General features: G+C 45.9%; 3 protein-coding genes across 6 annotated transcripts; 2 read left to right on the top strand and 1 right to left on the bottom strand.

The window, feature by feature from the left end:
- Positions 1–71929: 71929 nt before the first annotated feature.
- Positions 71930–92826, top strand: NXT2 (nuclear transport factor 2 like export factor 2). The gene is made up of 4 exons (XM_030210242.1): positions 71930–72075; positions 76516–76602; positions 82587–82731; positions 91913–92826. Exons 1-4 carry the CDS (start codon positions 72073–72075, stop codon positions 92089–92091), a joined length of 414 nt encoding a protein of 137 aa, XP_030066102.1. The 5' UTR covers positions 71930–72072; the 3' UTR covers positions 92092–92826.
- A 26063-nt stretch (positions 92827–118889) lies between these two features.
- KCNE5 (potassium voltage-gated channel subfamily E regulatory subunit 5) lies at positions 118890–119890 on the top strand. Its single transcript, XM_030209597.1, has one exon. It carries the CDS (start codon positions 119084–119086, stop codon positions 119459–119461), a length of 378 nt encoding a protein of 125 aa, XP_030065457.1. The 5' UTR covers positions 118890–119083; the 3' UTR covers positions 119462–119890.
- Positions 119891–157535: 37645 nt separating this feature from the next.
- Positions 157536–286586, bottom strand: ACSL4 (acyl-CoA synthetase long chain family member 4). 4 transcript variants are annotated; one of them, XM_030210927.1, is made up of 16 exons: positions 286497–286586; positions 217186–217240; positions 210187–210728; positions 208697–208874; positions 201047–201156; positions 199090–199228; positions 195036–195186; positions 189384–189507; positions 183691–183762; positions 182020–182159; positions 178556–178728; positions 173909–173983; positions 171722–171913; positions 170347–170461; positions 166319–166476; positions 157536–159748 (listed from the first exon to the last, which is right to left on the bottom strand). In XM_030210927.1, exons 3-16 carry the CDS (start codon positions 210535–210537, stop codon positions 159591–159593), a joined length of 2136 nt encoding a protein of 711 aa, XP_030066787.1. In that variant the 5' UTR covers positions 210538–210728; positions 217186–217240; positions 286497–286586; the 3' UTR covers positions 157536–159590. The 4 variants fall into 4 exon arrangements, with proteins under 4 accessions (XP_030066787.1, XP_030066790.1, XP_030066789.1 ...); XM_030210930.1 differs by having other exon boundaries at positions 210187–210426; positions 286497–286585; XM_030210929.1 differs by lacking the exon at positions 286497–286586 and adding an exon at positions 231506–231540 and having other exon boundaries at positions 210187–210426.
- Between the last annotated feature and the right edge of the window lie 1772 nt (positions 286587–288358).

The raw sequence follows: 288358 nt of genomic DNA, 5'->3' as shown, positions 1-288358 counted from the left end.
TATCTCTCATAAGGAACCTTTTGGCTCCTCCTCCCACCCATCCTTCCCCATAAAATGTAATTCTCTCCCTCCACTAAACTTCCTGTAATTCGCTACCTCTACTAACTAAAATTGTAAGCCACATTGAGCCAAACATTGTTTGGAAAATGTGGGATATAAATACCGCTATAAATAAATAAATAAATAGATTTTTCTTTTTACCTATCCTTAATTTAGAAATGTACCCAGCCCATTGTTCAGATCATTTGCTAAGGGGCCCTTCTACGAAGAGGTAGTAGGGTTACCGCCGGTTTTGCGAATGGCAAATCAGCCGTACTGCTGGGTAGATGGATAAATTTATTTAGGGGCCCTTTTACCAAGCGGTGGTAAAAGGTCACCCACGGTGGTGTCGGTGTGCGGGATTTCCACGTGCTAAGGCCACTTTTTACTGCAGTAGGTAAAAGGTTTTTTTTTTAAGGAGGCAGTAAAATTGCTGCGTGGCCATTTACTGCTGGAGTCCTATTTAGGAGGTGGTGAGGGCTCCAGTGGTAACCCGGCGGTAATCGGGCAGTGCACAGTGCTGCCCATTACCTCTGGGCATGCCCACTACCCTCCCACCAGTGCTAGAAAATAACAAATATTTCCTAGTGCTGGAAATGGCACACGGCAGACCCGGAACTATCCCCGGGCTCTTGGTGAGCCCAGCTGTATGACTGATTTGCCACTCGCAAACCCGGCAGTAACCCTACCGCCTCTTCGTGACAGGGCCCCATAGCAAATGATCTGACCAACGGGCTGGGTACATTTCTAAGGATAGGTAACAAAAAAAAAATATCTGAGTTAATACTAAATCCGGGTTGCGTCCATTCACATGGGTAAGAGCCAATGTGTCCTCATTAAAGCTAGGCCTGTTAAAGGAACCCAGGCTTGCCTAGTATCGATGCATATTATCTCACTCAGAAAAAGGAGGGATAGGAAAATGGAGTGGCCTAGTGGTTAGGGTGGTGGACTTTGGACCTGGGGAACTGAGGAACTGAGTTCGATTCCCACTTCTGGCACAGGCAGCTCCTTGTGACTCTGGGCAAGTCACTTAACCCTCCATTGCCCCATGTAAGCCGCATTGAGCCTGCCATGAGTGGGAAAGCGCGGGGTACAAATGTAACAAAAATAAAATAGATACTATTGGAGATTCTACATGGAATGTTGCTATTCCACTAGCAACATTCCATGAAGAAGGCTGCGCAGGCTTCTGTTTCTGTGAGTCTGACGTCCTGCAGGACGTCAGACTCACAGAAGCAGAAGCCTGCGCGGCCACATTGGTGATCTGCAAGGGCCGACTTCTACATGGAATGTTGCTAGTGGAATAGCAACATTCCATGTAGAATCTCAAATAGTAGCAACAGTGGAGGAGTGGCCTAGTGATTAGGGTGGTGGACTTTGGTCTTGAGGAACTGAGTTCGATTCCCACTTCAGGCACAGGCAGCTCCTTGTGACTCTGGGCAAGTCACTTAACCCTCCATTGCCCCATGTAAGCTGCATTGAGCCTGCCATGAGTGGGAAAGCACGGGGTACAAATGTAATAAAAAAATATATATATCTAAAAACTGTTTTCTTAAATACAGTCTTCCCTTAAGCGGCTTTTATCACAATAGAAATAACTCCAACTAGGAGAAAAAAAAACTATTGTAGCCAAAAAAAATCCAGAGAAATTTTAACAAAAAATACACTAGGATAACATTCCACTAGGTTAATGTCATATCAAAATGCTGAAAAAAATACAAACGCTACATGTGGACAGAAGAAAATACTACTTAGCTTATCCACCCCAGAGGTCGCCGTAACTCATGAAGTTCCTCAAGGGTATCCATCCGGGTTAACTCCAAAAGTAGATCAACTGTAGCACAATGTAACTCCCCGACAAGGAACCCCCTTGTTTCACATCTGCCTCAAGAGGAATCTATCAAGAAAAGGTTTTTTTTTGTCTTTCTTCTGTGCACCTGTAGCATTTGTATTTTTTTTTTCAGTATTTTGATATGACATAAACCTTGTGGAATATTACTACTACTACTTAACATTCCTAGAGCGCTACTAGGGTTACGCAGCGCTGTACAGTTTAACAAAGAAGGACAGTCCCTGCTCAAAGGAGCTTACAATCTAAAGGACGAAATGTCAAGTTGGTGCAGTCTAGATTTCTTGAGTAGTGGTGTAGTGGTTAGGTGCCGAAGGCGACATTGAAGAGGTGGGCTTTGAGCAAGGATTTGAAGATGGGCAGGGAGGGGGCCTGGCGTATGGGCTCAGGGAGATTATTCCAGGCATGGGGTGAGGCGAGACAGAAAGGGCGGAGCCTGGAGTTGGCGGTGGTGGAGAAGGGTACTGACAGGAGGGATTTGTCTTGAGAACGGAGGTTACGGGTAGGAATGTAAGGGGAGATGAGGGTAGAGAGGTAAGGAGGGGCTGCAGATCGAGTGCATTTGTAGGTTAAAAGGAGAAGCTTTAACTGTATGTGGTACCTGATCGGAAGTCAGTGAAGTGACTTGAGGAGGGGGTGATATGAGTGTACCGGTTCAGGCGGAAGATAAGACGTGCAGCAGAGTTTTGAATGGACTGAAGGGGGGACAGGTGGCAAAATGGGAGGCCAGTGAGGAGTAGGTTGCAGTAGTCAAGGCGAGAGGTAATGAGAGAATGGATGAGAGTTCGGGTGGTGTGCTCAGACAGGAAGGGGCGAATTTTGCTGATGTTATAGAGGAAGAAGCGACAGGTCATGGCTATCTGCTGGATATGCGCAGAGAAGGAGAGGGAGGAGTCAAAGATGACCCCGAGGTTGCGGGCAGATGAGACGGGGACGATGAGGGTGTTATCAACAGAGATAGAGAGTGGAGGGAGAGGAGAAGTGGGTTTGGGAGGGAAGACAATAAGCTCAGTCCTATTGTATTGTCCTAGTGTATTTTTTGTTAAAATTCCAATAGTTTTTTCTCCGAGCTGGAGTTGTTTTCTATTGTGGCTTGTTTCAAAGGATTGATGAAACCCGTGATAAAAGCCGCTTAAGGGAAGCCCATCTTTCTAAGCGTCTCTGGCAGTTCAGGCTTCCTTTTCTTTAATAAGTGATTTACAGGCAATTTTCCTTGGTTGATGTTGAGGACAAATTAAGCAGTTTTGGTTTCATATTATATTTTTGCTCTTCAGTATTTTTTTGATTTTTGAGTATTTCTTAAATACACAAATGTCCCGAGGAGATTGCATTAAAAAAATCAGCAACATAAGAAGCATCGCCATACTGGGACAGACTGAAGGTCCTTCAAGCCCAGTATCCTATTTTTAACAAGTACCTGGCAAGATCCCGGAACAGTAAAACAGATTTATGCTGCTTATCCATTCCTAGAACTAAGCAATGGGTTTTCCCAAGTCCAACTTTTTTCTTTTAGGAAAGTATCCAAACCTTTTTTTAAACCCTGCTAAGCTAACTGCTTTTACCACATTCACTGGCAACGAATTCCATAGTTTAATTGGATGTCGAGTAAAGAAATATTTTCTACGATTTGTTTGTAAATTTACTACTTGGTAGCTTAATTACGTGCCCCCTAGTCCATGTATTTTTGGAAAGTAGAAGCTCTCATGCACAGTAGCCAGTGGATCGTTTTCCAGAAGTGTTCTGGGAGTGTAAGTTATGAGGCATCTGGCTAACGTCAGCATTGCATCGCACACTTTAATGGAACAGAGAAGGGACCGTAATTGTTTCCTCTGTCAAATCTTGAGGGTTCCTGGCTAGTTTGGAAGGACTTTGTTATTATGCTGGAAGGTTAGGTAGTTTTTGACAAACTCGTGTTGATTAAAATGATAACATGTTACGTCCTTTGCCTCTCTAGATTCTATATGCTACATGCTGTTCATTTTCAGCTCATAATTATGACTTCGGTCTACGCTGGAACCAGGAGATGCTGCAGAACAGCAGGGAGCGAGTTTCAAGATGAAGCCTGAGACATAATTTGGGAAGGTGACTCTTACTTTTAAGAGGGTTTTTTTTCTGTCCACCAGGTTTTCTTGCACAAAATTTGGGTTTGTACAGAGAAAGAAGAATCACCGAAGGCTTTGTGCAGTTCTCTATTCTTTCCAGAGCAACGGCTTTGCATTGCTAATACTCTCCGAGGACTGAGGTCTTATGAAGGCAGAAAGTATCTGGCATCCTCTTTCCTTTTGGCAGTGGGAAACAGTTATAATTAATATACGGGAAATGTCAGAAATCCAATAGCCCTGAAGGGGATATGCTCACTTTAACTGGAGAGACCAAAGGAAAGGCGTATCTGCATGTATTACAGAACAGACAGTATACTATCCTTTTTTACTGGGCAGGTACTAAAAGGAATGCTTTGAACCAGAGATGTTATTTTTTTTGTTACATTTGTACCCCGCGCTTTCCCACTCATGGCAGGCTCAATGTGGTGGGCAATGGAGGGTTAAGTGACTTACCCAGAGTCACAAGGAGCTGCAGTGGGAATTGAACTCAGTTCCCCAGGATCAAAGTCCACTGCACTAACCACTAGGCTACTCCTCCACTAGCAACATTCCATGTAGAATCTCAATAGTAGCAACATTCCATGTAGAAGTCGGCCCTTGCAGATCAGCAATGCGGCCGCGCAGGCTTCTGTTTCTGTGAGTCTGACGTGCAGGACGTCAGACTCACAGAAACAGAAGCCTGCGCAGCCTTCTACATGGAATGTTGCTAGTGGAATAGCAACATTCCATGTAGAATCTCCAACAGTATCTATTTTATTTTTGTTACATTTGTACCTCGCGCTTTCCCACTCATGTCATGGCAGGCTCAATGCGGCTTACATGGGGCAATGGAGGGTTAAGTGACTTGCCCAGAGTCACAAGGAGCTGCCTGTGCCTGAAGTGGGAATCGAACTCAGTTCCTCAGTTCCCCAGGACCAAAGTCCACCACCCTAATCACTAGGCCACTCCTCCACTGTTGCTACTATTTGAGATTCTACATGGAATGTTGCTATTCCACTAGCAACATTCCGTGTAGCAGTCGGCCCTTGCAGATCACCAATGTGGCCGCGCAGGCTTCTGCTTCTGTGAGTCTGACGTCCTGCACGTACGTGCAGGACGTCAGACTCACAGAAACAGAAGCCTGCGCAGCCTTCTACATGGAATGTTGCTAGTGGAATAGCAACATTCCATGTAGAATCTCCAATAGTATCTATTTTATTTTTGTTACATTTGTACCCTGCGCTTTCCCACTCATGGCAGGCTCAATGCGGCTTACACGGGGCAATGGAGGGTTAAGTGACTTGCCCAGAGTCACAAGGAGCTGCCTGTGCCTGAAGTGGGAATCGAACTCAGTTCCTCAGTTCCCCAGGACCAAAGTCCACCACCCTAACCACTAGGCGGGCCTGGGTGGGCTGGGGCCCATCCACTTACGGCTCAGGCCCACCCAACAGCAGCACATATTTAGTGCTAGCTAGTGGGGATCCCAAGCTCCGCCAGCTGAAGACCTCCCCCTGATGGTGCTGAAAACACTGCTTTCCACTTAAGCAGTCTAAGCTTCCTAAGCTGCTGATACTGGCCTCATCGCATGGGGGGGGGGGGGGGGAAGAACACTTGGTGCCCACCCACATCTTGACTAGGCCCACCCAAAATCTGCTGTCTGGCTATGCCCCTGGTTGAGCCTATGCACAAGCTGCAGTGAAAAAAATAATCTTGGAGATACGTCTGCGCCGGAAGGACACGTGACACCAATTAGAATTCAGAACAGCAAAGCAGTACTTGGAAGTGAGGTTAACTGAGGTTAAGTGATGTTATATTGTACAGCGCTGCGTAACTCTAGTAGCGCTTTAGAAATGTCTAATAGTAGTAGTAGTAACTGGGGACCTTTAAGGTTGTTTGACTGTTGCCAGGGTCAATAAGGGACCATTTTACTAAGCAGCAGTAAAAGGTGGCCTGCGGTAGTTTAGATGCCTGAAATTGGCGCGTACTGGGCCATTTTTTTTTAGCATAGCTGGGGGAAAAAAGGGCTATTTTTAATTGGGCAGTAAATGGCTGTGCGCTACAATTACAAGTACTTACCACCACCCATTGACCGATCAGTAAGGGCTCTTGCGCTACTCGTGTGGTAATCAGGCAGCGCGCACCAATGTGGCCACGCCTCCGATTACCGCCAAGAACGCCACTTGCGGTAGAAAATAGCAAAACGGTTTCTACCGCAGGAAACAGTGTGCACCTACCTCAGAATTACTGCCATGCGCCAGCGCTGCCCTGGCGGTAGTGTCAATTTGGCGCGTGCTAGCTGCGCGTTAGCCCTACCGCTGCTTAGTGAAAGGGCCTCTGAGACGAGCTCTGTAAGGCTTCTTTCCGCAGGGCCCTGTCAGTGGTTGCATCAGAGCTCCAATGGGCTCATTTTCGAAAGAGAAGGACTTGCAATAGAAGTTACTGACACCTTGTGTCCACAGGTGGTACTGCAGCCTCTCATTTTTCCTGTACTAAAATAATTATTGTAATAAATGATGTTTACCATTGCTTGCATTTCAACAATAGCTCATAACTGACCAAGAATAACTTTGATTAATGTTTTTCCTAGTTATAATTTTCTTTATTATATGTTGCATGGCAGTACAAGGAAACAATAATACACCTACAAAACAAATATCATTTTCTTTTGGCCCAACGGGCTTCTTCAGGGAAATTCTCATTTTAATTTCAGTTCAGTGTGTTTAAGTTAATGTCATTGTGCCCTGCAGAAGGGAATGATTCATTAAAGGCACTGAACAAAGTCAAAAATATTTGGAAGGGCTCACTAGTACCAATTGTTGGTTATTTTCCTTTTCCTATTCATAGAGAAGTTATTAAACACCAAATACAGTGTATAAACATTTAGGAAGAACAACAGTCCCCCAGATACCTCATATTTTCAGATGTAAAGTTTGTTGTTATAGACAGCGGAATATGACGCTGCAGGCAAACTAAAGGGAATAAGGCCAAAGAACCCTATTAAATTTATTTTATAGCATGTTGAAAGGAACCAAACAGTGCAAAAATTCAACAACACTCAAAGGAAAGAAGGAAAACAGTGTGCTTGTAATGAAATCGCTAAGGAAATCTACCATAGCAGCATTTAATTTTTAAAAGGGCAACTATGACAAAATGAGGAACATGGTTGAAAGAAGCTAAAAGGGCATAGTGACGAAACAACTCACGGAATATCTAACCAAACACTCAATTCTACATGAGTCTCAATCAGGATTTAGATCAAATCACAGCACTGAAACTGTACTTGTGTCTGCAATGAATTCATTAAAAAAAACAATTGCAACCGGTAAAAACATACTCGTACTACAATTTGACAAGTCTAGTGCCTTCGACATGGTAGACCACGGAATATTACTACACCTGTTAGAATACTTTGGAATTGGAGGCCCAGTTCTCAACTGGTTCAAAGGCTTCCTCACCACCAGGTCCTACCAAGTAACAACGAACAATGACAGATCTCCACCCTGGACACCGGAATGTGGAGTTCCTCAGGGATCCCCCCTTTCACCAACTATTTTCAACCTGATGATGATACCACTAGCCAAACTACTAGCCAATCAGAACCTTAACCCCTATATATATGCGGACGATGTTACGATTCACATCCCGTTCAAAAGTAACCTAAATGAAATAACCAACAAGATCAATCAGAGCCTCCAAATCATGCACTCTTGGGCGGACTCATTCAAGTTAAAACTGAACGCGGAAAAAACTCAATGTCTGGTTCTCATTTCTCAATACAACACAAACAACTACCTTACCATAACCACACCTTACTGCACACTCCCCATCTCAGAAAATCTGAAAATTCTGGGAGTCACTATTGATCGAAACCTCACACTTGATACCCACGTGAAGAACACAATGAAAAAAATGTTCTACTCATTGTGGAAACTCAAAAGAATAAAACCTTTTTTCCCAAGATACTTCTTCCGCACCCTAGTACAGTCACTAGTGATAAGTCACCTGGACTATTGCAACGCTCTGTACATTGGATGCAAAGAACAGACCATTAAAAAACTCCAAACAGCCCAGAACACCGCAGCCCGATTCATTTTTGGAAAAACCAAATACGAAAGCGCAATGCCCCTAAGAGAGAAACTGCACTGGCTCCCGCTCAAGGAACAAATTGAGTTCAAGATCTGCACGACCGTACACAAAATCATTCACGCAGACACCCCACTCTACATGCTAAACCTAATAGACTTACTACCCAGAAATGCCAGAAGATCAGCCCGCAAGTTCCTCCATTTGAACTTCCACAGCTGTAAAGGAATTAAATACAAACAGGCATACGCTACTACCTTTGCGTTCAAAAGCACACAGATATGGAACGCACTACCCATGGCCCTGAAAACCACGGACAACTTAACCAGCTTTCGCAAATCTATGAAGACACATCTCTTCAACAAGGCCTATAAAAATAATCCTTAATGAAACAAATCACTCCTTACACCACCCAAATGCTTTAAAACACCCCTCACACGACCTTACCTAACACCTTCTAACTTATTCCTTTTCTACCTCCAGCTTATCACCGACTGTATCTAATATTATGTAATGACTATATCATATTAACACCCTGTAAGCCACATTGAGCCTGCAAAAAGGTGGGATAATGTGGGGTACAAATGCAATAAATAATAAATAAATACTGGTAAAAGAGAGACAGAAATGTATTTTCTCCTGTACTCTGCAAAAAAACAATACAAAAAACATGTACATTTCACAAAGCAGGCACATCTTAGTCCTTAAAAAGCATTAATTAAAAAGAATGTTTTGTTTTCTACCTTTGTTGTCTGAGCATTCTGTTTTTCTAGTTGGGCTGGTCCCAGTCCCTTTCCCACTTTTCATGTGTCAGTCTTCTCCTAAATTCTTTTCCAGGTTGGCTTTTCCATTTCTTTGCTCTTCTCTTGTCTTCTTCCTGTCCTCCTCTGCATCTGTCTGGCACTGATCTTTCATTTTATGTTTTTCCCCCACTTTTCTCTCACTCTTTAATCCTTAGTATTCATCTACCTACTAGCTTTGACCATCTCCCTCTCATTCCCTTTCCAGCACTCCCATTCCTCCCTCTATCTCTCCCTTACCCAGTCTCCTAAGCTCTTCTCCCATCTTTCACCCACTTCACTACTACTACTACTACTATTTAGCATTTCTATAGCGCTACAAGGCATACGCAGCGCTGCACAAACATAGAAGAAAGACAGTCCCTGCTCAAAGAGCTTACAATCTTCAGAAGTGTTTTTCTGATCATGCTGGCCCAGTATCTGATTCTGCTGCTATCTGTCCTCTTAACTCCGTTTCCAGGGCTTCCTTTCCATTTATTTCTTTTCTTTCCTCCTTTCTTCTTCATTTCTGGTCCTCAGCTTCTGCCTATTTTCTTCATCCATGTGCAGTTTTTCTCCTCTCTTCCTTTTCCCTCATTTCATCTCCTTCATCTCTCTTCCCTCCCCTCTATGTCCAGCAATTTCTCCTCTCTCCCTAAGCCCTGCCCTCCCAATCCATGCCCATCCATGCTCCTCTGTCCCCTGCCCCCTCCATTCATCCCTTTCCAGCAATTTCTCCTCTCTCCTTGAGCCCTGCCCTCCCATCCATGCTCCTCTGTCACCCTCCATTAATCCCTATCCAGCAATTCCCCTCTCTCCCTTCCATGACCCCCCTCGCATCCATGCTCCTCTCTCCCCTGTCCTCCCGCTCCCATCATGTCCCAGTTAGCCTGGCCCGCCCTCTTCTCCCCTCCCCATTCGCATCCATGCTCGTCTCTCCCCTGCCCTCCCACTCCCATTGTTCAACTGCCCGCCCTCTTCTCTCCCCCAACATCCCTTTTCTTTTTTTCTTTTTAAATTTACCTCCGTGGCGGTCCAGCAGCGCAGCGTCAGTGAAGGAGGCGGCGCTCCCGACGTCTCTAGCCTTCCCTTCACTGTGTTCCGCCTTCTTCTGATGTCAAGGAAATGACATCAGAAAAAGGCGGAACACAGCGAAGGGAAGGCTAGAGACGTCGGGAGCGCCGCCTCCTTCACTGACGCTGCGCTGCTGGACCGCCACGGAGGTAAATTTAAAAATAAAAAAAAGAAAAGGGATGTTGGGGGGGGGAGAGAAGAGGGCGGGCAGTTGAACAATGGGAGCGGAAGGGCGAGCGAGGTGAGCATGGTGCGGCAGCACCCCCCAGAGGGTGGCGCCCCCCTGCCATGCTTACCCTGCTTACTGTGTTGGCACGGCCCTGCATCAGAAGCAGAAAGCATGTGAGGGAATCCGTGGGACCGTTAGAACATGAAGGTACAAAAGTGGCACTCAGGGAGGACAAGGTCATAGCAGAGAGATTGAATTCCTTGCTTTGGTCTTTACGGAAGAAGATGTAAGAGATCTACCTGTACCAGAGATAAATCAACAAGTTAAAGAGTGATAAATCACCTGGACCGGATGGTATATACCTCAGGGTACTGAAAGAACCCAAACATGAAATAGCTGATCTGCTGTTACCTGTTGTTAAAATCGTTCGTAGTACCTGAAGATTGAAGGGTGGCCAATGTAACGCCGATTTTTAAAAAGGGTTCCAAGGGTGATTCTGAAAATTACAGACCAGTACCTGACTTCAGTGTCGGGTAAAATAGTGGAAACTATTATAAAGAATACAATTATAGAGCCCATAGACAAACATGGTTTAATGGGACATAGTCAGCATGGGTTCAGCCAAGGGAAGCCTTGACTCACCAATTTGCTTCATTTCTTTGAGGGCGTAAATAAACATATGAGTAAAGGTGAGCCAGTTGATGTAATGTATCTAGATTTTCAGAAAGCTTTCGACAAAGTTCCTCATGAGAGACTGCAGGGAGCCAAAGATACTGGATCTGCTGTGCTCTCAACAGCACTGTTCTTGCAGCACTATAAATACTGCCTCCTCTACCACTGGCACCGTGTTGGTCCTTGCTTCTGGCACTGCCAGCATTCAAGGCCCACCACAGACACCACCCTGCATCCAGTGCTGCTGGCTCTGGAGGCACACAAGGCTCACATTGGAGGCCTGACCCACATCTGGCGCTGCCAGCACACACCACTCACTATGGACTTCTGTCCTGCACCTGGGCTGTCAAGGAGATTTCCTATGCAGCTTTGCCAGCGCAGAAAGCTGCTTCAAAGACCTCCTACATCTGAACCACCCTGGAGCAGAATACAGAGCCTGCTGCAGACTGTTGCAGGAGGTCCTGGCTGTCGGTGCCCATCAAAAACTAACTCCGCCCATTATAAGAAGCCCTGCCCACCCTCACAGCCCTTAATTCAGCAAGGAATGCTCAACACTCCTGTTCAGAAACTTGTATCTTCAGGCAGCTTAGGTTTGCAGGAAGTTATTCCTTCAGTTACTTGTATATACTGGGTCAACTCAATCTCATATTCTTCCTATTTCTGTCCCGTTGTGGCTGTTTATAAGACTCTAAACATCGTCTGGCGCTAACTTTGAAAGATGTTTTTGAGCTGGTTTCTAGAATGAACTAGAAAATCCAAGACAATTTATCTTTATTTCGTAAATTTACCGAAGAGTCGCTATTCCTCCTTTAAACAAAGCGTACTATCTGCCAATTCCTCAAAAAATATATATATAGGGGAAAAGCCAACTGTAGAAGGTCAGACTCAGCTTGGATTGGAAGATTTGCAAAACTTGTCAGCTATTCTGGAAGATTCTTTGTCTGACCTAGTGGGTCGAACGACACTCCTAGTCTCTTTTGTATTCAAGCAAGTCTTGAATTCAGTTATGAAGCTGGGTTTGTTTGTTTTTTAGAAATTCACAAAGTTTATGTTGTGGCCAGAAGGTGTGGTTGTATCCTGATGTTGCTAAAACTACACAAGATAGAAGAAAACTGTTTCTGGTTATGAGAGCTGAAGCATGCTCTTTAGCAGTGGTGTTCCTATTAGCATATCAATGTAAATGTGTTATACACTATTTTTTTTATTACATTTGTACCCTGCGCTTTCCCACTCATGGCAGGCTCAATGCAGCTTACATGGGGCAATGGAGAGTTAAGTGACTTGCCCAGAGTCACAAGGAGCTGCCTGTGCCTGCAGTGGGAATCAAACTCAGTTCCTCAGGACCAAAGTCCACCACCCTAACCACTAGGCCACTCCTCCACTTGCATACCTTCCTAGATAGTAAGAGGATCTCCAGTGTGATTAGATCATCATAGGCATGACATTTATAAATGGCTGTGGATTATTCCGTTCAAGGCCTTTTCTTTATTACTAATTTTTCTTCTTATGTTCGTCTTGTAAATTCAAGTTACTCCTCCTTTTTATTGGGGTCTAAGGAAGAGTTAAATATAGTTACTAAATTGTTAAATATAGTTACCACGGGGCCCTTTTACTAAGCCGCGTAAGTGTCTACACATGCCCAACGTGCGCCAAAATGGAGTTATCGCCCGACTACCGCGTGGCTCTTGTGGTAATTTCATTTTTGGCACACGTCTGATATGCGCGTCTGAAAAATATTTTTTATTTTCGGGCGCGCGTAACGGATGCGCATCAAGTGGCATTTGGTGCACCTAGGTCATTACTGCACGGATTCTTTACCGCTAGGTCAATGGCTGGCGGTAAGGTCCCAGACCCAAAATGGATGCGCGGCAATTTTGATTTTGCCGCACATCCGTTTTCGGCATTAAAAAAGGCATTTTTTTGTAGGTGCGCTGAGAAATAATTCTGCGCGCGCCCAAAACACACGTCTACACTATTGCAGGCCATTTTTCAGCACACCTTAGAAAAAGGACCCCTCTATTGTTTGAACACTGTATCTTTATTGCTCTAACAAATGTTGACTAATAATCAGAGCCGTAGCGAGGGGAGCTGACACCCGGGGCGGGTCGCCGCTGCGCACCCTCCTCCCGCTGGAGCCATAACCCCCCGGAGCGCATACCTGCGGCGAGGGACGGGCGGGAGGGCCGATCCGCCCCGACTGCACGTTGCTGGGGTGTGTCGGCTCCGCACTGGTTCACTGCTCTCTCTGTCCCGGAACAGGAAGTAACCTGTTCCGGGACAGAGAGGGCAGTGCACCAGCGTGGAGCCGACACCCCCCAGCGGCGTGCACCCGGGGCGGACCGCCCCCCCTTCATACGCCACTGCTAATAATGTAGTTTCAAAATCATAAATTTTTAAAATTACTGAAGAGTCTGCAGCTAAGTTCAGTGAAATTGATTCTAGAATGGTGACTTCTGTTTACAATTCAGAAGGTGGAGTCTCAGATGGAAGCTTGTCAAACACTTCTAGCTACGTTTACTAAAGACAATTTATCCTTATATTTACAAATGGAGATGGTTGAAAATAATTCCAGATGTGTAATCTGAGATTATTGAATTTTCCGGTAACTCATTATTTATCAGAAAAATGGAATTATTTAAGATGTACATCAAGGATGTCTTGACGCTTTCTATTGACTCATTTGTAATTAATCATCTTTATTATTTGCAAAGAAGTGTTGCGTCGGCTAAACCAGAAGGGGAATTTGATGAGTTGAATTCCCCTGATAGTTTAGATTTGACTACGTTTCTGGCAACCTCTCGAGATAATGTGACAAAAAGAGCTACCCTTTCGTTTGAACAGAAGTTGCAGATTTTGAAGTCTTACTTTTCCAAAAAGGAGTTGCGTTTTTGTGGAAAGAAGATAGATATATCTGTTCCCAGATATGACCAGAGAGTGGAGAAGTGGCCTAGTGGTTAGGGTGGTGGATTTTGGTCCTGAGGAACTGAGTTCGATTCCCACTTCAGACACAGGCAGCTCCTTGTGACTCTGGGCAAGTCACTTAACCCTCCATTGCCTGCCATGAGTGGGAAAGTGTGGGGTACAAATGTAACAACAAAAAAAAATTAAGGCATAAAGCCTTCCTGCAGCAAAAGCCCAAGGTTTTGGCTGTGGAAGGTACTTTCTTTTTAAAGTTTCCTTGCATGTGCCTGATCACTACTAAGGTGCAACGAAAAATGGCCTGCGCTGGTGTAGAAGCATGTATTGGACACAAGTAGGTCCATTTTTCAGCACACCTGCAAAAAAGGCCTTTTGGGGGGGGGGGGGCTGAAAATGGACGTGCGGCAAAATGAAAATTGGCGCGCATCCATTTTGGGCCTGAGACCTTACCACCACCCCTTGACTTAGCAGGAAGGTCTCATACATTAACTGGGCAGTAATTGACAGTACATGCACGGTGCCGATTACTGCCTGGTAGCGCCACGCGCCGGACACAGGGAGGGAAGGCACAAAGGGAGGCGATCTGCCGCTGCGCTTTTCATGAGGCGCTGCCAAATCGATTTGAATGCAGGGGGCCCAGTGGCGGACGGAGAGGGGCTGTCGACTGACCTGAGGATGGGTGGGTGAGACCGTGGACTGTGGCGCCAGTGGCCTGAGTAGCGATTGGGGGCGGCAGCGGCCTTGGGGGGGGTGGCGGTGGAGGGGCCGCAGGCCTGGCTCAGTCTCTCGGCGGCCCTGCTCATGCCTGGAAAGTTCTGTCTCATAAATGCACAGGACACAAAAATACACTGAAGTCCCTACTCTTAGGATCTGAAAGGATCAATTGATCTCTAGCAAATATTATCTCTTGTGCACCCCAGTTTCCAGTTCCTTTCTCAAATGATAATGCTAACAGGTTGGCACTGATATAAGTACTGAAGGTCTACAAGCAGGGCTTTTTTTGAGGGGGTACTTGGGGGTACTGAGTACTGGCACCTTTTCCATTGTCTGCTAAAATTGACCCGTGGACCCCAAGTTTTAATGAAAGAGCTCAGGCTCTACACACCAATTCTGCCTTGTCGTAGATTCAGTGACTGGTTGCAGAGGGCCTGGCTAGTGTGAGGTGGGTCCCTCAGTGATCACCCCACCCCTGAAGGGTAGCCTGGCATTTGAGTACCGGCATCTTTTTTGCTAGAAAACACGTGCTGTCTACAAGTGACACCCTTTGAATAGAGACCAGGTATTCCATATGTCTATGATATAGGTCATGCTGAACAGGTCATACCCTATTCACAGAGAAATGGTATTCTGTGTTCCCATGATTCAAGTCAGCTAGTATTCTGTTTGCCATGGCCTTTCTACTGTTACATAGTTAAGCAGAGAGCTGCCAACGGGAAGGACATGTAATATTACAACACATTTGAGTGTCATCTGTAGAGACATCATTTCTGTTTTTGCTAGTGTGTTTTAAAGAAATTAAACCTTGGGGAATTTGTGCCAATTTTTTTTTGTTACATCAATGCAGCTTACATGGGGCAATAGAGGGTTAAGTGACTTGCCCAGAGTCACAAGGAGCTGCCTGTGCCTGAAGTGGGAATCGAACTCAGTTCCTCAGGACCAAAGTCCACCACCCTAACCACTAGGCCACTCCTCCACTGTTGCTACTATTTGAGATTCTACATGGAATGTTGCTATTCCACTAGCAACATTCCATGTAGAAGTCGGCCCTTGCAGATCACCTCCGCGCAGGCTTCTGCTTCTGTGAGTCTGACGTGGTGGACTTTGGTCCTGAGGAACTGAGTTCAATTCCCACTTCAGGCACAGGCAGCTCCTTGTGACTCTGGGCAAGTCACTTAACCCTCCATTGCCCCATGTAAGCCGCATTGAGCCTGCCATGAGTGGGAAAGCGCAGGGTACAAATGTAACAAAAATAAAATAGATACTATTGGAGATTCTACATGGAATGTTGCTACTACTGGAGATTCTACATGGAATGTTGCTACTATTGGAGGTTCTACATGGAATGTTGCTATTCCACTAGCAACATTCCATGTAGAAGGCTGCGCAGGCTTCTGTTTCTACGAGTCTGACGTCCTGCACGTACGTGCAGGATGTCAGACTCACAGAAGCAGAAGCCTGCGCGGCCACATTGGTGATCTGCAAGGGCCGACTTCTACATGGAATGTTGCTAGTGGAATAGCAACATTCCATGTAGAATCTCAAATAGTAGCAACAGTGGAGGAGTGGCCTAGTGGTTAGGGTGGTGGACTTTGGTCCTGAGGAACTGAGTTCAATTCCCACTTCAGGCACAGGCAGCTCCTGGTAACTCTGGGCAAGTCACTTAACCCTCCATTGCCCCATGTAAGCCGCATTGAGCCTGCCATGAGTGGGAAAGACCAGGGTACAAATGTAAGAAAAATAAAATAGATAAAGATAGACAGTTTTTCATTCTTAACATTAAGATCCAGCGAGGAATATTTGTGAAAGATTCCCTTTCACCCCTCTTGTTTTGTACAGCACTTAATCCATTGAGTACTCTTATCAGGTCTAGCCTTAATACAAAAAAAATGGTAAAGATCCAGAGGTAACGTTATATTTATTTGTTGCATTTGTATCCCACATTTTCCCACCTTTTTGCAGGCTCAATGTGGCTTACAGTATGCCGTAGTGGCGATCGCCATTTCCGGAATGAGAAATACAATGTGGAATTTCATTGAGTCCATAAATAATAGAGTAACTTATAGAGTATCAGTTCATTTCCGGCTTGAGAGATTAGGTGATAAAGCGTTAACGTTCATTATTCACAGAGTGGTTTAAGCAGTCAGGTATAGAGAGTTCGGTTTTGTCTACTTCTGGAAGAGTTTCATTGTTTGGTGTTTAGGATGGATCCTTGTGCTATGCCTTTTTGAACAGGTGGGTTTTTAGTAATTTTCGGAAGATTGCTAGATCGTGAGTTGTTTTTATGACATTTGGTAGAGCGTTCCAGAGTTGTGTGCTAATGTAGGAAAAGCAGGATGCATATGTTGATTTGTACTTAAGTCCTTTGCAACTGGGGTAGCGGAGATTCAGGAATGTGCGTGCTGACCTTTTTGTGTTCCTGTTTGATAGGTCTATGAGGTCTGACATATATACCGGGGCCTCGCCGTGGATGATTTTATGGACCAGGGTACAGATTTTGAACGCAATTCGTTCTTTCAGTGGGACTCAGTGCAGTCCCTCTTAGGGGTCTGGCGGTTTCGTATTTCGCTTTTCCAAATATGAGTCCCAAATATATAGTCCCAATCATCAATACCTAGCAGAACAATTATGTCAGGATGACTTTGACCTGGACAAATGTGCTAAGGCAACCTTCCTAAGAAGAAAATTGAGCAAAACTGAAACCATCTCTCTTAAGTGATGACTGGGACATAAATTACCACCGGGTACAATCCGGCATTACAAAAATAAATACACCAGAAATGATGGCAAACGTTGGTAAACATTGAGCCTGCAAATTGATGGGAAAATGCGGGATACAAATGCAACAAGTAAATAAAATGGCACGCTAGGGGTGGGAAGTATCGCAGGGCCGCTGTGGTAGCTCAGCGGTACTTCTTGTATAGCAGTGGTGTAGCCACAGGTGGGCCTGGGTGGGCCAGGGCCCACCCACTTAGGGCTCAGGCCCACCCAACAGTAGCACACATTTAGCGGTAGCTGGTGGGGATCCCAAGCTCTGCCAGCTGAAGACTTCCTCCTGATAGTAACGAAAATGCTGCTCTTCCCGATACTGGCACCTGCGCATGCTCAGTTTTCAGCGCATGCCTGCTGCAGACTGCCAAGGTGGAGAAAAGCATTTTCCCACCTGCTGAGATATTTTTTTGGTGCGGTGGAGAACACTTGGTGCCCACCCACTTCTTGCCTAGGCCCACCCAAAATCTGCTGTCTGGCTACGCCCCTGTTGTATAGTGAGCAGTAAGCCCGCATTGGGCTTACCACCGCTTAGTGAAAGGAACCCAAAGGAACTTGAACAGGAAAATGTAGGCGAAGAGGAAGGAGCAATAATCTGGCGCAAATTACTGAGAGAAAAGTTCAGTAAAGAATATTACAAGAGATCACAAGCGCAAATACGGAACGAGCGACCAAAGGCCATAAAAGCAATGCACGGGGGGGGGGGGGGGGGGAGCTAAAATGTGCCCCCTCACCGCGGCTCTGGATCCCCCTCCCGCTGAAGTCTGGCTACGCCCCTGCCCGGCGGTAATCGGGCAGTGCCATACGCTGCTTGGTTACTGCTGGGTTAGTGCAGGAGCCACCTCAATGCAGGGCCGCTGAGGGGGGGGGGGCAGGGGGGACAAAATTCCCCAGGCCCGAGCCTCCAAGGTGGGCCCGGCACCCAGGGCCGCCGAGACTGGGCCGGGCCCGGGACAGGTCCACCCCCGGGCCCCCCCCCCCCCCCCGAGGTCGCCGGGCCCCCCTCCACCCGCTGCCGGGCCGGGCCCTCTGCATTAAGTTACCTTAGCACCTCCCTCACCTTCGTGCAGGCCTCTCCTTCCTTCCGTGCTCCACCCTCGTCTGACGTTACGTCAGGCGAGGGCGGGACACAGAAGGAAGGAGAGGCCTGCTGCTGCTTGCTGCCAGAAGGTGAGGGAGGAGCACTTAATTTCTGGGAGCGAAGGAGGGAGGACGGAGCGACAGAGGGAGGGCAAGCGGGCTTGACATTGGTGGCGCCGGGCCCGGGGACTTTTGTCCCCCCCTCTCGGCGGCCCTGCCGGCGCCGGGGTCAGGCCACCGGCACTGCAGTTCCCAGTCTCACCTGCCTGCCTCCTCGGCTCCAGGCCCCCTGCATTCGAAGCAGCAGTCACAGATCACCTCCCTTCAGGCCTTCCCTCCCTGTGTCCCGCCTTCGCGGAAACCGGAAGTTTCATCAGACAAGGGTGGGACACAGGGAGGGAAGGCCAGAAGAGAGGCAATCTGCGACTACCACCTTGAATGCAGAGGGCCCGGAACCATGGAGGCAGGCAGGTGAGACCGCAGACTGCAGTGGTGGGGGAGCGCTGGGGGGCCGGAGGCGGGGCGGCTTTGCCCCGGGCCCGGCCTAGTCTCTCGGCAGCCCCGCCTCAATGGGTGGTAGTAAGTGCTTCCCTCTGAAATGGCCATGCAGTAAGTGGTTCGCTTACCTCACGGCCATTTCTTTAAAAAAAGGAGACAGCCTTTAACCCGCTGCAGTAAAAGGGGTCCTCAGCGGTGCATCAAAAGCATCACCAACACTAGCACAGGCCCCCCTTTACCACAGCTCAGTAAAAGGACCCCTTAGTTAACAAGGCATTAACAATCAATAATCAGTAAAAGCCCCACATGCCTTGTGTTTCTGTCACCTTTTGAGTTATATTTGGTAAAACGCGATTTGAAAGCGCAAAACCCCTCCGCAAAAACTACACTGGCTCCCAATCAAAATCTGCACCCTGGATCACAAAAATCATCTACGGAGAAGCCCCGAGTTACATAACAGACTTGATCGACTTACCAATTAGAAATACATCCGAATCAACACAATCTTATCTAAATCTGCACTACCCAAGCTGCAAAGGACTCAAATACAAATCAACTTACGCATTCCTACATAAGCACACAACTGTGGAACGCATTACCAAAAGCCTTGAAAACGACGTACAACCACCTAAACTTCGGGAAATCACTAAAAACCAACCTGTTTAAAAAGGCATACCCTACCGATCCAACTTAAGTGCCTAATCTCTGCAACACAACCAAACTAAAGCACGTAATGGACATAACACAACTCTTCCGTTCTCCGATTCCCTAATGTGGCTGTGCCTCAAGAACTTGATCTTACCACATCACCACCCTATATTTGTTCACACCGGAGCCTGCAAAGGCCTCTCCGGTACTATGTAAGCCAAATAGGTGGGAAAATGTGGGACACAAATGTAACAAATTAATTAATTGATTAATGACAGTTATAGTTCTTCTTTTTATGGGCCTGTTTTCTTGTAGAAGAGAGGTTAATAAAATCCTTGTGCACTTTACCAGGGGATGAGGGGATGACTAACCTGTCACTGGCGTGTGATTTTATTTCATAGATTTGATATGCACTCCAGTAAGGGTAAATATAGAGATACTAGGAATAAATGCCCGTTTCTGAGGGCAATGAAACGGGCGCTAGCAAGGGGCCCCCTCCCTCCGAGCTACTTGCCTTGTTCGGTGTTCGCGTCGCTGTGTGTGGGTAGGGTTTTTTTTTTTTGTTTGTTTGCTGCGCCTCCGTGGCCGTGCCTGTGGCGTTTCGGTTTCGGGCCTCGAGTGTTATAGCTCCGCCCTCGACGTCATGACGTTTTGACGCGAGGGCAGTGCAGACAATCCAGGGCACACCGGATATCTCGGGCGCCTCAACTTCCGTGGAGGCTTCAGAACGTTGGGGTTGCCTTTTATATAGAGAGATATGCCTGCCTATTGACAAACCAAGTTTTAAATGCTACTTATCTGCCACCTGATGGTGAGAAGTGGAATTTATTTCACACCTTTTCCAGTGGGAGCTGAAGGTGAGCTACGTTCAGGTACAGACATATTTCCCTCTCCCCAGAGGGCTTACGATCTTGTATCTGAGGCAATGGAGGTTTGGGTGACTTGCCCAAGGTCACAAGGAGCTGCAGTGGGATTTGAGCTGGGCTTCTCTGGTTGCCAGCCTGGTGCTCTGGCTACTGGGCTGCTCCCCCCTCCCCACCCTAACTAACTACATCTGAGAATCAGTCTAGGCCCTAGTCTGAAAGTTCAGTGTCAGCACAGGATATCAAGTATTTAAAAAATAGGCCCTCTGTGTGTTTACTTTTCTACACAATGAGTCCTTTAGGGGCTCATTTTCGAAACAAGGCACAAAGCAGCAGATGGGTGTTTTTTGGTAAAAACGTCCAAATCGCTATTTTTCAACTCATTTTTAAGATGTTTTCTTATGCAGGTTGTCTAAACTCAAGGAGATGTATTGAAGGTGTGTTTTGGGCGGGCTTATGATTTCGACATTTTTCTGCAATAATAGAACATTGTAAAATGTCCGGGGCAAACAAAATAGGATGTTTTTGGTGTTTCAATGATGCCTAACTGCCAAAAGGTGCCCAAACTAACCAGATGAAAACTGGAGGGATAAAGGTATGACCCCCCCCCCCTTAATCCCCCAGTGGTCACTGCCCCCCCCCCCCAAACACCCCCCTAAGAGGTGAAAGTGACAGTACGTACCAGCTTTTAATCTAAAATGGGAGGGAAAGCCAACAGTCACCCAGGAGCGCATGCTTCGGTGTGGAGTAACCTGGAAGAATACTATTGAAACAGGATCTTTAGGGAATCCCGATAGAGAGGTTTCAATAATGGTGAAAGAGAGCCAGGAGTGTTTAATGGAGAACAGAGTAATGGATGCAAGTTATCCTCATCAATTTCAAAGCAGCTTGTGGATGCTAGATAAAAACTCAATTTGAAGTGCCTAAATGCAAATGCTAGAAGCCTAAAAAATAAGATGGGAGAGTCGGAATACATAGCACTAAATGAAGATGTAGATATAATAGGCATCTCAGAGACCTGGTGAAAGGACAATCAATGGACACTGTGTTATCAGGATACAAATTATATCGTAATGATATAGTGGATCAAGTTGGAAGAGGGGTTGTGCTGTATGTTAAAGAGGGGATTAAGTCAAACAGAATAAATATTCTGCATGAAACAAATAGCAGTGTTGAATTCTCTTGGATAGAAATTCCATATGTGAAAGGAAGGAGTATACTGGTAGGACTGTACTACCATCCACCAGGATAGAATGAACAGACAGACGAACAAATGTATACAGGAATTAGGAAAGTTGGCAAATTGGGAAAAGTTATAATAATGGGTGATTTCAGTTACCTAATGTATGTTAAGGATTAGTAGAATATATATCCAAAATCAATTAAACAATTCTACTACTTAGAACCCTGTATTGCAGGTGTGAATTCACGTATATTTATGAAAATACGTGGAGAAAAAAAGACTTCAGAAACCACAGGAAAATTCTCTTTAAGGGAACACCTTTCAAAATTAAGAGAACTCCTCTCTTCAATCACTAGTCTTCACAAAAAAAACTCCACTCTTCTTATTCAAAAAATACTTGCTCATACACCTTTGACAATACAATAAGGTAAAGGCTGTTTACAACGCCACAAATGCGGTGAATTAACTCAAAATTATAACTTAGCTTGCATCTTCTGAATATCAATTCTCTTCCATGATGTCCAGTGATCATTCGCCCATATTCAGTGGAAAAATGCTACATCAGGGAGCACTAGGGAGGTAAAATTCATAGATGTAAATAAATGACTGCTTCTTGGAGCAACTGGTCCAAGAACCGACAAGAGGGAGACCTATTTTAAATCTGATCCTTAGTGGAATGCAGGGCATGGTTAAGTGTTGGATCCGCTGGGAACAGTGATTATAACCTGATCAAATCTACTGTAACAGCATTTAATTTTTGAAAGGGTGATTATGACAAAATGAGGAAAATGGTTAAAAAGAAGCTGAATGGGTCAGCCACAAAGGTTAAGACTTTACATCAGGTGTGGACGTTGTTTAAAAATACCATTGTGTATGTTTGGAGGTTGTTTACTCGATGTCTAGATTACTGGATTGTGTATGTTCCCAGTTCAATGTGACTTGCCACAATGCCATTAAAGAATAAACATGTTGGGAATATAAAACAGGGGTGGGGTTACCAAGAAGCTGGATGACATGGTAGATGGTTTACTCTTTTCTTTGCATATAGAAGTTATGAATGCCTAGAAGACATACTGAGCCAAATTCAAAAGTTAAAGAGTGATAAATCACCTGGACCAGATGGCATACACCCCAGGGTACTGAAAAAACTCAAACATGAAATTGCTGATCTGTTAGTGATCTGTGACCTGTCTTTAAAATCATCTGTAGTACCTGAAGATTGGAGGGTGGCCAATATAATGCCGATTTTTTTAAAAAAGGTTCCAGCAGTGAAATTACAGACAAGTAAGCCTGACTTCACTGCCAGCTAAAATATTGGAAACTATTATAAAGAACAAAACCATTAAACCATGGACAAACATGGTTTAATGGCACATACTTAGCATGAGTTCAGCCAAGGGAAGTCTTGCCTCACCAATTTGCTTCATTTCTTTGAAGGCGTAAATAAACACGTGGGTAAAGGTGAGCCAGTTGATGTAGTGTATCTAGACTTTCAGAAAGCTTTTGACAAAGTTCCTCATGAAAGACTCCTGAGAAAATTAAAAAGTCATGGGTACAAACTTAGATTGTGAGCCCTCCTGGGACAGAGAAATATCCAGAGTACCTGAATGTAACTCACCTTGAGCTACTAGTGAAAAAGGTGTGAGCAAAATCTAAATAAATAAATAAAGATTCTAGAATTCTAAAGAATAGCAAGATTCCATGCAGAATTTCAAAGTGTAGCAACATTCCATGTAGAACCCCAAAGAGTAACAAGATTCTTTGGGGTGGAGGAGTGGCCTAGTGGTTAGAGCACCAGTCTTGCAATCCAGAGGTGGCCAGTTCAAATCCCACTGCTGCTCCTTGTGATCTTGGGCAAGTCACTTAACCCTCCATTGCCTAGATTGTGAGCCCTCCTGGGACAGAGAAATATCCAGGGTACCTGAACATAGCTCACCTTGAGCTACTACTGAAATAGGTGTGAGCAAAATGGAATTGGGATAGGAGGCAAGGTTCTGGTGTGGATTAGGAACTGGTTATTGGACAGAAAACAGAGGGTAGGTCTAAATGGTCATTTCTCTCAATGGAGGAGGGTGAAAAGTGGAGTGTGGAATGAAGTTACATGGAAATACTTTTAAAAGAAATAGGAGGAAATATTTTTTCACTCAAAGAATAGTTAAGCTCTGGAACTCACTAACGGAGGATGTGGTAACAGTAGTTGACATATCTGGGTTTAGAAAAGGTTTGGGCATGTTCCTGGAGGAAAAGTCCATAGTCTGTTATTGAGATGGACATAAGCCACTGCTTGCCCCAGAACTGGTAGCGTGGAATGTTCCTACTAATTGGGTTTCTGCCAGGTACTTGTGACCTGAATTGACCACTGTTAGAAGGAGGATATTGGGCTAGATAGACCATTGGTCTGAGCCAGTATGGCTATTCTTATGTTCTTATGGAACTGCAATCTGAGCCAGGGCCGTACCTCATGAAAGACTCCTGAGGTAATTAGAAAGGTTTAAAGTGATAGTATTTTCAATGGAGAAGGGGTAGATAGTGGGGTTTTCAGGGGTCTGTGCTGGAACCCTTGCTTTATAACATATTTATAAATGACGCACAGATGGGAATAATTAGTGAGGTAATTAAATTTGCTGATGACACAAAGTTATTCAAAGTTGTTACCTACACTTCTTGCAACTTTATTTTATTTATTTATTGATCACATTTGTATCCCACTCTTTCCCCACTGATTGCAGGCTCAAAGTGGCTTACAATAGTGCTGTAATAAAGTTGCAACGCAAATAAGTACAGTTTTGCAAATTGAGAAACAAGGTATGAATAACAATTGAACAACAATAGTGATTAAGTAAAACAGAATTAACAATTAATCAATAATAAAATGAGGAAGATAATAACGTGTAATTAGTGTCCATTAGGTCATAGAATGGTAAAGTATAATTCTGATTAAGTTGAACCTGGGGAATAAGCCTTTTTAAGCAATACTGATTTCAATAATTTCCTAAAGTTTAGGTAGTTTGGACAGTGGCGTAGGAAGGGGGGGGCAGTGGGGTTGTCCGCCCCGGGTGCACGCGCTGGGGGGGGGGTGTCGGCTCGCTGGTTCCCTGCTCTTTCTGCCCCGGAACACAGAGAAAGCAGGGAAGCAGCAGAGCCGACGCGGCTCCCAGTGACATGCACTGGGGGCGGATCGGCCCTCCCGCCTGCCCCCCGCTGAAAGGTAGGGTGCGTTTCGGGGGGGGGGTGCGCTCGGGGGGGGGGGTGCGCTCCGGGGAGGTGCGCAGTGGCGACCTGCCCCGGGTGTCAGGCACCCTCGCTACGGCACTGGTTCTGGGTAGATTTTACTGGTTTGGGTAGGGCATTCCACAGTTGAGTGCCAATGTAAGTGAAATTTGAGGCGTAAATTGATTTATATTTTAAGCCATTACGGTCTGGATAGTGTAAGTTCAAATGTGATCGTGAGGTACTGGATCTGTTTCTGGGTGGTAAGTCAACCAGTTCAAGCATATATTCAGGTACCTCACCGTAGATTATCCTGTGAATTAATGTACATATTTTGAAAGCTACTCGCTCTTTAGATTAAGTTCCTTTCCTTTCTAACTCCGATTGTTATCAATGTGCTGTCACACATATTCTCTAGTCACTAGTTTTTTTTAATCACAAAATATATGACACACCACACTGGGTTTATAATTTATAATTAGTGATAGCATTCACTGCAATGTTTTAGTCTAGAGCACCTTGATTTGTTGGGACACATTAATCAATGCCTTAATTTTATTGTTTCATTCTTTATTTTTCATTTTAGAAGCTACACAGCTACACTCCTCTTTGTTAAGCCAACAGCCACAACATAACAGGTATATCAACTCTATATCTACATTCACCAAAGTTCATAATACGCTATGCAAAACCTTTTAAAAAAAAAATAGCACATATTATATATATTTGACTTTATTTGTTTAATCAATTCTAAACCACAATATTACTACAATTTTTCAGAACATCACTCATTTATCATTTTTTTAATTTTAATTTTATTTATATATTTTATTGTTTTAGTCTCATCTGTTTGTTCACTAGATTAATTCTATCTTTTAAGCTGATTTTTGTAACACTCCAACACTCATGAACGTGTTTATTGTATAAGTCAATCTGAAAAATCTCATTTTTCATTTGTCTCATTTGCTTATTTAATTAGTGATTATTTTCCTTTTTGTGCAGATTCTATAGACCCCTGATGCAGGCCTTGGTGCCGAAACACGGCCGTGTCGGGTCGTTTGTTAGCTGTTTATAATAATACTTCCAGATATCCTCCTTGAGCTGTCCTCACTTTTTGTCCATTGTTTTTGTTCCTAGTCATGCATCCAAAGGTTATATAATCCTTTCAAGAAAGCCATTTAATTGTTTAACTTATGAGTGGAACATACATAACCACAAAGGCATGGTCTGGTCACATTTTCAGTATGGTAATATACTAGAACCCAGCTAAGGAACAGCTTATTTTCAGTTAGTCTTCATTGAACCAAACTTGCTTTCCTTGTGCCATCACCATCGATTTGGATAGACAACACCTTAAAAGGTGGAGGATAAAGGTTGTTTTTTTTTTTTGGGGGGGGGGGGGGGGGGGTTGACATGTATATCCCACATTATCCCAAGCAAACTCAGGTTCAATGTGACTTACATTTGAAAATACAGGGCCCCTTTTATTAAGTGCTGCATGGTTACCGCTGGGTTAGCGCGGGAGCCCTTATCACCACCTCAATGGATGGTGGTAAGTGCTCCCCCCGAAATGGCCGCAAGGTAGGTGCAAACTTACCGCATGCCATTTCTTTTTTTCGGGCTTTTCACTCGCTGCGGTAATAAGGGCCTCAGTGTGCGGCAAGCAAAGGACCCCTGTTACCGCACTGTCATGCATCCTTTCCCTTCTCTACTTCCCCTCCCCCTCCCTAGTAGTGTCCAGCATCTTTAAATGCTTTTGTATGGCCTGTTATTCTTTGGGATTTTTTTTTTTGTACACTGTGAGGCTACTTTATTTATAATTTAGGTCCTGGGATGTTACATCAAAGTAGTGAATGTTAAGTGCTAGAGCAAGTCAGAAGTTGATCTGTACACTGTATGGATGTGTGTACTGCATTGCGCATATAGCAAGCACTGTTGTGCTTATATCGTGCTGATTACTGAGGACCTATATATATATATATATATATATATATATATATATAAGGCACCACCAACGTTCTAAATGAAGCCTCCAGCCTGAAGTGTGAAGGGGGAGAGATATCCGGTTTCCCCATGAGTGTCTGCCCCGCCCTCGCTCTCTCTGTAACACAAACAGTGAAGGAAAACACAGCAAAGCACGAAATCAAATCGCTCTCTCTGTAACAGTGAAGGACTCAGAGGGGGGAGGGGAGAGAGGGCAGAAGCCCTCACTATCTCTGTAACACAAACACAGCAGGAAACTTAACACTGAAGGACTCGACTCCCAGGGGGGAGGGGACAGAGAGCAGAGGGGAAGGGAGAGAGGGCAGAGGGCAGGGACACACACACTCCCACATGCACACAGAAGAAAACCTTGCTAGCCCCCGTTTTATTTGCATCAGAAACGGGGCTGTTTTACTAGTATATATATATATATATACAGTGCAATTTTTCTAGCAAAAAAGGTGCCGGTACTCAAATGCCAGGCCACCCTTCAGGGGTGGGGTGATCACTGAGGGACTCACTCCATAATAACCAGGCCCCCTGCAACCAGTCACATAATCTATGACAAGGCAGAATTGGTGTTTGAGCCTGACCTCTTTCATTAAAACTTGAGGTCCATGGGTCAATTTTAGCAGACACTGGAAGAGGTGCCGGTACTCAGTACCCCCTCAAAAAAAGCCCTGTATATATATACATACACACACACACACACACACACACGTATGTTACATTGGAGAGCTTTTTTGGTTTGATTTGCTTTTTCTGTGTGACACATATTCATCTCTGGAACTTGTTTTTTTATGATGGTAACGTTAAATGGAAAAACAACTTTCCCAGAGATGGTTTTCCTTCATTTCCCTGAGCAATTTCAGGTGTATCCTGCAATGTTTGCTCTGAAAAAAAGCCTTCCTGCAAATGGCAGTGAATTCTGTGGGATTTGGAGTGGTCTCGAAATGCTCACCAAATGTTTCAAAGTCAACCACAGCCCAGCTGTACCACATCTCCCAGAGATGACTTCTCTTTGTGTGGGGTGAGCAGTTTGCTTTCCCAGCAGAGGAAATGCCCGTCAGTCGGCACAAATATCATTCATATGTCTATGCATCTCCTTGTGGTCTTACATCAAAACAAAATATTGAGCAATCGGAAGAGAAAAAAAAGAAGTGGGGGGGGGGGGGGGGGGGGGGATCTGTGCCATCTGCTTCACATTCAGTCTTCTCGAAAAGTGTGGCTTTCCGGAATGCCTTCAGACATATTCCAGCTTCCTGCTTACAGAACTGAATTTTGGTTACCAAGTACCAGGTCTCTGCACACAAATGATTATTCGAAAATTGGGGAATCGCTGTTAGCAGTATTTAAGGCCTCTGCCCTGCACCCTAGTGAAATCCTAACCATCTAGGTTTGTGTTCCGCCCTAGCCCGGTTTGGGGATGGCTGATTACTGGTGATATTCAGCACCATTAACCAGTTATGTGCCACTGAATATCTGCGACCAGTTGGTTCAGCAGAGTTTAACCAAGCAAAACCCAAATAAATCTGGAAAGCGGTGGTTGGGCAAAAAGTCATGAGAGGGGAGGGGAGCTTTTTGTGTGGGAATTTCCTCTCCCATCTTGCTCACTACTGCAATACCCTACTCACCCCCGTCCCTCACCACCTCACCATCTCTCCTGTCCCCCTCCTCCTTCCTAGCTCTCAACCTTCAACACTTCCTTCCTGCCATTAACCCATCCCCATTCCTCCTAAGCGCATCCCGTCTTCGTCGCCTTCGTCGCCCTACCTCCCCCACCCTCCTCCGCACTCTCTTGCTCCTCCTCCTGCTATCCGCAGGAGACATCAATCCCAATCCAGGTCCCCCACACCTGTCCTCGTCCTATCCATGCAAACGTTTCCGGGATGTCTCCAATCTCATATCTATCCCCTCCTCCCCCCCTCTTCCCTCCCCTTCTCATGTGCACTGTGGAATGCCCACTCGGTCTGCAACAAACTTCCCTTCACCCACGATCTCTTCATCTCTCATTCCCTTCACCTGCTTGCCCTAACTGAAACCTGGCTCTCCCCTGACGACTCTGCCTCAGTTGCGGCTCTATGCCATGGAGGCTATCTCTTCTCCCATACTCCCCGCCTAGTTGGCCGTGGAGGAGGCGTCGGGTTACTACTCTCGCCCTCCTGTAGCTTCCAACCCCTCCTCCTACCACAGTCTCACTGCTTCTCATCCTTTGAAGTCCACTCCATCCGTCTATTCTACCCGTTGCCACTCAGAGTGGCAGTCATTTACCGCCCCCCTGATAAATCCCTCCCTTCCTTCCTCACCGACTTCGATGCCTGGCTTTCTGTTTTTCTTGAACCCTCATCTCCATCCCTCATTCTCGGAGACTTCAACATACACGTTGATGACCTGTCCAACTCTCACGCTTCTCAGTTCCTCACTCTAACATCCTCCTTCAACCTCCAGCTATGTTCCACCACCCCTACTCACCGTGATGGCCATTGCCTTGACCTCGTCCTCTCCTCTTCCGGCTCACCCTCCAATTTCCACACCTCAGCTCTTCCTGTCTCTGATCATCACCTGATCACCTTCACACTTCTTCACCCTCCCCCTCAGCCCCGCCCAACATTAACCACTACTTCCAGGAATCTCCAGATTATTGACCCTCCCACCTTATCATCTAGTATTTCTAATCTCCTCCCCTCCATCATGTCCTCCGAGTCTGTTGACGAGGCTGTCTCCGCTTACAATGCCACTCTCTCCTCTGCTCTGGACACCCTTGCACCATCCACCTCCCGTCCCACAAGGCGTACTAATCCCCAGCCCTGGCTGACCCCTTGCATCCGTTACCTTCGCTCCTGCGCCCGATCTGCTGAACGCCTCTGGAGGAAATCTCGCACCCATTCAGATTTCCTTCACTACAAATTCATGCTATCCTCCTTCCAGTCCTCACTATTCCTTGCCAAACAGGACTATTACACCCAATTGACTAATTCTCTCAGCTCTAACCCTCGTCGTCTCTTCGCCACCCTTAACTCCCTCCTCAAAGTGCCCTCCGCTCCCACCCCCCCGTCACTCTCTCCTCAATCACTGGCTGACTACTTCCGCGACAAGGTGCAAAAGATCAACCTTGAGTTCACTACCAAGCCACCTCCTCCTCTTCAACCCTTCAACCCTCTCCCTCAACCAACCAACCCAGACCTCCTTCTCCTCCTTTCCTGATATCTCCGAGGAGGAAACCGCCCGCCTTCTTTCCTCCTCAAAATGCACCACTTGTTCCTCTGATCCCATCCCCACCAACTTACTTAACACCATCTCTCCTACTATCACCCCCTCCATCTGTCATATCCTCAACCTCTCTCTCTCACTGCAACTGTCCCAGACACCTTCAAGCATGCTGTAGTCACGCCACTCCTCAAAAAACCATCACTAGACCCTACCTGTCCCTCCAAACTACCGCCCCCATCTCCTCCTACCCTTCCTCTCCAAGACACTTGAGCGCGCAGTCCACAGCCGCTGCCTTGATTTTCTCTCCTCTCATGCCATCCTTGATCCGCTTCAATCCGGTTTTCGCCCTCTTCACTCGACAGAAACAGCACTTTCTAAAGTCTGTAATGACCTGTTCCTTGCCAAATCCAGAGGCCACTACTCCATCCTCATCCTCCTGGATCTATCCGCCGCTTTTGACACTGTCAATCATGACTTACTTCTTGCCACACTGTCCTCATTTGGGTTCCAGGGCTCTGTCCTCTCCTGGTTCTCCTCCTATCTCTCCCACCGCACCTTCAAAGTTCACTCTCATGGATCTTCCTCCACCCCCATCCCCTTATCTGTTGGTGTTCCCCAGGGATCGGTCCTTGGACCCCTTCTCTTCTCAATCTACACCTCTTCCCTGGGCTCCCTGATCTCATCTCATGGTTTCCAGTATCATCTCTATGCTGATGACACCCAACTGTATCTCTCCACACCAGACATCACCGCGGAGACCCAGGCAAAGGTATCGGCCTGCTTATCCGACATTGCTGCCTGGATGTCCAACCGCCACCTGAAACTGAACATGTCCAAGACCGAGCTTATCGTCTTTCCACCAAACCCACTTCTCCTCTTCCTCCACTTTCTATCTCAGTTGATAACACCCTCATCCTCCCCGTCTCATCTGCCCGCAACCTCGGAGTCATCTTTGACTCCTCTCTCTCCTTCTCTGCGCATATCCAGCAGATAGCCAAGACCTGTCGCTTCTTCCTCTTTAACATCAGCAAAATTCGCCCTTTCCTCTCTGAACACACCACCCCGAACTCTCGTCCACGCTCTCATTACCTCTCGACTGGACTACTGCAACTTACTCCTCACCGGCCTCCCACTTAGCCATCTATCCCCCCTTCAGTCTGTTCAGAACTCTGCTGCCACGTCTCATATTCCGCCAGAAACCGATATACTCATATCACCCCTCTCCTCAGGTCACTTCACTGGCTTCCGATCAGATACCGCATTCAATTCAAGCTTCTCCTTCTTACCTACAAATGCACTCAGTCTGCTGCCCCTCACTACCTCTCTACCCTCATCTCCCCTTACGTTCCCGCCCGTAACCTCCGTTCACAGGCTAACTCCCCTCCTCTCAGTACCCTTCTCCACCACCGCGAAACTCCAGGCTCCGCTCATTCTGCCTCGCCTCACCCTATGCTTGGAACAACCTTCCTGAACCCTTACGCCAAGCCCCCTCCCTGCCCGTCTTCAAGTCTTTGCTTAAAGCCCACCTCTTCAATGCTGCGTTCGGCACCTAACCCTTACCGTTTCAGTGAATCCAGACTGCCCCAATTTGACTGCCCCTATCGGACCGACCGTTCACTTGTCTATTAGATTGTAAGCTCTTTGAGCAGGGACTGTCTCTCTTTGTTAAATTGTACAGCGCTGCGTAACCCTAGTAGCGCTCTAGAAATGTTAAGTAGTAGTAGTAGTAGTAGTAATTTATATGCTCCTTTACCTAGACTGGTAGCAAACCCTTAATCGTTCTGTCTGTTTACCTGTCTTATCTAGATAGTAAGCTCTTTGAGCAGGGACTGTCTTTTTTTGTGTATGGTGTACAGTGCTGTGTATGCCTTGTAGCACTAAAGAAGTGATAAGTAGTAGTAGTAGTAATGTAGAAGCTTGCCCTTGCAGATCAGCAACGCGGCCGCGCAGGCTTCTGTTTCTGTGAGTCTGACGTCCTGCACATATGTGCAGGACGTCAGACTCACAGAAACAGAAGCCTGCGCAACTGCGTTGCTGATCTGCAAGGGCAGGCTTCTAGATGGAATGTTGCTAGTGGAGGAGTAGCCTAGTGGTTAGTGCAGTGGAACATGGAATGTTGCTACTATTTGAGATTCTGGAATGTTGCTATTACTTGAGATTCTACATGGAATGTTGCTATTCCACTAGCAACATTCCATTTTTAGATTATGAGCTCTTTGAGCAGGGACTGGCTTGTTTGTGTATGGTGTACAACGCTGCGTATGCCTTGTAGCGCTATAGAAATGATAAATAGTAGTAGTAGGAAGATTCTGAAGTGGGATGAGTAAGTCAGTCATTCATCTGTCGTAGTTTACTAAGTTCCTAAGTATAAAAGAAATCCAAGTCAAAATCAGCCTGGTTGCTGCATGCTGACAAGAACAGGATCCCTGAAATAGCTCTTCTGCAACCCGGGCCCACTTACAGCACCGGCTGGTTGGATTTAGAGCCCAAAGCACAGGATTACAGAAGCAGCTCTGGTACTTGATTCTTGGCCTCAGGACTGCTGCTGCACTGACCAGACTAGGAATTGTGGGTATGAGCAAGGGGAATTATTAAAATAGAGGACAACAAACAGAGGGCTCATGGTACCAGAGTCCCAGCACTATTGAAAGGAAGAACAATGGTTTCCCCTTCCCCCAAAATGTGATCTAAATCCAATTGAATACAGGTAGACTTCTATTGCCAAGTAAATCCAAATGAAAATCCTTATCTTAAGAACATAAGAATAGCCGTACTGGGTCAGACCAATGGTCCATCTAGCCTAGCATCCAACTTCCAACAGTGCCCAATCCAGGTCACAAGTACCTGGCAAACCCAAATAGTAGCAACATTTCATGCTACCAGTCACAGGGCAAGCAGTGGTCTACCCCACGCCCATCTCAATAGCAGACTATGGACTTTTCCTCCAGGAATTTGTCCAAACCTTTTTTAAACCCAGATACGCTAACCACTGTTACCACATCCTCCAGCACAGAGTTTCAGAGCTTAACTATTCATGAGTGAAAAATATTTCCTCCTATTTGTTTTTAAAGTACTTCCATGTAACTTCCTTGAATGTCCCCTAGTCTTTGTACTTTTGGAATGAGTAAAAAATCAATTTACTTCTACTCGTTCTACACCACTCAGGATTTTGTAGACCTCAATCATATTTCCCCTCATCTGTCTCTTTTCCAAGTTCAAGAGCCCTAACCTCTTTAGCCTTTCCTCATTCGAGAGGAGTTCCATCCCCTTTATCATTTTGGTTGCTCTTCTTAGAACCTTTTCTAATTCCACTAAATCTTTTTTGAGATATGGCGTAATAATCAAGGTGCGGATGCACCATGGAGCAATATAAAAGGCATTATAGTATTTTTGGTCTTATTCACCATCCCTTTCCTAATAATTCCTAGCATTCTGTTTGCTATTTTGGCCACTGCTGCATAATGAGCAGAAGATTTCAGCGTATTATCTACAACGACACCCAGATCGTTTTCTTGAGCGCTGACCCCCAAGGTGGACCCTAGCATCAGGTAACTATGATTCAGATTGTTCTTTCCAATGTGCATCACCTTGCATTTGTCCACATTAAATTTCATCTGCCATCTGGATGCCCAGTCTTCCAATTTCCTAAGGTCTTCCTGCAATATTTCACAGTTCACACGTGTTTTAACAACCTTGAATAGTTTTATATCATCTGCAAATTTAATCACCTCACTCATCGTTCCAATTTCCATATGATTTATAAATATGTTACACAGCAGGCAAAAGTAGAGGCTGACCAAAGACGAATCCACCACTGGAGATATAATCCAACAGTCTTTATTTAGGCAAATCAAAAAGGACCCGGCACGTGTCGGGTTTTCAGCGCATGTGAGCGCCTACATCAGGAGTCAAATAATAAACTCTATGAGTGAAAAACATAAAACAAATAAACATCTATAATGCTATTTAAAAGTATACAATATAATTAAAAACATGTAAATAAAGTACCATGTATAACTGAAACAAAAATTAAATTAAAAAAAATATATATTAATATAACTACATATAAATTAATATATCGACATGTACATTTATAGTTGAAAAACAATGAAAAAAATGCATTGGTAAAGCATGAAAATATGCACAGGTAAAACCTTAATTGAAAAAGTCATGTTAATGCAAAAAAGATGTTGTAAAAAAACAACAAATATAAAACAGACATTGTTATTAGTGTGCTTAGTATTTATTGCATTTGTATCCCACAGGTGCTGAGCAGACTTATACGGTCTGTGCCAGAGCCGATGGTTGGGAGGGCGGGGATAGTGCTGGGCAGACTTATACGGTCTGTGCCAGAGCCAGTGGTGGGAGGCGGGGCTGGTGGTTGGGAGGCGGGGATAGTGCTGGGCAGACTTATACGGTCTGTGCCAGAGCCGGTGGTTGGGAGGCGGGGATAGTGCTGGGCAGACTTATACGGTCTGTGCCCTTAAGAGCATAGGTACGAATCAAAGTAGGGTATACACAAAAAGTAGCACACATAAGTTGTCTTGTTGGGCAGACTGGATGGACCGTGCAGGTCTTTTTCTGCCGTCATCTACTATGTTACTATGTTACTATTTGCAGGCTCAATGTGGCTTACATAGATTTGATAACATTGTCATAACAGGATATCGTACCATTGATTGTACCAGGTTGCGAAATGTTTCCCACGGGAAGAATTGTTTCAAGCGTTTGAGATTCAACATTGAGTGGAACATTTTCTTTGTTGTAGATGCCACTTGGCTTTCTAGTGTTAAGTTACGGTCTATTGTAATGCCGAGGATTTTCAGGCTGTCTGAGATAGGAAGGGTGTAGTCTGGGGTGCTGATAATTGTGGGGTTGTCCGCGCTGTGTTGGGATGAGAGGATGAGACTAATGTGTTTTTTCTTTATTGAGTTTTAGCTGAAATGCATTTGCCCATGAGTCCATGATGTTCAAGCTGAGTTTGATTTCGTTGATGATTTCAGTCAGCTTGGATTTGTACGGAATATATATTATGACATCGTCTGCATATATGAAAGGGTTAAGACCTAGGGTGGATGAGGACTTTTCAAGCTTTACCTATGCATCGTTTTTGCATTAATACGACTTTTTTCAATTAAGGTTTTACCTGTGCATATTTTCATGCTTTACCTATGCATTTTTTCATGTTTTTCAACTATAAATGTACATGTTGATATATTCATTTATGTTTCAATCTTTTTATTAATAACAAAATACCTTAACAACATCTGTCATCTTAGTACTCCAAATAGTCAGTATCTTGATACATTTGACAAATGCCAAAGAACTTCAACCATTTATATGTGGTTATAATAATATATATTTTTTTTTAATTTAATTTTTTGTTTCAGTTATACATGGTACTTTATTATACATGTTTTTAATTATATTGTATACTTTTAAATAGCATTATAGATGTTTATTTGTTTTATGTTTTTCACTCATAGAGTTTATTATTTGACTCCTGATGTAGGCGCTCACATGCGCTGAAACACGACACGTGTCGGGTCCTTTTTTGATTTGCCCTAAATAAAGACTGTTGGATTATATCTCCAGCGGTGGATTCGTCTTTGATCAGCCTCTACTTTTGCCTGCTGTGTTCCTTTGCCGTAGAGGGATCCCCCGCTTTGGTCTTTTGATTTATAAATATGTTAAACATCACCGGTCCTAGTACAAATCCCTGTGGCACTCCACTGTTCACCCTCCTCCATTGAGAGAAATGGCCATTTAACCCTACCCTCTGTTTTCTGTCCAATAACCAATTCCTAATCCACACCAGAACCTTGCCTCCTATCCCATGACTCTCTAATTTTCTCTGGAGTCTCTCATGAGGAACTTTATCAACAGCTGTCTGAAAATCTAGATACACTACATCAACTGTCTCACCTTTATCCACATGTTTATTCACGCCTTCAAAGAAATGAAGCAAGTTGGTGAGGCAAAACTTCCCGCGGCTGAACCCATGCTGACTCTGTCCCTTTAAACTATGTTTGTCCAGTGATGATTATAGTGTTTAGATTGTTTCCAGTGGATGAGGCTTGCTACCTTATTGTGCCTGTCTGTGCACAGATTTTCTGATATCTGCATATCGCAACCAGCAATGAGATGTCTGAGCATTTCCAGCAGCTCCAATTGTAATGACCTGCGTGTACAGCTAGGGTGGAATAGCAAATTTCAATAAACGTAAGCATAAACATTTGTTATTGAATTTTGTGACATGTTAGAGTGTTTTTTTACTTTAAGCATTCTCCCTTTGTGTACTGTTATTTATTTATTTATTTGTATCCCACATTTTCCCACACACAAGCAGGCTCAATGTGGCTTACAAGTCAATGAGAAATAGGGTCAGGTAAGGGAGGGGTACATGTGTAAAATAAGGTACAAAATAATAAGGAATAAAATGGTCCTTTGAGGCAATATAATGTAGAGTCTATTGAGTAGCATCTGTAGGGTAGACCTTACAAAACAGATAGGTCTTTAAAGAGCGCCTAAAGTCTTGATGATCATGCGACGTTTGCACACAGTTCGGTAATGCATTCCACATCTGCGTTCCTAAGTAGGAGAAATTAGACGCGTAGGTGGTTTTGTATTTAAGACCAATGCAACTGGGATAATGAAGTTTCATATAATTACGAGATGATCTGTTTTATACATTTTATTCTCTTGTTGGTAGGATATTATGATGTTTATTCTGTATCAGTTTATGACCCTATTGTCCATAGGCTCTGATGATCTTTTTAGTCTGTTAATTGTTCTTTATGGTCTTTAATTTTGTTATTGTTTTATTAACTTATTGTAATTGTATTTTTTATGTATCGCTGTCTTGTCAGAGAACAATTTATAAATGGGAATAAATGTGTTTCTATTGTATTATATATGGGGATGTTTTTTTATGGACAAGAGCCTCATAAATTTAAATACATGAATAAAGTAAATTAATCATACCCAAAAAATATCACTTTAATACAGTGGCTCCCAAACCCGGTCCTGGAGGCATCCCAGCCAGTCAGGTTTTCGGGATATCCACAGTATGCAAATTTCTCTCAATGAATATTCATTGTGGGTATCCCGAAAACCTGACTGGCTGGGGTGTCTCCAGGACCGGATTTGGGAGCCACTGCTTTGATGGATGGAATCTATTATTTAAACCGTGCAGCTCTAAAATCAAATGACTCCTTTCCCATTAACAAAAATATGCCAAAGAAATGAATTCCATTCATCCACTGATTCTTAGGGTCCCTTCCCACAAGCTACCCCCAGCGATAGTATCCACTCGGATCTCTTCTTTCTCCTTTATGACTGGGTCCTGGTCAGTTCAGAGGACAAATGGAGCAACGGACGACACAGGGCACCATCCCTTATTGTTTAATTGTCTATTGACTTATAACAGAAATAATTTGATGTTTGAGTGATTGGATGCACCAAGCCAACCCCCTTCTTGAAGTGATTTAGGCTGTTTATTGGAAAAAAAAAAAAAAAAAAAAGCAAATCAAACGGAATGTTGCACCATCTCCCTTGCTAGACCCAGCTGGAGCACATTAAACTGAGTCACAGGCTCGATTGTATAAATCAGGTCCCAAAACGATGTCTATATGTTTATAACTGAGGTATGGGTCTATCATGAGTCATCAGCAAAACATTTCTGATTAGACCATCTGGTTTCAGGGTTAACCAGACAAAACCCAAAATTTGACCTGAAGGAAGAACTGGAGGATTCGAGTTAAACTTGGTGAAATCTCGCAACAAAAGAAATTGTGGAATTTTCAAGTAAAAATCCATTCCGACCATAAAAGCTTTGGCAGAAATAGTGAACACACTAAGTCCAGTTAATGGATTTCAATAAGGAATGATGACTGAGTCCTTCTAACCCTCCCTCCCTCCCCCCACCCCTTTGCAGCATCCCTAGTTGAACTGGGAGACAGCGCTTTGGTCTGGGTCCCATAATGTAACGTAAGTAGCATGCAGTACTTAAAACTGAGCCACTGGGCTAGTCATGCTCTGCTTTTAGCACACAGGGCAGACAGTTACCTCACTTCCATCACGTTATATGCAGTGTGAGCCCACATCAAATAAATGAATAAATCAGAAGCATCGTGGCAATGCACCCTCACTTCTGCATTCCTCCACACAGTCTCTACCCAACAACCATAACCCTCTGATCCCATCCCTGACTTCAGTGAACCTCACCACTTCTTATCAGACTTTCTAGATTGTAAGCTCTCTGAGCAGGGACTGTCTTTTTTGTTAAATTGTACAGGGCTGCCCATCTTCAAATCCTTGCTCAAAGCCCACCTCTTCAATGTCGCCTTCGGCACCTAACCACTATACCTCTATTCAAGAAATCTAGACTGCACCAACTTGACATTTCGTCCTTTAGATTGTAAGCTCCTTTGAGCAGGGACTGTCCTTCTTTGTTAAAGTGTACAGAGCTGCGTAACCCTAGTAGCGCTCTAGAAATGTTAAGTAGTAGTAGTAGTAGTAGTAGTAGTAGTAGTGTTTGGTGTACAGCGCTGCGTATGCCTTGTAGCGCTATAGAAATGTTAAATAGTAGTAGTAAGCCCCACCCCTTGACATCCATAAACCCTTCATGTGCTCCTTGACTTCAGGCCATGTATCTATAAACTCCACCAACCCCATCCTAGACATCAAGCCCCACCCCCAACATCCATAAATCACCCGATCCTATCCCAGAGATCTAGTCCCCCTTCCCAATCCCCTCCCCAACATCCATAAACTCCCCAATCCCTTCCCTGAAATCAGGTCTTCCTCCTGATCCCTTCATAACTTCAAGAACTGCCCCTGACATCTAAGCTCTTCCCATCCAGACCCCTATCCTCCACACATCCCAAAACCCTCCCCTGAGACCTACCTAGGGGCTCGTCAGTAGTTCAAGGGGTCCCAAGCAACAGTGCTCACCCCATTTTGGATAATGGCATTGACCTGGGCAACAGTGTCTGGGACCTACTGACTGAACCTCTGGGTAAATTCCAGGGGGTGGGGGTGGGAGGACGGTAGGGGTCTGGAGGGATAGGTTATGGCTTGATGTCAGGGAGGGGATCAAAAGGGGAGCTTGATGACTGAGAAGTGATTAGGAGGGTTATGGATGTTTGGGAGGTTTATGGATATTGGGGTGGGGCTTGAAGTCAGGGAATGAATCAATGGGATTTATGGATGTTGGGGAAGGGACTAGAGAATTCACTGATGTCAGGAAGGGGATCAGAAGTGCAGGGGGCTGTGCCACCATACTTCACTTGTCAGAAGCAGTGCTATCAGACTGTGGATAGCACAGCTACACTTACCACCGCCATTTGTTTTTTCTTTGAAGGCATGAATAAAAATGTGGATAAAGGTGAGCACTTTGATGTAGTGTATCTAGATTTTTAAAAAGCTTTTGACAAAGTTCCTCATGAGAAACTTCTGAGAAAATTTAATCATGAGATAGGAGGTACTGTTCTGATGTGGATTAGGAATTGGTTATTGGACAGAAAACAGAGGGTAGGGTTAAATGGCCATTTTTCTCAATTAAGGAGGGTGAATAGTGGAGTGCCTTAAGGGATCAGTACTTGGACCAGTGCAATTTAACATATTTATAAATGATCCAGAAATCAGAATGATGAGTGAGGTGATTAAATTTGCAGATGACACAAAACTATTCAACGTTGTCAGAAAACATACGGATTGTGAAAAATAGCAGGAAGACCTGAGGAAACTGGAAGACTGGGCATGCAAATGGCAGATCAAATTTAACGTGGACGAATGCAAAGTGATACACGTTGGGATGAATAATCTGAATCATAATATAAAAGCAGCAAATAAATAAATACCTGATACTAGGGTCCACCTTAGGAGTCAGCACTCAAGAAAAAGATCTAGATGTCAATGTAGACAATACGCTGAAATCTTCTGCCCACTGTGTGGCAGCGGCCAAAAGCAAACAGGATGCTAGGAATTATTAGGAAAGGGATGTAAAATAAGACAAAAAATATTATAATGCCTCTGTATTACTCTATGGTGCGACCTCACCTTGAGTATTCCATTCAATTCTGGTCACCATATCTCAAAAAAGGTATAACAAAATTAGAAAAGGTTCAAAGAAGAGTGGCCAAAATGATAAAGGGGATGGAACTCGTCTCATATGAGGAAAGGCTGAAGAGCTTAGGGCTCTTCAACTTGGAAAAGAGCTGGATGAGGGGAGATATGACTGAGGTCTACAAAATCTTGAGTGGTGCAAAACAAGTAGAAGTAAATCGATTTTTTACTCATTCCAAAAGTAGAAAGACTAAGGGATACTCAAGGAAGTTACATGGAAATACTTTTAAAACAAATAGGAAGAAATATTTTTTCACTCAATGAATAGTTAAGCTCTGGAACTCTTTGCCAGAAGATGCAACAGTGGTTAGCATATCTGGGTTTAAAAAACCTTTGGACAAGTTATTGGAGGAAAAGTCCATAGTCTGCTGAGACAGACATGAGGAACCAACTGCTTGCCCTGGGATTGGTAGCATGGATTGTTACTAGTTAGGATTCCAGAATCTTGCTACTCTGATATTCTACATGGAATGTTGCTACTATTTGGGTTTCTGCCAGGTACTTGTGACCTAGTTTGGCCACTGTTGAAAACAGAATACTGGACTAGATGGACCATTGGTGTGACCCAATATGGCTACTCTTATGTTCTTATGTAAAGGAGAGCAGGGAGGCTTCACACAGATTATGACAGCAGCAGATTTAAACTCCCAACACCAATCTGGTTTGACATTTTTTTTCTTGCTGTTGATCTTCAATGTTGTCATCGTTTCCACATCACCAAGTTGAAACTCCGTGCTTGTCCTGCATTTTCTAAATTCCAATCTTTTTTGCCTCTATCTCTGTCAGGAGCTGGCAAAAAGAAAACTGTTTGCAGCAGAGGAGACCAGATTTAAGAAATGTAACATACACTGTTGGATGAAGCATGTTTTTCCAGCTCCAAACTATCACATTCTGATATTTATTGTTTGCGGGGATTCTAACCAAGTTTTAAGGTATTAGCTAGAGGTTGCGGCAGCCATTTTGAACAGGCTGCCATATCAGTCAGGAGCGAGTGGCATTGTTCCTGCCGTTTGCCTCGCTAGACCACTAGGTACCATCCAGGTAAACCTGGGGTGGGCCCTATGGAGGGGGAGCATGGACTCACCATATTCTTTCTTTGGGTGGGGGGGACGGAAGGGGGATCATGATGGGAAAAAGGAGTGCTGTGGTTCCTTGGGGGTGGGAAAGGGGATCAGAAAGGGGAGGAGGGGGTTCTGTGGTTCCTGGGCAGAAACCATAGGCGCCCCGTATAGGAGGCTTGGGGAGGCTAAGCCTCCCCAGCCCAATCGTGGACTTCCGACTTCCCTTGGCTGCTGCAGTGCTGTCCTCACTAGCGCAGCGTTTTTGCCAGGCAGCTCTGGACTGGCACTGGCTTTCCCTCCTTCCTTCTTTGGTTCCTGTTTTCGGCTCTCCGATCGGCAGCCCCCCCCCCCCCCCGCGCGTTTTAACCTTTACTTTTTCCGTGGCAGCGACGTCAATCAATGAAGAAAAAGGCACTTACAGGTTCGCTTCCAGCTTCTCTCTTCACACAGGGTCCCGCCCTCGCGGAAACAGGAAATGCATCATCGCTGAAGGCGGGACCCTGTGTGAAGAGAGAAGCTGGAAGCGAACCTGTAAGTGCCTTTTTCTTCATTGATTGACGTCGCTGCCACGGAAAAAGTAAAGGTTAAAACGCGTGGGGAGGGGAGGGCGAAAGCCGTGCCATAAATCACCCCAGCAGAAAACGGCCTTCTTTCCTGTCCTGAAACTAAAGGGGGGGGAGGGAAGTTAGATTAAAGAGGCCCTTAAGCTTGCAGTCAAAGTTGCATTCTATATAGGCATAAACAGTTTCCGATGCCCTTCACAGCATGCTGTGAGAGCATCGCATTTGCTTCCAACTATTTTAGCAATATTTAGCAAAATTGGAGGTGTAGATTAAATCCAGAAAATCCAAGGAGGTGGTTTTGAATTCTTTTAACATGACTTCAAGTTCTGATTTCTGGTTGCGCTGTACATCCAGTAGTCTAGGAGAAAGGGGATGAAAAGTGATGGCGTCCTTTTCCCTCAACCTTGCAGCATTAGGGTTTAGTAGTTTATCTAAATTAAAGGGGAATATTTATGTAAGAAGTTTTTGAGCTGAGTTGAAGCTCAGAGAAGATGAATCCCTGCAGCTAACTTTGAACTTATCTATTTGATGTTAAAGGAACAGGTCTGTCTGGATTCTTCAAGCAGGCAAGTGGTCATTTGGGGCTCCGTTGTTTCTTCTTGTGATCTGCTTAAATTTTTCTGTTTTGTTTTTCTCCTTATTGGTGTATTAGGGTCTGCCCAGTGTAATATTTATGGTACAGTAAGGTTCTGAGTGTGTTTTTGCACAAAGTTGTGCATAGTGTTTTGCAGTTGAGCGATTGTGGTTAGAATATGCTTTGAGCAACCACTTTATTCTTTGACATATGATACATATCTAATACCTAAACTTAATAAAAGGTATTAACTGTGACTATTTTGTTTTTACTTATTTTTTTCTGTGTGTTGTCAGACAATTATGGAGGTCAGCTCCGCCCCTGGCCCCACCCCTAACCCCGCCCCCTTTAGCCTCCCCAAACAGTTGGGCCACCGACCGCCTATGGCAGAAACCTTTATGTGGGTCCTGACTCCTGGCTGAATATCAGCCGGGACCCACATAAGCTCCAGCAGCCACTACCGTAACGATTAGTCACAAACATTCGTTGCCAGTGCCGGAACATGGCCTGCCACTGAATAACTGGGGATAATTTAGACGGCAACATTTTTCCAACTGTGGAAGCATTGGTATTTCCATATAATAATAAAATGATTACTTTTAAGGAAAAAAATTAGGGCTACGTATTTTAAAGGATTTAACAGGGTAAGAAGGATCCTGCCTGGTTAAACTCAGCTGGTCGGCCACAGAGCAATTCTTCAGTGACACCTAACTGGCCTTTACCAAACTAGTGCATCCCCGACCGTATTATCGAAACAAAAGATGGCCGCCCATCTTGTTTCGATAATACGGGTTTCTCCGTCCCTTCGCCGGGACGTCTTGCGAGGACGTCCTCAGGGAAACTTGGGCACCCCGTTCAAATATGCCCCTCTTTGTCTCCTAATGCCTCGGGCATCAATAAAACTTTAAGCTCTTTTGAGTATAGACTAGTTATGATGATTTTTTTAAGCCATAAAAACCAGTTTGTTCTGTGAATATGTTCTTTCTAAGAAATTGTAATTTCCTACTTTTTCCTAGTCGTATTCTTTGGATCAATTGTAAATTTCTAGACATACAGTATTTATTTATTAGGATTTCTTTACCGCCTTTTTAAAAGAATTCACTCAAGGCAGTGTACAGCAAAAATAAGTCAAACATAAGCAACAGTCAACTGCAACAGTAAAAATATTCAAACAACAATGCAAAGTATGGCACATTATGATCTAGCTCTCTATCTATAATCCGCTTTGAACCTTGTGGTACCAGCGGAACATAAGAGGCAGGAATGGAATGGAATGTAACTTATCACCACAAAATCCTGAGTGGTGTCGAACGAGTAGAAGTAAATTGATTTTTTTCTTGTTCCAAAAGTGCAAAGACTAGGGGACACTCGAGGATGTTACATGGAAATACTTTTATATTCAACAATTTTTATTGAGAATGAAATTACCAAAGAATAATATTGCAGAGATACATTTAACTTTGATAACATATTTCCACTACTTCAGCTTGTACAACACATATCGTCCAAAGCCCATCCTCATTTTAAACCCCTTTGTCCCCAATGTCCCCCCCTCCCTAATCCTCCCTTTACCTCTATGTATGTAACTTGAGCATTATAACAGTTGGTATCCGCATTCATAATTTATTAAGAATTAAACTCCTTCCCTGCTGTGATAGTTTAGCTAAGTAGGGACCCCAGAGCTTGAGAAAACGGGCCTTACGTTTATATGAACCTCTGGCCTCTTGCGCTTCCCATGCTATTACTTGATATATTTACATGGAAATACTTTTAAAACAAATAGGAGGAAATATTTTTTTCACTCAACGAATAGTTAAGTTCTGGAACTCTTTGCTGGAGGAGTTGGTAACAGCAGTTAACGTACCTGGGTTTCAAAAAAGGTTTGGACAAATTCCTGAAGGAAAAGTCCATAGTCTGCTATTGAGACAGACATGGGAAGCAACTGCTTACCCTGGGATTTGTAGCATGGAATGTTGCTACTCCTTGAGATTCTGCATTGAATCTTGTCACTCTTTAGGATTCCAGAATCTTGCTATTCTTTGGGGTCTACATGGAATGTTGCTACTCCTTGAGATTCTGCATTGAATCTTGTCACTCTTTAGGATTCCAGAATCTTGCTATTCTTTGGGGTCAACATGAAATGTTGCTACTCTTTGAGATTCTGCATGGAATCTTGTCACTTTTTAGGGTTCCAGAATCTTGCTATTCTTTGGGGTTCTACATGGAATGGGGTACTTGTGACCTGGCTTGGCCACCGTTTGGAAAACAGGATACTGGGCTAGGTGGACCACTGGTCTGACTCAGTGTGGCCACTCTTATGTTCTTATGTACAGCCCTGTGGTGTTATAAAAATGATATGTAGTTCTATTACCTTACTGGTACATTCCCCCTCTCACCTGCTGCCACCCTCACTGCCTTCTCTATTCCCTGCACTGTAGATGCTTTTCACCACAGGGAGAAAAGGTCATTGTTCTCCGAGGCTAAACAGCCATTCATCCATGAAAAGTCTGTTTAAAAATTGACCCCAAAATGGCTGACAGACCCCCCCCCCCCCTCCCTTCCAGAAACCCTTCTAGCCTAGCGCCACATCAGTCAACAACAGACATGTTGTGAACCTCCTTGAACAAAAAAAAATACAGCAAGCTCTGGCTGAAAGCGCTGGGTACAGAGTAAACAGAAGAGGGTCTATAACGGGGGAAGGACGGCTTCTGTTTGAAAGCAAGATGAGCTGTGCCACTGGAATTTCTGCTGCAATAACATTATTACGTGAAAAACAAAATACTCAGACACAAAGGAATGTTGTTATGGGGAATTTTCTGACATGGTTAACATATCCAGCTTCCTTCTGACATATTGCGGTAAAGAGAAAATCCTCCTCCCATGACAATTAAGCTCCACAGATTTGTGTTAGGGGGTACATCACTATCAACAGCCTAACGAGAATGCAGGACAGCATCTTAATTGCTGAAAACAGCTATAAACAGATGAAAACACATCTGGTACATGTGTACATCAGCATTGCCGTACTGGACAGACAGAAGATCTATCAAGCCCAGTAACTTGTTCCCAACAGTGGCCAACACATGTCACAAGTACCTGGCAATATACCAAAACAGTAAAACAGATTTTTATGCTGCTTATCCTAGAAATAAGCAGTGGATTTTCCCAAGTCCACCTTAATAATGGCTTATGGACTTTTAGGAACTTGGCCAAACCTTTTTTTAAACCCTGCAGTGCTAACTGTTTTTTACCATATTCTCTGGCAATGAATTCCAGAGTTTAATTATATATTGAGTGAAGAAATATTTTTCTCTGCTTTGTGTATTGGTATATTGTTTACAATTTGTCATCCACAAATTAAGGAGGGTGGGGTATCGTCACCAATGCCTGATACTATGATTTAAAAACAATTTTTTTTTTAAAGGAATACAGTATGTTCAGCTTAGGATTGACTGGTCCCCACTCCTGTACAGAGTATTACCTGAATGTAGACCTATTCGGATTCTTATAGGGATAACCAGCATTTGTCACATTTTGAAGGATTATTATTATTATTATTAACATTTGTATAGTGCTACCAGACGCACGCAGCACTGAACATCCAACATAGAGAGAGACAGTCCCTGCTCAAAAGAGCTTACAATCTAAAAATAAGACAGACAGTCAAAACAATTAAGGACAAGGGATGTACTGGGTGAGAAGGAACAAGGGGAGGGCAAATTGAGTAGTGGCTAGGAGTCAAAAGCAGTGGTGAAAAGGTGGGTTTTTAGCATAGATTTGAAAACAGGTAGAGATGGAGCTAGACGTATAGGTCCAGGAAGTCTATTCCAGGCATAAGGTGCAGCGAGGGAAAAGGAACAACGACGTCTGGAGTTAGCAGTAGAGGAGAAGGGGGACGACAAGAGAGATTTGTCCAGTGAGCGGAGTTCACGGGGAGGAATGTAGGGAGAGATGAGAGTGGAGAGGTAATGGGGGGCTGCAGAATGGATGCATTTAAAGGTCAGTAAGAGAAGTTTGAACTGTATGCGGAAGTGGACAGGGAGCCAGTGAAGTGACTTGAGGAGTGGGCTAGTGTGGGTATAACGATTTTGGCGGAAAATAAGGATCCCACGGAGCTGAGGATATCGAGTGATATGTTAGCGATTTCAGCAGCACATCTGTTCTGTTCTGTGCGCATCTCCTATTGTTTCCACCTGTCCGCAGGCCAGAATTCAAGCACTCATCAGAAGATATCGAAGCATTTCACTTCAAAGTACTGTACTGAGCAAAGCTTTGCAAATGCATGTAAAAAGTTGGCCATGCTATACCTTGGAGGCTCATTTTCAAAGCACTTAGACTTACAAAGTTCCACAGTAACTTAAGGAACTTTGTAAGTCTAAGTGCTTTGAAAATATAACAAGTGTTGTGATGGCTTAGTCCTAATTACTTAGTGGGAACAATTAATTTGTTGGTATTTCCCATGGAGATCCTTAAGATCATCTCAGGGGGAACTGCTGGGAGAGACATGAGGGAAATGTATTTATGTGCCACCCAGGGCAATCTCTGTGCAAGGACTATTATGCTGTTGGATTTTAGGATGGAAAAAAATTACTCAGGAAAGATGTTCAGAACAATTTAACCAGGCAGGAGAGACTCCTGCCAAATTAAATCACAATTTGTGGGCCATCCCTGGATTTTCGGTGGCATTAACTACACAGTGCAATGGCGTACCAAGGGGTGGGGGTGGTCCACCCTGGGTGCACGCCGCTTGAGGGCGGTGCCATGCGACTGTCGGCTCCGCTCGCTCCGTGCTCCCTCTGCCCCGGAACAGGTTACTTCCTGTTCCGGGGCAGAGGGAGCATGGAACGAGCGAAGCCGACAGGCGCGCGGCACCCCCCCCCCCCCCCAGCCAGAAAAAATGCACCCGGGGGTGTCCTTTCGCTGGGGGGAGGTGTCCTTTCACCGGGGGGGGGGGGGTCGCACTGCACCCGGGGGGGGGGGGGCGCATCGGCGATCCACCCCAGGTGTCAGCCACCCTAGGAACGTCACTGACACAGTGTCACTGAAAATTCGATGCCACCACTGTGGCACTATCTGGTTACACCGGAGCAGTCCAAGGGCACTGTTTCCTCTAAGCTGAGCAGGAGTCCCCCAATTGCATTGCTGCCAGCAGGGGGCAGTGCTTCAATATTGTGTTTTCAATTGCTAAAGATAGGCAGGTTCCCTGGAGTCCTACAGAGCTTGCCTGTCCCTCACTATTGAAAATGTGATAGTGAAACAGCACCACCTACTGGCAGGACTGTAGGTGGAGGACTCTCGCTCAGCTTAGAGGGAACAATGTCCAAGGACAGAGTTAGATCAGTGCTGGGATTTGCCTAACTTTATCTGGCCAATTATCCAGGAACTGGTCTGATTTATTGCCAGTATCTGGATAAGTTCCGGCATCCACTCATGATCCGGCTATTCAGTGCGAGAATCCAGTTAGGCCTGGCATTGAATATTCAGGTAAAATTCAGCCAGCAACGGTCAGCATCTTTGAAAACACTGACTGCCACTGGCTGAACACTGGGGGGTAGGGTTACCATATGTACGGATTTCCCCAGACATGTCCTCTTTTTGAGGACATGTCTGGGGCGTCCGGCAGGTTTTGCCCACCTGCCTGTTTGTCTGGATTTCTGGACAGGCAGCTGGATGGGCAGGCGAGCGGCGCTGTGGGTCTCCCCTCCCCTCCTATTACTTACTATCTGCCCTGGTGGTCTAGTGACCTCTTTGGGGCAGGAAAGAGCCCCCTCTTTCCTGCCCGGAGCGCTGCCTGCCCTTGCCCCGCATCCTTCTCAGTCTCGGCTCGGGATTCAAAATGGCCGCTGAGAGTTGAAGCGGCCTCACAAGACTTCAACTCTCGGCAGCCATTTTGAATCCCGAGCCGAGACCGAGAAGGATGCAGGGCAAGGCAGCGCTCCAGGCAGGAAAGAGGGGGCTCTTTCCTGCCCCGAAGAGGTCACTAGACCACCAGGGCAGTAGATAGTAAGTAAGGTGAGGGGAGGGGAATATGTGACCCGGGGAGGGGAATATGTGACAGGGGGGGGGCGATGATGCGAAAGGGGTGGGTGGGGCATGGGCAGGACATGTGTCCTCTTTTTAAGAGGACAAAATATGGTAACCCTAACTGGGGGACATAGTTCCACAAAATGTTAAAAACCTAGTTATTTGATAAGGGATAAGTGAGATGAAAGTGGTATAGTATGACGATAATAAAGTTAGCCATCCTTGTTGCTGTCCTGACTTTATCTGGGCACTTTACTTGGTTAGTGGATTGAATCTCTCCCCCAAGCAGGCAAATCCCAGCACCGACCTAACTCCGCCCTTGGACATTGTTCCCTCTAAGCTTAGCAGGAGTCCTCCGCTTACAGTCCTGCCAGTGGGTGGCGCTGTTTCACTGTCACATTTTCAATAGTGAGGGACAGGCAAGCTCCGCGGGACTCCAGGAAACCTGCCTGTCTCTAGCGCTTGATCACAGTAAGCTCAGGTAGACTACAACATGTGGCACAGAAGCATCCACCCTCACAACTGTTGCCCCTACAGAATTCTTTTGCTCTGTGATGCTCCAGAAAATAGAACTGAGGTGGAACAAAAAGCAATGACGGTGTCCCCAAAGAAAAATAAAACACCCCCCAAAGCACTAATAAAGAATTTCATACCAGAAAGCTGTCACTGCTAGGGGATTCCATTATAAGAGGCATTAACTTTGGAACACAGTTCAAGGGGCCCAGCAAAATGAAATGCCTTCCAGGTTCCTCAGCTACCAGGAGTACCAGGCAAATACTGTTTATAATAAGGAGTCTGGCATTAATGTTGTTAGCCACCCAGGGCAGACTGATTATTTGAGCAACTGGACGGTGCCCAAGGGCCTAGAGGCTCTGCATGGTTGCCTGTTGCCATCGCCATGGCACACTTCAGTCCTACCTTGAAGGGCTCTAATGACCTCTGCGGGGGCAGGAAATAATCCCATTCTTTGCTGCCTGCCGCCACTACTCTGCATGGTGGTGCCGGCACCGTCGTGTTTTAAAAATAGCTGCCAAGACACTAGCAGGACTGGGGCATATGTTCTGGTCTTGCCCTCAAGTAGTGCGATTTTGGTCCCAAATCTTAACGGCCATCAAACAATACTGGGGATGCAATACAATACCGAGACAGCCACTAATACTCTTTGGAAAGCACAGCTGCACAGGGTTTGTCCCTCCAGGACTTAACTCCTTTCTGCACAGGGCGGTGCTGATTGGCAAGAAGATAATCCTGCTAAACTGGAGGGAGAGCGAGGGCCCTTCATTTGGGGCTTGGAGGTCAAACATGATTGAGCTGCTAAAACTGGAGCGTTGTGGAACTACAGATATCTCCTCTGTGGAGGGCAAAAAGCTGAAATCCACCTGGGCGAAATTTTGGGATACCCTACAACCAACAGCAAAAAGCAAAATTCGAAATTGAGAGACTGTGTAGGTAGATGAGAGACTCTGAATACCTGTGGACTGATAGTAGGATCATTGAGGTGGGGGGAGGGGGGTGGAGTTGGGGGGAGTTTAGGGGGGGAGGATGGGAAGGGATAGAGGGGTGGGATAGGTAGACATGTTGTAGTGCATCTTTGTTAATAGCGTTGATTCAGGTGTTAATCCTTTAAAGAACTATGCATACTTGTACACTGTTTATTAACCTGTCTGCAATAAAAATGATTGAAACATAAAAATAGCTGCCAAAACTGCCGAGACCTGTGAGACTAGCAAGGTAAGTCTCGGCATCCATTTTGAAAAAACAGGTGCCGCCACCAGGCACAGTAGCAATAGCGGGCAGGAAAGAGGGGGGGTTCTTTCCTGCCGCCAACAAAGCCACTAGACCACCATGCCCTTCAAGGTAGGACCAAGGAGGGTGGAAGTAGTGCAGGAGGGGGGCGGCAGAACAGTAGTGGGGCAGTGGGTAGTGGCTAGGGGGGCTCTGCCTGTACCTGGATTACTCTCGTGTCTGCTGCCTGCCTACTGACCTTGCCTGTACCTGGATTACTCTCACACCTGCCGCCTGCCTATTGACTCTGCCTGTACCTGGATCACTCTCTTGCCTGCTGCCTGTCTGGCCGTCACGTTCATCACCCCGCTTCCTGCTACATCTCGTAAGCCCTGCAGGCCGCCCGCACCTAGGGGCTCAACCTCTGGGGAACGGCGGTCAGCACAGCTGAAACCCGGGGTTGTCCGGCCGCCAAGCAGAACCTGGTCTGAGTACTGGGCTTGGCAGCGCTCTACTTGGTACAAGAACTCACATGTCTGACACTGGGGTATTTTGAATCCCCAGTTAGGCAAGCAACTGGTGCTCTGTCCTCACAGAGGCAGGAGAAGGAAGGTGTATATTCAGCAGTGCGTTTTTTCTAGCAAAAAAAGGTGCCAGTACTCAAATGCCAGGCCACCCTTCAGGGGTTGGGTGATCACTGAGGGACCCACCCCACAATAGCCAGGCCCTCTACAACCAGTCACAGAAGCTATGACAAGGCAGAATTGGTGTGTAGAGCCTAAGCTCTTCCATTAAAACTTGGGGTCCATGGGTCAATTTGAGCAGACAATGGAAAAGGTGCCGGTACTCAGTACCCCCTCAAAAAAAGCCCTGATATTCAGTATCATAAAAGGTACAAGATTATTTCTTATGCCACACACGATGTAAAATTACTAAATACTTCGTGAACACCCACTAGACTCCCTAATTATCAGTGGTAGCCAGTTAGTGGGTTTTTTTTTTTTACTTTGCATATGTTATTGGCCAGGGTCAGTCCAAGGCAAGATGCCGCCTGAGGCGGAGCTAACATGCCACCCCCCCAGGCCAAGATGCCGCGCCCCCCCCCAGACGTTTTACTTCATCACAGGGACGTTCCAAACCCAGCAGCAGCGATTCCCAAACGCTGCCCCACCGCCGCTGGCACCCGCCTCTTCCCTTTACTGCAGCTGCCTGAGCCCCTGACGAAACAGGAAGTTACTTCAGAGAGGTGGCTGCAGTAAAGACAAGAGGCAGGCGTCAGTGGTGGCAGGGAAGCATATGGGAATCACTGCCGCTGCCGGATTTGGAACATCACTGAGACGAGGTAAAACACCACAAAGCCGCTCCCCGAGATGTCGCTCCTGAAGAGTGCCGCCAGAGGCCCCCGCCTCAGGTGGCCTAATGGTCAGGCCCACCCCTGTTATTGGCACTTTGCCTACACACATGACTTGTCTGCTGTAAACTTCCCTTGAATATTAGATTAAAGAATATCCTAGATAATAATTTGCACCTCCAACATTCTACGTCTGGATGCCTGGGTCAGTAACATCCATTTCCACTCACTGCTCCGCCCTTGCGTCAAAACGTAATGATGTCAGAGGGCGGAACAATGAGGGGGAAGGGAACGCTGGAGGCGAGATGATGTCAGGAGGAGAGAATTGCGGGACATCAAGGGGAGGGAGGAAGGGCAGGGCAGAGGAGAATTGATGATGCGATGGGAGGACAGTCATAGGCGCCCCGTATAAGAGGCTAGGGGAGGAGAAGCCTCCCCAGCCCAACCGTGACCTTCCCCTGGCTGCTGCCCCCCCCCAAATGCAGGGCTGCCTGGCACAGCAGTGCCGCAGCCAGGCTCGGATGGTCCCTCCGCTCCTTCCTGTCCTCAGCTCCCCGATTGACAGCCCTCCTCTCTGTTCCTCCCCCCCTTGCACATGTTTAACCCTTTTACTTTCAGGCGCAGCGACAGCAGTGAAGAGGACAACACAGCAGGCTCGCCTCCAGCTTCTCCCTTCCCTCACACAGTGCCCCGCCTTCTGCGATGATGCATTTCTTGTTTCCGCGAGGGCGGGACACTGTGTGAGGGAAGGGAGAAGCTGTGTTGTTCTCTTCAGTGCTGTCGCTGGGCCTGAAAGTAAAAGGGTTAAACGCGTGGGGTGGGGGGGGGGGAAGGAACGGAGAGGAGGGCTGTCAGGGAGCTGAGGGAGGGCAGGGAGAATCGCTGGACATGGATGGGAGGGCAGGGGGAGAGAAGAGATGGCTGGAATTGGAGAGGAGGGCAGGGGGAGAAGAGATCGCTGGACAGGAGAGGAGGGGAGGGCAGGGGAGAGGAGAATTGCTGAACATGGATGGATGGAGGGGGCAGGGGAGAGAGCAAATTTGCTGGATATGGATGGATGGAGGAGAGGGCAGGGGAGAATGGAGAGTTGCAGGACATGGATGGATAGAGGGGAGGGCAGGGGAGAGAGGAGAATTGCTGGACATGGATGGATGAACGGGGGCAGGGGAGAGAGGAAATTTGCTGGATATGTGGATGGAGGAGAGGGCAGGGGAGAATGGAGAGTTGCTGGACATGGATGGATGGAGGGGAGAGAAGTCAGGAAGGAGATGCACATGGATGGAGGAGAGGGAAGAGAGGAGAAATGATGGACATGGATTAAGGGGAGGGAAGAGAGGAGAAATGATGGACATGGATTAAGGGGAGGGAAGAGAGGAGAAATGATGGACATGGATTGAGGGGAGGGAAGAGAGGAGAAATGCTGGACATGGATGGAGTCTGCGTACTCTTTATCTTTTAAAAAATACTATAAATAAAAAATCACAAAAAAAGAAAGATTAAAACAAAAAAAAAAAACATAGATAAAACAATCCGTATCTCATACTCCTGGAGCATATTACTCATTATACACCCTTCCCAATTATTACTTATCGTGACAGAACATTTCTCCTAACGGTTCCTTTAAAAACATAATCGCCTTTACATGATTTATTTATTTATTGCATTTGAATCCCACATTTTCCCACCTTGTTAGCGCCCATTTCATTTGCGTGAGAAACGGGCCTTTTTTACTAGTGTGTAATAAATGAGGCGTTATGTAAGAGAATGATGTGTGCCCTTTTGAGCTCTTAGGAAGAACAATGCTGGAAACAATTTGTCTTGTGAGTTTAAATACATTAGTTACACTTTTCAACTGAGGCAGTTTGAGGATTCCTCCTTCGCTATATTGAGTTGTGATTAACTTTGTGCATGACCCTCTAGCTGAATATACACTGTAGCCTAAGGAATTGTGTTGTTCACTAACAGATCAAAGCCAAAGTGTAGGGGAGGCTAAACCTTTAGTAAAACTACCACAGCTAAAACTTGTGAATAGTACAGTTTATGTTTCAAATGTAGGACACAGAGGGAAACAGAGAATCAAGGAAATAAATGTATATCTCTATTCCTCACCATTGCTGAGACTGCCTGAGGATGGAATGCTTGGACGGCTAAAGTTCTAAACTATGCTTAATGTATTCCCTTTACTGAATCTAATACATGCATTTTTTTTCTAGCACAAAAAAAGGTTATTTATATGATTTGTGTCCCTCTCCCCAGCTCTGAGTCTGCTCACTGAAAGTAACTCAGGGCTGATTTGAGGAAGTTTTTCTTCCGTTTTTCTTCCTCGTACTGCGAGGCTGAAATTTCCTGCTTTAGTGATAGGAGGAATGCAGAAGTTACCACTGACTGCAGATACAGGTACTTTAAGGAAGAATAAGAGGAAATAATTAAATGATGTGTTGCTCAGCCACCAGCAACCAGAGTCGGGAAGCTTGTTTTTTTTTTTGTTCACAGGGGGGTTTTTTTGCATACTGCTGTTCACGCGCCAACTTTGGAAGAAATGGTGGCTCTGTAATGTCTTTCAGTTCCCCCACCCTGCTTGCATTAAGAATGTGTGGAGGAACCTGTGAATGAGGAAGTGTCCTATGAAGGAAATGGCCAGAACAGTGGAGCCATGTGACCTTGTAAATGAATGTGAAAGGGTCTTTTTCCTCTTTCAATAGAAATCAAACAAAATAAAACATGGAAAAGAAAATAAGATGATACCTTTTTTATTGGACATAACTTAATACATTTCTTGATTAGCTTTCGAAGGTTGCCCTTCTTTGTCAGATCGGAAATAAGCAAATGTGCTAGCTGACAGTGTATATAAGTGAAAACATTCAAGCATTACTATGACAGTCTGACAGGGTGGGAGGGTGGGGGTGGGTAGGAGGTATGCATGGGGACATCAAAGCATATCATTGATATTCTAACAGGATGGGTGTGGATAGGTGAGGGGAGGGTGATCAACAGAGACATACAGCTTTATGGTTTATAATGGGCTAGGAACCCCAGATCCTTGTTAAGTCCTTTCTGTTGGGTGTTAAAATATTCAATCATTCTGACTTCAAAGGTCTTACATTCTTGTATGGTTTTAAAGTTACCTTTCAGGATTCTCACTGTGAAGTCACTGGTACAGTGTCCTGGTCCTGTAAAATGTTGACCAACAGGTGTGGGAACCCTACTGGCACCAGCATTGTTCATGTGATGTCTATGTAAATTGAATCTTGTCTTAAGCATCTGGCCTGTTTCTCCAATATAGCATCCTTTGTTACATTTTTTACACTGAATGATATATACCACATTGGAAGATGAGCACGTGAAAGATCCCTTTATGTTGAATATCTTTCCTTTGTGGATGACTTTGGGGTCCTGTGAAACTTAAAACACAAGCTAATCAGAAGTAAACTTCCATCACAGACTGAAAAGGAACAGAAGGGCACACTTCCCTGTAATTTATCCAGTTGCAAACTATGCCAAAATATTTCACAGGACCCCAATGATATGCTTTGATGTCCCCATGCATACCTCCTACCCACCCCCACCCTCCCACCCTGTCAGACTGTCATAGTAATGCTTGAATGTTTTCACTTATATACACTGTCAGCTAGCACATTTGCTTATTTCCGATCTGACGAAGAAGGGCAACCTTCGAAAGCTAATCAAGAAATATATTAAGTTATGTCCAATAAAAAAGGTATCATCTTATTTTCTTTTCCATGTTTTATTTTGTTTGATTTCTACTGATAACCTTAAGAGTGGACTAACATGGCTACCACACTCCTCTACTTAAGAATTCAAACTACAAATTTAGGATTCTTATGGAGACAAAATTGGGTCCATACATGGCTATCCCAGATCATTTTTAGCATAAAGAAATATATATTTTTTTTTTTGTTTGTTTAAATGCACTCCAAAGAGCTTTTTCTACTTCTGGAGTGGTTATGTCATGTTGCTTATTTGTGCACATAAGAAGTACTTCTAGCTCTAGGAAACTTTTGGTAATCCGATTGGATACCATACGTGATGTTTTTTGTATAACCGTGTGTTTATTTGCAGGTTAAGCCCAGTCCTGAATCCTGAATAGACCGATCTGATATATATAAGACCTACTGCAACTCTGTCTTTTGCTTGTTTGAGTCATCTGATCTTTGTTTTGTCTGTTTATTTGATCTTATGGGACATCCAGGTAACTATAACACATCAGACATTCCTGGACCTTCCCACTCTGGCCCTTTCATTCGTCCAAATTGTGTCCTGTCCTTTTCCAAAAAAAAAAAAAAAAAAACATATTCCCACTGGCAGGAAAGCTATAGAAAAAAGCATGTTCACAATTACTTAAGCTATGGTTTATACACTCTAATTAAAGCTCAGCTAAGAGTTATTTTATAAGATGATATTAAACAAAAGCTTTAATGTCATACATGTGAGTGGAGGAGTGTGGTTAGGGTGGTGAACTTTGCTCCTGGGGAACTGAGGAACTGAGTTCAATTCCCACTTCAGGCACAGGCAGCTCCTTGTGACTCTGGGCAAGTCACTTAACCCTCCATTGCCCCATGTAAGCCGCATTGAGCCTGCCATGAGTGGGAAAGCGTGGGGTACAAATGTAACAAAAATAAAATAGATACTATTGGAGATTCTACATGGAATGTTGCTACTATTGGAGATTCTACATGGAATGTTGCTATTCCAGTAGCAACATTCCATGTAGAAGGCTGCGCAGGCTTCTGTTTCTGTGAGTCTGACGTCCTGCACATATGTGCAGGATGTCAGACTCACAGAAGCAGAAGCCTGCGCGGCCACATTGGTGATCTGCAAGGGCCGACTTCTACGTGGAATGTTGCTAGTGGAATAGCAACATTCCATGTAGAATCTCAAATAGTAGCAACAGTGGAGGAGTGGCCTAGGGTGGTGGACTTTGATCCTGGGGAACTGAGGAACTGAGTTCAATTCCCACTTCAGGCACAGGCAGCTCCTTGTGACTCTGGGCAAGTCACTTAACCCTCCATTGCCTGCCGCATTGAGCCTGCCATGAGTGGGAAAGAGCAGGGTACAAATGTAACAAAAAATAAAATATATATTCAAAACCATGAAAAAATGTTTCTCTTTATATGATCTACCAGATACAATCAGTATAGTGAACGTTTGAGTGAAGGAATATTTTCTCCAATTTGTTTTAAATTTACTACTTTGTAGCTTCATTGCGTGCCCCCTAAGTCCTAGTATTTTTGGGAAGAGTAAACAAGCGATTCACGTCTACCCATTCCACTCCACTCATTATTTTATAGAGCTCTATTATATCTCCCCTCAGCCATCTTTTCTCCAAGCTGAAGAGCCCTAGCCGGGAAGTCAGGTCCCACTAACTGAAAATGAGGAACTAAGGACATTAGTGCCATGAGGATCCCAGCTCCGCAGCACTAAAAAATTGAAAAAAAAAAAGTAGTAGCACCATTGTCAATGTACCACCAGAGACCCAATTTCCAGCAGCAGAGGAAGAAAAAGGTGGATCCAGCCACCAAACAAGGGAATGGAGGGGGGGGGGGGGGGGGAGAAGGAGGACAGTGCAAAGGGGAGGGAAGAAGAGGATGGAGGCGTGATGCAAGAAGAGTGTAAAGGGAGGGAGTGAGGAATGGAAGGAACAGGGAGTGGAAGGAGAGAGGAAGAAGGGAAGGAAGACTACAGAGAAAGGAAGGAAGAGATGAGTCAGCGGTAGGAGTGAAAGTGCAAGAGACGGGAGGGAGGGATGGAAGGAGGGAGAAGCGTGGGGAGAGAGGAAGTGCCAATGAAAATAGAGTACAAGAGAGAGGGGGGTGTGGGGGAGGAGGGACAGTGTGAGGAGGTGTAGGAGGTTGATGAAGTGGGTGCTGCAGGGGCCAAAGAGGAGAGAGAACATCTAGAGCCAGATACAAACAAGCAGTCATGGGCGTAGTTTGGGGGAGATGAGGGAGGCATTGCCCCCCTCAAGCGAGCTGCCATTTCAACATCCCACCTCTGTCTCCCTCCCCCGTCCTTCAGCGCTGCCCTCCTTTAATCTTGGTTCCGAGCTGCTGGCAGTGTCAGCGAAGTAAAAACACTGCCTTCGGCAGCAGCTCTGGACGTTTTCCCTCTGCTACAACTTCCTCCTGTCCCTGCATAGGTGAGATGCTGCAAAGGGATTGGGAAACTTCCAGGGCTGCCGAAGCAGTGGCGTAGCCATGGGTGGGCCTGGGTGGGCCGGGGCCCACTCACTTTGGACTCAGGCCCATCCAAAATTGTGACACTCTTGCTGTGCCTGGGGGGGATCCCCAAAGCTCGCCAGCTGAAGATTTTCTATCCTTGGGTAGTTCCCACTCTTCCAAATGTCAGCCAGCAGCACTTGCCTTGAACTGAGGCTGAGACTGACCCTTCTGCACATGCTCAGTTTTCGCACAAGCACTGAGCATGCACGGCCTGCCGCCAGCAGCATCAATTTGAAGCAAGTGCTGCCGGCTGCCATTTGGAAGCGTGCTGGCTGCATGAGGAGGAGGAGAAAATCTTCAGCTGGCAGGGTTTGGGGATCTCCGCCAGCTCAAGTATTTAATATTTGGGGTTTGTGGGCACGGAGGGGTGGAGAGAGGAGCAAACGGGGGGGGGGGGGGGGGAATGAATTCCATGCCCACCCACCTTAGGCTCAGGCCCACCCAAAATTGGCCATCTGGCTATGCCCCTATGCCGAAGGCAGCCCAGCAGAGATTGAAGCAGGACAGCGCTGCAGAAGCGGGAAAAAGAGAGAGGTACGAGGCTAAGCAACCCATTGACTGAGAGCCTTAGTTATTCAGGGTTTAGCTGGAACTTGGTTAGAGGCTGTTGCTCTGATGACTGTGTCCTCACAGCTGGACTCTGTGTGATTTCTAGCCACTACCCACGGTGTATTTAAGACATTCCTCTTGGCTAAGACTTACCCCCCAACTTACCATGTTGATTGATGCATCCCTTGTCCCTTACCCTGCCTAGTTCACGCTGTTAGTTTCTCCCCTCCTATTTGCTTCTTTTATGCTTGCCTAAGCTTTTAACGTTGTACTCTTCTTTAATTCTCTGTAAGCCACATTGCGCCTGCATGAGTGGGAAAATGTGGGATATAAGTAACAAATAAAATAAATAAATAAATAAATAGTTCATGGGGAGAGCCTCTCCACCCTTCCTCGCTCCCTGCTTTTATCCTGTGCATCTCGATAAACTATTTTCTCCAATTTCCCCTGCCTCTGAGTTTTGATAGAATTTTGAACATCAATAACTTTGGATACTGTGTTTGGAAGGAGACAAGAGCAGAAAACTGTAAAGATAAATGCAATTTTAAAGTTTGTCACTAGATGTCGCTCTGTGAGCACAGTAACTGGTAACATAACAGAGAAGTATGTGAAGGTTAAAGTTGAAAATAGTATTATTTTGCTCTTGTAGTTGTCCTGGTGATGGTGAAATTCTGGCACTGGGAGACCTGGGTACTTTATGGTAGATGCCACTTCCTCAACTATGGTAATCCTCATCACCCATAGAGTGAGGGTGGAAATCACAAGAGAGATTTATTTGTTTTTATTTATTTATTTGTTACCAGTGACGATCCTAGGTCGGCTGCCACCCGGGGCGGATCGCCGATGCACACCCCCCGCCCCCCTGGTGCAGCATGACCCCCACTCCTGGCGCAATGACACCCCCCCCCCCCCCCAGCGCATCAATCCCCCACCCCCACCCCTGGGTACATTCTTGGCTGCTGGGAGCAACCGCGCGGCTCTTAGCTCCGCTGGCTCTCGGCTCCCTCTGCCCTTGAACAGGAAGTAACCTGTTCCGGGGCAGAGGGAGCAGGGAACCAGCGGAGCCTCCAGCGACGTGCACCCGGGGTGGACCGTCCCCATCGCCCTGCCCTTGGTATGCCGCTGTTTGTTACATTTGTATCCCACATTTTCCCACCTATTTGCAGGTTCAATGTGGCTTACGTAGTACAGTAGAAGTGATCGCCAATACCGGTATGAACAAATACAAAGTTAGGTTAATGGCAGGGTAATGATCAAGTGTGATAGACACATTGGGGGTCATAAGGAGGAAGAGTTAGGTTATGTCCAGTACGAACTTTTATATTGTTGTGTTGCGGGGTTAAGGCATTTAGGTTATACCGTTAGGGTATGGCTTTTCGAACAGGTTAGTCTTTAGGAGTTTCCGTAAGTTTAGGTGATCATAAGTTGTTTTCACGGCTTTTGGTAATACGTTCCATAGTTGTGTGCTTATGTAGGAGAAGCTGGATGCATAGGTTGATTTGTATTTGAGTCCTTTGCAGCTTGGGTAGTGGAGATTTAGGTATGTTCATGTTGATCTTGTTGTGTTTCTGGTTGGTAGGTCTATGAGGTCTGTCATGTATCCCGGGGCATTGCCGTAGATGATTTCATGAACCAGGGTGCAGATTTCGAACGCAATACGTTCTTTGATTGGGAGCCAGTGCAGTTTTTCTTGTAGAGATTTGGCGCTTTCGAATCTTGTTTTTCCGAATATAAGCCTGGCTGCTGTGTTTTGAGCAGTTTGGAGTTTCTTTAAGATTTGTTCTTTACATCCCACATAGATTCCACTACAGTAATCTAGATGGCTTAGTACCATGGATTGTACCAAGTTGCAAAATATTTCCCTTGGGGAAAAAAGGTTTCACTAGTTTGAGCTTCCACATTGAGTGGAACATTTTCTTTGTAGTGGCTTTCACTTGGTTCTCTAGTGTGAGATTTCGGTTGATTGTAACTCCGAGAATTTTCAGGCTGTCTGAGACAGGGAGGGTATAATCTGGGGACTGGTTATGTTGGTGGGTTTCGCTGTGTTATATTGGGATGAGAGGATGAGACAGTGTGTTTTTTCTGCGTTAAGTTTTAGTTGAAATGCATTCGCCCATGAGTTCATGATGTTCAAGCTGAGTTTGATTTCTTTGGTGATTTCTGTTAGATCATTTTTGTAAGGCATGTATAATGTGACGTCGTCCGCATATATAAAAGGGTTGAGGCCTTGATTGGATAGTGACTTGGCTAGTGGGGTCATCATTAGGTTGAAAAGGAGCGGTGATAGTGGCGATCCTTGAGGTACTCCACAGTCTGCTTTCCATGGGGATGATATGGACGATTTCGATTTCACTTGATATGTTCTAGTCGTTAGGAAGCCCTTGATCCAGTTAAGTACATTTCCACAAATCCCAAAGTGTTCTAGGATGTTTAGTAGTATGTTATGGTTCACCATGTCGAACGCACTAGACATGTCGAATTGTAGGAGAAGTACGCTTTTGCCTGTTGCAATTTCTTGTTTGAATTTGGCTAAGAGGGTAATAAGTACTGTTTCGGTGCTATGGTTAGAGCAGAATCCTGATTGTGATTCGTGTAGTATTGTGAATTTGTTTATGTAGTTGGTGAGTTGTTTGGTTACCACGCTTTCCATCAGTTTGACTACCAGTGGGATTGAAGCTACTGGGCGGTAGTTGGTGATATCGTCTGTTTTTTTTCTTGGTATCTTTTGGTATTGGGGTGAGTAGAATATTGCGGTTTTCCTTAGGGAAGAGACCATGTTGAAGCATGTAGTTTAAGTGGGATGTGAGGTTTGCTGTGAAGCGGTGGGGGGCGGATTTTAATAGGTAACTGGGGCAGGTATCCAATTTACAGTGAGTCTTAGAGAACTTATTAAGCGCTTGGTTGACTGTTTTAGCAGTGAGGGGAGCGAAGCTTGTCCAGAGTCTGTCCACTGGGTATTCACCGGGGGTTGGGTCCAGACACTCGATGAAGTTTTCGATGCCAGTGATGTTGTGAGGTAGCGTGTTACGTAGGTTTACAATTTTTTCATTGAAGTATTTGGCAAGTTTGTCTGCAGATGGGATGTCTGAGTTGGTTGCGGTGACCAAGGTGATGTCTAGCAGTTTGTTCACGAGTTGGTATAATTTTTTGTGTCTTTGTAGTCGGGCCCTATTTTGGTTTTGTAGTATAACCTTTTGGCTTGTCTTGTTGCGTATTTGTATTTTCTTTTCTGTTTCCATGCATTGAGTGTTTGTGTATCTTTTACTGTTTTCCATGTATAAATATGTTCTCATGACCCCACAGGTCTTGGATTTCTGGGATATCTGCACGATTATGTATAAGATAAATTTGCACACACTGGGGACCTACTATATGCAAATTGATCTCATAAATATTCATAGTGCATATCCTGAAAAGCCAACTAACTGTAGGGTCACCAACACTGCTTTTGGGAGCCCTGGGATTAGACTGTGATGCTTGGCTCTGTATCCTGGTGGTGGGAGGGAGAGGTGCCTGCCAGAAGGGCTGGGACAGGCCCAGCAGGGCTGTTTTGAGGATATGTACACACCTAAGGAGGAGGACTCTGATCAAAAAGGGCTTAATGACAGATGTACAGAATATTTTGAGGGGGCTAAAACCAAAGAAAAGACCCTGGACATGAAATGAGATTGAAGGGGGCAGACTCAAGAAAAATGTCAGGAAGTATTTTTTCACGGAGAGAGTAGTGGATGCTTGGAATGCCCTCCCGCGGGAGGTGGTGGAAATGAAAACAGTAACAGAATTCAAATACGCGTGGGATAAACATAAAGGAATCCTATTCAGAAGGAATGGATCCTAAGGAGCTTAGCCGAGATTGGGTAGCAGAGCCAGCCGGTGGTGGGAGGCGAGGATAGTGCTGGGCAGACTTATACGGTCTGTGCCAGAGCCAGTGGTGGGAGGCGGGGCTGGTGGTTGGGAGGCGGGGATAGTGCTGGACAGACTTATAAGGTCTGTGCCCTGAAGAGGACAGGTACAAATCAAAGTAGGGTATACACAAAAAGTAGTACATATGAGTTTGTCTTGTTGGGCAGACTGGATGAACCATGCAGGTCTTTTTCTGCCATCATTTACTATGTTACTATGTTTTGAAAGTTATGTTCTAAGTAAAAAAACAAAAATGGTATTTTTGAGTAGTTGTTTGATAGACTAGATGGTGGCCTATGTAACTGTGACAAGCGACCTGGTTTTCACACATATAACACATGTTACGTGCATTTTCAGAAATCGTGCACATGCGTGAGAGGGCAATATCAGTGCATTTTTAGTAAAATGTGCTAATTGCAAAATCAGCACATTTGTTTTTAAGGCTTTTTTCTTTTTAGGTTTTTTTGCAGGTTCCATGCACTAATAATGCCAGCAAGACCTTAAAAACAAATGTGTTAGTTTGGCAATTAGTGTGCCTTAGAAAAATAAACTTGCATAGCACGTGGTATATGCATGGGCAATTATATGCCTAAAATATTCTTATTATCCTAGTAGGAAGGACAATGGGGAAGAGGAATGAGGGGTACAGTGCGGAAGGCCTAGATTGCATTACACCCTGCTTATGTCTTATAGCTTACTGATAAATATAAACCTCCAGAGAATTTGCAACAAATGGATCCTCAGCATGAGAGTCAAGGCTGGCTTCATCCCAATGAGTCAGTGAAGCCTCCCCCATGCCACATCCAGTGTTTCTTCCTCTCGCATACCTTCTGCCAAATACTCCATCATACAGATCGGAGGACCATGAACCACCACCTCCTGCGTGATTATAGAGAAGCTGTATATATCCCCTGAAAGAGAAACCTGCAATGTCCCAAGGGGGGGACCCACAGCAATTCTGGGGCGGTCCACAAACAACTCAGCAAAGAAAAGATTTTCAATACGTTCTGCAATGGTGTTCAGTAAAGGAGGATTTGATCCAACACCTTCCTCCTGCTCCTTTGGAATTCCAGCTCAATAGGAATCGGGCCCTACCGTGACTGAGGAGCTCATGGCAAAGAGGGCTCTTCCGGTCAACTTCTGGGCTTTTAAGCCCCTGGCACCTCCCTTCTCGGCAGGGAGCTCAGTTTCAGCGCAACGCTCCCTTCTGGACACCCGGGCTCCTCCTCCTTTCAACAACTCCTCCTCTTCCCCCGCAGCTGGGACATGGGTGCACGGCGCCATGTTAAGGTTGGCTCCGTGCACTCACACCCTCCGCCTTATTCTAAGCTAGGGCTAACTACCACAGTTTCCACTGGATTCCAGTAAGTACCCACTCCCTGCCCCTATTCCTGCTACCTGCCTAAGGCACAAATGCTCAAAACGCCAGCGCTGTTCAGTATAGCGCTGAAACAACTCTTTAATGCTCAGCACTAATGAGATGCAAATATAGACACGATCATAGCGCTGAGCATTAGAGAGTTGTTTTCAAGTTAAGGGGAAGGATGGTGCCTGGTACATGCGCTCAAGAATTATGCGTTAAGGAGGGGAGGGAAGGAGGAGGAAGAGGTGCCGGATGCCCAGCTCCGGACTTTTTTCAACAGGTCCCACATGGCACTCTCTCAGAGAGCATGGTGCCCCAAAGCGACCCAAAAGATGAGAATGTAATAAGTAACATATAGTAACATAGTAAATGACGGCAGATAAAGATCTGTACGATCCATCCAGTCTGCCCAACAAGGTAAACTCATTTTACATGGTATGTGATACTTTATATGTATACCCGAGTTTGATTTGTCCTTGCCATTCTCAGGGCACAGACAGTAGACGTCTACCCAGCACCAGTGGCGTAGCCAGACTGCCAATTTTGGGTGGGCCTGAACCCAAAGTGGGTGGGCACAAAATTTTCTCTCTACCCCCCTCCCCCAGGAAATATTTAGTCACACTTTTCAGTGAGCTTTCAGAGGCCAAAATTTCCTGCCTCAGGTCAGTATAATGCTGTTACGGTATCCTCTCCTGACCTAAGGAAGGAAGTATTGGTCTCTGAAACTTTATTAACACAGGTACCATATTACTTTATCCTAAATTAAAAATAAAATTATTTTCTTTACCTTTGTTGTATGGCCATTTACTTTTTCTCATTGTGTTGCTCCCAGTCTCTAGATTCTGCTTTCCTTCGTCTTTCTCTTGCCAGGGTTTCCTGTCCATTCATCACCTATGGCTTTTCATCTTTTCCTCACCCTTGATCTCCACATGCCCCTTCCTCTTATTCTCCAGTCTTTCCCTACTCTGTCCTCTCCCTCTTTCCATCCAGCAGCTCCCCTCTTTCTCTCCCCATCCTTCCAGTGTCTCCCCTCTTTCTTTTGCATCGAGTGTCTCCTTTTTCTCCCTACCCTTCCATCCAGTGTCTTCCCTCTTTCTCTCCTCATCCTTCCACCCATCTACCCTCTCTCCTGATCCTTCCATCTAGTGTCTCTATCTCCCCTCTCCTTCTATCCAGTGTCTATCTCTCTACCCTTTTCTGTTCAGTCTCCTCCCTCTCTCCACATCCTTCTAGTTTCTCCCCTTTCTCTCTGTATCCTTTCATCCATCTCCCCTCTTTCTCTCCCTATCCTCCCATGTCCAGCAGCTCTCTTCCCTCTAGTCCCTTCTTCCTCTTCCTTCCTTGTCCAGCAGCTCTCCAGCCCCTTCCTCCTCTCCCTCCCATGTCCAGCAGCTCTCTCCCTTCCATCCAATCCCCTCCTCCTCTCCATCCCATGTCCAGCAGCTCTCTCCCTTCCCTCTAGTCCCTTCTTCTTCTTCCTCCCTTGTCCAGCAGCTCTCCAGTCCCTTCCTCCTCTCCCTCCCATGTCCAGTAGCTCTCTCCCTTCCCGCCAGTTCCTCCCATGTCCCAGCAGCTCTCCCTTCCCGTCAGTCCCTTCTTCCTCTCCCTCCCATGTCCCAGACGCTCTCTCCCTTCCCTCCAGTCCCTTCTTCCTCTCCCTCCCATGTCCCAGCAGCTTCTCCCTTCCCTTCTTCCTCTCCCTCCCATGTCCCAGCAGCTTCTCCCTTCCCTCCAGTCCCTTCTTCCTCTCCCTCCCATGTCCCAGTAGCTCTCTCTTCCTTCCCTCGTCCCTTCTTCCTCTCCCTCCCATGTCCCAGCAGCTCTCCCTTCCCTCCAGTCCCTTCTTCCTCTCCCTCCCATGTCCCAGCAGCTTCTCCCTTCCCTCCAGTCCCTTCTTCCTCTCCCTCCCATGTCCCAGTAGCTCTCTTTTCCTTCCCTCCAGTCCCTTCTTCCTCTCCCTCCCATGTCCCAGTAGCTCTCGTACTTCCCTCGTCCCTTCTTCCTCTCCCTCCCATGTCCCGGTAGCTCTCTCTTCCTTCCCTCAAGTCCCTTCCTCCTCTCCCTCCCATGTCCCAGCAGCTCAGCCACTTTCCCCCCAGGCCCGCGAATCCACATCCTTCCCGCTCTGTCGCAGCCCTTTTGTCCCGCGGAGGCAGAGTTTCCTTCCTGCCCTGTCTTCTCCCCAGGCTCCGCTGCATCGTCCCTGCAAGAGGAATCGTTTTCCTTTTCGGCCGTCGCGCTGTGCTGCCATACACACAGGCAGCTTCGCTCCTCCCCCGCCGCGTTCATCCGGCCCTAACAGGAAGTGCATCAGAGAGGGCCAGAATGGACGCGGCGGGGGAGAAGCGAAGCTGCCTGTGTGTATGGAAGCGCAGCGCGACGGCCGAAAAGGAAAACGATTCCTCTTGCAGGCCGGGATGATGCAGCGGAGCCTGGGGAGAAGACAGGGCAGGAAGGAAACGCTGAACGCTGCCTCCGCGGGACAAAAGGGCAGCGACAGCGTGTGAAGAATGGCCGGAATGGCTGGAGGGAAAATGGGTGGGCCTGGGCCCGTCCAGGCCCACCCGTGGCTACGCCCCTGCCCAGCACTGTTCTTGTACTAAAAGTTCTGAAGCTAACATCGAAGCCCCTTAAAATTTACACTCAAGCCCATCCATATCTATTCAGTCACGATCGGGGCACAAACAGTAGAAGTCTGCCCAGCACTGGTTTTGTTTCCCAGTTACCGGTGTTGCCACCCAATCTCCACCGAATCACAAAATAAATTTGGCAATTTTGGTTGGTCCCCCTATAGAGCCTAAGATGGGTCATGCCGAGTGCTCTAGGACTTCCGCTATTATAGGTTTATAGTAAAATGGGGAACACACTTTTCCCTAATTTTTTAAATCCATGGATTCTAATTAAGGCTACTTTAATTGGAGCACTAAAGACACCCGTCTCCATCCTCTGTGCCAAACCTCATAGGGCTCTATTAGTGGGGAGGGGGGGGGGACAATTTACCCTGTGCCAGAGGCTGTCCATGTGGGATTTTCAGTGCCTGCAAGATCTGGCTATAGCCATAATCTGTCACTTTCAGTACGAATCGTCCATCTACCACACAGTTTCCAGACTTGAGCCTTCCGTGGATGAACTTCCTCTGGTGAAGGTACTTCATACCCTGCAGGGAATGTAAAAACAGGAATTCTGAGTGGCTTCCGCCTGCTGTTCTCTCTGCTTTCAGAACCACCTGCTGAGGGGATAAAGCTCATATGATTTCCGGCCTCTCAAACAGTCCGTACATCACTCCTCAGCTACCTTTCAGATGGGGGAGCCGAACACTGCCAGTCTACAGTTTACACAGTCTCCTCTGAGTTCTAGCCCTGGTTCTTTCACTCACAAGTCCATCTGATACTCAGTGGACATAGCATTGCACTCTCTGGTCACTTTACACAGAGAAAACAGAGCCATACTCTCTTATAATATGAAGAAGTGTCTTAGTTTTTTGTTATCATTGAAATGGTTCTGAGGTAAAAGGGGAGCGGTTAAAAGTACTGTTGAGGGGGATAATTTAACAAAAGGGGACCAGAGCCAGGAAGAGCTCATCCCGGAACCAGAGTGGACCAAAGGTGGGATCACCGCCAGTGGCGTTCCGTGCTTGGCTGACACCTGGGGTGGATCGCCGCTACGCACCCCCCCCCCCCCCGGGGTGCAGTGCAACACGGCACCCCCCTGGTGTGGAACGGCACCCCCCCCTGGCGTCGGCACCCCCCCTGGCGTGGACCCTAACTCCCGCCCCCCCCCCCCCCCCCCGGCGCAGCGCCTCTCACTCCCCGCGACAGTCCCCACCTGCCTACCAGCTGAGCTCCGGCCCACCTCCAATCTGCAGCGCTGCTGACTTTAAATGAAGAAAAACGCCGTCTCGTCGTTGGCCCTTCACTACTGAGTCCCGCCCTCGAGGAAATAGGAAGTTATATCAGAGGGCGGGACTCAGTAGTGAAGGGCCAATGACGAGACGGCGGTTTTCTTCATTTAAAGTCAGCAGCGCTGCAGATTGGCGGTGCCGGCCGGAGCTCAGCTGGTAGGCAGGTGGGGACTGTCGGGGGGAGTGAGAGGCGCTGCGCCCGGGGGGGGAGGGGGTGGACGGAGCACCCCCCCACCCGTTGACACCCGGGGCAGACTGCCCCCACCGCCCCGCCCTTGCTACACCACTGATCACCGCTGGACAAGGGTCAGATCGAGGGGGGGGGGGGTCTGAGTCTGAAAAAGTAAATCAGTATAAAGAAGAGGAAAGAAGCCTTTGAGGAAAACATCTCTCTGCAGGATAGGCCCAGACAGAAGAAGCTGTAAACACCAGTAAATTTGACATTAAAAATCCTGTACATATAATTTGGGGAAGAAGTGGAAAAGGGAGTTCCCCTTTTGGAATAACAACAAGGACTGTTTGGGACTGATTAATTTGGCAGCTGCCGTTTGCCTGTTGCAAGAGTTCAAAGAAAGAGTTGGCATTTGTTTGAAACTTTTTGAGTGCTGCCTGGCTTGTGCAAGAGAGACAGCCCAGGGAATGGATCAGCTCCAGAAGGTATAGCCTCTCAAACCCCCAGATCGCTATTCCGGACCATAGACCCACTCGCAAGCTCGACTGCGTGTGTACTAGAACTGATCAGTGAGGGGAGACTGGCCCTGAATGTGATACTGAATTGGAACTGAACTCAAAATCTGTTTTGTGGCCTGGGGGTTGGAGCTAGTGAGACCCAGGTTACATTTGCATCAGGGGTGGTTATTGATGGTTAGGGGGAAAGGGAAATGGGACTTGATATACCGCCTTTCTGAGGTTTTTGCAACTACCTTCAAAGCGGTTTACATATATTCAGGTACTTATTTTGTACCAGGGGTAATGGAGGGTTAAGTGACTTGCCCAGAGTCACAAGGATCTGCAGTGGGAATTGAACTCAGTTCCCCAGGATCAAAGTCCACTGCACTAACCACTAGGCTACTCCTCCACTAGCAACATTCCATGTAGAAGTCGGCCCTTGCAGATCAGCAATGCGGCCGCGCAGGCTTCTGTTTCTGTGAGTCTGACGTGCAGGACGTCAGACTCACAGAAACAGAAGCCTGCGCAGCCTTCTACATGGAATGTTGCTAGTGGAATAGCAACATTAACATTCCATGTAGAATCTCAAATAGGGAAAGGGAAATGGGACTTGATATACCTTTCTGAGGTTTTTGCAACTACATTCAAAGCAGTTTACATATATACAGGTACTTATCCTGGGTCAATGGAGGGTTAAGTGATTTGCCCAGAGTCACAAGGAGCTGCAGTGCTACTCAGTTCCCCAGGATCAAAGTCCACTGCACTAACTACTAGGCTACTCCTCCACTGTTTAACACCTATCGTCAGAAGCCTTACTTATAAAGTCACTGCCATAAAGGGTGAATTTCAAAAACGTCTCATCAGACCGTGTCAAAACTTGTTTCCTTTCAATCTAATTAAAAGTACTTCAGGAGTTCCCCAGCACATACCCTTTTAGCTAGACTAGGGAGAAGCTTCCCAGGGACTCTTTTAGGGCATGTTCCAAAAATAACACATTATTTTTGGGGCCAAATGTTTCCGAAAAACAGGAATGAAAGTTCATACAGCAGTTATGAAAGGGAAAGATGCTAGTATATTTCCCATTGAACTGTGCTGCTAAATCCAAGGGTAGAAAGCACCTGCAGACCTGTTCCCCCCCCCCCCCCCCCCCCCATATTGAGAAACCAGTCTGAACTGTTAATGCATCTTGTAGCCTTTTAGTTTTCAGGTCTGAATATTTCACTCAGTGTAATTATTACTGGGACGGTGCTAAATCCTTTTTAAAACCGGTTTCTGTTCTCATTGGAAGCACAGCTCTGACACCAGGAGTCTTTCTAATAGCAGAGTGTACTTATACCACCCTCCACCCCACCTCCAATACCTCTATCCTATCTTTTGGAAAAGCTGACACGAAGGGGTTTCTCTTACTTGAGTGTGTGGCATGTAATGTCCATGTCTGCACAGCTATTGTTAGTGAGAGGCTGGCTTGAAACTTCAGACTGCTGAACTAATTTGATTTGTCATCTTCAATTAATCAAAGTACAGCAAAGTTTTGTCCTTCCTGTCTGTGAAGAATTTTAGCTGTTAATGTAAATTAGTCATGCCCACGGGTCTTCAATCACCTCTGTGACAGTCCTGCAGGGGATTTAACTTCATGAAGTGTCCCTTTCTCAGCCTTAGCAGAGTTGTCTGTGCATCATGAGCTCCAGCAGAGAAGGCAACATAGCAGAATCCAGACTACTTCACCTCCAGAGTGTGAAGTGCTACATAACAGTCTTACACATTCTCACAACGCTGCATGTTTCAACATCCCACACACAGGCAACTAGAGCCGGTGTTAGGGGGATGCAAACAGGGCAAATATCCTTGGCCCCCATGCCAGGGGGCCCCAAGTCTACTTGAAGCTGAAGAAAGCACAGGCTGCCAATGGGGTCCCCTCTCTAATTTCTTCCCTGGGTCCCAGCATGTCTTAACACTGGCCTTGCAGTCAATTTTTGTTGAAATGTGGCTCTAGGATCTACAAACCCCCTGAAAATAATCCAGTCTTCTTTCACTGCACCTCTAGTCCTTTACCTTGATCGGATCATGCAGAAGCGATGATTTAAACATCCAATCCAACTTCAGATCCTGATCACACAACAGATCTTTCAAACTACCCGGGGAACAAAACTCGGTGACAATAGCAAATACCCCCCAGTCACGGAAGAAGCCCAGGAAAGGGTTAACATTCTCGTGACGCACATCCTTCATCTGAAAATGGCGAGGACAGAGAGTCAGTTCTCCTATGATAGAGGATCATAGCACATGGTCCCTGTTAGCTGCAGTATTTTACTCACAAGGGCAAGCTACAAGCATCTTATTATAGTTAAGGGAATGGGACTTGATAAACTGCCTTTCTGTGGGGTTTTGGGGGGGGTTTCGCAATTACATTCAAAGCAGTTTACATAGTATATTCAAGTAATTATTTGTACCTGGGGCAATGGAGGGCTAAGTTACTTGCCCAGAGTTACAAGGAGCTGCACTGGGAAATGACCCAGTTCCCCAGGATCAAAGTCCACTGCACTAACCACTAGACTACTCCTCCACTTTCTGTGTCTGTGCGTGTGGCAGGCATTAGAGTAGGTACAACCCTCTTACCTATGGGAATCGCTGCCGCCTTTGGGAAAAACAAGAAATAAGGTAAACACGGGGAAGAAGGTTGAGGAGGGAAGGGGGAGATGCCAGACCGGGCGTAGGCAGCATTTCTTCCCTGCCTCAAGCGACAGATTGCCTTGGGCCGCACCTGATAGAAGGGATATGGGCAGTGCTGCCACTTACATTCACTGCTTACAGAATACTGTATGTTATGCATGGCCTTATTACATTTCGGCACCCGCAGTTATATCAGGTGTATGGTAAAATTTCCGTTTTGTTTCCAATTACCGGCATCACCACCCAATCTCTGCTAAGATTCCACGGAATCATTCCTTCTAAACAGGAGTCCTTTGTGTTTATCCCACACATGGTTGAATTCCATTACCGTTTTCATCTCCACCACCTCCCGCAGGAGGGCATTCCACATATCCACCACCCTCTCCGTGAAAAAATACTTCCTGACATTACTCTTGAGTCTGCCCCCCTTCAACCTCAATTCATGTCCTCTAGTTCTATCGCATTCCCGTCTCCGGAAATGGTTCGTTTGCTGATTAATACCTTTCAAATATTTGAACGTCTGTATCATGTCACCCGTTTCTCCTTTCCTCCAATGTATGCATGTTCAGGTCAGCAACTCTCTCCTCGTCCGGTTTGCAATGCAAATCCCATACCATTTTCGTAGCTTTTCTTTGCACCGCTTCCAGTCTTTCTGAACAGTGTACAAAACTGAGCACAAAATACAGACTTCATTAGTGCTGTTAGTACCAGCTGCAATAATTTTTAAGCTGTTTAGCAGAGCCGGTGGTGGGAGGTGGGGCTGGTGGTTGGGAGGCGGGGATAGTGCTGGGCAGACTTATACGGTCTGTGCCAGAGCCGGTGGTGGGAGGCGAGGCTGGTGGTTGGGAGGCGGGGATAGTGCTGGGCAGACTTATACGGTCTGTGCCAGAGCCGGTGGTGGGAGGTGGGGATAGTGCTGGGCAGACTTATACAGTCTGTGCCCTGAAAAGGACAGGTACAAATCAAAGTAGGGTATACACAAAAAGTAGCACATAAGAGTATATCTTGTTGGGCAGACTGGATGGACCGTGCAGGACTTTTTCTGCAGTCATCTACTATGTTACTATGTATTTCATGATATTTATATCTACATATGGGAAGCTTTCAAATAAAATAAAAAGCTGTCAAATAAGTAAAAACAAAGAAAACCTTTTCTCCTCCTCCACTTCTAAGGCACTGGCCCTATCCAACTGGAGCTTTTGACTTTTTACAGATGGAGCACGCGCATAAATAGGCAGTCCATTATTTTTCTTATTTTTTTGAACTGGCTTCAAACCATCTCAATCTAACCCCCATAGAAGGGGAGGAGGGGGGCGGGGCCGGGGCGAGGCAGAAGCAAAGTCTCCGTCGTTCCAGAGGGAGGAGCATATGAAGAGCGGAACTAAAGTCTACTCCCCCGAGCCGCTGTTGTTTCCAGTCGGGAGCCTGAGCCGTTGCACGCCGCAGAAGGGAAGGGGAAATTGAAGCGTTCCGCTCCTTGCGTCTTCTTCCTCCTCGGGGCAGCAAGCGGACCGGACTCATCCTCGATGGTGGGGCTTAGTTCCGGATCGCGCGATCTGTCTCTCTCCCTCCCTCTGTCTGCAGCAGACGCTTATTTCCTTCCTCCCCGTTTCTGCTTTAGATCTGGGGAAACTTCCTTGGTAGGACACTTGTACCAAAATCATCTAGGAAGGGGCGAAAAAATAACAAAGATTTAATGATCATTCAGTAAATGTAAACAGTAGATAAAGAAAAATAAGAATAGTGTTGGTTGGTCTTGTTTCTGGTCCAGGACAGGATTAAGGGTGGAAGCAAACTAGGCTTCTGCCTAGGGTCCAGATCTTCTCAGGTGTGTACTTCCAAGGCAAACTTGTCCTGGTGTATCAACTAGCCAGCGGCATTTCATACTTGCTGCTTCCTTTCAGTTTTGTTTTGCAATGGGAACCATGCAGGGCCTAGTTTGTAAGTGGCTTAAAATGTATTTTTATTATAGTGGGTGGGGATGAAGGAAGGATAGTGGAGTTGTTTGTCTGGAGCCCATCAGAGTGTTAATCCTGCCCTGCACTGGTTACACTACATTTCATGCTTAATGACACCATATTTAGGGTTACCATTTTTTGTCCTTAAAAAAAGAGGACCAATGCCCCACCCCTTGTCACATTTTCCCCACCCCCTGGTCACCACCTCACCTCCCCTCCCACCCGGCCCTGTCACCACCTCTCCCCTTACTCACTATCTTCCCTGGTGGTCTAGTGACCTCTTCAGGGGCAGGAAAGAGACCCCTCTTACCTGCCCGGAGCACTGCTCTGCATCCTGTGCTGCCTGTGACGGTCTCGACAACATTCAAAATGGCCGCCGAGAATTGAAGTGGCCTCGCAAGACTTCAATTCTCGGTGGCCATTTTGAATCTCGCCGAGACTGTCACAGGCAGCATACAGGATGCAGAGCAGCGCGCTGGGCAGGAAAGAGCCCGAAGTCACTAGACTACCAGGGAAGATCGTGAGTAAGGGGAGGGGAGGTCTGCCGCCCACACGCATGTCAGCGCCAGCCCGCCCATTTGTCCAGATATCCGGATAAATGGTCAGGCTGGTCAAAACCGGTCCAGACATGTTCTCAAAAAGAGCACATGTCCGGGTAAATCCGGACGTATGGTAACCCTAACCATATTCCTTCTCATCAACAGCAGATGAATCCATTAAATGATGGGTTGTATCCAGCTACCAGCAGGTGGAGATAGAGAACACTGAAAGCACATGGTGTTCCTGGATGCCCAGCCCCCTCTGCCTTCAGTATAGATCTCTCCCAGCAGATTTCTGCCTGTGCTTTGCCAGTAGAGCAGGGGGGTGTTGTGGCTGGTGGTGCCCACTTTAAAGGCATAATTGGTTTTCCCTGTCCCTGCCTTACCCCATTTCCCCTCCTCCTGGAGTTCCTCTGTGGCTGCCTGCCTCTAACTTTCCTCACAGTTAAAAAAAAAAAAAAAAAAGAAGGCTTGCTTTCTCAGCGTGACGATTTCTGAGGCTTTCTCCAGAGCTCCTGGTTCGGTGCAGCTTGACCAAAGCTCGTTAGACTTGGTCTCCTGAGGTGAAAGTGGTGCCCAGCTCCTCCGGGGAGGTTCCCGCTGACAGCGCTCTGTGCGGGGTAAGTTTTGGCGCGAAGGCGCCATTTTGTTTTCTGTATTTGATGGCTGCTGAAGGGGTTAAGCACTGCTCCCACTGTGGGAAACGCAGATCAGCAGCGGGGCTGTGCAGCTCATGCTGCCTAGATGCTAATGCTGGCACGAGCATGGCAGGCGGTGAGTCTTCCCGCCCGACGGAGTTGGCAGCGGGCGCCATCTTGGGGCGCCATGTGACTCGACCCTCGCGGTTGCGGAGGGGTCTGAGTGCAGGGGGACGCCTCGTTTCGAGGTTTCTAGAGGAGCTATTGCCTCTGCTTCCCCCAATGTGGGGATGGAGATACAGGGTGAGTTTTTCTCCCCTGAATTTATGCTGCTGATGCATAAGGCTTTTATGTTAGAGTACTGCCTGAGGCTCCTGACAATTCCTTTCGGACTGGGTTGCCTCCAGTTCTTGATAGCCCAGTGTCTGCTGGAGTCTTTATTTCTTCCCCCGAGCTTTTGGCTGCCACTAAGCATAGACGAGTGAATAACCCGTCTGAGGGGGACTCTTCACCCTGTTCTCCCCCGTGGTCTAGTTTCGGGGAGTCTGAGGGGTTGGGCAGGCCATCACAGACTGATGATCCAGACGAGGGTGGCTGCTTGCCACAGGAGTTGGATGACCCTAAAGCGGTTCGGATTTTCCACCGCGACGAGCTGCCAGCTCTCATTTACAGGCCCTTTGTATTGAAGATCCTGACGAGGGCGCTGCCTCTTCTATTAATCCTCGGATGGTTAATACTAAGAAGCCTTCTCAGGCTTTTCCCGTGCATGCTTCCATCCAAGAGCTTATTTCAGCTCAGTGGTCTGACCCTTATGGTCCCTTGAAGGTGGCCAGGGCTGTGTGTCACCTTTACCCCCTGAGTGAAAGTCGGTTGGCCATCTTTGGGATGCCTAAAGTGGATGCGTTAGTTACGGCTGTGACTAAAAAGACTACTCTCCCGATGGCAGGAGGAGTCGCTTTCAAAGATATGTAGGACTGGCGGCTGGAATCCGCGCTGAAGTGGTCCTTTGAAATCTCGGGCCTTTCCTTACGGGCGGCTGTTTGCAGTTCTTATGCAGCCCGGGCCTGCCTTTCCTGGTTGCAGCAGGCGGTTGAGCGACCCGCCAATGGAGCGGGTTCCCTCACTGAGGTCGGCCCGTGTATGGAGTCTGCACTGTCTTTTTTGGCTGATGCTCTTTATGATCTGGTCAGAGCTTTGGCTAAGCAGATGTTGGTGGCGTTTGCTGCCCGCCGCCTTCTTTGGCTCCGGCATTGGGTGGCTGACATGGCCTCTAAACAAAGACTGGTGAGGTTACCCTTTCGGGGCCTTCTTTTATTTGGGGAGGATTTGGAGAAGATTGTTAAGGACCTAGGGGACTCTTAAGTCCCAACGGTTGCCTGAGGATAGGCTGAGGCCTTCTTCCACAAGTCCTTCTTTTCCCTCCTCTTCCAGGCCACGTTTTCGCGACGCTCGCAGGTATCGCCCGGGGTGCTCTGCGGGGTTTGGTCAGCATACCCGTTTCCAGCAGAGGAACTCCTTTCATTCGGACAAACGCGCTGCGGCATCCGGGCAACGCCCAGGAGTCTGGGGGCGTCCTCCACAATGATGGGGCGCCAGTCCACTCGTCGGTTCCCACAGTAGGGGGTTGTCTCTCCCTCTTTCTTGAGGAGTGGATCAAGATTACTTCGGATCGATGGGTCTTGGACCTGATCAGAGAAGGTTACCAACTACAATTTGCTGCCCCGACGGGCGGCGGTAAACGAGACCTTGCAGGTGTTGCTGAAGCTCAGAGCGGTGGTGCCGGTTCGACCTGCCAAACGCGGCTAAGGTCGCTACTCCATCTATTTTGTGGTGCCTCGAAAAGGCGGTCGTTCAGACCTATCCTCGACTTACACAGAGTCAACGAGGCCCACACAGAGCAAAGAGCAGGGTGGGTTGACTCTTCCAAAGGACACAGGGGGAGACACAATAATTCTTATAAGGCAGGTGACCATGCGCCAACACAGTCGCTGTGTCTAGTCTTTTGGTGTATTTTCAATAAAAGATCAGACATAAGAATTATCGTGTCTTCCTTGTGTCCTTTGGAAGAACCAACCCACCCTACTCTTTGGTCTATGTATAAATTTAGGCCTGCCATTCATTTACCTAGATTAATGAGCCTAATTTTGAAAATCAGTGTTAAAGCTCCTGACTTTTTCCCCTGCTCTAAATCCATCCCTGTTATTACCCATTTCTTAGGGGTTTAGTGAAATTTTGAGTATAAGCTTAGGCACTCAGTCCTAGTAAATATCAGAGGAACCAATTTAGGTGCCTAAATTATTTATATATTGAACCATACTACTGTTAGAGGTCTGTGTTTTCCACATGGTTTCCCTAGCTTTGTTTCCATTAGCTACCTGTATACAATTTAACCAGCTTGGGAGAGTAAAAAAAAATTAAGAATCATAAACTGAGATTGTTCCTTGTGTTCCAAGTTTACCCTTAAAACAATGAAAAAAAAAACCCAGCGTAAAAATGATGATGTGATCTGGTTGTATAATTATATATTGGTAGTTAAGCAGGCATTAATGATGTAGGTGACCTTGCAAAATACAAAACTAAATTGCTTTTATCATATCTGAATATTATTACAAAACAGTACTAAAAGAAGCCATGTACTTCTCATTCTGTGTCATAGTTATGAATTCTTTACCCTTGTGAAATGACATATATAACTGTGCACATAGTAAATTGTACTTAGCAGTTAACATACTAATCTTTTCTTGCCTGAAGCTTTCTCAAGCTGTACCAAAAACCATGGTGCTTCCATCTCTTGTGTGACTTAATCGCTCTTGTGCTTTGTTCTTACCCTCAAGGAGTTTAGAGCCAGAGTTGAGGACACTTGTACAGCTGCAGAAGCATTTGTGAACCTTTATTATGAAATGGTTGACAAGAAAAGGCAGGTAAGTGCTGCACATTCCTATTTATTTAGTGTTTAGCTCACACTTTTCCAATGATAGTTCAAGGTGAGTTACATTCATGTGCAGTAGGTATTTCTCTGTCTCCAGAGGGCTTATCATCTAAGTTTGTACTTGAGGCAATAGAGGGTTAAGGATCTTGCCCAAGATCACAAGGAGAGACAGAGGGATTTGAACCGATTTTTCCTGGTTGTCAGTCTGATGCTGTAACCACTGAGCCAGCATTTCCCAAACTGTTGATGTCCTGGTACGCCACAGCAAACTCAAAGTGGTGCTGCAGAGGGAGGTGATGCTGCACTCAGCGTGCTGGCTGCATGCTGTTGTAACACGCAGGATGCGATGATGCCTAGGGAATGGTGGTGACCGGGCTGGAGTTGCGGAGTAGTCTACGCTTGCCAGTAATTGGCTGCTAATTGGCTCTAATTTGAATTTGTACGCACATCTGTAACCGGATGCCCAGATCCCATAGTGTGCAACCCAGATGGGGGCGTGGCCATGGAAGGGTCAGGGGCATTCCTAAATGTTTGTGAGCATTGTTATAAAATACTGGGAATGGGTATCGGGGATATATATAGCCATAATGCAGCTGAAAGTACCTCAGTCACTCACAGGAGTGGCCCTAAAATGGACGCATGATCTAGGACAGACAATTACAGAAGCTAACATTCTAACACACATGACAGAGATTAAAGATAATCTATATTATGCCAGACATAGGGAAACTCAGTATCGTATAATCATGCGGGGGTATTTCACACCAAAACAAGCATATTATGCGGGATGTATAGCAGAGAGTAAATGCTACAAATGTGGAGACACGGATCCGTCGCTTTTACATATGCTATGGAGCTGTGTTTCTATACAGAGATTCTGGATGAGAATAAAACAATATTGTGCATATATCTTACATAAATCAGTTATGCTAACGCCCCAGAGGTGTATACTGGGGTATAAAGGAAGCAGGATAAATTTGAGAAAAGCAGAACGCCAATTCATGTATAAAGTTAATATCATTGGGAAAATGTGTATAATGCAATATTGGATAATGGAAGAGGCTCCCTCGTATTGGCACTGGCGTAGCGGGCTGCAGAGGCTCGCTACGTGGGAGGCCAGAGATGCGAGAGATACCCCCAAAAAGAAAAAGGAGTTTTTGGCAATTTGGGAACCTTATATACAATCGATGGGGGGTAGAGCCCGCAGTTTACTATTGAATACGTTACAAATGTATAATCAATAACCAGATGACTGAAAGATGTTAATATAATAGAAAGAGAAGAGGGAGAGGGAGGGGGGAGGGGGCAGGTGGGGGGGTAGATAGGGAAGGGAGGACGGGAGGGAGGGGAAGAAAGAGGGGAGAATAATAATAATAAAAGTGCATAGTTGTTGGTGTTAGAATTGGTTAAAGTTAACAAGAAATATGATAAAGAAGATTGTACATAAGACTCAATTACAATGTTAAATTGCAACTTCTTTAATAAAAAACTATTGAACTTAAAATACTGGGAATGTGCGCCCAACCTGAGCACAGGGAATTACACCTGGTTTCAGTAAGCATAAGAATTAGTTGCCAGAGAATTTGGTAAAGGTGGTTAGCTTAGCAGAGTTTAAAAAAGGTTTGGACGGCTTCCTAAAGAAAAAGTCAATAGACCATTATTAAATGGACTTGGTGACAATCCACTATTTCTTGGATAAGCAGTATAGAATGTTTTGTACTTTTTTGGGATATTGTCAGGTATTTGTGAGCTGGATTGGCCACTGTTGGAAGGTCCAAGAAAACAACAGGGTAACCGATCCGCAAACTCCCAAGATGGGGAAAAAAACCCAAAGCAGATCAGTACAGATAAAACAAAAGTTTAATGGGCTTAATAGACTTTTGGTCTTTCCCAGTATGGCAATACTTATGTACTTCTGACCTGGCGCCCATATTTGGGTGCCGAATTTGGCACACAGTGCTGTTCTATTACGGGCGCTCATCTTTGAGTGCCTAGTATAGAATAGAATTGAGCATAGTTTTTCTTCAGAAATGATTTTGGAGAGCTATTTACTGAATCTGTTCCACTGTGTGCAGTTTGCCATATCTCGAAAATGTGCAAAGAAAGGTGATTAAAGTGATCAAAGGAATGGAAGACTAAACTGTTCGTAGCTTTTTAGTTTGAAAAAGAGGTGAATGAGAAGGACCAGGTGACGGGTGTATAAAATTGCTTAGGATGTGGAACAAACAAATAACTGTTGGCCGATTTAAGCAGGCGGGAGAGTCTCCGGCCCGCTTAAATTGTTCCTGGCCACCCAACCATCGATATTCAGCGTATTTAACTAGGCAGTGCTACTGAATATCAGCTTTGACCGGCCATAAATAAGTGGGCAGGTCAGGGGGGTACAGTGGGTGGCGGCGTTTGGAAGGAGCCAGCAGATATGTGGTTGCCAGCAATATTGGGTGCAGGCACCCACTGTCTTGTTCGCAAGGAAGGTGAGCCCTTAGGTCCCGCAAGGCCCCGAAGGACCTCAAAGGACAGCCGTGCAACCCCAAGTCTTCACCCGCGGCGACCGCCGTTCACCAAGGGTTGAGCCCCCAGCTGCAGGCGGTCAACGGGACTTCAGGAACCGCGGGGTTGACGAACTGACCCGGACTGGGACCAGGAGAAAAGAGGGCAGCTGGAAAATGGAGACGTCCAATAACAGGCAACAGTTCAGGGCAGGCAGCTAACAGCGTAGTCAGAATCAGGCAAGAGGTCAAGGCAGGCGGCTAGCAGAGTAAACCAGGAACAGTCCAAAAGTCAAAACCAGAAGCACTAGGGAACAAACGGAGACTGGCCTCGGGAAACAGAACCTGAAGCAATGTCCTATCTCAGGCCCGCTCCTTAAATACTGTTCAGCATTCAACCGCCCAGCACCCGTAGGCATAGCCGGCCAATCAGAACCTGGTTATCGATAGAACCCTTCTGATTGGCTCTGTCCGACCTCCCAGGCGGGACTACCGTACTGGCCTCCCAATCTAAATCCTCTGAGGCGGAGCTTCGGGTTCCTGTGTCCGAGAATGAAGGAGACGCCGGCCTCGGCGCCATCTTCCCTACTGGCGCAAACACAGCCACCATAGCCGGCGATCGAAAGTCCGGCGGCCATCACCACGGCGAGCCCCGGCTCCCCGCCGTGGCCTCAAGAAAGCCGGCCTTCGTCGGGGCGGACACCGGTTCCTGCTTCCCGCGGAGGAGCAGCCGGAGGGAGCGACGGATGTGACACCCACATAGCTAAGCGGGTTAACTTAGGACAGCTCAAAAGCTGGGGTGGATTTGGGTGGGTCCACACTTTACATGTGTAACTTAGAGTACTATAAGTTGTGCGTATAGGAGTAAAAGCCCATGTCACAATCAGTGGTGTACTGCAGAGCTTGACTAAATGCTGATCTGTTCTACAGAATACAAACGTACAGTGTGTCATGCTCCAACGTTGCTTTATTTCTCTGCCACTAAGAAAAATAGCTTGTGACCTTATTAACTTTGCTAAGTTGATAAAGGATTGTGGGCAACCGCAACAAGGACCTTCATCAGATTTGACTGACTGGAACCTGAAAATTCTCCAGAATAATGTCATATGGTATTCCTCTGTGGTCTCTTTAGTCACAACAAAGGACATCAACCAATCACCTGTCACAATGTTATCAAACCATCCGAGACATAAAAATGGTATGATATCCACTCTACACTCTTCATCTTAGCAGTTGATCAGCGTTGGAACAGCAGAGCGAACACTGCCTGTGGGGATACCTGCAGTTCCCGAGGGAAGTGACTGGCATCATTGACCCAGGTCATAAGCCAAGCTCTGTAATCATCTTTGGGGGAACAAACAGGTATATCATGGAACACTTACGTCTGAACTATTACTCCTGTCATTGACCTGACATAACTGTTTGCACTGATGAGTCAAAAGTTAGGTGCGGACTTGCTCCTCACAAAAGTGGCAAACAAATGTATGCAAATGATGAAAAACAACGCAAAAGGGGGTCTATTACTAATGATCAATGCTTATTATCTTTGGCAGAGCCCATGGGAATAAAATGGGCCCAGTGGCAGATAATATGCTCTAATCATTAACTTCGTTTAGGCAGCTTTACTAACTAGTAACAGATTTGAAACAAATTCAAAATAGTGGGGGTTTTCAGTGAACACACAAAAGTAGGGAGTGTTTCTCAGAGAATGTGATTGTGGTTAGTAATTTAACTGAGTTTTAAAAAGATGTGGTAATGGAATTCAAACATGCTTGGGATAAACATAAAGGAATCCTGCTCAGAAGGAAGGGATCCCCAGAAGCTTAGCCGGTGGTTGGGAGGTGGGAATAGTGCTGGGCAGACTTATACGGTCTGTGCCAGAGCCGGTGGTGGGAGGTGGGGCTGGTGGTTGGGAGGTGGGGATAGTGCTGGGCAGACTTACACGGTCTGTGCCCTGAAAAGGACAGGTACAAATCAAGGTAAGATATACACAAAAAGTAGCACATATGAGTTTATCTTGTTGGGCAGACTGGGTGGACCGTGCAGGTCTTTTTCTGCCGTCATCTACTATGTTACTATATTAGAGAAGACGGGCCATTAATCATTGTTTAGTCAGATGGTCTTGGGTATTTTCTCCTCTGGCTTCTGGGAGGGAGCATTCTGGAATGGACTTTCCTATTTGGGATATTTAGGAATTTCTTAGTGACAGGATTCTGGGTTCCGTGGACCATTGGTTAGAACCAGTTTAGCACTTCTTTGGTCTGGTCCAGCATGGCACTTGGCATCCTTTTTGCAACAGTGGTGGTCCGGGTCACTTGGAAATGCTATTCCGTTTTGCTTATTCCCAGATATAGCAATTTCCACATCTGCCTAGCGAATAAGTGTTAATGGACCACTCCTAATGGAGGCATAGCCTAGAGGTTAGAGTACCAGGCTTGACATCCAGGGGGCTCAGGTTTAAATCCCACTACTACTACTTGTGATCTTGGGCAAGTCACAACCCTCCATTGCCTCAGGTACAAAAATTAGATTGAGCCCTCCAGGGACAGGGAAAAGTGTTAATGGACCACTTCTTCAGAATCTCGTCCAGACTATTTGTAAACCCAACTACATTATTAACTTAATCATATCCTGTGGCAACAAATTCTACAGCTGAAAAAATACTTTCTGCAATGTGTTTTAAATCTGCTACCGATTTACTGGTTCCTCGTTAATTGCTACTGATTGAGGGCGTAGCTTTTTCACTGTCCTTGTTTTTGTAAGCCAAACAGTTGGCATCTGTTGTAACAGCTGACTTTTGAATGAATGAAACTTTGTTTTTTTGGCCTTGGTGACCAAGATGGGTTTTATCATGCATTCAGCTAAAAATGACAAGGTAATTATTTCAGTCACTCAAGGCGAATTGGGTTCGCTATCAGGGAACTTGACTTACCTGGGGACCTCTGTGTTGACATTTTGCTGTGAGGAGGAATGAGAACATACAAGCGGGGATGGGTGAGGCAGGGACTAGGAATGTTCCACTTCCTATAAACTAGAATTTAATTGGGGAATTTCACTGTGACAAATTATCTTTAAATATTTGTCTGCCTTGTAAGGGTTTGGATTGAAAAGGTATTTTCATCCTATTTTTCCTCTGCCTTTTTCTTGCTCTGGTCTTTAGAATATGTGTATGAAAGATTTAATAATGCAGTAATCTGTGTATGTTGCATTTCCCTCATGAGCACTCTTAGAGTTTGCTGCTCAACGTTCTCTCCTGGGCCTATTTCAAATAGCGGACAGAGACCACAAGCCTTGTATTAAATGTCTGGTGGGATTGTGGAGGAGATCCTTTAGGGATAACAGCCAATACAAGGGTGATATGGGAGCAGCAAAGGAGAGGGACCTGTGATGACCCAAGCAGTCATTCTTTGAGTCTGATGGCCAGTGAATGAGGCTTGTACTGGTGTATGAAACGTTTCAAGAAGCCTTACTGATTGTTATTCCATAGATGCTGATTAAGCAGTACCAGGAGAAAGCAACTTTAGTTTGGAACGGGAATGTGGTGTCTGGGCAGGAGGCGGTGAAGGAGTTTTTCGAGATGCTTCCACCTAGTGAGTTCCAAGTGACTGTATTTGACTGTCAGCCAGTTCATGGTAAGGCTGCTGTTTCTTACTTCCATTGTCTGCCAGATAAACTTATTACAAGCTAGTAATCATACCTTTAATTCGGGTTTCTTAATAGACCCTATTTGTAACTTGAGGGAGAATGAATAGGTTAGTGTCCTGCTTGAGCTGGTCTACCATGTGAGAAACTGCTGGAGAGCTGCAGTGGGTTCAGCTTCTCAGATTGACCTTCTGCACCCCTAACTTCAACCATCATTATTCCCATACCAAGGGCCTGATATAATAAATCATTTTCCACATCGGCACAAAATGGGTAAACCCCTTTACCATATTAGATCTTAATTCTGGCTGTGGACCCAGGGCTCTGATCAACGGGTCTGGGCCTCAAAAGTTCTTTCTTGGAGAATGCTAGACAAACTTCACATTTGGCCTTATTTTAATCAGTTTGTGTTGGGAATAATTTTAGGCAGGGCTTTGTTTCTGGCAGTGTGCATCGGTACCTATCTGCTCCTTTTCTGCTGGCTGCCACGTTAAAGTGCCATCGCCAGCTTCTGAATTGGGGGGGGGGGGGAGGCCTGGCACCACCTTTCCCCACATCTGAGCTGTGATTGAATGCCTTATGCCTATGCAAATGCAGTGTGACAGTGTCTGAACATGCATAAGGCATTCAACAATCAGAGACCGGGCCCCATGGCCAGGGCCGGTCTTAGCAATTGCAGGGCACTGTACAGACTAGTTCAGTGGAGCTCCCTGCCCCCACCTAGCCCTGCCCCTTGTTGACAACATGTATTTTAGGCAAATCAAGCAAAACTTGTACAGAAAAACTCATGCAAATATGCACAATGCTTTCATAGGAAACCTTTGGGTGTAAAAAGCAAAACCATGTGCATGTAAGGACTGGATAAATGAATTAAAACAAATCCCCTTAATATGCAATATTGGTAGCAATAATGAAACAGTGATTGAATATTCACATAGCAAGCAGCCTGCCAACAGATTTTTCCTTGTCATCGACAGCAGATGAATCCATTGACTGATGGGTTGAATCCGCCTACCAGCAGGTGGAGATAGAGAACACTGAAAGACACAGTGACTCTGGGTGGCCAGTCCCTTCTGCCTCCAGTATATCTCTATCTCCCAGCAGGTGTGGACGTCGCTTTAGCAGCTCCTGGATTTCTGCCTGGGGAGGCTCCTGTGCTTTGCCAGTAGAGCGGGGGTGTTGTGGTTTTGTTCCCTGTCCCTGCCTTACCCCATACCCCCATCCTCCCGGAGTCCCTCGTTTGCTGCCTGCCTCCAACTTTCCTCACAGTATTAAAAAAAAAAAAAAAAATGTGCACTTTATCAGCGTTGCTGTTCCGAGGCTTTCTCCAGAGATTCTGGTTCTGTGCAGCTTGACCGGAGCTCGTTGACTTGGTCTTCTGAAGTGAGAGAGGTTCCCGCGGACAGCGTTCTGTGCTGGGTAAGTTTTGGCGCGAAGCCGCCATTTTATTTCTATATTTCCGTCTAGTCGGGCGATGGCTACTGAAGGCGTTAAGCGCTGCTCCCGCTGTGGTAAACGCAGGTCAGCAGCGGGACTTTGCAGTACGTGCACCTTAGACGCTCGTGCTAGTACGGGCATGGCGATGGAACTGGCAGCGGGCGCCATTTTGTCAGCGCCGCATGACTCGACCCTCGCGGTTTCGGAGGAGTCGGAGTGCAGGGGGCGCCTCGTTCCGAGGCTGCTAGAGGAGCGCCTTCCTCCGCTTCTCCTGATTCGGGGGCAGAGGGGCCAGAGTGAGTTTTTCTCCCCTGAATTTGGGCTGCTGATGCATAAGGCCTTTATATTAAAAAGGACTCTGCCGGAGGCGTCTGACACTGCATTGCGAACTGGATTCCCTCCAGGTTTTGATAGCCCGGTGTTGGCTGCGGAGTTTCCTTCTTCCCCCGAGCGTTGGATTGACGCTAAACATAGACGGGTAAATTCCCCGTTTGAGGGTGGTGCATCTCTCTTTTTTCCCCTCTGGCAGAGTGTAGGGAGTCTGGTAGGCCCTCATGGACGGATGATCCAGGTGAGGGCTCCGGTTTGCCACAGGATTTGGATGATCCTAAAGCGGTACGGATTTTCCAGTGCGACGAGCTGCCAGCGCTCATTTCTGATGCCTTGCTGGCCCTTTCTTTTTACGATCCGGCCGAGGGTGATGCCTCCTCTGTTAATCTTAGGATGGCTAGTACTAAGAAACCTTTTCGGGCTTTTTGCCTGTGCATGACTCCATCCAAGAGCGTATTTCTGCTCAGTGGCTGATCCTGAGGGGCCTTTTAAGGTTGCCAGGGCTATGGGTCAGCTTTACCCTCTGAGTGAGGATCACTTGGCCCCTTTTGGGATGCCTAAAGTGGATGCGGTGGTCACGGCTGTGTCTTTAAAGACCACTCTCCCGGTGGAGGGAGGGGTCGCTTTGAAAGATATGCAGGGCCGGCGGCTAGAATCTGCGCTGAAGCGGTCTTTTTACATCTTGGGCCTTTCCTTAAGGGCGGCGTTCTGCAGTTCCTATGCAGCCCGTGCCTGTCTTCCTGGTTACAGCAGGCGGGTGTTTTGCCCGAGGATGGTGCGGGTTCCCTTTCTAAGGTTGTCCCGCGTATGGAGTCTGCCCTGCATGTGGGGCTGATGCCCTTTATGATCTGCTCAGAGCTGCGGCTAGGCAGATGTCTGTGGCAGTTGCTGCCCGCCGCCCTCTTTGGCTGTGGCATTGGGCGGCTGACATGGCTTCTAAGCAGAGGCTGGTGAGGTTACCCTTTGGGGCCTTCTGTTATTTGGTGAGGAATTAGAGAAGATTGTGGTAGACCTAGGGGATCCCAAGTCCCAGCGGTTACCTGAGGATAGGCCGCGGCCTTCTTCCAAAAGCTCGGTTTTTCCCTCCTCTTCCAGGTCACATTTCCGCGAAGCTTGCGAGTTTCGCCCGGGGCGCTCTGCTGGGTTTTCTTTACGTGCCTGTTTTCAGCAGAGGAACTCCTGTCGCTCGGACACTCATTCCGCAACGGCCAGGAATTCAGGGGCGTCCTCCACAATGATGGGACGCCGGTCCTCTCGTCAATTCCTGTAGTAGGGGTCGTCTTTCCCTCTTTATTGAGGAGTGGACCTAGATTTCTTCGGATCAGTGGGTCCTGGACCTGATCAGAGAGGGCTGCCGAGTGGTTTTCGGTGCTCCGGTGAGAGACGTTTTTATGGAGTCCCGATGCGGCGCTGCCGTCTACCGAGCGGCGGTAGAGGAGACCTTGCAAGTCTTGCTGCAGCTCAGAGCGGTTGTTCTGATGCCTCCCGCCGAACGCGGCTGCGGTCGCTACTCTATTTATTTTGTGATCCCTTGAAAAGGCGGGTCTTTCAGACCGATCCTCGACTTATGTAGAGTCAATGAGGCCCTAAGAGTGCGACATGTTCGCATGAAGCCCTGTGCTCCGTCATTGCAGCGGTTCAGCCAGGAGAGTTTCTCATGTCTCTGGACCTTAAAGAAACGTATTTGCACATTCCTGTTCTCCGCATCAGCGGTTTCGGGCCAACTTTTCCAGTGTCGGGCCTTGTCTTTCGGCCTAGCCTCAGCTCCCCGTACCTTTTCCAAGGTGATGGTGGTGGTAGCTGCCTTTCTCAGGCGAGAGGGTGTCAGAGTTCACCCGTATCTCGACGACTGGCTCATCAGGGCGAATTCGGCAGATGAAAGCTGTCTCGCCCCGACCAGAGGTATAACAGTTCGTCAGACTTTGGTCTGGGTGATCAATTTGCCCAAAAGTCACCTGACCCCCCTCTCAGGCTTTCGAGTATTGGGGGTCCAGTTCGACACGGCCTCGGGGTTCGTATTTCTGCAAACTTCAGAATCAGGTCCATTTGCTTCTGCGGATGCCTTGCCCTCGAACTTGGAACTTTGTTCAACTCCTGGGGTCGATGACGGCCACCATGGAGGTGGTTCCCTGGGCAAGAGCTCTCATGAGGCCGCTGCAGATTGCTCTGTTTCAGCAATGGTCTCCGATTTCCCAAGAATTCCAGCGCAGACTCACGTGGCTTCCCGCGGCCCGGCACAGTATGGATTGGTGGATCTTACTGGAGGCAGCGACTGGGAATGCCGCTTGCTCTTCCTTCTTGGTGCCTGGTGATAACGGATGCCAGCCTTGCGGGCTGAAGAGCTCATTGCTGGGAAGCTATGCTCAGGGTCAGTGGACGGCCATGGAAGCGGGATGGTCCATCAGTCGCTTGGAACTGAGAGCGGTATTTCAGGCTCTGCTGGCCTTCCACAAGACTCTGAAGGGGCTTCCTGTCTGGGTTCTGTCGGACAATACAACAGCAGTGGCCTACATCAGTCGTCAGGGCAGCACTCGGTGCAGGGCCCTGGCCGCAGAGGCTGCTCAGATTTTCCTATGGGCCGAGCTCCACTGGCTTCTGCTGTCCACTACTCACATAGCAGGTCGAGCAACATGCAAGCAGTTTTTCTCTGCAGACATCAAGTCGACCCGCCGGAATGGGAACTGGCAGAAGAAGTTTTTCTTCAGATATGTGCCAAATGGGGGACTCCCGGTTTGGATGTAAGGCAACTAGTTCAAACTCCAAGTCCCTCGCTTTTACAACAGAGGGAGAGATCCTCGCTCAGCAGGGTTGGAGGCTCTGGCTCAACCCTGGCCCTCGGGCCTCCTATATGTGTTCCCGCCTTGGGCCTTGATAGAGCGAGTCCTTCTGCGGATTCGACTGCACTGAGGATTGGTGATTTTCATCACTCCGGATTGGCCAAGGCATCTGTGGTACGTGGATCTCCGTCGGATGCTGGTGGAGGCTCCACTTCCTTTGCCTCTGGTGCCGAACCTGACGGTTCAGGGTCCAGTGAATATGGAGGATCCCTGACGATTTGATCTTACGGCCTGGCTCTTGAGAGGGCACAATTGAGAGACAAGGGCTACTCTAACAAGGTCATCTCCACTCTCTTGCAGGCCGCAAGCGGTCTTCCTCCGCAGCTTTTGCTCGGATCTGGCGCAAGTTTGAGGCGTGGTGTGTTTCAAAAGCGATCACACCCACGCGGGCTAGTCTCGTCGGTCCTGGATTTTTTGCAGGATGGCTTACAATTCCCTTCGGGATCAAGTGACAGCGTTGGCATGCTCTGAGGGAAGGTCTCTGACTTGTCCCTTGCTGCTCTTCCGGACATTGTCCGTTTTTCAGAGGGGCGCTTCGGCTTGTCCTCCTGTGTGGTTGCTGTGTCCGGCCTGGAACCTGGGGCTGGTATTTAAGGCTCTTCAGTATTCGCCTTTCGAGCCGCTTCAGCGAGCTTCGGGGAAGGATGTGACTCTCAAGATAGTTCTTTTGGTGGCCATGACATCGGCTAGACGCGTATCTGAGCGTCAGGCGCTTTCCTGTTGGGATCCTTTTCTACAGTGCTCGGGGTCCGGGGTAACAGTACGTACAGTGCCTTCCTTCCTGCCTAAGGTAGTTTCAGCGTTTCTCCTGAGCCAACCCATTTTTCTACCTTCCTTTTCTAGGGAGGACTTTTCGGATTCCTTTGGGCAATTGCGTCTTTTGGATGTACGCAGGGCTCTGTTGCAGTATCTACACATGTCAAATGACTTCAGGACTTCTGATCACCCTTTTGTATTGTTGACAGGTCCTCGCTGCGGGGGTCCGGCGTCTAAGGCCACTATAGCCCGTTGACTCAGGGAAGTCATTTTTTCTGCGTATCTGCTTTCAGGACAGTCTGCACCTGAAGTATTTAAAACGCATTCCACGAGAGCGATTTCCTCCTCGTGGGCTGAAACGGGTGTTTTCTCTTCATGAGATCTGTCGTGCAGCTACTTGGGCTTCTCAGTTCTCGTTTGTACGGCATTACAGGCTAGATGTTGTAGGGAAGCTGGATGCACATTTTGGTGCGCAAGTACTTGCTCGCGGAGTTGCCTGTTCCCACCCTACATAGGGAGTGCTTTTGTACATCCCATCAGTTAATGGATTCATCTGCTGTTGATGACAAGGAAGGGAAAATTAGGTTCTTACCTTGGTAATTTTCTTTCCTTTAGTCACAGCAGATGAATCCATGATCCCTATCCCTGTCTGACTTTGTTTTTTGTTCAGATCTTTCATGCAGATATTGTAGCTCCTCGGGAGGAGTTGAAGACAAGTTCTCAGAGTTTCTACATGCTGTTCTATTGCAGGAGGTTGAGATCGTCCCTCCTTTGTTTGGCTATTGCTCCGGTTCTGGGGCGTTTGTTCACTGTGAGGAAAGTTTATGTTATGATGCCTTTCTAACTCGCTGTGCTTTGGAAATTTCATATACTGATGCGGAAGGGGCTGGCCGTCCAGAGTCACTGTGTCTTTCAGGGTTCTCTATCTCCACCTGCTGGTAGGCGGATACATCCCATCAGTTAATGGATTCATCTGCTGTAACTAAAGGAAAGAAAATTACCAAGGTAAGAACCTAATTTTCCCATTTTTCACTGAACATAATTAACTTTGTATGAACTTGGCTGCTCAATAGTGTGCTGAACTGGACAATGTTGGCACATTTAGACTGACTCTGGACAGTTCTGCAGGAAGGAAACCCTTCCCTCATTAATCAATATCTTCTCTGTGAAATAGTAATAATAATTAAAAAAAAAATAAGGTAAATGCATTTTTATAATATACGACTGCATTTCACAAAGCAAAAGGAGCAAGTTCCCACATGCCAACTTTTCTTTTCTTTTGATGTAGGCACAGGAAAAAAAAATTTAATGCTCCCAGGTTTCAATCTAATTCATGTTTAATGTGGGATAAAATGCCATAAATAAGTAAATCAATAGATGGATAGAAACTCTGAATGTTGAGCACCTAATTCTCATAACCTGATGTCTGTTTAGTGGCCCTTTACCAGGAGAAAAAAAAAATCTTTGCATGAATATAATAGTACTAGGGAGTTCCTTTAACCAGCCCCTCCAAATGACACAGATATTACCTTAAAAAACATGTATGTGGTGACCAAATTGTGGTAACATCTGCTTTCCCAAATACACTTATTTTATTTTTAATTATTTTTATTTTAATTATTTGGAGGAAAAAAGCCTCTGTATGTCCTCAGTCATTAATATACTTTTTTATGACTCGCTGGTCTTCAACTCATCACTAGCTAAAAAACCTCCAATTTTTATTTTAACTTTGCCTTTCATTAATGCCGAGGACATACAGAGGCTTTTTTCCTCCAAATAATTAAAATAAAAAAGTGTATTTGGGAAAGCAGACGTTACCACAATTTGGTCACCACATATATGTTTTTGAAGTAATTCTTTGAGTTTAAGTGGTGACGTTCACAGATATTACCTTGACTTTTTTCTTTTACATTATCCTCCCCTCCCTCGTCCCTTTAACCAGCCCCTAAACAACACAGATATTACCCTTGATTTTTTTTTTTTTTTTTACAGTATCCTATCCTCCCCTTCCCTCCCTCCCTCCCTCCCACCTACCTATTCCAAACCTCCTCCCCACTCCCCCAAGCTGCAGGGTGCCCTCCTGGCACCTACCTGAAGCCACCCTGGTGATCTAGCAGAGTCTTCGGGGCAGGAAAGATCCTCAGTCTTTCCTGCCCGCTGCTGGCGCTGACCCTCTAGCTGCTGCATCTTCTTTAAAATGGCTGCCAAGACTTGCAACGGTGGCCTTGCAAGTCTGCAGTGGAACTCTCGTGAGGCCACCACTTGAAGTCTCAGCAGCCATTTTTAAAGAGTGATGCAGCTACAAGGGGGTCAGTGCCGGCAGCGGACAGGAAAGACTGGGGATCTTTCCTGCCCTGAAGACTCCACTAGACCACCAAGGTGGCTTTGGGTGTGTGCTGGGAGGGCACCCTGCGGCTCAGGGGAGGGGAGGCAAGGAGTCAGATCGCAGCAATGGCGGGGAGCGGGAGGGAGTGCCGCGGGGCCCTGGAGACGTGGAGCCCTGTGCGACCACTCCTGTCACCTCTGCCTAAGACTGGCCCTGCCCACGACTTCCTCTTTCACGTACCCAGCTGATCTAGTCATGATGCAGTTGAGGCAATGGTATACCTCAACTGCCTTCACTGAACAATGACCCATGACCTCTCACAGTCCCTTTTCTTCAGTCTTGGTGCCTCCTCTTAAGCCAAAGCCACCACAGATAAGAAAGAGGCATCTGTAGTTGTGGTCAGAACAACAAGCTGTTGAAAGCTGAGGATGGAACGGAATGGGGATTTGGGTAATGCTGCTGGATAGACAAGTGGGGGGAGATCCTGGAAATGGGCATGGAAAGAGAGGGAAATGCTGGGCAAAAAGTGTGTGGGGGAGGGGGGCCAAAGCATGCCTGATAGAGGAGAGGGAACAGGGAAACTGCAAAACAGGGAAAGGAGGGGGAGAGGTGAATCAAACATATAAACGGCGAGTGACCGTACTCACTCGCAAATGCGCAGTAGACTTCCCTCTCTGTCCCGCCCCCGCGTCAATACGTGATGACGGGGGAGGGGCGGGACAGAGAGGGAAACTGTGAAGGGGAGGGAACCGCCGAGGTCGCCACCGCTTCCCCCCCCCCCCCCCCCTGAGGTCGCCGCCACTGGTACCCCCCCCCCCCCCCCCCCCCCCCGGAGTCGCCGCCACCCCTCCACCCGGCCCATCTCTTCGCTATTCAACTTACATCTCCGGAGCAGGCAGATCAGCTGAGCTGCCGTCGGCCTTCCTTCCCTGCCTGTGTCCCGCCCTCGCCGACGTTACGTCACACGAGGGTGGGACACAGGCAGAGAAGGAAGGCCGACGGGAGCTCAGCTGATCGGCCTGCTCCGGAGATGTAAGTTGAATAGCGAAGAGACGGGCCGGCAGCGGCGGCGACTCGGGGGGGGGGGGTACCGGCAGCGGCGACCCAATAGCCCGTTTTAACGGGCTCAACGGCTAGTACTAGATAAAGAGTGCAGAAGAGGAAAGAAGAGGGGGGGAAATGGAGAAGGCTGGGAACTGTGAGCAGGGGGGTGGGAGCAAGAGGAAGGGATAAAGTAATTTGGGGGGGGGGGGGCGGCAGAGAGGCGTTTTGTTGGGGCTTCCAAACTCGTGCTCTGTAGCCTTTTGTATGATTAGCAGTACATCAAATACAGTTGACCTTGACCTATCTGAGTACTGGCCCCCTCTTTTCTAGAAAAAAAGGAACTGATTCTTAGTGTGTGAAAGTTACTGAAAAAATACACAAAGACATAATTAATTGTGTGTGTGTGTAATTTTTTTTTTTTTTTTTCAATTATGTATGAAGAGCAGGTAACACAAGGCCAGACCACAATGCTGATTATGACCCATGGATCAGTAAAACTTGGTGCGAAGGAGAGACGTAAGTTCAATCAGAACTTCTTACTGACAGCAGAGGAAACTCCAACGTGGCGAGTTTGGAGGATCACCAGCGACTGTTTACGCTTCCAGGACTGGGCCAGCTAGGAGCACAACTTGCCTGTACAGAGCTGATCTCAGGATGCGCGGTCTCTACCAATCTCTTGTTGTGGGGGTCATCTTGGAATTGCCATAGGATTTGTTTCGGACCCAGAGCTGCAGCTGTCCCATCTGTTGTGTCAAAAGTCATAGGGGAAAGGTTGTAAATAAGAACAAAGGTGTGAGAGCCTGGTTACTTTTCCTGTGTAGTATCACCGGATGTGCATATTGTGAAGTGGCACAAAATTTATATTCAGCTTTGTGGAATCAAGAGGCTACTTGGAAAAACCCTGGAGCTGTCTTCCTTTTTTACAGGATGTGTTTTGCTTTGGAGAATAAGTTACACATTTGGTGGTTCTTGTTTTTTTAATAAAAAGTGCTCCCTACCTCAGCCCCCTCCGCTCATTTTCATAATACTGCTCTTACAGATGCTTCAGGGCTACAGTAATATTGATCAGGCAGCATTGTTGAAGATTTGCTCGAACCCCACAAGTGCTTGAGCACTGCAGGAGCTTCGTGAGGCTATTTTGTTTTCTGTCTTTGGCCAGATTAGTTGTGAAATAGTTGCTTTTTGTGGCTTTCTTCTTCCAGCTCTTATGCTCCATAGGGTTGAGGTGAGAAATGCCAGGTATTAATGCACCGAGAGTATTCTAAAACCCCGAGTACAAAGATTAAGGGGCCCCTTTACAAAGGTGCGCTGAAAAATGGGCATGCGCAGAATAGTTTTTCAGCGCACCTGTAAATAAATGCCTTTATTAAAAAACAAGTTTGCAAAAAATTGACATGTAGCAAAATGAAAATTGCCACGCATCCATTTTGGGTCCGAGACCTTACCTCCAGCCATTAACCTAGCGGTAAGGTCTCACGCGGTAACGGGGTGGTAATGATCTATGCGCATAAAATGCTGATTACCACCCGCGCTCGAACAAATCCGCAAACAAGCGGAGAACTCAAAACGCCCCACGGGAGAATACAGGTATAGGAGAAAGTGGGATGTGTGACCATGGAACACCAAAAACTGGATAGACTGATCTTAAAAACACTTGTTTATCGGTGAAAAAAGACTCGACACAAACGTTGTGTTTCGGCCGTTAGGCCTGCATCAGGAGTCTCAGTCGACGGAAAGCAGCTGATACAAACGTTTAAATCTATGTGGTACGGTGATCCATATAAAGGGTCTGCTGGCACTCCAATTGTCTACGAGCAAGTTTCTTTGAAAAGGACTTTTTAAAGACCCACCTCGTAGATCAACACACCACGTGTCTTTCATCGTTTGCATCAGCTGTTCTCCGGTGACTGACCAACAGACCCTTTATATGGATCACCGTACCACGTAGATTTAAACGTTTGTATCAGCTGTTCTCCGTCGACTGAGACTCCTGATGCAGGCCTAACGGCCGAAACACAACGTTTGTGTCGAGTCTTTTTTTCACCAATAAACAAGTGTTTTTAAGATCAGTCTATCCAGTTTTTGGTGTTCCGTGGTCAAACATCCCACTTTCTCGATTACCACCCGCGCGCCAGAAAATAAAAATATTTGCTAGCGCTCTTAGCAGACGTGCGTCAAAAATGAAATTACCGCAAGGGCCACACGGTAGCCGGGCGGTAACTCGAAATTGACGTGCATTGGGTGTGTGTAGGCGCTTACGCAGCTTAGGAAAAGGGCCATTAAGTATTTCAGATGGAACTAAATTTGAAAGAGCTGGGATGAATTTCCCTTATTGTGTCTTATTTTGTTGACAGTTTAATAGAATTAAGTTAATAGATCATAAAACCAAAAGTAGAAAAAAAAAATAAGGTAAATTAACAACTATTGTTCCTAGTCCACATTATATGAGGAGATGAAGAGTAATTGAAGGAAATGGGATGCCTAGTCTTGTTCTAATGTTTGACTTTTTTTTTCTTTTACATTTTATTATAATTGATGCTTGCCTTCTTCATTTACAGTCTTTGTTTGGAAATGAATCACAGATTGAACTATGTAATCAGGTTTAACTATGAGCACAGTGTCCTTGTTTTAATCCCATCTTTCAGCCTGTAGATTTTTGGGGGGATAGGAAAGTCTGCATGTTACTTATGGCAACATCATATTTCCTTTTGGTGATGAGGGAGGAGGCACTAGGGCATCTAAACTAGGTATCTGTCCTTATTTCATATGTGCTTGGGTGGACCTCTCAATGGTTTACAGACTAGGAGCAAAGAGGTCTCATTTATTTACATAACTGTACTCCGAGGATAGTTTTTGCTCCTTTCAAGATTTGCAGAGACAGTATCGGATTCTAGCTAGAGATTTATTTATATGTAGCTATAACATAGGCACGTACTTGAAGATGATGTGCTGAAGGGAGGGCTCCTTCAGGCTGCATCTCCCTTCGAGGAATTAGTATCCCATGGTTTGTGACAGAGAAAGATGATCTCTCATGTATATGATTTACTTGGGCAGAGTGAACTTTTAAAAGCTTCTGCCTTTATTGCACATTGGGAAGGAGAGCTGGGACATAAGTATTGCCATACTGGGACAGACCAAAGGTCCATCGAGCCCAGCATCCTGTTTCCAACAGTGGCCAATCCAGGTCACAAATACCTGGCAAGATCCCCAAAGAGTAGCAAGATTCTGGAATCCTAAAGAGTGACAAGGTTCCATGTAGAACCCCAAAGAACAGCAAGGTTCCATTCAGAATCCCAAGTACATAAGTATTGCCATACTGGGACAGACCAAAGGTCCATCGAGCCCAGCATCCTGTTTCCAACAGTGGCCAATCCAGGTCACAAATACCCGGCAAGATCCCCAAAAAAGTACAATAACATTTTATGCTGCTTATCCTAGAAATAAGCAGTCATTTACTGACCAGGAATGGTCGTCTGCTTATTTATTTCTTTGTGACATTTATATCCCACGTTATCCCAAACACGTTTGAGTTCAATGTGGCTTACGATAAACAGTAGAGGATACATAACAAAGAATAATGCATAAGAAAGTAATTTGTTGTAAGAATCCAATTTTACAATACAGTGTCATAAACATACTGGGATAACTATGGCTGTTTAACATTTAGAAAATCTATTATGAATGAGAAATTGTACATGAAGCAAAGAGAAAGTTAATGGTAAATGGAGTAATAACCAGTTCAAGCAATAATCTGTTTGTATTTGAACATTTTCCATAAAATTACTTTATAAATGGTTCTGCTTTCCCTCCAAAATAGTTTGTTTCACTCCCAATGTGGATAATAAATGCTGGAAGGTATGTACGTACATAGGTGATGGGAGTACCCCAAATCAAGCAAGTCTGGGAGGAATATGCTAAGCTACTTTCTGATATGTTTTCTGTTCCAACCCAGCTTTTTGTCTTATTCCATATACCCTGTATTAACTGTTCCACTGGCATCTATTCAGAGCAAAATGGCAAGACACTGGTGTTGAACAGTTACTCCTAACATGACCTGTCTGAGGAGTGTCATGGGGGATGCATATTATTTGAGTCAGAAATGAGGCAGAGTGGAAGTCTTTGACAAAAGATTAACTTCCTTTTTGGAGTGGCATCAGTGCTCATAGACCTGTGTATTTATAGACTTGGAGCCTTTGCATTTTCTTTTCTGTTTCATTTTCTTTCCTTTTTCCAGAGTCCCACTGTGGATCAGGATACTTGCCTGATGGTATCTTGATCCTTCTAGCGGAAGGGAAGGGTAGGTTCTTGATGTACATTGTATTGTAGATGTTTCTTTATAAAAGTAATTAAAAAAAAAAACCAAATCTCCTTTAGCCGTATCAATTTGTGCTTTTGCCCAAGTCACTATTACTCCTAATCATTGCTATAATGCTATTAGACTTACGCAGCACTGTACACATTATATACAGGTACTTTTCTCTGTCCCTAGGGGGTTCACAGTTTTTTTTTTTGGTACCTGGAGCAATGGAGGGTTAAGTGACTTGCCCAAGGTCACAAGGCTCTGCAGTGGGAATGGAACCCAGGTTGCCAGGGCCAAAGTCCGCTTCAGGCTACTCACAGCACAAAAACCATTTTTTTACTGGACTGTTAAGAGTGGCATTGGAAGTGGCAGGAAAAGAAATCTCTGTGGCATATCCAAGATACAAAAACGTATCAGGGTACGACACAGTGACTTCCAGCGGGCAATACGATGTCAATCACAATCTTTATTGAGCAAAGCACCAATACAGGACCTGACATGGGACTGTGTTTTGGTGGATAAGACCTCCTGCCTAGGGGTCAAAATCACTGTATTGGACAAGTGCCACAGCAGTGGTGCAGGATGTTAAAGCCAATTGAAGCTCATGCAGACTGTACATGACTAAATCTATCGTAGATGGTGTTGGTTGATGAACTGAAACAAAACAGACACCGCTGCCAAAGACAGTGATTTGGCCCCTGAGGCAGGCGGTCTTATTTGTCAAAACACAGTCCCATATCGGGTCCTGTATTGGTTTTTGTGCAATAAAGATTGTGAGTGACATCGTATTGCCCGCTGGACTATTGCATTAGCCGTATTGACGTGTCATCTGCATTCGGTCCAGTTGATCACAGTCTCATCATTCAGCACCTTAGTGATTTTGGCCTCTCTGGTTCAGTTCTCAAATGTGATAGAGAAAGACCTCTCTGTTCCTTTTTGCCTGTCCCTCAGGGCTCTGTCCTCCCACCAGTCTTTTTCAATGTATTTCTTATCCCCCTTGATACAAGAGCAGATCTTCTCATTTTAGTTTTACACCAACATCATTGGTGGGAGGCGGGACTGGTGGTTGGGAGGCGGGGATAGTGCTGGGCAGACTTATACGGTCTGTGCCAGAGCCGGTGGTGGGAGGCGGGGCTGGTGGTTGGGAGGTGGGGATAGTGCTGGGCGGACTTATACGGTCTGTGCCCTGAAAAAGACAGGTACAAATCAAGGTAAGGTATACACATGAGTTCATCTTGTTGGGCAGACTGGATGGACCGTGCAGGTCTTTTTCTGCCGTCATCTATTATGTTACTATGACTTGCACCACTGAGTTATGTCACTCCTGTCGTTCCCCATAGCCAGTGCTGCCTTGACCCTGTTCATCACCCGATTCATTTCACCCACAACAGGGCTTTATCAGGAGTATTCCTTGCCTGTCTCAAGAGATGTTAAGTCACTCTGAGATTAATATCCCTGAAAACTATGATTTGGCTAAATGATTCCTGATGAAGCCCTGTTGTGGGTGAAACGAATCGGGCCCCGTTGAAAATCAGCAGTTACACTGTGGGGGAGCCAAGCCAGCACTGATTGAGCTAAGTTAAAATAGACCATGCTGATGCTTGGGAAAATCTTTTTGACTCAGTTACTTTAAGAACTAAGGTTTAAATACTGGCAGTTTGAATGAGAGAGTTTGGGAATATATGGCCCGTGAAAGAAATTAGGTCACAGACACAAAATCTTTCTTAGATAGTGTCTTGCTGACCAGACCTTGGCGGGAGCCTTGGTTTCTGAGGGTATTTCCCATTTTCTTATATCTTTCATATTCACCCTACATAACCTGGTGGATTGTGTGAGGCTGTTTTACAGTCTGTATAGTATTAGGTTGCCTAAGTTTGATTAACAGCCTCTACTGTTGTTTTTCTGTATACAAGGACCACAGAGACCCCCCCTGGAGCTATTTTACAGTAGATCGAGGGAGAGGATGATGGAGGAAGGAATTATGGACCTGAGAACAGGAGGCAGAGAGAGATGGCAATGGGGTGGAGGGAAGGAAGAGAGAGGGAAAGAGGTTGGACACGGGAGTGTTGGAGAGGAAGGAAGGGAGGGCAGCTGGGAAGAAAGAGAAAGATGTTGGACCCAGGGGAGGAAGAGGCAAGGTGTTGAACAATGGGAGGGGAGGAGGTAGAGAGATGCTGGCTCATGTGGGATAGTGTTGGGGGCAGGAACAACAGCAGGAAAGAGAGAGCAATATTGGACAGTGGAGGGGAGAGAGAGGAAGAGAGATGAATGACATGGGGGCAGGAGGGTAGAGAGATGGCACATGAAGATGATAGGGATGTTGAGAAAAAGGGACAGGGAGATGTTAGGCCATGGTGGGGGGGGGGGATAGGGAGAGGAAGTAGTGGAGGGAGGGAGAGAGAGGAGAAATGGTGGAACGACGTGGGATAGGCCAAGAAGGGGTGGCAAGATAATGAGTGAGAGGAGGATAGTGATGGAGGGTAGATGAAAGATGGAAGGGAATAGCGGGCTGGAAAAGGAGTGATGGGGAATGAGAGAAGAATATGGAAAGTTAATAGGTAGCTGAAAAGTTAGAAGAAGGAGATGGTTGAGAGAAGAAATTTGAGTGGATAGAGAGGCGGAAAAGAAAAAAGGGAGATAAGACAGATAAGGGAAGGATCAAACTGTCAGAGAAGAAATAGAACAAGACAGGAGAGAGAAGAAAAATCAAATGGACAAAAGTCGCTGGAAAGAGAATTAGCAGAAGACAGACGGAGAAACTGGGACCAACATAACGGGAAAATAAAATGTCCAGACAACAAAGGTAGAAAAAAGTGTTTTATTTTGAATTTATTGACTTTCTCTTCCTTTGCTGCTCCGACAGCCAGAACACTTCCAAGCTCTGCAGCCAGTAGCAGTGTCCCTGATCTGCTGCCGACCCGTGCCCATGAATGCTTGGGTTTTCTGCATACGTGAAAACTGAGCATACATGGGGGAGGGGCGGCAGCAGCTTGAGGACACAGCCACCAGCTGCGGAGCTTGGAGAGCTCTGGCTGCCTGACCAGAAGAGGTGGTCTTCAGCTACCACAGCTTGGGGGGATCCCTGCTAACCACAGCAAGGGTGATGGCTAATTTTGGGGAGGGAGGGGTCTAAACCCAAAGTGGTGAGGCTACAAATTGTGTTCAATAGAAAAAGGAAGTACATTTCTGTTTGTATTTCTTAACAAAAAAAACAGCACCACGGGCCTTTAAAAATGGAACACAGTTCTTTAATGAATGAGCCTTGACAAAAAATACCATTTGGATACAGAAAGTGAAAGTGCCTTGGTGCTTTGTAGCTTTTACTACATGAGACGTGGGGTAAGGAATAATATATTGTAGAGGAATATATTCGAGTTATTCCCCAAGTTTTCCACGTCATCACTGTGACCCCTGACGCAGGTGCTAGTCACTGAAACACGGCCCGTGTCGGGTCTTTTTGTCAAGGCTCATTCATTAAAGAACTGTGTTCCATTTTTAAAGGCCCGTGGTGCTGTTTTTTTTGTTTGGACTTTAGTTTGTACTTCGTTCCCTCTCTTATGTTTTTATTTCTTGCCATGTTTCAATTTTGGTGTTCATATTCCTATTTCTAATTTCTGATCCCTTGTTCTAGATTTAGTGAAGGCGTCATTTAAAGTTGTTTTATATGTGGCAGCAATGGTGGGGGAGGAGACCCCTTAATTTCTGCCCTGGACCCCAGCTTATCTAAAACTGGCCCTGTCTGAGTGTCATGCAACATGGAGTGGTGGAACAGCCTAGTGGTTAGAGCAGTGGCTGAGAGCCAGGGGTTTCATTTCCACTGATGCTTCATGTGTCTTTGAGCAAAACTTTCGTTCCACTCCTACTAGTACAAACTGAGGCCCTGTTTACTAAGCATCAGTGAGGTAAATACTTGCATTATAATACGGGAATTTTTGTACCAGAATGTAAAGCAGATTATGCCAGATGAATAAAACTGCTTGTGTTAAACTTTGCAGACTGTTATTTGTTGAAATTTAACACCTCAAGGTGATGTTAACTTTCCTGTAGAAGCATTTACCTAATGTCAAAGGTACCTGCCAAGTAAAATATTGCCCTATAGCCCCACCCTCTCTAATCCTCTTTAAAAATATATAAATTGCTGCACCTGGGCCTCCATACCTATATTGCTATACCTGATTGCTTCAGTCACTCTGTCACTAAGGAACGTTAATGCACTACCTCCTTATTTCTCACGCCTGAAATGAACTGATTATCTAACTTACTGTATAATTTACTTTAACATTTATGAACGCTAATGCAATACCACTTTGTATTTCACATTCCGGAAATGGCGATCGCCATTACGGCATAATGTACGCCACATTGAGCCTGCAAAAAGGTGGGAAAATGTGGGATACAAATGCAACAAATAAATTTATTTTATTTATTTATTTGTAGCATTTGTATCCCACATTTTCCCACCTATTTGCAGGCTCAGTGTGGCGTACATTTGCCGTAATGCGGTTGCCATTTCCGAGTAACAGATTAAATAAATAATGCCCCTTTCACACTGATCCATTAAAAAAAAATATATATATATATATATATTGCTGAACCCCGGCTCCCCTCTTCCAGCATGTACCTGTTCTTTCTGGGGCTTTCTAATTGCAATTTCCATTAAATACTATTTTTTTTCATATACGTATCTGCTTTGTCTGTTTTTCATCTTGGAGTTTGCAGATCGGTGACCCTGCTGTTTTCTTAGTGGCTGGCTCATCCACAGTGGCACCAACAAAACCCCCTAGTATTAGGCTCACAGTAGTGAGGGGATACTTTGAGGAGTTGGAGACAATTTGAGGGGTGCTGGGACAGTTATAAGAGGGAGATTTGGGGTGGGGTAGATGTAGGGGTATTTTTTGGGGGGCTGACAGTTTTGGACAGGTATTATTGGAGTTTGGAGCAGTTTGTTGGCTGGGAAGAGTAGAGAACAGGGGTGAGGCAGTTTGAAAGGAGGAATTCCCTAGCCACTCTGTTTCACTGTATGTAAGTTTCTAGGCTAAAACCTGGAACTGTTTCACCCATAGAAACGCACAGGGCCATTTTGGGGTAAGACTTATTTCTTCGGAACACCTGGTTCGATCTGGCTGATTTACAAACTTGATGTGTCTTTTTATCAGTTCCCTCCATGTCCAGTTTCATCCCATTCTGTTAGATCCTGTAACATTCTTTCCAACTTCCATTGGGATTTATTTATTTATTGCATTTGTATCCCACATTATCCCACCTCTTTGCAGGCTCAATGTGGCTTACAATTCATCATGGGTACTGGAAATAGAAGTGAATATACATTAGGTTTACAGAGGGTTTGTGTTACATGGTGGTGAATTACATGATGGTGTTAAAGCAAAAGACATTATAAGACAGTACTAGAAGTTCAAAAGATTATACAGTTACACATGTTGATCTTTGTGATATATCTTGTCGAAGAGATAGGTTTTTTTTTTTTTTTTTTTTATTTGAAAAGTAGTTTTATTAATCACATTGTTCCTAAATACATACACATATGCAGCTAACTGCTGTATCACATATAATATTAAAGTGAACTGCAATACAACCAATTGCAAACATAATGACTTTTCTCCCCCCCACCCACCCCCCTCCCTTCATGGCTAAATACTGTGTATTGTGATTGCAGTAGTCCATAAGCATTCCAAGTGTGTCCACTCTTCCGCTGCAGGGTCATATCTGCCCCTCCTTCTGTCCGTCAGCTGTTCAAGCCCTATTATATTTCGGAGCCTTGTTTTCCACTCTAGGACTGTAGGTCCCACTCTCTGCTTCCAATGGGCTGCTATTTCTAGTTTCGCAGCTGATAGGCTTAGTCGTTTTACCCGCTTCTGCCACTTCTTGCCCCTTTTATTTCCCCACCCCAGCAAGCACCATCTAGGTTCCGCTGGAAATTGTGTGTCCAAAATAGAGGTCAGGTACAAAGCTATTTCTTCCCAGAAGGAGCGTATTGGAGGGCAAGACCACCACACATGTATAAAACTCCCAATGTCATTGTCGCATCGCCAGCATCTATCTGAGGTACCCGCATACATTCGTTTTAGCCTATCTGGCGTATAATACCATCTGCTTAGGACTTTGAAGGCATTTTCCTTTATCAATACACATACCGATGCCTTTTTCACCTCCATGCATATTCTTTCCCACTCTTTCACACTTAGTTCACAATGCAAGTCGCTTTCCCAGGCCTTCATATAAGGTAATTTAGTCAGTGTGCTACCTCTCATGTAATTGTATAACCTTGAAATGCCTCCCTTTCCCCCCTCCAGTGTAACCCAAATGTTCTCTAATGGTTCCCGTTCCCTCGGGTCTGCCCTCAACCACCCCTGTTTGCTCATATAATGTTTGACTTGTAAATATGCATAGTGATCAGACTCCCGCAAGTCAAACTTCCTTTTTAATGTCTCAAATGACCTTAGTGTACCCTCTGACATTAAGTCTCTGAATCTTCGCAGGCCTTTTCTATACCATTCATGAAACGCTCCCCCTGCTTCTCCAGCTGGGAACTCGACCTCATGAATAATATGAGCCAGTGTTGAGGTTTTAACTCCTTTTTTAAATTTGCGTTTCAGTACATCCCAGGTATGCAATAAGTGCCCTATAAAGGGGTTGTCCGTTCCCCCCCGGGAGGCACACATCTTTCCCGATCCCCACAGTCCCCGTTCTAAGTTACACCTAGGCTCCAAGTGCTGCTCTAGCATCGTTATTGGTGCCCTGTCCCCCTTGCTCCATTCCGCCATTTGTTTTAATTGTGCTGCTTGATAGTACCATATAATGTTGGGCATCCCCCTACCCCCTTCTTCCACTCCGCTCCACATAATTCTCTTAGATAGCCTCGCTCTTTTCTCTCCCCAAGCGAAATTTGATATATCAGATTGCAATTTATTCAGGGTACTCGAGGGAATTTCCAATGGCAACGTCTGAAAGAGGAATAGCAGTCTAGGAAGTAGGTTCATCTTGATCACTGCTATTCTGCCCCACCAAGAAAGCAACCCGTTTTTCCATCTACTTAAATCTGTTCTAAGTTCTCTAATCAAGGGAACATAATTAATTCCATATAAAGACCCAAGATCTCGCGGAAGCCCTATCCCCAGATAACGAAAGCTCTCTTTAGCTTGCCTAAAGGAGAATCTGGATAATATTCTCTTCAACTCATGAGTGTGACCCGAAATACCCAACACCTCTGACTTGTCATAATTAACTTTAAATCCAGATATTCCCCCAAATGCTCGGAGCTCCATACATATATGATGTAGGGTCTCTTCCGGGCGATTTACATAGAAAAGAATATCGTCGGCAAATAGCGCCACTTTGTGCTCTTGAGCCCCCACCACAATCCCCTCAATACTAACCGTCTCCCTAATCCTCTGCGCTAGCGGCTCAATCGCCAGAGCAAAGAGCAAGGGCGACAAAGGGCAGCCCTGACGTGTCCCCCGCTGTATCCGAAACTGATCAGAGTATCCCCCATTTACTTTTATACGCGCTTTTGGTGTTGCATACAGCCCCTTGAGCCATGTCAATACCCCTGGGCCAAACCCCATATGCTCCAAAACCTCCCATAAATAATACCACTCCACCCGATCGAAGGCCTTTTCTGCATCTGTTGTCAAGAGTACAAAATCCCCACCGCGACGTTGGGCCTCCCATATTATATTAAGAGATCTCCGTATATTATCCGCTACTTGCCTTTGCGGGACAAAGCCTGATTGATCCTCATGGATCAATTGGGGCAAAAATTTATTAATCCGCTCTGCCATAGCCTTCGCTAGTATTTTAATATCTATATTTATAAGAGATATAGGCCTGTAGGATGCACACAGTGTGGGGTCCCTCCCCTGTTTGGGAATCACCGAGATTCCCGCTTCATACATACTCCCCGACAGCGTCCCTGATATGAAGCACTCGTTCCCTACCCGTAATAACAACGGTCCTACTTCCTTGCTCATTAACTTGTAGAATTTAGCCGTGTACCCATCGAGTCCTGGCGCTTTCCCACCCTTTAATCCTCTAATAACTCTCTCTATCTCTTCTAATGATATGGGCTTGTCCAGAAAGTCTCTTTGTGTCTCAGTTAATTTCCGCAATCCCAACCCGCTTAGGTATTCTTTGATCATTTCCCCGGATTCCCCACATTCCTTAGTGTACAGAGCTTCGTAAAATTGGGCAAACCGATCCCTAAGCTCTTTATCTTGATATAATACTGTGTCCCCCTCCCCCTTAAGTTTCATTATAGTATTGCCCACCCTTCGCCGGCGGAGGTAACGCGCCAACATCCGACCAGATTTGTTACTGTATTCAAAAAACTTTTGCTGAACTAACTTTCTGTGGAATTCCAACTGTTTTATTTGAATGTGATGTAAGTCAGCTCTGCATTCCCTCAATTCTGAAAGTACTTCCGGGCACTGACCACCCTGGTGTTGGGCCTCTAGGGTCGCTAGTCTTTGTCTTACCTCAAGTTCCCTCTTTTGCCCCTCCCTTTTCCTCTGGCTCCCTTTTTTTATCAAATGTCCTCTCACCACAGCCTTAAGGGCGTCCCAAAGCGTCCCCTCTGTCACATCCCCCGTGTCATTGTAAACTAAATAGTCCTTAATAACCCTCCGAACTTCTTCACATTCCTCTACTGAGTCAAGCAGAGATTCATTCAATCTCCAAAAGGTATGGCCTTTTTCTCTCCCCAAACCTCTCCAAGATGCCCAAATAGGGGCGTGGTCCGATATGTGAATGTTCCCTATATTAGAGTCTCCGACCTCCCCCCAGATATTACGGGAGCCCCAAATTACATCAATCCTAGTGTATGTCTGTTGGGCATGCGAATAGAAGGTATATGTCCGCTGCCCGGGATGCTGCAATCTCCATACATCTATCAAATCCAGGTCCCTGACCATATTCAATAATTTGGTCGTATTCGCCAAACCCCCACCCTTTTTCTTTCCCTTAGAGTGGTCTAAATCCGCTAAAGCCCAGTTAAAGTCCCCTCCTAAAATCACTTCCCCTCTCACAAAATTGGTTAATTCTAATCTTAATTTTTCAAAGAATGCGCCTTGTCCTTCGTTGGGTGCATATATATTAACTAATGTGATCTGTTGTTCATTAATCTTCCCCGTGACTGCAATACAGCGTCCTTGGTTCTCCAGGAAGGTTTGCTCATGCACAAAAGGTACCCTTTCTTTAATATAAATTGCCAGACCTCCCTTTTTCCCCCCTCTAGGGTCTGCCAGTATAAAGTTCTGGCCCAGGTTTTTATACTGAATAAGCCGTATGTCTTTCCTTTGAATATGTGTCTCCTGCAACATAATAATGTCCCACTGCATTTTAAGTATCTCCCTACTTACAATACTTCTTTTTTCAGGTGTATTCAAGCCATTTACAGTGGGGGAAATAAGTATTTGATCCCTTACTGATTTTGTAAGTTTGCCCACTGACAAAGACATGAGCAGCCCATAATTGAAGGGTAGGTTATTGGTAACAGTGAGAGATAGCACATCACAAATTAAATCCGGAAAATCACATTGTGGAAAGTATATGAATTTATTTGCATTCTGCAGAGGGAAATAAGTATTTGATCCCCCACCAACCAGTAAGAGATCTGGCCCCTACAGACCAGGTAGATGCTCCAAATCAACTCGTTACCTGCATGACAGACAGCTGTCGGCAATGGTCACCTGTGTGAAAGACACCTGTCCACAGACTCAGTGAATCAGTCAGACTCTAACCTCTACAAAATGGTCAAGAGCAAGGAGCTGTCTAAGGATGTCAGGGACAAGATCATACACCTGCACAAGGCTGGAATGGGCTACAAAACCATCAGTAAGACGCTGGGCGAGAAGGAGACAACTGTTGGTGCCATAGTAAGAAAATGGAAGAAGTACAAAATGACTGTCAATCGACAAAGATCTGGGGCTCCACGCAAAATCTCACCTCATGGGGTATCCTTGATCATGAGGAAGGTTAGAAATCAGCCTACAACTACAAGGGGGGAACTTGTCAATGATCTCAAGGCAGCTGGGACCACTGTCACCACGAAAACCATTGGTAACACATTACGACATAACGGATTGCAATCCTGCAGTGCCCGCAAGGTCCCCCTGCTCCGGAAGGCACATGTGACGGCCCGTCTGAAGTTTGCCAGTGAACACCTGGATGATGCCGAGAGTGATTGGGAGAAGGTGCTGTGGTCAGATGAGACAAAAATTGAGCTCTTTGGCATGAACTCAACTCGCCGTGTTTGGAGGAAGAGAAATGCTGCCTATGACCCAAAGAACACCGTCCCCACTGTCAAGCATGGAGGTGGAAATGTTATGTTTTGGGGGTGTTTCTCTGCTAAGGGCACAGGACTACTTCACCGCATCAATGGGAGAATGGATGGGGCCATGTACCGTACAATTCTGAGTGACAACCTCCTTCCCTCCGCCAGGGCCTTAAAAATGGGTCGTGGCTGGGTCTTCCAGCACGACAATGACCCAAAACATACAGCCAAGGCAACAAAGGAGTGGCTCAGGAAGAAGCACATTAGGGTCATGGAGTGGCCTAGCCAGTCACCAGACCTTAATCCCATTGAAAACTTATGGAGGGAGCTGAAGCTGCGAGTTGCCAAGCGACAGCCCAGAACTCTTAATGATTTAGAGATGATCTGCAAAGAGGAGTGGACCAAAATTCCTCTTGACATGTGTGCAAACCTCATCATCAACTACAGAAGACGTCTGACCGCTGTGCTTGCCAACAAGGGTTTTGCCACCAAGTATTAGGTCTTGTTTGCCAGAGGGATCAAATACTTATTTCCCTCTGCAGAATGCAAATAAATTCATATACTTTCCACAATGTGATTTTCCGGATTTAATTTGTGATGTGCTATCTCTCACTGTTACCAATAACCTACCCTTCAATTATGGGCTGCTCATGTCTTTGTCAGTGGGCAAACTTACAAAATCAGCAAGGGATCAAATACTTATTTCCCCCACTGTACATTCCATGAACCCACTGTAATCCCACCCTTTTTCCCCCCTCCCTTCCCCCCCTCCCCCCTCCCCCCTCCCCCCTCCCCTTCCCCTCAACTGGCCGCTACCAGAAGCTGCCAAATTAACCCTAGGAAAGTGTCGTCTCCTGGGGATCCCATCTCCCCTGAGCTCCCCCTCTCAGTCAGTGCGTCCCCCTCGTTCATTCATTCCACCTATATTCTTTCTTATTCATACTTTTATAAGCATTTAAACATTCCCAACATGGTATCACTTACTACAGATAATCCAATGATCAAACTTTACACACTAGCATTAGCCCATGTCCTTTGGTCCCTTCAAGTGTCCACTTGCTGCTCCCTGCCACGCTCCTTCCTCGCTTTGCTTATGCTGTTCCTCCTTTTCTGCTGCTGAAGCCATCTGCTTGGGTTTGAAGTAATCTCCCCATTGCCTTCCTTAGCAGGACCTTGTAACTCCTCCGGGAGTTCTGTACATCCCATGTTCTCCAGGATTTTCCTTGCTGCAGCTGGATATTGTATTTTCCTTGTCTGATTTCCCACCGTTACCATAAGGCCGTTAGGGAAAATCCATCTGTAGCGCAAACCAGCCTTTTGCAGGTATCTCGTCACTTCGCGAAATTCCCGCCTCTTTTGTAAAGTGGATTTCGCTAGGTCTTGGTAGATCTGAATTTTATTGCTTTGCCATTGTATATCCCCCAGGACACGAGCTTTTCTCCAAATAGATTCCTTCATCTGGAAGTCGTGGAAGCAAGCAATAATATCCCTGGGGTTCTCCCCCCGCTGCGGTCCCAGACTCCGGTGCGCTCGGTCAATTTTAATTTCAGTCTTGTCTGTGCTTTCCTGGGGGTCTCCCCCTTGCCTGAGAATAAAGTGGCAGATTTCCTCCACCACTTTCATTGCTTCCATGTATTTGGCCTCCTCAGGCACTCCTTTGAAGCGCAGATTTCCTCTTCGAGAGCGGTTCTCTAGATCTTCTAGCCTGGTCTCCATTTCTTCTCGCCTCTGTTTCTCCTCTTTGGTTATGTTTTCCAGGCTCTGCACCCCCGCCTCAATCTCCTCCAGGCGTTCCTCAGTCTCACCCACGCGGTTACCGATGTCCTTTACCTCTTCACGAAGTTCTTTCACCGCCGCGTGAATACTATTTCTGGTATTAATCATTTCTGATTTCAACTCCTGGAACCATTTGATAATCTCGCTCCTCTCAAGTTCCGCCTCTCTGCCGCTTCGTTCCTCGATTTCATTATCTGAATCGGGGTCCTCCGGCGCCATTTTGCTTTCGTGCTGAGGCTGTGCTGCCAGCGTTCTACTTCCCGCTTTCGCCGATTCGGCCGTGAACTTGAATTTTGAGAGTTTCTTTCTTGCTGCCATGTAGTCCGGTAAGTTCTACTCAGCTTTTTCGGGAATGAAAGCCGCTTAATGTGGGGAATTAAGTGCTATTTTCGGCGCGTCCCCGCGGAGCTCCAGTTCCGAGCTACCGTTCACATCGGTGACGTCACTTCCCGAAGAGATAGGTTTTTAATAGTTTGCGGAATTGGATTGAAAAAAATACTAAAGTAAAAGGGTGACAATCCCCTCATCCTATTGCCTGATTTTTCTAACTGGGCTCTGAGTCCCACGTGCAAATTTTCTGCAGTCCTGGTTTGGGACCGAGTAGAAAATACAGCATATTTTGACTAAAGTTGTGATTCTGCAGTGGTGGTCACATGGGTTGTGTTGCAATACTGTTCCTTGGGTTACCGGCATATCTGGAATGGAAAATAGCTACGGTATATACTTAAGTGACAGACCAAAAATTAGAAACGATTAATATATGTACACTGTGTGCATGCACACACTCATAAACACACCCATTGGAACTAATACTGACACACCCACGTTCACACCCCCATCTCCACACAACCACATTCACATAAAGACCCAAGAAGGCCTGTGCTTGATGTCTGATTCATAGGCAAAATAAAACCAGCTGAGTAAAACAAATATTTACTTTCTATCTACCAGCAAATGGCATTGATTAATTGCAAATGATTAATGATACACCAGAAAAAAAAAGAAACACAGTCATGTCCGAGGCTCTGATTTATAGGGCTAATATTGATTAGCTAATTAGGTAATAATTACTCTGTTTAGAGTTTGTGGCTTGTCTCAGCTGTTTGGAGTACGATGTGCCCTAAAGTGGTCCCAGGACAAAGAAATAGAATAGAAGGATTCCTATATTAATATGGGAAAGCAATAAGGAAAACCTAGCAGCCAAAGGTTGGGGGGGGGCGGCAAATTTTGGCCCGCCTCCCCGCTGCCACCCTCCTGCCACCACTTCCACCCCCACCCCACTGCCACTGCAAAGGTACCTTGGCTCAGTTTCATTAAAATCAGCGTCACAGAGACTGAAAACAGAACAGGGCGCCAGGCAATGTGAGACTAGCACGGGACAAACGCTTTAGCTGTTGGGGGGGTTGGGGACCCCCCCACCAACCAATTTGGGGGGCCAGGCCCCCGTGGTCACCTGTAGCTACGCCACTGCTTAGTTGCTAACCTAAGACCACATGACTCACTTGGAACATGGCAATGTTTTCTAACTCACCCCGACAACTAACCTTACCACGTAGTCTGCCTGAAAAAGTTCTTTGGCTCCTTCTGTGCCGCAGGTCTCTCCTTTCTCTCTCAAACTCTAAGCTGAAGTTTCCCAGCCGGCTCCTGGATGAGGCCATATAGATAGACTGCCTTCTTCACTGCGTCTTCCATCTAGTTTGTTGTGGAAGGCGATCAGCAAGCAAAGTTGAATGCCCACAGCCCTTCTCTAGAACTGTCTTAGTTGAAGCTAAGACGCTACCCAGTACTGGTTCTTACTTGGTATGGCAGATATTTGTAGCTCAGTTCCTTTATGAGTACAGAGGACTTCAGTCCTTCAGTGATACTCAGAGGGACTACATGATGGCTAGTGAAATAACACTCAGAGAAAGGTGTCTGTCTCTCAGTCTAACAGGCTTAACTGCCTGTGTAGCTAGGGTTACCATATTTTGTACCCCAAAAAGGAAGACACATGCCCTGCCCCACCACACACTCCACCCCACCCCTTTTAACACCCTCGCTCCGCCCCCTGTCACACCTTCGCTCCGCCCCCTGCCACATTTCCCCTCCCCCTGTCACATACCCCGTCGCCCCCCCCCCCCCCCCCGCCCTGTCACCCCCTCCCCTTACCTTACTACTGCCCTGGTGGTCTAGTGACCTCTTCGGGGCAGGAAAGAGCCCCCTCTTTCCTGCCTGGAGCGCTGCCCTGCATTCATCTTTCCTGTTGGTGATCTTGGCGCTGATTCAAAATGGCCGCCAAGAGTTGAAGTCTCTTGAAGTCACTTTAACTCTCGGTGGCCATTTTGAATCGGTGCCGAGGATCACCAACAGGAAGGATGCATGCAGGGCAGCGCTCCGGGCAGGAAAGAGGGGGCTCTTTCCTGCCCTGAAGGCGGAAGAGGTCACTAGACCACCAGGGCAGTAGTAAGTAAGGGGAGGGGAGGCTAGCAATCTGTCCGGATTTCTGGACAAACGGGCAGGCTGGCGGGCAGGGTGTCCTATAGGACATCCCGCCCACCAGCCTGCCCGTTTGTCCAGAAATCCAGACAAACGGGCAGAGTGGCAAAACCCGCCCGGTTGCCCGGACATGCCCTCAAAAAGAGGACATGTCCGGGTAAATCCGGACATATGGTAACCCTATGTGTAGCTCTTTTCAGCAAGCGCAATATGTGCATGATATAGATGACATTGTATCAGGCGTAGAACAGTTCTCTCATTAGATGCGCTGGGCATGAAGTGTGCACAAAAGCTCTGGTCCACTAGGATCACTGAGCTAGCCAGATGGTAATTGTGATTAGTTGGGCCCAGGAATACCTGTGCAGGTGATAAAATGAAGCCCCTGGCCTTGGTGATGGGCCTCCTTATCAGAGCTGGTATTGCTGGGACCTTACAAGAGATGGTGAGTGTACATCTCACTCTGTAGATTTCACACCAGACAGAAAATGTAGATGTTGCTTGGAATGTCAGTCCATTGCTGTAAGGAAGTCTTATAACAACCATGACAGTATTGTCCTAAGAATATGGTTCCTGGCCTAGTCAGAGTTTGGTTCATAGGCCTCAGTTCGGCAATGCAGGCCTTATGCATACAAATAGGAATATCCCACTGCAGATCTAATTTTAGAAATATTGCATATAAATTGGTTTACCTGTGAAGGCTGCTAGAGCTGAATCTCTTGCTCTGCCCACAGGTGACAATTTTAACATTATGAATTGCCTGGCTACTTAGGTACACAACTATCTTCGCTGGCTTTACTTGCTCCTTTGAAAATATCACTATATAGACTTAACTAGTAATTAATTAGCTATAGAAAACTTCAAGGAGGAAAAAGGACTTCAGTGGCTTAGGTCGCGACTAAAATGATAGCGGGGATGGGACGACTTCCCTATGAAGAAAGACTAAGGAGGCTAGGGTTTTTCAGCTTGGAGAAGAGACGGCTGAGGGGAGACATGATAGAGGTATATAAAATAATGAGTGGGGTGGAACAGGTGGATGTGAAGCATCTGCTCACGCTTTCCAAAAATACTAGGACTAGGGGGCATGCGATGAAACTACAGTGTAGTAAATTTAAAACAAATTGGAGAAAATTTTTCTTCACCCAACGCGTAATTAAACTCTGGAATTCGTTGCCGGAGAACGTGGTGAAGGCGGTTAGCTTGGCAGAGTTTAAAAAGGGGTTAGACGGTTTCCTAAAGGACAAGTCCATAAACCACTACTAAATGGACTTGGGAAAAATCAACAATTCCAGGAATAACATGTATAGAATGTTTGTACGTTTGGGAAGCTCGCCAGGTGCCCTTTGCCTGGATTGGCCACTGTCGTGGACAGGATGCTGGGCTCAATGGACCCTTTGGTTTTTTCCCAGTGTGGCATTACTTATGTACTTATATAATGACCCGCTCTACTTCCTCATTAGTCCTAAAAAAGCCCTCCAATATTTAATTGCATATTTTTTCATTTTTTTCATAAAGTCCATTTATTTTCAAACTCTTGTAGGTACTTATCTGAAGCAACGCTGCTACGCTGTACAGAACGGGTGTTTCACCCTGACTTCGTCAGGAGCGTTTTTATTATGCAGCACTCTCAGTACCCTAAAAAACATATTTAGCAAATTATTCACAACAATGCTTACTTGACTATCAGCTTAAGGTTATAGTAAGCTTCCCAGTAAGTGCAGGTCATAAGCTCACGTTGATTAATACCCTGCCCTTTATACCCACCGCCCGTCACTACTACAATTTTTTAGATGTTCAGATTGAGCAGATAGAAGGGCAGTTTTCAACCAAGGTATTTACCGAAATACACTTTTATATTTTCAAAGCAATCATCCTATAGCTCTGAAAAAGAGTTCCATTTTCACAATTATCCAAGAATTTGCTCAGAAACAAAAATGTTTAAAAAACAATCAAAGCAATTAATGTCTTAAATTAGAACAACGTGGATAACCGAAGCAGGTTTTAAAGAATGCCTATCGAAGTGCTTAATACAATCATAGAGAACTTTTATTACAAGACTAGTTAAAAAAAGGCCCGTTTCTGACACAAATGAAACGGGCGCTAGCAAGGTTTTCTTTGGAGTGTGTATGTTTGAGAGAGTGTGTGTGAGAGTGACTGTGTGAGACAGAGAGAGTGTATGTGCGAGTGTGTGTGTGTGACAGAGAGAGAGAGAGTGAGTCTGTGTGTGAGTGTGTCTGTGAGAGAGAGTGTGTGTGTGAGAATGAGAGTGTGTGCCATGGGTCCCCCTCCCTCCCTCCCAGTTCCAGGGTCGTCCCCCCCCTCCCTCTGAGTTCCAGGGTCGTCCCCCCTCCCTCACTCTGAGTTCCAGGGTCATCCCCTCCCTGCCTCTGAGTTCCAGGGTCATCCTCCCCCTCCCTCCTGAGTTTCAGGTTCCCCCTCCCTCCGAGTTTCAGGGTCCCCCTCCCTCCTTCTCTCCAAGTTTCAGGGTCCCCCTCTCTCTCTCCGAGTTTCAGAGTCCCCCTCCCTACTACTACTACTACTACTATTTAGCATTTCTATAGCGCTACAAGGCATACGCAGCGCTGCACAAACATAGAAGAAAGACAGTCCCTGCTCAAAGAGCTTACAATCTAATAGACAAAAAAATAAATAAATTAAGCAAATCAAATCAATTAATATGAACGGGAAGGAAGAGAGGAGGGTAGGTGGAGGTGCGTGGTTACGAGTCAAAAGCAATGTTAAAGAGGTGGGCTTTCAGTCTAGATTTAAAGGTGGCCAAGGATGGGGCAAGACGTAGGGGCTCAGGAAGTTTATTCCAGGCGTAGGGTGCAGCGAGACAGAAGGCGCGAAGTCTGGAGTTAGCAGTAGTGGAGAAGGGAACAGATAAGAAGGATTTATCCATGGAGCGGAGTGCACGGGAAGGGGTGTAGGGAAGGACGAGTGTGGAGAGATACTGGGGAGCAGCAGAGTGAGTACAGTTCCAGGGTCATCGTCCCTTCTTTCCTCCATCCCTCCCTTCCAGTTCCAGGCCCCCTCCCTCTGAATTTTAGAAGTCATCTTCATTACCAAGTCGGGGTTACGGCAGCCGCCAGCAGAAGTAAAAGGCGTGCAGGCTCAGCCCTTCTCTCTTTCTCAGCTCTGGTCCCGGCTTCATTTCCTGTTTCCGCAAGGACGGGACCAGAGCTGAGAGAGAGAGAAGGGCCGAGCCTGCACACCTTTTACCACTGCTGCCAGCCACCATAAACCTGACTTGGTAAGTGAAGATGACTTTTAAAATTTGGAGTGAGGGGGTCTGGAACTGGAAGGGAGGGAGGGAAGAAGGGAGGGACAATGACACCCTCATGCATGTGACATCGCGTTCCGTTGCCTGGCAACTCTGCAGCATTCCCTTCCAGTGATTGGTCACTGCTGTTTGTGACAATTCCGGAAGTACATGACATCATTTCAGGAGATGGATACAGCAGGAGAACGAATGCTTCAAGGCTTCACTTTCACGGAGTCAGCTTCAGAACGTTGGAGGTGCTTTTTATTATATAGGATGAAAATACTGAGACAAAAGAGCATGAAACACAAACTTGTGTTTTGCGATATTTTCCAAATTCAGCCAAAGCAACTAAAATTATGAAACAACATTGGAGGATTTTTCAGTCGCATCCCATATTGGCGCAGCATTCATTACGAATAACTTATTTTTGGGAATGAAACTTAAAAGAATTATTACAAGGAGATCACAACATTGCTGATTTAAATGAAAGGGGACTTTCTGCATGCGGGCATTGTAAACCCTGCCCAATTATGGTACATTCTTCAATATTTGTTAATGCAGGGGACTCACAAAAATATCAACTCAGATTTAAAACAGACTGTGCCAGCACGTTTATAGTATACTTTTTGAAGTGTCCGTGCAAGTGATATATATGGGGGAAACAATTCGTCCCTTACGAACACAGATTCAATATAATACATCAAAGATGTGAGACTCATCTAGTGACACCAGTGGCATAGCTACGTGGGGTCTGGGCGCCGTAGATTTGTCCCTGGACCCCCCTGCCGATGACCCTCTCGACCCCCCTCCCACCGCTAACCCCCCGTCGCTGTCGGCTACCTTTGCTGGCGGAGGACCCCAACCCCTGCCAGCCGAGGTCCTCTTCTTCCGGCGCAAGGCTTCGTTCTGTTTCCGTGACTCTGTGCAGGACATCAGACTCACAGAAACAGAACGAAGCCTTGCGCTGGAAGAAGAGGATCTTGGCTGACAGGGGTTGGGGTCCCCTGCCAGCAAAGGTAGGCGACGGCGGGGGAGGGTTGGCGGCGGGAGGGGGGTCGAGACTCTCGGCAGGGTCATCGGCAGGGGGGTCAAAGTTGGTGGTCATGGTGGCGGTGGGGGGGGTCGGTGGCACCAGGGGGGGGGCTAAAATGTGCCCCCTCACCTCGGGCTCTGGACCCCCCTCCCGCCAAAGTCTGGCTACACCCCTGTGACACGTGGTCTCTAAAAAGTACATCAATTTGAGGATTTCACATGCGGTGTCATCGATCAAATTCAGGAATTTGTAAAAGGTGGGGACAGGGGGGAAAAACTAATTCAAAAAGAACAATACTGGATAAATAATACTCTTTATCTGCAGGGATTAAATATAGCCATTGAATGGAAAGCTTTTTTCTAAAAGAATTGTTGTTTATAAAACCGGATTGCATTTGGACCGTTTGGAATGTAATACCCTTGAACCAATAGGAAATCATTTTTCCTGACTAGCTAAGGATTTTGGACGTCCTTTTAAAACTCAGGCACCATTTTGAAAAAAAAATGCTCTTAAGACTGAATATATTCCACGGAAGGGTAAGAGAACTTTACCAAGAATCACTTATATTCTGTTGAGGTGAGCATTTTTACTATTACCTTAAACTGGTAGTCAAGTAAGCATTGTTGTGAATAATTTGCTAAATATGTTTTTTAGGGTACCGAGAGTGCTGCATAATAAAAACGCTCCTGACGAAGTCAGGGTGAAACACCCGTTCTGTACAGCGTAGCAGCGTTGCTTCAGATAAGCACCTAGAAGAGTTTGAATATAAATGGATTTTATGAAAAAAATGAAAAAAAAATCACTAAAAAAATTGAAAAATTATGGAATTAAATATTGGAGGTTTTTCAGGACTAATGAAGAACTAGGGCGGGTCATTAGTCCAAGTTTTACTTTAGACGTGGCCTAAGCCACTGAAGTCCTTTTCCCACCTTGAAGTTTCCTATAGAAAATTAATTGTTACTTCTATCTACTGGCTACTTAGGTAGAAATTCTTCATTAACCTTAGATAAAATGCCGCGATAACCATGTTAGTCCACTGTTAAAGAGAATGATAATGTTTGAAGTAGGCTCTGGGTTATTGTCATCCAAAAATAAAAATACTCAGGACTGGTGGTCTCTGCATCTTATAGAATCACCACACAAACAAAATCTCATCTGCTTTAAACAAAGTGTCTAACAACGGAAGGAGTGTGTGTTGTTCATAGTAACATAGTAGATGATGGTAGAGGAGGAGTGGCCTAGTGGTTAGGGTGGTGGACTTTGGTCCTGGGGAACTGAGGAACTGAGTTTGATTCCCACTTCAGGCACAGGCAGCTCCTTGTGACTCTGGGCAAGTCACTTAACCCTCCATAGCCCCATGTAAGCTGCGTTGAGCCTGCCATGAGTGGGAAAGCGCAGGGTACAAATGTAACAAAAATAAAATAGATACTATTGGAGATTCTACATGGAATGTTGCTACTATTGGAGATTCTACATGGAATGTTGCTATTCCACTAGCAACATTCCATGTAGAAGGCTGCGCAGGCTTCTGTTTCTGTGAGTCTGACGTCCTGCACGTACGTGCAGGACGTCAGACTCACAGAAGCAGAAGCAGAAGCCTGCGCGGCCACATTGGTGATCTGCAAGGGCCGACTTCTACGTGGAACGTTGCTAGTGGAATAGCAACATTCCATGTAGAATCTCAAATAGTAGCAACAGTAGAGGAGTGGCCTAGTGGTTAGGGTGGTGGACTTTGGTCCTGAGGAACTGAGTTTGATTCCCACTTCAGGCACAGGCAGCTCCTTGTGACTCTGGGCAAGTCACTTAACCCTCCATTGCTCCATGTAAGCCGCATTGAGCCGGCCATGAGTGGGAAAGCGTGGGGTACAAATGTAACAAAAATAAAATAGATACTATTGGAGATTCTACATGGAATGTTGCTACTATTGGAGATTCTACATGGAATGTTGCTATTCCACTAGCAACATTCCATGTAGAAGCCTGCGCGGCCACATTGGTGATCTGCAAGGGCCGACTTCTACATGGAACGTTGCTAGTGGAATAGCAACATTCCATGTAGAATCTCAAATAGTAGCAACAGTGGAGGAGTGGCCTAGTGGTTAGGGTGGTGGACTTTGGTCCTGAGGAACTGAGTTGGATTCCCACTTCAGGCACAGGCAGCTCCTTGTGACTCTGGGCAAGTCACTTAACCCTCCATTGCCCCATGTAAGCTGCATTGAGCCTGCCATGAGTGGGAAAGCGCAGGGTACAAATGTAACAAAAGAAAAAAAAAGAGCTGTGCAGTCCATCCAGTCTGCCCAACAAGATAAGTATAAGGTATGGTGTGATACCTACTTAAGCACACAGTTATGGAATGCACTGCTGCGCAACTTAAAAGCGATCTACGAACTAATGAACTTCCGCAAACTACTGAAGACCCAACTCTTTAACAAGGCTTACCACAAAGATCAACCAATGTGATTATACATAACTCCTCCACACAAAGTTAGAACTGTCTTATAATATCTGCTTGTTATACAACTATCATGTCGCCAAAGATTCTTCTGTAACACTAAATGCCTAATTTCTATTATATTTCCACTATTCATGATGTTTCGTTAGCCACATTGAGCCTGCAAAGAGGTGGGAAAATGTGGAATACAAATGCAATAAATAAATAAATAAATACTTCTTATGTATACTTGATCTTGGTGTATCATTGTCATTTTCAGGACACAAACCATAGAAGTCTGCCCTGCACTGGCCTTGTTCTCCAATTTCTGAAGTTGTCATCGAAGCCCGACTCCAGCCCATCCAAATCTGTCCAGCCGCAATCAGGGCACAGACCATAGAAGTCTGCCCAGCACTGGCTTTGCTTTTCAATTTGAGTATTTCACCTTATACGAGTTGTTAGGGGGATAGCTCCGTTGTTGGGGGAAGTGGAGTTTGTGATACAGAACTGAAGCTTCAGCGTTTGTATTAAGATTCTGACCAATAGGGTTAGCTTAATCATTGGACCAGGTTAGACAGTGGCCTAGGGCACTGGTGATTAAAGGTGCCAAAATACCCAGCCTCTGACCTCACCGGGTCTAAAGGTGAAGCTTTTTCACTCCATCATCTCTCCTGTTCCCCCACCACCAGGTCCTGTCTCTCTATTCCCCCCCCCCCCCCCTCCCTGTGGTTTCAGCACTGCTCTCTCTCAATCCCCCACACTCCAGTAAGGTTTATGTCAGTTGCAGTTTTCCGGAAGATTCCGGGGCTGGCCAAAAGCAGCCTATCATGCTACTGTTGCTTCTGCCACCAGCAACCCACAAACTTTACAGGACTGCAGGGGAGTCAGATGAGGAGAGGGGACAAAGGAGGAGGAGGAAAAAGAGAAGCAGGAGCAGGGGAGAGATGCTGGCCCTGAGGGGGGGGGGGAGGAGGAAGGTGGTACTGGAAGTGACATGATGGAGGGGTGCACCGCCAAGGCAAGTTGGCTCAGGGTGCCATTGTCCCTTAAGCCAGTGGCATAGCCACAGGTGGGCCTGGGTGAGCCAGGGCCCACCCACTTAGGGCTCAGGCCCATCCAACAGTAGCACATGGTAATGAAAATGCTGCTCTCCACAATACTGGCACCTTCACATGCTCAGTTTTCAGCGCATGCCTGCTGCAGACTACCAAGGTGGAGACTGGAGAGAAGCATTTTCCCACCATCTGAGATATTTTTTTGATGTGGGAGTGGGGGAGAGAACATTTGGTGCCCACTCACTTCTTGCCTAGGCCCAACCAAAATCTGCTGTCTAGCTACGCCCCTGCCTTAAGCCAGCCTTGCTGACCAATCCTATAGAGACCACTCTCATACAGAAGAATTGGTTGAATTATTCTATAGTGCTAATTTAAAAGTGGGGGGGAAGGAGGAATATGATGTGGGGAAAATGTGACCCCCTCCCCCTTCCCTGGTGTCACCTCAAATATTTTTGTCAGGAAAGTTCACTGTGGACCAGGGTACAAACTGTCTCTACAAACCTGGAGAAGTTTATTAGGTTGGGGTAAAAGTAATCGGGGAAAAGAAAAAAATAAAAGTTGAAATAACAAGTACCGGATCCTGATGGTTGAAGGCAAGGCTAGAGTGAAACACATCAAAGGGCATGGCTGGATGGTTCCCAAACCTGTTCCTAGAGGCACTCCAGCCAGTCAGGTTTTCAGGATATCCACAATGAATATTCATGAGCTAGATCTGCATGCAGTGGAGGCAAATCGCACTCATGAATATCCTGAAAACCTGACTGGCTGGGGAGCCTCCAGAACCAGGTCGGGGAAGCACTTGGAGCCCCCGCCCACGACAGATAACGCCCAGAGGAAGCAGGGGGGAGGGCAAGAGCCGCTTCCGCTACTGTCTTCAGCTCGGTGCTGGCAGCTAAGGCTGGACGGCTGCATCGCTTCTCCCCCAACCCCGTGGGGCAGGGATCGGAGCAGAGCCTTTGATCGAGGTGGCACTGTCTTTCCCCCGTCCCACCATGAACTGCAGCGAAACGGAGGGACTGAGGACTCTGCTCAGCAAACTGCTACAGGGGCTGGAGCTGCAGGGCAAAGCCGTCCCCCACCAGCAGCACAAGAACGGCAGCAGCGGCAAACACGAGGGGGAGGGGGACGAAGCCTATCTGTATATCCTGCTGATCATGATTTTCTACGCCTGCCTGGCGGGGGCGCTCATCCTGGCTTACACCCGCTCCCGCAAGCAAGAGTCCAAGCACGACCCCTACCACCTGTACATCGAGAGGGAATGGAACGAGGCGGGGCCCGGGGGCATGAATCGGACGGAGGTGGACGAGCCCCCGGCCAGGGAGCAGCAGCTCCTGGGAGCAGCAGCACTGCCCCCGACCCGAGCCTGCTGAGCGCGAGGGGGATCGCCCCTGGTGCTGGAAGAGTCTGGCCTTTTGCAATGTGCGTGTGTTTGCGGTGCCGCATTCTGGTTTTGAATACTTTGGGGGAAAGGCGGAATAAAACCGTGCAAGTGGCGGAGCAGGAACCGGAGAAGGCAGTAAACGTACAAATCTGCAGCGTTATTCTGTGTTTAAAAACGGAGCCATCCTTTTCCTGTTTCGAAGTGCCTTATGCCATCTCCAACGAAAGGCTGGTTTGCAATTGCCACGTTTGGATATACGTATATATTTTTTTATACTTTTGCAGTTGATTGAAGCTATCTTTTTTATCAAGTAGGATAATGCTGACGGTCATTTTCATGCAATGTTTTAAAAACCTTAACCAAACATTCGTTTTGTGTTACATGCAGAAAATAAAGTTTGTGTACAAAAATCAATTTATCCCTCCCCCATCTCTTTACGGTGTGTTTTTTTGGTTTTTGCAGCGGTTGTTAATAAGAGAGTTGGATTCTAGGTTTTCATCTTGTGTGGAGGGTAGAACGTACGTTGATTCAAGCGTGTGGAGATGCAAATGACTTTATTCAGCATTTAGAATTAGGGCTGGCATCTGTTGGTTGGTATTTAATGCGGATAAAACGGGTCCTCTTGGTGGGTAGGCATTCCTTCTCTTCAGTTCTGCTTTCCTGGGGTTTGTTACTTCGTAGCTTAAAGATCGATTAGTGGCGTCCAGGCCTGGGTGCTGATCCAGTCAGAAATCTTTGCCTACCTGCTGCCCATTCCTTTTTTCCTAAACTCTGTTATTTCAGGGGGTGGGTGGCTCTATCTTGCTTTGGAACAAAATTCCCATAGCATCTGAAGCAAAAGGATAACCATCTGGAGTTTATTCAGTAGCAAAAAACATATCCCCCTCCCCCCCACACACAGAGTTGGACTTGATTCTGATTTACACAAGTACATAAGTAATGCCACAGTGGGAAAAGACCAAGGGTCCATCGAGCCCAGCATCTTGTCCACGACAGCGGCCAATCCAGGCCAAGGGCACCTGGCAAGCTTCCCAAACGTACAAACATTCTATACATGTTATTCCTGGAATTGTGGATTTTTCCCAAGTCCATTTAGTAGCGGTTTATGGACTTGTCCTTTAGGAAACCGTCCAACCCCTTTTTAAACTCTGCCAGTTCTAGTATTTAAAAAAAAAATTGGGGAGAAGATTTGCTTTATTTCTTATTTTAATTTTATTTTCACCTGTGATCTTTAAACATTGTTATTTAGTTATTGGTAATTTGGATTGGGAATTTCATTGTTATAATTTTACTCTGTAGAGCCCCACCTCATACTGACTTGAAAAGTAGGTTATACATTTCTTTAATTGAAGCCCTTGATTTCCTGAAACCATAAAAGTAAAAGGGTGTTTCATTAGCAGTGATTTACATCAGTCTGAAAATGAATAGATATTGTAGGTATTATTCATAATCTTAATTGCTGGATTGACTATGGTTTTAAGTCATTGGAAGCTACAGAACTACACAGCACCTTTTTTTTTAAGGGTTGTAGCTTCCCTCTGGCTCCTTCATGCCTCGAACTTAAGCATTGCCATACTGGAACAGACCAAAGGTCCTTCAAGTCCAGTATCCTGTTTCCAACAGTGCCCAATCCAGGACACAAGTACCTGGCAAGATCCCAGAATAGTAAAACAGATTTTATGAGGCTTATCCTAGAAATAAGAAGTGGATTTTCCCAAGTGCATCTTAATAATGGCTTATGGACTTTTCTTTCTGGACATTATCTGAACCTTTTTTAAACCCTGCTAAGCTGACTGCCACATTCTCTGGCAAAGAATTCTAGAATTTAATTATACGTTGAGTGAAGTCATATTTTCTCCAATTTGTTTAAAATTTACTACGTAGTAGCTTCAGTGCATGACCTCTAGTCATAGTATTTTTGGAACAACTAGACAAGCGATTTACATCTACCCATTCCACTCCACTTAGTATTTTATAAACCTCTTCCATATCTTCTCTCAGCCGTCTCTTCTCCAGGCTAAAGAGCCCTAGCCACTTTCTTTCCTCATAGGGAAGTCATCCCATCTCCTTTATTATTTTTGTCACCCTTCTCTGTACCGTTTCTAATTCCGCTATATCAAGATGGGGTGACCAGAATTGCACACAGTATTCAAGGTGCGGTCACACTATGGAGCGAAACAAAGACATCCTAACGTTCTATTTGCTTTCTTAGCTACTGCTGCATGCTGAGCGGGGCCAATGTTCAGAAAATGCTGAGCTTCCAATTTATGATCCTATGGGCCCCTTTTACCAAGCTGCGCTGGTGTCAGTGCTTGTTTTACATGCGTGCTGAGGCCCCCCTCTTACCGCAGCTGGTAAAAGGGAAGTCTCACTTTCTGACAGGAAATGGCCGGGCGGCAAGTAAAGCACTTGCCGTCCAGTCATTTCACGGAGAGCCCTTACCACCACCCATTGAGGTGGCAGTAAGGGCTCCCGGTTAACCCGGCAGTAGCCAGGGGCGTAGCCAGACTTCGGTGGGAGGAGGGTCCAGAGCCCGAGGTGAGGGGGCACATTTTAGCCCCCCCCCCCGGCGCCACCCCCCGAGCCATTATTGACCCCCCCCCAGCGCCAACTTTGACGACCCCTGCCGACGACCCTCTCGACCCCCCCCTCCCGCTTCCCGCTGCCAACCCTCCCCTGCCGTCACCTACCTTTGCTGGCGGGGGACCCCAATCCCCGCCAGCTGAGGAGGTCCTCTTTTTCCCCGCGAAGGCTTCGTTCTGTTTCTGACGTCGTGCAGGACATCAAACTCACAGAAACAGAACGAAGCCTTGCGCTGGAAGAAGAGGACCTCGCTGGCTGATCTGCAAGGCTTCGTTCTGTTTCTGTGAGTCTGACGTCCTGCACGTACAACGTGCAAGACGTCAGAAACAACGAAGCCTTCGCGGGAAGAAGAGGACCTCCTCAGCTGGCAGGGATTGGGGTCCCCCGCCAGCAAAGGTAGGTGACGGCAGGGGAGGGTTGGCAGCGGGAAGCGGGGGGGGGGGGTCGAGAGGGTCGTTGGCAGGGGGTCCAGGGCCAAATCTATGGGGGCCCAGGCCCCCCTGGCCCCACGTAGCTACGCCACTGGCGGTAGCACGTTGCACTGCCTTATTACCACCAGATACCCTCCTGTGCTACAAAACTAAATACATTTGTGTAGCGCCAGAAATGACGGCACGCTAGGGGTGGGAAGTACTGCCGGACTGCTGCAGTAGCCCAGCGGTACTTCCCATATAGTGAGCGGTAAGTCTGCATTGGGCTTACAGCCGCTTAGTAAAAGGAGCCCTAAGTTAGGCTCATAAATTTGTGCCCTATTTTCAATCAGACTTAGAAGCATAACTTTTCAGCTGAAAATTCATCGTAATTTAGAATCTTAAAAGTTATGCTCATAAGTTCAGGCCTTCCATTCATTTGCCTAGAATTATCAGCCTAATACTGAAAATCAGTGCTAAGTTCCTAACTTCTTTTCCCCACCCTAAATCCACCCACTTTTTATGCTCCTAAATTTAAGAATTTAGTAACATTTTGAGTACATTTTCAAAGAGGCCAATTTGCGAGCCTAACTCTCAAAGTTAGGAGTGTAAATGCCCCCTCCCTGCCCATCTTCATGTCTTTGCTTAAAACTCACCTCTTCATTGCTGCGTTCGGCACCTAACTCTTACCGTTCAGTAAATCCAGACGGCCCCAATTTGACTGCCCCTATCGGACTGACCGTTCACTTGTCTTTTAGATTGTAAGCTCTTTGAGCAGGGACTGTCCCTCTATGTTAAATTGTACAGCGCTGCGTAACCCTAGTAGCGCTTTAGAAATGCTAAGTAGTAGTAGTATGTGCAATCAGTTGTGCCAGCCATAGAGCTGGTACAGGGTCATGGATTTGATATACCGCCTTTCTATGGGTACATCCAAAACAGTTTACATATACTGGAGTATGTAAGACTGAACACAGTTGGTGACTGGTTTGTATTTCACTTCCCTTTTATTGGGGGCATAATAGATTCACATACATGCTTATTCATTAATAAAGCAGGTCTAGACCAAAATGTCCAACTTAGAGTCCTGGATGCTGTTGCTTTGTTCCATTATAGCAGAAAAACATCCAAGTGTTAGGAACGTCCAGATCCCGCCCTTAACATGCCCACGACATGCCTCCTTGTGATTTGAAGGCACTTCTGACGGACTTCATAGAAAAATGTCAAAATTGGTTTAAAAAATACCAATTTGCATGTTTTTGTGAGAAAAATGTCTAAATGCAGATTTATGCCACTTTTTGGGATGTTTTTCTCTTTTGAAAATGAGCTCCATAGAGTTTGGAAGTGTGATGTCTAATTAGGTCATTTTACAGGATTGTTCTGGGAACAATAGAGGTTGGATGATCATAAATGTTGAGTTTAAATATTAAAATCTCTGTGGGGACCAGTGGTTCTGGAAAGAAGTTGGTGAGGCTTGCAAAGCTGAAGGTTTGTGTGGGGCATCTAGGAAACCAGCATCCACCCTGCCAAGATAGACTGCTCAGGTTTCCTGTGTTAAATATACCCTGCAGGAGAAACAGAATGTGACTGCAAAAACATTTTCCTTTCCTGTATTTAGCACCAGAAGGATGGGAACAGCCCTGGATTAACCATTAAGCGAAATAAGCCCTTAACTCTTTCACTGCCGTCTGCCACATGCATTATCTAACACAAATTTCAATGCTTTTCTAATCATTATAAATATACATGATGCTTTGATTTGTACAATAATATTATTTCTCAGCACTCATTGAACCTTAATGTCTTGTCAGTTAAGGAATGGAAAGGCCGAGGGGCACCATTGTTGAGCTGTGCGTAGGATATCAGTTGGGCTTAATCCGGTCCTGGACAGGAAGGTCATGTGATTGTGTTATGTTGTGTGTTTTTAAATGTTAAACGGAGAAGCTGTTGATTGTTATAAAAATCATCCCAGCACTTTAAAGTAGATTTAGTGGAGAAGCAAAGATCAGATTCCTCCTTTTCGAATATGAGAAGACAATTTGAGGAAACATTTATTGAGACTTCTTATTGGTTGTTTGATTGGCTTTGAGAGGTACTTTTATGATCTCAGCAGACATGAGTGGCCCATACAAATATCCTATATAATAATTCTCACCTCCAATGTTCTGAGGCTGCCTGGAACCCTGGATCCCTTGGAGGTGGTCTGGAGTTGGAGTAGATAATAGTGACCTCACACACAACCCACACCAGATTGGCCAGTAGAAGGGAGAGGGGCGGAGCCATGATACAGGGAGCAGCGAATCAGCACAACATGGGGAATGCACAGCAGCAGGAACAGAAGCCTCTCTCACATAGTCACTCTCACATACACTCTCTCAAACATACACACTCAGAGGAAAACCTTGCTAGCGCCCTTTCAAACAGAAACGGGCCTTTTTTTACTAGTATATACATATTTTTATATATATTTAACAGAATGTCGACAAGTTCATTAAAAAATCATCCAACTGGTGACATTAAAGAAACTTCAAATTATGCTTTGCCAAGTCAGTTGAAGACGTCCTTTTCAATTTCTTTCTTTCTTTACTCGTACCCAATATACATGCAGTGGCTTTATTGCTTCAATATTGTTTTATCACTCACTTGTAAATAATAATGTTTTCAGAGTGAGGTACAGCAATAGGATTACAATAAATCGTGTCATTACAGAATAAAATATGTTTTCATTATAAAATCAAATCACAAAAAAATCTGAATTACATAAAATAAGCCATTGTCAGAATCTTTATTAACCATCTAACCCGGTCTGGGCTACGCCGGTCTGGGCGTAGTCAGTAGGACGGGCTATAAAATCGAATAAATAAATAAATAAATATTAATATAGCACGCAGTGGTAGATTACTCAATAGACATGTGCCTAGGGGCCCCAATGTTTAGAGAGGCCCCTTCCCCATCAGTTGACTCTGATAGAGACTCTGTTTATGTTTAGTTCAGTGGTTTCCAAACCCGGAGGCACCCCAGTCAAGTTTTCAGAATATCCACAATGAATATTCGTGAGAGACATTTGCATGTAGTGGAGGCAGGGCATGCAAATCTCTCTCATGAATATTTATTGTGGATATCCTGAAAACCTGACTGGTAAGGGATACTCCAGGACTGGACTTGGGAAACACTGATGTACCCCCACCCTTTTAACATGACAAGCAAAGCTGGGTCACTTAAAGTGAATAACCAGTACAGTTCATTTGCTCCGTAATATACAAACTATACTGCCAAGAGCTGGGAACTGAAGCTACCTGCAGGTTTCCCTCAGTTTTATACCCTTCCCCTAGCCCCAACATTTCTGGCTGCCCAGATCCTGTTGGAGGATGGACAGTACAGCTTTCTTTTCGTGCACAAGGTGTGTTGTCAAACAGCCACATTGCTCATATGGCTTTCTGAAAGTAAACCCCTCAGCACTGCTCTTTCTTGGGTCTTACAGGGGTTAATTCCATCTCTCATAGTAACATAGTAGATGATGGCAGAAAAAGACCTGCATGGTCCATCCAGTCTGCCCAACAAGATAAACTCATATGTGCTACTTTTTGTATATACCTTATCCTTGATTTGTACCTGCCATTTTCAGGGCACAGACCGTAGAAGTCTTGCCCAGCACTAGCCCCGCCTCCCAACCACCAGCCCCGCCTCCCACCACCAGTTCTGGCACAGACCGTATAAGTCTGCCCAGCACTATCCCCACCTCCCAACCACCAGCCCCGCCTCCCACCTCCGGCTCTGGCACAGACCGTATAAGTCTGCCCAGCACCATCCCCGCCTCCCGCCACCGGCTCTGCCACCCAATCTCGGCTATGCTCCTTAGGATCCATTCCTTCTGAGCAGGATTCCTTTATGTTTATCCCACGCATGTTTGAATTCCGTTACCGTTTTCATTTCCACCACCTCCCGCGGGAGGGCATTCCAAGCATCCACTACTCTCTGTGAAAAAATACTTCCTGACATTTTTCTTGAGTCTGCCCCCCTTCAATCTCATTTCATGTCCTCTCGTTCTACCGCCTTCGCATCTCCGGAAAAGGTTCGTTTGCAGATTAATACCTTTCAAATATTTGAACGTCTGTATCATATCACTCCTGTCCTCCTGTATCCATGGTGGTGAGCCTAAGCTTGTCCTCTTTCTGACATGCCATGACACTGTTGTAGTGAAGGAGAAACCCTTAATTCACATGAAAAACAACAGGATTAACATTTGCCATTTTTTTTTAATGAGGGATCGTACTCTAGTATGACAGATTGCAGAAATAGATTTTTGCGAGTGTAATATTGAGAGAGCTCCTCATGGCTAATACTGTTTTTTTTTCCCCCATAGTGATGTTGGTTTCTTGCACACTGAATTTAAGACTAACATCATTTGTAGCCTAGTGGTTGGTGCAGTGAACTTTGATCCTGGGGAACTGAGTTTGATTCCCACTGCAGCTCCTTGTGACTCTGGGCAAGTCACTTCACCCTCCATTGCCCCTGGTACAAATAAGTACCTGAATATATGTAAACCGCTTTGAATTTAGTTGCAAAAACCTCAGAAAGGCGGTATATCAAGTCCCATTTCCCTTTCCCTATTTGAGATTCTACATGGAATGTTGCTATTCCACTAGCAACATTCCATGTAGAAGCCTGCCCTTGCAGATCACCAATGTGGCTGCGCAGGCTTCTGCTTCTGTGAGTCTGTGATCTGCAAGGGCAGGCTTCTACATGGAATGTTGCTAGTGGAGGAGTAGCCCAGTGGTTAGTGCAGCAGACTCTGATTCTGGGGAACTGGGTTCAATTCCCACTGAAGCTCCTTGTGACTCTGGGCAAGTCACTTAACCCTCCATTGCCCCAGGTACAAATAAGTACCTGTATATATGTAAACTGCTTTGAATGTAACATAGTAACATAGTAGATGACGGCAGAAAAAGACCTGCATGGTCCATCCAGTCTGCCTAAGATAAACTCATATGTGTATACCTTACCTTGAATTTGTACCTGTCCTTTTCAGGGCACAGACCATATAAGTCTGCCCAGCAGTATTTCCCGCCTCCCAACCACCAGTCCCGCCTCCCATCACCGGCTCTGGTACAGACCGTATAAGTCTGCCCTCCCCTATCCTAGCCTCCCAACCACCAACCCCACTTCCCCCCAGCTGCTCTGCCACCCAATTTCAGCTAAGCTTCTGAGAATCCATTCCTTCTGCACAGGATTCCTTTATGCATATCCCATGCATGTTTGAATACCATTACCGTTTTCATCTCCACCACCTCCTGCGGGAGGGCATTCCAAGCGTCCACCATCCTCTCTGTGAAAAATACTTCCTGACATCTTTCCTGAGTCTGCCCCCCTTCAATCTCATTTCATGTCCTCTCGTTCTACCGCCTTCCCATCTCCCGAAAAGATTCGTTTGCGGATTAATACCTTTCAAATATTTGAACGTCTGTATCATATCACCCCTGTTCCTCCTTTCCTCCAGGGTATACATGGGCAAGTCACTTAACCCTCCATTGCCCCAGGTACAAATAAGTACCTGTATATATGTAAACTGATATTGAAACCTAATAAACAAATTGAAAAATAAATATATGTAAACTGCTTTGAATGTAGTTGCAAAAACCACAGAAAGGTGGTATATCAAGTCCCATTTCCCTTTCCATAAAAGGTTCAGGTTAAGCAGATTTGGGCAGAGGGAAAATTTCTCTGGCTAGTGGATGATCAGTGCAACCTTCATGCAGCTGAGAACTGCAGGGGCTCTTTAATTAAGCTGCGTAAGGCTCTACACACTCGCATCACGTGCCAAAATGGAGTTACCGCATGGTGGTAATTTCATTTTTGGCATGCAACCGATATGTGCGGCTGAAAAATATTTTTTATTTTAAATTTTTATTTTCGGCTGCGCTTAACGGACACACGCCAAATGGCATTTGGCGCACGTAGGTCATTACCACCCGGTTACCGTGTGAGACTTTACGACTAGGTCAATGGCTGGCGGTAAGGTCTCAGACCCAAAATTTTGATTTTTCCGCACATCCATTTTTGGCAAAAATTTTAAAAAGGCATTTTTTTGCAGGTGCGCTGAAAAATGATTCTGCGCCCGCCCAAAACCCGCGCCTACACTACCGCAAGCCATTTTTCAGCCCACCTTAGTAAAAGGACCCCTCACTTTGCGTGTGGAATGGTTATGAAGCCATTCTAGGTTGTCCACTCATCTGTGCCCTGTAGGAAAAGAAGGCAGACAGGAGAGAGAACTGCTAGTACTGTTTACCTCAGTATTGCTTCCACTCCAGCCTAATGACTTGCAGGGACAAAATGAGGAGAGACGCTGCTGAGTCCCAAAATAATGTTGCTGCAGCTGTTGTGCCATAGAAGTGTCTCAGCTTTAATTTCAGTCATGGGGTTGTGATTAGCCACAGAGATAATTGTCTCACTGTTCAAGAGATCATGGGATTGTCTGCAGGAAGGGAAGGTAAAGCCATAGATTAATGGGATCTGTGGTATTCCAACAGGATGGGATTGTGATTGTAATTGCCCTACTAGGTTCACAGCGGTATGTAGAATGAGAGTCAATAAACTAACTGTACCTCAGGGAATATTCACTATGTGTAGCTTTTAAAAATGATGGTGAAGGGACTACTGCTCACAGAAGTTGGTCACTGACATTGAATTCGTCCCGTGAAAAGGTTTCGTCTGCAGTTGGTTGACTAGGGATGTGCATTTGCTAGCACATCTTAAAATATGTACTGTCATCTAGGCCAATGTTTCCCAAGTCGGTCCTGGAGTAACCCCTTGCCAGTCAGGTTTTCAGGATATCCACAATGGATATGCATGAAAGGGATTTGCACATTCTCTGCCTAGAGGAGCCTGGGGCCGTACTGCCTGAGAAGCAAGGAAGCAAGCAGGTTGATCCAGCATGCCAGCACTTCTGCACATGCTCAGTTCAATTGCGTGAACTGAGCATGTGTGGAAGTGACATCATCGGTAGTGGGAGCACCCAGTGTTGCCAGGTGGGCGGTTTTACCGCCCAATTGGGCGGTTTTCCGCGACCCGCCGTGGGAAATTTTTGCCTGCGGCGGGTTGCGGTTTTTTGGGCTTGTTTTGTGTCTTTTGGGCGGTTTTTTTAAGCGTTTTTTTTTCGGCCGCGGGGGGCAGGGTTAGTGACGTTTTGGGCGGGGCTAGTGACATTCTGGGCGGGGCCGATGATGGGGGAGGTGGGGCCGATGACGGGGGAGGCGGGGCCGATGACGGCGGGGGCAGGGTTGATGACGCGGGGGTGGGGGTGTCAGTGGGGAAAGGACTGCTCAGCATGAATATGTGAGGATAAAGAGTAAAAAGCTGTGTGCCATGTAGATGGTAAGGTAAGGGGATGGGACTTGATTTACAATCAAAGCAGGTTACATAGTATATACAGGTACTTATGTTGTACCTGGGGCAATAGAAGTTAAGTGACTTACCCAGAGTCAGAGGGAGCTACAGTGGGAATTGAGCCCAGTTCCCCAGAATCAGTTGTAGAATTGCACCCTTAGTGCATACGGAGTCAGTGTAATATGTGTTGACCTATCCATGAATGCATGTAAAGTCGATTTTCATGCGTTAAAGGTTTTTAGTAACATGAATGTATGAAACGAACCAAAAATCTCCACTATCAGGAAAAAAGACCGCAATTAAAGTGGGGTTTTTTGTTTGTTTTTTTGCAGCTGGGCACTTCTCTATTCTTGGCCCTTCTTTGTACAACAGGAAGGGAATGGGGCAGACTGCAGGGTCATAGCGTGATTATCTACTTCCATAAGGGCATTGTGCATTCCATCTCCAACTGGCCACTCAACAGACAGCCCTTTGTTATGCCTCCCTTTTGTTGTGGAAATCTATTCACTGGGGTTTATATCCCAATTTAAGGCCAGAGATAAAGCCCAGCTGTTAAGCATTCAGATAACCATCTGGCCTACAGATTGAGGGTTTGAGCAGTTGAAGCCTCTGACCATTACTTCTGCAACCCTAGGCCCTAAAAGCAGCTGTGATTGGGGTTAATTCTATAAGGAGCTGTCTAGCTTCAAGCAGCATTAAGGCATGTAAATGGTGGGATGTTAGTCATTTACATGTGTTAGTGGCAACTTATGTGAGGAAATGAGTGCTTATTTGACAAAGTACCTTATGAAAGTCTCCTGAGGAAATTAGAGAGTCATGGGATTGGAGTAGGGTTACCATATGTCCGGATTTACCCGGACATGTCCTCTTTTTGAGGACATGTCCGGGCAACTGGGCGGGTTTTGCCAATCTGCCCGTTTGTCCGGATTTCTGGACGGCCCACCCGCCAGCCTGCCCGTTTGTCCAGAAATCCGGACAAACGGGCAGATTGCTAGCCCCTCCCCTTAGTTACTACTGCCCTGGTGGTCTAGTGACCTCTTCCGCCTTCGGGGCAGGAAAGAGCCCCCTCTTTCCTGCCCGGAGCGCTGCCCTGCATGCATCCTTCCTGTTCCTGATCGCAGCACCGATTCAAAATGGCCGCCGAGAGTTCAAGTGACCCCGCGAGACTTCAACTCTCGGTGGCCATTTCGAATCGGTACCGAGATCAACAACAGGAAGGATGCATGCAGGGCAGCGCTCCGGGCAGGAAAGAGGGGGCTCTTTCCAGCCCTGAAGAGGTCACTAGACCACCAGGACAGTAGTAAGGGGAGGGGGGTGATGGGGTGTGTGACAGGGGGGAGGGGAAAATGTGACAGGGGCGGAGTGAGAGCGTGAAAGGGGGTGGGGTGGGTGTGAAAGGGGGTGGAGTGGGGTATGTGGTGGGGGTGGGGCATGTGTCCTCCTTTTTGGGGGACAAAATATGGTAACCCTAGATAGGAGGTAACGTCCTATTGTAGATTAAGAACTAGTTAAAAGATAGAAGACAGTAGAGTTAAATGGTCAGTATTCTCAATGGAGAAGGGTAAATAGTGGAGTTCCCTAGGGGTCTGTGCTTCAACCGCTGCTTTTTAACATATTTATAAATGATCTAAAAATGGGAGTAACTAGTGAGGACATCAAATTTGCTGATGACACAAAGTTATTCAAGTTGTTAAATCACAACAGGATTGTGAAAAATGCAAGAGGACCTTAGGAGACTGGGGAGTCTGGATATCCAAATAGCAGATGACAGTTAATGTGAGTAAGTGCAAATTGATGAGTGTGGGAAAGAAGAACCCAAATTATAGGTACATGATGCAAGGTTCAACTTTAGGAGTCACCACCCAGGAAAAAGATCTAGGTGTTATACAGTGGGGGAAATAAGTATTTGATCCCTTGCTGATTTTGTAAGTTTGCCCACTGACAAAGACATGAGCAGCCCATAATTGAAGGGTAGGTTATTGGTAACAGTGAGAGATAGCACATCACAAATTAAATCCGGAAAATCACATTGTGGAAAGTATATGAATTTATTTGCATTCTGCAGAGGAAAATAAGTATTTGATCCCTCTGGCAAACAAGACCTAATACTTGGTGGCAAAACCCTTGTTGGCAAGCACAGCGGTCAGACGTCTTCTGTAGTTGATGATGAGGTTTGCACACATGTCAGGAGGAATTTTGGTCCACTCCTCTTTGCAGATCATCTCTAAATCATTAAGAGTTCTGGGCTGTCGCTTGGCAACTCGCAGCTTCAGCTCCCTCCATAAGTTTTCAATGGGATTAAGGTCTGGTGACTGGCTAGGCCACTCCATGACCCTAATGTGCTTCTTCCTGAGCCACTCCTTTGTTGCCTTGGCTGTATGTTTTGGGTCATTGTCGTGCTGGAAGACCCAGCCACGACCCATTTTTAAGGCCCTGGCGGAGGGAAGGAGGTTGTCACTCAGAATTGTACGGTACATGGCCCCATCCATTCTCCCATTGATGCGGTGAAGTAGTCCTGTGCCCTTAGCAGAGAAACACCCCCAAAACATAACATTTCCACCTCCATGCTTGACAGTGGGGACGGTGTTCTTTGGGTCATAGGCAGCATTTCTCTTCCTCCAAACACGGCGAGTTGAGTTCATGCCAAAGAGCTCAATTTTTGTCTCATCTGACCACAGCACCTTCTCCCAATCACTCTCGGCATCATCCAGGTGTTCACTGGCAAACTTCAGACGGGCCGTCACATGTGCCTTCCGGAGCAGGGGGACCTTGCGGGCACTGCAGGATTGCAATCCGTTATGTCGTAATGTGTTACCAATGGTTTTCGTGGTGACAGTGGTCCCAGCTGCCTTGAGATCATTGACAAGTTCCCCCCTTGTAGTTGTAGGCTGATTTCTAACCTTCCTCATGATCAAGGATACCCCACGAGGTGAGATTTTGCGTGGAGCCCCAGATCTTTGTCGATTGACAGTCATTTTGTACTTCTTCCATTTTCTTACTATGGCACCAACAGTTGTCTCCTTCTCGCCCAGCGTCTTACTGATGGTTTTGTAGCCCATTCCAGCCTTGTGCAGGTGTATGATCTTGTCCCTGACATCCTTAGACAGCTCCTTGCTCTTGGCCATTTTGTAGAGGTTAGAGTCTGACTGATTCACTGAGTCTGTGGACAGGTGTCTTTCATACAGGTGACCATTGCCGACAGCTGTCTGTCATGCAGGTAACGAGTTGATTTGGAGCATCTACCTGGTCTGTAGGGGCCAGATCTCTTACTGGTTGGTGGGGGATCAAATACTTATTTCCCTCTGCAGAATGCAAATAAATTCATATACTTTCCACAATGTGATTTTCCGGATTTAATTTGTGATGTGCTATCTCTCACTGTTACCAATAACCTACCCTTCAATTATGGGCTGCTCATGTCTTTGTCAGTGGGCAAACTTACAAAATCAGCAAGGGATCAAATACTTATTTCCCCCACTGTAGTTGATGATATGTTGAAACCCTCCGTTCAGTGTGCAGCGGCAGCTAAGAAAGCAAACAGAGTGTTAGAAATTATTATGAAAGGAATGGAAAACAAAAATGAGGATGTTATAATGCCTTTGTATCGCTCCATGGTGCGACCACACCTCAAATACTGTGTGCAATTCTGGTTACCACATCTCAAAAAAGATATTGCAGAATTAGAAAAGGTACAGAGAAGGGTGTGGAAAATGATAAAGGGGATGGGTTGACTTCCCTATGAGGAAAGGCTAAAGCAGCTAGGGCTCTTCAGCCTGGAAAAGAGATGGCTGAGGGGAGATATGATAGAGGTCTACAAAATACTGAATGGATTAGAACTGGTAGATGTGAATCGCTTGTTTACTCGTTCCAAAAGTACTATGACTAGGGGCACACAATGAAGCTACTACTTATTAAACTTAAAACAAATTAGAGAAAATATTTCTTCACTCAAAGTGTAATTAAATTCTGGAGTTCGTTGCAAGATAATGTGGTAAAAGCAGTTAGCTTAGCAGGGTTTAAAAAAGATTTGGATCATTTCTTAAAAGTCTATAAGCCATTATTAAGATGGACTTGAGAAAATAAGCAGCATAAAATCTGTTTTACTTTTTTGGGATCTTGTCAGGTACTTGTGACCTGGATTGGCCACTGTTAGAAACAGAATACTGGGCCTGATGGACCTTCTGTCTGTCCCAGTATGGCAACACTTATAGGTGAGCAGAAATGTATGCACCATGATTTGATGGCACATATTTTGCCAGAGGGCATGCACATGGGTGGAGTATAGGTAGAACACACAGGCTTGCACATAAATGATGGTATTTGATCATTTGAACATGTACATGCTGACATCTAGGCACAGCCATTCATTTATTAATGACATTTATACCCCACATTATCCCGAAAGAGACTCAAGTTCAATGTTGCTTACAAACAAACAATAAAGCTATAAGGGCTTCTGTAAGTGATCATATTTTCAGCCATGTGCACTAGTATTCAACCATCATTTCTTTAAATAAGCAACAACAACCAGCACCTGTAGAATTATCCTCTAAGCAATAAACCATGACCCCTGCAATCACAGGGCCTAAGGACTGACACTGCACTCTTGAGCAATGACCCACGATTCCACGGGGGCACCAGCTCTAACTGACCCAGGAACAAAAGCCCTGACTTATTGATTGAAGGAGAAACACTCTGCATCAGGGGCGTAGCCAGACTTCGGCGGGAGGGGGGTCCAGAGCCTGAGGTGAGGGGGCACATTTAAGCCCCCCCTGGCATCGCTGACCCCCCCCCCCCCACCATTTTTGACCTCCCCGCCGCCACCACCACCTTTGACCCCCCCCCCAGCGCCAACCCTTTTGACCCCCTCTTCCCGCCACCGCCAACCCTCCCCTGCCGCTGGGTACCTTTGCTGGCGGGGGTCCCCAACCCCGCCAGCCGAAGTCTTCCTCTCCAGCATGGCCACGTTGCTGATCTACAAGGGCAGGCTTCTGTTTCTGTGGGTCTGATGTTATACACGTGCATGACATCAGACTCACAGAAACAGAAGCCTGCGCAGCCGCATTGCTGATCTGCAAGGGCAGACTTCTGTTTCTATGAGTCTGACATCCTGCATGTACGTGCAGGACGTCAGACTCACAGAAACAGAAGCCTGCGCGGCCGCATTGCTGATCTGCAAGGGCAGGCTTCTACATGGACTGTTGCTAGTGGAGGAGTAGCCTAGTGGTTAGTGCAGTAGACTCTGATTCTGGGGAACTGGGTTCAATTCCCACTGCAGCTCCTTGTGACTCTGGGCAAGTCACTTAACCCTCCATTGCCCCCTGGTACAAAACAAGTACCTGAATATATGTAAACCGCTTTGAATGTAGTTGCAAAAACCTCAGAAAGGCGGTATAAGTCCCATTTCCCTTTGCCTATTTCAGATTCTAAATGGAATTTTGCTACTATCTAAGATTCTACATGGAATGTTGGCTACTGTTTGAGATTCTGTTGCTACGATTTGAGATTCTACATGGAATGTTAATGTTGCTATTCCACTAACAACATTCCATGTAGAAGCCTGCCCTTGCAGATCAGCTGCGCCGGCTTCTGTTTCTGTGAGTCTGACGTCCTGCACATACGTGCAGGACATCAGACTCACAGAAACAGAAGCCTGCGCGGCCGCATTGCTGATCTGCAAGGGCAGGCTTCTACATGGACTGTTGCTAGTGGAGGAGTAGCCTAGTGGTTAGTGCAGCAGACTCTGATTCTGGAGAACTGGGTTCAATTCCCACTGCAGCTCCTTGTGACTCTGGGCAAGTCACTTAACCCTCCATTGCCCCCTGGTACAAAACAAGTACCTGAATATATGTAAACCGCTTTGAATGTAGTTGCAAAAACCTCAGAAAGGCGGTATATCAAGTCAAAGTTCCCTTTCCCTATTTGAGATTCCACATGGAATATTGCTACTATTTAAGATTCTACATGGAATGTTGCTACTATTGGAGATTCTGTTGCTACTATTTGAGATTCTACATGGAATGTTGCTACTATCTGAGATTCTGTTGCTACTATTTGAGATTCTACATGGAATGTTGCTAGTGGAGGAGTAGCCTAGTAGTTAGTGCAGTGGACTTTGGTCCTGGGGAACTGAGTTCAATTCCCACTGCAGCTCCTTGTGACTCTGGGCAAGTCACTTAACCCTCCATTGCCCCCTGGTACAAAACAAGTACCTGAATATATGTAAACCGCTTTGAATGTAGTTGCAAAAACCTCAGAGAGGTGGTATATCAAGTCCCATTTCCCTTTCCCTATTTGAGATTCTACATGGAATGTTGCTACTATTGAGATTCTGTTGCTACTATTGGAGATTCTACATGGAATGTTAATGTTGCTATTCCACTAGCAACATTCCATGTAGAAGCCTGCCCTTGCAGATCAGCAACGCGGCCGCGCCGGAGAAAAGGGCTTCAGCTGGCGGGGGTTGGGGACCCCCGCCAGCAAAGGTACTCGATGGCATCGGCGGGAAGGGGGGGTCAAAGAGGCTGGTGGGGGGGCCAGGGGCCAAATCTACGGGGGCCCATGCCCCCGTGGCCCCATGTAGCTACGCCCCTGCTCTGCATGCCAGTACACAGCACTGCTACTGAATCAGCAGGCTGGCCCTGAGCAGGCACCTTTTGTTTGAAAACATGTCCTTTATACGACAGGGCTTTTGGTAACTTTGCCTAGATATTCTATAGAGATTAACTTTTATATGAACGTATAGAGGAGCATTAAAAAATATGACTCTACGAAGTCTTAACATTAGAATATTTTTAAAGCTACCTAAAAAGGCAAAGCAACGAGTGGCCAGATGGCTGTGTTTTGCCAAAAATGCCAGGCAGAACAGGCCCATCTAGACCTGGTTTTCCTCTCTAGTTCCGATCTGCCTGCAGTGAGTTTAAAACCAAAATCAAATCTGCCTGTCCTACCCTAATGCAGCCTGCCTATGACATGTGACCTCCTCCAATGCAAGAAATCCACACCATCCTCAGGATCAGAAAAGGCCTTGAAGGAGCATCTTGGCAATGAGTGGGATTAGGGGTAATTAGCTGCCATGGGCTATGTTTCGTTTGCTTTGCTTTTCTTTGAGGCATGAAGACTTGGCTTTGTCTAGACTTGTAGTTCGAGCTTTTCAGCCTACCTTTCTGTACATTTGCAACACAGCAAAACTAAAGAACGTAATGGGCATAACACAACTCTTCCGCAGTACGATTCCCTAGTGTGGCTGTGCCACATGAACCTTATCTTACCACAGCGTCACTTTGTATTTGTTTACACCGGAGTCTGTAACGCCTCTCTGGTACTACTATGTAAGCCACATTGAGCCTACAAATAGGTGGGAAAATGTGGGATACAAATGTAACAAATAAAATAAATAAAATAAAATAAAATAATGCTTTCAGGTCTATAGTCTCCAGCTATCCATCTAAAACATACACAGCACAGAGTGTCACACTTTTCCAGTAACAGTCCTTGAAAGCAGAAGAATCCATGCAGCCTATAGGGATGGTTTTTCCTTTCGGCAGATTAGGCAATGCAATTTTGAGGGCACTACCAGCCCCCTGCTCCACTCCCATCCCTTCCAGACAGTGTGCAGGAAGCAGGATAGCAGGGGTGGGGATGGGGGTGAGCGTAGAGTAAACAGAGAACCATAGGACCCAGCTCTGTGGCACCCCCAATATCGAACAAACTCCTTGACATTGTCCAGGGAGAGGTCATTTCCATTGGGTTTAGCACCCCCAATGATTTTGAAAAGTTGGCTCCTATGCAGAGAACAAGGAAGGGTTCACTCTGCTCCCTAATCCAGCCTGTCTTCTCCTCTTGGTATTTCTCCCCCTCTCTTCCTATTGTGCTAGGGATAGGAGGGGATGGAGTGAGGCTCAGAGTCACAAAAACAAAGCACAAGGCACAGCTAACTTTAAATGAGGAAAAGACCTCAGAGGTCCATGACAGACAATCAGCTTCTGTCACCAATGACTGTTGTGACCAAATAGGATTGTCACCACCCGGCTCAAATTAATCATAGGTCTAAAATCCTCCCATTTTTAAAAAATATTTTTCATAAGCAACTTGCAAAAGAGAAAAAGGACCAACTGTGTTCAGCACATATCAAAATATTGGCTGTCTCAGCCTCATGGTGATACCCTGCCACTAGAGGTCACAGCAGCCATTTTGAAGCCGCCTCCGATGTGAGCAGGAGCGAGTGGGTATCACCGGACCACCAGGGAATCATCAAGGTAGGCCCTGGGAGACCCAGATCTACCTTGCTTTATCTTCGGGGGGTGGGAAGAGGAGGGATCGGATCGGGGGGGGGGGGATGTTCTCTATTCTGAGGGTCAGAAGACGTGATCAGGATCTGGGCAATCATTTTTTTAGGCAGATCCCAGCTAATACTTATGAGTATCATATGAGTGTCATATGTGGGTCCCAGCTGAATATCGGCCGGGATTTGCATAATCTCCAGCGGCCAGAGAAATGTGAATTAGCCCTGGATGTGTCAGTGCCCAGACATGGCCCGGCACTGAATATCCAAGGCTAATTCTACCCCGTGGCAGTCAACATTTTAAAAAATGCTGATTGTTTTGTAGGAAGTCTTTGATTTTCTCCATCAGTTTGTGGAAATGTGCATCCCTGATATGCATGTATTTTGCGCAGTACAAGAGGAAGTGCATTTCCCTTTGCATCTTCCCGGTGTCACAGTGCATACAGAGCAGTGGTGTAGCCATGGGTGAGCCTGGGTGGGCACAGGCCCACCCAGCAATGACGCATCTCCAATGTGGCTGACAGGGCTCCCCCGCCAAGCCCTGCCAGCTGAAGATTCCTGGCATCTCTTCCTCCCCTCCCCCACAGGTATTCCATCATCTCAATTACATCCCTCAATCTCTTCCCCCCCCCCCCCCCGCCTTACCTTTGAAAGCCTTCATTTATTTGCCTGCAGTAAGCAGCGACTCATACCTGCTGCACGACGCTGGCTGCTCACTGCCTGCTGCCAACAAAGAAATTAAGTCTTTAAAAGGTTCAGAGGGGCGGGGTTGGGGGAGATTGAGTTGAGATGCTCAACAGCCTAGGGGAGGAGGAGAGGGAATGATGCTGGGCGGGGTGGGAGAGATGCTGGGTGGAGGGATGGGGTTCTCATGTCAACCCACTTTGGGAAGTTCAAAAGACAGGGCCAGGCAGAAGTTAAGGAGGCCCAGGGAGAGAAACTGTGAATGCTCACTGTATGCTGCTGAAGTGTCCATTCCATAATCGTGACCTGGCTGAGGTAAGCCATTGTTTCTATTGAACTGAACTGTGCAAGTTTTGCTGTGAGGTCTGGCTGGAGCCAGACCTGGATCTCGGAGGAACCCAAGAACTTGTAGACTGTGTTTGGGGCATGGCAACCCCGGCAGCCGTGGACTGTGTTTGTCCTGCTGGAACCTGGATGCTGAACTGCAGAGGGCTTTCCACTCTATGTCTCGGGCCTTGTGAAGGAACAGACCTGAGAATCCCTTTAAATAAAATACTTATTTTGTTTTCATCCTTTTGTCCAGTGGTATTATTTCACAGGCCACGCCCAACCTCCGCTCAGGGTGTCACATGGTACTTAACAAGTTTATTAATTGGCACTAATCAACAGTTACATGCGTAACTGACTTACCCCCCTATTCTGTAAACTGAATGCCTTCTCTCGTTTGCGAACTCAAAGGGGGCGTTAATGTGGGAGGGGAATGAGTGCGCACTTCATAGAACAGTTGCGTTTACTTGCCCAGCTGCTATATATAAGTGCCTCCATTTATGCCAATTCGTAGACATGGCATACGTGGTCACACTTAAAGTTACAAAATGGATGCATGCATCGCCATTGTTGAAGAGGTTTCAATGGCTGCCTGTTAGGTATAGAATCGAATATAAGATTTTGGTTCTGATTTATCAGCTTTTGTATAAGGTCCAAAGAATCTGAAATATGTGATTCAGTTATTTTTAATTTTATTTTTGTTTTAATATTTTTATTAGTTTTTAAAGATACATCAAATACAGAAAAACAAAAACAAAAAAACATACATGCGTTATAGTACAACAGAATAAAGTACACAAAGCTGAGTTTAAGTCATAAGGTTAGTCCGTAGATGAGAGAAAAAGGTCTAAAGTTTTCCATTTTTGAAGACCAGTTTCGTGACCAAGAATAGAGTTTACTGCAGGCTGCTCATATTTTTTGTAAAGTAGAATCCAGTTCCACCAAACCACCACGTTAACTTGGGAATTGTCTTTCCAATGTGATATGATCAGCTTCAATGCAACTGAGACCAAGAAGTCAAACAGCAGCTTATCATTTTCTGAAGAGAGAAATGAGATGCAAGTGGATTTGGTTATATACTTCAGCATGCGCCTTGCGGTCAGCTACTGAGAGGAAGCTTTGTGTACCAGCACAACTGATTTTTCACTGGGCAGAGTCAGCGGCCTGTGTTTTTTCAGTAGCTGGCCCAAAACTATGGACTGAGTTGCCAGGCCATGTCCGCTTTTGTCAAGGTGCTTAAGACGCATTTATTTATGCAAGCATTCCCCAATTTGGGGGTGTGCATTTGATATTGTTGCACTCAACTGTTTATGGTAAGGTGTTTTATGAAGAGTCTAATTCGTTTGTTGTTTTATGTATGTTCTCTTGTGTGAACTGCTCATGGATAGGTGGGATATAAACGTTTACAGAAAAATAATAAATAAGGTATGATGTGTTACTGCGGATTTGCACTAGTATTCGAGAACAGATTTGGTGTGTATTACAGGAGGCACAAACACTCCCAGATACTTGGAATTTGGCTCTTATTACAGTTTTACCTAAACTGGGTAAAGATCCGCAACTATGTAGCTCCTACAGGCCGATTTGTTTACTAGGTGTGGACTATAAAATCTTCACTAAGATATTGGCCTCTCGTTTACAACTTAACCTTCCGCTTCTAGTACAGGAGGATCAGGCAGGGTTTGTTCATGGGCATCAAACTTTTGATAACATTCGCCGGGTGCTTCACCTTATTTACTGTGCTCATTCCATGAAAGTTCCCATGTGTCTACTCTCATTAGACGCCGGGAAGGCGTTTGAGAGGGTGCACTGGCCCTTCTTGTTTGCGGTTGCGGAGAGAATGGGAATATCGGGCTGTTTTTTTCATTGGTTACATCTTTTATATAAGGGGCCCACTGCTTCGGTGCGAGTAAATGGTAGCCATACCTCTCAGTTTCCATTATTCCGGGGAACAAGACAGGGCTGCGCTTTGTCTCCTCTCCTCTTCGTGATGGTGATCGAGCCTCTAGCCATCTAAATTCGCACGCACCCAGATATCAAAAGGCTGCGATGGGGGACGATTGAATCAAGAATAATTTTGTCTGCAGACCAGTGGCGTTCTAAGGGGGGCTGACACCCGGGGCGGATCGCCAATGTGCCCCGCCCCCCGGGTGTAACGCCCCCCCCGGCGAAATAACTCCCGATCCCCCGCAAAAGAACCCCCCCCCGGGTGCACGCCGCTGGGGGGGGGGGTGCTGCGTGCCTGCCGGCTCTTCGTTTTCATGCTCCCTCTGCCCCGGAACAGGAAGTAACCTGTTCCGGGGCAAAGGGAGCATGAAAACGAAGAGCCGGCAGGCGCGCGGCACCCCCCCAGCAGCGTGCACCCGGGGCGGACCGCCCCCCCCTTGGTACGCCACTGCTGCAGACGACATATTACTTACATTAACTGATCCCGGTACCTCTTTTCCAGTCTTCTCTTCGAAGCTTAACCGAGATTGGGTGGCAGAGCCGGTGGTGGGAGGCGGGGCTGATGGTTGGGAGGCAGGGCTAGTACTGGGCAGACTTCTATGGTCTGTGCCCTGAAAATGACAGATACAAATCAAGGTAAGGTATACACAAAAAGTAGCACATATGAGTTTATCTTGTTGGGCAGACTGGATGGACCGTGCAGGTCTTTTTCTGCCATCATCTACTATGTTACTATGTAATTGTACTGTTACAGAATGCTAGCTTAGCAACTCGTTGTTAGGCACCTGACGTTTTGCGAACTATATTATATTTATGCCTATATGTGAGCAACATGAAACATTTTGCTAATGCCAGTGGTGAATTTCTGCCACACCACCAACCAGGAACCTTTTGCAACCTGCCTCCTGTTCCCCATTGCAGCTGAGTGGAAGGTGCAGGCCACAGCTGGCTCTGACCCGATATCTTCTGTAATGTTTTTGTAGCAAGAATGACTTGAACCAACATCATAAATAGTGCTGTGATGGCAGTGGGGTGAGGTAATCAAATACACTGAGGGGTGTGGTAGAACAGAACCAGAATTGTCATAATTGCAACAGCGTCCACCCTCTGCAAAATGGCATATTAATGAGCATCACACTGATAATTCTCCTCTGCTGCTTATTGCCAGAGGTAAACAAACAGCACCATGAGCCTGACCTTCATATGCAGGATAATTGTGTCCTTATAGTAAAAACACTTTGGCCTGCCATCATAATGATCTATCCATAGTTGACAATGGGAAACTATTTTTTCATATGTATTTAAAAACTTGACACGATTTTCCTCAGAAATATTTCCTTAATTATTACTTCGAAAGGAGTGAAGCCTGTGAAAACTGGGATTGCTTTAATCAGTGGGATTTGAATTAGAGACTTAAGTATATGTATTATTAAATAACTTCTGGTTTTTAAAAGAGAAAGAATGTAATCAGATGTATTATTTCTAACTAATATCTGGACAATAAGTATGTTCTCAATGAATTGAATTGACTATACACCGTATTTGGTCTTGAAGAAGCCAACCAGATGATCAATCTGGAATAATGAATTAGATGAGTAATATCTGGGGATAATCAGGTTAATACCACAGTTTTTTTTTTCTGTTTACTGTTTAATTGATCTCCTTGTCTTATTTCACTCTCCCTATTTTTCTTCTCTTTGTGGTCTAAGAAAGAGAAAGTTTGTATATAATCCATATATCTAGTTGGGATTGTTTTATTCTTATCTTGTATTAATGTGCAGTCAAATCTCTGTATTACTGTTTGCAAGTGACCCTTGTAAAATGAAAAATTATAAATAAATGATTAAAAAAAAAACTTGACACGTCTGGCAGAAACAGGTATCAATGGAACAGTACTTGCCTGGTTCAGATCCTATCTATCAGATAGGCACCAATTCAAATTGTTTGGCAGGAACTCATCACCACCATGGACACTGACTGTGGAGTACCACAAGGATCGATACTGTCACCTATTCTGTTCAATATCTAGTCATTTGTGGAGCGCATGATCTGGTACGGGAGGTAGCGGTCCGGGGGCCGCTTGACAACAGTGATCATAACATGATCGCCTTTGAAATTTGCTTTCAAAAAGGTAAGCATAGGAAGCCAAATATGTTAGCGTTTAACTTTTAAAAAGGAAGCTATGATAAAATGAGAAGAACGGTAAAAAAAAAAACTTAGAGGAGCGACTGAGAGGGTAAGAAACCTACAACAGGCATGGATGCTGTTCAAAAACACCATCCTGGAGGCCCATATTCCACGTATCAGAAAAGGAGGACGGAAAACAAAACGACAGCCAGCGTGGTTAAAAAGTGAGGTAAAGGAGGCTATTGGAGCTAAAAAGGAATCCTTCAGAAAATGGAAGAAGGAACCGAATGAGGAAAATAAGAAGCGGCATAAGGAATGTCAAGTCAGATGCAAAGTGCTGATAAGAAAGGCAAAGAGGGATTTTGAAAGAAAGAAAACGATAGAGGCGAAAACTGATAGTAAAATTTTTTTTAGATACATTAAAAACAGGAAACCGGCAAAAGAATCGGTTGGCCCACTGGATGACCGGGGTGTAAAAGTGGCGATCAAGGAAGACAAAGAAATAGCAGAAAAACTAAATGAGTTATTTGCTTCGGTCTTCACCGAGGAAGATTTGGATGGGATACCGGTGCCGGACAGGGTATTTGAAGCTGAAGAGTCGGAAAAACTTATTGAAATATCTGTAAATCTGGAAGACGTAATGGAGCAGTTCTGCAAACTGAAGAGTAGCAAATCTCCTGGACTGGATGGTATTCACCCTAGGGTACTGATGGCACTAAAAAATGAGCTGGCAGAGCTACTGTTATTGATTTGTAATTTATCCTTAAAATCGAGCGTGGTACCGGAAGATTGGAGGGTGGCCAATGTAAAGCCGATTTTTAAAAAAGGTTCCAGAGGAGACCTAGGAAATTATAGACCAGTGAGTCTGACATTGGTGACGGGCAAAATGGTAGAGACTATAATCAAGAACAAAATTACAGAGAACATTCAAAAGCATGGACTAATGGGACAAAGTCAACATGGATTTAGTGAAGGGGAAGTCTTGCCTCACCAATCTGCTGCATTTCTTTGAAGGAGTAAACAAACATATGGACAAAGGTGAGCCGGTTGATATTGTGTATCTAGATTTTCAGAAGGCGTTTGATAAGGTCCTTCATGAAAGACTACAGAGGAAATTAGAGGGACATGGGATCGGAGGTAGTGTCTTACTGTGGATTAAAAACTGGTTGAAAGATAGGAAACAGAGAGTAGGATTAAAAAGTCAATATTCGCAGTGGAGAAGGGTTGTTAGCGGGGCCCCTTAGGGATTGGTGCTGGGACCTCTGCTTTTTAACATATTCATAAATGACCTAGAAATGGGGGTAACTAGTGAGGTAATCACATTTGCCGATGACACAAAGTTATTCAAAGTAGTCAAATCGCAGGAAGATTGTGAAAAACTACAAGAGGACCTTACGAGACTGGGCGTCTAAATGGCAGATGACGTTTAATGTGAATAAGTGCAAAGTGATGCATGTGGGAAAGAGGAACCCAAACTATAACTACGTCACGCAAGGTTCAGCGTTGGGAGTCATGGACTGAGAAAGGGATCTAGGTGTTATTGTAGATGATACATTGAAAACTTCTGCTCAATGTGCTGCTGCGGCTAGCAAAGCAAATAGAATGTTGGGTATCATTAGGAACGGGATTGAAAACAAAAATAAGGATATTATTCTGTCATATTGCTCCATGCTGCAACCGCACCTCAAGTATTGTGTTCAATTCTGGTCGCCGCAACTCAAAAAAGACATAGTGGAATTGGAAAAGGTGCAGAGAAGGGCGACAAAGATGATACAGAGGATGGGACGACTTCCCTATCAGGATAGGCTGAAGAGGCTGGGGCTCTTCAGCCTGCAGAAAAGGCGGCTGAGGGGAGATAAGACAGAGGTCTATAAGATAATGAGTGGAATGGAACGGGTCGATGTGGAGCGTCTGTTTACGCTTTCCAAAAATACTAGGACAAGGGGGGTATGCGATGAAGCTGCAGTGTGGTAAATTTCAAAACGAATCGGAGGAAATTTTTCTTCACTCAACGAGTAGTTAAACTCTGGAATTCGCTGCCGGAAAAGGTGGTTAAGGCGGTTAACTTAGCGGACTTAAAAAAGGGTTGGGCGGCTTCCTGGAGGAAAAAGCCATAGAATGTTATTGAATGAAAGAGGGAATAATACAGTATTTCTAGGATGGGCGGGACAAATTGCTTGTTCTTTTGGCCGCTGTCGGTGACAGGGTGCTGGGCTCGATGGACCCTTGGTCTGTCCCAGCATGGCAATGCTTATGTACTGATGTACCTCAAGCCACTAGCTGAGCTGATTCGGTCAATGGACACTCAGTTCTATATCTATGTGGATGATGTGCTACTCATACCCAATGGACGTGTGGCAAAATGAAAATTGCCACGCATCCATTTTGGGTCTGAGACCTTACCGCCAGCCACTGACCTGGTGGTAAAGACTCACGCGGTAACTGGGTGGTAATGACCTACGCGCATCAAATGCCACTTGGTGTGCGTCCATTATGCGCATCCGAAAATAAAAAATATTTTTTGGACGTGCACCAAAAATGAAATCACCGCAACAGCTACATGGTAGTCAGGCGGTAACTCCATTTTGGCACGCGTTGGGCACACGTAGACACTTACACGGCTTAGTAAAAGGGCCCCTTAGCTTTGTTTTCTGTTATAGACAGAGTAAAATGAGTTAAATTTAAAAGTCACTCTAGACCAGTGAAGAGGCAAGATGACCTAAGAGTTGATCTGGCTTTTATGAAACGAGTCACCACTGAGGTCTATGACTTTTTCATGTAAAAAAAAATCTGCCTTAATTAGAATTCTTTAATTAAAAATATTGGATGCTGGGTTCTATGAGACCAATTGGCATGTGGCCATTTAAAAAAACTAACATGGGAGTCCTTATGGAGAAAGTGGTGGATACTTGGAATGCCTTCCCGCGGGAAGTGGTGGAGATGAAAACGGTAACGGAATTCAAACATGCGTGGGATAAACATAAAGGAATCCTGTTTGGAAGGAATGGATCCTCAGAAGCTTAGCCGAGATTGGGTGGCAGAGCTGGCGGTGGGAGGCGAGGCTAGTGGTTGGGAGGCGGGGCTAGTGCTGGGCAGACTTCTACGGTCTGTGCCCTGAAAATGGCAGATACAAATCAAATGTACAAATGGATTTGTCCCGCCTTCCCGGAAACAGGAAGAAGTTGCGTACGTTAGAAGATCATTTGAAAGAGTTCCGTAGAGGAGAGCGCCGAGCGGGACTAGACTGGAAAAGAATAGATACATTTTTAGACAAATTGACCGTGAGTCATTTGTTTTACAATTGTTTTGCACCAAAGGTCTATAGACCCCTGAGGCAGGCCCTTGTGGCTGAAACACGACTCGTGTTGGGTCATTTTATTTGTTCTAATAAAGACCTTGTTTGGGAAACACCATTTGTGAGAGGACATTTTTTGGATCCACTGGTTGTACATTTGACTTTCCGTTTCTTCTGTGGAGAGATCACCTTCTGTGGGTGTTAGATACAAATCAAAGTCAGGTATACACATAAAGTAGCACATACGAGTTTATTTTGTTGGGCAGACTGGATGGACCGTGCAGGTCTTTCTCTGCCGTCATCTACTATGTTACTGTGTTATGGCCTCCTATGTAAAAAAACAGTAAAGGGCTCCTGTAGTAACCCTGCGTTAACCAGTTAGCACGCGCTAGTGTGTGCATGCTCACCCTCTGCCCATTCTCCACCTGTGACCCCCACCCCCCTCCCAAAAGACATTTTTAAAAATTGCCATGTACTTAGCATGCGCAGACAGCAAAGTAACACATAGTTAAATCAGGATGGATTGGGCTTCAGAACTTGCCTCGATATGTGTTTTCTGACCATCAGAGAAAGTTTTCTGTGCCACCCAAATGATTTCAGTTGCGTGAGATCTGCTGATTACTGCTGAATCATTAAAGACAAATAATTTCCCTAATATGGGAAACGTGAGAATGGTTCAGCTCCAGTCCAGAGGCTTTCATTTTGTGCATATTTCCTGAATGTAATAGGCAAACATCTGTGCCAGTATTTGGAGGGGAGGGGAGGCACTGTTGGGGAAATGCCATGGCCTAGAAACACTAGCTTTTTAAACATATAAACCACCACATTTCAAGTAGTAGAGTCATTCATGATACTTTAGTTAGTGGACTGAATAAATACTTACAGGATCAGTGTGAGCCACGTATTTAAAATCAGCCAGTCAAAACAACTCCCTGAGCATTTTCAAAGTGTATCACTGCAGTGAGCGTTGGTTCGGATCCTCCCAGGACATCTGGTTTCCGCCTCCCTGCTTTGTGCCAGTCCAAGTACTTCAAAGGAGGGGACCGAGGGAAATTACAGTAAATAACAGCAGAAAAAGACCCGTATGGCCCATTTAGGCTGCTCAGCAAGGCAGCTAAAGTTCTGTTTGGCACTTTGTCCAGGTTACACCCGTCTATGTCTTGTTTTTGAAGGTCATTACAATTTTCCCTTTACGCCTTCCTCTTTCTATATAGGGATTCTCTTTGTTCATCCCACACATTATTGACTTCCATCACTGTTTTGGTCCCCACCACCTCCATCGGGAGGGTATTCCAGGCAACCATTACCCTCTCTGTAAAGAAGTATTTCCTGATGTTACTTCTAAGCAGTGTGTTTTTTTCTAGAAAAGGTGCCGGTACTCAAATGTCAGGGCACCCTTCAGGGGTGAGGTGGTCACTGAGGGACCCACCCAGTGGCGTTCCTAGCCAGGATGGCACCCGGGGCGGATCGCTGATGCACCCCCCCCCCCCGGCAAAATGACACCCCCCCCCGGTGCACACCGCTGGGGGGGGGGGTGCCGTGGTGCGCGCCTGTCAGCTCCGAAAAGTTCGCTAACTTCGTTCGTTCGCTGCAGCTCCCTCTGCCCCGGAACAGGAAGTAACCTGTTCCGGGGCAGAGGGAGCTGCAGCGAACGAGCGAAGATAGCGAACTCGGAGCCAGGCGGCCGCCGCGGCACCACCCAGTGGCGTGCACCCAGGGCGGACCGCCCCCACCCTTGGTACGCCACTGGACCCACCCCACAATAGCCAGGCCCCCTGCTAGTCACAGTCACAGAATCTATGACAAGTTAGAATTGGTGTGTAGAGCCTGAGCTCTTTCATTAAAACTTGGGGACCATGGGTCAATTTTAGCAATGGAAAAGGTGCTGGTACTCAGTAACCCCCCCCCCCCCCTCAAAAAAAGCCCTGCTTCTAAATCAGCCTCCCTGCAACCTGAATTCATATCCTCTAGTTCTACCATTTCCCCGTCTCTGGAAAAAATTTCTCTGTATATTAAAACTTGTCAAGTACTTAATCATCCCTATTGTATCTTCCCTGTCCTTTTTCTCTAGGGGAGATGCATATTCAGATATCCATGTCTCTTACACGTCTTTTGGCGCAAACCCCATACCATTTTTATCACTTTCTTCTGCATTGCTTCATCTTTTTATTGACAAAAGGGATTTCTTTCTGACCTGACAGTTTCCGCCAAAAAAAAAGGGGTGGGGGCTGGGATTTGGCACCATGAACTGCAATAGACAATGTTTTCCCCTGTTGTATAACTCTTCCCAATTCACTCAACCCAGTTATTGCAGTGACAGTCCTCCACAGCTAGGGGGGGGGGGGGCAATGCTCCAAGGCTCCCTCTGAAATCCTGCAATCACAGACCCTGTGAATCTGGACACTTATTTAAACAAGTCAAAAAGTATGCAGATCTGTGGATTTTTATCAGGGCTTGCATTAGACATGATGGAATTCAGGGAAGGAATATGTAAGGGGCCTCAAAACCTGTCAGTAGACCCTGCTGCCTTCAGTTTAGGCAGGCTTGGAGACCCTTTTGACATGAGGGCCCAGAGGGAGTGCAAAACAAGGCCCTTTCTCTAACACCAGCCCTGATTTTTGTAGCACTTTTCACTGGCCAGGTTCTGGTGAGTTTCCGGACATGCCAAGTCACACGCACGAATTTGGCTCCCTTCTCCAGCTCACACACCAGGCCCTTTCCTTCAGCACTGGCTTCTTGTTTCTCACCCTCATGGTAAGGCAATCTCTCCATGCCCTTGAACCCCCCCCCCCCCCTGCTTCACACACAGTTCCATATGTCTTATTCACTTCCCAAGGTCCTTTAAACTTCTTACCCTAGATTGCCAGCAGCAGTAGAAACAAGCTGCCTCTAGCCAGTCCATACCTTCTCTCTGTTGGCCCTGCCTCCTCTGATTTTACTTCCTGTTCCAGAGGGGCCAGACCAGCAGATGGAAGGCCTTACAACCTGGCCAGCAGGGCTGGTGTTAGACATGATGGGGCCCAGGGAAGACAGTAGAGAGGGGGCCCCAAAGCTTGTTTGCAGGTCATCTCTCTCAACTTCAGGCAGGTTTGGGGCCCCCTTTAACATGGGAACCCAGGGCAATTTCCCTGTATGCCGACCCCAACGCCAGCCTGTTCTCAGTACTACTGCTGCCAGTGATCTAGAATAAGAAGTTAAAGGGGGGGGGGGGGGGGGGAGGAAGTGAAAGATGCCATATCATGAGAGAGAGAGAAGGGGAGAGTTAAATAATGCTGTGACCTTCATGGGAAGAGGAAGAGATACTAGACCTGCATTGGGGGAGGGAAGAAGGGAGGGAAAGGAAATACCAGGTCCTATGGAATAATAATTAAACAAAACAAACACCATGCTGTTCAGGGCAAGAAGTCAGACATATGGAAGAGGCATACTCAACATCGTTGGAGGATAGGAGCAGGGACACAGGAGAAATACTGGACAGAGCAGATAGGGACACAGAGAAGAAATCAATGGTGGACAGGGAGAGAGAAGATATACTAAATGGATAAAGAGACCCTGGTAAAAGAGTTAAGACGGAGGAAAGCAGCAACCAGAGACCAGGTCCAAGTCCAATACGATTAGAAAAAATAAAATGACCTGATGACAAAGGTGGAAAAGGACATTTATGTTGTTTTTATTGGTTAGAATATATGTCAGTTTTTGGAATGTGCATCTGGCAAAACTAGTTTTAGACATGGCTAGGGCCTGGAAGAAACACTTCCAGGATAGCAGTGGTAGATCCCCCATGGCAACTATGGTAAATTCCAGGGTCATAGTAGACCTTTGCATGAACTTTAGTAGGTACAATTTAACAAAAGTTATGTTTCCAAAAGGAAAGCTTGAACCACTGCCTAAGGGCTCTTCAGACTGCTGAAAGCAACAATTCCATGATTTGTACAATAAATCATTCCCGGGAGGGAGTGGAAAACATGAAAAAGGATCTGAGGAAGCTGGAAGAATGGTCTAAGGTTTGGCAATTAAAATTCAATGCGAAGAAATGCAAAGTGATGCACTTAGGGAATAGAAATCCACGGGAGACGTATGTGTTAGGCGAGGAGAGTCCGATAGGTACGGGCGGAGAGAGGGATCTTGGGGTGATAGTATCTGAGGATTTGAAGGCGACGAAACAGTGTGACAAGGCGGTGGCCGTAGCTAGAAGGTTGTTAGGCTGTATAGAGAGAGGTGTGACCAGCAGAAGAAAGGGGGTGTTGATGCCCCTGTATAAGTCGTTGATGAGGCCCCACCTGGAGTATTGTGTTCAGTTTTGGAGGCCGTATCTTGTTAAGGATGTAAAAAGAATTGAAGCGGTGCAAAGAAAAGCTACGAGAATGGTATGGGACTTGCGTTACAAGACGTATGAGGAGAGACTTGCTGAACTTAACATGTATACTCTGGAGGAAAGGAGAAACAGGGGTGATATGATACAGACGTTCAAATATTTGAAAGGTATTAATCCACAAACGAACCTTTTCTGGAGATGGGAAGATGGTAGAACGAGAGGACATGAAATGAGATTGAAGGGGGGCAGACTCGAGAAAAATGTCAGGAAGTATTTTTTCACGGAGAGAGTAGTGGATGCTTGGAATGCCCTCCCGCGGGAGGTGGTGGAAATGAAAACGGTAACAGAATTCAAACATGCGTGGGATAAGCATAAAGGAATCCTGTGCCGAAGGAATGGATCCTCAGGAGCTTAGTCGAGATCAGGAGGCGGGGCTGGTGGTTGGGAGGCGGGGATAGTGCTGGGCAGACTTATATGGTCTGTGCCAGAGCCGATGGTGGGAAGCGGGACTGGTGGTTGGGAGGCGGGGATAGTGCTGGGCAGACTTGTACGGTCTGTGCCAGAGCCGGTGGTTGGGAGGCAGGGCTGGTGGTTGGGAGGCGAGGATAGTGCTGGGCCGACTTATACGGTCTGTGCCGGAGCCGGTGGTTGGGAGGCGGGGATAGTGCTGGGCAGACTTATACAGTCTATGCCCTGAAGAGCACAGGTACAAATCAAAGTAGGGTATACACAAAAAGTAGCAAATATGAGTTATCTTGTTGGGCAGACTGGATGGACCGTGCAGGTCTTTTTCTGCCGTCATCTACTATGTTTTTAGGTATTTTGTAACATAGTCTTTCAGTTACAAAGTATTATTGAGCATCTGTAGTTTGGGTTTAGTTATAGAAAAATTTTTTTTTTTTTTTTTTGAAAAGGTGGGTTTTCAGGTCTTTTCTGAACTGGAGATAGTTAGTGATACTTATGGCTTTGGGTATTGAGTTCCACCATTTTGAGCCCAGGTAGCTGAATCCGGCCATGTGAGTGGTTTCGTAGATTATGTTTCTGCAGCTGGGTAGGTGAAGTAGGTAGCCTCTGGTTTCTGGGCTTGCATTTCTTGAGGATAGTTCGATTAGGTCTAGTATATATTCTGGAGCCATACCAAATAGTATTTTGTAGATGAGGTTACTTATTTTGAAGAATAGTCTTGCCTTGATTGGCAGACAGTGTAGCATTTCAAGTCAAGACGGCTGAGGGGAGGTATGATAGAGGTTTATAAAATACTGATTTGAGTGGAACAGGTAGATGTGTATCGCTTGTTTACTCGTTCCAAAAATACTAGCACTAGGGGGCATGAAACAAAGCTACTAAGTAGTAAATTTAAAATGAATAGGAAGGGGGGAGGAGTCAAGATGGCGGCTCGTGCTTGAGGCTCTGTGGACGCTGAAGCTGTGCTCCTTTCCAGTATTACCTTTCTCCAATATGCCGCATACAAAGAGGAAGGGAGCAGTGAAGGGTGTTCTGCCGTCGGCCCAATCACTGCCCCCGGGTCAGCGAACGCTCCTGCAGTTTGCCACGAGCACCCCTATGGATACTGGTGAGAGGAATCCCGCTGTTGGAATCGTCGAAGGAGCGGCGTTTCCACTTGGGACGGAGACATCATTGTCCCCGCCAGAGCTTAATCCGCTGCTTTGCCCTGCAGCCCTTCGGATGAGCGAAGAGGATTCGATGGGACTGGAAGTCGGTAACCAGAGGGCCTTAGACGGAAGAGCTTAGACGGAAGGGTGCAGATGGTGCGATCATAGAACCAACGGTTCCCCAAGCGGTGACTCTACACTCTATTTGGGCAGCAATTCAGCAATTAACAACTGCGGTCAGAAAAACCTCCCAGGATACAGCATTGCTGGTAAATAAATTTGATTCTTTAACATTAGCCTTGGAAACTGTTAAGACTGAACAATCTAATCAAAAAATTGAAATAACATCGTTAAAATCTGTTACAGACACTTTGATAAAAGACAAAATGAAACTTCCTTAAAATTAGAATACTTAGAAAATTATAACAGAAGACTAAATTTGAGGTTATTGAATTTCCCCTTTTCAATTGTCCAAATCACAGGACATCCATAGTATTTTCGAACGCAAAAGATAGACGTCCATCTTTTTCAAAAATGACCTTCTTTCCTGTTCGGAATTTGGATGTCTTTGTAAAACATCCAAATTCTGATTTAGACGTTTCTTTGAAAAATGCCCCTCAATGTATTATATAAACCAACCCCATTAATTAAAAGGGGGGGAAGGGCAAGAAAAGGAAATTCGGAAAAAATACTTAATGGAAGTTTTGGTTTATCCTCAATCTGCAATACCACCTATTAACAGAGTTTACTATTTGCCTGATAAATCCTCCAAGGCGAATCCAATCAATAATAATCAAGGTCCAGAAATAAATCTGCAGGATCTATCCGCGTTTTTGGAAGAATCTATTTCAGTAACTACTCGAAGGACATTATTGATATCTTTTGTCTTTGAACAAGACTTAAAAGCGTTGCTAAGACTCTATTTCAAGAGCGCATTTAAACTTTTTCATGGTCAAAAAAATCTGGATTTTTCCAGACGTGATTAAAACTACTCAGGATCGCAGGAGAGCGTTTCTTGTTTATAGAGAAGAGGTTAAAACTATGGGTGCTACATTTTTGTTAGCTTACCCTTGCAAATGCTGTATCAAATATCTAGGGAACAAATACATCTTTTTTGAACCAGACCAGCTGAAAATGTTTATAGATGCTAAAAAGTCGTCCAAGTAATGTGTAGAATGTATTAAGGATGTGGAAATATGATGGGGGATGAGCCAGGCCATTTACCTTGGTAGTTTTTTTTTTTCTTTATTTTAGTTTTATCTCCTTTATTGCATTACTCTCCCTCCTCCCTCCTCCCTCCCCAATATTGTTGTGGTCTAAGAAAGTAGATTAAGTTTCATAGTTAATTTTGTTAAGGTATGCTAAATAACATATTCATTGTTATGAGATAATGCTGATTGTTTTGTGCTATTGCAACCCATGTAAAATATTACTGCTGCATTTCCATTTATAAGTTCATCTTGTAAATTTTGAAAATTCAATAAAGAAATTTAAAAAAAAAATGAATAGGAAAAACGGTTTGTCACTCAATGAGTAATTAAACGCTGGAATTCGTTACCAGAGAATGTGGTAAAAGCAGTTAGCTTAGAAGGGTTTAAAAAAAAAGGTATGGAAAATTTCAGTCCATAAGCCATTATTAAGATGGACTTGGGAAAATCCACTGCATATTCTTGGATAAGCAGCATAAAATCTGTTTTACTGTTCTGGAATCTTGCCAGGTACTTGTGACCTGGATTGGCCACTGTTGGAAACAGGATACTGGGCTTGATGGACCTTCAGTCTGTCCCAGTATGGCAATGCTTATGTTCTTATGTATCTCACCTTTCACAGAATCTTGCTGCTGGTGCCTCCTTTGGGACAGCTACTTTGTTTTCTTCCAGCATCATGTGGTTCTAAGAGAGTTTGAACTATGCAGTATTCAAATTCCATCTTGGTTTGCATAGTCTCAGGAGAATATAGGTGTTTGGACACTGCATGGCTCAAATTCAGAGAGCCACTTAGCTCCAAAGCAAAACCAAAAAGGTGTTTGAAGCCATGCTGGCAGCAAGCTTTGAAAAAAGGGTGTATACTTTGTATATTATGGGGGGGGGGGGGGGGGGGAATTAAGGGAACTGCAGCTAGGTTCAGTGGGGACTGCCACTGGCCCCCAGCCTTTGCAGTGAAGACCACTGCTCTACAGGGAGTATTCCCTTTATAGTGTGTTATATTGTACATGCATGTAAAATAACCTAGAAAATTATTGCATATTGAAGAGCAGGGGCACACACACAAATTCCATGAGGTACTTTTGCTTTGATAAAATTGCTGACATGCACACAGGATAAAGTATATATTTGTGCATATTCAACATTATAAAATTATTTCCGCTATAAAGATATGTTTTGGGGTCACAAAGGACCCTGTTTACTATGCCACGCTGTAGACGTGCACACTTTTTAGCACACGCTAAAATTTAGCATGCGCTATTAGAGACACCCATTATATTTCTACAGGGTTTCTCTAGCATTAGTGCATGCTAAAACGTTTGTGCACCTACAGAACGGCTTAGTAAATAGTAAACAGGGCCCTTAGAATTTATTGTTTGAATTTTATTCAGATGGTGACTTCCAACTTTCCGAATTTCCTTTTCTTGCCCTTCCCCCCCTTTTAATTAATGGGGTTGGTTTATATAATACATTGAGGGGCATTTTTCAAAGAAACGTCTAAATCAGAATTTGGATGTTTTACAAAGACGTCCAAATTCCGAACAGGAAAGAAGGTCATTTTTGAAAAAGATGGACGTCTATCTTTTGCGTTCGAAAATACTATGGATGTCCTGTGATTTGGACATCTGTGTTTTGGCCATTTTCGAAAAAAAAAACAAAAACAAAACATCATCCAAGTGTAAAACGTCCAAAATCAAGCCATGGAGGAGCCAGTATTTTTAGTAGATTGGTCCCCCTGACATCCCAGGACAGCAATAGGGCACCCTAGGAGGCACTGCAGTGGGCTTCATAAAATGGTCCCAGGTACACATCTGACCATTGCTCCCTTACTTTGTCTGCTGAGCCCCCAAAACCCACTACTCTACACCATTACTATAGCCCTTACGGGTGAAGGGGGGCACGTAGATGTGGGTACAGTGGGTTTCTGGTGAGTTTTGGAGGGCTCGCAGTTTCCTCCACAATTATAACAGGTAGGGAGTAGGAGGCTGGGACCACCTGTTTGCAGTGCACTGCACCCACTACTCCAGCGACCTGCATGCTATTCTGATGGTCCCGAGTATAACATCTGAGGGTGGCACAGAGGCTGGCAAGTAATGTTTTTCATCACATTTTTTTTTTTTGGGGGGGGGGGGGGGGTTAGTGACCACTGGGGGAGTAAAGGGAAGTCATCCCTGATTCCTCCAGTAGTCATCTGGGCACCTTTTTGTGCCTTAGTTATAAAAACAGGTCTAGCTCAAAATATCCACGTTTTAGTCCTGGACGTGTTTGCTTTGTTCCATTATGGCTGAAAGACGTCCACATCTTAGGAACACCCAAATCCCACCTTAAACACGCCCCCTTGAGATTTGGACGTCCTTCTGACGGACTTCAGAGAAAGACGTCCAAAAAGAGGTTTTGATAATACTGATTTGGACGTTTCTGGGAGATAAATGTTCAAATGCTGACTTATGTCACTTTTTGGACATCTCTCTCTTTCGAAAACGAGCCCGACTGTCATATGTAATGTCATTAACTATTGCATTTGAATATGTGATATGTTTTTCTTATATTTATTGATGGAATGCATTTTCTGTTTTAAGTTTTATACTTGTGGTAATATTGTACTTGTGTGTATTCAAATAATATTAAAATATTATAAAATTACTCTCAGAATGTGACTTTCTAAGTCTTCGGCCTCCGCAGAAAACTTCTTGATTCACCCACTTACAGGGGCACCAGTCCATAGTCATTCCCTGGCCATCTGCTTCCCCTTGGCCATGTCCTACTGTGCATCTGTCCCAAACATACTTGAATAATCTCACTGTTTTTGTTGCTATCACCTCTGATAAACCATTCCAAGCAGCCCTTCCCCCTATCAGAGGCGTCCCTTCTTCCAGCTTCTCATTAGAATCTCTTGTATTCAGCTTCTTACTATACCATGCCATAATAAATCCTGAAGCCTTTATAAGCAGGCATGAATAAACTGCACACCTTAAAATGCAGCACAATAAAAATAAATAAGGCATGATACCTTTGCATTTCATAAGATCAGTGGCCTAGTGGTTAGAGTGGTGGACTTTGGTCCTGGGGAACTGGGTTTGATTCCCACTGCAGGCACAGGCAGCTCCTTGTGACTCTGGGCAAGTCACTTAACCCTCCATTGCCCCAGGTACAAATAAGTACCTGTATATAATATGTAAGCCGCATTGAACCTGCTATGAGTGGAAAAGCACGGGGTACAAATGTAAGAAAAATAAATAAAATCATGCTGATCCAAGCACACCAAGGAAAAGGTAAGCCCTTGTGAGAAACAAACGTGTGTTTGTGTGTTGGGGGTGGGGGTGGGGGGAAGACAGTAAGGAATAAAATTACGCAGCTGCAAATAAATACTTTTACAGAATAAGTAAATACATTTTATTTGTATGTTTTACTTGAACAGTACTCCTGCACGTCCATATACAACAGATGTTATAATCTCAGTCAAATGAAAAAAATTTGCAAGGTCAGACGACAAACAGGATTGGTAGACTAGCCCAAACTGCAAATTTGATGTTTACTATAACAATCACAAACTTCTCTTCTACTATTTGGGAATGTATATACAGTAAAGAAATATTGCAGCTTTGGTTCGGGTACAGTGGTTGTATTGTTGCCCAAGTGCTCAAAACTGCAGCTGAATTTTTACAGTGGAAAAACAAATAGTGCAAATCATACCAAAACCTGGGAGGGTGCAGAAGTGTGAAAAGATGAACATTTCAGGACCACCATAATCAAAAACAATGCTCTCCCTTATCTAAACACACACTCGTATTTGAAAAAGGGGCTGAGGTCCCTTTGGTGGTCATTAGTTTCCCAGCATAGATCGACAGCAACTTTCCTGAATTACTTCTCATTCCACAGACAAGTTTATACACATGCAAGGTTGGCAGTGCTCTCAGCTTCGTGGTTTACAAGAGAGGTTTCCATAGAAGTCAAGCGTACATGGTAGTGCACAAATTTTGTTGTTGCAATTATTAAAAAAATACATTAAAGAAAAAGTCAAAGTAAGTTTGGGTCATAAAAATATGGATAAATAGTGGGGAGTAACAATCACATTTTCACACAAGGGTGAGGATGGGATTTATAATTGTAAGCATAGAAATGCTTATTATGCATGTAAAATACAAAGAAAATCAAACACTTCATAGAAGGAAAAAATACACTGACCCCAAAAACAGCTAAATACTGCAAGACTGAGGCCAGGCATCTACAAAAAAACCTTCATTTTTTGTTTGTAACCTTAAGAGCAGTTTTTCCTGTGGTCATCATATACACATTTAAATATTGTTGAAGAGAGGAATATATTTTGCTTAATAAATATGTTAACCCCTGAAGGAATTTTTCCTCACATCTCTATTAAAAAAAACCCCGTACAATAAAAGTGCTTGCTTTTTACAGTATTTGCTCCAAAGGTAAACCTCTAGCAGGGATACAGGAGCCCACCAGCAATCACCGATTGTACAATGTGTGACATTAAACTAAGTTATCGCATGAAACAGCTAAATTGTTTCCTCAGCACATCAAGACTTTCCAGTTTTTAGCAAAGTACAGAAAAAAAAAATCAGCAGCAATTTTCTCCTTCAAAATGGGTCAATGACCGAGCTCCCCCATCTGCAGCTAACCAAACTAATTTAAAGCAGCACTCCTACATGGTTGAATGTCTCTGAACAGTTAAAAGTTTGCTGTCATACACAAAAGGCTTTTAAGATAGTTAACCTGCACACTGAAAAAAAAAAAAAAAAAATGCTTTCCAGATGGTGTCCTAGCCCTTCTCTTCCCCCATTAAAATTCAGGGTCTAATTAGAAAGCAGACCACAGTACATCCTCTGACTGGAACCTGTACGGCATCCAAGAATCATGCAAAGGGTATTCTCGGTAAAGTTTGTTCTGCATTTCAAAAACTCTTCTCCCCTCCCGGCCCCTCTCCAATAAAAGGTCTTAAACATTTAAGCATTGAGGGGAAATGTGTGAAGTACGATCTGGGATTTCAAACCACCATCATTACACACAAATCAACTATGAAGAACTATTCTGCAAAGCAACCTTGCCTCTCCTGCATTAACCTACTTCTGTAGATTATACTGATCTCACTCATATAGTTTACTGCACATCCCTGCTCGGCAGCATCAACAGTCACCTATCAGCTGTTGTGCAAAAGATTCCTTCCGATGAAAGGAAGTGGGGGACTTCGAGCAACCACGCTATATCACCTCAGAGGGCCGCCAGCATTATTCTGATCATTCTATTCACAGTTCAAAAGCAAATTCATTCATTTGAACTGGTTTTCTATGGTAACATTCCCTTTACTAATATTTACTTCCCTAGCAAGCTACCCCAAGGGATGAAAAAGGGCAACTGAATCCTCCCCATACTGACCGTAACATAGGTTATAATGAAAGAACACTAGGCTGAAGGTGATTAAAGCATGCACTAATCGAAATAATTTTTGATATGTTCTATTGTAGGTATTACTACAGTGGAGATTAAAACCGTATGTTTTTTTTGGGCCCAGTATATTAAAGGATAGTTCCAGAAACATAAAATAGGACAATGTGCCTAAAATATGGGTAGTTTCTATGTACTTTGTGTTTCAAATTGTAACACCAGGTTTCCAACAAAAAGAACAAGATACCCCCAGAGTACAGAAATAATAGAGAAAAATAAATATGTATGTAGAAAATTTTATATATAAAAAAAAAACCAAAACAACAAAACTGGAAGTCACCCCGTGAAGATTTGGTATCTTTGCTTTCAGAATGATACCTGAATGTCAGAAATTAAACACAAAATAAGAAAACTGCAAATATGTACATTATCATAAATTACAACACACTCAAAATACCCAATCTGTACAATCGCTAAAGCTCTTCGATGCTCTTTGCCCATATTTAGACATATTGCAAGAACTGTCTGTAGAACCAAACACGGCTCTATTTGCCCCCATACATTCTCTCTATAGCACTGAGGTAATGATTCTTCAGTTCTTTCCGTTTCAGTTTGAAAGCATCCGTCACCAAACCAGTTTCTGGGGTCCATGGCTCCGGGCTTAGGCACACCTTGATTGGTATTTCAAATCGCTCCAGTTTCACTGCGAGGGAAGAAAAAAAAAAGGTAATAAGTAAAGGCGTATTCACATTCATCTTTCTTATTTACATATAGTAACATAGTAGATGACGGCAGGAAAAGACCTGCACGGTCCATCCAGTCTGCCCAACAAGATAAACTCACATGTGCTACTTTTTGTGTATACCTTACTTTGATTTGTACCTGTCCTCTTCCGGGCACAGACCGTATAAGTCTGCCCAGCACTATCCCCACCTCCCAACCACCAGCTCCGCCTCCCACCACCGGTTCTGGCACAGACCGTATAAGTCTGCCCAGCACTATCCCCGCCTCCAAACCACCAGTCCCGCCTCCCACCACCGGCTCTGGCACAGACCGTATAAGTCTGCCCAGCACTATCCCCGCCTCCCACCACCGGCTCTGGCACAGACCGTATAAGTCTGCCCAGCACCATCTCCGTCTCTCGCCACCAGCTTTGCCACCCAATCTCGTCTCAGCTCAATAGGATCCATTCCTTCTGAGCAGGATTCCTTTATGTTTATGCCACGCATGTTTGAATTCCGTTACCGTTTTCGTTTCCACCACCTCCCGCGGGAGGGCATTCCAAGCATCCACTACTCTCTCCGTGAAAAAATACTTCCTGACATTTTTCTTGAGTCTGCCCCCCTTCAATCTCATTTCATGTCCTCTCGTTCTACTGCCTTCGCATCTCCGGAAAAGGTTTGTTTGCAGATTAATAAATGAATAATACATAATAAATTCATTTAATTGGTACCATAAATTAATAGGAATAGTGTAGGGCAGTGTTTCCCAAATCAGTCCCGGAGTAACCCCACTGCCAGTCAGGTTTTCAGATATCCACAATAAATATTCATGAACTTGATTTTGCATACACTGCTTCCATTATATGCAAATCTCTTTCATGCATATTCATTGTGGATATCCTGAAAACCTGACTGGCATGGGAGTAGTACAGGACCAATTTGGGAAACACTGGTATAGGGGATGGAGACTTGTATTATCCAGAGCCGAGGAAGAAGGGGACATCTGTTGGTTTATGATTATGTGTTACGATGATTAGACATTTATATGCTTTTTATGCTTACAAGGTTTTCCCTTATCATGTATTCCGAAACCTTATCAACCCTCTCGCTCCCTATGCTCTTTGCTGCACCAACTTAAGAGTTCCATCCTATCATCAGATTTGTTTCGAACGCACTCGCTCATCAATATTTAGTGCTTTAGGACCGACACTTCGGAACAACTTACCACTTGAACTACGACTCAAATCATCTTATCAAAACTTTAAATCAAAATTAAAAGTCACTTAAAAATGTTTTTATTTATTTATTTATTTAAGTTTTACATATTTACAAGCATAATATCTTGCATCAGGAAAAATCGGATAAACAGAAAAAGAATATTTTTAAAGGAAAAATATAATTATTAAAGCATTATTTCTTCCAGTCCGATTTAAGTCCACTATGGGGAGTTCAAAAATTATACAAACATTGTTGAAGTGAGAAAGTTAAGGAAATATTACAGCACAACTTGTAGGCCAGACGAATTCTGGACACTTAAACATTTATATCAAACATTAACGACAGGTGGAATCACCACTCCACCTGTCTTCCTAGAAAAAAATGTTTTGTTTTTTTTATGCCTGATTTTAATAGGTCCTTCTAATGTGGAGTGTGCCACCTGGATTGTAGATGCACACTATAAACTGAGGGTTTATTCTTTATTCTTAAGTTTATGGGGGTTTTTTTTTTTAAGACTAATTTCTTTTCCATATCTTCTGATGACTTTAAACACCGATTGGTGGTATATCAAATAGTAACTAAACTTACTTTATGCATTACATGTTAAATCTAGGGGCTCTCAGTAAGTAAGCTGTGCTAAGAAATGGGTCCCTCTCGCCCACTAAGCCCATTTCTTGGGCAGCTGTGAAAAAGCCTTTTTTTGTATGTGTTTCATTTATTAGATTGTAAGCTCTTTGAGCAGGGACTGTCTTTCTTCTATGTTTGTGCAGCGCTGCGTATGCCTTGTAGCGCTATAGAAATGCTAAATAGTAGTAGTAGTAGTAATTTATGACTGTGCGCTAATATTACCATTAGCGTACGGCCATTTAAAAAAATTAACACAGGATCTTCTCTATTCTCACATGTGTACACTATAAGACAGAATTCTGATTAATAAAACTAGGTATTCTCTGTAGCTTAACCTCTGTGCTCTATGCCTAATGCATAAAATACATTTAGGAGTGAGCTGCCAGGGACAGAATCCAGGCTCCCAATTTCCTGTTAAAACAGCTTAGGGGTAGTGTGTGTTTGCATATATATTAATTTCTTATGGCTAGATTTACTGAAGAGCACCACCATGTTAACGTGAGCTATTGGTAAACAGGTCTTACTGCATAAAAAGGCCCTGCAATAACATGTTAGCACACTTATATAAAAGCTACCCTCATTATGGGCTAGATTTATTGCAGGATACATAGGCAAAAAAAAAAAAAAAAAAAGTTGGGTGGAGTGCAACCTCACCCTGAAGCACAGCACTGCTTGAAACACGATCATGTCAGGTTTTGGGGCACGCTTGCATTGAAAGCTAAGTAGTGCTTCTTTCTTCACTCTTTATAATAATACTAAGAAAAAAGGCCCGTTTCTGACACCAATGAAACGGGCGCTAGCAAGGTTTTCCTCGGAGTGTGTGTGTTTTACAGAGTGTGTGTGAGAGTGAGTGTGTGTGACAGAGCGAGAGTGAATGTGCGAGTGTGTGTGACAGAGAGAGTGAGACAGTGTGCAAGAGTGTGTGTGTGAGAATGAGAGTGTGTGCCAGGGGCCCCATCCCACCCAGTTTCAGGGTCCGACCCCCCTCCAAGTTCCAGGGTCCGGCCGCCCACCCTCCCACCCAGTCCCAGGATCGTTGCCCCCCCTCTCTCCCAGTTCCAGGGTAGTTGCCCCCTCTCTTTCCCTCCCCTCCAGCCACCCACCTGCAACGTTGTGAAGCTGACTCCATGGCTTCATTGAAATGAAGGGTTCGTAATTTTCGTCAGGTTCGTCGCTCTGTAACCATCTCTGTCGGCCCCACCCTCGCGCCTCTCATAGGTCCGCCGCCCTCGACGTCAAAACGTGATGACTTCGAGGACGTCAAAACGTGATGACGTCGAGGGCGGCGGACCTATCAGAGGCGTGAGGGCGGGGCCGACAGAAATGGTTACAGAGTGAAGAACCTAATGATCCTTAAGAATCCTTCCCTTGAAGCCACGGAGTTAGCTTCAGAACATTGAAGATGCCTTTTATTATAGTAGAGATTGCAATATGCTTTTGTTTTTCACAACATTGTGATCAGATGAAGTTTACATAGTAGATGATGGCAGAAAAAGACCTGCAAGGTCCACCCAGTCTGCCCAACAAGATAAACTCACGTGTCATTTTTTTTGTGTATACCTTACCTTGATTTGTACCTGTCTTTTTCAGGGCACAGACCGTATAAGTCTGCCCAGCACTATCCCCACCTCCCAACCACCAGCCCCGCCTCCCACCTCCGGCTCTGGCACAGACCGTATAAGTCTGCCCAGCACTATCCCCGCCTCCCAACCACCAGCCCCGGCACAGACCGTATAAGTCTGCCCAGCACTATCCCCGCCTCCCAACCACCAGCCCCGCCTCCCACCACCGGCTCTGGCACAGACCGTATAAGTCTGCCCAGCACTATCCCGCCTCCCAACCACCAGCCCCGCCTCCCACCACCGGCTCTGGCACAGACCGTATAAGTCTGCCCAGCACTATCCCCGCCTCCCAACCACCAGCCCCGCCTCCCACCTCCGGCTCTGGCACAGACCGTATAAGTCTGCCCAGCACTATCCCCACCTCCCAACCACCAGCCCTGCCGTTGCAATTTATCAGTATTTTCTACAAAACATTCTTTAAAAAAAACAACCCCAAAAACAACCAAATCATATGGCCCTATGATTATAACTTCTGATACATGTAAAGGTTATATTTCTGAATAATCAATTTGGCAGCTAAGATTAAACGCTAAAAATGCAGGGTCATGCATTTGGGCTGCAAAAACCTAACGGAACAACAGAGTTTAAGAGATGAAGAACTTTTGTGCATGAAAGAGGAACGGGACTTGGGTGTGATCGCATGTGATGATCTTAAGGTGGCCAAGCAGGTAGAAAAGGTGACAGCAAAAGCTAGAAGGATGCTTGGGTGCACGGAGAGAGGAATGGGTATTAAGGAAAAGGAGGTGATGATGCCCCTGTATAAGACTCTGGCGAGACCTCTTTAAAATACTGTGTACAGTTCCGGAGACTGCGCCTTCAAAAAGATATAAAGATTGAGTCGGTCCAAAGGGTGGCTATTAAATAGTCAGTGATCTTAGTCATAAAGCATATGGGGACTGACTTAAAGATCTCAAAATGTATACGTTAGCATAAAGGTGGAAGAGGGGAGATATGATAGAGACAGTGTCCACAGTGCATCTTGTCAAAAGATTATGGTCATCCCTAAGGTCTTATTAAAGACCAGTCACACATCCATTTAAGTGAGTCCATAAGTGCTCGATTTAAACATCCTTTTGGATACAACACTTTATGGGCATTGCATGTTTTTTTTTTTTTTGCATGTATCAACAATAAAGTGTTTCTATCATTGATGATCATCCTGTGTCCCTAGTCTTTCTGAAGCCTTCTCCAACTTCCCACTTTTGTCTGTTGACTTCGTTCTACGTGGGATTTCTTTCAGTTCTTCCTCTTTCCTACTGATATATTACCCTATGGAATGTATATGCAACTGTTGGAGACAGGTTACTTGTACATATACGTGCCAGTAGTAGATGCAAATGCATATATTCTATGAAATGCATGCACGAGTGACAGTCCGGTCCCTGTTCCAGCTACTCTCCACCCCCTGTCTCATCAGCTCGTAACCTTGGGGTCATCTTCGACTCCTCCCTCTCCTTCTCTGCACATATTCAGCAGACTGCTAAAACCTGTCGTTTCTTTCTCTATAATATCACCAAAATTTGCCCTTTTCTTTCTCAGCACACTACCAGAACCCTCATCCACACTCTTATCACCTCTCGCTTAGAGCAGGGACTGTCCTTCCCCATGTTTAAACTTGTACAGTGCTGCGTAACCCTAGCAGCGCTATAGAAATGCTAAGTAGTAGTAGACTGCTGCAACTTACTTCTCACAGGTCTCCCACTTAGCCATCTCTCTCCTCTTCAATCTGATCAAAATTCTGCTGCACGACTAATATTCCGCCAGTGTCGTTATGCTCATATTAGCCCTCTCCTCAAGTCACTTCACTGGCTTCCTATCTGTTTCCGCATACAGTTCAAACTCCTCTTATTAACCTATAAGTGCATTCACTCTGCAGCTCCTCAGTACCTCTCCACTCTCATCTCTCCCTACATTCCTCCCCGGGAACTCCGTTCACTGGGTAAATCTCTCTTATCTGCACCCTTCTCCTCCACCGCTAACTCCAGACTCCGTTCCTTTTATCTTGCTGCACCATAATCCTGGAATAGACTTCCTGAGCCGGTACGTCAAGCTCCATCTCTGGCCGTCTTCAAATCTAAGATAAAAACCCACCTTTTTGATGCTGCTTTTAACTCCTAACCCTTATTCACTTGTTCAGAATCCTTATTTTATCATCCTCACTTTAATATTCCCTTATCTCTTGTTTGTCCTGTTTGTCCTAATTAGATTGTAAGCTCTGTCAAGCAGAGACTGTCTCTTCATGTTCTAGTGTACAGTGCTGCATACGTCTAATAGCACTTTAGAAATGATAAGTAGTAATAGTAGTAGTAGCAATGCTTACATGTACATTGCATAGAAGTAGATACAATGTTTCTGCTTGTCTATTTGTCCTGATCGATTTTTATAGGACTTATCTAATTGTGTAACACTGTTCAACATCCGAAAGTCCCTTTTCAAGATTACCCTCAATATGCACAATCAACTATTATAACATTTTCAATTATGTTTTCAATGTAAAAATGGTTTGGAATTTAATCAATTTTTTTTTTATTCCTTTCTCCATATCACATTTTTAAATGCTATTTTACCCTGCCCTCCCCTCACCTGTACAAGTTCTTGCTTCCCAAATTTGATATGTTTTCTCTCCCACTCACTTCTCAGTCACGTCCTGTGACCTCATTTCTGCCCATCCATTCTCCTCACTCTACCCTCCGGCCCCATCATCAGGTTAGTGGGGTCTTGGGATAATGTGGAGGCATTGCTGAAAAGCAACACCTCATGGTTGAAATTAGGGCATATGATTACTGGGTTCTGTTCAGAACCTGGTGCAAGCCCCCTTCTCATGCCCCACACTGAGGACTTCTACAGAGTGGACTAAGTGAGTTGGGAATATAAAAAGTAGGGGGAAATTTCTGCTGTTGAGGGCAAATCAACTTTACATGCGTTAAACTGATTTTTGAATGCATTAAATTATTTATGCCACTCTAAAAAAATAAAAATAAATAAAAACTGAACGTGTACAGATCCCTAAAATTCACCTAAGAGGGTGTTCTGCAAACGTATACTGTAAGAAGAGTTTAGGACAAACATATCATTAGAACTTACTTGTACTAGCTACTTCCTTAATTTCCTTTAGCACTTCATGCTCCATAGAGGAATGGTTACAGATATCTTCCCAAGACCCTTGTACTCCCTTCTGCTGGGCTAATGAGCTTAGCTTCTTCTGATTTGGAACCACAAAGCTGATCACATAGGACTGGTGACTGTAACAAGATTCAGAGATAATCAGCATTCCAAGAATGTTCATTACAATTCTGGGTAAACAGGTTACAATCCTAACATTAAAAAGTATATTTAACATACAGCAATTTTTCCCCAGAAAGCGGAGGCTGTTTTTGGCAATTTATTTATTGCAAATGTATTGCATTTGTATCCCACATTTTCCAACCTATTTGCAGGCTCAATGTGGCTTACAGAGTTTTGCTATGACATTGTAATTCCAGGATATCAGATACAATTAGAAATGCACAGAGATTAAGTATGGGAAGAGAAAAAGGATAGTGTTAGGCGGGTAGGTATAGAAGGTGACCTTTCGTTTTGGCGTGGTAGTTTAGTAAGGCTATAGATTCTCTTTGTAGGCCTTGTTGAAGAGGTATGTCTTCAGAGATTTGCGAAAGTTAGTTATTTCGTCAATAGTTTTCAGGGCTGTAGGTAATGCATTCCACAACTGCGTGCTTATGTAGGAGAAGGTAGTGGCATGCATCAGTTTGTATTTTAGTCCTTTACAGCTTGGGTGATCTTATAGTGTTTCCGGGAGGTAGGTCCATGAAGTTTAGCATGTAGATTGGGGCGTCTGCGTGAATGATTTTGTGTACAATCGTGCAGATCTTGAACGCAATGCGTTCCTTAAGTGGGAGCCAGTGAAGTTTCTCTCTTAGGGGTTTTTCACTTTCATATTTAGTTTTTCCAAATACGAGTCTTGCGGCAGTATTCTGGGCTGTTTGGAGTTTTTTGATAGTCTGTTCTTTGCAGCCAGCGTACAGTGCGTTGCAGTAATCCAGATGACTTATTACCATTGACTGTACCAGGGTGCGGAAGATGTATCTCGGGAAGAAAGGTTTTACTCTTGAGTTTCCACATGGAGTGGAACATCTTTTTCGTCGTAGTTTTGTCTTAAATTCACTTTAGGATTGTTGTTTTTCTCACCTTGTTTGTTTTTTTTTTTTTTTCTTTGAGGGGGAACTTGGTAGGGAGAATTGGGGGAGGATGTTCTTTTTCTTTCCTTGTTGTTAAAAATGTATTTGATGACCAGTGTTACCATGTTATTTGGACTGTACTGTTTCTCTTTCATGTGTCTCATCAATAAATATGATTTAAACATAACACTCAGCAATTTTTTTTGCCCAATTACTACTCTTCATTTTATTAAGAAAGCAATTATTTTGTGACTTAATTTCTGTAAAAATGTTTGCTGAATTATTCCTTTATTTTTGTACTCAAATTCAAATGCAATGTGTTCCTTCTTTTGCCATCTTGTTCTACCTATTCGTTAACCACCACAGGTGCAAGTTTTTTAAAGCTGGTTAAGTATTATTAGGACTTCATGTTTTGACATAGCAAATTCTAGCCCCCAAAATTCAAAATTGCCCATAGTGAATGCTTAACACATGAATGAAGTAATTCTATAAAAAGGGCAGCAAATTTGGGTGCCAGAATGTGTGTAAATGAGCAGAATATCAGCATATCTATATATATAAAAGGCAAGACCATCGTTCTATGAAGCCTCCAGCCGGAAGTGTGAAGCGCCAGAGATATCCGGTTTCCCCATGAGTGAAGGAAAACAGCACAGCACGAAATCCCTCTCTCTGTAACAGTGAAGGACTCAGAGGGGGAGGGGAGAGAGAGATGCCCTCACTCTTTCTGTAACACAGAACAGCAGGAAACTTAACACTGAAGGACTGGACTCCAAGGGGGGAGGGGGAGGGAGAGAGGGCAGAGGGCAGGGACACACACACTCCCACATGCACACTCTGAAGAAAACCTTGCTAGCCCCCGTTTCATTTGCATCAGAAACGGGGCTTTTTTACTAGTACGCACATAAATGCCGTTATTCCAACTTTCCCAACTAGAGGCAGACTCTGCAGGTTGGGGACAAAGGGGTTTTGGCTGTTAGTTGCAGCTGTATTTCCCCTAATGTGCCATGGGGGGGGGGGGGGGGGGGGGAAATCACACCTGAGTGCTGCAGTGCACACCTGTGGCAGAGGTCACTCAAAGCTTTGAAGCAGTAGGTGCGAGTGCTCAAAGTGTGCAGCCATGAACTACTAGGCAGTCGAGGACTGCAGACTACAGTTACTGCTGCTAAATGAAGCCCTGCAGGCTGTACTCTCTTCCTCTCCCACCAAATTGTCTACAACTCTGGTCTTGGCAGGAAAGGTACAGCAGTTTACTAAAAGAACTGTACCTGACTCTAGCTTTTCATTTATTTTTTTAAATGCAGTTCATTTCCATTCCTGGGGGATGGGAAAGGGAAATGGGACTTGATATACTGCCTTTCTGAGGTTTTTGCAACTACATTCAAAGTGGTTTACATATCTACAGGTACTTATTTTGTACCTGGGGCAATGGAGGGTTAAGTGACTTGCCCACAGTCACAAGGAGCTGCAGTGGGAATGGAACCCAGTTCCCCAGAATCAGAGTCTGCTACACTAACCACTAGGCTACTCCTCCACTAGCAATGTTGCATGTAGAAGCCTGCCCTTGCAGATCAGGAATGCGGCCGCGCAGGACATGAGCAGGACATCAGACTCACAGAAACAGAAGCCTGCGCGGCCGCATTGCTGATCTGCAAGGGCAGGCTTCTACATGCAACATTGCTAGTGGAATAGCAACATTCCATGTAGAATCTGAAATAGGGAAAGGAAAGGGAACTCGGACTTGATATACTGCCTTTCTGAGGTTTTTGCAACTACATTCAAAGTGGTTTACATATATTCAAGTACTTATTTTGTACCAGGGGCAATGGAGGGTTAAGTGACTTGCCCAGAGTCACAAAGAGCTGCAGTGGGAATCGAACCCAGTTCCCCAGGATCAAAGTCCACTGCACTAACCACTAGGCTACTCCTCCACTAGGATCCCCTCCAGCGAGTTGGGGAGAGAAATGACATAAAAACATCCGACCCCTATAAAAGCTCTAAAAGGGAAGCGGGGGGGGGGGAACCAGTGCCACTCAGTGTTAACATTCCTCAAGTACTTTAGTTCTCAGGGCCAAGACCAGACAACACACGTTCCTCAGACTTAATTAATTTTGGTCAAGGGTTGGGGAGAGGAAATCCAGTTAAAATCTTTTAAACCTCTAAATATCCCCCCTCCCCTACCCTACCAATTAATAGACTTCACAGGATACACTATCAACTGCTGGAGACTAGGAAATATTGACAAGTGGAAATACTGCACAGGACATTTAAGCAATGTTGTCACTAGTTAGCGGTTCTCCAACTGCTGGTAGAAGAAGGCAAACCCACATGTCTGGACTAGTCTGTAGGGACGTTAAGGAAGAATGACCTTCAGACTGATGGACAAAATAACATTTGCAGAAACAGAAGCCAGGGAAAATGCCAAAAATCAGTCTGAGGACCCTGTTCATTGTTTGCGTCAGTTTGGCAAAGTGTGCCTCATTTCCCTCCCAAGATGTATTGGTGTCCCAAGGTGATCCGACCATGTCCTCTGCAGCAAATTCAGTCCATAACTCCTCTAAGAATGGTGCGTTCTAGTATCAGACAGCACATTTTTCTCTGCTTTGACCTAAAGAATGTCACCTCCTTGGTGTATCCACGTTCACTCCTTCTCTTCTCTATGGAACCATTGGTTAGATAAATATACAGAACCTTTCACTTGATTTTAAGCACTGCAAATTCTACTGTGTTTCTGTTTATTTCACAATTGATATACCACCTATCTGCAGGAACAGTCAAAGCAGTTAACATATACTATTTTTTTGCCTACTTGTCCTGAAAAACTGGCACCTTCGCAAGTTTTCATTAGGACAAACACAAATCACAACCTGCAATGAATCAAACTAGAAATTATCAATGGCATATCCTATCCTTCCAGACCGATTACTGCACAAAACATACCTGTTAGCGTATGCACAGATGTTGTCAATAAGTGGACAGTTCTTCAGGGCTGCCTCTACTTTGCCCAAAGAGACATACTCTCCGGCCTGCAACTTCACCAAGTCTTTTTTCCGATCTGGAAAGCAGTTAAAAAAATAAATAAATATATATATATATACACACACGTATATATATTCAGAAAAGATTAGCTGCCTTTACTAAGCTGTGGTAACATTAAAAGAACTAACATATGTAAAGATTTTAAAATCACACAGATCCCTTCTGTTTTTACATTAAAAAAGAAAAAAGATTTTAGTAAGGTTGCACATTTAAAATGTTTAATCAATCACTTGATTAATCATGATTAAAATTTGTAATACAAGATTAAATAGGCCAGATAACAGATGGTTTTATTTTCAGGTACACTCCTATAGTAAATCCTGAGTACTTGAGAGTTAACTCTCCCTCCTGTCATGCATCAACTCTCTCTCTCTCCTTCCCTTCCATCCAGCATTGGCCTCTTGTCTCTGTCCCCCCCCCCCCCACCATCTCTCTTCCCTCATCACCATGCAACACCTTCTGTCTCTCTCTCCTCCCACCATCCAGTATTGCCTCATCTGCCCCCCCACCCCTCTCTTTTTCCCCACCGTCATCCAGCATTGCTCCATCTTTCCCCCCATCCTGCATTGCCCCGTCTGTCTCCCTTTCCTCTCCCCTCCCGCTCACTCACTCAGTCACCAGCATCTCCACCAGCCTCATTGCTGCCCCAAATCTGCAGTGCAGCAGAGCCAGTAGTGGTATGCATGGTTGACAGGGAAGGGAAGGTTGTGGTGGGGTCATTAATTGTGTTAAAATTAATGCATGTTATAAATTTTAATATGTTAAATATGCAGCCCTACATTTTAGTTAACTAACATTAGGAAACTATAGCTGTAACTACTTTCTACAATCAAAATCAAACTAATTATGGATTGTTGAGCTACAGAAGAAATAAACTCTTGGGATATTTTACATGTCCAGGCAACATAAGTAAGTCTATGAGGCACCAAGGAAAATATTAAGAGTTATACAGATTTCCTTCCATGCCTTCTCTTTCACTCCAAGAGGGTGCATGTCTGAGGGCCCACGGTCTGGGGAGCAAGGACAATAGGGACAACATCTGTCCGATAAAGCTCCAGCAGCGTTATTCTGTGTCTTCAGTAGGTAACAAAGAAGTTATGTAAAAAACTTTACTGCCTATACAAGAATCAAATTCAGCACCAATACTGATAATTGTGCCTACTAATTTAAATATCCATGCACGTTTAAAAAAAAAAAAGTGAATAAAGTCACTCTTGCTATCTGTACCGGTGAAGCCCTGCTGACTAGGTAGGACATATTTCAACAAAAAACTAACCTATGATCTGCAAACAACCGTCAGAATGAAACTCTCCAATATCTCCAGTACAAAACCATCTTTGTCCATTGTCATCAACAGAAAAATCCTCCCGTGTTTTCTCGTCATCTTTAAAATATCCCATGGAGACATTAGGCCCACCAATTACAATCTCGCCTCTGGGGTTTGGTTTGTCTACAGTCGTATATCCTCCTAGGAGAGAAGATGTGCATGCATTATTTAAAAAAAAAAACACAAGGTGGTTTAGAAAGTGTTTCAATACACTGGACTACTTATTGCAATTATACCTGTATATGCGTACACACATAGTAAATGACGGCAGATAAACACATGTACGGTCCATTCAGTCTGCCCAACAAGATAAACTCATTTCACATGGTATGTGATACTTTATATGTATACCAGAGTTCGATTTGTCCTTGCCTTTCTCAGGGCACAGACCGTAGAAGTCTACCAAGCACTGTTCTTGTACTGAGTTCTGAAGCTAACATTGAAGCCCCTTAAAACTACTACTTATCATTTCTATAGCGCTGTAGAACATGGAGATACAGTCCCTGCTCGACAGAGCTTACAATCTAATTAGGACAAACAGGACAAACAAGAGATAAGGGAATATTGAGGTGAGGATGATAAAATAAGGGTTCTGAACAAGTGAATAAGGGTTAGGAGTTAAAAGCAGCATCAAAAAGGTGGGCTTTTAGCTTAGATTTGAAGACGGCCAGAGGTGAAGCTTGACGTACCGGCTCAGGAAGTCTATTCCAGGTATATGGTGCAGCAAGATAAAAGGAACGGAGTCTGGAGTTAGCGGTGGAGGAAAAGGGTGCAGATAAGAGAGATTTACCCAGTGAACTGAGTTCCCTGGGAGGAATGTAGGGAGAGATGAGAGTGGAGAGGTACTGAGGAGCTGCAGAGTGAATGCACTTATAGGTCAATAAGACGAGTTTGAACTGTATGCGGAAATGGATAGGAAGCCAGTGAAGTGACTTGAGGAGAGGGCTAATATGAGCATAACGACACTGGTGGAATATTGGTCGTGCAGCAGAATTTTGAACAGATTGAAGAGGAGAGAGATGGCTAAGTGGGAGACCTGTGAGAAGCAAGTTGCAATAGTCTAAGCGAGAGGTGATAAGAGTGTGGATGAGGGTTCTGGTAGTGTGCTGAGAAAGAAAAGGGCGAATTTTGCTGATATTATAGAGAAAGAAACGACAGGTTTTAGCAGTCTGTTGAATATGTGCAGAGAAGTCACAATCAGGGCATAGACCGTAGAAATCTGCCCAGCTCCCGTTTTGTTTCCAATTACTGGCGTCGCCACCCAATCTCCGCTAAGATTCCATGGAACCATTCCTTGTAAACAGGATTCCTTTGTGTTTATCCCACGCATGTTTGAATTCCATTACCGTTTTCATCTCCACCATCTCCCGCGGGAGGGCATTCCACATATCCACCACCCTCTCCGTGAAAAAATACTTCCTGACATTAGTCCTGAGTCTGCCTCCCTTCAACCTCAATTCATGTCCTCTAGTTCTACCGCCTTCCCCTCTCCGAAAAAGGTTCATTTGCAGATTAATACCTTTCAAATATTTGAACGTCTCACACACACACAGTTTGATCAGCATTCCCACACCAACTAAAATACTGATTTGCTAATGTCAGAGCTTTATTATTCAAAACAACTAGCATTTTGTTATCACGAGGCAACATGGGGAGGAGTATTTTCAAACACCATATGCCCAAGTAGAAGGACTATTCGAAAACTGTGCGAGAATGTACATTATAGGAGTCTTTCAAAAACATACATAAATCCTAGATTGCCTAAATCATTTTTTTTTAATTAGATGCCACCTTATAAAATCACCCCAAAATTAACAGTTTACATACTAATCAAGAGAACTGTTCATATTACTGTAAGTTAGATTTCTTAATATCATAATATTACAAAAGCAAGCATTGTGCATTTGTAAGAGAGGGCAGATCCCAGGCCAGTCAGTATTATAGCAATATATTTTGAAATCAAATATCTGGAGCTGTGGCATAAGATGGAAAGCTTAGAAACTAGTCTTTTCCTAAGTAAAAAGAGTCTCCTGCTCTCTGTCTATCACCTCCAGCTACCTTCCCTGTTATATCAACACAGAAAAGCACATTCACAGGAAGCACTTCAACACAAAATTTGGAATTAAAAATATTCACCTTCCTGCCAGTCTCTCAGTTTCATCTCACAGCAGATAAGGGGTGCACCAACTCTGCCAGTACTATAGTCAGTAACTAAAGGGGAAAAAAAGGAGCAATATATTATGCTTGTGAATAAAAGCAATTTAAGTGCTATCAGTACATATGGCTCTCTATTTGACCAGGAAAATCAGATTCATAACCAGAAATGGGTAACTACGAAGTACTTATATTTTATTACAGTACTTAAGTACAATGAGTAGTATTTTTACTTTTAACGAGTTACATTTTTTTGCCATACTTTTTACTTCTAACTTGTTACAAGTAAGCAGTACTTTTGTATTTAGTAATCAAGTACAACTTTAGAAAGTTGTTTTTTTTTTAAGTACTTTCCATACGTCTGCTTCTCCCCGTCTACAGGCGATGTCAGATGCAGCTTGCAGCTGATGGGGCCCAAACTTCCAGTCCCAAGAAAGAGCTGAGCTGGGCCCAATCAGATACAAGCCAGTGTATGAGATCACTTGGAAACTCTAGCCCTCCCCCCCCCCCCCCCCCCCCCCCCCCCCCCCCCGTATGATTGGCCAAGGAAGTGTACCATCAGCCTCTCACCAATTCAGAGTCCTCCGAGGCGGCCCCCGCTCCTGCCTCCTCCTCCTAATTTAGCAACAGACTAGTGTGGCTGTGCTGATTGAAGTGAGGACTCTGCAGAGGAAGCGGTACTTATGCACTGAAGTTGTCACACGTGCATGTTGACCTGACGGCGTGTGCATGTGGGGACCTCCACATGCAGTTGAGCGAGTTTTCCAGAGACTTCCACGTGCAGCCAGGAAGTATTAGTGCCGTTTGCCCGTTATCTGCGATGGTAGCGTTAGTCACTGCTACTAACTAGTAGTCAGCTAGTTCTCAGTCTCAGAGTCTTCACTGTGTCTGCTCTGCATTCTGCAGCAGTACTTGATCAGGTGCAGGGGTGTAGCTACGTGGGGCCACAGGGGCCTTGGCCCCCGTAGATTTGGCCCTGGACCCCCCTGCCGACGAACCTCTCGACCCCCCCCCCCACCCGCCGCCAACCCGCTGTCGCTACCTTTGAGGGCGGGGGACCCCAACCCCCGCCAGCCGAGGTCCTCTTCTTCCTTCGTTCTATTTCTGACAACGTGCAGGACGTCAGACTCAGAAACAGAACGAAGGAAGAAGAGGACCTCAGCTGGCGGGGGTTGGGGTCCCCCGCCAGCAAAGGTAGGCGATGACGGCGGGGGGAGGGGGGGTCAAGAGGGTCGACGGCAGGGGGGGTCAAAGTTGTTGGTGGTGGCGGTGGCAGCGGGGGGGGGGGGGGGGGGGGGGGTCGGCGGCTAAAATGTGCCCCCTCACCTCGGGCTCTGGACCCCCCCTCCCACCGAAGTCTGGCTACGCCCTTAGTCAGGTGTATTATTTTTTTGGCTACAGTAAGCTAAGCAATCAGCTCACCACTGAGCCAAGAGACAGCTGACTGGGTATTTGCAGGTACCATTCCCTGGCTTGTCTGACTTTTTTAGGGTTGCAGAGGAAGTGGGGCGGGGAAGGGGATGTCGCCTTCTTCTCTGGGATAGGGTTTCTCTTTCCCATTCCCAGTCCCACCCATTGTTGCTGGTTTCCCACGTGGAAACCTATCATGGAGATGATTAAAAGACAAAATGTTTACAAATGTAAAATTAATCTACATTTAAAAATTCTATACATATAGCTATTAAACATTTTATAGCGGCTATCGTTTGAAAATGTAAAATAGAAAACTCCTTCCCTCCTCTACCCTCTCACAAATAAATTTAACAAGCTTGTTAAAAAAAAGTATTACTCTTTGTAATCTCATTTATTAAGTTTCTGTTCCATTGTACTCACAGAGATCTAGACAGATTACAAGTTGATATTTACATAATCACAATAGCGTATTGCTTGTAAACTAGATTCTGTGGTCCAACTTGTTAAGAATACTTTTTACTTTGTAATAAAAAATAGTTTTAAGAGCTGCACTTTTAAACTTTTACTGGAGTATTTTTTTTTGGATAAGACTTCTACTTTTACTTCACTACTTTTGAAACTAGTACTTTTAAAATAATGACACTATCTCTGCCGTGGGACGCAGTCACTTGTCCTGCGGTAAGATCTTAAACTGCAAAAGCAAACTGCATGCTAAAAAATATATATATATATTTTTTTCCCTTGGAGGGGGCTTGTCAAGGGGGGACGCATAGTGAGTGTTTCTCTACTAAACAGTCAGCGCAGCTACATTACTGGGTGCTGATTAGTGCAGGATTAGCCCTTATTGCCTACATGGGGGGGGGGGGGGGGTGCTGTAGCAGGAACAAAAGAACATCAATTCATAGTGCTCCACTGGGTGGAGAAACCTGCCCATACAGCCCAGCAGAAAATAGGACAGTGTGTGGAGGCTGAGCTGGGTCCGCAAGGCCAATGGGAGACACATATGCATTTTGGACCCCACCACAGACTCACAGGTAGATGAGCAGAACTCAAGGAAAAAAAAAAAAAAAAAAAGCACAGTAATAACATTCGGCACAAAGTAGCCCTGTGCAAAAACACTATGGCATCCGTTTACACGAGCGGTGCAAGTACAGCTTTTCCCACTTGTTAAACATTCAGAGGAAAATGTCTGCATGGTTGATGCAACATTTTATAACCTTTGTGGTAGGTTTTACAGGAGTTTGAGAAAAGTTCATTTGCAAATTGCCATGAGATACTGTCCTACAGCTGTTAAGTGCAACAGCACACTAAAGTTATGACAAATGTACACATGAAATTGCTGAATTCTTTTTGTGAACAAAGCAAGCAAGCCAACCAATCGCTTTTGTAAGGATCCAACTTTTAACAATAAGGACTTCCAAAATATGTAGTATTACAACTTATGGGGTTGATATTCAAAGTGATTTAACCAGCCAGAAACGGGCTACTGGCTGGCTCAATCGCCTGTTCAGGGCTAATCGCTAATTTTCAGCGCCATTTAACCGTTTAGTACCGCTGAAAATAACTGGTTAGCGCCAATCTGAAAACCTGCTGTTTTAGGGGTGTTCTAGGGGCGGAGTCAGCACTTGGCCGATTAAGTGGTGCTATTCAGCACTTAACCGGCCAAGTTAACCACATAAACAGGACCACATAAAAGTCAGTCCTATCTTTATATGGTAACCCATAGCCGGTTAAGTGGCAAATATCTTACTTAACCCATCTATGTGTTAGCTGCCCTGAAAAACCCGGAAATGCCGGTGAATTTCTGGGTTTAACACCAGTAGCTGAATATCGAGCCCTATACTGCCCTTAAAAGCAGGAACACAGTATTTTCTCAAAACTAATTTAACTTTGAAAAACACAGCATGAATCAAGCTTCTGGTATTTCTACAAATTCACTTAACGTGACAAATTGATTCCGATACAGAATAAAACAATTAGCTTTGGTCAAGATTTCTCACATTTACCTTCTCAACAGTTACTGTGTTTTGTCTTTTCACGGCAGTATATATATATACTAGTAAAAAATCCCCGTTTCTGATGCAAATTAAACGGGGGCGAGCAAGGTTTTCTTCAGAGTGTGCATGTGGGAGTGTGTGTCCCTACCCTTTGCCCTCTCTCCCTCCCCCTCCCCCCTTGGAGTCCAGTCCTTCAGTGTTAAGTTTCCTGCTGTTCTGTGTTACAGAGAGAGTGAGGGCATCTCTCTCCCCTCCCCCCTCCGAGTCCTTCACTGTTACAGAGAGAGGGATTTCGTGCTGTGCTGTTTTCCTTCACTCATGGGGAAACCGGATATCTCTGGTGCTTCACACTTCCGGCTGGAGGCTTCAGAACGTTGGTCTTGCCTTTTATATATATAGATAGTAAAAAAGCCCCGTTTCTGATGCAAATGAAACGGGGGCTAGCAAGGTTTTCTTCAGAGTGTGCATGTGGGAGTGTGTGTGTCCCTGCCCTCTCTCCCTCCCCCCCCCCCTCCGAGTCCAGTCCTTCAGTGTTAAGTTTCCTGCTGTTCTGTGTTACAGAGAGAGTGAGGGCATCTCTCTCCCCTCCCCCCTCCGAGTCCTTCACTGTTACAGAGAGAGGGATTTCGTGCTGTGCTGTTTTCCTTCACTCATGGGGAAACCGGATATCTCTGGCGCTTCACACTTCCGGCTGGAGGCTTCAGAACGTTGGTCTTGCCTTTTATATATATAGATAGTAAAAAAGCCCCGTTTCTGATGCAAATGAAACGGGGGCTAGCAAGGTTTTCTTCAGAGTGTGCATGTGGGAGTGTGTGTGTCCCTGCCCTCTCTCCCTCCCCCTCCCCCCTCCGAGTCCAGTCCTTCAGTGTTAAGTTTCCTGCTGTTCTGTGTTACAGAGAGAGTGAGGGCATCTCTCTCCCCTCCCCCCTCTGAGTCCTTCACTGTTACAGAGAGAGGGATTTCGTGCTGTGCTGTTTTCCTTCACTCATGGGGAAACTGGATATCTCTGGCGCTTCACACTTCCGGCTGGAGGCTTCAGAACGTTGGTCTTGCCTTTTATATATATAGATAGTAAAAATGCCCCATAGTAAAAAAGTTTCCACATATAGTTGCTCTTGAATTTTATCGCAGCTGAAAGATATGCGCAAAACTCCCCCCCCCCCCCAGTCTAACTCAAAGCTCTAAAGCTGTAAATAAAGATGAAAGATGAAACACTGACCTTCAGTAATTGTGCCAGCACCGCATGTTTCTGTTAATCCATAGCCCTGGCCAACAGGGCAGCAGAAGCAAATATTCATAAAGCGCTGTGTCTGGGGGGAAAGGGGAGCACCTCCTGACAGCATCATCCGCACGTTCCCTCCAAGTAATGCCTTCACCTTTTTAAATAATAATCTGAAAAAGAAGAGAAAACAGATCTAAATACAGGAAACTTTTATTTATTGGGATTTATTAACCGCCTTTATGACAAGATTCACCCAAGGCGGAAATACACTGCCTGCCCTTCCAACTAGAAAAGGAAAGCAAGTTAACTGAAACAGATTATATTGATGGTTTGTGCAAACGGTACAGCTCAGAAAGTTGAATAGTCACAAAGGGGTCCTTTTACTAAGGTGCCCTAAAAAGTGGCCTGCGTTAGTGTAGTTTTGGCCATCACTAACAGAACCTAGAACTACCAAAAACTCTTCATCAGGAAAGCCAGGAAAACAAAATGTTAACTCTTCTCAGTCTAATATAATAATTTGCTATGTGAACGTTCTAAAGTGTCTCGCTGGGATTGTAACCACCTGCTGACGTCACTGGCCGGCAGTAGAACCCTGCTTGCCTGACGTCAGCAGGAGGTTACGATCCCAGTGAGAGACGCGTGTTGAAGAACAGCAGGAGCGGGCAGAGACGTCCCTACGTGCACGTCGCCCCCCCCCCAAAATCGCCAACCCCCCCCCCCCCCTCTGCTACCCTCCCCTCCCCCCCTCTTACCGGGGTCCCGGCGGCAGCAGTGAAGAGCCTCTGGTCCTCGCCCTTGCGGAAACAGGAAATGAGGGCGAGACCAGAGTCAGAGCTGAGAGCGAAGAGAAGGGAAGGCAGCAGACTTGCGAGGCTCTTCACTGCTGCCGCTGGGACCCCGGTAAGAGGGGGGGAGGGGAGGGTAGCAGAGGGGGTTGGCGATTTTGGAGGGGGTGCGACGTGCATGTAGGGGATGGGCGGGGCCAGTGTCGGGGAGGGGAGGGCCACGGGTGAAGGCATCGCAAAGACGTGTCTGTGAGACAGAGAAGAGGGGGGACTGGAACTCGGGGGAGGGACACAGAGAAGGAGACAGAGGGAGGGAGGGCGGGCCTGGAAATCGGAAGGGAAGAAAGGGGGCCGTGGGACTTGGAGGGGACAGAGGGAGAGAGTGAGGGAGGGCGAGAGGGATAACCTTGCTAGCGCCCGTTTGATTTCATACCAAAACGGGCCTTTTTTTACTAGTTACTACTACTACTACTTAACATTTCTAGAGCGCTACTAGGGTTACGCAGCGCTGTACAAATTAACAATTAAGGACGGTCCCTGCTCAGAAGAGCTTACAATCTAAAGGACGAAATGTCAAGTTGGGGTAGATAAGTTCTCCTGAGAAGAGGTGTAGTGGTTAGGTGCCGAAGGCGACATTGAAGAGGTGGGCTTTGAGCATTGATTTGAAGATGGGTAGGGAGGGGGCACGGCGTATGGGCTCAGGGAGTTTGTTCCAGGCGTTTATCCTCACAGTTCCAGCAGTTTATCCTCACAGCAGATTTAAGGAGGTTTCTCATAAATGAGCGTGGGGGGGGGGGGGGAATAGTAACAAGTTTGAAGTGAGTAGTGAGCAAAACCCAAAATCATTAGTGACTTGAGAGCCACACCAAGCCAGTGCTAAATGTACACAGATTGTTTCCTATCAAATAGGGCCGTTGGATGATTAAAAATTTTTAATCTTAAATTAACTGGTCCAGCATCAAAACACTTGCCAGGTCAGAGCAGGCTTCCTCCGCTGGCCCAAAAAGCTTTCCTGCAGCCGTGTCCCACCTCCTCTGATGCAACTTCCGTTTCTGTAGCTGCAGGCAGGCTCTCGAGGCCGATGGAGGAAGCCTGCTTGCATTGCAGACGCTGCCTGCAACCCAGGCAAGTACAGCAATGCTGGAACAAGATTAATTGTAATTAAAATTTTAAATCACTCAAAATAAACTAGTTCATTGTGTTAGTTAACTCGACTAATTCACAGCCGTATCATCAAGTAAAAACAAATTGCAGCATAGCAGCTATAAAAGACTCTGGGTGGCAATGAATCAACGTGAAGATTCTAATGCACCAAACTCTGCAAGTTTAATTTTGTGGGAGAGTCTGGATTCAGATCTATTTTGCTTGACTAAGACTCAAGAAGAATGTCAGGAAGTACTTTTTCACGGAGAGAGTGGTGGATACTTGGAATGCCCTCCCGCGGGAGGTGGTGGAGATGAAAACGGTAACGGAATTCAAACATGCGTGGGATAAACATAAAGGAATCCTGTGCAGAAGGAAGGGATCCTCAGGAGCTTAGCCTAGAATGGGTGGCAGAGCTGGTGGTTGGGAGGCGGGGCTAGTGCTGGGCAGACATATACGGTCTGTGCCGGGGCTGGTGGTTGGGCGGCGGAGATAGTGCTGAGCAGACTTATACGGTCTGTGCCAGAGCCGGTGGTGGGAGGCGGGACTGGTAGTTGGGAGGCGAGGATAGTGCTGGGCAGACATACAATCTGTGCCAGAGCTGGTGGTGGGAGGCGGGGTTGGTGGTTGGGAGGCGGGGATAGTGCTGGCCAGACTTATACGGTCTGTGCCCTGAAGAGGACAGTACAAATAAAAAAAGTAGCACATAGGAATTTATCTTCTTGGGCAGACTGGATGGACCGTGTAGGTCTTTTTCTGCCGTCATCTACTATGTTACTATGACTATTTTTCTCTGGTGATCGTCTGTAACAGTTTACAAATTATACAACATATTAGCAATATGATAGGGGAAAAAAAAAACCTGAAGTCGACAAGTGAAGAAGAAGAGTAATATGAGGGGGAGCCTGCTGACAGAAGTACACAATATTTCAGTTTGGACCAGAAAGTGCGGAGGGGGAGAGGAATGCCTCTGAATATCAGAAGGAGGTGCAACTAGGACAAATGTAAGAAAACAAAGAGGTGGCCCATTTTAAGGCAGAGGATGGAGAAAATGGGGTGTGAGGGAGGGAGCATAGCAAAGGACAAGGAGAAAATGTAGTAAGGTGCAAGACCTTGAATACATTTATATTATTGCCAACTGTTACCGTCAGGCATGAAAGCTGACTGAGGAGTCAATATAGGAAGCAAAGAAGAGACCAGGGAATGGCCAGGGCACAGAAGAAAATACAGGAAGCAGATTTCAGAACAAGGGATGCCAGGAAAGAGCCTACCATAGTAATCCAAACCAGAAAAAAACAGCTGCACATATTATGGAGCAAATATGAAAAAATGAAGGGAAGAAGTCTGTGTGAAGAAAGGAAGGAAGGAAGGAGAAGTGGTCATACAAACACAATCACACGATTGGCTGAGTGAAAGAGACAACACTAGAAAGCTGGCTGACAGGCAGCAGTACATGGGAATACTGGGATCTGCAGTGAAATAAAGGCCAGATATTCATCTTGGATAAAAATGCAAGTTAAAAATGCTACTTACAAATTGCATAGGGGTGCATCATAGCCCCTCTTAATCTGTTCCAGTTTGTAGTCATACCCGATCTTGAATAGGGTTCTCTGGATATAGTTCATTTCCTGCACTTTACACATGACGTTTTTATAAATACGGTCCATGATTTCCTATAAAAAATTTGTAAAAAAAAAAACAAAAAAACAAAACACTTACAGAACTTTCATGTTTTTTGTACTGTGCTGACATCAGCTTATTTATAGTAAACCCAAAAATAAACTGCAAATACTATTTCACATTAGAGACAACTCAGAATGTTATTTAAGACATCCTCCAAGCAGCGCATCAGGAGGTTTCCCTCTCCTCCCAACTTGTCTCAGACTCATTGACACTTGCAGCACAAAAGCCAAAGGGTGGCACAGAGAGTTAGCAGTATGCTTCCCTAGAAGATAAACATCTGTATCTAACCTCTATGTTTAAAAGGAAGCACAATTAAGAATGCTCATTCTTAAAAGACAATACATTTCTAAAGGAGAGATGCACAGAACTCTGGCGCTGTTTTCTACAACGCCGGGAAAAAAAAAAAAACGAGTAAAGCACCAATTTTTTTTTTCCGTTTAGCAACCAATACGCAACACTAACAGTGTGCAAATTATATGCACACTGTTAGTGTTGAGCATTGGTTGGAACATGCACACAAGAGCTGTGCTGTAGAGACAGCTCTTGTGCGCATGTCCAGTGAAGGAGGGAGGGGGAAGCTCCCTTCTCTTCTTCCAATGTCTGCTGCCCTTGCAATGTCTCTAGACAAAAGGATCAGAAGCCAGGTCTGGAATTAAATCCCCCCTGAAAGCTGGTCAAAGAAACATTAAGTTAATCCAATGACAAGGTATCACCACAAAATATCCAAGTGGACTAGCATGGCAATCATAATTATTTGCTCAATGTGTAAACAAACACTCTTTACAGCAGGGATGGGCAACCTCAGTCCTCAAGGGCCACAATCCAGCCAGGTTTTCAGGGTTTCCCCTGAAATGCATACAAATAGATCTCATGCATATTCATTGGGGAAATCCTGGGTTGCGTTTCTCGAGGACAGAGGTTGCCTGCCCCTGCCTTAGAATAAAGGTGTCAAGGCTGGCCTGGTGATTCACCTGGTGAATGCTGTGCATTATTGTATGATAAGCTCCTGGTTCAGCCTCCCCCCCCCCCCCCCCCATTGACTGTGGACACTGTAGAGGTGGGAAGGGAGGATTATTACCTAAGGGCAAAATCTGGTGGCCGGATGTAGGGCCTATGATTGCAGTATTCCAGAATGAGCGCTATTCGAGCATCCAGCCCAGCACCATCACTGCAAGGATTGGATAAGGTATATTGTGAGCAAGGGGATATAAAATAAAAGGGGAGGGGGGTGAAATCCCTGAGTAGTTGTGGTTGAAAGCGCATAATGTCTAGGTCCCAGCCCCGATTCCAATGTAACTGGCAGTACAAAGGAGGAGGAAAATGCTAGATCAAACAAACAAACTTACACACCCCAATGACAGTATGATTCTGAAAGAAAGGGTGCAGAGCCAACAGTTACTGTTTGTGGTATTACCAGCAAAGAAATACGAAGAGCACCGCAAATAGTTTTAGGGTGTACAGTGTTTGACTGTGGTCTTACTGTGATAGGAGATGGAGAAAGGGAAGTACTCTTGTACTTACGGGCACAGCAGCCATCAGTGTTGGCTTCAGTACTGTACAATCTCCTTTGCTTCCCTTCTTTATTTTACTGGACTGCAGAAATGCAAAAAAAGACACACAAATATAACTGTAAGTGGATATGAACAAAAACCTGCAACCAGTATGTACAACAGGGTGAATCATTTTCAGCTATGCTTAAGACTGACAGAATGTTCTTAGGACAGAAATTATTTACATGGGAGAGAATGCAAAGAGAAAGCTGTTAATGCAAAGTCCCTGCATTGTCCTCTTTTGTACAGCAAGTTTGAGGTACTGCTGCCCAATGAATTCAAAGCCAACTTAAGTCAGGTGTACGGAACACTAGAACCTTGGTCTTCACTTCTGGTCTGAGGGCTGCCAATGGGTCAGGTTTTCAGGATATCCTTAACGAATATGCATGAGAGAAGTTTGCATGCCTTCTACCCCTACTGTATGTAAATCCTTCATGCATATTCATTAGGGGTACACTGAAAACATGAGCATTGGGGAAGACAGAGTAAAGAACTAGAATATACCCTTACACAAGACCACCCTATTAGGCCTACGACAGAGCTACTGTGGGAGCACATAATTTTCAAATAGACTCAAGTAGGGTCTTACAACTGCCACCAGCAAGAATCTAGAATTCTTAACACAAGACATGGATTACGCCCATGCAGAGCACATACACCCTCAGACAGATTTTCAGTGCAGCTAGCCAGTTTCCCAAAGATACAATTGGTGGTTGGTTACAAGCGAAGGGGGGGGGGGGATATAGTAATCTGATGTATAGGTTGGGGGAATGTTTAAGGCTGAGGGGAATGTGTTGCATTTTTAGTGCTTTCTTGAAGCTTTTAAATGTAGTGTTTAAAACAAATTAAAATAAAAAATGAAACAGAAAAAAAAAAGATTTTCCAGATAACTAGCTAATTGAAGGAAAAAAAACCCCACTAATTTGTCCAGCAGCTACCCACTGCTCAAAGCTGGGCATTCGAGTCTATACTTCTCTTGAGTACAGAGAAGCTTCATAAGCAGAGTTATCAGGGGTGTTTCATTCATTATGTTCCTTCCCAAAGCTGACCATTACAGCTTGGAGGCCCTAACCAAGAAGCACTGAACAGGTGCATTCTGCATTGACTAGTCAGGTGCCCTTCCTTTCTTCTCTGGGAGCTGTGTCTGCTACCCTTGCAAGGTCTGTAGTCACAGGATCAGAAGCCAGGTCTGGAATTACATCTCTCCCTCTCAAAAAACAGTGTTGTGGTTACTGTGCCAGCATTTTGACATTCTTCTTAGAATAGCACATTTTCAGAATTAAGTTTAAGATTTTATGTTTAGTTTTTAAAATTTTGTATGGATACAGTCCTGTCAGCAGCTTAAAAAATGATAACTGCCATGGATTGAAAGCCAGTCCGAAAGTTATTGTCCAGCCTTGTGTTTGTGTCTAAATAATTACAGTCTTTTGGGAGCTTTGGGTTATCAATATGGGAGAAGAGAGGAAAAGAGATGTTTAAAGGTTAAGATTAGGAAAAGAGGATACGGAGGTAGGAAGAGAAGGATGGGAGATGGAGGTAGGAAGAGAAGGATGTGAGATGGAAAAAATGCAAGAGGGAACGGAGGCGCTGAGATTCTGGCAAGGGCTTGACCTATGGAAGAATGAGGAAGAGGAGTCTAGAGAGAAGGTGTCATCTCTCCCTGGCTCCAGAATTGCTTCCCCTCATACCCTCTTCACTACCCCATTCCATGTCCTTCAAAAGCCAACTTTTCAAAATTATTGGTGGTATTAAACCAAATGAAAATCATCTCTCCCTGGACACAGTCAAGGAACTTCTTCAATATTGGGGAGTTGCTCAAGCACCTCCAGAGTCAGCTCCTATGATGTCCTTAGTCCCTCACTTACAACCCCCCTCCTCCCAATTTCCACCTTTGTCATTCTTCACTTGCTCCCTTTCCCATCCAGGTCTCTTCTCTCCTTTTCCTCTCTATCCTCAGTCTTTTTTCTGTCTTTTTCTGGCCCATCTACCAACCCCCTTCCACACATTCCACTCTTCCATTCCACCTTTCACACCCTGCTCATTCTCCATCCCTTATTTCACAAGCCTTCCATTTCTCATCTATCTGTTTCACACATTATCCTATCCCTCCCTCATCAATCCTCCTTCCTGCCATGCTGATCTCGGGTCAGAATGAGGACAGCAGAGGTATGACAGTGGGCTAGGTCATGATCCTCCTCTTTCACCTGGTCCTAAGTGCTCTTTTAAACTGCATGGGACACTGTATGGTCGCAGGGTTCAAAGCAGCCCAGGCAGAAGTCATGAACCCATATACTGCCACCGCTCTTCTCCTCTTCCTGAAGCCAATCAGCGTATGGAAATACGCCAGGGAAGGAGAGATGACTATTGGTTCCACCAGCAACCCCTTCACCATTTGTACCCAACAATTCCTCGGGCTGTCACACCGATCCTGAGGGAATTTTGCTGCCTTTTTGATGGCACTGTGAAAGACCAGGGCCCTAGTTAGTACCGTGACAAAACGGTACGTGAAACTAAGAAAAGCATATACCTCAGAGTCTGGAAAGTCAAAGTGTTCATATTTAAAAGCAATCCAGTTTCCATCATGAGTTTCAAAGTTCAAATACAACTGTTTTAAAAATCTTTGCTTACAATTGTTTTTAAAATGAAAAACCCTACAGTGGCAAAGTACTACATTTCCAGAATACTATTCCCATTAGAAGCATTAGTGTAGTAGGTGGTGGTAAAATAAGCACTTAGCAGACACATACAGTTTACTCAACTTGCTCCTACGGACCAGGGGCCAAAGAACAAGTAACGCTATGCCAAAGAAGTCTGCCAAAATACATAATCAGGACTATCCCTGAAGTTTCCCTGTAAATCAACACTGAAAATCCAACTTTAGAAGCCTAACCCCTGCTTCTCAATTGGACTGATACTAAATGCCTGAAAAGCGTGTTTCTCTGCCTGATCTCTTGTATACATTTATAGGGGAATTGTACTTAGGGTGCCCAAAATTAGGTACCGGGATGCGCTAAGTGCCAATTCTATAACGGCACTTCCACGTGGATCCGCAGTTATACTACTACTACTACTACTTATCATTTCTATAGCGCTACTGGACGTACGTAGCGCTTTACACTTGAACATGGAGATACAGTCCCTGCTCGACAGAGCTTACAATCTAATTAGGACAGACAAACAGGCCAAACAAGAGATAAGGGAATATTAAAGTGAGGATGATAAAATAAGGGTTCTGAACAAGTGAATAAGGGTTAGGAATTAAAAGCAGCATCAAAAAGGTGGGTTTTTAGCTTAGATTTGAAGATGTCCCGAGATGAGGCTTGACATACCGGCTCAGGAAGTCTATTCCAGGCATATGGTGCGGCAAGATAAAAGGAACGGAGTCTGGAGTTAGTGGTGGAGAAGAAGGGTGAAGATAAGAGAGATTTACCCAGCGAGCAGAGTTCCCGGGGAGGGGTGTAGGGAGAGATGAGAGTGGAGAGGTACTGAGGAGCTGCAGAGTGAATGCGCTTGTAAGTCAATAAGAGGAGTTTGAACTGTATGCGGAAACGGATAGGGAGCCAATGAAGTGACTTGAGGAGAGGGGTAATATGAGCATAGTTATAGAATACGATAGTTTAGTTTATTTCATCTTGATACTCCATCAAGTCTAAAAGGTCAAGATGGTGTACAATTCATTAAAAAATTAATCATCAATAATAGAAATACCTTCAGCCTTCATCCAGCGTGTCTCCCTCATATACCTCCACCCAGTGTCTCTCCCCCCCCTCTCCCTCATTCCTCCACCTCTCCAGCCTTCTCCCATTGTCTGTCTGCCTCTTTCATACCCCCACCCTCCCATCTCTTGGAGCCTGCACCCAGATGCCATTATAAAATTGACACTCGGGGTGTGCCAAGTTACATAACTGCCCCATAATACCTACTTTTGTGTGATATACATGTAGGTACTCCCAGGGGGACAGGATCAGTACTTATGCACTTATCTTATAATACACACATATTAAGTGTCCATTCTTACTGACACATATACACAATTATTCCTGTCTAGAAGCAGGAATAACTGCGCAGCGGCTTTTGGGCAAGAAAAATTTTATAAAGCACATACACTGACATATAAAAACTGCTGCAACAAATGCCTTTGTGCCTTCATAGCCTAGGTGCCCTGCAAAAAAAGTCACCTTCTTAAAAATGCATATTTTGTACTAACTTTCAATAAGAAATTACCCAAGTCTTATCTGAAAATTATCTAGCACAGACAAGGTGCATGCAAAGGCGTGCACACTTGAAAACAACACGTATATATTTGCTTTCCTCCCCCCCCCCCCCCCCCCCCCAGGAATGCATCTTTTTAACCCAGCTCAAAGTAGGCATATTAGGAAAGCCTACGCCTATGATTAGAAGAGGTGGGTTATTTTCATACGAACCAACTTACTCAAGTAAGTGGCTTTGAAAATCATCCTCAGAAAGTTAAACTACATAATGGTAAACATTAACACTACACTAATTCCATATTTTTCGAACTATAAGACGCACTTTTCCCCCCCAAAATGTAGCATACCTGCTCGCTGGGGGGCGGGGGGGGGGGGGGGCGGCGATCTTAGGCCGAGGCGAGCGTTGCGACCGCATAGGGCCTCGCGCTCAAAGGGGCCCCATGCGGCGTGCCTCAACTCTGCCCAGTGCTTTTTTTGTGAGGTCCGGCTCACCTGCCCGCTCCCTTCCGTTCGTGCACCCGTGCTCCCTGTTTTGAAATCTTTAATTTACCCGAAGTTGCGGTGAACCAGCAGTAAAAGCAGCAGGCAGGCTCGTATTCTCGTTGCTTCCCTTCCCTCTCAGTGTGTCCCGCCTTCCTCTGATGTAACTTCCTTTCTGCGAGGGCAGGACGCACTGAGAGGAGAGGGAAGGAAAGTGATGAGGAGGCGAGCCTGCCTGCCTGCTGCTTTTACTTACTGCTGGTTCGCCGCGACTTCGCGTATGTAAATTAAAGATTTCAAGGCAGGGAGCACGGTTGCACGAACGGAAAGTCAGGGAGCTGAGGGTGGGCAGGCAGGTGGGTGGGGTTTTGAACGAATCGCTGGATATGGGGAGGGGAGGAGAATTGCTGGACATGGAGGGGAGGGCAGGGGAGAGAGGAGAATCGTTGGACATGGATGGCAGGGGAGGACAAATTCCACTGCAGAGCCACACAGGTTGTGCAAACTGCTGTCCCCATACAAGAGTGTTGCACAACCTCAGAAGCTTAGCTGAAATTGGGTGGCGGAGCAGTTGGGGGGAAGAGGGGGTGGTGGTTGGGAGGTGAGGATAGGGGAGGGCAGACTTATACGGTCTGTACCAGAGCCGGTGATGGGAGGCGGGACTGGTGGTTGGGAGGCGGGAAATACTGCTGGGCAGACTTATACGGTCTGTGCCCTGAAAAGGACAGGTACAAATTCAAGGTAAGGTATACACATATGAGTTTATCTTGGGCAGACTGGATGGACCATGCAGGTCTTTTTCTGCCGTCATCTACTATGTTACTATGTAACCTGTGGTCCTCCAGCAGATCTCCGCCACACTATTTGCTTTAAGAATTTTTTTTTCCTATTTTCCTCCTCTAAAACCTAGGTGCGTCTTATAGTCCGAAAAATATGGTAATTTTTCACATATTGAGAACTGATAGATTTTTACCTGATCAGACAAGGTGAGCGGAGATGAGTAACCAATCCTACAACCATAGGTAATACAGGAAATTTCAGCCGTCATCTCAAGTACATGAGCCAGAGGTAAATAGCCAATGTAAGTGTCCTTTGGGCTACAAAAGGGAATGGTTGCATGATTAATAGAGTTGTGAGAAGTCTAACAAACTTTAGTACAGATTCTCTAATCTTCAGACAAATAAGATCACACAGGTGTCATCAACAGAAGCATTAAAATCAGATAACAGGAAAAAACAAAGTTAAAGCAATGCAAAGTTATTTGTGGAAGCTGTGTACTACTCTGGTCACACATCATTTTCATACATGCTCCAAACAGGAGTTTGGGAGGAGGAAGGTCAGCCTGTCTCAAGATACCTTGTTAAAAATCTCCGCTTTAATTTGCTGTTTTCCTGTTAATTTAACTTAACATCATTTGAATGTCTCCACTGATAACACCAAAGGTGCTTAAGTATGACAAATTCCAGTTTTCATTTCAAACAAGCCAAATCCTTCATTCTAAAAAGGCAGTCAAGTAGGTTGCTGTGTTTTCTGCACTGCATGACCATGAAGGACAGAATTACACTTACACAAACTGTTACCACAAGCAGGACAGAAGTTCCGTACTATGACTTCAGAACATTTCCAGACATATTTAAAAGAATAAAACAGTGATTCTGGATTTGGTTACTGAACTTTTCGCAAGCACATACAAGAACTCAGTATCAGTACTACTTTGTTACAGCACAGGCAGCATAGCCGCCAAGAGGAGGGGGGGCAGGGGGGGACAAAATTCCCCGGGCCTCCAAGGAGGGCCCGGCGCCACAGTCCCACCTGCCCCCTGCATTGAAATCGCAGTCTCATCTCTGTGAAAGCAGCGCTGCTGGCAGCAGAACGCCTCCCTTCGGCCCGCCTTCCCTCCCTGTGTCCCACCCTTGTCTGACTAACTTCCGCGAGGGTGGGACACAAGGAGGGAGGGAGGGCTGAAGGGAGGCGTTCTGCTGCCTGCAGCGCTGCTTTCACGGAGGTGAGACTGCGATTTCAATGCAGGGGGCCTGGCCCGGTGGCGGACGGGGGGGGGGGGGGGGGGGGGGGGGGGGGGCGGGTTGAGGGGCGGCAGCGACCTCAGGGGGCAGGGCGGCGAGGTGAGGGCAGTAGGGGCGAGGGCGGTAGGGCCAGGCCCGGTCCAGTCTCTCGGCGGCCCTGCAGGGCAGCCAAGGTTACAAACTCGGGATCTACTTAGTAAATGACGACAGGCAAAGATCTTCTACCTGGTCCACTGAATCTGTCCAGTTTCCTGCCACACTAAAGATACATTGACTTGATCTTATGTTTGGAAAGGCAAGTAATTCGAGTGCTTAAACCCTATAAAAAAATCCCTAAGCATAGCTACTTGCAAGATTTCAGGATAGTGTTTTGTCTGCTTTCCAGCATCCTAAGCAGGAGAGTTTACAAAATCTCCACCTCATCCATCCAGGACCCATCACTTCAATGGCTCAGTATTAATCTAAACAGCCAGAAATTCTAGCCTGTCAGACAGATCCACTTAATTTCTACATGGACTTCAAGTTTGTATTTAAAAACAAAAATATTCACGCGGGGGGGGGGGGGGGGGGGGGGTGACACATCATAAGGATGATATTATATAAAAATGCAAGTGTTAATCACTTATCATATATTAGGATTTAAACCCACTACTTCCCATCTTCCTCCAAAACACAAAACCCTACAACACAATCTCAAATACACTGAATGTGGCATCGGAGTTTCAATTTGGGATTGAAATTTTAAAATACTCCCAAGTATGTGAACCACGCAATGAAGATGATGATGTTGTAGTGGAATAGAAGCTACCTGCCTACCACCATCAAGTAACCCCTAAAACTACAACCACAAACAGACCAGTACTTGGAAACTTGGGCCTAGTAAATGCCAGATCAGCCAATAAAAAATATCCTATGATACATGATGTCATCAGTGAATACCACTTAGACATCTTTGGAATAACTGAGACCTGGCTGGATGAAAGTGGAGGAGTACCATTGGCTGAACTATGCCCCACAGGATTAACTATCCTGCACCAACCAAGACAAGGCAAATAGGGTGGAGGGGTAGCAAGCCCTGGTCCAAGAGACAAACTGTGCAGGGGGTCTCCATCCCCCACCTGTCTGGGTCAGAATGCCTGCTAATCCAGCTGGGAGACAAGGAACCAATGCGGCTGCTCGTGGTCTACAGAGCACCTCGCACCACCACATCATCTGTGCAAGAATTGAGCTACCCTAGGTTACTGATCATGGGAGACTTTAACCTACACATTGAAACTCCAGACACCACTACTGCTGCTGCCTTCCTTGATACGATGGCAGCTCTAGGATTCATTCAGGTGATCAAATCTCCAACTTATGAAAAGGGTCATATACTAGACTTGGTGGTCTGCAAAGGAGTCGACATATTGGAAGGCTGGTGGCATAGAGATAACAAGGAAACAACAAGTCAAGCGGAAGATATCCAGAAGGACCAGACTGAAGTCGCAGATGTTAACTGCCAAAAATAATTTATTAAGACCCTACACGGTCCGTGTTTCGGCCAAAAGGCCTTCCTCAGGGGTCTAAAACAAAAATATAAATACAAGTGTAAATAAAAATAAAAATGAAACATTTGTTCCATACGTAGTGCTATGTGTAAGGTTAAAAAGTGACATGAATATAAATGACAACAGTTATACATGATAGCAAGCAAATTATGCAAATGAATAGTAAACACATATGTATAACATCAATAGTAGCAAAATACATAATGAAGGCAATACATCTTGGGGGAGGGATGAGGAGGAAAGCGGTGGGGTATCCGGATACTGGGCGTTAGGGCCACGGGGGTACATAGACTTTTGAAAGCCTTAAGGAACCCAAAGTGTGGGAAGGAGGAGGAAAAGGAGGGGAGGGAACGGGGTGAGGGGCATTAGGAACAGGGGAGGGGGCCCTGCCATACACTCTCATTCTCACACAGACAGTCTCACTCTGTCACACACCCGCACATTCACTCTGGCTCTCTCTCTCTCTCTCTCAAACATACACACTCCCAGGAAAACCTTGCTAGCGCCCGTTTCATTCGTTCCAGAAACGGGCCTTTTTTACTAGTAAAGAATAAGTCAGCCCGTTACACACCTTTAAGACCTCTAAGGTCCTCTCAAGTATCATCACTATCTGCACCCTCATCAAAAGAAATCGTGATACCCGACAGCGAGTCTTCTCAGGAGTAGCCCCACGATCTGGAATTTACTCCCAGAGGGACTATGTATAATTCGAGACTATCTCTACATCAGGAAGCAGGTAAAAGCCTGGCTCTTCTCCCAAGCCTTTAATACATAAGGTGACTGACCATACACCTATTCTGCATCTGGACTAGCTTGCTTGCACATACCGTAACTTAGATCAGTTCCTTATCTCTTGCTTAACTATACAAAGAAATTGCCTTGATTTAGCTAACCTTCAAATTATCCCAACTGACTTTGTACCACGCATCTTGTCCCTATCTACTGTGAAGAAGGGGATAAGGGAACAGATGGGGGGGGGGGGGGGGGGGGGGGGGCACCGGTGGAGAAGATAAGGCCCAGAGGAGGGGACAACCCAGATTCTTAGCTCAGGGAGCTCCACATGTCAGGAGAAAGCATAGATCATTTTCCCAAGAGGGCTGGAGGCAGGGTAAAAACTATGATTCCCAGCAGCCCTTGAGGAAGTCTTACAACAGAATCAAAGACTTCCTATCCCAGCAGCCCCCAGTGGAGCCCAAGGGAAAGGCAGGTAAAGGTGAAACCCAAGACACGGAGGGGAGGCCAGGAATGGAGGGGGAGCCTCTAAGCAGAGCTAATCAGGGGGAAGAGGATCATCTGGGGAATGGGTGGGGCGAGGAGCCCATGGAATGGAAGAGGGAAGAAAAGGAGGAAGCAGTGAGGCAAGAGGAGCCGATGGAGATTGCAGCTCTGGCAAGATCCACAAGTAAAAGGTTCAGACAGCAGGTAACCGCTTGGTGCGGGGTCTTGGTAAACAAGGAAAGGCAGTGGCTATCGTGGAGGAGCCAGGGAGCGACGGGGTGAAGTGGGAGGAAGCCAGGAGATAGAGCTGGCCAGAGGAGGGAGGGGACCCCTGGGAGCTCTCTGCCTCTGAACTGCTGATGGGATTTCTAAACTGCTTGTTTGAACTGCCTGTTTGGAAGTGTTTGTTTTCTTTGAACTGCTTGTTTTCCTTTGTGGAACGTTTTTTTGCTTTTGGGATTACTTATTTTGAATTGCATCATTGGGACTGCTGAGATTCCTGTCCTGTTGGTTTATGAACTGCATTTTTGAAGCTGTGGAGATTCCTGAACTGCTTTGCTTTTGGAACCGCATTATTAAAAACTATTTTTTCTAAACTGTTTGTTTTTGGGATTGCATTCTTGAAACCGCTGGGATAATTTCCCTGACGGATGTCTCGGGAGCTGTGCTGGAATAGTACTGCTGACGTACCTCAGGTCGGAGGGTACACCTGGAGGTTTACAGGGAGTTGTACCTAAGTGGAATATCATATAGAAAACTTGGGCCGGAGACCAGAGTTTTCCTGAGAGGAGCGGAGGGATCCTTCACACTAGATATCAGTTCTTGGTCCCTCAGCTATATGGTAAGCTGTATTGTAGAAAATCTTTAGCATCATATCTACCCTGTTTCCCCGAAAGTAAGACCTAGTAGAGGTTTTCCTGAATTGGTAGATATAAGGCCTCCCCCGAAAGTAAGACCTAGCAAATTTTTGTTTGAAAACAGGGCCACCGAGAGCCGGACAAGGCCGCCCCCGGGCCGCCCCCCCCCCCCACCCGAGGTCGCCGGGCCCCCCCCCCTCCGTCGCTCCCAGAACTAACCTTAAACGCCTCCTTTCACCTTCGCAGCAAGCAGCAGCAGGGCAGACCTCTCCTTCCTTCCGTGCCCCGCCCTCGCGGATGTTACGTCAGGCGAGGGCAGGACATGGAAGGAAGAAGTGGCCTGCCCTGCTGCTGCTTGCTGCGAAGGTGAAAGGAGGCGTTTAAGGTTAGTTCCGGGAGCGACGGCGGGCCGGCCAACAACGATCCAACCCCAATGTTTCCCCGAAAAATAAGACAGCCCCTGAAAATAAGACCTAGCGCATTTTTGGGGGCAAAAATTAATATAAGACAGTGTCTTATTTTCGGGGAAACATGGTATGTTAGTTGAATGTTCTAATGCATGCTTATTAGGTGTATCATTAGTATTATGCTAACATTGTATTATACCTCTGGTATTTGAATTCCAGTGCTGTTAAATTTGTATATTTGATACTGTTTCACGGTAGTTCTATTATTGGGTTTCAATTTACTGTTTTCAAGTTTACCTCATTTATTGTATTTATGTTTATTCTTGGTTATTTTACTATTGTTATGCTTTTAACAAAATTGTAAGTTTTATGTTAAACTGTACCTGCTGTACATCACCTTGGGTGAATCTCTTCATAAAGGTGCTTAATACATTCCAATAAATAAATAAAGGATCAGCAACTAAAATCCTTAAAAGCGTGCACAATTTTCTGCAATCAGATCAACTAAAATCCTAGAATATATTCTAACCGAGTAATAAATGATCTTTCAAATAGGAGCAAGTGATACATACCCCAAGCCTGGTATTCTCTCACACTGGCCTGCCATTCCAGATATCAAGTTGCTATGGATCATCATCACGCCCTTTGGTCGGCCAGTAGAACCGCTGGTATACATCACTATTGCTAGGTCTGTGGGCAGAGGCCTGTTTGGAGGAATGTTCACTAAAGAATGAAAAGCAAGCAAACTTTTATAATCTTCATACTTGGTACATTTTCATTAAAAAAAAAAAAAAAGCCATTCACTTCTCATTTTTCTTTAATCAAAACTACAACACTACTACTACTATTTAGCATTTCTATAGCGCTGCACAAACATAGAAGAAAGACAGTCCCTGCTCAAAGAGCTTACAATCTAATAGACAAAAAAATAAATAAAGTAAGCAAATCAAATCAATTAATGTGAACGGGAAGGAAGAGAGGAGGGTAGGTGGAGGCGAGTGGTTACAAGTGGTTACGAGTCAAAAGCAATGTTAAAGAGGTGGGCTTTCAGTCTAGATTTAAAGGTGGCCAAGGATGGGGCAAGACGTAGGGGCTCAGGAAGTTTATTCCAGGCGTAGGGTGCAGCGAGACAGAAGGCGCGAAGTCTGGAGTTGGCAGTAGTGGAGAAGGGAACAGATAAGAAGGATTTATCCATGGAGCGGAGTGCACGGGAAGGGGTGTAGGGAAGGACGAGTGTGGAGAGATATTTGGGGAGCAGCAGAGTGAGTACATTTATAGGTTAGTAGAAGAAGTTTGAACAGGATGCGAAAACGGATAGGGAGCCAGTGAAGGGTCTTGAGGAGAAGGGTAGTATGAGTAAAGCGACCCTGGCGGAAGACGAGACGGGCAGCAGAGTTTTGAACCGACTGGAGAGGGGAGAGATGACTAAGTGGGAGGCCAGCAAGAAGCAGATTGCAGTAGTCCAAACGAGAGGTGACAAGGGTGTGGATGAGGGTTTTGGTAGAGTGCTCGGAAAGAAAGGGGCGGATTTTACGGATGTTGTAAAGAAAGAAACGACAGGTCTTGGCAATCTGCTGGATATATTCATACAATCGTTTCAATAACTGTAAAGTGCACCAATAATGAGCATTACTAAGGGATTTCTGCATTTAAATGGGGATTTCCTAGAGCAATAAAAGCCAACTAAAAATTGTGCTGTAGGGTAGAGAATGACACGGGAGCAGGTAATCGTGGTAAACTGCAGTAATCCGCAGTGAAGCTGCAGGAATGGGGAACATTTTCAAAGTTTTACCGTGGGTGGAAAAAGAGGAACAATAATAACCCCTGCGCCCACAGAACAACAGACACCTACCCATGGGTGTAGTTTGGGGGGTGGGGGGGAAATTGCACCCCCCCCCCCCCCAATGCAGGGCTGGCGCAACACTGCAGACAGCTCTTCCCGTCCTCAGCTCCTGGACAGGCTTCCTCTTTGCTCATTCGTTCCTTCCTGCCGCCGCCGCCGCCGCCCCTCGCGCACGTTTAAATCTTTTATTTTCCTTGCAGTGACAGCAGTGAAGCACACAACACAGCGGGCTCGCCTCCAGCCTTTCCCTTCCCTCACTCAGTGTCCCGCCTTCTTGCAATGATGTATTTCCTGTTTCCGCAAGGGCGGGACACTGTGTCAGGGAAGGGAAAGGCTGGAGGCGAGCCCGCTGTGTTGTGTGCTTCACTGCCGTCGCTGCGAGGAAAATAAAAGGTTTAAACGCATGGGGGAGGGGGCAGGAAGGAATGGAGAGTAAGGCTGTCGGGGAGCTGAGGGAGGGCAGGGAGAATTGCTGGGCATGGATGGGTGGGGAGGGGGAGAGAAGAGATTGCTGGACATAGAGAGGAGGGGAGGGCAGGGGAGAGGAGAATTGCTGGACATGGATGGATGGAGGGGAGGGCAGGGGAGAGAGGACAATTGCTGGACATGGATGGATGGAGGGGAGGGCAGGGGAGAGATGCTGGGCATGGATGAATGGAGGGGGCAGGGGAGAGATGCTGGACATGGATGGATGGAGGGGGCAGAGGAGAGATGCTGGACATGGATGGATGGAGGGGACAGGGGAGAGAGGAAAAATTGCTGGATATGGATGGATGGAGGAGAGGGTAGGGGAGAATGGAGAGTTGCTGGACATGGATGGATGGAGGGGGCAGGGGAGAATGGAGAGTTGCTGGACATGGATGGATGGAGGGGAGGGAAGGGAAGAGAGAAGAAATGCTGGACATGGATGGGGTGGAGGGCAGGGAAGAAAGGAGAAATGTTGGACAAGGATGGAGGGAAGGAAAGCAACACCAGACTTTGTGGAGGGGGAGAGGGAGAGAAAGTGACACCGGACCTTGGAGGGAAGGAAGAAGGGAGGGAGGGAGAGTATTTTTTCATGGGAAGGGTGGTAGATACATGGAATGCCCTCCCGCGGGAGGTGGTGGAGATGAAAACGGTAATGGAATTCAAACATGTGTGGGATAAACCCAAATGAATCCTGTTTAGAAGGAATGGATCTATGGAATCTTAGCGGAGATTGGGTGGCAACACCGGTAACTGGGAAGCAGAACCAGTGCTGGGCAGACTTCTACGGTCTGTACCCTGATTGTGACTGAACAGATATGGATGGGCTGGAGTATAAATTTTAAGGGTCTTCGACGTTAGCTTCAGAACTTCTAGTACAAGAAGAGTGCTGGGCAGACTTCTACAGTCTGTGCCCTGAGAATAGCAAGGACAAATCAAACTCGGGTATACATATAAAGTATCACATACCATGAAAAATGAGTTTATCTTGTTGGGCAGACTGGATGGACTGTACGGGTCTTTTTTTATCTGCCCCATATACTAAAGCTTCAGATGGCCGCTGTGCAGAACTGCCGCTCAGCCAGACCAGTAACACTGATTTTGTTCTACCAATTTTAATTTTCACCAATAGGAATGCTTAACTACCACTCATTTTACTTTATACGTAATTTTGAGGAGCCAACTATTGCAGTAAAATAAATGAAAAACAATTAGCCTCCTTTCTTAAGACAAGGGCAGTTCGGGAGGTTGTGGCCAGGGAGCAAACAGCACTAGAGACTATCTGTGAGGGTCCACCTAAGACTAGTGGGCTGGTCTCTCGCCTCTATCACATTATTAACAGGCAATCCCCGAATTACACACTTCACAGGACGAGCTGGCAGAGGGAGCTGGGCATAGACTTGGAGGAAGCAACATGGGAGAAGATGGAGCGGGCTGTGGTGAGAGTGTCGTCTCATGTGCCCTTCAAGGAAAATGCGGTGAAGGTGCTGTACCGTTGGTATTTGACGCCTGAGCGTCTCCAGCGCATTTACCCTACACTGACGGGGTTGTGGGGTGCGGGGCACAGCGGGACACATATGGTGGACCTGTAGGAAGGTCAGGGCATATTGGAGATCGATCCGCAGCAGGTTGCAGAGGTGGACGGGCAGCCCGATACCTTGGAGCCCGACCTTTTTCTTATTCTCTGTGGGAGCTGCGGGTCTTTCTAGCACTCCGCTTACTTTTGTGGGACAGGCTATAAGCGCTGCAAGAGTTATAATTGCTGCCCATTGGAAACAGCCCATGACCCCAACCATTACCAGCTGGATCCAAAAATTGAGGCATGTCTGCGAGATGGAAAAACTTCTAGCGGAAAGGCGTAATCGAATGTGTAGATGGCATCAGATCTGGGATTCTTTTCTCCTTCATGTATAATTTGATTGATGTCTTCTGTTAAAGTGGTGCTCGGAAGGGTGGGGGGGAGGGGGAGGGTGGGATGGGGTTATGTGTGGTAAGAGTGCAAATGAAGCGGGGACCAATATATATAAAAAAAAAACTTTGAAAAGTTGAAGTTCTGGAATGGTTACTCTGAATAGTTCATTAGACGTTTTAATACAGTAAGAATTGTTCTTTTGGTATATCATGATACTCTCAATATGCTCTGTCTTGCATATACGCTTCATTCTAAGAGACTTGTGTCTTACATAATTGACATGTAACACGATATGCACGATGTATTATGTTTCAAATTTTTTGTATTACTTATTAATAAAGACTTCTTGAAAATTAAAAAATAAATAAATAAATGAAAAAGTGAAGGAAAAAAAAAAAACCCTTACTGTTCTCTGGCTTGGCTCCCAGCTCCTCCACTGCTTGTATGCTAGAAATCTGCAGTTTTTCTGGATATCCAGTCTTACTGATGCTCTGGTTACCCACGTAAATGATGTGTTTAAGGCTTGAGACTTCTGACAAGTTATTCTGTAGGAACAGTGGTAAAAACAGCAACACAATGAAGCAATTATTGTGGATTTGGATTTAGCTGAAGCCAGGGGCGTAGCCAGCCTTCCGTGGGAGAGGGGTCCGAGCCCGGGGGGAGGGGGCACATTTTAGCCCTCCCCCCGGCGCCGCCCCCCCACCGCCGACATTGCCGCCCCCCCTCCCGCCGCGAACCCGCCGCCGCTGCAGCCTACCTTTACTTTTGCTGGCGGGGGATCCCACTCCCCGCCAGCCAACGTCTTCTTCTTAGTCGCTTCCCGCTCTTCAATTTGTTTGCTGACGTCCTGCACGTTGTACGTGCAGGACGTCAGACTCAGAGAACAGAACTGTTCTCTGAGTCTGACGTCCTGCACGTATAATTACGTGCAGGACGTCAGCAAACAAATTGAAGTGCAGGAAGGACTGAGAAGACGTCGGCTGGCGGGGAGTGGGATCCCCCGCCAGCAAAAGTAAAGGTAGGCGGCGGCGGGGGCGGGTTCGCCGGGAGGGGGGTCCTGGGGTGAATCTGCGGGGGCCCCGGCCCCCTCAGGCCCCACGTAGCTACGCCACTGGCTGAAGCTAACATCTCACAGTAGTAATTCAAAGAAAGATGCATTCAGGTAAAGCAGCAGGTACTTCACTGTCTCTGGAGAAATTGCATTCTAAGGGGCCCTTTTTCACTAAAGGACGTTAAGCACCAATGTGTGCTGAGCACACAGTAAAACATCTTACCACAAAATGCATTAAAGCATTTTTGCAGTAACTTTACATTTTCTACGTGTTAAGGGCCAGATTCTATATAAGGCGCCTAAAAAACCTGCACGGTAAACACTTCTGGCTAAGCGTATTCTATACGCAGCATCTAGATTTAGGCACGGTACAAAGAATACGTTTAGTTGATATCCCCGCGCCTAAAACTACACACCTCCATTTACACCAATGAAAACGTAAATCCCTGCGCACAGATTTACGCGCACTGAGCCATATTCTATAACTACGTGTATACATTTTGCAACACCCACAAAATGCTCATTTCCCACTCACACCCCTTTTGAACTGTGCGCTTTAGAATTTAGGTGTAGTTCATTACAGAATACACTTAGTGAGTTGTGCACGTAAATTCTAATTACTGCCAATTAGAGCTCATTATTGCTTGTTAGGTGCTGTTATCAACGCTGATTAGCTTGCTAAGCCAATTAAGTAATGTACGTTGTTACGGAAATACGATTAGATTTCAGCGCGGAACGCTAGGTGCTCTATACAGAATCTAGCAGTAGGTGAGCATTAATGAATTTTTAAAAAAGGTTTTTGGTAGGGGGTGTGCCAAGGGCATCATGTCTGTGTTTAAGCAGCTAGCACATTCTGACTACCCTATGCTAACTCATTAATGCAGGAGTACTTATTGCCACCTATTAAGGAAGCGCTAAATGCTCCCATGTTCATTTGTTTTGGCAGGTCTCGGCATGCTAATGAGAAAACAAAAAAGCCCTATTTTATGGCAGTGTTAAAAATGGGCTTAGTGCATGAGAAAGTCCCGCATTAAAACGTACTAAGTCCATTTTCTAATGCATTTTAGTAAAAGGGTCCCTAAGTTTGCACCTGGGGCAAGGGAGGGTTAAGCAAGTTGTGTCCAGCATCACAAGAAGCTGCAAAGGGATTTGAGTCCGGGCTTCTCGGCCCACTGCTATAACCGCTAAGGTACTCCTCTATTCCACTCACAGACATTAAGATTTAAATATCAACATGCGCAATGACATTATCTTATCTGTATAGTGAATGTGGATGTGGGAAAATATTATAAAATTGAATTCATTCAATTACCTTGAGCTTTGTTTCTAAAAGCTCGACACTGGTAATAAGATGTGTGGCTCCAGATTCATTCAATCCATAGGTTACTGCTTCCTCCCCAAGGGTAGCATATAAAGTTACAACTGCTCAGAAAGGAAAGAGAAAAATTAAGTTGGCTCACAACATGCTATACTATCAAAACTCATACCAATATACTTCTAATATAAAGTCAAGCAGGACTTACACCCCCCCCCCCCCCAAGTGTCATATCACATCAACAAAGTGGAGAAAAAAAAAAAAAAGACCTGAGCACAACCGCTCAATAGCAAAACAGCTAGAGCTACTGAACATCCATCAGTCAAAAAAAACTCCACTCTTAAAAGTCCACCGGGAAGTGCAAGAACTGCAATGACACTATAGAGGAATCACACTGTCCTGGCAGCCAAGCAGGACCCAATATTAAATCTTCAAGTCTTCCTGACTGCTGTGGATTTGAAACAGGAATTATTCCCCTGAAGCAGCTTTTGCAAAGTGAGGTATCCCTGTCGGGTTGCCCTTGCCAGAGAAGATTGGAGAACCCTGTGAAGATAACTGCATTTGAAAATTTAAATACGTATATAAATTGAAGATTTAATATTGTTCCTTTTTTTCAAATGCTTTTCATTTTTTTAAACCACTTTTAGGTATGAGAATAGGATTTTGCTATTGGGGAATGACGTGCTTATATTTTCATCTAGGTATGTATCTCCAAGTGTCCATCTCATTTGCTCACATTACTGATTTACACAAACATGTGTGTTGTGCTGTTTTTTTTCACTCCTTTTCATTTTTCAACATGTTTATATAGTTTTCAATTGTAAAATCTGATTTTAAATTTATTTTTATGCATGTAATTTTAAATGTATTATTGACACAAATGTTTGTTTTTAATTATTGTATATGCCTAAATTGACAGCACTACCCCGACACAGCCTGTTGAGGCAAAATCTGTCCACATCAGGTACTTGCTTAGAATAAGTTGCATACTTCTACACTTTGCTGCTCTGCTCTGTTGTTTGCTACTAGTATACTATAATCAGCCGGGGAGGGGGGGGGGGGGAATGGCAGACAACCATATGATGATAGGAGTAAGTAGTAAGGCTTTTATTGCACTAAAGCTCAACATGGCCACATTTCACCTACAAAGGCTGTATCAGGGTCATTGCCTGTCAACCAGATAAAACATCAAAGATGAAAAACACACAAACAAGTAACACACGTATCTTAAAATCAAATAAAAATGAACAGACGTGCATAGATTCAAATAGTATCAAGTAAAACATAACATGAATAACAGTTCAAACAAAAACATGCAAATGAAAAAAGTCTCAGAGTGAACGTGTTTTGTCACACATAATTGATATTGAAAGGGCATTAGTGGCCATGCTCATATAACCCATTAGAAGAATATCATCAACAGAATATGAAGAAGAGAGAAAGTGACAAGGGTTTTAAACTGAAATTTTCTCTAGAAATAGGCATTTTTCCCATAGTTTTAAACTGAAACCTTTTCTAAAGGCCAAAAACTCTTGGTCTAAAAGGCAGTTATTTTCTGTTCCTTGGCTGCTGGAGAGGTAGCGTATCCATCGACCTCAATAAAGTGTTAATTAAGGTGTGGGGAAGTAGAATACTTGCATAGGTTGCTGAGTCAGCTTCAAAGAGTCTGTTTAAAAAAGGCCCCTTAGATTCAAAACTATATAAAGAGGAAAGGTCCCACTGAACTTTCTTTCTGAGAAGTTCCGAGAGATGAGGACATTTCTCTGGTAAGTGAACGCTATTTTGCTTTGTGCCTTGGGAACTTAAAGATTGGGGTTTAAAGGAGGCATTGTAGGTTAGTGTTAGGCAAAATAAAAATATAAAAAGCAAATTTTATCAACTAATCTCCATAGCCTTTTCCACTTAGTTTTAAAAACTTTGTACCACAGCATTAACAGATAGAATCTAGCAGGCACTGAAGGGTCCAGTTTAGTCTTCCCGCCCACCCCTAGGCCAACTCTTCATTTATAGTCAGTTATTGTAATTAGGGTAACAAGCAAGGAGTGCTGTTACAGAGTTTTAAACACATTTCATTACCATCTAAGAAGGAAACACTAAATAAATCATACAATATACTATATAAACTAAAAGACACTTTTATATTAGGCTAATATCCTTAATACTGTAGCAAGTTTTAAATTATTGAAAAACACAAAAACACTAAGTTGGAGTCAGCAGTCCAGCAGCGAGAGGGGTGCTATCCAGTCTTTTGCACTGTCACATGTATGATTATCTCCTAGTTGGTGAGATGTCATATGTGTGTGCCCGATGCAAAGAGCTCCTAGCTCTCAGAGAACGTGTCCGTTCTCTTGAGGCTAGACTTGGTGGAGCTGAGGGCGGCAGAGAGGTACATAGAGGAGACCTACAGGGAAGTTGTAGAGGTCCCACCTCCAGTCTGGTAGCCCCTGTGCTACCTTGGAGGAGGGAGGTCTCCTAGAAGGAGAGCATCACCCTGGTGAAGTAGGAAGTACTCCTGTAGCCAGGACCTGCCCACCAGGGGATGTACTATCCTCTCGCACCGAGGATATGACTCCAAGTGCTGACTGGGAGGGAAAGGTTAGGACAGCTGTTGTAGTTGGTAATTCGATCATTAGGCATATAGATAGCTGGGTTGCTGGTGGACGTGAGGATCGCCTGGTAACTTGCCTGCCTGACGCAAAGGTGGCGGACCTCACGCGTCACCTAGATAGGATTTTAGATAGTGCTGGGTAGGAGCCAGCTGTCTTAGTACATGTGGGTACCAATGACAAAAGAAAATATGGGAGAGAGGTTCTGGAAGCCAAATTTAGACTCTTAGGTAGAAAGCTCAAAACCAGATCCTCTAGGGTAGCATTTTCTGAAATGCTACCTGTTCCACGCACAGGGCCCAAGAGACAGGCAGAGCTCCGGAGTCTCAATGCGTGGATGAGACGGTGTAAGGAGGAGGGTTTTAGATTTGTTAGGCACTGGGCAACATTCTGGGGAAGGGGGAGCCTATTCTGAAAGGATTGGCTCCACCTTAACCAGGGTGGGATCAGGCTGCTGGCATCAGCATTTAAAAAGGAGATAGAGCAGCTTTTAAAGTAGAAACGGGGGAAGGCTGACAGTCGCTCAAAAGCACATGGTTCAGGATAAGGTATCTTTCAAAGATATCACCAAAACAGGGAAGATAGGGTATCCTGATAGTGAGGTTGCAAAAAAGACCGTAGTAGATCAGGCATCCTCAAACTAAAATAAAAATCAGACAAAAGATTGCAAATTAATACTGTCAAGTACTAAGCATCATGTAAATAGGAACAACAAACATACTTTGAAATGTCTATATGCCAGGAGCCTAAGAAATAAGATGGGAGAGTTAGAATATATTGCACTAAATAAAAAATTAGATATAATAGGCATCTCTGAGACCTGGTGGAAAGAAGATAAGCAGTGGGACACTGTCATACCGGGGTACAAATTATATCGTAGTGATAGGGTGGATCGAATTGGTGGAGGGGTAGCATAGTTTATTAACGAGAGCCTTGAATCAAATAGATTGAAAATTCTGCAGGAAACAAAACATTTCTTGGAATCACTTTGGATTGAAATTCCATGTGTAAAGGGGAAAAGGATAGTAACATAGTAACATAGTAGATGACGGCAGATAAAGACCTGCATGGTCCATCCAGTCTGCCCATGACAAACTCATATGTGTATACCTTACCTTGAATTTGTACCTGTCCTTTTCAGGGCACAGACCATATAAGTCTGCCCAGCAGTATTTCCCGCCTCCCAGCCACCAGTCCCGCCTCCCATCACCGGCTCTGGTACAGACCGTATAAGTCTGCCCACCCCTATCCTCGCCTCCCAACCACCACCCCCTCTTCCCCTCAACTGCTCCGCCACCCAATTTCAGCTAAGCTTCTGAGGATATAGTGATAGGAGTGTACTACCATCCGCCTGACCAGGATGAACAGACAGGTGCAGAACTGTTAAAGGAAATTAGGGACGCAAACAAACTGGGCAACACGATAATAATGGGTGATTTCAATTACCCCGATATTGACTGGGTAAATGTAACATCGGGGCACACTAGGGAGGTAAAATTCCTTGATGAAATCAAGGACAGCTTTATGGAGCAGCTGGTACAGGAGCCAATGAGAGAAGGAAAAATTCTGGACCTAGTCCTTAGTGGAGCGCATGATCTGGTGCGGGACGTAATGGTGCTGGGGCCGCTTGATAACAGTGATCATAATATGATCGGATTTTATATTAGCTTTGAAGTAAGTATACATAGGAAATCAAATACGTTAGCGTTTAACTTTAAAAAGGAGACTATGATAAAATGAGAAGAACGGTGAAAAAAAACTCAGAGGAGCGGCTGCGAGGGTCAAAAATTTACATCAGTCATGGATGCTGTTCAAAAACACCATCCTGGAAGCCCAGGCCAAATATATTCTGCATATTAAAAAAGGAGGACGGAAGACCAAACAACAGCCAGCGTGGTTAAAAAGTGAGGCGAAGGAAGCTATTAGAGCTAAAAGAAAATCCTTCAGAAAATGGAAGAAGGAACCGACTGAAAATAATAAGAAACAGCATAAGGAATGTCAAGTCAGATGCAAAGTGCTGATAAGGAAAGCTAAGAGGGACTTCGAAAAAAAGATTGCGTTGGAGGCAAAAACACACAGTAAAATTATTTTTAGGTATATTAAAAGCAACAAGCCGGCAAAAGAATCGGTTGGACCGCTAGATGACCAAGGAGTAAAAGGGGCAATCAGGGAAGGCAAAGAATTCTTTGCTTTGATCTTCACCGAGGAAGATTTGGATGGGATACCGGTGCCGGAAATGGTATTCGAAGCTGACGAGTCGGAGAAATTTAATGAATTCTCTGTAAACCTGGAGGATATAATGGGGCAGTTCTACAAATTGAAGAGTAGCAAATCTCCTGGACTGGATGGTATTCATCCCAGAGTACTGATAGAACTGAAAAATGAGTTTGCGGAGCTATTGTTAGTAATATGTCATTTATCCTTAAAATCGAGCGTGCTACCGGAAGATTGGAGGGCGGCCAATGTAACGCCGACTTTTAAAAAAGGTTCCAGAAGAGATCCGGGAAATTATAGACCGGTGAGCCTGACATTGGTGCCAGGCAAAATGGTAGAGACTATTATAAAAAAAATAAAAAAAAAATTAGAGAGCATATTCAATAGCATGGATTAATGAGACAAAGCCAACATGGATTTAGTGAAGGGAAATCTTGCCTCTCCAATCTATTACATTTCTTTGAAGGAGAGAACAGACATGTGGATAAAGGTGAGCCAATCGATATTGTGTATCTGGATTTTCAAAAGGCATTTGACAAAGTACCTCATGAAAGACTCTAGAGGAAATTGGAGAGTCATGGGATAGGAGGTAGTGTTCTATTGTGGATTAAAAACTGGTTAAAAGATAGAAAACAGAGAGTAGGGTTAAATGGTCAGTATTCTCAATGGAGAAGGGTAGTTAGTGGGGTTCCCCAGGGGTCTGTGCTGGGATTGCTGCTTTTTAACATATTAATGTACTCCTCTACTTAACATATTAATAAATGACCTAGAGATGGGAGTAACTAGTGAGGTAATTAAATTTGCTGATGACGCAAAGTTTTTCAAAGTTGTTAAATCGCGGGAGGATTGTGAAAAATTACAAGAGGACCTTACGAGACTGGGCGTCTAAATGGCAGATGACGTTTAATGTGAGCAAGTGCAAAGTGATGCATGTGGGAAAGAGGAACCCAAATTATAGCTACATCATGCAAGGTTCCATGTTAGCAGTCACCAACCAAGAAAGGGATCTAGGTGTCGTCATTGATGAAACGTTGAAACCTTCTGCTCAGTGTGCTGCTGCGGCTAAGAAAGCAAATAGAATGTTACTTATTATTAGGAAAGCGATGGAAAACAAAAATGAGGATGCTATAATGCCTTTGTATCGCTCCATGATGCAACCGCACCTTGAATATTGTGTTCAATTCTTGTCGTTGAATCTCAAAAAAGGTAAGTGGAATTAGAAAAGGTGCAGAGAAGGGCGACGAAAATGATAGGGGATGGGACAACTTCCCTATGAGGAAAGGCTAAAGCAGCTACGGGTCTTCAGCTTGGAGAAAAGGCAGCTGAGGGGAGATATGATAGAGGTCTATAAAATGAGTGGAGTTGAACGGGTAGATGTGAAGCGTCTGTTTACGCTTTCCAAAAATACTAGGACTAGGGGGCATGCGATGAAGCTACAAAGTAGTAAATTTAAAACAAATCGGAGAAAATGTTTCTTCACTCAATGTGTAATTAAACTCTGGAATTCGTTGCCAGAGAATGTGGTAAAGGCGGTTAGCTTAGCGGAGTTTAAAAAAGGTTTGGACGGCTTCCTAAAGAAAAAGTCCATAGACCATTATTAAATGGACTTGGGGAAAATCCACTATTTCTGGGATAAGCAGTATAAAATGTTTTGTACTTTTTTGGGATCTTGCCAGGTATTTGTGATCTGGATTGGCCACTGTTGGAAACAGGATCCTGGGCTTGATGGACCTTTGGTCTTTCCCAGTATGGCAACACTTATCTACACCGATGTCACAATGCTACCCACTCCCACATACCATTTACTGCAGTGTTTGGGCTCATCAAAGAAGAGTAGCACCGACAGACAAAATGGTGTTCAAAAGGAATTTAAAAAACAAACAAACAAACAAAAAAAAGTTTGTTCAATGCAAACTAAAAGTTCATCATAAAGTACTACTACTTAACATTTCTAAAGCGCTACTAGGGTTACGCAGCGCTGTACAATTTTAACATGGAAGGACAGTCCCTGCTCAAGGAGCTTACAATCTAAAAGACAATCTAAAGACAATCTAAAGACAAGTGTACAATCTAAAAGACAAGTGTAGAGTCAATCTGATAGGGCAGATAGATTGGGGGGCATACTATATTTCTCGAAAGGTTAGGTGCCGAAAGCAGCATTGAAGAGGTGAGTTTTAAGCAGAGATTTGAAGATGGGGAGGGAGGGGGCTTGGCGTAGGGGTTGAGGAAGATTGTTCCAGGCATAGGGTGAGGCCAGGCAGAATGAGCGGAGCCTGGAGTTGGCAGTGGTGGAGAAGGGTACTGAAAGGAGGGATTTGTCCTGAGAGCAGAGGTTACGGGCGGGAACATAGAGGGTAGAGAGGTAGTGAGGAGCCGCAGACTGGGTGCATTTGTAGGTAAGGAGGAGAAGCTTAGTGTAGAGCAAATCAATGTCTATGATGACAAACAAAATCTCATGATCGGTAAGATGAATATTTTTCAAAATCTGAATCATATCTATTGGAGTCTCATATGAAGGAATAAAAGGGATAAATTGGTGTAGGAAAGCATTTCTTCTCTTATCATTGTTCAGTACAATATCTGCCTGATGTTTGTTCAAAATAATGAAACACAAAAGATTACACACTATACCTGCTTTGTGTTAGACTAGAAAGTACATGTGTACCTTGTTTCCTAGTACATAATCACCATTTGGATTCCTGAGGAGAAGCAACTAGATGGATATCTAATTTCTTCTATTCCTCTTCTTTCACCCTTCAGATTTTTCGCCTACAGTCTCAGAGCTCACACGTAGAGGAATAAGTGTAATGTAACGTTAAACACTCACGAGGAAAGTTGTACTTGAAACATGCTTCAGCTGCTATCATCCACTCTGCCCGGGTTTCACAGAAAATTGCAACGGTGTTCTTTGGTTTCAGCCCCAGTGCAGCCAGGCCACTCCCCAGATTATTCACTTTGACACTGACTTCTTCGTAGTTCAGCCATTTATAGTCTCCCAAGATTAGCTGTTAAAAGTATAAAAGAACCCCTGTAAAAGTACATTGGGTAGCAAACCAATACTTTGCTGCCTTCATATTCACCGATCGTACAGATACGTAGCTCAGTGCAGTGTGTACTACAGATACAAGCTAAGCAAATGAAGGGGGTGAAATCAATGTATACTTAGGTATGTTTATGTAGCAACAAAATGAGTCCAGATACCTTTTTTTTTTTTTAGTGCGAGTCTGGATACCATTCATTAGACGTGCGACACTTGGGGTTTTATTTTTGTTTTGGGGTTTGTTTGTTTTTTTAAATAAAGGGCATTGGACCACCCAGCTTTGTCTGTTTGGTCATTCCCACTGTTCTTTTCTCCTACTTCTTACTAAAGAACACATTGTTAAAGATACTTATAGAGACATTTAAAAGTTATCTATGGATTTGTTGGATTGTTCCACACCGAGTACATTAGTGGTAAGGCACATAAAACAATTTTATTATTTAAACGGATTTGGAATGCATGAATGAACAGATTAGATTTAATATAAAGGAGTGGCCTAGTGGTTAGGGTGGTAAGACTTTGGTCCTGGGGAACTGAGTTCAATTCCAACTTCAGGCACAGGCAGCTCCTTGTGACTCTGGGCAAGTTACTTAACCCTCCATTGCCCCAAGTAAGCCGCACTGAGCCTGCCATGAGTGGGAAAGTGCAGGGTACAAATGTAACAAAAATAAAATAGATACTATTGGAGATTCTACATGGAATGTTGCTACTATTGAAGATTCTACATGGAATGTTGCTATTCCATGTAGAAGGCTGCGCAAGCTTCTGTTTCTGTGAGTCTGACGTCCTGCACGTATGTACAGGATGTCAGACTCACAGAAGCAGAAGCCTGCGCGGCCACATTGGTGATCTGTGATCTGCAAGGGCCGACTTCTACATGGAATGTTGCTAATGGAATAGCAACATTCCATGTAGAATCTCAAACAGTAGCAACAGTGGAGGAGTGGCCTAGTGGTTAGGGTGGTGGACTTTGGTCCTGGGGAACTGAGGAACTGAGTTCCATTTTCACTTCAGGCACAGGCAGCTCCTTGTGACTCTGGGCAAGTCACTTAATTCTCCATTGCCCCATGTAAGCTGCATTGAGCCTGCCATGAGTGGGAAAGCGCAGGGTACAAATGTAACAAAAAAAAAAAAAAAAAAACATGGACCAAAGCTATTCCTCGTTATACCTTTATCCACAGTTGCATTTCTTATTGCTAATCAATATACACAGCAGGGCAGTTACTTAAAATTCACATTATTAAGACGTTTAAAAACAAATGAAACTTAAAAATTACCTTTTTAAATACTTTGCCATTAGGTTGCTTTTCATTTTCTTCACTCAGCAACTCCCTGGTCCCAAGACAATCCTTTTTTCCAAACTTCGCTACAGCATGTTCGAACAGCTTGTCTAGCGTGTCAGCTCCAGGGAAGTCTATGGTGGCCAGCGAATTCAAGTGGCTAATAGCCCGGTATGGGCTCCCAGGACTGTCCGAGACAGGCTTTGCTTTTATGCGTTTTGCCATCTCCTTTCTCTTCTTCACATTGGTGAGAAAATACCACGGTATAAATGTAAGGCAACTATACACAAATATTAACAAGTAGACAGGAAGTAAAAACACTGTGTGTACTTCGGCCTTCAGCGCCATAGTGGATGAACTTTACAAGTCTGCTGTGTCGTTTGCCTTGTTTTCAGAATTCTTTGAGTTCTTAAGGTCTTAGTTCACTCTAGACGACAACATGGAGAAGCACCAATAGCAAAGCAGCAAGCAGTAAAGTGAACTTGAGAGGTAAAAGCAACGTTCACAACTTACAGCTAAAGGTTTAGTGCTGTATACATCTGTAGGAAAGGGGGCGAAGTTGCAACCAGCCAGAAAGCAGGAGAGAAGAGAGGCAACGAATTAGTGATAATGTTAGTAAGATGGCTTGCTTCCTTTGCAGCTGCCGTTTAGAAAATGCAACAAGGAGGCTGAAATAACTGGAGAGAAACATTCCAAAGAGTACTGATTTGTGTTTTTTTTTTTCCCCTTCAGTACTTCAGGACTATATGTGAACTGATGTTTGTAGCAAATATTTGTGTTTTCCTTTAAACACCTGAGCATTTCAATGTAACCATACTGAAAGTTCTGTAAATATAATTAAAGTTCATTCACTTCCTTTTAAATATTTATACATACTGAAAATAAATTTCATCATTCTAACTCTTGGAATAAAAAAAAACAGAAGTAAACGTTAAGTGTTCTAATATTTTGAAAGAAATGCATTGGAAAAAAAAAAGGAACTAACAAAATTTATCATGTCAAAATGCTTTCAAGTGCAATTCATACAAAAAAGAAATTATAACCATTTAAGAAGTTAAACAACCTAACATACTAAGATTTTTTACCTTTGTTCTGTATCTTTAAAGGAAAAATGCTTAGGGCCCTATATACTGAAATGTAGTAAAGTTTTGCAGTTAGTGAGCAGTAATTTGCCCAAGTTAAATCATGATAACTGCAAAACCTCTGTATTTACTATCGATTCTACATATCTCATGACTACCACGCAACTTGAAAACAATCCACGAACTAACCAACTTCCGCAAACTACTGAAGACTCATCTCTTCGATAAAATTTACTGTAAGGAGCAATACACATGAAGTCCACACTCACTATTCCAGAAATACACCAATACATTCTTTTCTGAACTCTCATCCCCCGTAATCTCATCACACTTAAACCTTCACTCACAGAAAATGTTATACCGAATGTTCTTTTGCTAAGGTTCTATCACTCTACCAATTTCCCTTTGTCTCTTTCCATTGTTCCATTGTTCTTTTCCTTGTCCTATTCCCTAACGACACCTTGACTTTGTCTCGCTTAACTTCTCACAATGGAATCCATAACTGATTGTAACAAATTGCATTTCCATTATTTACAATGTATTGTAAGCCACACTGAGCCCGCAAATAGGTGGGAAAATGTGGGATACAAATGCAATAAAATAAATAAATAAATAATATACTTTTTTTCATTTGTTATAAACCTATTTAATCACATATGCATTATTCAATATACATTTGCATATTTATTTCAACCAAAACAACTCTTACAAATCTGCTCAAATGATGCCCAACTTTTTTTCTGTTCCTTAAAGGAATTCAAATCCCAACTGCAATACTTCTATACACCAAACCACATGTGCGTATAAATTGAAAAAGTTAGTTATCCTGAGAGAGTCTTTCCACCTCGTGTCAGTTCTTATATTCCAAACTCTCTGCATCCAGCAGAAAACATCCAACAGCTGAAAATCCTCCTCAATTATATATTCAATGTTCATTGATGTCAGGCATCATTTGGATAATAGTTCACACACTCCGACAAACGACTGTCCAAACTGTCTTTGCATATCCTTAAGTGCCACACCACCTTCCACTGGAAGAGTAGTCTTCTTAGTGACCGCTGTCAACAGGGCACCCACCCTAGATAGAGCAAACTGCTCTAAACGGTCCGCTGAAAACGGATACAGCCTGGCCATAGCCCTGGCTACTTTCAGCCTCCCATCCGGATCCACCCACTGGGCCAAAATCAACTCTTCAATAGCTTCATGTACCAGAAAGGCCTTAGAAGGTCGTCTGGTACTAGCCATCTTGGGTTGACCGCCTGAGAAGCCACAACCTCAGGGTCCTCTATATTCAGGGCTTCCAGCGCCTGAGAGATAAAGGAGGACAATTCCTCCTTATGGAAAATCCTCATGGCGGAAGAGTCCTCCGGTTGGTCAGTGAGGACACCGTCCTCCAAGTCCTCTACTCCCGTCTGCTCCGAGAGAGCCACCACAGAGGAAGCTGCAGGCGACCGTATGCAGGACCCCTCTTCAGACCCCAAAGAAAGCCTAGGCTTTTTAAGGGAGGAGAAATCCTCTGGGGAAAACCCCAAAATCTCTTGGCTACCCCCAGACCCCCTGAGAGAATCAAAGGCAGAAGCTCTCACAGCTGCGTGAGGGGGGGGGGGGGGCAAGGCCCTTTTCAACAAAAACGCCTGATGGAGTAGCAAAATAAACTCTGGTGAAAATCCCTCCCCCTCCCCCAAAACGTAGGAGGTCACAGCCATGGCACCTGCACCACCGCCCACAGTGCCTGACGGCCCCCCCGACTCCCCTACCAGCGGAGAAGAAGCTTTGCCAAAAACCGCTACAAGAGCCGGCTCTGTGACCGATCGTAAAATGGCGCGAGAATTGCCAGGCTCTGGGCGGGAAGCATGCTCTGGGGGAGGGGGGGGGACCGCACTGTCGAATCCCGCCAAATCAGCGCACCCCACGCTGCAAAGGCCCACCGCCGAACGCCATTGCCCGCATCGGGAACAGCGTTTTACCGCCTCCACTGCCATCGCTCGTCCCCGAACAGGAACCCAGCAGGACTTACCCCAGACCGGGAAAGTGCGGGAACTGACAGCTGAGCCGAAGAAAAAAACTCTCTGACTCCACTTCGAGGCAGGCTCAGACAAGCAGGCAACAGAAAAGTGGACTCGGACAGCAGTAACACAAACCTGCTCTCAGCAAAAACACACTTCCCTGTGCTTCTCTGTTTCTCTTTCTTTTTTTTCAGTGAGGAGGCAGAAACAAACAGGGAAGGAAAGGAACAGCAAAAGCCTGTTCAGAGGGAATTTGAGGTGCAGCAGGGACCCAGCAACTGCGTATGCTACCAAAGGGGACACCATCAATCCGCTACCCCCGGCTCAAACTGGCCACCGGCCCAGGAGCTGGAGAAAAAGCAGTCCACCAACCGCTGAGATAGAGACATACTAACTGAGGAAGGAGCTGGCCAGTCTGGCATCACTGCCTTTAGTTTATCTCTATCTCCACCTGCTGGTAGGCGGACTTAACCCACTAGTTCCTGGATTCATCTGCTCAAGTGACAAGGAATAGAGAGGTAGCGATCATGCACAGTCCCTATCCCTTCCTCCAGCCTGTGCCACATTAGCTCTTAAGAAAGAAATTATTGCATTAATTGCTAATATGCCACAATAAATGCTAGCATTAACTGTTAGCATGCGTTAACTGCCACATTAACAACTAACAGGGCTTAGTAAATAGGCTCCTTAGTAAATGCTCAAACATCTCCTTCCATAGCCAAAACGAAATAGCTACCCCCATTACCATGGACAGACGGGGTACACTTCGGCACTACAAAAATAAATATATTTTTGTAACACTGGATATGACGACGCGCTAGCGGTGGAAAGTACCGCCAGGCTGCTGCAGTAGCCTGGCGGTACTTCATGTTTAGCGAGCGATAAGCCCATGTTGGGCTTACTGCCACTTAGTAAAAAGAGCCCTTTATTTGTTGTATTCTTTCCCCCCCCTCCCCCCCCCCCCCCCCCCGATTTTATTTTCATGTTTTCTGTCATGGGTTGTAAACCACCTTGATTTTATGAAAGGTGGTATATCAAGATTAAATAAAATAAACTAAATTACCTTCTGCACGCCGCCTTTGGGTGAATCTTTTTATAAAGGCAGTTAATAAATCACAATAAATAAAAACATCCTACACATTCATCATCTGCAAACATATAAATGTCTTCACTAATATTTAAAAATCTGTAGTTTAATCCTCTCTGTCCTCCTCTCCTCCAGGCTAAGCCTAAGCAGGCTCTTCATGTCTACCTGAGTCTCTACCTTAAAGAAATGAAAAAGCGATGCTTTGATTTTAATATGCAATTGATTTGATGTTGGAGGCAGGCAAAATGAATTCTGAATGAATGAATTGTTTAATCATTTTAATTGTTCAGATTCTAAAAAGAAAAAAAGCTTTCAAAGATACAGAACTTAACTTTATAAACCAAACCCGTAGGGCACAACAATACTTCTTGATGGGTTTCAGTAGCAAATATTAATGGCCATCAAGCTGCTTTCTACCACCAATTGAAACAAGGGTTGCCAAGGTGGTTTCCCAGGTGTACTATACAGAAAAGAACCTTCTTGGCAGCTTACTTCCCTTGCCAGTCAAAGCCTTTTCAAAAGATTTTTTTTTTTTTTTTTTTTGGGGGGGGAGGTGATGGGATTTATTTAAAATAAAATTAGACACAGAACAAGCACAAATCAGCCACCATTGTCTTTAAGAGAACAAGAGAGGTCCATTCCATCAGGCATCTTAAACCTTTCAGGATACTTTATAACAGCAGGCGGGGAACCAGTGTTTATTTTTTAATGAGAGAAAGTGTCATGCTAACTCCACTGAGAAAACATAATTGAATCGATTACAATTTGATGTAATTTACTGGACTATCTTTCTCGAGTTGTGTAGCCATCAGTTCATTTTGCACGACCTGGTGAAAAATGTATAAGCACTTGAAAGCTATTCACATGAAAAAAAAAAGTTAGTCCATATTGAATTTTGGAAAGATCTGTATTTTAATCCAGTTATTGCAGCATTCCCCATTATTACTTGTTTATATATACAAAAGCTTAGATTGCAAAAAATTATATTCGAGACAGAATTGGTTTATATGATGTTTACACTAGGCATTACAAAAAGAATTTAAAAAAACAATCAGTTCAATGTTTTTCTTAAAGTTACAAACATGAAACAGCAATGAAAAGGCAAAATCAATTCATTACGACTAGTTAGTAATAAACACACATGCACTTTTCTTCTCAGTCTACTTAAACCCATTCCAGTAACAAGCACAAATATAACCAGTGAAACCTCTTCATACAAAATTTTGTACAATGGGCTTCTCATATCTGCTCTTACAAGATGATATGATATTAATTTTTCATAGCACTGTAAGACAAGAAAAGCTATGAAAATTGAAGTTACATAACTCAGTATGGTATCATTAATTACACCCAATGAGGGGTCATGCTCACAATGACATCACAAGCTAAAGATTTGCTCGCTCCTTCTCATCAACATACGTAGATCTGAGAAGAAAATTTGGGGCAGCAACATTACCAAGCTGTTTGGCCATTTATATGGAACTGGATCAGCAGAAGTGTCTCTCTCCCTAAACTGCTTAGGATATATTTAACTCCTATCTGGATCAGTAATGAGGATGCTTCTATTTCACTAATTTGCTGCTGTAACTGTTCTATTAAGAATATTTGAATTAACATAATTCCCTTGTTAAAATTTCAGGGTTAAATATATCCATATCGGTTTTATTGTTGGGGGGGGGAAAGCCTTACTAAGATTATAGATATTATTTCCAAGTCATAAGGTGTTGGCAAAGTTGGCTTTGCAAGAAATTAGAAAAAGGTGGATGTCATCTTGGTATGAATGGATGCAGACATACTGCAGCTACAGAAACTCACTTGTGTAATGGTGACAAAACCATATACTTTGGATGCTGTGTGGGCTCCTTTTCTACATTTTGTTATGGTTGATACCTCCACATGGAAGCTTCAGGGTTTGCACCATTCATTTTTTTTCAACATGTATCTTTGTAAAATGTCTGCTCCAGCTGCATGTGCCGACAGACAGACATGCATCTTACAAAAGGTTGTGCATCAGAAATTTTTTTTTTTTTAAAGTACTATCAGAATTAAGTTGTCCCGATCTCTCAGTTCTGTGTAACATGGGGCTCTCTGCCTTTTTATTCTTGGAATTTGGTGCTTTTTTGGTTTTCCTTAGTGGGGTGGGGGGTGGGTTCTCTTGATAGAGTATTTGGTAAACAGGATAGTATATAGTTGTCTCCATATTTTATTATTTTGGGATATAAAATTTGTCTTGTTTGCGGAATAGAATTATTGTAGATTGCTGTGCAGGTCAGAGGGGAGGGGAAAAACATCTTGACTGGTAAATTGAATACTGTTAGCAATACCTAGAGTATTGGTTATAACCATCCTCATCATGTTTGGCTGCCTATATGTTGTTAGGAGAGTGGAGACTTGCCAACCAGTGTTAAAGCATTAGTGGCCACCTTATTGGACAGAATGGATGGACCGTGCAGGTCTTTATCTGTCGTCAATTACTGTGTTGCTGTTTAACTCTGTATTTCCCTGAAAACGTATTTGGGTAAAAAAGGAAATAGGATTAATTTTATTCATTCATATATGTTTCTGCTTGCTAGACCCATACTGAGCTCTGTTTTTCAGATATTACCTACATTGTGTCATTAGGACCCGATTTACACCCCCCCCCCCCCCCCCCCCCCCCCCACAGAGGCAGAATGGGAGACAAATCTTTGTTAATCAGACCCTTTGAGCAGCCAATTACACACACTTTCAAAGCATGCAAATCTCTTTACTAATAAACACTATAAACAAAAAAAGTGAACAAAGTAACTACATTATAAAAAGTGAACATATAAATACTTACAGGACTTTGATAAAAACTGTAGACTAAAATAATTGAATCTGAAGAAATTTCTTATCTGTTAGGACAAAAAAAGAGAATACATAAGAACATTTAAAAAATTTCACAAATTATTACAGCTACTAGGCTTAAGACATGGAACGTACAGGAAAGGATTAACTGTGATCTGTTACTCAGCAAAACAAAATCCAAAGTCATGCCACTAGCATAAGAAAATTGTCACAGGTTGAGCAACCCTCACCTGGGGGCACACCTAGCTATTCATCCAGTTAATTTATTTCCCTAAAATTCAATGGTATTCCAGCTTTATTCAACATACTTAATATAATGATACATCAGTGACCGCCACTGTCCTACCTATAATGAGCTCTAGTTTGTAAGAGTTATGTTTCAATGGAAGGAGGTACAAGAGTGTGTACAATGAAAAACCACAAAATGAATTTAAAAAAATAAAATGTCTAAATACAGTCCTTATGGCGAACGCCTCTACAGTACTTTGTAAGCCACATTGAGCCTGCAAAAAGGTGGGAAAATGTGGGATACAAATGTAACAAATCTCTCTATATAAAAGGCACCACCAACGTTCTAAATGAAGCCTCCAGCCGGAAGTGTGAAGGGGGAGAGATATCCGGTTTCCCCATGAGTGCCTGCCTCGCTCTCTCTGTAACACAAACAGTGAAGGAAAACACAGCAAAGCACGAAATCAAATCGCTCTCTCTGTAACAGTGAAGGACTCAGAGGGGGGAGGGGAGAGAGGGCAGAAGCCCTCACTATCTCTGTAACACAAACACAGCAGGAAACTTAACACTGAAGGACTGGACTCCGAGGGGGGAGGGGACAGAGAGCAGAGGGGAAGGGAGAGAGGGCAGAGGGCAGGGACACACACACTCCCACATGCACACAGAAGAAAACCTTGCTAGCCCCCATTTCATTTGCATCAGAAATGGGGCTTTTTTACTAGTAAATAAATAAGAACAAAGAAAAAAGATTTTATTTAGTGGCTGTATTATTTTATGGGTTGAGTATTATTAGAAGAATTTGAACAGAGGTCTCAACAATTTTTATAAAATAGCTCTTGTAATAAAACAAAAAAAAGGCTGCATACAGAAGGGGCACTTTCACATTAGAGAGCTAACACCACAGCTTTTTAATGTTTAAAAACAAATGTTCATACTTCCCAAAAGGTATTTTGAGGTCAAGTACTTATCCACTTGTGTTAAGTACCCAAAGAATCTCCATTTTGCCTGGATTCAGGAAGAATCCAGTTTGTTGGGGGTGGGGGGGGGGGGGGGGGGGTGGGTTTGCCAATTCCTGAGCAGTTAAGTTTATTCAAAGCTGTGGGTAGATCTGGTTCAATGGGCATGAGTTGTTACACATCAGCAGCTTAGATACAGAATTTTGTGCCAAACAAATGAAGCAGCTCAGCCAGAGGCTTGAGTTAGTTATTAAATAAAATGAGAGACATTATGGATCCCTATGGCACTCCACAATTTAGGGGCCCAAGGATGTGCTGTTGCTGAACTGACTGTTGTCTGCCTGACAAATAGAACTTGAACCATATAAATGCTGTGCACCACCGATACCAGTTTCCACCAGCCTTGTAAGCATTATATTACTAGTAAAAAAGCCCCGTTTCTGATGCAAATGAAACGGGGGCTAGCAAGGTTTTCTTCAGAGTGTGCATGTGGGAGTGTGTGTGTCCCTGCCTTCTGCCCTTTCTCTCTTCCCCTCTGCTCTCCGTCCCCTCTGCTCTCTGTCCCCACCCCCCCACCCCCAGTCCCTTCAGTGTTAAGTTTCCTGCTGTGTTTGTTTGTGTTACAGAGAGAGTGAAGGCGTCTGCCCTCTCTCCCCTCCCTCCTCCAGTCCTTCACTGTTACAAAGAGAGCGATTTCGTGCTGTGCTGTGTTTTCCTTCACTGTGTTACCGAGAGAGCGAGGGCGGGGCCGACACTCATGGGGAAACCGGATATCTCTGCAGCTTCACACTTCCGGCTGGAGGCTTCATTAGAACGTTGGTGCTGCCTTTTATATATAGAGATGTGGAAGGCTGCTGAGAAATCCAACACCATTAGTATCCAGGCAGATCCCGTCATAGTTTCTGTGCAGATCATCCACAAGGGACACAAGAACAGTCTCCATTCCAAACCCAGGTCTAAAGCCAGATTGACATGGGTCTAGCCAATTACTTTCAATTAGCTAGTCACCGAGTTGAATGCAGACTGTCTGTTCTATACGTTTTACCAGGAAAGGAATGTTAGAGATTGGTAGGTAGTTTTCAAGCTTGTCCTGGTCCAGTGAGTTCTTGTTCAGTAGAGGGCGCATCACAGCTGCCCTTCCACAATACAGGAATTAACAATGAGGCCTATGCTGGGCAGGGATCAAGATGGTGGGTTGTAGGCCGTAGACATTTCAGGATTGTTTCAAGAGATTCCTCTGTGACCTGGATGAATGAGTCTCAGATGGCTGTGAACGGTGGTGGGTCTCAAAAATATCTGTTACTGGAAGGCATCTGAACCAACTTGGACAAATAACACAGGACCCAACCCATAAAGTATTTTAAAATGTATTGTGTATACCTTAAAACAAATTTGGGCTTGAAGCCCATCAGTAAAGGAGTAATTCTATTCATATATAAATGCATGATATAAAGATGTGCTGTTGTATTTTGAATGATTTTAATTTTCTTAAGTAACCTCTTGACTGCCTACATAAATACTTTTATCCAGCAGTGATAAAAGCAGGCTCTGCACCACTAGAGGGAAAGCTGGCAAATCTAGTGAATCCTTCTCAATTTTCTCATGAAAATGATTTTTTTAATTAGCATATTAATTTGAGTTTCTAATGTCAAAGAACTATCAAAGGTCATCCCCAAGATTTTAATATTAGTCTCAAAGGTAAAGCTCTGATCGCTCACTTTTAAAACACTATCACTCCAGATACTATCACACTGTCCTAATAAAAAGAACTTAGTTTTTCTTTGTTAAGGTTTTAAGTGATGACTCTTTACTCATGCTTCCACTAATTAAATTCCATCTCTAATTTGAACTGCAGTTTCCTCTACCGATCGATATATTGTTAACAAGATGTAATAGCTGCATAGCTAAACATTCTATAGCCCACATTTTCCACAGCTAACCCCAAGACATCAAAATATTAAACATGGGAGAAAGTCTTGTGGGACCCTGCATCTCATTTACCATATATCTGGGCAAGTCACTTAACCCTCCATTGCTCCAGGTACAAATCAGTACCTGTATATACCATGTAAACCGCTTTGAATGGAGTTGCAAAACCATGGAAAGGCAGTATATCAAGTCCCATTTCCCTTATGCACCCAAAACTGTTTCAGTACTGTAATTCCCACGGAATCCCGATTGTGAATCCTGTAAGACATCAAATGTATTCAAATATGCAGTCAACTGTTTAGTCATAAGAACATAAGAGAAGGCACACTGGGTCAGACATCCTGTTCCCTCTAGGAATTTGTCCAAATCTTTTAAAACCCAGATACGTTAACTGCTGTTACCACATCCTCCTCCAAAGAGTTCCAGAGCTTAACTATTCAATGATTGAAAAAAATATTTCCTCCTATTTGTTTTAAAAGTATTTCCATTTAACTTCCTTGAGCTTCCCCTAGTCTTTGTACTTTTGGAACGCGTAAAAAATCGATTTACTTCTACTCGTTCTACACCACTCAGGATTTTGTAGACCTCAATCATCTCTCTCCTCATCCATCTCTTTTCCAAGCTGAAGAGCCCTAACCCCTTTAGCCTTTCCTCATATGAGAGGAGTTCCATTCCCTTTATCATTTTTGGTCACTCTTCTTTGAACCTTTTCTAATGCTGCTATATTGTTTTTAAGATACAGCGACCAGAATTGAACACAATACTCAAGGTGCGGTCGAACCATGGAGCAATACAGAGGCATTATAGTATTTTCGTTTTTATTCACCATTCCTTTCCTAATAATTCCTAGCATCCCATTTGCTTTTTTTGGCCGCCGCTGCATACTGAGCAGAAGATTTCAGCATATTATCTACAATGACACCTAGATCTTTTTCTTGCATGCTGACCCCCCCCCCCCCCCCCCCCCCCAAGGTGGACCCTAGCATTAGGTAACCATGATTCAGATTATTCTTTCTAATGTGCATCACTTTGCATTTGTCCACATTAAATTTCATCTGCCATTTGGATGCCCATGTGCTGAAAACTGAGCATGCGCAGGTGCCAGTATCGTGGAGAGCAGCGTTTTTGTTACCATCAGGGCGAAGTTTTCAGCTAGCGGAGCTTGGGATCCCCACTAGCTACTGCTAAACGTGGTACTGTTGGGTGGGCCTGAGCCCTAGGTGGGTGGGCCCCGGCCCACCTGTAGCTACGCCACTGCTTTGGGGACCAAGAAACATGCTACTCCTCATGAGGCTCCCCTGACTGTAAGAGAAGAGTCTGAATTTGTAGTCCTAAATGAAGATGAGTAAATATTTATTTTTACCTCATATTTCACTGTGCTTGTGAGTTATCTGTTTCGTGTCTGTGTAGAGGAGCAGGGGTGGCTTATCTTGTTATTACTGGAGTCTCTATCATTTGTTTGAATCTTCTCTTTCACTTACTTACACAAACGCATACACAGAGGGCCGTGCTCTGCATGCTTTCCCCGCTTGTTTGAACCTCAATATTCCCATCTCTTTTTTTTTTTTCAATTTTGGATTGTAATTGGCAAAAAACTCTACTGTGTGGGTGGATGGGGAACAGGGAAGATAATTAAAAACGGATGAGTGATCAGGATCTTGAAACAGGATTTTTCTTTTTTACATTTTCTACATATATAAAAGTGCCTGAAGAGCTTGGTAAGGAGAAATTAGACCTTACCTGCTAATTTGCTTTCCTTTAATCCCTCCGGACCGGCCCAGGATTGGACTGATGGGTTGTGCTCGCCTACCAGCAGGTGGAGACTGAGAAAAAAACTCTGACTCTAGAGAGCCAATAAGAGCCCTGGTCATGTGACCCTAGCCTCAGTATTTGAATAACAAAGCAGAAAGGAAAAGAAGAACCTATATTCTGTGCCATGAGGAATCCAAGCAGCCAGGAAGCACCAGATAAACGTGCTTACAACTACGGCTTAGCCGTGACAGAGGGCTCACCAACAACTCGTTTCAGAGCTGAGGTATGGCCAATTATGTACAGATTTTTGTACTTGTTTAAATTGTTCAACTTGCATAACATAATGAAGTATATAACCATTTAACTTGGAGAACAGTATGCAAATCCTTTAACTGTCTAACTTGCAGAACAGCTCTGAAGACGACAGTTGAATATCTGTACACAGCAATGTAGAATGAAAAATAGCACATGGGAGGGGCCTGGGCCGGTCCGGAGGGATTAAAGGAAAGCAAATTAGCAGGTAAGGTCTAATTTCTCCTTCCTTAGCATCCCTCCGGACCGGCCCAGGATTGGACTGATGGGACGTAACAAAGCAGTAGTCCTACGGGAGGGACCCCAGCAAACCCCGCTGTGAGCACTCGGGATGCAAAGACCGCCTCTTGACGACACTGAACATCAAGTCTGTAATGCTTAGAGAAGGAATGAAGAGAAGACCAAGTCGCCGCCTTACAGATCTCCTCTGGAGGCACCAAGGAGCACTCCGCCCATGAGGCTGCCTGCCCTCGTGTTGAATGAGCCTTAAGCGCCTCAGGAACCGTTTTGCCTGCTAAAAGATAAGCAGACGCTATCATCTCCTTAATCCACCGAGATAAAGTGGGCTTAGAAGCTGACAAGCCCTTGCGGTGCCCAGCGAAAAGGAGAAAAAGATGGTCCGAGCGACGGAAATCGTCCGTAACTGCGATATATCGTTTAAGAACTCTCTTAACATCCAGAGTACGCAAGTTCTGCTGCTCCCTCGTGCCTGAGGCCGATCCTAGCACAGGAAGGAAAACCGACTGGGACATATGAAACCGAGACACGACCTTGGGTAAAAAAGAAGGAACAGGTCGAAGTACCACTCGCTCTTTAGAAAATTGCAGAAACGGAGATCTACAGGAAAAGGCTTGCAACTCTGAGACTCTCCTGGCTGATGCAATAGCCACCAAAAACACTGTCTTAAGCGTCAAATCCTTCAGAGAACACGCTAGTAACGGCTCAAAAGGCGGCTTCGTTAGAGCCGAAAGGACCAGATTAAGGTCCCAAGATGGAAAGATTGGCCTGACCGAAGGACGAAGAAGACTAACTCCCTTCAAAAACCGGGCCACCTCGGGAATACTGGCCAAAGACTTACCACGAATCCTTCCTCTGAAACAGGACAGAGCTGCCGTCTGCACTCTTAGAGAAGAAAGCGAAAGTCCTTTATCAAAGCCTCGCTGCAGAAAATCTAACATCTGAGGTACCGACGCACGAAAAGGAACAATGCCAGCATCTGTACACCAAGCCTCAAAAATTCTCCAGGTGCGAACATAGCTCAGAGAGGTGGAACGCCGACGAGAGCGAAGCATAGTGGAAATTACTGGAGCTGAGAAACCCTTCTTAGCTAAGCGGGCCCGTTCAAGAGCCAGGCCGTAAGACAAAATCGAGCCGGGTCTGGATGAGGAACAGGCCCTTGTACCAGCAAGGTCTTGTGCACTGGAAGTCGAAGAGGAGTCGCCCCCAACAGACGTTGCAGATCCGCATACCAAGGACGCCGAGGCCAGTCCGGCGCTACCAACACTACCGGCTCCCCGTGTTCCTCGATCCTCTGCAGGAGACGACCTATTAGTGGCCATGGAGGAAACGCATAAAGAAGACCGGAGGGCCACCTCTGCAAGAGGGCGTCGACCCCTTCCGCTTTTGCATCTCTTCGGCGACTGAAGAAGCGAGGAGCTTTGGAATTGAGACTTGAGGCGAAAAGATCTAAAACTGGAAGACCCCAGTGGAGTACTATCAACTGAAACGCCTGATCGCTGAGAGCCCATTCCCCTGGATCGAGAGTGTGACGACTGAGAAAGTCTGCCTGGACGTTGTCCACTCCTGCTACATGGGAAGCTGAGAGGTTTGTGAGGTGCAACTCTGCCCAGGCGAGAAGACTTTCCGCTTCTCGACACAGCAGACGGCACCTCGTTCCTCCCTGGCGGTTGATGTAAGCCACCGCTGAGGCGTTGTCCGAGAGCACTCGTACTGCTTTGCCCACCAGGAGAAACTTGAAGTGCTGAAGAGCCAACCGAATCGCCCTGGTCTCCAAAAAATTGATGGATTGAGCTGCTTCCAGCGGAGACCAGAGACCCTGGGTCCACTGACCTAGGCAATGAGCCCCCCAGCCTCGGAGACTGGCATCTGTCGTCAACGGAATCCACCGAGGAGACTCCAATGGCATCCCTACTGTGAGATTCTGCATCTTTAACCACCAAAATAGCGAGACGCGTTCCCGGTTGCGCAGAGGCAACTTTTTCAGAAGCGAATCCGTTTGCGCCGACCACCGAGACAGAAGAGACCACTGAAGAGACCTCATGTGAGCTCTGGCCCAAGGCACCACCTCTATCGTGGCTGCCATGGATCCGAGAACCTGAAGATAATCCCGAGCACAAGGGACCTTGTGATGTATCAAATTCAGAATCTGCGACCGGAGCTTCAGAATCCTGCCCTGCGGAAGCAAAACTTGACCCCTCGCCGTATCGAAGATAACTCCCAGATACTCGAGAGACTGCGAGGGAGCCAAACTGCTCTTGGATAGATTCACCACCCAACCTAGGGACTGTAAGAACGCTACCACTCGTTCCGTGACCTGGCAACTTTCTTGATAAGATTTCGCCCTTATCAACCAGTCGTCCAAGTAAGGATGGACAAGAATGCCCTCTTTCCGGAGGGCCGCTGCCACCACCACCATAATCTTGGTAAATGTGCGCGGTGCTGTCGCAAGACCGAAAGGCAGTGCTCGAAACTGGAAATGATGACCTAGAACCGCAAATCGCAAGAACTTGTGGTGAGCCGGGCGAATGGGAACATGCAAATACGCCTCTGTAAGATCTAATGCAGTGAGATATTCCCCTTTGCGCACTGCTACTATTACTGACCGAAGAGTCTCCATACGAAAACCTGTAACCTTGAGCGCCCGGTTGACAGCTTTGAGGTCTAGAATAGGATGAAAGGAATCTTCTTTCTTTGGGACCACGAAATAAATGGAATAACGACCCCGCTTGCGCTCCGCCGGCGGGACAGGGCAAATGGCCTGAAGGTCCAAGAGCCTCTGTAGAGTCTCCCGAATCGCCTCCGCCTTGAGACGAGAGCGACAGGGAGACTCCAGAAAGGCGTCTGAAATGGGCCTTGCGAATTCTAAGGCATAACCGTCTCGAATAACTTCCAAGACCCATTGATCCGAAGTAATTTGGGCCCACCTCTGATAAAACTGAGCCAGCCGAGCTCCAACGCCAAAGGTACAGCGTCTGGATCTAAAGAAGAATCTTCCCAAGAATTGTCCACTAATTCCTCTTCCTCCTCTAAAAGGGGCATATCATGATCCTGATTTGAAAGAGATTCCAATTGCATGTCCCAAACCCTAGGTCTCTTGGGAGGGAGGGTAGTAGTGACAGGCTCTTGTGACACTGCTGTACCAGAATTGCCCCTCTGCATTAAAAACGCCTGATACATCTGTAGAACAAACTCAGGAGGAAACCCCCCTGCCTGAGAGCTGGCAGCCTGTAAAATAACTCCCGATTCTGTATCAGCTAAGGTCGCAGAGCTGCGCAAAGCAGACGGACCCCCTGCAGGAAGAACCGGAGCTGGGCTCAAAATGGCCGCCGTTCGCGCCAAAACTCCAGCGCTACCCCCCGAATCTGAGGCCTCCACTGTCGACGCTAACACCGTCGCGGGAGAAGAAGGGCCAACCGCCAAAACGGACCCCGTAGTCGACGGAGGGAGAGGGGCAGAAGAAACATCAATCGCCGTGCAGTATTTACAAGCGCCTGAGGCATTAACGCCTCGCCGCTGACATACAGCGCACCTCTTCAACTTCTCCGACATTTCGGAGGGAAAACCCGTGCACGCGCCTACGCGGTTCGCGCAATTTCACGGAGAGGTATTGCTAAATAAATAAATAACGAATTCCCCGAAATAAAAGTACAAACGGCACTGCTAAAGCAAAAAAAAAAAAAACAGCACTACTCTGAAAGAGGGCTGAAACACAATGCTGCAGCTTTACTTTTCAGGCTTCCTTTTTTTTTTTTTTTTTTTACACAGCTGAATCACAGCCAACAAGGCATTCCCCTGTAATCAAACGGAGCTGTCTGCTCATTCAGTCAGTGGGGCAAGTTCTCTCGATTTTTTTTTTTTTTTACAACCTGGCTGCCTCTCCCAAAGGCAAAACACCTTTCCTCAGAAAGGGTGGCCCTTCCCTTCCTTTAATAATTTTGAGAGAACATTAGGGAGATGGGGAGGATTGGGGGAGGGACCCGGAAACATCCGAGTGTGACACCCCAGAGGCTGACAACAGCAGAGAAAAGCACCAAAAAGCCTCTAATAAACTTCCCCAGGCACAGAAATAAATGATAGAGAAAAAAACCAGAATACCAATCTAAATAGATATAAATCCTATAAAGAGAGACTAATGGGCTCGCTTCCTACCTGCTGGGAGACTGAGAAAATACTGAGGCTAGGGTCACATGACCAGGGCTCTTATTGGCTCTCTAGAGTCAGAGTTTTTTTCTCAGTCTCCACCTGCTGGTAGGCGAGCACAACCCATCAGTCCAATCCTGGGCCGGTCCGGAGGGATGCTAAGGAATATGGTATTATCTTCAAATTATTTAATGTTATTGCAACTTTTCATCATAGCTGATGAATCAAACAGAGCCCAATCATTGCATTTATTTCTTCAACTTATGCAAAAACTTCATATATACCTAAAATTACAATAATTCTTGTACCTTCCCCACCCCCTCCCCCCCCCCAAAAAAAGTACACTTTTGTGAAAAAAGGTTAGATGTGTTATACAAGAATACGGGTCAAGAATTTCCACTTGAAGAAAAGCTCAGTGACCTTGGTCTTTTGCACATATGGCTAAGCATTAGCCAGGGGAACAGCAGTTATTTTCATAGAGCATATGGAGATGCTCTGTGGCTACTGGTTTTTCAATTAAGACCCCTCATAAGGGAGTAAGGTTCCTTCCAGAATCTCATCTTACCAAACACCGAAAACACAGAGCGAGAAAGAAAATGATAGGCTGTCTGTGGACTGAGCAAATAAACATCCGTGAAAAAAAAAAGAAGAAATCACTGATGAATGTAGACATTCACCAACTCAGCACAGGATGGGTACAAGGACCAGGAAAAGCAAACCAAAGTTTTAAAGGTTATTTGTTCTGAAACAATACACATCGATATTACTGTGAAGGCCAGAACTATAAGCGATCAGATATGCGGTAAACAGGGTTACATTTTATCACACACAGGCTGGCACAACATTGGCATGACCCCTAGAGGCATTCATCTGCATTACAATAACTTCACTGGAAAAGCTAGTAAACCACCTTTAATACACGTCACCCTCCTCTACTTAAAGTTTTCAAATGTCTGGGGGGGGGGGGGGGGGGTTACACACAAAAATAGCATGATGATTGGCAGAGGAGCAGCACTATAATACTTAACTGGAGAATGATTACAAGTGTTATGCAGAATTTTTGCACCATCTCTCATCATGTGTTTTCGACTCATGACAGATTATTACAGTGCTCTGTCTTATACTGGCTCCTAATTTCGGGCCTCATCCACTCAGGTTTCTTCCCAATTTGGGCTTATGACAAAAAAAAAAAAATGCACAAATAGATCACTGGAGAGGCCATAAGCCATGGTTTGAGTCATTAACCCCCGGATTCTATATTGCGCCTAGAGATCTGTGCCGAAATCCAAGGGTTTTCTGTAACAACGCACGGAACTTAATTCACTTAACAAGCCAATCAGTGTTAACCGTACTTAATAAGCAATAATGCGCACTAATTTGCAATAATTAGAATTTATACACAAAGCTCCCTAAGCGTATTCTGTAACACACCGCCTAAATATTAATGCATGCAGGCAAAAAAGGAGGGGGGTTATGGGCAGGAAAATGGGCGTTCCAAAATTCACACGCATTGCTATAGAATCTGGCCCTCTGTGTCTAAATCTACGTGCCGGGATTTACGCTATGTTTTCAATGGTGTAAATGGAGGAGCGTAGTTTTAGGTGATAGGATATCAACTAAGCATATTTTATATACCGTGCCTAAATCTAGGTGCCGATAGAATACACTTAGGCGGAAATGTTTTTTTGCGCAGATTTTCTAGGCGCCATATACAGAATCTGGACCTATGTGCTGGCTGTTTAATTTATGACAATTATAAATACAACTTAATAAGAGTCAAACCAAAACAAAAGAGATGGGAGGAAGGTAAAGCAATAAGCTGCTACTAGGCTGAAACCAGTGCTTCTATCTAAGTTGGCACTTCCTAATCCTCTCCTGGAGGTGTACTCGCCAGCCACGTATTCAGGGTTACCACAATGAATGTGCATAAAATAGCTTTGCATACGCTGGGCCTCCAAAATATGCAACTCTTACACATTCATTGTGGCAATTCTGAGAACTCACAACTGCACAGTTATGCCTCCAGGACACATAGTAACATAGTAACATAGTAGATGACGGCAGAAAAAGACCTGCGCGGTCCATCCAGTCTGCCCAACAAGACAAACCCACATGTGCCACCTCCCGTGCACACCCCACCCCGATCTGCACCTGTCCCCCTCCAGGCACAGACCGTACAAGTCTGCCCAGCACTATCCCCGCCTCCCAACCACCAGCCCTGCCTCCCACCACGGGTTGGGAAATGCTATGATACAGGTATCTGTCACTTTGTGCTAGAGGCAAAAATGAAATGCAGAATAAATATGGATGAAATATTGAAATCTTAAGCTCCAAATGCATTACTAATTTACTTTGTAGCATTTATGTAAAGAAAAAAAAAAAAAAAAAGGCTTTCACCCCAAATTATTCCAATCCATTTATTCATTTGGCACTAAATTTTATATTTTATAGCACTAAAAAAAAAAATTGGTGCCAATAAAAGTTAGAACTAAGCACTATTCTCTAAATGGTGCTCAGAGTTGAATGTCATTTATAGAATAGCACTTGACGCCGGGTTCTGCACCCAAATACACAGCTAGAAACTGGTGTAAATTCTCATGCCTAAATTAGGCACATTATCTCCCTTATTCTGTAACACTGCATGCAAATTCCAGGAATGCCCCTCCCAAGGCTGCACACCCTTTTCAGCTTGTGCGTAAAGTTTATACGCAGATCCCGGCACCTCAAGATGTGCACATAAATTTAAATTGATGCTAATTAGGTGCTAAAAATCAATCAGTGCTAATTGGCTCATTTGGCAATTACATTGCGCATATAAATTGGAGGCATGCCCAAATTTGTGCACACAATTTTTAGCACCATATATTGAGTTATGCTGATGCATAGTAATAAAGCCGTAAACAAAAAAACAAACATAGGACTCTCACAGCAGCAACAAAAACAAAGTAAAAACAGTCTTTTCCTAAGTATTATGTAAACAAGCATGCGTTTTGTATGTTTTCAAAAAAATGTTTTTAAACACTTTTAAATTTCTATAGAAGAAAATTCCACAATGACAAGCTACAACAACAAGGTCAAAGCAGTCCCTTTTAGATTTACACAGATAACTACTACTACTATTTAGCATTTCTATAGCGCTACAAGGCGTACGCAGCGCTGCACAAACATAGAACATCAACTACTACTACTACTACTATTTAGCATTTCTATAGCGCTACAAGGCGTACGCAGCGCTGCACAAACATAGAACATCAACTACTACTACTACTACTATTTAGCATTTCTATAGCGCTACAAGGCGTACGCAGCGCTGCACAAACATAGAACATCAACTACTACTACTGCTTGACATTTCTAAAGCGCTACTAGGGTTATGCAGCGCTGTACAATTTAACATAGAAGGACAGTCCCTGCTCAAAGGAGCTTACAATCTAAAGGACAAATGTACACAGTCAGTCAAATAGGGGCAGTCTAGATTTCCTGAAAGGTATAAAGGTTAGGTGCCGAAGGCAACATTGAAGAGGTGGGCTTTGAGCAAGGATTTGAAGATGGGTAGGGAGGGGGCTTGGCGTAAGGGCTCAGGAAGTTGATTCCAAGCATAGGGTGAGGCGAGGCAGAATGAGCAGAGCCTGGAGTTGGCGGTGGTGGAGAAGGGTACTGAGAGGAGGGATTCATCCTGTGAACGGAGGTTACGGGCGGGAACGTAAGGGGAGATGAGGGTAGAAAGATAGTGAGGGGCAGCAGACTGAGTGCATTTATAGGTAAGAAGGAGAAGCTTGAACTGTAAGCGGTATCTGATTGGAAGCCAGTAAAGTGACCTGAGAAGATTTCACAAAGAGCAAGCTAAATATCATGTCTTGCCACTACACCAAGCATGAAAGACAATACACAAGATCTTAAACGTAGATCAAGCTTCCACACACAACAAAGTATGTAATTAAGCACAGGAGTGATAGGATCACATCTTTTCAGGCCAATCAACAGGTGCAGCTGTATTTTGAATTAGTTGAAACTTTTCACCTTCAGACTATTATAATTTTCTTTTTTTGAGAGATGTATTAGTCCAGTCTACTGGTGATAAGAGCGTAAGCCACAAAGCTAAATTTAACTACCTGCTTGGCATGCTTAAATTTTTGGTTATGTACTTATTTTAATCATGCAAAAATAAAGTTGCTATAACCAAGCAGTGTGAAGTTAAAAAAAAAAAATTATGGGTGTTGTACTTTTTTTTGTTAATATAGTCATCAATTTGTTAGGAAATGACTAGTACACATTTTAATCAGATACACTGCTGGTAAGCTGACTCATATCCTATTCTAGATATATTTAAAAAAAATGTTACATTCTAATGTAATTCTATAAACACTTTTTTCCATAAAGTCACTTTGGGATAAACAGAAGAAAAAAAAAAGGTTTCTGGAATTCAGAGAAAAGCAAGATTCATTCAACAATCTAGAGAGTGCAACGTGTTTTAAGAAAATCACAAGCAAAATCCTCACATGTCAAATGTAGCCACATGGTTACAGAACACTTCTTATCCATCAGTGATTCAACAGCTTTATAGATCTCACTAGTAAGAGGAATAAAATAAAATTGCTAGCTCTAAAATAATGATAAAAAAAAAGTATTTAAACATTTTATGAATCTCATCTACATAAAAGTACAAAAGCTTTGAAGACAAATATACGACACACACAGAAAAGAGAGCAGAGTTTAGAAGGCATGGCCTGCACAGCAGCACCACTCTCAACTCACCCAATCCCTCTGCCGGAGCTGGCTCACACGGAAGCTTGAAGCTGCAAACAGCCAGGGACTGACTTATAAGGCAAGGAACCACACCTACTTTTACAACAGAACTATTGGGAAAGTCCTTACACTTGTACATTCGTCAGCAGGGAAAGGGCCAAGAGGGCAAAAAGATAGAAAAACTGGAAGAAAAATAAATTAATAAAAGGCTTTCCAGTTATAATCAGGCACTTTTAGTATTATAATTAGTACTTCTATTATTAGGTGCTTATAAATTGTAAATATAAATGGTTACTTTTCAACGTATTAGGGGTTCTCTTTGAAAGAAGTAAACCGCTTCGGCTGTACCACTGAGAGGCACTATATCAAAAATCCAATAATAAATCATTTTTAAAAACCTGCATTCATCAATGTTTTCATGGTGCAGGAGCATTTGCTGAAAGTAACATAAATAAATGGAGATATATATTTAACCACCTTTATGAAGAAATTCACCCAAGGTGGTGGACAACATGAAATTTAGAGCTGTATGCTAGATTTAGGTGGTTATGTGAACTATTCATAACCCAGTTTATCCCTAAATCAAGGTTCAGAGTGGGGTAACAGTTTAAGAAGCCGATAACAATCTGGATAATTACAGAACCAGAAACATAATTAAAAAAAAAAAAAAAAAAAAGCTTATTGTAGCCTTGGGCAAGTTATGTCACCCACCACTGCCTCAGGCATAAAGGGTATGATACATACCTGTAGCAGTTGTTCTCCGAGGACAGCAGGCTGATTGTTCTCACGACTGGGTTGACGTCCGCGGCAGCCCCCACCAACCGGAAGAAGCTTCGCGGGACGGTCGGCACGCAGGCCACGCCCACCGCGCATGCGCGGCCGCCTTCCCGCCCGTGCGCGACCGCTCCCGCCAGTTGAATGACAAGCAATAAAATATGAAACACACAACTCCAAAGGGGAGGAGGGAGGGTAGGTGAGAACAATCAGCCTGCTGTCCTCGGAGAACAACTGCTACAGGTATGTATCATACCCTTTCTCCGAGGACAAGCAGGCTGCTTGTTCTCACGACTGGGGTATCCCTAGCTCTCAGGCTCACTCAAAACAATAACCCAGGTCAATTGAACCTCGCAACGGCGAGGGTACAACAGAAATTGACCTACGAAGAACAACTAACTGAGAGTGCAGCCTGACCAGAATAAATTCGGGTCCTGGAGGGTGGAGTTGGATTTACACCCCAAACAGATTCTGCAACACCGACTGCCCGAACCGACTGTCGCGTCGGGTATCCTGCTGGAGGCAGTAATGGGATGTGAATGTGTGGACAGATGACCACGTCGCAGCCTTGCAGATCTCTTCAATAGTGGCTGACTTCAAGTGGGCCACCGACGCTGCCATGGCTCTGACACTATGAGCCGTGACATGACCCTCAAGAGTCAGCCCAGCCTGGGCGTAAGTGAAGGAAATGCAATCTGCTAGCCAATTGGAGATGGTGCGTTTCCCGACAGCGACCCCTAGCCTGTTAGGGTCGAAAGAAATAAACAATTGGGCGGACTGTCTGTTGGGCTGTGTCCGCTCCAAGTAGAAGGCCAATGCTCTCTTGCAGTCCAATGTGTGCAACTGACGTTCAGCAGGGCGGGTATGCGGCCTGGGGAAGAATGTTGGCAAGACAATTGACTGGTTAAGATGGAACTCCGACACCACCTTCGGCAGGAACTTTGGGTGAGTGCGGAGCACTACTCTGTTGTGATGAAATTTAGTATATGGAGCATGAGCTACTAGGGCTTGAAGCTCACTGACCCTACGAGCTGAAGTAACTGCCACCAAGAAAATGACCTTCCAGGTCAAGTACTTCAGATGGCAGGTATTCAGTGGCTCAAAAGGAGGTTTCATCAGCTGGGTGAGGACGACGTTGAGATCCCATGACACAGTAGGAGGCTTGATAGGGGGCTTTGACAAAAGCAAGCCTCTCATGAATCGAACGACTAAAGGCTCTCCAGAGATGGCTTTACCTTCCACACGATAATGGTAAGCACTAATCGCACTAAGGTGATTCCTTACTGAGTTGGTCTTGAGGCCAGACTCTGATAAGTGCAGAAGGTATTCAAGCAGGTTCTGTGCAGGGCAAGAACGAGGTTCTAGGGCCTTGCTCTCACACCAAACGACAAACCTCCTCCACTTGAAAAAGTAACTCTTTTTAGTGGAATCCTTCCTAGAGGCAAGCAAGACCCGGGAGACACCCTCAGACAGACCCAACGCAGCGAAGTCTACGCCCTCAACATCCAGGCCGTGAGAGCCAGGGATTGAAGGTTGGGGTGCAGCAACGCTCCGTCGTTCTGCGAAATGAGAGTCGGAAAACACTCCAATCTCCACGGTTCTTTGGAGGACAACTCCAGAAGAAGAGGGAACCAGATCTGACGGGGCCAAAAGGGCGCTATCAGAATCATGGTGCCGCGGTCTTGCTTGAGCTTCAGTAAGGTCTTCCCCACCAAAGGTATGGGAGGATAAGCATACAGGAGGCCGGTACCCCAATGAAGGAGAAAGGCATCTGACGCTAGCCTGCCGTGTGTCTGAAGTCTGGAACAGAACAGAGGCAGCTTGTGGTTGGTCTGAGAGGCGAAAAGATCCACCGAGGGGGTGCCCCACTCTCGGAAGATCTTGCGTACCACTCTGGAATGGAGCGACCACTCGTGCGGTTGCATGACTCTGCTCAGTCTGTCGGCCAGACTGTTGTTTACGCCTGCCAGGTACGTGGCTTGGAGAAGCATGCCGAACCGACACGCCCAACGCCACATACCGACGGCTTCCTGACACAGGGGGCGAGATCCGGTGTCCCCCTGCTTGTTGACGTAATACATTGCAACCTGATTGTCTGTCCGAATTTGGATAATTTGGCAGGACAGCCGATCTCTGAAAGCCTTCAGTGCGTTCCAGATCGCTCGGAGCTCCAGGAGGTTGATCTGCAGATCCTTTTCCTGGAGGGACCACAGACCCTGGGTGTGAAGCCCATCGACATGGGCTCCCCACCCCAGGCGAGATGCATCCGTCGTCAGCACTTTCGTGGGCTGCGGAATTTGGAATGGACGTCCCAGGGTCAAATTGGTCCGTATGGTCCACCAGAGCAGTGAAGTGCGGCAATTGGTGGAGAGGCGGATGACATCCTCTAGATTCCCGGTGGCTTGGAACCACTGGGAAGCTAGGGTCCATTGAGCAGATCTCATATGAAGACGAGCCATGGGAGTCACATGAACTGTGGAGGCCATATGACCCAGAAGTCTCAACATCTGCCGAGCTGTGATCTGCTGAGACGCTCTGGTCTGCGAAGCCAGGGCCAAGAGATTGGTGGCCCTCGCTTCGGGAAGGTAGGCCTGAGCCATCTGGGAATTCAGCAGCGCTCCTATGAATTCCAGAGACTGAGTTGGCTGGAGATGGGACTTTGGGTAATTTATCACAAACCCCAGCAGCTCCAGAAGTTGAATAGTGCACTGCATGGACCGGAGGGCTCCTGCCTCCGAGGTGTTCTTGACCAGCCAATCGTCGAGATATGGGAACACGTGCACTCCCAGCTTGCGTAGGTAGGCCGCTACCACCACGAGGCACTTTGTAAACACTCGTGGGGCAGAGGCGAGCCCAAAGGGCAGCACACAATACTGAAAGTGCCGTGCGCCCAGGCGGAATCTGAGATACTGTCTGTGAGCTGGCAGTATCGGGATGTGAGTGTATGCGTCCTTTAAATCCAGGGAACATAGCCAATCGTTTTTCTGAATCATTGGCAGAAGGGTGCCCAAGGAAAGCATCCTGAACTTTTCTTTGACCAGGAATTTGTTCAGGCCTCTCAGGTCTAGGATGGGACGCATCCCCCCTGTTTTCTTTTCCACAAGGAAGTACCTGGAATAGAATCCCTGCCCTTCCTGCCCGGGTGGTACGGGCTCGACCGCATTGGCGCTGAGAAGGGCGGAGAGTTCCTCTGCAAGTACCTGCTTGTGATGGGGGCTGAAAGACTGAGCTCCCGGAGGACAATTTGGAGGCAGGGAGGTCAAATTCAGGGCGTATCCGCACCGCACTATTTGGAGAACCCACTGGTCGGAGGTTATGAGAGGCCACCTTTGGTGAAAGAATTTTAACCTCCCTCCGACCGGCAGGTCGTCCGGTACGGACACTTGTAGGGCGGCTATGTTCCCGTGGATCCAGTCAAAAGCCCGTCCCCGGCTTTTGCTGTGGAGGCGCAGGGGGCTGCTTAGGCGCACGCTGTTGACGGGAACGAGCGCGCTGGGGCTGTCCCTGTGCCTGACGAGGCCTTCGGGCCGGCTGGTTGTACCTACGCTTCGCAAAAGAATAGGGTGCAGCCTGCCGAGCCCGGGAAAAACGCCCGCCCGCGGGGGCGGGTGCTGAAGGCGCCCGGTGGGAGAGCTTGTCGAGAGCGGTTTCCCGCTGATGCAGTTGGTCAACCATCTGCTCGACCTTCTCGCCAAAAATATTATCCCCCCGGCAAGGGACGTCAGCCAGTCTCTGCTGGGTGCGGTTGTCCAGGTCAGAGGCACGCAGCCATGAGAGCCTGCGCATCACTATACCTTGGGCCGCAGCACGAGATGCCACGTCACAGGTGTCAAAAATCCCCCTGGACAGGAACTTTCTGCACGCCTTCAGCTGCCTGACCACCTCCTGATATGGCCTGGACTGCTCCGGCGGGAGCTTATCGACCAGGTCCGCCAGCTGTTGCACATTGGTCCGCATGTGGATGCTCATATAGAGCAGGTAAGATTGGATGCGGGTCACGAGCATGGAGGATTGGTAGGCCTTCCTCCCAAATGAGTCCAGAGTGCGAGACTCCCGCCCCGGGGGCGCCGAGGCGGTATCCCTCGAACTCCGTGCCCTCTTGAGAGCAGAATCCACGACCGCTGAGTCATGGGGCAACTGGGGCCGCATGAGCTCTGGGTCAGAGTGGATCCTGTACTGGGACTCTGCTTTCTTGGGAATGGTGGGGTTAGTTAGTGGTCGCACCCAGTTCCGAAGCAGCGTCTCCTTCAGGACATTGTGCAGCGGTACCGTGGAGGACTCTCTAGGTGGTGATGGATAGTCGAGGACCTCGAGCATCTCGGCCCTCGGCTCTTCCACAGAGACCACGGGAAAGGGAATGCTTATAGACATATCCCGCACAAAGGAGGCAAAGGAGAGACTCTCAGGAGGTGAGAGCTTCCTCTCCGGTGACGGCGTGGGGTCCGAGGGAAGGCCCGTAGACTCCTCTGAGGAGAAATATCTCGGGTCTTCCTCTTCCCCCCACGAGTCCTCATCCTCGGTATCGGACATTAGCTCATGTAGCTGAGTCCGGTACCGGGCCCGGCTCGACGTCGAGGCACCGAGGCCTCGGTGTCGTCGAGCAGTGGACTCCCGCGCCGGCGGGGACGGAGCTCCCTCCATCGACGTCGACGGGGACTCCACCTGCGTGGCGGTCGAGACCGGCACCGCAAGCGGCGGCGGTGTCGACAGCCCCGGCGCCGGGCTAGAGCTCGCCGGCGCCACAGTCATCGGCGCCGGGGGCGCAAGCACCCCCGACGCCGGCACAGCCTGGCGCATCAGCCCTTCCAGGATCCCCGGAAGGATGGCTCTGAGGCACTCGTCCAGGCCCGCTGCCGGGAAAGGCGGTGGGGCCGGTAAGGGTGTCGGTGCCGGAAGCTGCTGGGAGCCAGGAGACGGCACCGAGGTGCCGGAACCCCGACGCGTCGGTACCTCCACAACCGACGGGGACCTCTCCTCTCGACGATGACGCTTCGGCGTCGACTCCTCTTCAGGATGCACCGAGGGCGTCCGGTGACGACGCTTTTTGTCCTTCTTTCGATGCACGTCACCGGCGCCGGAGGGCATGGAGGAGGAGGAGGTCGATCCCCCTCGGTCTCGAGGTACCGGGTCCGACAGGGTTCGGTCCCGTGGCTCACGAGCTGAGGGAGTGACCGGGGCCGACAGCCCACGCGGCCTCTCAACCCCACTCTCACCGGCGGACCGGCGGGCCGACGGGACCTGTTCTCCTGGGGTCGCTGCCATCGGTGCCGATGTCTCGGGCATCGATACCGGTACCGAAGATCCGGCCTTCGATACCGATGCCGTCGAGGTCGACGTCGAGGGGCCGGCGCAAGTTCCAAAAAGACGGTCCCGCAGAACTTGCCTCGCAACCTGAGTCCGTTTCCGGAGACCGAGACACAGCGCGCACAACTTGAGATTGTGCTCCGGCCCGAGGCACTGGAGGCACCAAGCGTGGGTGTCGGTCTGCGAGATCGGCCGGCCGCAGCGACCACACTTTTTAAATCCACTCGGGACCTTCGAGGACATCGACGGAAAAATCGCGTCGGCGAAGTCAAAGTCGGCAATGGTGGCTAAAATCACACCACGAAAAAACTAGCCGACCGAGCGGCCACTAGGCCGCAACGAGGCGTCCCCGCTGGAAGCGAGGGAAAAGGGGAGCGCGTGCTCCACACGCGCAGTCTTTTTTTTTTTTTTTTTTTTTGTAAAAGAAACGATAATAAAAGGAAATTAAATTAAATTAACGAAGCGCGATCCGCGTATACGCGATCGCAAGAATCCGGCGGCTGAAGTAGAGAGAGCGGCAAAGCACGACTCTCTCCAGGCGCGGAAAAAAAGGAACTGGCGGGAGCGGTCGCGCACGGGCGGGAAGGCGGCCGCGCATGCGCGGTGGGCGTGGCCTGCGTGCCGACCGTCCCGCGAAGCTTCTTCCGGTTGGTGGGGGCTGCCGCGGACGTCAACCCAGTCGTGAGAACAAGCAGCCTGCTTGTCCTCGGAGAATACACATTATTCTCAATTGAATCTATTTACTAAAGGAGCCCTTTTGAAGCTAGTGTGTGTTTTACCACATAATAAACATTAGCAGTTTGCACATGTTAAAACTAGCCAAAACAGTAAAACAATACCCACGCTAGCTGCTTAACACAGTTAGAGGTGCAACATGGAAGTGACAGATGGCCAGTTGTGACAGCTAGTACATGGGTCACTGCCCTGTACTAGCTGTCATGACTGCCAACAACACAGCTGCATTTAACTCCACCTCTTGATGTAGTGGTACATACAACCATGCTTCTGACAGTCCAGTAGCGCAGCCACTGGTCCAAACGACAATCCCCCTACCCCAAACCTTTCCCCTACTGTAGAACCCCATCCTGACTACCCACCTCTCCCCATCAGAACCCGACCTTCCCCCCCCCCCCCCCCCCCCCCATCCCCCAGGACTCACTCAGAGATTCATTCCCCAGTAGTCTAATGGTATGGGATGGTAGCAGTTCCCATCCGCTCTTGCCCCGTCTGGCTCCAGTTGTCAAAATGGTGCCAGTGACACCTAGTGGTAGTCTTGCAGTACTATCACTATTTATTTTATTTTATTGTTACATTTGTACCCCGCACTTTCCCACTCATGGCAGGCTCAATGCGGCTTACATGAGGCAATGGAGGGTTAAGTGACTTGCCCAGAGTCACAAGGAGCTGCCTGTGCCTGAAGTGGGAATCGAACTCAGTTCCTCAGTTCCCCAGGACCAAAGTCCACCACCCTAACCACTAGGCCACTCCTCCACTGGTCCCATTTTGACACCTAGGGCCAGTGGGGTAGGAGCAGAGAGGGACCACTCCTGTTCTGTGCCATTGAACTATTAGGAAACCCTCAAGTGAGTCCGGGGAGGGGGGGGGATCTGTTCAGGGTGAGGTTCTACTACAACAGGATTCAAAAGTTCAGGGTGTGGGGATCGGATGATGGCTGACTTGCCAGGCTCTTTCTTTTTGTAACTTGGGGTAGTTCTGGCGCCTGCATTACGTGCCAGACAACACCGATACATTCACACTATCTGCTGGGGAACATAACACTACATGCTCTTGCAGTCTGGGCACAAGAAAGTTACAAATATTTTGCAGGAGGAAAGCCCATCTGATCTGAATGTTTCAAACATGAATTCGTTTATACATCAAAATGAATGTTTTGCTTCTATCTCAGAAGAGAGATAACTATCTAAAAATTAGGTTTTATCATCCTCTTTGGTTCTTCCACATCCATACATACCGTATTCTCTCTAATAATCACCTGGGCACTGGGTTTTAGGATGGGCATCATTTTTCTCCTCCAGCCCTCCTCCCTGTAATGACCATTTCTCTCCTCAAGGTCTCCTCCCCACGATGACCATTTCTCTCCTCCACCCTGCCCTCTGCAACAACCACCATGAAATGCGATTGAAGGGGGGCAGACTCAAGAAAAATGTCAGGAAGTATTTTTTCACGGAGAGTGGTGGATGCTTGGAATGCCCTCCCGCGGAAGGTGGTGGAAATGAAAACGGTAACGGAATTCAAACATGCGTGGGATAAACATAAAGGAATCCTGTTCAGAAGGAATGGATCCTCAGGAGCTTAGCTGAGTTTGGGCGGCAGAGCCGGTGATGGGAGGCGGGGCTGGTGGTTGGGAGGCGGGGATAGTGCTGAGCAGACTTACACGGTCTGTGCCCTAAAGAGGACAGGTACAAATCAAAGTAGGGTATACACAAAAAGTAGCACATATGAATTTATCTTGTTGGGCAGACTGGACGACGACCAGATCAGTCTTCTTACCTTGTGTCTTGAGATTATGGTGCTGGGCTGGTGTAGGGCCTCGAGCATGTGCAGATCCTCAAGGTTCTGCATCAGCCCAGTATCATAACCTCGAGATGAGATAAGGAGATCCACATCATCTTTGGGGGAATCTTGATTTGGTTTTAAAACCAAATTTTCTGGAGGTCTGAGTCCTGAAGCAGAGAGGTGGGTGATTATTGGAGGTGAGCTACTAGAAAGAACATGGTATTTTTTACCTCTGAAATTGTCAGATAAGGTAACACATATGCCTTTATGTGAAGGCTAGGGCTACCTAATTTTCTGTTTGAAATTCTTGTTGTTTATATTTGAATATAACTCTATTTTCATCCTGTTTCTCCTATAATACAGTGGGTGAGATGCACTTGACACTGCGTTCCATGTACAAATTCCATATCGACTAAGGCATGCAGAAACAGACTGTTCTTAATCCCTCAGGTTCAGTCAATACATTTCTATCAATCAGTCTCTCAGTCCTGGCTAGAATACAGTGCACAGACAGCAGGAATCGAGGCCTCACAAATCTCAAATTGAAAAGCTACAGTTACCTAAAGAAAGTAATTTGTAAAGGTGAACCACGGGTTAAACCCACAACTCAAACCTGCACAAACCAAATTTTTAATTTTAGTTCTCAAAAGCACATATTAATTCTGATAGATTTTATTCATTCATTTACAAGTAGGAGCTGTTTATTCTGGAAAACAATTTTGAAAAAAAAAAAAAGCATTAAAATATGTAAGAAACTCAGGACATAAGACATGGTTAAAAACAATATGTTGCTAAATTCTAGAAAAGTATAGCTTCAATGAAAAATGAATTTGTCTTTTTCTAATGACTGTTTAATATGCTCCACTGGCAGATATTGCAAAACTCACAAAACAAGACCTTTACACTACTGTCGTGAGCAACTTACTTCCTATGTGAAGCCAGCAGATTGCTCAACGTCAGTGCTCTAGAGTAACCTCTGTTTAATACTGAATGGAAAACTATGCAGATGCAGCTCTGTTACAGCTGACCGCACTACACTACACTAATATACACTGTGATGCACACCAATGAGAAGTATAAGCCTACAATAAACTGATCAGTTTTTCAGCTCCTTAATATTTTACTATATATATGTATATATAGCCATATACATCCATCCTTTATAATAATTATCACCTCCAACATTCTAATCTTGCTGCCTGTCTCCGTGACTATGCTAGGCTCCGAAGCCCTGGCTGACGTCACCGGAAAGGAGACAGCAGATTGGCCCACCCCTCCATGGTCGCCACCGCTCCCTCCTCTACCCCCCACGAGGTCACCACAGCTACTGCTCCCCCCCCCCCCCCCCCCCCCCAGGTCGCCACCCAGGCCCGCCAACTTTCCTTCCAGGTCCGCCCACCCAAACAGACCTGCCAAGTCTCCTGCGAAACATGCGGCGCCAGCTCCCATTTCTGGCCACTGCTGCTTCTCCTGTTGAGCAGCAGCAGCCGCTACACAAACAAAAACAGCTGTTTTTAAAAAGCAAGCGCAGCACCGCGCTTGCTTTTTAAAAACAGCTGTTTTTGTAGCGGCCGCTGCTGCTCAACAGGAGAAGCAGCAGTGGCCGGAAATGGGAGCTGGCGCCGCGTGTTTCGCGGGATACTTGGCAGGTCTGTGGTGGGCGGGCCCGGAGGGAAAGAAGGGGATAGAGAGAGAGAGACACGGGATGGGAGAGGGGGGTAGACGGATGGAAGGATGGGGAGAGAAAGAGGAAAAACAGATGGAAGGACGGAGGGAAGGAGGGCACAACCCTGGAACTGGGAGGGAGGGAGGGAACGGCCGGGGGCCCATGACACACATTCTCACACACACACTCTCTTTCTCTCACAGACACACTCGCACCCAGTCTCACTCTCTCTCTGTCACACACACACACTCTCTTTCTCTCACAGACACACTCGCACCCAGTCTCACTCTCTCTCTCTCACACACATTCTCTCAAACATACACACTCCGAGGAAAACCTTGCTAGCGCCCATTTCATTTGTGTCAGAAACGGGCCTTTTTTTTTACTATATATATACATATCTCAGAAAGCAGTATTACAACACTCCAAAAACAAAGTTCCAAGAAAGCAAGAATATCCATAGGCATTCTTCCTTTAATGATATTCAAGCATCTTACAATATTGCAATTTTGTACACCAATTAAGGTGTGATAGGCTCAATGGAAACAACCAAGTCGGGCAGAGAATTACTTAAAGCTATAGGTGCCATGAGGCCTTCCTCTTCTTGCATGGATCCTCTTCTGCCTTTCTTACATTCTGTGTTCACCACCAGCTGATGACTTGATGACTAAACAAGTGACTGAAATTGAGGAGGGATCAGCCTTAGGCTTTTTCACAAAAGGCAGCAGAAATTACTGTCCCATCGCTAACCTGCCATTTGCTACAAGGTTTTCTGCAACTTTTGAAAAAAATCAATGTTCTTCGCCCAAAACAAAAGTAGTTTTTATATATATTCTATGACCGTACTCTTACCAGTCTTGTGGACTATATCAAGGTGAATTTAGACAGAGGCAAAAACATTCTCTTGATTTCTTTGGACTTATCTGCCACCTTTGACCTAGTTAACTATACCATCCTACTCTAGTGGTTTTCCTACCTCCATATCTACAATATTGTCTACTCAGACACCAGCACTATTTCCTTGGGGCTCTCCCTCTGCTTCAGTGCTTCGGCTTTTACTTAGGTAAGCACTTCTTTTCGGTGTGTTGCTATTTCTTTTTCCCCTTGTCTTCTGGTTTCCGAATTCCTGCCTGTACCTGGATTATTCTCTTGCCTGCTGTCTGCCTGCTTGACGCTGCCTGTACCTGGATTACTCTCTTGCCTGCTGCTTGCCTGTTTGATGCTGCCTGTACCTGGATTACTCTCTTGCCTGCTGCTTGCCTGTTTGATGCTGCCTGTACCTGGACTGCTGTCTTGCCTGCTGCCTGCCTGTTGAACGCTGCCTGTACCTGGACTACTCTCTCTCTTTCTGCTGACCTCCCGGCCGATTCCTTGGCACCATTTGCTATCATCTCTCCACGCAAGTCCTGACGGCCGCCCACACCTGGGGTCTCAACCTCCAAGGAACGGTGGTCACCGCAGGTGAACCTTGGGGTTGCCTGGCCGCCAAGCAGAACCCAGGTTCGCTACCTTGGATTCAGCAGTGCTCTACTTGGCTCAAGAACTCACATACGTGACAATATCTTTTTTTTTTTTTTTTTTAATTTATAGAAGTCTTTATTGAACATTGAAAACCAGTACAATATCTTCCCGATCGCGGGCCCACCCCGGAGGAGTTAGAAAACACTCTTACCTCACCAGACCGAGTATCACAGCTCCGGTCCCATAGAAGAATCAAAGGAAAACCTCTGTTCCATTTTTTTTTTTTTTTTAACGCTGTGAGGCAAGCAGAGGTAATAAGAACTCCGGAGGCTCAGATGAATGGGAAAGGCAGACCAATGTGCCTGCATCCACTGTGTGGGAAAGGACAGGGAAAAGCAAGCTAATATGTCCACATCCACGGGGGCATGGGTAAGGCAGGGAAAGGGCTCACCTATGTGCCTTCAAAGTGAAGCTGCTATAGCCTCTAACACCCCGGCTAACAACTGGAAAGCCAGGAGCCACCCCCAGGCAGATTTTTGATGGAGCTCGAAGAAGCTGCAGCCACCCTGCTTGGGGAGATAGAGAATACTGAAGAGGCAGTGGAGCTAGCTGGCCATGAGGCACTGTGAAAAGTTGAGTGCTCTCTATCTCCCCCTGCTGGTTGATGGACACAACCCATACGTAATGGCTTCATCTGCTTGATGACAAGGAACATACATTAATCCAAACTTCTACTGCATCACAGAATGAATACTTAACATAGGCAGCATCAACTAGGTAACAATGGGATAACAAATATAAACTCTACTTCAAGTTTTTAAAATTTTTAATACTGAAAATAACCCCTGCTAAGGTCCCGCCTCCCCCCCCCCCCCCCTGCACCTTCCCTAACGTCCTATGTATACACCTTCTAATCAGAGCATTTTTTTAGAAAGGGCTCCCATACCCTCTCCCATGTTGGCAAAGTTTTTCGTCTCACTGCAGTTAATCTCTCCATTTCACATATGTTTCTCACCTTAGTGTTCCATCTCACCATTGATGGAACCAGCGGTGATTTCCAATGTTGTGCTAAGTTCAGCCTAGCAGCATGCAGGGATCCTCTCAACAGAAGCCACTGATCAGACGTAAGGCCCTCTGGCCGCTGTCCAAGTAAGAAAACTAAAGGATGCCACTGTACAGACTTACCAACCCATACCTGGATATGTGATTGCACCCCTCTCCAATATGCCTGCATCTTAGGACAAGACCACCAAATGTGCCCCATTGTCCCCACCATACCACAATTCCGCCAACATCCTTTAGACACCTGGGCACACAAGTGATGGAGCCTAGCCGACGTCAGATACCATCTGTAGAAAACTTTGATAGCGTTTTCTTGCTAAGTCACTGCCAAGGCAGATTTCAATATCTGTTTTTCCAAAGTCAACCAGCTAGCCTCCGATAGGGTAAACTGTAACTCCTGTTCCCACCTCTTCCTATGCAGCACATACGGTTTATTACTTGCCACCTGAAATGCACATAAGAAAGATACCAATCCTCGCTCTATCTTCAAGTCTACACATATCTCTTCCATTGGATGTGTGTCACGTTGCAGGCACCTACTATAAACCTGTCCTGTCAAGAAATGTTGCATCTGTAAGTAAGCATAATAGTCTCCAGGCCGGAGCTCAAAGTCATCCGTCAACTTTTCAAATGGTACCATGTTCCCTCCCACATGCAACTGTCCCAACATATCTTAACTTACACATGTACTTGCGTAATAAATGTACTCTTTTACACCAGTTCTTGAGCAGCTCTCTGCCACGTATATACTCTGTTTTTATAAAGATAAGTATGTACCTACTTGTCTTTATAAAACAGGATCTACCTACCCATGATGCCTTGTTACAATATTACCCTCAAAAATCCAAAGGAGCATCTATCAAAGCAGATGCCTCAGGATCCAGCAGATAAATATATAATCAGGAACATTTCTCACACACACACACACACACCCTCCAGCACTGAACACACACAGTATCAAAGATCATGAGTCACAAAAAGTTACAACAGCTTATCCAGGGCAATTTCTGAAACACATTAAGCCCACATAGTAAAACTTGGGCCAGTAAAATGTAAATAAACTCAGAAAATCAGATATCTGTCATATAAGTACATAAGTAGTGCCATACTGGGAAAGACCAAAGGTCCATCTAGCCCAGCATCCTGTCACCGACAGTGGCCAATCCAGGTCAAGGGCACCTGGCACGCTCCCCAAACGTAAAAACATTCCAGACAAGTTATACCTAAAAATGCGGAATTTTTCCAAGTCCATTTAATAGCGGTCTATGGACTTGTCCTTTAGGAATCTATCTAACCCCTTTTTAAACTCCGTCAAGCTAACCGCCCGTACCACGTTCTCCGGCAACGAATTCCCGAGTCTAATTACACGTTGGGTGAAGAAAAATTTTCTCCGATTCGTTTTAAATTTACCACACTGTAGCTTCAACTCATGCCCTCTAGTCCTAGTATTTTTGGATAGCGTGAACAGTCGCTTCACATCCACCCGATCCATTCCACTCATTATTTTATACACTTCTATCATATCTCCCCTCAGCCGTCTCTTCTCCAAGCTGAAAAGCCCTAGCCTTCTCAGCCTCTCTTCATAGGAAAGTCGTCCCATCCCCACTATACAAAATAAAATCAGTATTTTCCACTAATAATAAATCATGAAAGATTAGTGGCTTATTACTAATCAACCTCACACCGACTAGACAAGCAAAAGCGTCAGACTACTCTTACTAAGTTCAGTGTCTTTAAGAAGGGCAAGCAATATCCAGGTGCCCCATATGGGAGCAACTATATTTAAAGGGCAAGGTACAGGAATCCGTTGATTAAAATTGCTCACAAGCTTAAGAAAGAACACCACAAACAACTAAAAAATGCCCCATCCCAAATACGATACAGTAAAACAAGATCAACAGAAGGTGAAATTATATCCTAATTTTCTTTTCTTTACTTAACGTCACTTTTCTGAACCAGTGGGAGTTATCCCTCCCCACTAGCAGATAGAAGTAGAGAAAACTGAATTCAACCAGTGACATCAGTTATGTGTGGTGCTCTCTGTAACAATCCAGTATGCATCTGCCCCAAAAAAACAGAAGATCCCTTTCTGTAACACACCCAGCCCCAAACACTGCTGCTGCAAAGCGAGCAAAACCACAGGAGTGGCACTCACTACCCTACATATACCAGGTAATAGCCATATCATGGGAACCGCATATGACCGCTAATTACAATTAGATCTCGCTCTTCAACTACTTCCAATAAGAAAGAGCATACCCAGAACCCTGGGCCGAAGTCTTCCAAGGGCAATATTTCATAACAATAATGCTGACTAAAGAAAAGTATGCAGTCAAGATATAATTTCTCCTTACTTAGCATCATCTTACATTGTTCCGAACCAGTGACGTAGTCCCAGAATACATGATAGACCTTATAGATCTATCATTAAGAAACAGTATTGGATCATCACGATCCTACCTAAACCTACATTACCCAAATTGCAAAGGACTTTAATATAAAACAACCTACGCATCCGGCTTCTCTTACATAAACACACAACTATGGAATGGACTCCCTAAAGCTGTGAAAAAAATCCATGACCACCTGAACTTCAGGAAATCACTAAAAACCAACCTCTTCAAAATGGCCTACCCCAATAATCCAACGTAAACCCCTTCATCCAGTAACACAGCATGACCAATGATCGTACTGGACAATATACAATCTTCATTCTTTCAACCCTTACAACTACCTCATTCAATCACTATAAAACCTTGTATTTGTTATCAACCGACTTGGCGAACCCCTTTGACAGTACTATGTATGCCACATTGAGCCTGCAAATAGGTGGGAAAATGTGGGGTACAAATGTAACAAATAATTAAAGACAAGGCCCCCTGAATGGACCCTGGCCAGAACATCCAACCGATAGCACCTAGTGAAGGAATGGAAATCTCCTCAGGCGAAACAGCTCAGGCCCTCGCCCAAGATGCCACCTGAGCCCTGGTCAAGTGGGCCTTCAGTCCTTGACGGCACTGGACGACCAATACCGATGTAGGTGAAATCAACAGCCGCCTTAATCCATCTCACAACAGATACCTTGGAGAGCGCCTGACCCTTTTGAGGGCCATGAAAGAGCACAAATAGGTGATCAGAAAGACAAAACTCATTTGTCTCCTCCAGGTACAGGGTATGATACATACCTGTAGCAGTTGTTCTCCGAGGACAGCAGGCTGATTGTTCTCACGACTGGGTGACGTCCGCGGCAGCCCCCACCAACCGGAAATAAGCTTCGCGGGACGGTCGACACGCAGGGCACGCCCACCGCGCATGCGTGGCCGTCTTCCCGCCCGTGCGCGACCGCTCCCGCCAGTTGAATGACTAGCAAAAAATATGAAATACACAACTCCAAAGGGGAGGAGGGAGGGAAGGTGAGAACAATCAGCCTGCTGTCCTCGGAGAACAACTGCTACAGGTATGTATCATACCCTTTCTCCGAGGACAAGCAGGCTGCTTGTTCTCACGACTGGGGTATCCCTAGCTCTCAGGCTCACTCAAAACAAGAACCCAGGTCAATTGAACCTCGCAACGGCGAGGGTATAACAGAAATTGACCTACGAAGAACAACTAACTGAGAGTGTAGCCTGACCAGAATAAATTCGGGTCCTGGAGGGTGGAGTTGGATTTACACCCCAAACAGATTCTGCAGCACCGACTGCCCGAACCGACTGTCGCGTCGGGTATCCTGCTGGAGGCAGTAATGTGATGTGAATGTGTGGACAGATGACCACGTCGCAGCCTTGCAAATCTCTTCAATAGTGGCTGACTTCAAGTAGGCCACTGACGCTGCCATGGCTCTAACACTATGAGCCGTGACATGACCCTCAAGAGTCAGCCCAGCCTGGGCGTAAGTGAAGGAAATGCAATCTGCTAGCCAATTGGAGATGGTGCGTTTCCCGACAGCGACCCCTAGCCTGTTAGGGTCGAAAGAAACAAACAATTGGGCGGACTGTCTGTGGGGCTGTGTCCGCTCCAAGTAGAAGGCCAATGCTCTCTTGCAGTCCAATGTGTGCAACTGACGTTCAGCAGGGCGGGTATGCGGCCTGGGGAAGAATGTTGGCAAGACAATTGACTGGTTAAGATGGAACTCCGACACCACCTTCGGCAGGAACTTTGGGTGGGTGCGGAGCACTACTCTGTTGTGATGAAATTTGGTATATGGAGCATGAGCTACTAGGGCTTGAAGCTCACTGACCCTACGAGCTGAAGTAACTGCCACCAAGAAAATGACCTTCCAGGTCAAGTACTTCAGATGGCAGGTATTCAGTGGCTCAAAAGGAGGTTTCATCAGCTGGGTGAGGACGACGTTGAGATCCCATGACACAACAGGAGGCTTGATAGGGGGCTTTGACAAAAGCAAGCCTCTCATGAATCGAACGACTAAAGGCTCTCCAGAGATGGCTTTTCCTTCCACACGATAATGGTAAGCACTAATCGCACTAAGGTGATTCCTTACTGAGTTGGTCTTGAGGCCAGACTCTGATAAGTGCAGAAGGTATTCAAGCAGGTTCTGTGCAGGGCAAGAACGAGGTTCTAGGGCCATGCTCTCACACCACACGACAAACCTCCTCCACTTGAAAAAGTAACTCTTTTTAGTGGAATCCTTCCTAGAGGCAAGCAAGACCCGGGAGACACCCTCAGACAGACCCAACGCAGTGAAGTCTACGCCCTCAACATCCAGGCCGTGAGAGCCAGAGACTGGAGGTTGGGGTGCAGCAACGCTCCGTCGTTCTGCGAAATGAGAGTCGGAAAACACTCCAATCTCCACGGTTCTTCGGAGGACAGCTCCAGAAGAAGAGGGAACCAGATCTGGCGGGGCCAAAAGGGCGCGATCAGAATCATGGTGCCGCGGTCTTGCTTGAGCTTCAGTAAGGTCTTCCCCACCAAAGGTATGGGAGGATAAGCATACAGGAGGCCGGTCCCCCAATGGAGGAGAAAGGCATCCGACGCTAGCCTGCCGTGTGCCTGAAGTCTGGAACAGAACAGAGGCAGCTTGTGGTTGGTCTGAGAGGCGAAAAGGTCCACCGAGGGGGTGCCCCACGCTCGGAAGATCTTGCGTACCACTCTGGCATGGAGCGACCACTCGTGCGGTTGCATGACTCTGCTCAGTCTGTCGGCCAGACTGTTGTTTACGCCTGCCAGGTACGTGGCTTGGAGGAGCATGCCGAACCGACACGCCCAACGCCACATCCCGACGGCCTCCTGGCACAGGGGGCGAGATCCGGTGCCCCCCTGCTTGTTGACGTAATACATTGCAACCTGATTGTCTGTCCGAATTTGGATAATTTGACAGGACAGCCGATCTCTGAAAGCCTTCAGTGCGTTCCAGATCGCTCGGAGCTCCAGGAGGTTGATCTGCAGATCCTTTTCCTGGAGGGACCACAGACCCTGAGTGTGGAGCCCATCGACATGGGCTCCCCACCCCAGGCGAGATGCATCCGTCGTCAGCACTTTCGTGGGCTGCGGAATTTGGAATGGACGTCCCAGGGTCAAATTGGTCCGGATGGTCCACCAGAGCAGTGAAGTGCGGCAACTGGTGGAGAGGCGGATGACATCTTCTAGATTCCCGGTGGCTTGAAACCACTGGGAAGCTAGGGTCCATTGAGCAGATCTCATGTGAAGACGAGCCATGGGAGTCACATGAACTGTGGAGGCCATATGACCCAGAAGTCTCAACATCTGCCGAGCTGTGACCTGCTGAGACGCTCTGGTCTGCGAAGCCAGGGCCAAGAGATTGGTAGCCCTCGCTTCGGGAAGGTAGGCCTGAGCCGTCTGGGTATTCAGCAGCGCTCCTATGAATTCCAGAGACTGAGTAGGCTGGAGATGGGACTTTGGGTAATTTATCACAAACCCCAGCAGCTCCAGAAGTTGAATAGTGCACTGCATGGACCGGAGGGCTCCTGCCTCCGAGGTGCTCTTGACCAGCCAATCGTCGAGATATGGGAACACGTGCACTCCCAGCTTGCGTAGATACGCCGCCACCACCACGAGGCACTTTGTAAACACTCGTGGGGCAGAGGCGAGCCCAAAGGGCAGCACACAATACTGAAAGTGCCGTGCGCCCAGGCGGAATCTGAGATACTGTCTGTGAGCTGGCAGTATTGGGATGTGAGTGTATGCGTCCTTTAAATCCAGGGAACATAGCCAATCGTTTTTCTGAATCATTGGCAGAAGGGGGCCCAAGGAAAGCATCCTGAACTTTTCTTTGACCAGGAATTTGTTCAGGCCTCTCAGGTCTAGGATGGGACGCATCCCCCCTGTTTTCTTTTCCACAAGGAAGTACCTGGAATAGAATCCCTGCCCTTCCTGCCCGGGTGGTACGGGCTCGACCGCATTGGCGCTGAGAAGGGCGGAGAGTTCCTCTGCAAGTACCTGCTTGTGAAGGGAGCTGAAAGACTGAGCTCCCGAAGGACAATTTGGAGGCAGGGAGGCCAAATGCAGGGCGTATCCGCACCGCACTATTTGGAGAACCCACTGGTCGGAGGTTATGAGAGGCCACCTTTGGTGAAAAAATTTTAACCTCCCTCCGACCGGCAGATCGTCCGGTACGGACACTTGTAGGGCGGCTATGTTCCCGTGGATCCAGTCAAAAGCCCGTCCCCGGCTTTTGCTGTGGAGGCGCAGGGGGCTGCTTAGGCGCACGCTGTTGACGAGAACGAGCGCGCTGGGGCTGTCCCTGTGCCTGGCGAGGCCTTCGGGCCGGCTGGTTGTACCTACGCTTTGCAAAAGAATAGGGTGCAGCCTGCCGTGCCCGGGAAAACGCCCACCCGTGGGGGCGGGTGCTGAAGGCGCCCGGTGGGAGAGCTTGTCGAGAGCGGTTTCCCGCTGATGCAGTTGGTCCACCATCTGCTCGACCTTCTCACCGAAAATGTTATCCCCCCGGCAAGGGACGTCAGCCAGTCTCTGCTGGGTGCGGTTGTCCAGGTCAGAGGCACGCAGCCATGAGAGCCTGCGCATCACTATACCTTGGGCCGCAGCACGAGATGCCACGTCACAGGTGTCAAAAATCCCCCTGGACAGGAACTTTCTGCACGCCTTCAGCTGCCTGACCACCTCCTGATAAGGCCTGGACTGCTCCGGCGGGAGCTTATCGACCAGGTTCGCCAGCTGTTGCACATTGGTCCGCATGTGGATGCTCATATAGAGCAGGTAAGATTGGATGCGGGTCACGAGCATGGAGGATTGGTAGGCCTTCCTCCCAAATGAGTCCAGAGTGCGAGACTCCCGCCCCGGGGGCGCCGAGGCGGTATCCCTCGAACTCCGTGCCCTCTTGAGAGCAGAATCCACGACCGCTGAGTCATGGGGCAACTGGGGCCGCATGAGCTCTGGGTCAGAGTGGATCCTGTACTGGGACTCTGCTTTCTTGGGAATGGTGGGATTAGTTAGTGGTCGCACCCAGTTCCGGAGCAGCGTCTCCTTCAGGACATTGTGCAGCTGGTACCGTGGAGGACTCTCTAGGTGGTGATGGATAGTCGAGGACCTCGAGCATCTCGGCCCTCGGCTCTTCCACAGAGACCACGGGAAAGGGAATGCTTATAGACATATCCCGCACAAAGGAGGCAAAGGAGAGACTCTCAGGAGGTGAGAGCTTCCTCTCCGGTGACGGCGTGGGGTCCGAGGGAAGGCCCGTAGACTCCTCTGAGGAGAAATATCTCGGGTCCTCCTCTTCCCCCCACGAGTCCTCATCCTCGGTATCGGAACATTAGCTCATGTAGCTGCGTCCGGTACCGGGCCCGGCTCGACGTCGAGGCACCGAGGTCTCGGTGTCGTCGAGCGGTGGACTCCCGCGCCGGCGGGGACGGAGCTCCCTCCATCGACGTCGACGGGGACTCCACCTGCGTGGCTGTCGAGACCGGCACCGCAAGCGGCGGCGGTGTCGACTGCCCCGGCGCCGGGCTAGAGCTCGCCGGCGCCACAGTCATCGGCGCCGAGGGCGCAAGCACCCCGGCGCCGGCACAGCCTGGCGCATCAGCCCTTCCAGGATCCCCGGAAGGATGGCTCTGAGGCACTCGTCCAGGCCCGCTGCCGGGAAAGGCGGTGGGGCCGGTAAGGGTGTCGGTGCCGGAAGCTGCTGGGGGCCAGGAGACGGCACCGAGGTGCCGGAACCCCGACGCGTCGGTACCTCCACCACCGACGGAGATCTCTCCTCTCTGCGATGACGCTTCGGCGTCGACTCCTCTTCAGGGTGCACCGAGGGCTCCCGGTGACGGCGCTTCTTGTCTTTTTTCCGGTGCACGTCACCGGTGCCGGAGGGCATGGAGGAGGAGGAGGTCGATCCCCCTCGGTCTCGGGGTACCGGGTCCGACAGGGTTCGGTCCCGTGGCTCACGAGTTGAGGGAGTGACCGGGGCCGACTGCCCACGCGGGTCTCTCTACCCCACTCTCGCCGGCGGACGGCGGGCCGACGGGACCTGTTCTCCTGGGGTCGCTGCCATCGGTGCCGATGTCTCGGGCATCGATACCGGTACCGAAGAACCGGTCTTCGATACCGATGCCGTCGAGGTCGACGTCGAGGGGCCGGCGCAAGTTCCAAAAAGACGGTCCCGCAGAACTTGCCTCGCAACCTGAGTCCGTTTCCGGAGACCGAGACACAAAACGCACGACTTGAGATTGTGCTCCGGCCCGAGGCACTGGAGGCACCAAGCGTGGGTGTCGGTCTGCGAGATCGGCCGGCCGCAGCGACCACACTTTTTAAATCCACTCGGGACCTTCGAGGACATCGACGGAAAAATCGCGTCGGCGAAGTCAAAGTCGGCAATGGTGGCTAAAATCACACCACGAAAACTGAAACCGACCGAGCGGCCACTAGGCCGCAACGAGGCGTCCCCGCTAGAAAGCGAGGGAAAAGAAGGAGCGCGTGCTCCACACGCGCAAAATTCTTTTTTTTTTTTTTTTTTTTTTTAATAAAAGAGAAAGAAGAAGAGGAAGAGGCCGAACAGGCCAAAAGCGACGATCCGCGTAAACGCGGTCGAAAAAATCCGGCGGCTGAAACGAGAGAGAGGGGAAAACACAACTCTCTCAGTCGCGGAAAAAAAGTAACTGGCGGGAGCGGTCGCGCACGGGCGGGAAGACGGCCGCGCATGCGCGGTGGGCGTGCCCTGCGTGTCGACCGTCCCGCGAAGCTTATTTCCGGTTGGTGGGGGCTGCCGCGGACGTCACCCAGTCGTGAGAACAAGCAGCCTGCTTGTCCTCGGAGAATGGAGAAGTACCCTCCGGGCATCCAGCTTGCGGAGCCTCCGGTCTGCAGGAGAACAACCTGAAACAATGAGGGGAGCAAGCACACCTCATGATTCACATAGAGCAGAGACACCACCTTTATCAGAAAAGATGGGACCGTACACAAGGGCACTGAATCCTCCACAAAGGGCAGATTCAACCTGCAGCCAAGGAGGGGGACAAGCACACCTCCTGATTCACATGTAACAGAGACACCACCTTCATCAGAAAAGATGGGGCTGTACGTAAGGGCACTGAATGCTCCGCAAACGACAGATTTGGGTCTCAGCAGGACATGACCTGAATTTCTGAGACCAGCAAAGGTGATCGCTACCAGCAACACCGTCTTAAGTGTAAGGTCCTTGATGGAAGCCAAGTGCAAAGGCTCAAACAGTGCTCCTGAGAATGCCAGAAGAACCAAATTGAGGTCCCACAAAGGGAAAGAAGGACGAAGTAGAGGGCGCAAGTGCGCCTTTCCCTTCAGGGAACGAACCACCACCCCATGCAAAGCCAGAGAGGTGCCCTTCACCTTCCCCCAAAAGATGGAAAGCACCGCCACTTGGACCCTCAAGGAGCTCAAGGTGAGCCCCTGCTCCAGTCCATGCTGCAGGATCCCCAAAATGTCAGCCCTAAAGGGGGAAGTGCCAGTTCCTTGCACCAAAACTCAAAAACCCACCAGACCCTGATGTAAGCCAGGGACATGGTGGGAGGAAACCCCAGCTTCTCTAAGCGCTGCCTTTCAATGGCCACACTGTAAGCCAAAAGAGATCCAGATCTTCCATTTCTCCCAGCCCCTGGGCAGAGAAAGAGGGTCGCCTATCAGCAGGTGTGGGAGATCTGAGTACCAAGGTCTGTGGGGCCAAATCCGGTGCCACCAGCAAGACTACATGAGGATGATGCACAATCCTATGCAAAACTCAGCCCACTAGAGGCCATGGAGGGAAGACAGAGCAGCACCGCTGCCGGCCAAGGCTGAACTACGGCATCTATCCCCTGAGAAGCCTGATCCCTCTATTGACTGAAGAAGCACTCTGCCTTTGCAATGGATCTCAAGGCCATCAATTTGAACTGAGGCGGCCCTCTGCTGTCCCAGCTCCCACTCTCCCGGATCCAGAAGAGAGCGACTGAGAAAGTCAGCTTGCACGTTGTCTTTGCCCGCAATATGGATTGCTGAAAGAGACTGAAGATGCGCTTCCGCCCCGCGTCAGAGGCTCGCCACCTCAAAAGCCAGCACCTGATTACTGGTTCCACCCTGACTGATGACGTATGCTACCGCCATCTTGGTGCACCTCCTGGCTGGACCAGGTGTCCTGCTCTACTCGCCCCAGACAATGAGCTCCCTCAATAGGTTCACCAGACTGTCCCACAGTAAGCAGAAGACTGAAGTCCTAAGAGGCCAGAACCCAGTGGGACAACAGTTCCCACTGCAGGGGGCGTATATGAGCCCTCACCCAAGGCACCACCCTCCACAGTCACCGCCATGGAGCTGCAAGTATTCCCAGACCGTGGGCCACGGAAACTCACACAACCAGCGCTTCTGCACCCACTCCTCTGGGAGAAACACCATCCCCCAGTACATATCAAAGCGAATTCCCAGGGACTCCAGAACCTGAGAAAGATACAGACGGCTTTTGTGATGATTCACAACCCACCCAGGGACTCCAAATGGTAGATGACCTGATCGGTGGCTGAGGGAGGGAGGGAGGAAGGCCCCCCTCCCCGAGTCCTGATGTGGAAAGGACAGGTTCCTGTTGCTGAGAAGCAGCAGGAGATGAAATCCTCAAGGGAGGCAAAATAGCCAATATTCCAGCCCCCCTCCCTGGGCAGTTTATGAAGTCAGAAGCAGCCCATCGCACTGTGTGCAACAGAACAGCAGCTATGCAGAGCTGTTGGTTCCTGCACATAGAGAAGCGCTTCCCGGAGAGTAGAACCTGCCTCATCCCAGGGACTAGGATGCTGCTCCATCCCAGGCCCTCTGGGGGTGCAAAATTAAGGGAATACCCTTAATTACAGGGAATTCCTTCAACCATAAGGTAGGGGATTTCCCTGTTCAGGGTTGCTCTTTTTATTTTTTTCTTAAAGCGACAGGAGCAGCAAAAAAAAAAAAAAGCCTTATTCCCTAAAAGAGGAAAAAAGGCTGCCTAGAACAATTTGGGGGATGAATTTAAGCATGTTGTAGCTGCAGAGGAAGCCCGTGGGGAGGACACCCAAACAGGGTGAATGGGCAAGAAAGGTGGGAGATGGGGACCAGCACGCCTCAGGCGACATCCTTCTGGCAAAGCCTCACCCAGAGGCTCTAAGGAGTGTGACTGGGGGCTGTGGAGCCAAGCTCCAAGCTCAACCAGGTATGATCCTGAGCCTGTGATCTGGGAGCGGCCGTTAGGTTTGACCATGCAGTGATGCCGCAGCCAGCAGAGTGGGGAGCTAGGCTAGGGACAGAGCACCACAGCACAACTTTCCACCTGCTGGAAGGTAGAGAAAAATACTGAATTGTTCAAGAGAGCAGCACAGATTATAACTGGTGAAGTCACTGATCGAATTCAGTTTTCTCTACCTTTGTCAGCTGGTGGTAAGGGATAACATCTGCTGGGTCAAAACAGTGTAAGCTGATGCTAAGAAACACAAATTTCATTACACAGGTCCAAAAAGGCCATGCAAGTTCGTCGTCATGCCCCCCCTCATTCTGTCACTGGCCATCTAGCTCTTCACCCCAAGCCCCACTGGTGATGTCACGGGGGGGGGGGGGGGTAGGGCCAATGGAATCCCAAAACTGACCCTTCTAAAGTAGGGTTGCTAACTAGATCCTGATTCGCATGACAGGGTCGATTCAGTCCTGGGCTCAACCCAATAAATGCAAGGACTTATAACCTCGCTTTTCTTAGGAAAGCCAATGGGGAAACAAGAATCACAAGTCCCTGCAAGCATTGGGGTAAGCCAGTAAGGACAGGATAGCCCTGTCGGGTAAATCTGGATTTAGCTGGCAACCCTGTGAGACTGTGGGGCAGTTGGGACTGCTGGTGTCAGTAGCTATGAGAGAACTGAAGCAACACGTTAAAAACACATGGGTGTGTTCTGCAGCACTCCTAAGTCATGTTTCAGAAGAATAAAAATTCAGATTCACACTATTCCCCTACTTTAAAACAGGAAGTACCATATACAAACGTGTAGAGTCGGAGTAAGCTATTGCAGGGCTTGACAAATTCCACCAGAAATGTTGTCATGGCAACTAAAAAAATTTCCACCTGGCCCCTCGAATTTTGATGCCCTGTTTTGTTACCAACACTGGCACAACAGCTTCCTCCTAATCTGTATTGCAACAGCTCTGTGTGCAGTGCAGGAACTCTCATGTTCATCTCATGAGATTTAGAGACCCCAAGGCCGATGTGAGAGATCTTGAACTGCACAGCTCACGCACACACAGCTGAAAGATGTAGAGAGGAAGCAGCTCCTATTTTGGTAGTGACCTAGTCAGCAAGGTGAGGAAAGATCATGGTCAGCTGGCCTAATGGAAGGTTGGTAGGAGGGGTAGTGGCTCTGACAAGTCACTGACTAGGTCATAAGGGCAGGAAGGAGATGGTGAAAGACAAAAGATGACTGGTAGGGACGAATGGGATAAACTGATGATTGGGGGGGGGGGGGGGGGGGTAGAAAACAAAAGACTAAACTACAGAGCAGACCAGTTACGGTTTCTATGTATTTCTGCCAGTAGCCTGCAGAGGTGAATTTGATGGCCTGATTTATCACGCTTTATTTTCCCTTAGGCAAGAAATGGGGGTAAATCAGACCACAAAGGAGATGTGCCAGCCCTCAGGAGATCTCTGCCCCATTCACCCCAGACTCCATGTTGTACAGACAAGGTGGGGGGGGGGAGGGGGGCAAGGCAGGTCTCAGCCACTGCCTTTCAAATTATTCAGCTGGCTCCCAGCAAAATAGAAAAAGATATTTTAAAAATTATCAGGATTATCAGAAAAGATAAAAGTCAATATGACATGCAAGGAACAACAATGTCAAAAGATTATCTTGGTTACTAAAATAGTGGTGTTGCTGTCATCACAACATCTTCAGTAAGATATATTAAGCCTTGATATGGAAGCAAAAATGCTTAAAAAAATTTCATCTCAGTATTCTGCAATTTAAAAACATTCTGTGAAGTAACTAAAGCTTGCATAAATGTAGACGTACAGCAATGGATATTTAGGCCCCTTTTCTTTAACAACACAGGGCTCAGATTTGGGGGAAAACTCCTAGAGCACAATTCAAATAGTCCAAAATGTACATATCTGACAACATGAGAAAGATATAGTGGAACTAGAAAAGATACAGAGAAGGGCACAAAAACTTCCCTATGAGGAAAGGCTAAAAGCAGCTAGGGCTCTTCAGCTTGGAGAAGAGATGGCTGAGACAGACCGAAGGTCCATCAAACCCAGCATCCTGTTTCCAACAGTGGCCAATCCAGGTTACAAGTACCTCGCAAGATCCCAGAACAGTACAATACATTTTATGCTGCTTATCCTAGAAATAAGCAGTGGATTTTCTCCAAGTCCATTTTAGTAATGGCTAATGGACTTTTCTTTTAGGAAGCTAGCCAAACGTTTTTTAAACCCCGCTAAGATAACTGCTTTTACCACTTCTCTGGCAACGAATTCCAGAGTTTAATTACAAGTTGAGTGAAGAAACATTTTCTCCAATTCGTTTTAAATTTACTACTTTGTACCTTCATTGCGTGCCCCCTAGTCCTAGTATTTTTTGAAAGACTAAACAAGCGATTCAAGTCTACCCGTTCCACTCCACTCAATATTTTATAGACCTCTATCATATCTCCCCTCAGCCATCTTTTCTCCAAGCAGAAGAGCCCTATCTGCTTTAGCCTTTCCTCATAGGGAAGTCAACCCATCCCCTTTATCATTTTCATCACCCTTCTCTGTACCTTTTCTAACTTTTTTGAGATGTGGTGACCAGAACTGCACACAACATTCGAGGTGTGGTCACAACATGGAGTAATACAAAGGCATTATAACGTCCTCATTTTTGTTTTCCATTCCTTTCCTAACAATACCTAATATTCTATTTGCTTTCTTAGCCGCCACCGCACACTGAGCGGAGGGTTTCAATGTATCATCAACGATGACGCCTAGATCCCTTTCCTGGTCAGTGAATCCTAACGCTGAAACTTGCATCACACAGCTATAGTTCGGGTTCCTCTTTCCCACATGCATCACTTTGCACTTGCTCACATTAAATATCATTTGCCATTTGGATGCCCTGTCTTCCAGTCTCATAAGGTCCTCTTGTAATTTTTCACAATTCTCTTGAGATTTAACAACTTTGAATAACTTTGTGTCATCAGCAAATTTAATTACCTCACTAGTTACTCCCATCTCTAGATCATTCATAAATATGTTAAAAAGCAGCGGTCCCAGCACAGATCCATGAGGAACCCTACTAACTACCCCTTCTCCATTGAGAATACTGACCATTTAACCCTATTCTCTGTTTTCTATCTTTTAACCAGTTTTTAACCAACAAGAGAGCACTACCTCCTATCCCATGACTCTCCAATTTCTTCTGGAGTCTTTCATGAGGTACTTTGTCAAATGCCTTTTGAAAATCCAGATACACAATATCGATCGGCTCACCTTTATCTACATGTCTGTTCACTCCTTCAAAGAAATGTAATAGATTGGAGAGGCAAGATTTCCCTTCACTAAATCCATGTTGGCTTTGTCTCATTAATCCATGCTATTGAATATGCTCTCTAATTTTTTTTTTTTTTTTAATAATAGTCTCTACCATTTTGCCTGGCACCAACATCAGGCTCACTGGTCTATAATTTCCCGGATCACCTCTGGAATCTGGAACCTTTTTTAAAAAATCGGCATTACATTTGGCCACCCTCCAATCTTCCGGTACCATGCTTAATTTTAAAGCTAAATTACATATTACTAACAATAGTTCTGCAAGTTCATTTTTCAATTCTGTCAGTACTCTAGGATGAACACCATCCGGTCCAGACGATTTGCTAATCTTCAATTTGTCAAATTACGCCATTACATCCTTCAGGTTTATAAAGATTTCATTGAGTTTCTCTGACTCACCAGCTTTGAATACCATTTTTCTGGCACCGGTATCTCTACCAAATCTTCCTTGGTCAAGACCGAAGGAAAGAATTCATTTAATCTCTCTGAATTCATTGCCACAAAGAGCAGTTAGCTTAACAAGGTTTAAAAAAAGGTTTGGATAATTTCCTAAAAGAAAAGTCCATAAGCCACTATTAAGATGCACTTGGGAAAATCTACTGCTTATTTCTAGAATACACAACCAACTAGTGGTAGAACAAATAGTACTGTGTGCTTATAATTGCTAATTAGTGATGGGGAAGTCTCATACGGTCACTCACGCAACTTTTATATCACCAAACGGTGAGCCTGTACTTCATGACTATTATAATCATCGACTGCCCCCAGCCTTCACAGTGCAATTTTAAAGTGCAAAAGTGCTCTATACTTAATCCGTATTTGCTTTATATCTTTCTTTTGTTATTCACTTTTCTTTTTTATTCTTTTTTTGTTTATTTTTGTGTGCACTCGAGGCTCAATCGCTTGTCATCGCTACAGCACTAGTACTTTCATTTGTCTCAAATGCAGGAAGCGGTTCAGTGTCTTCCACCTGTATATCGCCACAGTCTTCACAATGTCAGGCACATCTCACTCAGTATTGTGCGTTAACCAACTGACTGCGGTCGTATATTCACAGGACAAATCCCTCCTTTCAGTTCCCTTCTCCACCACTGCCAACTCCAGGCTCCGCTCATTCTGCCTTGCCTCACCCTATGCTTGGAACAATCTTCCTCAACCCCTACGCCAAGCCCCCTCCCTACCCATCTTCAAATCTCTGCTTAAAACTCACCTCTTCAATGCTGCTTTCGGCACCTAACCTTTCGTGAAATATAGTATGCCCTATCAGACGGACTCTACACTTGTCTTTAGATTGTACACCTGTCTTTTAGATTGTAAGCTCCTTGAGCAGGGACTGTCCTTCCATGTTAAATTGTAGCGCTGCGTAACCCTAGTAGCGCTTTAGAAATGTTAAGTAGTAGTAGTAGTAGTAGTAAACAGTATTGACAATAAATCTGTGTCACTTATCTGCGCTCGGTCTCAGGTATATTCATGGTCCCGACAGGAGCCTGTCTCACGTCGACAGCTTTGTCAAGGGAATATTCTTCATATACGGTCACACTCCATAGACATCACTAATTAGCAATTATAAGCACACAGTACTATTTGTTCTACCACTAGTTGGTCGTGTATTATTTACGAGATATCGGTGGAACGTTGCCATCCGTATCCTTTGACAGTATTTCTAGAATAGGCAGCATAAAATTTGTTTTACTCTTTTGAGATCTTGCCAGGTACTTGTGACTAGGATTGACCACTGTTGGTAACAGAAAGCGAATGCTACATACCTGTAGAAGGTATTCTCCGAGGACAGCAGGCTGATTGTTCTCACTGATGGGTGACGTCCACGGCAGCCCCCTCCAATCGGAAACTTCACTAGCAAAGGCCTTTGCTAGCCCTCGCGCGCCGATGCGCACCGCGCATGCGCGGCCGTCTTCCCGCCCGAACCGGCTCGTGTTCGTCAGTCCCGTATATAGCAAGACAAAGACAAGGGAAGACACAACTCCAAAGGGGAGGCGGGCGGGTATGTGAGAACAATCAGCCTGCTGTCCTAGGAAAATACCTTCTACAGGTATGTAGCATTCGCTTTCTCCGAGGACAAGCAGGCTGCTTGTTCTCACTGATAGGGTATCCCTAGCCTCCAGGCTCACTCAAAACAACAAACATGGTCAATTGGGCCTCGCAACGGCGAGGACATAACTGAGATTGACCTAACAACTTATCCAACTAACTGAGAGTGTAGCCTGGAACAGAATAAACATGGGCCTAGGGGGGTGGAGTTGGATTCTAAACCCCGAACAGATTCTGAAGCACCGACTGCCCGAACCGACTGTCGCGTCGGGTATCCTGCTGCAGGCAGTAATGAGATGTGAATGTGTGGACAGATGACCACGTCGCAGCTTTGCAAATCTCTTCAATAGTGGCGGACTTCAAGTGGGCCACTGATGCTGCCATGGCTCTAACATTATGAGCCGTGACATGACCCTCAAGAGCCAGCCCAGCCTGGGCATAAGTGAAGGAAATGCAATCTGCTAGCCAATTTGAAATGGTGCGTTTCCCCACAGCCACTCCCCTCCTGTTGGGATCAAAAGAAACAAACAATTGGGCGGACTGTCTGTTGGGCTGTGTCCGCTCCAGATAGAAGGCCAATGCTCTTTTGCAGTCCAATGTGTGCAACTGACGTTCAGCAGGGCAGGAATGCGGACGGGGAAAGAATGTTGGCAAGACAATTGACTAGTTCAGATGGAACTCCGACAATACCTTCGGCAAGAACTTAGGGTGAGTGTGGAGGACTACTCTATTATGATGAAATCTGGTGTAAGGGGCCTGGGCTACCAGGGCCTGAAGCTCACTGACTCTATGAGCTGAAGTAACTGCCACCAAGAAAATGACCTTCCAGGTCAAGTACTTCAGATGGCAGGAGTTCAGTGGTTCAAAAGGAGGTTTCATCAGCTGGGTGAGAACGACATTGAGATCCCATGACACTGTAGGAGGTTTGACGGGGGGGCTTTGACAAAAGCAAACCTCTCATGAAGCGAACTAAAGGCTGTCCTGAGATTGGCTTACCTTCCACACGGTAATGGTATGCACTGATTGCGCTAAGGTGAACCCTTACAGAGTTGGTCTTGAGACCAGACTCAGACAGGTGCAGAAGGTATTCAAGCAGGGTCTGTGTAGGACAGGAGCGAGGATCTAAGGCCTTGCTGTCACACCAGACGGCAAACCTCCTCCATAAAAAGAAGTAACTCCTCTTAGTGGAATCTTTTCTGGAAGCAAGCAAAACACGGGAGACACCCTCCGACAGACCCAAAAAGGCAAAGCCTACGCTCTCAAAATCCAGCCCGTGAGAGCCAGAGACTGGAGGTTGGGATGCAGAAGCGCCCCTTCGTTCTGGGTGATGAGGGTCGGAAAACACTCCAATCTCCACGGTTCTTCGGAGGACAACTCCAGAAGAAGAGGGAACCAGATCTGACGCGGCCAAAAAGGAGCAATCAGAATCATGGTGCCTCGGTCTTGCTTGAGTTTCAACAAAGTCTTCCCCACCAGAGGTATGGGAGGATAAGCATACAGCAGGCCTTCCCCCCAATCCAGGAGGAAGGCATCCGATGCCAGTCGGCCGTGGGCCTGAAGTCTGGAACAGAACTGAGGGACCTTGTGGTTGGCTCGAGATGCAAAGAGATCTACCAAGGGGGTGCCCCACACCTGGAAGATCCGATGCACTACTCTGGAGTTGAGCGACCACTCGTGAGGTTGCATAATCCTGCTCAACCTGTCGGCCAGACTGTTGTTTACGCCTGCCAGATATGTGGCTTGGAGCAACATGCCGTAACGGCGAGCCCATAGCCACATGCTGACAGCCTCCTGACACAGGGGGCGAGATCCGGTACCACCCTGCTTGTTGATGTAATACATGGCAACCTGGTTGTCTGTCTGAATTTGGATAATTTGGTGGGACAGCCGATCTTTGAAAGCCTTCAGAGCGTTCCAGACCGCTCGCAACTCCAGCAGATTGATCTGTAGACCTTGTTCCTGGAGGGACCAGCTTCCCTGGGTGTGAAGCCCATCGACATAAGCTCCCCACCCCAGGAGAGACGCATCTGTAGTCAGCACTTTTTGTGGCTGAGGAATTTGGAAAGGGCGTCCCAGAGTCAAATTGGACCGAAACGTCCACCAGTACAGGGATTTGAGAAAACTCGTGGACAGGTGGATTATGTCCTCTAGATACCCAGCAGCCTGAAACCACTGGGAAGCTAGGGTCCATTGAGCAGATAGCATGTGAAGACGAGCCATGGGAGTCACATGAACTGTGGAGGCCATGTGGGCAAGCAATCTCAACATCTGCCGAGCTGTGATCTGCTGGGACGCTCGTACCCGGGAGACAAGGGACAGCAGGTTGTTGGCCCTTGTCTCCGGAAGATAGGCACGAGCCATCCGAGAATCCAGCAGAGCTCCTATGAATTCGAGTCTCTGTACTGGGAGAAGATGGGACTTTGGGTAATTTATCACAAACCCCAGTAGCTCCAGGAGTCGAATAGTCATCTGCATGGACTGTAGAGCTCCTGCCTCGGAAGTGCTCTTCACCAGCCAATCGTCGAGATAAGGGAACACGTGCACTCCCAGCCTGTGAAGCGCTGCTGCTACTACAGCCAGGCACTTCGTGAACACCCTGGGCGCAGAGGCGAGCCCAAAGGGTAGCACACAGTACTGGAAGTGACGTGTGCCCAGCTGAAATCGCAGATACTGCCTGTGAGCTGGCAATATCGGGATGTGCGTGTAGGCGTCCTTCAAGTCCAGAGAGCATAGCCAATCGTTTTCCTGAATCATGGGAAGAAGGGTGCCCAGGGAAAGCATCCTGAACTTTTCCTTGACCAGATACTTGCTCAGGGCCCTTAGGTCTAGGATGAGACGCATCCCCCCTGTTTTCTTTCCCACAAGGAAGTACCTGGAATAAAATCCCAGCCCTTCTTGCCCGGATGGCACGGGCTCGACCGCATTGGCGCTGAGAAGGGCGGAGAGTTCCTCTGCAAGTACCTGCTTGTGCTGGAAGCTGTAGGACTGAGCTCCCGGTGGGCAATTTGGAGGCTTCGAGGCCAAATTGAGGGTATATCCTTGCCGGACTATTTGAAGAACCCACTGATCGGAGGTTATAAAAGGCCACCTTTGGTGAAAAACTTTCAACCTCCCTCCGACTGGTAGATCGCCCGGCACTGACACTTGGATGGCGGCTATGCTCTGCTGGAGCCAGTCAAAAGCTCGTCCCTTGCTTTTGCTGGGGAGCCGAGGGGCCTTGCTGAGGCGCACGCTGCTGACGAGAGCGAGCGCGCTGGGGCTTAGCCTGGGCCGCAGGCTGTCGAGAAGGAGGACTGTACCTACGCTTGCCAGAAGAGTAGGGAACAGTCTTCCTTCCCCCATAAAAACGTCTACCTATGGAGGTAGAAGCTGAAGGCTGCTGGCGGGAGAACTTGTCGAAAGCGGTATCCCGCTGGTGGAGCTGCTCTACCACCTGTTCGACTTTTTCTCCAAAAATATTATCCGCACGGCAAGGCGAGTCCGCAATTCGCTGCTGGATCCTATTCTCCAGGTCGGAGGCACGCAGCCATGAGAGTCTGCGCATCACCACACCTTGAGCAGCGGCCCTGGACGCAACATCAAAGGTGTCATACACCCCTCTGGCCAGGAATTTTCTGCACGCCTTCAGCTGCCTGACCACCTCCTGAAATGGCTTGGCTTGCTCAGGGGGGAGCTTGTCCACCAAGCCCACCAACTGACGCTCATTGTTCCACATGTGTATGCTCGTGTAAGACTGAATTTTGGCCACGAGCATAGAGGAATGGTAGGCCTTCCTCCCAAAGGAGTCTAAGGTTCTAGAGTCTTTGCCCAGGGGCGCCGAAGCATGCTCCCTAGAACTCTTAGCCTTCTTTAGGGCCAAATCCACAACTCCAGAGTCATGAGGTAACTAAGTGCGCATCAGCTCTGGGTCCCCATGGATCCGGTACTGGGACTCGATCTTCTTGGGAATGTGGGGATTAGTTAAAGGCTTGGTCCAGTTCACCAGCAATGTCTTTTTTAGGACATGATGCATGGGTACTGTGGACACTTCCTTAGGTGGAGAAGGATAGTCCAGGAGCTCAAACATTTCAGCCCTGGGCTCGTCCTCCACAACCACCGGGAAGGGGATGGCCGTAGACATCTCCCGGACAAAGGCCGCAAAAGACAGATTCTCGGGAGGAGAAAGCTGCCTTTCAGGGGAGGGAGTGGGATCCGAAGGAAGGCCATCAGACTCCTCGTCAGAGAAATATCTGATGTCCTCCTCCTCCTCCCACGAGGCCTCACCATCAGTATCAGACACAAGTTCACGAACCTGTGTCTGAAGCCGTGCCCGACTCGGTGGAGCGCATCGACACCTCCTGAACAGAGGGTGAGCGGTCCTCCCGGTGCCGATGCCTACTGGGTGCCGTCACCCTCGGTGACCCAGAGCTCTCGGTACCGACGCGGGAAGGAGACCGGTGTCGATGCTTCTTTGACTTTTTCAAACAAAGCATGTCACCGGAGCTTCCCGGTACCGACGAGGAGGACGTAGAATCCAACCGTCGCTTCCTCGGGGCCGAGGCCGAAGAAGGTCGGTCTCGGGGGGGCTGTACCGCAGGAGCCCTCAGGGTAGGGGGAGACCCACCCGAAGGCTCACCGCCACCAGCAGGGGAATGGACAGCCCTCACCTGCACTCCAGACGAAGCACCACCGTCCGACTACATCAGCAGAAGCGGAGGTCCCGTTACCACCGACGCTGACGCAGCCTTCCGATGCCTCGGCCACGACGATGCAGAGGGTCGATACCGTCGCGGCCGAGGGCGGAGGTGTTGACGCTGTCGACGTCGACGCACTCGATACTCCCGGTGCCGATGCCGACGAAGAGCCCGAGAACAAAACGTTCCACTGGGCCAATCTCGCTACCTGAGTCCTTTTCTGTAAAAGGGCGCAAAGAATGCAGGCCTGCGGGCGGTGCCCAGCCCCCAGACACTGAAGACACGACGCGTGCCTATCAGTGAGCGAGATTACCCGGGCGCACTGGGTACACTTCTTGAAGCCGCTGGGAGACTTCGATGACATGGGCGGAAAAATCACGCCGGCGAAATCAAAACTCGTAATTGCGGTAAGGCACCAAAAAGATGGGGAGAAAAAAACTTGACCCGAGGCCTCAAAAGGGCCTACCCCTAAAACGAAAGAAAACTTAACGGGGCCAAAAACTAGAAGTAAGGGAAAGGGAAAAAGACCAAAAGGCCCTTCTCCGGAATCCCTTTTTTTTTTTTTTTTTTTAGCGAAAGTCGAAAAGACGCGCGAGGGTCAACTTAAGGGGCGCGAACGGCGCAAAACACGACCGTACTGAGCGCGGACAAAAGAAGACTGACGAACACGAGCCGGTACGGGAGGGAAGACGGCCGCGCATGCGCGGTGCACATGGGCGCGCGAGGACTAGCAAAGGACTTTGCTAGTGAAGTTTCCGATTGGAGGGGCTGCCGTGGACGTCACCCATCAGTGAGAACAAGCAGCCTGCTTGTCCTCGGAGAAACCAATTTAGACGTTTTGGTAAGGAAAACATTCAAATGCTGCTTTATGCCACTTTTTAGACATTTTTCTCTTTTGAAAATGAGCTCCATAGTTTTCTATGGTACACAGGCAGCTCCTTGTGACTCTGGGCAAGTCACTTAACCCTCCATTGCCCCATGTAAGCCGCATTGAGCCTGCCATGAGTGGGACAGCGCGGGGTACAAATGTAACAAAAATAAAAATAATGCAAATTATGCACTGAGGCATGGAAAACATCACTGCTACACAATGTCTTACTAATGACCATTGAAACACTGTACAAAGTATTTTCCCCCACAAGGTGCACAATTAAGCAGTGGAAATCTGCTGCTGGGTAGATGTGAAGCGTCTGTTCACACTTTCCAAAAATACTAGGACTAGGGGGCATGCGATGAAGCTACAATGTAGTAAATTTAAAACTAATCGGAGAAAATTTTTCTTCACTCAACGTGTTATTAAACTCTGGAATTTGTTGCCAGAGAATGTGGTAAAGGCGGTTAGCTTAGCGGAGTTTTAAAAAGGTTTGGACGGCTTCCTAAAGGAAAAGTCCACAGACCATTATTAAATGGACTTGGGAAAATCCACTATTTCTGGGATAAGCAGTATAAAATGTTTTGTACATTTTTGGGATCTTGCTGGGTATTTGTGACCTGGATTGGCCACTGTTGGAAACAGGATGCTGGGCTCGATGGACCTTTGGTCTTTCCCAGTATGGCAATACTTATGTACTTATGTAAGTACTTATGAAGGACGTGGCCAAGGTAACTAACATAACAGGTCTCAAAAAGGTTTTGGACAAGTTACTGGAGGAAAAGTACATAAAGTTATTAGCCAGGTAAAACTTGGGAGAGTCATGACTCATCCCTGGAATAGCTGTGATAAAATAGATCTACTTTTTAGTATCTGCTGGGTACTTGCTATCCAGACTGACTACTGAGCAACAGGATACTGTGCTCAAGTTGACTACAGTCTTACTCAGCATGACTTTTCTCATTTCAAAACTGTAGCTCTCTTTACATCTTATCTTTACATTTATACCCTGTTTTTAGCCCAAGACGAGTTACTGTGGCTGCTTAACTATATTATCATATCTGTTACTTCTTCATATTTAAATTAGTACAAGTTAATGCCCGAGGCACAGAAATGTTAAAACAGGAAAACTTAACAGGATGCTAGAATAATTATATACGAGACTGGCAAAACAAGCATTTCATTGGTAGAGGTAGTCACTTTTCAAATCCTCCATTATATCAAGCACCAAATGCTGATAACTTCACTCATTTTAACAAGAATTTGAAAGCAATAGTTCCTCATCTATAACTATCCAGTCCAAAGTCTAACATATGAACTCCCTTCTCTTCAGCCCTGATGCTTTTGTCTTCTTTAGTTAGAACATCAGGTTATTTATTCTGCTGTGTTGTCTCATCTGTGGTTGCACAGGTCAGTGTCACCATGTTCCTTACCCACATGTTTGGAGCAGCTTTAGCAATATCAGAAGCCCAAGGTGAATTTATCCAAAGATGAAACTTGTTACTCAGCCACTGTGCCAATATATAATTTGGAAAAGCCTTAGATACTGTGACCTCTAAGGCCCTCATGATCAAAAGCAAACTCCGGCGCTAGAGGCTGTTAACGCCATACTAGCACAGGCGTTTGCTGCCGACCCATGATCAGAGCCCTCGAGCGCTTGAAACAACGCACTCGAGGGCTCGTAGCGCAAGTAGCATGCAAATGCACGCTAAACAGGGCTCTTAGCACAAGTAGCCTGCAAATGCATGCTAATCAGCGCTTAACGCATTCATCCCCAATGATCAGCGTCCAGCGCGCCAAAGATTGGGTCGCTGGCCGTGGCAAACTCTACGCCAGCTCCGAGCTGGCGTTAGGGTTTGCCAATCATTGGGGAGGAATGGTGAGCCCTGTCCAGCATGCAGTTGCATGCTGGTAGGCCCCCGTTCCCTCCCAAAGCAAATGCGAACAGGGGGCTGGAGGTCCGGTGGATGCAATGGGCGGGGCTGGGTGCTGCCATTTTGCGGCGTCGACTGGAAGAGTTGGGAGGCAGGCTGCGTCCCTCCTCCAACTAAAGGTAGGGGAGCCGGGAGGGGGGTTGTCACTACTACTTCTACTTATCCTCACGGACCACCAGGGATTGGAAGGACAACGCTGGGGGGAGTTGGGGTGGGCTGGAGGTCCACCGGACCTCCAGACACCCCCCCCCCCAGTCGCCGGGTGGGAGAGGGGTTTGGCCAGCGCGGCTACTTGACATTTTCGGGGGGGGCTGGAGACCCACCGGATCTCCAGCCCCCCTGAACATGGGGGGGGGGGTCGGTCGGGGGACCAGGGGTCCAACTGACCTCCTGCCCCGTTTTCCATACTTGGGGCAGGGATAGTCAGGGCCTGGTGGTCCCATGGACCTCAAGCCCCTGTGTTTGACAGGTTTGGGCTTTTGACAGCCCAGACCTGTCAAACAAGTGCGGGAGGATTGTGCTGAGCACGCTCGGCACAATTCGCCCACACTTTTACCCGATGATCAAAGATAATTGCGCCGCTTAAATTTGCATGCATTATCTTTGATCATCCGTGCGGTAAATCCTCGCGCTGTTCCAGCGCTATTTTTCAAGCGCTGTTTGGAACAGCGCGGGGCTTTTGATCACGAGGGCCTAAGGCTCTAGCCAACTTCCAAATCAACATATAAAAGAATTTGGAAGCCTACTTAAAATATCAATTTAGAGCTAGACAGCTAGAAAAACACATTCCTTGAAAAACACTCAAGACATTAAAGAAGGTTGAAAAATAAAACAAAAACAACTGGAGTAAACCATACTGAAACAGAAAAGCTATTGATTAATCAGTCCGCCAGACCCACTGAAAACATCCTGCTGGGGGAATACATCATGCCAGTGGTTTCCAAACCTGGTCCTGGAGGCACCCCAGCCAGTCAGGTTTTCAGGATACCCACAATGAATATTCATGAGATAGATTTGCATGCAGTGGATACAAATGCAGTGCATACAAATCTCTCTCATGAATATTCTTTGTGGGTATCCTGAAAACCTGACTGGCTGGGGTGCCTCCAGGACCAGGTTTGGGAACCGCTGCATTATGTCAAATGAAATAAGGTTGGCAACATCATGAAGATCTTAAGGAGCTGTTTTTCTACAGCTTTTTCTCTTCCCAGACAGACCCACTTACCCCACAAACTTCTGGCTCCTTGTCAAACATTAATACAAGAGTATGGGGGAGCGGGGTACATCGGAGAGATGGAGAGGGATTACAGTAACAAACACAGTAGGATTTAGCTCTTTGTACTGTCGTAATACTGCTACCCCCTGTGAATTTTTGTATATTGTACAGTTTTACATATTAGTTGAAAAAGGCAAAAGAAATATCTATATATATAAAACTCACCCTCAACGTTCTATTGGCTGCTGACGTCACTGAAGCCAAGGTTCGTATGTTCGAAGCTCTGAAGCCTCGAAAATCACAGTCTCTGGGCCCCACCCTTGCGTCAAACGTTATGACGTTGAGGGCGGAGCCGATTCTCACCTCCAACGTTCTGCTCAGGCCACAAACTCCGGATTTCCACACTGTAGCTCTGCTCCGCCCTTGCGTCAAAACGCGATGACGTCGAGGGCAGGGCACGAAAACCGCCACCCACACAGAGCTACAACAGAAACAGCAGCAGTGCACGCCACGAACCAGGTAAAACCGCGACGACCCATGCAGCCATGAAACCCTTGCTAGCGCCTGTTTCATTGCTCTCAGAAACGGGCCTTTGTTTACTAGTGTTAAAATATAGATTACATGAAAAGCTATAACAGGTAACCGAAGAAAAAGCAAAAATAAAGCCATTGCTAGTACTTTTCAGCAGGGGCGTATCTGCATGGGGCCACAGGGGCCTGGGCCCCCGCAGATTTTGCCCCGGACCCCCCTACCGCCGTTAACCCTCCCTCCCTCCCTCCCTCACCTACCCCGAGGTCCGCTTCCTCCGGCTTTTTAAAATATTGCTTCAGCTGGCGGGGGACCCCAACCCCCCGCCAGCCCAGCCGCGATCTTTAACTTTTTCATCCTCGTTAAAGATCGCGGCTGGGCTGGCGGGGGGTTGGGGTCCCCCGCCAGCTGAAGCAATATTTAAAAAGCCGGAGGAAGCGGACCTCGGGGTAGGTGACGGCGGTAGGCGGGGGAGGGAGGGAGTGTTAACAGCGGTAGGGGGGGGGTTGACGGCGGTGGGTGGGGCTATAATGTGCCCCCTCACTCCAGCCCCTGCCCCCCCTACCGCCGAACCTCAGATACGCCCCTGCTTTTCAGCAGACTTTACTTTATCCCTTTCAAATGTGTTTGATGTTCATGTGTAAAATGGTCACAGATTATTTGTTCCCACTACCAGAGGGACAAATGTAATAGTCCTCCATTAACAAAATCAATCATTAAAAAGGAAACTTGACCTGAACTTATATAGTGCCATCTCATGTACTAAATTCTCTAAGAACACTCTAAACAGAAAACTAGTTATTGAATGACCCTATGAGAGTGCGTGTTACAACTACTGGCTACATAAGTGGATATGGCCAGTATATGAAGAAAAAGCGGGCATTTTATCAAGGCAAAGCAACCAATAGCAGAAGCATGCTGCCTATATTTGCACTTTCTCCAGAGCGGGCATAAATATAAGTGTGTGAATCCTGGTTATACGTGTACAAATTTTGAATTTAGTATAGCTTTAACCAAAAAACAGTGCCCAACTCCACCTCCTTTAAATACATATAAAAGTACAGGGACAATTCAACTACGTTCCCATTGAGGAGGGGGGGACCAGACAAGATGTCCCCCGTCAGTATTATGCTTAAGTATTGGAGTCTTTCACCTCTGTGGGGTTAGAAATAATCCAGATATCATCTAAACAGTCCTATCCTGCTATCATAAACATCTTCATTAACCACCCTTCCAAATTTGATCAAAGAAATGCAGGAGTGCTTGAAAGTCTCTGGTTTCAAAGTTAATAATGGGGAATAATGAAGCTCTTTATTGTGTCAACTTGAACATTGCCACGCTGAACACTTCCTCATTCCCTTTTAGTTGGCTAGAAAAAAAATACGTGGCAATCCCCCTGATGCCAGCTCAGTAAGGGCTGTTTGATGCTAACCTACATTAATACATAAAATTAGTAAAGATTAGAGAGACTGGAACAATTAGCTGTACTACCAAATCAAGATAATGCTATTATTAAAATAAAGATTATTGTACCCCCCACCAGGATAAGTTCCATAAGTTTATACAAAGTAATAAAAGGCCCAGGTTTTCCAGACAGATGCTATTTAAGGATAAGAAGCAGGGGGCAGGAGGTCCCCAATCTATTCATATTTATATCATAAAGTGGCCCAACCTACAGCTGTGGTAAAATGGTTCCAGCATCAGGGTCATAACTTCGGGGGGGGGGGGGGGGGGGGGGAGGGGAAGCAGACAGTTTCCAGTAAGTCAAGCCATCTGATGTTGTGGACACTTAGAAGGATACAGAGAACCAGGAGGGGAAGTCTGTCCCATGAGTGATCACAAACCATAAACATTTGGAATAAAATGAGTAAAGATCCTGCTTTTCAACTATCAAAACTCAAGCCAAGTCAGTGTTAGTTTCTTTGAACCAGAAGTAGGGCCTAGTGCCTAAAAGTGATGGGGGGGGAGATGGGGCTCACACAATGGAATCAAAATGTTTGAAAGCTCAAAAGTTAATGGATTTCAACAAACTGTCATAGCTATCAGATCTCCCATTTGCATTTCTATGCTTATGCACAAATGGCCCATCTTCTAAACAGTAGGAAAAAAAAAGAGGGTAGTGAAGGAAATGATATGTGAGGAATATACAAGCATGAGAGGATTGACTGTAGTGCTGTATAGGTACCTTAGAAGAATAGGGTGTACACTGCAGGGGCGTATCTGCTATGGGGCCACAGGGGCCTGGCCCCCGCAGATTTGCCCCTGGACCCCCTTACCAATGACACTCTCAACCCCCCTCCTCCTGCCGTCACTCCGCTGTTGCACCTCACCTCCCTTTGCTGGCGGGGGACCCCAACCCCCGCCAGCCGAAGTCTCCGTCCTTCCTTCCTTCCTTTGTTTGAGATTGGTGGTTTCTGACGTCCTGCACGCACGCACGTACAACGTGCAGGACGTCAGAAACCACCAAACCCAAACGAAGGAAGGACGGAGACTTCAGCTGGCGGGGGTTGGGGTCCCCCGCCAGCAAAGGGAAGTGAGGCATGACGGCAGAGTGACGGAAGGAAGGACGGAGACTTCGGCTGGCGGGGGTTGGGGTCCCCCGCCAGCAAAGGCAGGTGAGGCGCGACGGCGGGAGGAGGGGGGGTTTAAAGTAGTCGGGCGGGGGGGAGTGGTGGCGGCGGCGTCTTCAGCGGGGGGGGGGGGGCTAAAATGTGCCCCCTCCCCTCTGGCCCCCCCCCTACCGTTGAAGTTCAGATACGCCCCTGGTACACTGTATACAAGAAAGTAATGTTAAAATCATACAGACACATTTAAAAAAACAAAACAGTGCTATTGACCCTAAAATGCCAGACCCACATTAAAATCAAGAATTTCAGCAAGCTTTGTCATCCTATATAATAATTCTCACCTCCAACGTTCTATGCGTCTGCCTGCCTGTGTCCGTAACTTTCTTCACAGATGGGCTCCGAAGCCCTAGCTGACGTCACTAGACCCATTATGACGCAAACCAGAGGTAAAAAAAAACCCGCACAGCAGATTCACTCTCCCCCCCCCCCCCCACGAGTTCAAGACCCCAACTCCCTGCCTCCGCTTTCCAGACCCCCCCCCCCCCGCAGTTCCTGACCCCCCCTTTCCGGTCGCAAACCCTCCCCCGCCGCTGTCGCATACCTGTGCTGGCAGGGGACCCCAACCAGTCCTCTTCTCGGCCGCGCGACGTGGACGAATGATGTGATCAAGTTGGAATCTGTTTGTGTGCCTGCGTCTGACGTACGTGCGTCTGACTTGGAGGAGGGGACGAGAGTGGGAATGCACTACCTGTACAAAAACTAAAAAATAAAGGGGGGGAACGACCCTGGAACACGGAGGAAGGGGGGGACATTGGAACTGGGTGGAGGGAGGGGCCCCAGGCACACACACTCTCTCTCACAGACACACTCGCACCCAGTCTCACTCTCTGTCACACACACACACACACTCGCAGATTCACTCTCTCTCTCTCACACAGTCACTCTCACACACACTCTCTCAAACATACACACCCGTTTCATTTGTGTCAGAAACGGGCCTTTTTTTTTTACTAGTTCTTTCATAATTTTCAATGAAAAACACCAAGTCTTTACTAGCCACATTGTCAGTATTTAGCAAAGTAATCCAAAAGGTTGCTAGCATTCTGCTTCAAACAAAATTGTTAGAAACCGCCATTAAACTATGACTATGAACCATAGTTAATATATTGCAAATCTGTGAAAATCTAAAGCAGTTTACAACAAAATTCAATAAAAAAAATAGGAGACACACAAAATAGCAGCCAACAGAATACAAGGACAAAGATTACAGTAAGAATCAAAGTTACAATTATTAGGTTATAGAGAAAAAGTTTACTTAAAATGACATATGGGTAGAAAAGGCACAAAACAGAACAGTACTGGTGACAGCAGGAGCAGAGAACAGAAATAAAGAAAAATAAAATCTTTCTGAAAAAGAAGATATTTAGCTGCATCTTGACTAAATGATTGCTCCAGTCTGAGATAGAAAGGAAGTGAATTCTATAATACTAGAGCAACACTGTCAAAGCTGCTTCTTCCACCACCCCCCCCCCCCCCCCACCCCAAACCTATGACCCTGACCCTGGAACCATTCTACCACAGCTCAAGGTTGGGCCACTTTAACATATAAATGTGAAGAGATTAGGAACTTCCAGCCATCCCCTCCCCAAAGTTTCTTATCCTTAAATAGTATTTATCTGGAAAACCTGGGCCTTTTATTGCTTCATATAAACTTATGGAACTTATCCATATTTGTGAATTTATATATATTTTCTAAATTTTATTTTTGTAGCCCTTGACACAGCCCTGCTGAGCAAAACATGGACTGTGTCGGGCATTGCTTTATACGTGAACTAATAAAGTGTGTATACATCCATCACTGATCTGCTCTTTTTTTCTTCCGTCTTGGAGTATGCGGATCGTCTGCCCTGTTGTTTTTTTTGGAACCCTGTGACTAATATAAATAAAATGTAGGTGCAAGATTGCTCCCTGTGTAAACCTGTGTTGTGTACATGATAGCGAATTTTATAAAACACTTTGTTTGTGTAAAGCCCAGCTCCATAAAGAGCAAGCCTTCGTAAAACTGTTTTCCCTTCCTTCAGCGGTTCCAAATGACCCTCCTCAACCACTCTTCCCTGTCCCGTGAACCTTAAGCAAGTTTAGTACAGTGGCGACTAATCGAAGGTCTGATAGCAGTGGTAGTGGAGGCAGCATCACAGACTAAAGATACATGGGACTCTTGGTGCATGTTCCTTTCCCAAGCCCCACCTTTCATACAGAAACTGGAGGGAAAGAAACATTAATTGACAGTTATAATCCCATGATGCTGCCACCATTAAGCCTTGGGAACAGCAACACAGTAAAACGCGAGGCAGTAGATACCGCCTACCTTTAGGCCTTGGACCAGGCCCTGAATTTTTAAGCTTATTCTACAGAGTACAGGAGTGTGGTAGCCGTGTTAGTCCACTCTTAAGGTTATCAATAGAAATCATCAAACAAAATAAAACATGGAAAAGAAAATAAGATACCTTTTTTATTGGACATAACTTAATACATTTCTTGATTAGCTTTCGAAGGTTGCCCTTCTTCGTCAGATCGGAAATAAGCAAATGTGCTAGCTGACAGTGTATATAAGTGAAAACATTCAAGCTATGACAGTCTGACAGGGTGGGAGGATGGGGGTGGGTCGGAAGTATGCATGGGGACATCAAAGCATATCATTGATATTCTAACAGGATGGGTGTGGATAGGTGAGGGTGGGGTGATCAACAGAGACATACAGTTTTATGGTTTATAATGGGCTAGGAACCCCAGGTCCTTGTTAAGTCCTTTCTGTTGGGTGTTAAAATATTCAATCATTCTGACTTCAAAGGTCTTACGTTCTTGGTATGGTTTTAAAGTCCTATTTTCTTTTCCATGTTTTATTTTGTTTGATTTCTATTGATAACCTACAGAGTACAGGAAAGGAATGGAAGGGAGTCTGGATATGCAGGTAGGGCACAAAATGCATAGAAACCAATATGTAGGAGCCAGGAGCCGAGAGCCACAACTGTGGTAAGGAAACCAGGCCCTCTCATCACCAGTTCTTTTCGGATGACAGGGCCTGGGTCCCCTGCCACTCTGTGGCCCTTATCTACGTTTCTGCTCAGTGCTCATCTGAACATGCACATGGAGAGATGGACATAGCCTCAATTAGTGCTCTTACGTTTTGTGAAACGTGCACAGAAAAGTAATTAAATAGTATACAATGTATTAAGTTAGCCCAGTACAGAAAAAAAAAAGGATTACTGTATTATTTATTTATTTGTTACATTTGTACCCCGCACTTTCCCACTCATACCCTGTTTCCCCGAAAATAAGACATCCCCTGAAAATAAGACCTAGTAGAGGTTTTGCTGAATTGCTAAATATAAGGCCTCCCCCGAAAGTAAGACCTAGCAAAGTTTTTGTTTGGCCCCGATGGGCAGGGCTGTGCCAACACGGTAAGCGGGTAAGCACCGCAGGGGGGTGCCGACCGCCATGCTTACCCTCGCCGCTTACCTGGACAAATATGGCGCCTATTTTTGCTGCGGACCCACTCCCTTCTCTGGCCTGTCTTCCTCCTTCATCTTTTACAGCTTTCAAGTTCGGCGGAAGAGCAGGCCCGCCCACCCAACATCCCTGGGTGTTGGTGCTCCTGCCATGACGGTTCCGTTCCGGCGTCCCTCCAACTACTGTGCGATCACTGCGATGTATCGCTCTCCCTTCTCGCTATCCGCCCGCTCTGCAGGCCTTTAAACTTCCAGACCTCCAGCAGCGTGCATCAGCGACATGAGCGCTGCCTTTGGCCAGCCCTGGAAGCCTCCTCTGTACAACGTCCCACCTACATGGGAAGCTGTACAGAGAAAGCTTCCGGGGCAGGCTAAAGACAGCTCTTACATACCGTAGCTGATGCTGCGTGCCCAGGGTAGGGGTGGAGAGAGCTGAACAACCCCCCCCCCCCCCCCCCCCCGCATTATCCAGAGCCAAGTCAGTGCACAGCGACCCTCCCTCCCAAAAGAAAAGACGAAAAACGAGCACAACCCTTCCTCACCACTTCCCGCCAAAGGGGTATGATTGTCATTGAATAAATCTTGCTTTGTGTTCATAAATATCGAGATCGGTAAATGTACCATAGATTGTTGTACATGGAAATAACAGTAGTAAGAAGAAATTTTTAATAGGATTCACAGTTTGTCTGGTTATGCTGGTTTGTGATGAGAATAAAATGTTCATTTTTTTTGTTCAACAATAAATGTGAATTCTTCTTCATGAAAAAATAAGACATCCCCTGAAAATAAGACCTAGCGCATCTCTGGGAGCAAAAATTAATATAAGACACTGCCTTATTTTCGGGGAAACAGGGTAGCAGGTTCAATGCGGCTTACATAGCAGTAGATTACAAAGTATAGAACAGAGAAAAAAAATGCAACTTTTGTTTCTGAACAAAAATAAAACAAAATCATTGTCCCTCAGAATAAAAACGCCAAGCATGCCACCACCACTACCACTTCAAGAAAAATGTAAATCAGGCCTCAGGCATATGGTTTTAAAATATGTGTATTCAGCCGTAACACCCGTAACACACATTTACTTCCCCTCTTAAAATTCATATTAACTAGCACTCTCCACTAACTACCCTTTTAAGTTAATATAAAACTTCAATGCGTTTTTAATACAGGAAGCATGTGAATCAATGAACCTGCTTCTGGTATTCCCACAATGTCTTTATATTGACTTAATTCAGAATGTTAAACCAAAATATACTACTGTACTGCTGTGCGAGGCAAGTACACCAGACTTTTAAGGATGTATTCTTTAGAGTTCTATTCAATTTCTACACTGAAAATTTTTTTAAACAATAACCAATGCTGTAAAATATTCAGGCATCAGGGTCACCCAGGCACCAACTGGACCCAAATCAGAAATCAGGAGCGTACTCCTGGTGGAATTCTGCACAACTGCGTTAAGTACATAGTAACATAGTAGATGACGGCAGAAAAAGACCTGCACGGTCCATCTAGTCTGCCCACGATAAACTCATATGTGTATACCTTACCTTGATTTGTACCTGTCTTTTTCAGGGCACAGACCGTATAAGTCTGTCCAGCAGTATTTCCCGCCTCCCAACCACCAGTCCCGCCTCCCATCACCGGCTCTGGCACAGTCCCCGTATAAGTCTGCCCTCCCCTATCCTAGCCTCTCAACCACCAACCCCTCTTCCCCCCGCCACCCAATTTCAGCTAAGCTTCTGTGGATCCATTCCTTCTGCACAGGATTCCTTTATACCTATCCCACGCATGTTTGAATTCCGTTACCGTTTTCATGTCCACCACCTCCCGCGGGAGGGCATTCCAAGCGTTCACCACCCTCTCCGTGAAGAAATACTTCCTGACATCTTTCCTGAGTCTGCCCCCCTTCAATCTCATTTCATGTCCTCTCGTTCTACCGCCTACAATTTGTTGCACAGACGTCCCCTTCCCTGCAGAATTTTTCAATCTTCTGCAGAATCTGCGCAGCCACTTGATCAGAGGGAGCAAAGAACATGGGGATCCTCAACACTGTTCCCTGTAAAAACTGTGTGGCTTTTGGTAAGAGGCTGCACAGTAGTTCTGGCCCACCACACAGCCAGCGCACTGGGACCTACCTCAGCCTACCTCCACCACCACCCTGCTACTGCTTTCCTAAACCAGCAGCTATAAGGAGGTTTTTGCAACTACATTCAAAGCGGTTTACATATATTCAGGTACTTATTTTGTGCCAGGGGCAATGGAGGGTTAAGTGACTTGCCCAGAGTCACAAGGAGCTGCAGTGGGAATCGAACTCAGTTCCCCAGGATCAGAGTCCGCTGCACTAACCACTAGGCTACTCCTCCACTCCAAAACAAAGGCAGCCATCATGGGACCTCATTGAACATACCATCCCCTCTGACATCACTTCTTTGTTCCAGGGCAAAGAAAGCAGCCACAGGTCTGATAGTGAGGTCCCAGGATGGCACACAATGAAGCTATTAAGTAGTACATTTAAAACAAACCAAAAAAAATATTTCTTCACTCAATGTGTAATTAAACTCTGGAATGTTTTGCCAGAGAATTTGGTAAAAGCAGTTAACAGGGTTTAAAAGTTTGGATAATTTCCTAAAAGAAAAATCCATAAGCCATTATTAAGATGGACTTGGGAAAATCCACTGCTTAGTCCCTCATTCCTCCCCCCTGTTGACCCCCTCCCTTCCCCTCCTCTACTCTCTATTCCATCTTGTATATGACTTATAGTATTGTACTCTTCCTTCAACATTGTAAGCCACATAGAGCCTGCCTTGGTGGGATTATGTGGGATATAAATGTTCACAATAAATAAATAAATAAAATCTGTTTACTGTTGTAACATCTTGCCAGGTACTTGTGACAGGATATTGGGCTTGATGGATCTTTGGTCTCTCCCAGTATGGCAACACTTATGTTCGCTGCCGCTGATTTAGAGAAGCAGCAACAGCGGTGGGGAGTATAGAGAGGGGCAGACACTGCATGGAAGAGGGGAGCAGAGAAAGAAGGCAGACGCTGGAGAGAAAAGTGGGAATAGACTATTGTAACGCACTTTATGCTGGCTGCAAAGAGCAAATACTCAAAAAAACTCCAGACAGCCCAGAACACTGCAGCTAGACTCATATTCGGAAAATCAAAATATGAAAGTGCCAAACCCCTAAGAGAGAAGCTACACTGGCTCCCACTCAAAGAATGCATCGCGTTCAAGGTGTGTACCCTAGTTCATAAAATCATCCAGCCTACATGTCAGACCTGATAGACTTACCACCCAGGAACGCTAAAAAATCATCTTGCACATTCCTCAATCTTCATTTCCCCAACTGTAAAGGTCTAAAATACAAACTTATGCACGCATCAACCTTTTCCTATATGAGCACACAGTTCTGGAACGCGTTGCCGCGCAACCTAAAAACGATCTACGAACTAACCAGCTTCCGCAAACTACTGAAGACCCATCTCTTCAACAAGATATATCACAAAGATCAATACAGGTGAAATTCCCCACATGTATCTAAAACTGCCTTAAAATATTTTTATTGTTATATCATTATTACGCTTTATCATTAACATGTAACCCAAAATCCTCTGTAATACCAAATATCTATTCTCTTCTTGTATCCACTACTCATGATGTATTGTAAGCCACATTGAGCCTGCAAAGAGGTGGGGAAATGTGGGATACAAAAGAAAGAAAGAAAGAAAGAAAGATAAAGAAAAAGGGCAGATGCTAGGTGGAAGAGGAAAGAGAAAGGAAGACAATAGAGTTAGTGAGAGACTGGGGAATAAGAAGAAGTGAAACAGGAGAGCAGGGATGAGAGAAAGAGGTGGTGAGCTGTAGGTAGACAGCAAAAAGAGGGAAATTGAGGAGTGGCTAGTAAGAAAGAATTAAGTCTGGAAAGAGGCAGAAAATAAATTGAAGAAAGATGAAAGAAAAAGGAAGGAAAGAAATGACAAATGAACAGGAAATTCTGACAAGAGAGTAACGAGAAGACGAGGAAAGCAGAAAACAGAGACTGGGACCAACACAACTGAAAAAAACGTAAATGGCCAAAGGTAGAAAAAAGAATTTTATTTTAAGATAAAAGTAGTGTGGTACCTGTGTTAATAAACATTAACACCTTATTTCCATTTTCTATTTTAATTTATTCTCTTTATTGGACTAATTTTAATACCTTTTTGACTAACTTTCAAAGACCAAAACTGTATACTGTCCTGACCTGAGAAAGGAGGTTTTGGCCTCTGAAAGCTACTTGAAAAATGTATTTAGTCTAAGAAAATGGTACCACATTTTCCATTTATTTGTATTTGTTAATTTGACTGTAGTGATTGGAATATGTTAGTTTTTGAAATTTGCATCTGCTCTCTTTATATTTTGCACAGTACAGGGAGACATACATGGCTATTTCTCTTTCTCTAGTGTTCCACTGTATGCAATGGAAAGGGAAAGAGGATGGGATTTGGTATACCGCCTTTCTGTGGTTACAATCCAAGTGGTTTACATATTATACACAGGTACAGTGCACTCCATTTAAGCGCACGCTCTGTTTAACTGCATGCCGTACTTCGGTCCCATTTTTGGCGCTATCAAATTCTATGAGGACAAACTTCGGTTTAGCGCACCACTGATAAGTGCAAGATTCGCTTATATGCATGGTTTAAGACCGCTCTTCTGCAGGAAAGACTCAGCATAAGCGCACGCACGGAATATGGAAGCCGATTGGCACGTGACAAAGGGGCGATAAATTTTAAATTTTGTTGGTTAACTGCCACAGGCAGAATAAGCAAAAGAAAGTAGTTAAGAGTGTACACTGGAGTCGTCGTCGTCAACGTGCAACTGTAAGACTAACACTGGCTGAACAAATAGAAGTTCTTAAAAAATTAGAAAACAAAGTCAAGCATCTATTGCTAAAGAATATGGTGTCAATCCCAGTCAAATTTCACGTATCTTGAAACAGAAAGATCAGCTTCTGGAAGACTGGCAAAACAATACAAATCCACACAGGAAACGTAAACGGGCGGGGAAAAGCTGAGGATGTAGATGCTCTTCTTCGGTGGTTTTCTCAAGTCAGGAGCAGACAGTTTCCTGTCAGTGGTCCACTGCTTATGGAGAAAGCTAATCAGCTAGCTGAAAGTCTTGGACTAACTGAATTCAAAGCCACTGCTGGATGGTTGGAAAGATGGAAGGAGAGGAACAACGTAAAATTCAAGAAACAGCATGGTGAAAAACAAGACGCTGATGACTTTGGTGCTGAAAATTGGGTTGTTTCAGTTCTTCCTACCATATCTTGAACGAGTTTGCACCTCGTGACATTTTCAATGCTGACGAAAATGGTCTCTACTGGTGAGCGATTCCTGATGGAACACTTGCATTCAAACAAGCCGAAACTACAGGAAGTAAAACATTGAAGGACTGACTGACGATCCTCCTTTGCTGCAATATGGATGGGAGTGAGAAGTTGGAACCACTCGTCATTGGAAAGAGCAAACAGCCCCGTTGCTTCAAGAAAGTTAAGCGACTTCCTGTGTCATACGAGGCTAACGCAAATTCATGGATGACTGGGGAAATTTGGAAGCAGTGGCTAAAGAAGTTAGACACTAGAATGTGGGCACAAAAGCATCAGATTGTGTTGCTTTGTGATAATTGTGCTGCACACAGTGATGATGTCAGGCTAACGTGAAGGTAGTCTTCCTGCCACCACACACTACCTCTCTGATCCAACCTATGGATCAGGGCATAATAGCCAATTTCAAAAAACATTACTGGGCTCTTTTGCTACGTCGTCTGATGAGAGTTATGGATGACCTGACTGGCAAGGATAAATGTGCTGTTGAACTGGCTCGTAATCTATCACTGTTGGATTCCCTACATATGCAGAAAGAAGCCGGGAATCATGTTACACAGGCAACCATTGTGAACTGCTACAAGCGGGCAAGCTTTGTTAAGGATGTGGAGAGGGACAAAATAGATGCAGCTGTTGCAAACGCGTCAGATGAACAGGCTATTGACATCCCAGGCGGTGTTACTGAAGAGGAGTTTCATCACTACGTAGCTGTTGATTACGATCTACAAACAGCTGACGACAGCACTGTCGTCGAGATATGCGCCTACACGCAGGCAACAACAGCTGATGATAAAACAGAGGATGAAATGAGCAGCGAGGCACATGCTGACGAAATTCAACAACCTCCTTTCACTTTTGCAAGAGCACTGGAGTCTCAACACCATGCGGGTCTGTCTGGAGGCCACTGGATATCAGTGCTATGACAGTTTTTACCATCTGGCAGAAGTAGTCTATGGAACTCACAGACACAATAGTGTATAGAGGACTATCACTGATTACTTCAAGTAAGTCTAACATCAGTTAACGGAGACTGTATAACGTCAGTTAACGGAAACTGTATACTGTACGTATAATAAACAGTACTGTACATACGTTTATCAGATGTCAAGCTTCTTTGGGTCACAATGGTTAAGTGCACGCTCTGGTTAACTGCTCATACAAGGGAGAGCAATGGTCCCTTTTAAGCTGTATTAAACATCCAGTACCTAAGTAAAATTCAGAGCAGCTCTAAACTACAAGTGAACAAGTAGAGAAAGCATACAGAGTACGGCTCATGGAAATCTTTATAACCTCGCTGAGTGTTTATATACATTTGGGTATGTATCTGTAAGAAGTGCTCACAAGGTAATGTAACGGAAATTTTTTGCTCACATCAACTCAGTCCTTTGCTCGCAATGAAACGTTAACTCAGTCCTTAGAGGGATCATTAACTGGTGAGGATTAGTTTTCTCACTGCAGTCTTCTTGCACTCCCTCAGGTCAGTAAATTCCAGTTCTCAGCATGTACCTGTACTCTTACACTATTCTCATGAGAGAGACAGAGCTCACTGCCAGAACATATCAGTTGCTTTGGGGCAGTGCAAGAAGAGTGCAGCCTCCAAGCCAGGTGGAAGCAACTGTGTTGGTTGGTAAACTGGCTGTTGGGTTGTTTGGTTGGGAGGGAGGGTAACTGGCTTTCTGCTGTTACTGAAGTGGGGAGTAGGTTGACTGGCTCATGTTTGCGGGAGGCAGGCGAGGCTCCTTGAGGAAAGGGATTGCTGTATGGTTAACTAACTGGATGACTTTGAATACAGAATGGTAGGGAGTATACATAGAGAAATCTGCTATGCAGGGGTCTCTGGTTTTGTTAGGGCTTCTAGTGATCTGGCGATCCACAGATCCTAAAAGTATCTCTGCAGCTGCACTGACTTCTTGAAAATGCTCCTCATTTTCAACAATCACCCTTGTGTTACCACAAATACTGGCAGATGCAGGAACTTGGCACTACCTGCAGCTCTGAAGCTCTCTTTAGACTCTGTAGATTGATAAGGTAAATGCCCTGAAAACAAGAACCTCTAGTTATTACACTATTACTGTATTCCTGGAGAATTCTGCAGTATGACCATATGATTTATGTTTTACTTTGTATTTGGAATTATTTGTTTCATAAAGTGCCCCTGATACAGCCTTTTGGTGAAACGTGGCATGTCAGGCTTTTTATGAAAGAGATCCCTCATGGTGTGCAATAAATTCTGTGAAGAGGTTGGTATTATTCGTGCTTGCTGATCCGTAAGCTCGCTCTAAAGTCATGCACAGATGGTTTAGTGCATGACTTCCTAATGCAAATACAACATCAAATTGTTGCTCACTGATGCATTAAACAAATTGTATATGCAAATAGGACCTGTATAAAACTTGTGTGCTAACCTGGGAGAACACACCAAATGTATGTGTGCATGTCCAAGCAGAAAAGCATATCAGTAAATATCTGTGCATGTCCTAGAATACTGTTCTGTGACAATGCAATTTTTTTCTGCTCTGACCTATGTGCAGCTCTAACTGCACTTTGCTGCATCTACACAAAATAGCCCGTAAACTTATCAGCACTGATTTTAATACGCGTGCACTGTTGTCCACTGCAAGGCTTTACGCTGAAGTAGTTCAATGCAGAATACTTTTCTGCACCTCAGCTCAGAGCTTGAAGCACTCCAGGCAAAAGTCAACCAAAAGTGATTACCTTGTTTTGGGGAAAAGTAGTGTTTTGCCACATCAATCCATGTCAATGAATAGAAATAAAGATGAAACCTTTTTACTGGCTCAACAATGCATTTCTTGATTATCTTAGTTAACACTTCTTTCCTCAGTTTCACTGGGCAGAAAGGGAGTAGTAATTACAAAGGCAAGTCAAAAATTGCACCAAGTCTAAGTTAGACGAATAACAAGGTTATATCGCCTAATGTTTGTTTACTCTGTTTCTGTGGAATCTGAAAAGAGAGTATCAGGGTTATAGAAAGTGTGGGTGACATTAAGTACGTCAATGCAGAGTGCCAGATACAAGTCTGGTCATTTTGTTGGGCAGACAGGATGGACAATGCATCTTTATCTGCCAACATTTTTAATATGCTACTTACTATACCTTACCAGGAGCCACTGAACAGACTTGTTCTGGGGTGTCATTTGTCTAAGAATGTGCATAAGCCAGTAAGGGCGGAAAAGAGACACCATGTGCTAAAAACAAACAAACAAAAAAAGCCACCCATGCAGAGCATGCCCAAACTTTTTGGGCTGCACATCCCTATTCTATGATTCACCAATATGGTGAATCATAGAACTAGGATGTGCAGCCCAAAAACTTTCATTTCATGTCGATTACAGGAACTTTCATTTTATGTCGATTACAGGAACTTTCATTTTGTTCAGGTTTTTGGGCATATTCTTACAAAAGCGGGCATATGCTCTGCAAAAATACATAAGAGTGTGCAGTATTACCACACTAGTGCCCAATGTTCCCATAATAAGTGCCCATATGGGAACATTGGGTACTGAGTTAATAACTCCCCCCCCCCCTGCCCCTCTCCCCCAATAAAAACATAATTTGGGGGGTTTTCCCCTGTTATTCTGGTCAGAAAAGGACATGAAACATGAGAAATGTAGTTGTCATTTCAAGCGTGCATGCCTCCTAAGAAAGAACTCCAAGGCAGGCTACCACCTGAAAGCGCAGCTGCTACTACTACTACTACTATTTAGCATTTTTTATAGCGCTACAAAGCGTACGCAGCGCTGCACAAACATAGAAGAAAGACAGTCCCTGCTCAAAGAGCTTACAATCAAGTAGACAAAAAATAAAGCAAACAAATCAATTAATGTGTAGAGGAAAGAGGAGAGGAGGGTAGGTGGAGGCGAGTGGATACAAGTCAAAAAGCAATGTTAAAGAGGTGGGCTTTCAATCTAGATTTAAAGATGGTCAGCTCTTCCTGGTCCCCCTATACACAACCCCCACAGGAACCCAGTGAATTTTTTTGTCAGTACCCAACAAGACACTTTGTAGACAGTAAATCTCTCCTAACAGACCAACAACATAAGAAATGTGAAGGATTAAGAGGGCAACAGACCGTGAAAACCCGTGTTCAATCCACTGACTGACATCATGAATCGGGATTCAGTCTCCCAGGAAACAAGAAGACCGGGAGCGAATGCGATTTATCAGTGTCAGGGGAAAAGGCTCCAGGGAGGGGGACTAAACCCCGATGCCTTTGAAAAGCACAAAGGGAGAGCAGAGGAGGAGAAGCGCCCGACCCCCCACCCGCTTCCTACGCTCCTCAAGGATGATCCAGAAACTTCCGCGCGGGAGGGCTAGGGATTCTGGATCTCCCTCCTCACCCCCTCCCCCTCCCCCTCCAACAGAGACCAACTACCTTCCTTTCAACTTTTAAACACGCTACGAGGGACTTTTTCCCTCCCTCCCCCAGCACAGACACGTCGACACAGCGGCCCGGGATTTACTGCCGTCAACCGAAAGGAACCGGTCCGCTCTCTCTCTCTCACACACACACTTGTTCCACTTACCCGAGAAGAGCCCGCGCTCACAGCTCTCGCGCCACCACCACCAGCCGCGTGCAAGGTAAACGACCGCTAGTAACCCCGTAGCCCACTGGGAACGGAAACCCAGTCACGTCATCTGATTCGATGCGAAGCCTGCCAATGGGATAAGCCGGTGGAGGCCCCCCTCCCCTACCTTCCTTCTTCCACCCACTCCCTCCTCCCTCCCTCCGTCTAGCCTCTTGCTTCACCACCGCCGCCCCCACTCCTTTCCAGAGGCTTGCGTCACTAGGGTGGAACGTCATTGCGGGAGGTGGTGTGGCTCGTGCCGGCCAGTGTGATCTTTCTCTTGGCTCAGTTGACGTGCCCTAGATTCGTGTATTTCCGTTTCCGACCCGTGGAGGGGGGGGGGGGGGTGTCCCGTGTTATAATAACTAAGATGGGTGATGCACCTAGCACAGCTCTAAACTAGAAGCAGTGGCGAAAGGCTGAGAGAAGGGGGTTATTGGAGGTTGATCACGTGGTGGGTTTTGTATTACATTACAGTAACATAAAGACTGTATGCCATGGCCCATCCAGTCTGCCTAGTAAAGTGGTTAGGGTTGTAGCTGCTCCTCTCTGCTGCCCCACTTGGGGGTTTATATATAAAAACGAAACAATAGAAATAAGGTTTACACTTTTCATTGGACTTACAAATATAATACAGTTTTGACTAGCTTTGGGAGGCCAAGACAGTCTTCCTGAGTTTGGTTTGAGGTTGTAATTGTCATTTTGAGTTGAAGCTCCTAATGCTCAATTTCCATCCTCTTGATATGTAAGGGATCCCATATATATCTCATGCATTTTTAAATTTCATCACACTTTTTAAACAAACATAAAACAAAAAAGATAAGTCAAATAGGTGTCATCTTTTTTTTTCTACTATTATTTTTATTTATTAAAGTAGACTAAAATGCTACTATACTATGATGTTTTTTTCTCCAGTAGGAAAAAAAATATTTAAGTATATTATATCTACATTATTGCAGTACAGCATCCTTTTTTGGGGGGGAGGGCAGTTAATTTCTTGTACACCAATAATTTTCTTTACATGGCTGTTGCTCCCCAGGGGTGGGCAACAACCCAGTCTGGTTTTCAAGATTTCCACAATGAATAAGCATGAGGTTAATTACATGTACTGCTTTCATTGTATGCAAATAGATCTCATGCATATTCATTGTGGAAATCTTGACAGCCAGGGTGGGTTGTGGCCCTCAAGGACTGTGGTTGCCCACCCCTGCTCTAGGGTATACATGCTTAGGTCTTCAACTCTCATATGCCTTTTGATGCAGACCCTGCACCATTTTTGAATGATTACTTTTCCTCTGAACCATTTTTAGCCTCACATTACAAAATTCCTTTCATATTATCTGTTTTCTGGCACCTAAACAGGAACTGGTTAGAAAAGACAGCAGCAAAAGGCGCCACATCCCATGGCCAGGCCAAAAACAAAGTATGGCCACAGACAATAAAATAATCCAGGAATTCTCTTTAGTATTTTAATTATGGTAAAGATAAATTGCATCATTTTTCTATATCATCAGCTGTAGGGTAAAAATAAACGTGGATAGCTTCAGTGAAGAACCGGGAATGATACAGGGCTGTAACCTGAGCCTTAACCTTTTCACAATGTCTACATCAACACTGGACAGATAGTCAGCCCCAGGCCTAAAACTAAATGACTCAGATATCAAATGTCTGGTATATGAAGATAATCCAACCATTTACAGTAATTCCCTTCTCCAGAAGATTTATAAGAGAAACAAAGGGGCCCTTTCACTAAGCTGTGGTAATCACTAATGCATGCTTACCGCACCTTAATATGGCCTACCTCGGGGCATTCCATGGTG

This window comes from Microcaecilia unicolor, chromosome 7 (assembly GCF_901765095.1).
Source record: "Microcaecilia unicolor chromosome 7, aMicUni1.1, whole genome shotgun sequence".
Taxonomy (NCBI): Eukaryota; Metazoa; Chordata; class Amphibia; order Gymnophiona; family Siphonopidae; genus Microcaecilia; species Microcaecilia unicolor.
Note: the sequence above shows the minus strand (reverse complement) of the source record. Positions and strands in the feature narration are given on the sequence as shown.

Coding starts and splice junctions, on each gene's coding strand:
- NXT2 (XM_030210242.1), top strand. Junction 76,603..82,586: donor TGGTTGACAAGAAAAGGCAG/GTAAGTGCTGCA, acceptor GTTATTCCATAG/ATGCTGATTAAGCAGTACCA. Junction 82,732..91,912: donor TGACTGTCAGCCAGTTCATG/GTAAGGCTGCTG, acceptor TTATGTATGAAG/AGCAGGTAACACAAGGCCAG.
- KCNE5 (XM_030209597.1), top strand. CDS start 119,084: ATGAACTGCAGCGAAACGGAGGGACTGAGGACTCTGCTCAGCAAACTG.
- ACSL4 (XM_030210927.1), bottom strand. CDS start 210,537: ATGGCGCTGAAGGCCGAAGTACACACAGTGTTTTTACTTCCTGTCTAC. Junction 201,157..208,696: donor TTTCAAGTACAACTTTCCTC/GTGAGTGTTTAA, acceptor CTTTCTGAGCAG/TTGTAACTTTATATGCTACC. Junction 183,763..189,383: donor CGCTCACCTTGTCTGATCAG/GTAAAAATCTAT, acceptor GCATTTCTGCAG/TCCAGTAAAATAAAGAAGGG.